This window comes from Schistocerca cancellata, chromosome 5 (assembly GCF_023864275.1).
Source record: "Schistocerca cancellata isolate TAMUIC-IGC-003103 chromosome 5, iqSchCanc2.1, whole genome shotgun sequence".
NCBI lineage: Eukaryota > Metazoa > Arthropoda > Insecta > Orthoptera > Acrididae > Schistocerca > Schistocerca cancellata.
In genome coordinates, this window is record NC_064630.1 from 701,006,279 (window position 1) to 701,294,636 (window position 288,358).

The 288,358-nt window shown below is 40.2% G+C and overlaps 1 protein-coding gene across 3 annotated transcripts; it reads right to left on the reverse strand.

Moving 5' to 3' along the window:
* Positions 1-15,864: 15,864 nt before the first annotated feature.
* On the reverse strand, positions 15,865-183,470 carry LOC126187331 (C-1-tetrahydrofolate synthase, cytoplasmic). 3 transcript variants are annotated; one of them, XM_049928352.1, is made up of 20 exons: positions 183,323-183,470; positions 128,535-128,602; positions 123,307-123,505; positions 113,923-114,059; positions 110,397-110,489; positions 98,546-98,687; positions 87,096-87,207; positions 86,735-86,960; positions 86,457-86,630; positions 86,231-86,367; positions 75,606-75,820; positions 73,348-73,465; positions 72,973-73,190; positions 72,401-72,611; positions 72,173-72,321; positions 68,619-68,722; positions 57,221-57,379; positions 40,409-40,535; positions 18,147-18,299; positions 15,865-16,795 (listed from the first exon to the last, which is right to left on the reverse strand). In XM_049928352.1, exons 2-20 carry the CDS (start codon positions 128,591-128,593, stop codon positions 16,706-16,708), a joined length of 2,823 nt encoding a protein of 940 aa, XP_049784309.1. In that variant the 5' UTR covers positions 128,594-128,602; positions 183,323-183,470; the 3' UTR covers positions 15,865-16,705. The 3 variants fall into 3 exon arrangements, with proteins under 3 accessions (XP_049784309.1, XP_049784311.1, XP_049784310.1); XM_049928354.1 differs by lacking the exon at positions 183,323-183,470 and adding an exon at positions 149,201-149,347; XM_049928353.1 differs by lacking the exon at positions 183,323-183,470 and adding an exon at positions 149,058-149,117.
* Positions 183,471-288,358: the final 104,888 nt, after the last annotated feature.

Sequence of the window (288,358 nt, forward strand, 5' to 3'; positions counted from 1 at the left end):
CCCAACTTTGCAGTAGATAGAGAACCATCAGCATGTATGTTCTTAATAAGTGACATATTTCCAGTGCTTATTTGGTTATAACTCAATGAAAATTTTTAGTTTATTCATTTGACTGGCGCAGATGCTATAGTAATATCATTAGTACAGATTCATATATTAGGTAATTAATATTAAAACTGGCTTAAGACTTTAAAAATTCCTTACTTTTCTCTGTGGAAAGTGAAAAAGTAGATCTGTGTAAAAATTAGTGTCACTTGTTTAAGAAATTCAAAATATAAATGTTATACAACTGTAAAATGGTGGTGGCCATATATAAAAATTTCATTAGCTATACACTTAGAACTAGAAGTTAAGGAAATGTAATTCCACTCTTGCACAAAAAATGGACAGCTGTATTTTGAACCAATTTATTAAGTAACTATCGATTTTGTGGCTTCCATCATTAGGTGCACATCTGAGCAACAAGAAATAAATAATGATAGTTATTGAAGCCCTATACACCAAAGTGATACCAGAGCCTTAAGCAACTAATTATGAGAACAGATGAAAACACAAGTGTACTTAAAACATTAAAACATGGTGGAGAATACAGAAGGCCCAACCATCATAGTTAAAACCATAATGCCCGTTGGGTGGATAGTCAGTGGATAAAAATATGGGCGACAGAAAACATGTTATGTAACAAGGATGTGTCTATAACCAAAGAGCAGAACTGAGGCACCAGACCAAAAACAATGTATCGTCAAGGCAAGAAGCAGAAAGCTTATCAGCAAGTCAGCACAACACAGAGCCACCCAGGTGAGCCGCATCAACCATCAATCACCCAAGCACGACTAACATCCCATCCTCACAGGTTTGCTTCTGCCAGTATCTCGTCTCCTACGTTCCAAACTTTACAGAAGGTCTCCTGCAAACCCTGCAGAACTAGCACTCCTGAAAGAAAGTATATTGCGGAAACATGGCTTAGCCACAGCTTGGGGGATGTTTCCAGAATGAGATTTTCACTCTGCAGTGGAGTGGATATGAAATTTCCTGGCAGATTAAAACTGTGTGCCGGACCGAGACTCGAACTCAGGACCTTTGCCTTTTGCGGGCAAGTGCTCTACCAACTGAGTTGAGTAACTGATCACCCAGATGAACCAAGGGGCTAGCAACAATGTCTCCTCAACAACCATTCAGCGAACATTGCTGCAAATGCGCCTCCACAACAGTCACCTGCTGCATGTACACGTGCCAAGTGCTGTTCATTGGCAACGAAAACTGGAATTTGCACACCAGTATCACAACTGGAGGCCCACTGAGTGGTGACAGATGTAACTGTCCAGATGAATCACACTTTGTGCTCCTTCAGACAAATGGCCATTGGTGTGTATGGCGTGAAGTGTGTGAAAGCTAATACTCTGCCACCAGGAAGGAGCATTATGGTCTGTGGAATGTTTTCGTGGCATTCCATCTACATGTACATTTATACTCCGCAAGCCATCCAACGGTGTGTGGCGGAGCGGAGGGCACTTTACGCGCCACTGTCATTACCTCCCTTTTCTGTTCCAGTCGCGTATTGTTCGCAGGAAGAACGACTGTCTGAAAGCCTCCGTGCACACTCGAATCTCTTTAATTTTACATTCGTGATCTCCTCGGGAGGTATAAGTAGGGGGAAGCAATATTTTCGATACCTAATCCAGAAACGCACCCTCTCGAAACCTGGCGAGCAAGCTACACCATGAGGCAGAGCGCCTCTCTTGCAGAGTCTGCCACTTGAGTTTGCTAAACATCTCCGTAACGCTATCACGGTTACCAAATAACTCTGTAACGAAACACACCGCTCTTCTTTGGATCGTCTCTATCTCCTCCGTCAACCCGATCTGGTACGGATCCCACACTGATGAGCAATACTCAAGTATAGGTCGAACAAGTGGTTTGTAAGCCACCTCCTTTGTTGATGGACTACATTTTCTAAGGGCTCTCCCAATGAATCTCAACCTGGTACCCGCCTTACCAACAATTAATTTTATATGATCATTCCACTTCAATTCATTCCGCACACATACTCCCAGATATTTTACAGAAGTAACTGCTACCAGTGTTTGTTCCGCTATCATATAATCATACAATAAAGGATCCTTCTTTCTATGTATTCGCAATACATTACATTTGTCTATGTTGAGGGTCAGTTGCCACTCCCTGCACCAAGTGCCTATCCGCTGCAGATCATCTTGCATTTCGCTACAATTTTCTGATGCTGCAACTTCTCAGTATACTACAGTATCATCCGCGAAAAGCCGCATGGAACTTCCGACACTATCTACTAGGTCATTTATATATATTGTGAAAAGCAATGGTCCCATAACATTCCCCTGTGGCATGCCAGAGGTTACTTTAACGTCTGTAGACGTCTCTCCATTGATAACAACATGCTGTGTTCTGTTTGCTAAAAACTCTTCATCCAGCCACACTGCTGGTCTGATATTCCGTAGGCTCTTACTTTGTTTATCAGGTGACAGTGTGGAACTGTATCGAATGCCTTCCGGAAGTCAAGGAAAATAGCATCTACCTAGGAGCCTATATCTAATATTTTCTGGGTCTCATGAACAAATAAAGCAAGTCGGGTCTCACACGATCGCTGTTTCCGGAATCCATGTTGATTCCTACAGAGTAGATTCTGGGTTTCCAAAAACGACATGATACACGAGCAAAAAACATGTTCTAAAATTCTTCAACAGATCGACGTCAGAGATATAGGTCTATAGTTTTGCGCATCTGCTTGACGACTCTTCTTGAAGACTGGGACTACCTGTGCTCTTTTCCAATCATATGGAACTTTCCGTTCCTCTAGAGACTTGCGGTACACGGCTGTTAGAAGGGGGGGCAAGTTCTTTCGCGTACTCTGTGTAGAATCGAATTGGTATCCTGTCAGGTCCAGTGGACTTTCCCCTGTTGAGTGATTCCAGTTGCTTTTCTATTCCTTGTACACTTATTTCGATGTCAGCTATTTTTTCGTTTGTGCGAGGATTTAGAGAAGGAACTGCAGATGTGGTCTTCCTCTGTGAAACAGCTTTGGAAAAACGTGTTTAGTATTTCAGCTTTACGCGTGTCATCCTCTGTTTCAATGCCATCATCATCCCGGAGTATCTGGATATGCTGTTTCGAGCCACTTACTGATTTAACGTAAGACCAGAACTTCCTAGGATTTTCTGTCAATTCGGTACATAGAATTTTACTTTCGAATTCACTGAACGCTTCATGCATAGCCCTCCTTATGCTAACTTTAACATCGTTTAGCTTCTGTTTGTCTGAGAGGTTTTGGCTGCGTTTACACTTGGAGTGAAGCTCTCTTTGCTTTCGCAGTAGTTTCCTAACTTTGTTGTTGAACCACGGTGGGTTTTTCCCGTTCCTCAGAGTTTTACTCGGCACGTACCTGTCTAAAACGCATTTTACGATTGCCTTGAACTTTTTCCATAAACACTCAACATTGTCAGTGTCGGAACAAAAATTTTCGTTTTGATCTGTTAGGTAGTCTGAAATCTGCCTTCTATTACCCTTGCTAAACAGATAAACCTTTTTTTTTATTACTATTAACTTTCATATTCAGGGATGCTGCAATGGCCTTATGATCACTGATTCCCTGTTCTGCACTTACAGAGTCGAAAAGTTCGGGTCTTTTTGTTATCAGTAGGTCCAAGACGTTATCTCCACGAGTCGGTTCTCTGTTTAATTGCTCGAGGTAATTTTCGGATAGTGCACTCAGTATAATGTCACTCGATGCTCTGTCCCTACCACCCGTTCTAAACATCTGAGTGTCTCAGTCTATATCTGGTAAATTGAAATCTCCACCTAAGACTATAACATGCTGAGAAAATTTATGTGAAATGTATTCCAAATTTTCTCTCAGTTGTTCTGCCACTAATGCTGCTGAGTCGGGAGGTCGATAAAAGGAGCCAACTATTAACCTAGCTTGGTTGCTGAGTGTAACCTCCACCCATAATAATTCCCTGGGTTGTCCCATCATTCTGGAAGGCTCAGTGGGCCAACACAAGTATGCATCTTCCCTTGGGGACCATATCTATCCAGAAATGGAATTTATCAATGAAAATAATTTTTGAACATATAATATAACTGGATAAATAAAAAATCTACTCACCAAGTGGCGGCAGGAGAAACACATTTATAGGTATTAAAGTATATAAAATGTATTAATCAGCTGCACTGGCAACGCTGTGACTTCCTAGAATCATGCCATGAAATGAGGTATATTTTTGTCTGACATTTTTCCCGCCAAATTTAAAACAGCTTTTCATTGTCCTCCCAACCTCCGCAATATCCTTGTCAGACCCTAGGCTCTTTCCGCACCCATTTCCCTACTCTGTGGCTTCAGTCCCTGTGACTGTCCCTGCCATAAGACTTGCCCTACGCACCCTTCTTCCACCATTATACCATATCTGTAACTGGCAAAACACATACTATCAAAAGGGATATTTACCTTTGAAATGACTCATGCCAAATACCAGCTGTTGTGAAAACATTGTTCGGCCTTGCACATCAGCTTGATTACCACTAAGTTATCCTTTATAGGAATAGGCAGAGGGTGTACATTGGCAACACACAATATCCTGTTACAGAGCATGCTCTACAACTTAACTGTCATTATGTCAATGCCTGTTTCACTACACACGGATTGTTCACCCAGACACCAGTTTCCGGAGGTGTGAACTAGTGTTATAACAAGTCCTTAGTTCTCGCCTCCCACCTGGCCTTAATTTATGTTAATTTTTTTGGTCTCTGCATTTCTTCACAGTAACTATTCCTTTCTTTACTCCCATTTAGTTTTCTACATCTTTCATTTTCTGACCTGTCTTATTTTCCCTGCCTGCTCTCTGCCATCCCCCCCCCCCCCTCCCACCTCTATCACATGCAGTACACTTAGCTTCCCACTCTTATTAACTCATGCACCATGTTTTTGCAGTAATCTCTGTCTTAGGTGCTACCCTATCTTCTACCTTTAAGCTCTCAGGTTTTCATATCTCATCTGGTGCAGTCCCCAACAAACAGTATATTCTCCTCATCCCGCCTGGTAAATCTCCTCTGATCTGGTGTTATGGGTGATTTTTCAAAACTCTCCTCATTACCTAAACCTCATAAGATTTTTTTCTTCACCCTCTTGCTTCTGCTTCAACCTTTCTGCCAGGAGGAGGATCCACTGGCTCCGAAAGTTTGCAAATTTTAATATCTTTATATTTGTGTTTTCCTGCCGCCACTTGGTGAGAAGCCTTTTCCGTTTATCCAATTACATTATATTTCCAACAGGGAATTTATTTTTCCTTGGCACTATAGCACCTACCAGCAGGACAATGCAACGTACCAGACAGCTCGCAGTCTACATGCATGGTTCTAAGAGCCCCAGGATGAGTTTACAATACTCCCTTTGGCACCAAACTCTCTGGATTTAAACTGAGAATCTGTGGGACCACCTAATTGGGCTGTTTGTGCCATGGATCGTCAGCCGAGAAACCTAGCACTCCACATACCTCTTGATACCTTCCAGAACCTCATAGATTCTCAGTCCATGCTGCAAAATGTGGGTATTCAGGCTTTTGACACTTGGTCACATTAATGTGACTGGACAGCGTAGTCTGAAAATAGAGATGATAATGTTTATTTCATTCTGAAGTAAGTGTAGTTGGTACCAAATTTGTTGTGCAGTGGTTTCATAAATGTTAGAAAAATGATCAGAGTAACACTTTAGTTGGTAAATCATAAAGCATTATGCAAGTGGTAAGTATATCATTTCTACAGTAGTGTTGCTAAAAACTATCACATTCAAATCAGTGACATTGCAATTGACTTGTGTTGTAAATACATGATGGTTGAGAGAAGGGTTGTAGTTGGTTTTGTGAGAAAGAGAGAAGACAGCTATGATAAGGCAACTTGGTCCTTCGAGCTGAAAGTAACATTTACTGAATGGAATGCAGTGGAGTCTCTCATAAGTAGATTGGACCAACTCAGACTGGAACAGAGTTGGCTAGATGGTTAATACATTGTTTCTCTCCCATTTTTCAAGGAGTGGCAGAGAACTTCAGAAACAGCAAGGAGAATATAGCAATTAAGTTTGCTGATTACGTTGTTGCAATAGGAGAAAACTTCAACTTGGCAGCTGTAAAATGGGAAATTGTTATGAATGTGTTGCCTAAAAACTACTTTGCGCAGATAGTTACAGGACCGACGCATGATGGCAATGTCTTAGACCTCCTAGTAACTAACAGACCTGAATCTTTTGAATCAGTTAACTTGTAACTGGTGATGTTGGGTGTCAGATACCCAGTTAAATCTTTGAAGCCTCATTATTACCAGATTGTTGTGAGTACATCATTGTTGGTTCCTATACCTTCAAGTCAGTTTGTTGCAAGCCGCCCTGAAGCACGGTACTCAACAGAGCGGTGAGTTGTTTGATTTTATATACGATTTTTTAAAGTTACTGAGTATTTTTAACCCAACCTCACCAGTTGCGGAACTTCTTTTGGAATATTCTCGTATTCTATTTTATAGGCAGTACGGCATCTAGCAGGTTTCCTGTGATAACTAATAACCCTGGATGCAGTTCTCATCAATGCAGTGAGTTTATTTCATTCATTATTACTAGAAACTCTGCTTATTGATAACCATGTTAGTTAACCTGAGATTTTCTCGTTTTCCGATTTTCAGCTGACATGCAATCTAGAAGGTGGTCTATGAAACCTAGTGATCCTGGATTTGGTGACTGGGTGAGATCTGTACTGGATGAGTCTGAGAGTGAATGTAGTGGGGATGAAAATGTTATAGAACAAGGTTTCGAGAGTGCCCATGAAACCGACTCAGAGCAAGAAGTATGTGAAGCTGAGAATGAAGTGCATGGTATACCTAATGCTACAGTTCCTGGATCATCACCAAGTTCACTACAACCACCACATTCCTTTGAAACTGACACATTGTCATCAGATGAAAACAGACCCCTTTCAAAAGGCAGAATGAAGTACTATGGGAAGAACCATTTCATATAGTCCAAAAAAACTCCAGCTTCAAATATTCGCACAAGGAAACATAATATTGTTTCACATTTACTGGGGATAATAGGCCCTGCTAAAGCTCTTGGTCAGATTTGTAGACCCCAAACTGCTTGGACGCTACATTTTAGTGAGAGAATACTGAATGAAATAATTCTGCAAACCAATAAAAAATTGGCTCTCATGAGGGAAAAGTTGTCTGATGATACAAGAACTGACTACAAAGACTTGGATCTGATCAAGTTCAAGGCTTTTTTGGGGGATTCTCATGTTCACAGCCATCTTCAAATCTAATAATGAAGATCTTCAAGCTATGTTTGCAACCGACGGTACTGGTCATGATATTTTTCGTTGTACAATGTCACTGAAGAGGGTTTTGGTGTTACTGCTCAGTATGCATTTTGAGGACGCCTCAGACAGAGATGTGAGGAAAAAATGTGGTGCAACAGCTCCTATAAATTGGGTTTTCCAAGAGTTTATGAAAAACTGTATGGCTAGTTACTCAATTGGAATGTATACTTGCATTGACGAAATGTTGGTGGGCTTTCATGGTCAATGCCGCTTTAAAATGTATATCCCCAGCAAACCTAGAAAATATGGACTCAAAATAATGGCTTTGGCAGATGCAAAAACCCACTACTTGCTAAACGCCTACATTTACTCCGGAAAGGATAGTGATGGCAGAACACTCACTGATGAGGAGAAGAAATTTTCCAAGCCAACTCAAGCAGTGTTGCAATTGACCAAACCCATTATCGGAAGTAACCGCAATATCACAGCAGATAATTGGTTTCGTCCATTGCCCTCGTACAGGAACTACGTAAAAGGGGGCTTGACATACGTAGGAACACTGCGAAAAAATAAACAAGAAATACAGAAAGAATTTTTACCTGCCAAGGAAAGAGAAGTAGGAGAAGCTCTCTATGGTTTCACAAAGGAGACAACACTACTCTCTTATGTACCAAAGAAAGGCAAGGCCATCCTACTTGTATCCTCAATGCACCATACCCAGTCAACTGATCCAGAAACCCAGACGCACAAGGCGATGGCCATTAGCCATATTTTTCACTCTAATGAACATTAGCCTAGTGAATGCCTATGTTATCTACTGTGGATTTCCAGGGAATCCAGAGCTAACCACATTGGAATACATCAAAAATCTTGCCAAGGAACTCGTAGACCCTCATCTCAATCGTCGACCTCAAAACGACCATTTGCCCCCACGAATTGCGGCTAAACATCAGCAGAATTCTCAAGATACCAGTTCCATGTGAAACCAGACGAGACTCCGGTAAACAAGTGAGGTGTAAGAAGTGCCCACCAGGCTCTGACAGAAAAATGAAAAAGGTCTGTAACAGCTGCAACATACCGATTTGCAGAGCCTGTATGCCGAGATTGCGTAGAGTAATGGCTTGCCAATTCTTCTGTGTGTAATAACTTGTCCAAAAATAATGTGCTTTTATAAATGTTCATTGTTGCTTTATACTGTAATACTCAAATTTTATTTATCTGTTTATAAAAAATTTGCAGATATATGTATTTCGTGACATGTTGCAAAATTTGTTATGGACTTACATATATTTGAAAAATTGTCTATTCTGTTCACTGTAAATAATTTTCTGCTGCCAAAAGTTGTTCAGATATGTCAGTAAAAGTTACTTTTGCAATGTATGTAGAAACTTTTCATTTCTCCTTCACCATTGATGTATGAGGGCCATGGAAATCATTGGGTATCTATAACCCAACCTCACCAGTTGTGTTACAAAAATATCACCTCACCAGTTACGGGTTAACATCAAGGAAGGTATCAGTGATCATAAAAACATGACAGTGTTTATGACTAAGGATATCACAGGGAATACTAAGAAAGCTAGGAAAATATTTTTGATCAGCGAGAGTGACACGATACAAACTGCTGCTTCTTTTCATGTTGGCAACCTCCGGATCAACCACACTTTTCTTTTTCCATGTGTCTGGGCCTTAACTTTAGCCCAGTATTCCCATATTGTATCCTGTATGTTGTCCCTTTCTTGCTTCAGCCTATGTTTTCCCAGTTTTTGCTTTTGGCTTGCCCTGGAATTAAAGAGCTCTTGGACTTTCTCCTTGAGTGGATATGGTTGCCTTCCACTGTTATCCCTATTTCTTGCTGGTCTTTTTCTGTTTTGGTAGACCGTGCCTCCATATGTAATGAAAGAACCAACTACTCAATCCCGTAGGTTCATACAGACAATGTGGTCACAAAAAATAACCCTCCTCCTTCAAGTGGTATCTGTGATCATTCCTACCTGTGTTTAGATTTCATGGTTGTCTCTCTTGAATTTACCACTGTCCTTAATTGGGCCTGGTATTTTCCTCCAGGTCTGCCTCTGTCGTATCATGACATTAGTTGTTATTGTTTTCTTCTTGCAGACACTTTGGGTTAGCTAATACGCTCTTCCCAATTTTCTGGTCTGTGACACTAAGGCTTGCTCCTAAAAGGTGTTTGGTTCTAACCACTCTCCTAGATATTTAAACTTCTCCATACATTTGATTTCCCCTTCTACCTGTAGCACTCTGGGTGATGATTTCATGTTTGTAATATATTCAAGTTTTATCGAAGAAGATATGGAGTCCTGCTTTTGCTGCTATTGTATCATCATACATATTATTGTGTAGAATAGAGCACCAACAGTCCTGTATCATAATTATTACTATGCAGATACTGGGCCTGTACATAGTAGCAATGCAGTATTATTCTGGAGAACCTTTAGTTAAATTCCTGGAAATCTAAAACAACACATAACTGGTGTTAGTCCAGCTTTCCAATTTAATGAGCTTATGTAACATTTTGAAATGTACAAACAATGGAAACTTCAGGTTGGAAAATGAACAATATTAGGAAAAGAATAGCTTGCTACGCACAGCAGAGATGACCCACTGAATTGCAGACAGGCACAGTGGAAAGACTGTTACACATTGTAGCTTTTGGGCCAAAGCCTTCTTCTGCAAAGAAAAAAAAAAGAAAACACACACATAAAAGCACACATCGTGCACACATGAGCGCTAGCACTAGTAGCTCCAACCGGAATTGTTCATGAGATATACAAAATAACTGAAGAAATAAGACTTCACAAGGCCACAGTCCCTTGCATAGGTTGTAAAAATTCTCCATCACCTTATAATTTTCTGTTGCGATTATATAATAACATTCTTCACAGTCATGTGCTTAAGTTTTTTGCACAGCAGCTAACTCAGTGACAATGGAACGTCATTCAACCACTAGATTGGTGCACCTTGCCCGTGCTCTGAGCCTTTAGTGAGCAAAATATGAGCTTACTCATATCAAACCAGATTTATGACTGCATTCCTTGCAGATAGAACTCAACACATTGTTCTGTCAAGGGAGTGTTACTGGGTCATTCCAGTTTATATGAATGATTGTGGGTAACATCGGGTGCTCATGAAGGCTATTCATGGACAATGCTGTTGTGTATAAGAAGGCTGCAACACAAAAAGACTGTAATGAAATGCAGGAAGACATGCAGAGGACTGACTGATGGTTCATGGACTGGCAGTTGACCATGAATATAAATAAATCTAATGTATTGCACATGAATAGGCAGAGATATCCATTACTGTTCAATTATGCTGTTGGTAACAATTTGCAGGAAACAGTAACTACCACAAAATACCTATGTGTAAGCATTGTGAGTGACCTAAAGTGGCTGGCCGGAGTGGCCGAGCGGTTCTAGACGCCGCAGTCTGGAACCGCGCGACCGCTGCGGTCGCAGGTTCGAATCCTGCCTCGGGCATGGATGTGTGTGATGTCCTTAGGTGAGTTAGGTTTAAGTAGTTCTAAGTTCTAGGTGACTGATGACCTTAGAAGTTAAGTCCCATAGTGCTCAGAGCCATTTGACCTAAAGTGGAATGACCACATAAAACAAAACAAATATTGTAGTAGGAAAAGCAGATGCCAGGCTGAGATTCATTCAGAATATCTCAAGGAAATGTTATGCATCCATGAAATAAGTGCTTACAAAACACTCATTTGAGTGATTCCTGAGTACTGTTCTTCGCTCTGGGCCTCTCACCGAGCGTGCTTAACATAATAAGTATGTTTAACATAATAAGTAGAAAAGATACAAAAAAGGAACTAAGCGTTTCATCACAGGACTCACTGCTCGGCACAAGAGTGCTATGGAGATGCTCAACAAATCCCAGTGACAGATGCTGCAAGAGGGGCATTGTGCATCATAACAGGTTTACTACGAATATTCTGAGTGTGTACCTCTGAGGAAGAGTCAGGTAGCAAGACTTCCTCCCACATATGTTTCATGAAATGAGGTGCCAATTTCTAACCAAGACAAGAAAATCAGATAAATTAGAACTCATCTAGAACTTTATTGATATTCATTCCTCCCACGCACCATGAAACAGAAAAGGGAGAAAAAAGATAGATAGTACCAGAAGTGCCCTCTGCCACACACTGAAAGGTGGCTTTGAAGCTCAGGTGCAGATGTAGACTGTGGTGAAAATTTATAACTACAGATTTTGGCACACTAAAGACCAGCTCATAACATGCAGTGAACTAGCTTTTTACACAGGTGGGTGGTCATACTCACATTGAATCTGCTTGGCAGACTAATGAGCATGGTTGGTACACCAGAGAGCCTGAGTGTTTTTAGACACTGTCCCATCCTTGCTTAGGCAAATGCTGGGCTAGTCCCAAGTTCTGCCTCAGAAGGTGCAGTACACAAATGGTAAAAAATATGATGAGACGCAGAACAAAGGTTATACAATCCAGAGTCAGGTCACGCACATGCTTCCCTCTCTTAGGTAACTGACAACAGTGGCAGCAAGATGAGTATAGTGGGCCACTTACCAGACGGGATTAATGCTAAGAAGAATAGGAAGATTTGACACATAAAAGATTAAGCCAGGAGTTATGATACATTCTAACCATTAAGATTATGTATTGTCCACTCGGATGTACAGGGTGTCCCAGGAGGAATGGTAAGTATTCATTGACAGGAGAGGAATGATCATTCAGAGCAAAACAGTCAAGTAAACATGGACTGTAGAATGCATACTGTAAAAGTTATGAGCACTTGTTCATCTTTGCTACTATGAAACACATCTCTACTACTGGAGAATAGTATCAATTTTGGAGCCCTTGCTTACTAGACTTTTTTGCTTTGAATAATTGTTCCTGTCACATTCCTGAATATTGACCATTCATCATGGGACAGATCCCTTAATCGGGCAGGTAGGTTAGAAAATTTAAAAAGGGAAATGGATAGGTTAAAGTTCGATATAGTGGGAATTAGTGAAGTTCGGTGGCAGGAGGAACAAGACTTTTGGTCAGGTGATTACAGGGTTATAAATACAAAATCAAATAGGGGTAATGCAGGAGTAGGTTTAATAATGAATAAAAAAATAGGAGTGCGGGTTAGCTACTACAAACAGCATAGTGAACGCATTATTGTGGCCAAGATAGACACAAAGCCCATGCCTACTACAGTAGTACAAGTTTATATGCCAACTACCTCTGCAGATGATGAAGAAATAGATGAAATGTATGACGAGATAAAAGAAATTATTCAGGTAGTGAAGGGAGACGAAAATTTAATAGTTATGGGTGACTGGAATTCGTCAGTAGGAAAAGGGAGAGAAGGAAACATAGTAGGTGAATATGGATTGGGGGCAAGGAATGAAAGAGAAAGCCGCCTTGTAGAATTTTGCACAGAGCATAACTTAATCATAGCCAACACTTGGTTCAAGAATCATAAAAGAAGGTTGTATACCTGGAAGAATCCTGGAGATACTAAAAGGTATCAGATAGATTATATAATGGTAAGACAGAGATTTAGGAACCAGGTTTTAAATTGTAAGACATTTCCTGGGGCAGATGTGGATTCTGACCACAATCTATTGGTTATGAACTGCAGATTGAAACTGAAGAAACTGCAAAAAGGTGGGAATTTAAGGAGATGGGACCTGGATAAACTAAAAGAACCAGAGGTTGTAGAGAGTTTCAGGGAGAGCATAAGGGAACAATTGACAGGAATGGGGGAAAGAAATACAGTAGAAGAAGAATGGGTAGCTCTGAGGGATGAAGTAGTGAAGGCAGCAGAGGATCAAGTAGGTAAAAAGACGAGGGCTAATAGAAATCCTTGGGTAACAGAAGAAATATTGAATTTAATCGATGAAAGGAGAAAATATAAAAATGCAATAAATGAAGCAGGCAAAAAGGAATACAAACGTCTCAAAAATGATATCGACAGGAAGTGCAAAATGGCTAAGCAGGGATGGCTAGAGGACAAATGTAAGGATGTAGAGGCTTGTCTCACTAGGGGTAAGATAGATACTGCCTACAGGAAAATTAAAGAGACCTTTGGAGAGAAGAGAACCACTTGTATGAATATCAAGAGCTCAGATGGCAACCCAGTTCTAAGCAAAGAAGGGAAGGCAGAAAGGTGGAAGGAGTATATTGAGGGTTTGTACAAGGGCGATGTACTTGAGGACAATATTATGGAAATGGAAGAGGATGTAGATGAAGACGAAATGGGAGATAAGATACTGCGTGAAGAGTTTGACAGAGCACTGAAAGACCTGAGTCGAAACAAGGCCCCGGGAGTAGACAACATTCCATTTGAACTACTGATGGCCTCGGGAGAGCCAGTCATGACAAAACTCTACCATCTGGTGAGCACGATGTATGAGACAGGCGAAATACCCTCAGACTTCAAAAAGAATATAATAATTCCAATCCCAAAGAAAGCAGGTGTTGACAGATGTGAAAATTACCGAACTATCAGTTTAATAAGTCACAGCTGCAAAATACTAACGCAAATTCTTTACAGACGAATGGAAAAACTGGTAGAAGCCGACCTCGGGGAAGATCAGTTTGGATTCCGTAGAAATGTTGGAACACGTGAGGCAATACTGACCTTACGACTTATCTTAGAAGAAAGATTAAGAAAAGGCAAACCTACGTTTCTAGCATTTGTAGACTTAGAGAAAGCTTTTGACAATGTTAACTGGAATACTCTCTTTCAAATTCTGAAGATGGCAGGGGTAAAATACAGGGAGCGAAAGGCTATTTACAGTTTGTACAGAAACCAGATGGCAGTGATAAGAGTCGAGGGGCATGAAAGGGAAGCAGTGGTTGGGAAAGGAGTAAGACAGGGTTGTAGCCTCTCCCCGATGTTATTCAATCTGTATATTGAGCAAGCAGTAAAGGAAACAAAAGAAAAATTCGGAGTAGGTATTAAAATTCATGGAGAAGAAATAAAAACTTGAGGTTCGCCGATGACATTGTAATTCTGTCAGAGACAGCAAAGGACTTGGAAGAGCAGTTGAACGGAATGGACAGTGTCTTGAAAGGAGGATATAAGATGAACATCAACAAAAGTAAAACGAGGATAATGGAATGTAGTCAAATTAAGTCGGGTGATGCTGAGGGAATTAGATTAGGAAATGAGACACTTAAAGTAGTAAAGGAGTTTTGCTATTTAGGGAGTAAAATAACCGATGATGGTCGAAGTAGAGAGGATATAAAATGTAGACTGGCAATGGCAAGGAAAGCGTTTCTCAAGAAGAGGAATTTGTTAACATCGAGTATAGATTTAAGTGTCAGGAAGTCGTTTCTGAAAGTATTTGTATGGAGTGTAGCCATGTATGGAAGTGAAACATGGACGATAACTAGTTCGGACAAGAAGAGAATAGCAGCTTTCGAAATGTGGTGCTACAGAAGAATGCTGAAGATAAGGTGGGTAGATCATGTAACTAATGAGGTGGTATTGAATAGGATTGGGGAGAAGAGAAGTTTGTGGCACAACTTGACTAGAAGAAGGGATCGGTTGGTAGGACATGTTTTGAGGCATCAAGGGATCACAAATTTAGCATTGGAGGGCAGTGTGGAGGGTAAAAATCGTAGAGGGAGACCAAGAGATGAATACACTAAGCAGATTCAGAAGGATGTAGGTTGCAGTAGATACTGGGAGATGAAGAAGCTTGCACAGGATAGAGTAGCATGGAGAGCTGCATCAAACCAGTCTCAGGACTGAAGACCACAACAACAACAACATCATGGGACAACTTGTGTATATACATGATGCTGTCTAAACTATGGTCTGCCCTTGCTGCAGCTACTGGAAAGCTGCTGTTATCAAATACTGTGAACATGGAAGCCTTATCTACAGTATGCAAAGCAATCAGCTATAAATGTACTGTCCATCATAATTGGGGCTGTGTACAGTAGACTGTCCTTTTTACAAATGAGTCTCATTACCCTTCGTCATGTAGCCAACATTCATGAAAGGTGCATGACTTCAGCCAAATTAATCTCTGTGTGTGATGCATTATATCTTAGGGTGTATGACAGAACTCCATGCCTTTTCATGTGGAACTGTGACTGTGCAACTCTACAATGATAAATGCTCCTAAAGCCTTCACCACAGACCAAAAGGTAATGCACAATTTCTTCTTACATGATAAAATGCTCACCCATACACGTCTTGTGTCATAACTACTTTTAACAGCAAAAAATTCACTGTGTGAAGTGGCCAGCTCAGTTTCCTGATCTGAATTCCATTTTGTGTGTGTGTGTGTGTGTGTGTGTGTGTGTGTGTGTGTGTGTGTAATTTTTCTGCCTCTCCTTATGGAAACTATTTTCGTCCCCATGTTTCACTTTGTGTTTCCACTGTACACCAACTTAGGTTTGAACCAACACACTGAAAACTGGAACCACTCTGCGTGTGCACACACACACACACACACACACACACACACACACACACACACACACACACACACACACATCTTCCAATCACAAAGAAAAAGAAATCACTTCATAGCAGTAGCTGTAATGGTTAGCAAATTTTGTTTTTACAGTATGTTATATGCAGATAATACTTTTTCTTTGATATCCAAACTTCTTTAATCCCACATTGTACTATTTCATAATACAGACAACTCTGGCTAAAAATAGGTAACATAAAATCAGTCTATAGTTAAGTTTCAGTACTCTTCCTTCAGTTTGCCAGGAATATTAAAAAACAATATTTATTTTCTGTTTTGTCGTGCACCATAAATTCTAACAACATTAAAGCAAATATTTTTGTAACTTAATTATAGCTTGTATTACAAAATCATAACAACATTGAGCACTCAGATGTAACAGTTACAGAAATGTGAGCATGGAAAGTAAAATTAATAACCTCAGTCCTGTTTCATTTATTTGAAGTCTCCCACACTTACTATGCACTAGTACACGCAGGTAGATGCTTACACTTTGTTACAGATACATCAAAACAGTTAAATTATCATTCACAGGGTACTTAGGTGGCTGCCATAAGAACTGAAAGATATTTAATGTTATTGGTTTAAACGAAGAAAAACTTTAAAATATGTTTCAGTGATTTTTATCATTAATGAGCAATTGTATAACATTCCTATATTTTATAAAAATGACTCTCAAGAGATAATAAATGCACTGGTTAAGAACAACAGCTGCACTGACATCACAAAATTCATATGGCACATTTCATTCACCACTTATAAAAGTTTAATAGTTCACTTTTACAGCATTATTGTCTTAAAAATTTATAATAATTATGTAACATTAGTTTTAGATGTCACTAAAAATAAATGCAATACAATGTTTTAATGTTTCAGTTTGACACCTCCATTTAAAACAGTCCTTGAATTTCTCCTGTCTCAGTGTTTAGGTCCATATCATATATGTTTGGTCTCGTTCCCAATCCTGGCATTTTTGATATCTGCAAAGAAGCAGTAACACAGATTTCATTAGCTGCAACAGAATGATTCCATCTGAGATTTTATAATCTGATGAAACAATGTTGGAAGCAAGCTATCTCTCGTGATACTGTGCGTCAAATGTCCTTTCAACCTACGAAACAAGTGCCATTATTGGGTACAGAGGAGGACTATAGGTTGAATAGAGATGGTTTGACAGGTGATGCGGTAGTAAGTATTGTCACAAAAAAGGCCCATGTCCTTGCCCAACATTCCTCTTTTCCAATTCTGAAATGCCTGTGTCTGTTTAAGTGCCTTGCAATACCTTTTGGCATTGGTTGTGGTCCCAGGAGCTAAGAAGTCTATCAACAATAGACCCTTTTCATCTCACAATAATGTGTATACATAGCCAGGAGAACATGTTTGTTTAAAGTTTCATAACTTGGACAAAGAGGAACGCCACCACTCATGTGATTGGAGTTTCATTTCAAGTGTGAATGGGAACACCCAACTTTCACCACCAATAACAACTGAATCTAAAATGTGTTCCTTTACATCTGTGTAGTGTCAAAGGCATTTTTGTGAGAAGAGTCAATACATTGCTGTTGGTTATGAGCATTTGAGAGACCCATCTTGCGCACACCCTCTGATATGCTAACTTTTTGGTCAAAGTCCTATGACTCACTCCCATGTCTTTCTTTGTTGTTAATTTCAGTATGACCAGCTGTAAACTTCCTATACCACTAGTCAGGGTTGTTGACAATAGTGCATAAATTTTAATACATTTCTTTGAGTTTTTGGTGAATTTTCATAGGCTCAATGCCTTTGAAATTATACAATCATAAAAAAAGTGGCTGCACTAGCTTAATAGCTAGAGGTAGTGCCAAATGGGACCTCTGTTACATGAATAATTTACCTCCCATCCCAGCACTTTGTAGACATTATTTTTGGAACTGTCCTTGTATTTAGATCAAAGAAAGGGTGATAGCTAGGTAAAAGCAATACCTGTATCAAAATAACAAAGTTATTAACAGCAAACCCTGTTAAGGATGGAAGACAGCAATGCTGTCAGTTCACTGTCACTTACATGCTCACTATAGCTATGGCAGCAACAGCCATGTGATTCCAGTCTGAATACATTCACAATGAGGTTTCTAATCCACAAGTCACAGTTAACAAATAATTTTAATATTTGCTTTTGTTTTCTATCTGGCTTCACAATGAGGTATCTGAAAGCTTACTCTTCTACAATAGTTGATTGAAACAACAGTCACCACACAATAGCGGTTAAAAGATATTCCAGCAGTTAAAAGAATATGTGAATTTTAAAAGCACAATTCTAGACATGGTAAGTAATTTCTAAGTAGTTCTTACCTCTCCAACAACAGGGACAACAAATCCTGCTCCAGCTGATGCAAATACATCTGTTACAGGAAGAACAAAGCCAGTAGGTGCACCTTTGACAGTTGGATCTCCAGTCAAAGACAACGATGTTTTGGCCATGCACAATGGCAGTTTATCGTAGCCCTGAAAATTTTTAAATATAATAAACATGTAGTGTTTTTTTTTTCAGGAAGTTTTGCTGAAAGGCTCATATATTGACAACAATATATATAATAACTTCAGAGAGACCTTGTTCTCAGATCCTGAATAAGAGAGTAGAGTAACTACCTTATTCTTTATATTATAACTCAACTCATTTTTTCCACACAATCACTCAACATTCTTCATTCTATAATTTTTAGCTATTTTCTCTCTCTTCATAATTTCACTCATGATCTTCAATTGATGAAATAGTTATTTCTAAAATATTGTAAATAAATCTGTCAGTTTTTCATAAATTGTATTGATGTTTCATTTTTCAACCAGTGCACTGAATCATCCCATTTGCAAAACATCAAGGCCACTCATAGAACAAATGGAATAGTACAGTCATTCTTCACTGAGTAAAACACGTACAGAATAAACTAAAATGCAAGTCTTAAATAAAACAATTTATTCCTGATATGTGGCTGGGTGCTCATGTTGATATGTAGACCAGCACTCTGGCCACTGTTACAAGTGGCTGAACTGTTGCTATACACAACATGATGACACATTCATATACCCAGAAAAGTTTTATTGAAGATGACGACAACTATGGATGCCTACACTCTTCCATGGAAAGCAACTACTTGCCTTTAAATGTAACACTTAAAACAAAAATTCTCATCACAATCATGTGTCTTCAAATTCCTTTTACAGAAATACAGTTCTTTAGAGATAGTCGATGACAATCTGTTTGAAATCCGTGATTGCATGGGTACCCACCACAGTGTTTAAGTCAATACCACAGACATTTACCAAACCTAATGGACATGCTGCAGATATGCCAAAACCTTTCACAACCTACTGTCTGACATTGCCCTTGTAGACTAGTGGCACAATGATGCACAAGAACTCGTTGGCACTTTCATGAAATGTGTATTGCAGATTGCATACAGCCTGCCCGTATTGGACACATCACACCATAGTGCAGTGTTCCATTTGCAAAATAATTTTATTTTTATATCTTGTTGCCTATGAGTTTTATAGGTGTTGTACATAGGGATGTAACAATCTTCCACTATACCTGAAAGCCAGTGGCAGCTTAAGATAATACATTCTGGGTTTTTACAAATTTTTAGATCCAGATAAATTTGTGAGTGTGAAATTAATAGCATCTGCTGTGTAACAGTTATGCTTATTGATAAGTTTATACAACTATTGACACTGCCAATAATAATAATAATAATAATATGCAAAACTTTTCTGACAAAGAAAGAACTGTTTTGTGGAATTTTGTTGTTTTGTACATAATTAAGTACAATTTAGGGCAAGAATGAAATAATATTTAAGCTTTTGCTACTCCCCATTTCATATTTTTATGTAAGGGGAGTTTTTGTGCATTTTTATCTTTTTGGACAAATGTATAAGATCTTTAACATATGTATTAATCCACGAATTAACTTCCGGAACATTCTTATATTGCACCTACACAACAACTTATGCTTGTTATATACTTTTTCCTAAATGTTCACTTGTAAGCACGGTTATTTGATTTCATTGCTTTCTGAGTCAATGGATCTGGTCTGGGAGGCTTTAGTTCCTTTGCGACTAACTTATTCGGGTAATTCTTCTTTCTGTTAGCACAAACAGATCCAACAGATTTCATGCTGACACAGCAAACGAAAGCAGATTCCAGCACAGTAAACAACCAACTCCAAACTGTTAGTTGTGGAAATGATTAAATTCGGGTAATAATGTCTACCAGCATGGTCACTTGAGTACAATACAAATGAGGCACTGTGAACCATAAGGACCCAAAGTACACCATCATTGGTTCCATATTTTAAGTGAATATCAGACAAAACAGTAAGATAGCTTGTTGTGAATATTTACATACACTGAAGTACCAAAGAAACTGAGTGTAGATTTTCCCGTATGACCTTTTCATAAGTGTGCTGTGAATTATCAGGAATCTGGCAAAACATCAAATCTCTGACATCACTGTGGCAAAAAGAAATAATAAATAAATAAATTTAAAAAAACTGCAAGAAAAGGACAAATGACAACTGAAGAGAATCGTTCAATGTGACAGAAATGCAACTCTTCCATAAATTGCTGCAGATTTCAATGCTGGGCCATCAACAAGTGTCAGCATGTGAAGCATTCAACAAAACATAATCAATATGGGCTTTCAGAGCCAAAGGCCCACTTGTGTACCATTGATGACTGCATGACACAAAGCTTCATGCAATGCCTGGGCCCGTCAACACCGACATTGGACTGTTGATGACTGGAAACATGTTGCCTGGTCGGACAAGTCTCATTTCAAATTGTATCGAGTGGATAGACATGTACGGGTAGGGAGACAACCTCATGAATCCAATGGACCCTGCATGTCAGCAGCAGACTGTTCAAGCTGGTGGAGGCTCTGTAATGGTGCGGGCACTTGCAGATACAACTCTGACAGGTCAAACGTACATAAGCCTTGTAGCTGATCACCTGCATCCATTCATGTTCATTGTGCATTCCGACAGGTTTGGGCAATTCCAGCAGGACAATGTTACACACCACACATCCAGCTGGGTTTAAACGCTTCCCCTGGCCACCAAACTCCCCGGACATGAACATTTTGAGCATATCTGGTATGCCTTGCAATGTGCTGTTCGGAAGAGATCTCCACCCACTTATACTCCTACGGATTTATGGACATCCCTGCAGGATTCATGGTGTCAATTCCCTCCTACACTACTTCAGACATAGTCGAGTCCATGCCACATCATGTTGCGGCACTTGTGCATCCTCCCAATGGCCCTACACAATAGTAGGCAGGTGTACCAGTTTTTTGGATCTTCAGTGTGGAGCTAGATCACAGATAAACCTGACTCGCCATAAGACCAACAGATTTCAGAATCAGGAATAAATGCTACAATCCCAGAATCAATGCCTCGAATGGATTACTGTATGGTAAAATTCAATACTTAATATACTACAACTCATTCAGAAAGCCACAAAATAGGTTTTTCTGTCAGTATAACTGTAATGTAGATGGATATCTGATCTAATTTTACTATATAGTGAGTGAATTGGTGTATCTGAGTAATGTGCTGTCGTCTAGTGGTATTTATACCATGCGAATGGGGATAAAAGTCTGCTGCAAAGTGCTAACACCTGGTGGCATGGAGGTAAACTTGAAGTTGAGTAGTAAGGGCTAGCTGTGCATGCCATGAACGTTGCACGTTGTTTATCAAATCCGTACGTATTTGTCCCATAAGGCAATTGCATCACACCAGTTGCACATGTGCAAAAGCTCCTTAAAATGTGCACAACTGAAAGTGTGCTCACAACCCTGCTGCCAAGTTCCATGAAGTCTAGAGAAGTAGCAATGTAGCATCGCACATTGATTTAGTGCTGTGTATTTGAGATTACCACATTTACACTACATGTAACAGCAGTCAAAGGAAAATAACCAAAAAATCTGCAATGTATCAGAAGTTAGATTGTTCACACGCTCTTACGCTCTTGTGCTCTTGCACAGCAGCTGCCACTGCTCTTCTACAACAGCTGATTGAAATGAAAGCTTGCTGTTAAATAATGTGTATATAGTGTATGGCAAATATTTTATTTCTGACAATGGTAACACTGGCTGTCTTCCACTTGCAACAGATTAATAGAATATTTGGTTGGTTTATAAAGAAGATATTCACATTCTGAACCCATGTATGCCATTTATTCATGAGACATACAAAGCAGTATGATCTGTTCTCAAATCAGAGTTAGGTGTTAGAGTTGGTAATAATGAAATATCTAGGTTTAAAGTAGATGATAGCTTTATTGTAAACCCAGCTCAAATGTCAGAGTTTTTAAATGAATTCTTCATAAATGTAACAAAGTCAGATGTTAATGTAGCAGAGCATCGCACTAAAGTAAATCTCTTGGGACTCTATCAAGAAGCTGAGTATCTTACAGATTTTAAATAATTCACAATAATGGATGTGGAAAATGTTATATTATCATCAAAAAATAAAAAATAAAAACTCTGCTAGGTACAATGGGATACCTACTAAAGTGATTAAAACAGTGTGCGACATAACGGTACCTCCCCTAAATAAAATATTCAACCAATCTTTTGAACAGAGTTGCTTTCCTGATGTTTTGAAGTGTGCTAAAGTCAGACGTCCATTCAAGAAAGGATCGAGGGAAGACTTGGGAAACTATCGCCCTATTTCTATTCTTCCAGTCCTGTCATTTATGGTAAAAAATGATACATTTATAAGTAACCAGTTTGGATTTCAACCATGAAAAAACACTCTGGATCTAGTGAATAACTTTACTGAAAAGATATGCAAATCATTTGATCAGAGGAGTAAAGTTATAGGTATCTTCTGTGATCTCACAAAAGCATTTGACTCCGCGAGCCTTGACTTGCTTATCTACAAATTAAACAAATGTGGGATTAAGGACAATACTGTAAATTGATTCACATTGTACTTACACAACAGATAACCAAGGGTAACTATCACCTCAGATGCAGTGATTTATTATTCTAAATGGAGCACAGTATCACAAGGTGTACCTCAAGGCTCCATTTTGGGGCCAATCCTGTTCCTATTCTATGTAAATGACTTACCCCATCAGTTCTGTTTGCTGATGATACTTCTGTTTTGATTGAAGATGATGCTACAGAAAAAAATCCAAGCTCCATCGTAAGTGGACTGGATACCTTATAAAACTAGTTCCAGTTAAATCGGTTGAAACTGAACGTTGCAAAAACCCATATGGTACATTTCAAAACTAAACATTCAAAATGTATGAAACTTAAAATACAACATAACAATCAACTTATAAAAGAAGTTGACATGGTCAAATTCCTGGGACTAAATGTGTACAAACACACATATTGACTTCCTATCAAATAAACTATGCAGTTTTGCATTTGCAATGCAATGCAATGAATTTCACCAATTTGAGTACACAAAAAATTGCTTATCATAGTTATTTTGAATTTGTTATTTGATATGGGATAATTTTTTTGGGGAAGTTCAAGTGAAAGTAATGTATCTCAAATACTGAAACTGCAAAAGAAATTTGTCAGATACATGTGTACTGCACAGCGAACAGAGTCTTGTCACCCATTATTTCAGAAACTACAAATCCAACCTGTTCCCTCAATATACATTTATGAAAGTATAATCTTCCTACACAGCAGACAAATATTATTTGAGGAGAATCATTTTAACCACATATATAATAAGAGAAATAAAATTAATTTTATGCTAGCCACACACCAGTTGGAATTATGTGCATGGACTCCACAGTACATAGGGATGACAATATACAACAAATTAATGGGTCAAAACACATTTAATATGAACCCAGAAATTTTAAAAATGAGGTTAAAGCAGATTCTGTGGGAGAAATACTACTATTCAATAGAAGAATTCGCAGAGGATGAAATGATAATTTGGGTAAGGAGTAATTAAGTGTTAGATTTCATTGGATGTAAATATAACAAAATTTTATAATTATTATTGTGCTGTTTGTTAACATCAGCTGTTCTTTGTTTATGGTGAAATATTGCCATTATTCTGACATGTCTCCTGTACCTGAATCAAGTGATTTAGATTATGTACATTACGAGACAAATAAACTAAAATTCACAAATTCAGCAGAAAGCTAAAAAAACACCACACACACGGCATTTAAAAGATTTAGAGTGAGTGCTGTCAGTCTGTAAATGGGGTTTTCAAAGAGAGACTTTTTCAAAGCCAGTTTGCACAGTAAAATACTCATATACAAATGAGTTAGCTATCCAGCTAACTGTTAATCTTGGAGCCCTGTGTCATGGCCTGAGTAAACTGCCTCCATTCCCCTTCCCAACCTTTCTCAATAACTGTTTCCTCTCTGAAGAAAAAATATGTACTCTACTGTTTGGAAAAAGTGAAACACCAAGACCAAGATTTGTGATGACTAAGAAATTTATTCCATCAGTTAGGAACATGACACTACATAAATGATTAGCATTACAAACCTGTATACGCACTGTGACAGTGGAAGTTCAATATCAACAAATGTTGCAATCATAATTGTTAGATCTTGTGGCATGGAATCAAAGAGCCCCGGAATATGCTGCTGGAAAATACTCTGCCGCCCGGTTTGTAGATGCATCCACGAAGTATCAACTGTGGTGCAGCGATTGCAGCTGAATGAATAAGTTGCCGGCCAACCATGTCCTAAACATGTTTGATGGGCAACATGTCAGGCAAACAGGCAGGCCAGGGAAACAGTGGTACCCATCATTCTTCAAAGAAGGCTAGCACATTCCTCACCACATGCAGCAGGGTATTGTCGTGCTGAAATATGGCACATGGAACAGCCTGCAGGAGGAGCAGTGCCTCAGGCTGTAAAACCTCCCTGATGTTCAGATTGCCTCAAGACATAGGAGGCCAGATTGCATGTTACAGGCAATGGTGCCCCAAACCATCACACTTGATATTTGTTCGCTATGCCACTCAACAATATAGTCTGCCCGATTGTGTTCACCATGACGGCGTCCAATGCACATGCAACTATCACTGTAGGGCAAGTTGAAGTGGGACTTATCCAAAAACACTACATTTTGCCACTCACTACCCCAGTGTCAGCATTCAGATGCTCATTGCAGTCTGTGGTTTTTGTAGTTTCTGGTCAATGGAAGCCGACGCATCATGCATGCCACCAGTTTAGCCCACAGAAGATGGCATCAATCTATCAACACAGTCATGTCCACACTCGTTGCAATGCTCCAGTGTCATACCAACACTGTGAACAAAGCTGTTTGTCTGTTATGGCCAAGCAGACAAGATGGTGGTCATCTCAGTGTTCTGGGCACATTGTGTCATCCAGTCACTGCTGTGTATGGCCCTCTTCTCTCCATGGGTTCCACATATGCCTCACTGTTCAAGCAGCGTGCCCTGTATAAGCTGCAATATTATGGAATGACAGACCCACCACAAGAGACCAATCATTCTGCCCCATTCGAACACAATCACATGCCTGTGTTCCGCCCTGTCATGTCAGCAAGGCATAGTGCCACTTGGCTGCACATTTCCACTTCATATGACAGCTCTGCACTGACTGAGCATTTCATAACAGTGACCTTTCTGGCCACATAAAAGAGGGTGCTGTTGGGCCTATGTGCATGCTACATCTCTGCCATCTGAATCACTCATTATGGTTCCACTGTTATATATGTTGTCTTATTGCAGCATGTTGTAGACCACTGCTATTGAGTGTTTTACTTTTTACAAAGAGTAGCGTAGTTCTTAAAGCTCAGAACATTAAAGTCTCTTGAGGCAGAGACTGCAACCAGCAACAAATGCTTTTAAAAAGCTATGAGTACTATAGTTCAATCTTTTATCTTGGCGGTTCGCGCATGCCCGCCCAGATGCGGGAGATTGCTGCGTTGCCAGTTGCACGCACCAAGAGAAGCAGCGCCATAGTATAGTTCGCAAACTTACGTTTAGGGGGGAGCGCGCAGTTTATGAAGTAAAGCCACCACGGCCGCATTAACCCTTTCGCTGCTACAAAGACATGCTCCCCGCATTCCGTGCTGTGCGTGATTTTGTCATCACTGCACTGCTCGCCTGTGCAGACACATGGTGTTTCGACTGCTTTGACACACTTCATCATTCGATTTCACGAAAACTATTTGGCCCAAAAATTTTATTTTTACACATCTTCTTGACTGATACCTTCCCCCCATAAATGACTTAATTTTGTTTCGATGTTCAACGCAGTTATTGGGCAGCATTAGATGTAGTAAACCATTGCATGAAATTTTGAAGAGTTTGCAGAGGTAAAAGTCCATAGTGTATACTTTCTGTATGGTCTATTTTAGTTGCCACTAGAAATTTCAAAAAATTACATTCAAACGAATAAAATTCATGAAGTAAGACACTTCGATATTGTTTTTAAATAAAGAAAATATTAAGCACCGAACAAGGTTTGAACTCAGAATCTTTCACTTAGCAACCATACGCTTCAACCATTAGGCTAACACAGCTCGTCATTCAATAGATCTCCCAGAAGACTTTAAAATATCACGCAAAATACCGACAAACACTGTTGGTATGACTACGAATCACTCATGTTTCGTCGAAGTACAATAGGAAATAAACAATTACCGCTGTTCTTTATTCCGAAAAAGCAGTTAGTGGGAATGATACAAACACCTTTCCTTGCTATCGCCTGAATTAGAAGGCTTATTGCTTATTTGGTTTAATTAATTAATAGAATATGAAGCAATTGGTATAAAGAATGCTTTTTCCAAACTTTCTATAAAAGAAAGTCTGCTATCAAGACATTGCTTTTGTTCAGTTACGTTATTTATGACTGAACGTTTCTAAAACTGAAGACACTCGTCCGTGCTCTGCACTGCAGTCGAGCTCTGGCAACGTCGTTCTCTGTTCATTGGCTGACTATGTTTTGTGACGTCAGATGCACAAAATGAACCTAAACTCGGCCGCCATCTTAAATGATGTGCACTTTAGTCTTATAGCTAGGAATGCAGCCCATTAAGGTAAGTATTAGTCATCCTTCCTGTAACTTAAACAAAAATGTATGCTAAGAAATGCTACATCTATTTATGCAGTGGTCTCTCGTTTTTGTGACATTTCCATGCAGATCACAACACAGTGTGTAATTTGTACATTAATAGTTTTGAAATTATATATAATACAAATAGAACTTAAAAATAAACAAAAATAATCAATTTTTGAAAATATAATGTAATTGTATAGATAAAAAATTACTCAACAAGTGGGCACAGGAGAACATGCAAATAAAGGTACTGAAATTTGCATGCTTTTGGAGCCAGTGGCCCTTTCTTATAGTCCATAAGTTGAAGGGAAAGGAAGAGGGGTGAAAGAAAAAGAACTGGTGAGGTTTAGGAAATGGGGAGAGATTGGAACAGTTATTCTGATCCCTGGGTCAGGGGAGACTTGTGATACGAGATGAGATGAAAAGACAGACTTAGGAACTCCATGGGATGAGATTTGAAAACCTAAGAGCTTAAGGATAGAATTTAGGATCATAAGAAACACATGATTACTGACAAAACATCACACAAGAGTTAATAAGAGGGGAAAGTTAAGTGTATTCGGAAAGTTAAGTGCACTATACATGGTAGACAGGTGAAGAGGACAAGAATAGAAAGGTCAGAAAATAAAAGATATCGAGAACTAAAGGGGGTTGAGAAACGAAATAGTTACTAAAAAGAATTGCTGAGACCGAAGAAAGTAATGTAAATTTATGCTAGGTGGGGTGGCGAGCACCAAGGACATGTAGTGCCAGTTCCCATCTGGATAGTTACGAGAAACTAATTCAGGGGGGAGAATTCAGATGACAAGTGTGGCAAAATAGGCACTGATGTCATGGCTGTACTACTGTAGAACATGCTCTGCAACAGAATACTGTGTGATGCCCGTATACACTTTTGGTCTTTGCCCATTCAACCTAATCGATAACTTGGTGGTACCCACCAAGTTACAAAGTTAGGACCAATCGGCACAGAGAATGTGTACACACAAAATATCTTGTTGCAGAGTATGCTTCACAACAAGGTGTTTGTGACCTCAGTGCCTGTTTCACCACACATGCCAACAGAATTCTCCCTGCTGACATCGGTTTCTCAGAACTCCACAGGTGGGAACTGGCGTTACATGTCCTTGGTTGTTGCCACCCACCTGGCCTAAACTTATGTTAATTTCCTTGTTCTTAGCATTTATTTCCAGAAGCTATTCCTTTCATTTGCTCCCTTTCACTTTTCTATATCTTATTTTCTTATCTGTCTATTTTTCCTCACCTGCCCTCCTCCTCACTCCACCTGTCTACCATGTATCATGCACTTAGCTTTCCCCTCTTATTAACTCTTGTGTGACATTTTGTCAATAAGCTGTGTCTTACTTACCACCTCATTGTCATCCTTTAAGTTCTCAGATTTTCAAATATCATTCGATGCAGTCCCCAACAATCAGTCTTTCCTTCTCATCCCGTCCAGTAAGTCTCCCCTGACCTAGGGTTCTGAACGACTTTCCCTATTTCCTAAACCTCTCCAGTTATTTTCTGTCATCGTTCTTCCTTTCCCTTCAGCCCTTCCTCCAAAATAAGATGCCACTGGCTCCAAAAGCTTGCACATTTTCATAACTTTTATGTCTGTTTTCTCCTGCCACTGCTTTGTGAGTAAATTTTCTCTATCTAATTCTGCTACACTATTTGATCAAAAGTATCCGGACACCCCCCCAAAACATACATTTTTCATATTAGGTGCATTGTGTTGCCATCTCCTGCCAGGTATTCCAAATCAGCAACCTCAGTAGTTATTAGACATTGTGAGAGAGCAGAATGGGGTGCTCCACAGAACTCACAGACTTCAATTGTGGTCAGGTGATTGGGTGTCATTTGGTCATATGTCTGTACGTGAGATTTCCACAATCCTAAACATCCCTAGGTCCACTGTTTCTGATGTGATAGAGAGGTGTAAATGTGAAGGGATATGTGCAGCACAAAAGCATACAGGCCGACATCGTCCATTGACTGACGGAGACCGCTGGCATTGAAGAGGGTCATAATGTGTAATAGGCAGATATCTATCCAGACCATTAAACAGGAATTCCAAACTGCATCAGGATCCACTGAAAGTACTGTAACAGTTAGGCAGGAGGTGGGAAAACTTTGATTTCATGGTTGAGCAGCTGCTTAGAAGCCACACATCAAGCCGGTAAATGCCAAACGACACCTCGCTTGGTGTAAGGATCGTAAACATTGGATGATTGAACAATGGAAAAACATTGTGTGGAGTGATGAGTCATGGTACACAATGTGGCCATCTGATGGCAGGGCGTAGGTATGGCAAATGCCAGTGTGTGTAGTGCCAACAATAAAATTTGGAGGCAGTGGTGTTATGGTGTGGTCGTGTTTTTCGTGGAGGGGGTTTCACCCCTTGTTGTTTTGCATGGCACTATCACAGCACAGACCTACACTGATGTTTTAATCACCTTGTTGCTTCCAGCTGTTGAAGAACAATTCGAGGATGGCGATTGCATCTTTCAACACGATCAATCACCTGTTCATAATGCACGGGCTGTGGCAGAGTGGTTACACAACAATAACACCCCTGTAATGGGCTGGCCTGCACAGAGTTCTGACCTGAATCCTATAGAACACCTTTGGGATGGTTTGGAATGCTGACTTTGTGCCAGGCCTCACCAACTGACATCGATACCTCTCCTCAGTGCAGCACTCCGTGAAGAATGGGCTGCGATTCCCCAAGAAACCTTCCCTGCATCTGATTGAAAATATGTCTGCAAGAGTGGAAGCTGTCACCAAAAGTCATTTTCAGCCAAGTGCCCGGATACTTTTGATCACGTAGTGTATATTTTCAAAAATTGGTCTGCTTTACCTAGAACTGAGCATAGGTGATTGTTCCAATCCTACATTCCTACAAACTGTTACACCCATGTATTTGTAGTAGTTGCATGATTCCAGCAATGACTCCTTGATAATGTAGTCATGAAAGACTGTGTAATTTATTTATTTATTTATTTATTGTGCACAATTTTACATTTCTGAATGTTTAAATTGAGTTGGTAGCCTTTGCGACACTTTGAAATGTTATCAAGATGACACTGAATATTTGTGCAGCTTTTATGACATATCTTCAGGGCTTGGATTTACCTGAGTTTTTTGTTCTCAGTTTATGATAGTTTATTTGTGAGAACTTTCTGTAAATATATGAGAGTCTTGTGATAACAGTTGTCAGAAGTGTCTACAAACAGTAGCGTGAGTGTGCCCGTGAGAGCTGAGAGATCATTCTCCGCAAGGTTTTTCTGTCCTGGTTCCATATGTGAAGGGAGAGGTTGCAATGGAAGTGTGTCGGGCTGCAGCTGCACTTTTAATAGCAAGAAAACATAAACAACCATATTCATGTTGGATAAGAGAGTGGCTCAGGCAATGGGACAATTTTTTTGAGCATGCAGGAATCTCACTGTAGAGCTTGTGATAAAAAATCCACAAAAATTTTGAAATTCATGAGAACAACAGTTACAGCAGTGGAGATGGAAGAAATACCTTTTGTAATTGTAACCAAAATAGTCAATTTACACACTATAATGCATAAATCCATTAGTGTTAGAGACAGACTGTTGTGACGCAAATATTTATAGCATCAGCTACATTTATTCTCTTTAATATTTGGCAAAGAAACAATTATGATGAAATAACATTATGCCAAATTCATCTTGATATCTATAGATGTTCAAAAATCAAATAGGGTGAACATTTGATAAATGAAACATTCCTGGATATACATTTATTTGAACCTTTTTTATTTGAACTGACTTAAGGAACCACTCATGAATTCCTAAGGTCTGTTCTTCAACAGCCAGTATAATAATATAATCAATAAATACCATGTCATGAAAAATTATTGCTTCAAGTTATTTTCAAACATAACTTCCCTTTTTTCTCTATGTTAATTAATCTCTGTTATAAAACTGTAAAACTACTTTGCCTTATTTCTTGAATTGTGGGTATTCCAGTAAATTTCTTCTGTAGAGATTAAAAATTGTAGCCATTTCAGCCAATAAACTTTGCTTCTGATCTCAGTTCTTGTAGTCCAGTAACTGAACATTGCAAGATGCTGGCCTTTCTTTGTACAAACTAATGAACAAACTAATTAAATGCACAGCTTCATCCCTGAGTCCAATTCCTGACAGCTTTCTTCATTGCTTTTTTTCCCAACACATTGCTGACATTCACTCATAGTGCATATCCATCGTGACAGTACACTCAACTGTCACAATAATGCTAGTACACATTCATAAAGTGGCTTATTTTAGTGTTGATGTGGTGCAGTGTGTAGCGTGATAGTCTTTAATTCATATTTCCATATTAACATGGGATTGAGTCTCTTCAGTGATTTTTTTAAATTTTCATTTGTTAATAATAAGGTCATGATGTTTTTACATGTTATTTTCTGTGTAGTATTGTTTAAGTACAGATTATTCATTTAGGAGGTAAAATGAGCAATTTCATCACTCAGAAATTTGCAACAGCCATATATTATGGCTCAAAACAAGCAGTTTTGCAGGTAATTCAATTCGATGTATGCATGAGTATGGCAAAATATATTATTAACATGTGGTAGTGTACAAACTGTGAAATATGGTAAAAATCTGGGATGCAATAAGGCCACTCAGCACTCTACGAATACTCTTAGCTCTCCCAACAAAGACAGTACGGTTTTTCTTCTCTGACAACTTTGGTGAGCAGCTCTCGAGAGATGGAGGTTGCCATGTACAGGAGAGGTCTAAACCACAGAGCATGACTATGTGAAGCAAGGTGTCCATGCAAAAGATTTCACTCTCAGAGAGCTTTTGTGAGTAATATGTGTTGCATAAACTGCACCATGAGTCAGCTGACCAGCAGTGTCAGAGAGTGGGGCAAGGTTTCTGATAGTCCTGCTCTCTCATGTAGGTGGCAACCTCAGTCTTTTGTGAGCTGCTCATAAAAGCTCTCAGACAAGGAAAACTATATCGACATTATTGGAAGAGCTGAAAGTCCTTTGAGAGTACTGAGCAGCCATATTGCATCCCTAAATTGTGCCACATTTCAAAGTATTACACGTTGGTAATATACTTTACCACACTCGTGTATTCATTAAATAAAAGTACCCCTGAAACTGCTTGTCTTCAGCTATAATATGTGGCTGTAGCATGCTTCTGAGTGCAGAAATCACCCGTTTTACCTTTTAAATTAACATCACAAGCAGTTAGCCTATTTCAAAAGTTCTAGACTGCACGTCACTCGGCCAACAGCGGCCTACTGCAGACCGACACTTAAGAGACACCAAATACAAATTGACATCGAGAGACAGGCCCTGTCATATGGCAGTCACAGCATATACGCTGAAATTGAATGTAAACAATACGTCTTTTGTAGTGGGCGTCGCTCTACTGCAGTGTCACACATGACGAATAAATAGGAAAACAGTAGAACGTCTGTGTAGTGCCATGTTTTTACCTACAGTGTCACTTGGCTGAATGTGTATAAGGCTCTGTGGCATCACTCAGACACAGCCAAATTGTCACACTAGCTGTGTATCTCTAACAAAGTTGACATATATCCTCACCTCGGTGGTGGTTAAAACTTATAAAAACATCGTAGACGTATTACATACGATCAACAAACGCAAATTAAAAAACAAAAATCACTGATGATACTCAGTTCCACGTTAATATGAACATGTGAATGTTCATATGTGCTACGCACTGCACCATATCATCAGATCACAGTATCAATGTATACTGGTTTTGTCAGTACAGTTGAGGCTGCTATGAGTGAATGTCAGTGATGTGTCACAAAAAATATAATGAAGAAAGTCGCCAGGAAGTGGACTCAGGATGAAGTTGTGTATTTAATTAGCTTATAAGAGGAAAGACCAGCATTATAGAATGTACAGTTACTGGACGACAGTAACTGAGACAAGAAGCAAAGTTTGTTGGCTGAAATTTCTACAGTTTTTTAACGCCCCCAAAGAAGAAATTTACCAGAATATCCACAATTCACAGAATCATGGCAATTGGTTTTACAGCACGGATTAATTAACATAGAGAAATAAATGAAGTTGAACAGCACCGGTAATCATCGTGGAACTCACAAAACTGTCATTTAACTTCAAGCAATACAACTGTATGTACAATTTTATGAGACATGGTATTTATTGATTATATTATTATATCAAGTGTTGAAGAACAGACCTTCAGGAATATACATGTGGTTCCCTAATCCATACAAGGAAAGACATTCAAATAATTTTGTGTCCAGAAATGTTTCATTTATTAGATATTTGCCATATTTGGCTTTTGAATGTCTAGTATCAAGGTGAAATTGGTGTAATGGCATTGCAACATAATGGTTACTTTACAAAATATTAAAGTGAATAAACATAGCTGAAATTACAATGAAATGAACACCCTTAGCTGCTTACAGGCATTGACATACGTCAACGGAGGCAGATGAAAATGTGTGCCCCGACCAGGACTCGAACCCGGGATCTCCTGCTTACAATACAGACACTCTAGCCATCGGAGCCACTGAGGACACAGAGGATAGCGCGACTGCAGGGATTTATCTCTGGCACGCCTCCCACAAAACCCACATAGCATGGTCACCGATGGTATCTGTTCTTTCGGATGGTATCTGTTCTTAGTATAAACATAGCTGATGCTACAAATATTAATGTCACAGGCAGTCTGTTTTTAACACTAATGGATTCATGAATAACAGTATCTAGATTGCAATTTTGGATCCTATTACAGAGTATTTGTTCCTTCCCACCACCTAAGCCACACTCTTATCCATCAAGAACATGGTCGTTTACACTTTTTCTTTGCCATCAAAAGTGCAGCTGCAGCCCGACACACTTCCATTACAGACTCTTCCTTCATGTACAGAACTATGACAGGGAAATCTCATGGAGAGTGATCTATCAGCTCTCACAGTCACTCCCACCCTGCTATGTGTAAACACTTCCAATATCTGCACTCACAAGACCCTCAGACACTCACGGAAAGTATTTTCAAGGAATTATAAGACAGTAACTATCAGCTAAAATTTACCCCTGGTGTAAACAATTCTTTGAGTACTGTTCAAGAGTACCAAACTGTCGGAGAGCAAGAAACTCTCACGTGTATCCCAGCCCTGATATCTTGACTCATTCTCGGATCCTACGGATGAGCTGACTTTGGTCGCTGTTCACATGATACATATTACTCACAAAAGTTCTTTGAGAGTGAAATACTCTCACATGTACATTTGGCCTTAGAGATAATTCCACCATCTGTGAAAAGTCTGACATTACTATTAATCCACTTAATGTTGCATGTGGATTAATACTACATTAATAGTAACCTCAGACTTTTCACAGATGCAACATCAAGTGTATTACAGAAATCAAGGAAGATATGGATGAGCTACAGATTATATTGGAGGACCTAAGAAACAAAACTGAAAAATATTTCCTCCCTTTTCATGCAGTTTCTTCCCTACTCTCTTCACATAGTCTACTAAAGATACATTCCACCTACTATTCTTTGTATAAGATGAAACTAGTGACTGTTAATATAATAAATGAGAGGAAAAATAGATTTTCCCACTACTTCAAAGTCTTTTGGGCAAATGAGTAATAGCTATACACTGATCTGCTCTGTCAAAGCCAGTTTTGTTCTTACTGTAGTCAATGTTGTGGCATCAGTCTAAGGCAGACCACATCACCCAAACATCGGCATAAGTTTGCAGCTGGGTACTGCTATAATGCTAGTATATCATTCTGCAACACAGCTGTCTACTGTATCAGTATAGACTAAATTGCTACAAGTTCAAGCCTAAAACAATGTTTCACAGCTAGGTATGAGAGAGGTGTGAGCTCCTGTCACACCCATGTATAAAGGGCTTTCAAAAAGAAACAAGCTGGAGGCATAATTACAGAAACCAGTACCTGTATATTAAAAGTATTGACCCTGGCTCTTGAGACACCGGTCCCACTGTGACACAAGGTGGTGAATGGCTGTTTCAAAAATTCCCGGGGCTGCGATGTTAACCAGTTCCTCACGTACAGCTGGACGTCGTCATCCAAGGTGAGCTGTTTGCCCCCTCAGAGACTTTTTAAGGGGACCAAAAATGGCTAAATCACAGGGAGATAGGTCTGGACTGTATGGAGGGCGAACGAGAATCTCCCATTTGAATTTCTGCAGGAGTGCCGTGACTGTGTTGGCATTATGAGGCTTTGCATTGTTGTGGGGCAGAATGAGCCCATCGGTGATACTGCCTGGTCATTTTGATTTGAAGGGTGGTCAAGGTTAGCGAGTAATGCTGGGCTTTCACTGTTGTCTCATGCTGCAGGAAGTGAATCAGAAGGGGGCCATCTTGATCAAAGAAGAACATCAGCATAGGAGCAAATACTTCACCTTGGATGACAACATCCAGCTGTATGTGCGGAACTGATTAACATCGCAGCCCCGTGAATCTTATGAAACAGCCATTCACCACCTTGTGTGACAGTGGGACAAGTTTCTCAACAGCCAGAGTCAATACTTCTAACATACAGGTACTGGTTTCTGTAATTTTGCCTCCAGCTCGTTTCTTTTTGAATGCCCCTTATATAAATACTCCCAGCGAAGATGGTAGCAGCAGTTCCTTTGCACATTGCATTTTCCCAGAGTAGTCTCCACGCCAGTCATCGGTTGTGGGTGCAACGAAGCAGCTACAGCTTCATCGAGCAACACCATCTGCTAGGTGAAGTCACTGGTCTATGCATCATAACAGACAGCACTGATGATTCCGGGCTTCGAACTGCATCTGCCTACGAAGGTGGTCTGGTAAGTCTGGTAAATATCCATGAAATAATGGCACATTTCTATTGCGCCTTCATGGCTGGTAAGCTTGATTATTCCAAGGATCATATAATTAATCTCAACAATGTACAGAATACAGTTCATTGTTGACAACGATCTAAATTGGTCAATGTGTCAACCGCAACCAAAAAACAAGAAAAATGTTACTAAACATTTTCATGTGAAGGATTAAACTGACGCACAAATCAATACAGAATTGGATGAAGTTCACATGGACTCTGCAACATCATTGAAGACCATTTACTTTTGGATTAAAGAAGTTAAACATGGTCAGACAAGCACCGAAGACAAAGCATTCTCCAGCCATCCAATTGAGGTCACAGTAAGGAAAACCATTGACAAAATCCATGAGATGGTAATACAAAACATCAAATTAAAATTCATGAGATTTCTGAGACTGTAGGCACCTCAACTGAGTGAGCGCATAATATGTTGCTTGGGGAACTGGCTATGCAGAAGCTGTGCGTGAGATGGGATCTGTGGCTGTTCACAGTAAACCAAAAGCGCATCTGGGCACAACATTTAAACACAATGGCTGGCGTTGTTTAATAGTAAACCACAAGACTTTCTGCACCGATTTGAGACTGCAGATGAAACCTGGACCCATCATTACACACCAGGGTCAAAAAACCGTCAAAATAATGGAAAAAGGCTGGTGAAAGTATACTGAAGAAGGCAAAGACCATTTTATCAGCTGGTAAGGTGATGACTACTGTCTTTTGGGATTGTCAAGGAATAATCCTCATAAATTACTTGAAAAAAAAAGCAGAATCATAACTGGACCTTATTACAATTCATTGTTGGGTTGTTTGAAACATGCTTTGACTGAAAAAAAGATCAGGGTTGGCATGCAGAAAAGGACTCTTATCAGGATAATGCACCATGCCACACATCAGTGATAATAATGGCAAAAGTGGGTGAACTGGGCTTTGAATTGGTTCCTCATTCACTCTATTCATCATAATTAGCCCAAAGTGACTTCTTCCTGTTCCCTAACTTGAAACTTTGGCATGCTCAGAAGAAACTGTCATCATATGCGGAATTGGTAGTTGCACTCAACAAGTATTTTCTAGAGTTTGACAGAACCTATTTTTCTGACAGCACGGAAAAGCTGTAGTATCACTGGATGAAGTGTATAACCCTTAAAGGAGACTATGTTGAGAATTAATGTGAGTTGTTTACAAAACAAACATTTTTTCTTGCTATTTTACCAAACTTATCAAACCATCCTCATAGGTGAATCCACCCATCAGACACCATTGTCTGACACCCCAGGCAGCTTTTGAGAGTCCCCTGCTCAACTTGGGGCGTCGTCTTCTTGTCCCTGCCACTCACTTTGAGCCATTGACAGTGTACAGGACTGCCATAAGCTCTCTATACTACAGAGGTTTTGCTTGTATCAGAAAAGCCATGCCGCTGCCAGTTCCAGTTACACCATCTCTGCATTCTACTGCTACTGCAGACCCGCCCACTGCCACAGGACACAGTCAGTTTATGGGCACTGCCATCTACGTACTATATGAGAAATGATGAATAATAAAGAATGTTTTACTCAGTCAGCATTCTTGAGTTCGCACTCACTGCAATACTGGACGATCCTATTTCCATAGTCTTCCACAGATGCCATTCTGCAGGCACAAGTGGTCCAGTGTAGTGATCGGTACAAATGTGACACCATTACATATGGTGTCTGGCCATTACATTAATGAAGATGTGTGGCTTTATGGCTTATACTGCTACTTTACACCAGTCTTCAATAAAACTGTTGTGCTAGTAACCTTACATTTTCTGGAAAGAGAATAAAAATCTTGATTTGGCTTCCACTTCACTGTCAAGGGGTGTTCTTTCCTATGGAAAACAATCCAAATCACAACTCACATTTTCATCTGGAAAGAACAAATCTACATCACGTGTATCTTATCTTTCCATCTTTCCAGTCCTGTACCTCCCCCCCCCCACCTCCCACCCCCCCCCCCACCCCCCCAAAAAAAAGAAATATTAAAAATTATTTCAAGTTTTTCAGCTCTTGTCTGCTTCTTTGTAGTTGTATAAATCGCCACCAGTGCGATATACCTGGTGAGTGCAGCTCTCTGACAACTGGAACTGATTACACATGATAAGACTAAGTGGCTTCAGTGTAATGCTAACATTCCCTCAGACAGCAGGCACTGTGTTTTGAGAATGTAGGGGTGTGCGCATTCGCATGATGTACGGGCATGATATTAATATATGTTTCAACCAACTCAGTGTGTTATTTCAAAAACTTTGCTGTTGTATGCTGTCAGTAGCTTCTGTTTGTTTTGGCAGCTTACTAATTAACATATACATTTGACTGGCCTCTCATTAATGTTATTTTTTATTACTAAGACACAAATTACTCAGATACTTAAATTATTATAGCATCCTAGTATAATTTAAGGAGTCAAGTTATATACCGTATTTACTCGAATCTAAGCCGCACCTGAAAAATGAGACTCGAAATAAAGGAAAAAAAATTTTCCCGAATCTAAGCCGCACCTGAAATTTGAGACTCGAAATTCAAGGGGAGAGAAAAGTTGTAGGCCGCACCTCCAAATCGAAACAAAGTTGGTCCATTGTAATATGAGACACAATTTAGGCCGAATGAATGACGATACAGCTACAGTAGTTTGGTTTGAGTCGTAAGCTTAGCAGTTAAGCTTTACCACGTAGCTATTGCTATGCGTCAGGCGCTCCGTTTGTATTTATACGGGTGCCCTTCCTTTTTCATGTGCTTCGTGTGGTTTGAATCAATTGCTTATTTTGCTTTGATCTGATAAGTGTCGTTTTCTTTGTTATAGGTGTTTGCGTCAATCTTAAGCTGAAAATGCATTACTGCACTGTGTCATGCATTGTTTGTCGCATTCTGATAGTGCGTGTTTACGGCCTGTCGCGGCTCGCAGCATGGCTTGCTTTTGTGCACGCTACCGCCGCGTACAATTAAAAAAAAAAAAAAAAAAAAAAAAAAAAAAAAAAAAAAAAAAAAAAAAAAAAAGAGAGAGAGAGAGAGAGAGAGAGAGGAATCGTCTCATTAGCGAAACAATGGCAAGAGACTGCTATTTGTTGTTACTTACACCGCTGCTTTCTTTGATAATGATCAACAAGAATCAAATAATAGACTGCGTATGATAGAACATGTTCTGAACGAGAGTTGGGCGGAAATTTTTCTCCGTTTGAAAAGCTTTGCGGCCGCTTCTTTATTACATCAAATTCTGCACAGAAATTAGAGTCATCTTAGATTTAAAAATCTAGTCACTTGCCGTGCTTCATTTCTGACTGTATCACTATTAGGCATAAGAATAATACGAATATAAACATGACACGATACGTACATTCTTCCGTGTTTGCTGTTGTCTCACTCTACTCTAGTTTCGTAGTTTATTTGGCAGACAGGATTTAAATGAGATAGCAGCAAACACGAAAGAATACATGGCAAAATGTTTATATTCGTATTATTCTTATGGTGAAGAGAATACTGTATCTGATTCAAATTTCATCAGGTTCCTATTAGCAACCATCTCTTCTCACAGATAGGAAAAAATTCAGAACGTAGAGTTGGCCATATTGACAAACATCCCAAACAGTCTTGCCAGTAAGATTTTCGTAGTACACTGAAATTGTGCTACATTCGAAGATGAACAATACGGAATTTGTATTTACTTCTTTGCATAATGTATGAAAATGCAGTGGTCGAAACTCGCGGCGGAGAAAAAAAGCTCGTCTTCAACTTTTTTTTTAAATTTATTTACTGACGCAGAGGTTTTGGCGCCAGTATTTATCTTTGTGCTTACAAAGCATGCATGCGTAGCGCTACATATATTCGACGGCAAAAGTTAGTTGTGGCGGCATGTACCAACATTTTTCATAACTTCCGCTTGCTTTACACTCGATTCTAAGCCGCAGGCGGTTTTTTGGATTACGAAAACCGGAAAAAAAGTGCGGCTTAGATTCGAGTAAATACGGTACTGTAAGTGAAGAAAAACTCAAAATCCCAAATAACCATTAAAAGCTGACGATTAAGAAAGTAGTAAAGCCTTAAATAACTACCAATATGAGGGGCCATAGGACAAAGGCGTTCATGTGTGCAGGAAGCATTAAGTTGATTAAAAACTCTGCTGACATGTTTGGCGATGGAGCACCCATAAATGGACAATGAAAATTAAATCATTACAGAACTGATATCAGTCATAAAACAAATTTTACTTTGTGCTAGTCATTGTAATGACATGTTTTAGTTAGCAGGAGAATGCACACAGCACAATGTTAATACTTGTTTTGTGATTGTATTGGCAGTGTAATAATTTAAATATTGAATTGACTGATTGAGTTTTTAATCTGGGGCCCTTGTGTTAATTTACTATAGGTATAATTGTCATACATGTCATAAATGTCTAATACATTTTGTGCATATACAGATGCATACCAGAAAAGTCTAATATCGTGCTGTAATTCAGTTTATTATGACATGAAAGAGGAAGGCTGCTATTGAGAATCAAATCAAAGTCATCAGGTAAAAGGAAACTACAAGCACCAGACAACAGCATCAATATGAACAATACTCCTAGGTAATGTATGTGTACTATCTGTAAATCACAGCTGCAGTTAAACTAATAAACTTCTACAGGGAGAAGCTTTATTTACCTGTTTAGCATATTTTTCCAGAATTGCCTTTACTTCAGGAGTCAGCTCTACCGATCCAGCACCATACATTTCCCTAGCAATAGTATTAATTTTGTCCTCCAGTGGGATATCCAGTTCATAGAGAAATCTGAAATGAGGAAAAGACTCATTGTTTATATTGAGATTTAATAATTTTACACACACACACACAACTTGATATAGCAATTCAATGCCACCACTGCTACCGAAATTGTGATTACAATGAATACTTAGGATTACAGTAAAACAATGAAAATTCTAGGATGAAATAACAATATGGATATTAGAATAGATTGCTACTCACCACATAGCTGAGTCTACTATTAAATGTGACTGTCTACTATTCTCACCACCTCTTTGTGGTGAGTTGCAATACAAGATTGCAATAATAATTGTTACTTCACTATTTTCAGGATCAAAACATATCTACAACCCATTAAAATTTTAGTCTTAGGACATACTTTACACATTGTGCAATGGAATTACTGGCAAACAAAGTCAAATTAGGCACACGACAATGAAAATAGAAAGCAGGCATAGGATATAGATGAAATAAATTAACTCAGTAATTAAAGTTCTACACTAAATGGGACCCTAAAAAACCATGGACCATGCCACAGTGGGTCGGTTTGCATGCCTCAATAATAACAATAGCCATACGATATGTGCCACCACACTGAATGGGTATCTATGGAGAAGCCAGGCTAACATAAAATTCCTGAAAAGGAACAGCAGCCTTTTCACTTTTCAGCACTTATAGGGATGACAGTATGGATGACTGACTTGGGCTTCTAACATTAGCCAACATGGACCTGCTACATTAATACTGCAGATGGCTGAAAACAACAGGAAACTATGGCTATTAAATTTCGTGAGGACATGAAGTTCTATTGTATGGTTTAATGATCCTGGCATCTTTCTAGGATAAACAGTATCACATTCAGATCTTCCGGGTGGGGAACAACTCAGGAAGTAATTGTTAGAAACAATAAATTTTGCATTTTGTGAATTGAATCACTGAATTTTATGTTCCTCAATTATGTAGGTATATCTGGATCAGAGTAACAAAGTGACAGACAGTTGAGCATGGAAGGGGAGGAATCATTGGTTTACTGTTTTGTGCAACGATAGTATGGCTCTGGTAGCAGTAGCTGTCCAAATTTTGTTCCAAGTACCTTCATACATAAAGAGTTCACTTTGCAGGAGCATAATAATCTTATCACTTTCCTAAGCAGTTTCACAGTGAGAAGCAAAGCATAGAAAAACAAATCACAACAGTTATGTTAGACCCCACTGTTGTGCACAGCTGGCTCGTAACTGACAGCTGAGGTAACAGAGCGATATGACAACTCTATGTAGGACAGAAGGTCTGACCAAACCCGTACTCTGGTTGTCGTTGCTATGATAGCTCTCCAGTAAACAACTAACTGTCAGTCACTTTGTTATTCTGATCAAAGTGTAGGTCACAGAAAGGGAAATGGAGAGGCTGAAGTTAGATATAGTGGTGGCAGGAAAAACATGATTTCTAGTCAGTTGAGTACAGGATTATCAACACAAAATCACACAGCAGTAATGCAGTATTAGGTCTAATAATGTTTTGTGTGTGTGTGTGTGTGGAGGCATTCTGGAGAGAGGAGGGGGGTATACTACTGCCAGGGGTAAACCTGGACCTTTTATATGTCTGGAACAATTCAACTGATTGAAAATAAATAGATTTTAACAAATCTTACTTAAATTTCACTAAAAGAGGACTGGATCGTAGGTAGTTTCATTCTTTTTATATTAAAAAAAAAAAAGTGGCAAGCATGCTTAGATCCTCTCCTATACAATTAGAGGGTGTTCCAAAATTATTTTTACAATGTTGATCACTATATGGGGATAGGTAGAAAGGTGCAGTTTGTGTTGTGGCACAATGTTCACACAAACTTAAAAGTTCCTCGCCATCCCACTCTTCCAGATTAGTGAATCATTAAAATGGCTACCTCCCCCCAACAGATGGTATAGTGTGTGGAAAGGTTGATGGAGCCTTAATATAACACACAGGTCCATCAGAAACCCAATTAGATTTTTATTTTATTTTATTTTTATTTACTTATTTATTTATTTACCTCTTTTTTTTCAGACTCAAATGCAAGAACTGCAAGCTCACGTCAGAGCAGCAATTGCACACATCAATGACAACAAGCTAGGCCAGACATGGGAGGAACTGGAACATTGCTTAGACACACTATTTGCTACAATTTGAACTCAGTTAAATGGTACTAAAACTTTAGGTGTGAGTGAATATTATGCAGCAAACCCAACCTTTCTACCTATCCTCATTTCTGAAATGTGTGTGATCAAAGCTGTAAAGATCATTTTGGAATACTCTGTATTTTACATACTTGTTTATTGAGAGCAACGAGAAGCCACCAACAATCAATGATTGCATGCACTGTGCCACCCACCAGATAGTTGAATGTTTTAAATGTTGTATATCTCCTACTCACTTGTCTCCTACTCACTGAGTTGTGTTACAACTGACTTAATTTAAGTTCATATTCATTACTGCACTACTGGCCATTAAAATTGCTACACCAAGAAGAAATGCAGATGATAAACAGGTATTCATTGGACAAATATATTATACTAGAACTGACATGTGATTACATTTTCACGCAATTTGGGTGCATAGATCCTGAGAAATCAGTACCCAGAACAACCACCTCTGGCCGTAGTAATGGCTTTGATAAGCCTGGGCATTGAGTCAAACAGAGCTTGGATGGCGTGTACAGGTACAGCTGCCCATGTAGCTTCAACACGATACCACAGTTCATCAAGAGTAGTGATTGGCGTATTGTGACGAGCCAGTTGCTCGGCCACCATTAACCAGACGTTTTCAATTGGTGACAGATCTGGAGAATGTGGTGGCCAGAGCAGCAGTCAAACATTTTCTGTATCCAAAAAGGCCTGTACAGGACCTGCAACATGCCGTCGTGCATTATCCTGCTGAAATGTAGGGTTTTGCAGGGATCGAATGGAGGGTAGAGCCACGGGTTGTAACACATCTGAAATGCAACGTTCACTGTTCAAAGTGCCGCCAATGCGAACAAGAGGTGACCGAGACGTGTAACCAATGGCACCCCATACCATCACACCGGGTGATAGCCAGTATGGCGATGACAAATACATGCTTCCAATGTGCGTTCACCGCGATGTCGCCAAACACGGATGCGACCATCATGGTGCTGTAAACAGAACCTTGATTCATCCGAAAAAAAGATGTTTTACTGTTCGTGCACCCAGGTTCGTCGTTGAGTACACTATCACAAGCACTCCTGTCTGTGATGCAGCGTCATGGGTAACTGCAGCCATGGTCTCCGAGCTGATAGTCCATGCTGCTGCAAAAGTTGTCGAACTGTTCATGCAGATGGTTGTTATCTTGCAAACGTCCCCACCTGTTGACTCAGGGATCGAGACGTTGCTGCATGATCCGTTACTGCCATGCGGATAATATGCCTGTCATCTCGACTACTAGTGATACGAGGCCATTGGGATCCAGCACGGCGTTCCGTATCACCCTCCTGAACCCACCGATTCCATATTCTGCTAACAATCATTGGATCCTGACCAATGCGATAAACCGCAATCGCGATAGGCTACAATCCGACCTTTATCAAAGTCGGAACCGTGATGATACACATTTCTTCTCCTTACACCAGGCATCACAACAATGTTTCACCAGGCAATGCCAGTCAACTGCTGTTTGTGTGTGAGAAATCGGTTGGAAACTTTCCTCATGTCAGGACGTTGTAGGTGTCGCCACTGGTGCCAACCTTGTGTGAAAGCTCTGAAAAGCTAATCATTTGCTTATCACAGCACCTTCTTCCTGTTGGTTAAATTTCGCGCCTGTAGCACGTCATCTTCGTGGTGTAGCAACTTTAATGGTCAGTAGTGTACAAATAAGTACTATCTTTGAACATGAACATCTCTGTAATGTGATTTCAAAAATCCTTCTTACTTTTCATGCATAGTATGGACCATAGCTGCTGATCAGTACAAGGTGTGTACATGTTGATGTCATCACTGAAAGACAAACAAGGAAACATGCCCCCCCCCCCCCCCCCCCCCCCCACCCCCCACCCGAAAGGTCCCCAGTCCCACATGGTACTGTGGCCACTGGCCAACTGGTCTTCAACAGATTGTACATGTTTGGGAAAATAACCCAATTTGACTGAAATGTTTGGGGTTTTTGAAGATTTTATCCCAATTTAAGAGATGGCAGGCCTACTGCCAATGATACATAAGCTTAATCAGATACATGCTAATTGCAGCTGGAACAACTCAGTTCCCTGTTTTGAAGTGAAATGTTTATATTAACCTCTTTACTATGTAGCACATCGCTGTATGCAATGTCTTTTGTTATTGTCCTAAATGTATGTGTCATGCTGTGATAACTACACCATTTATGTGCATTACGTTGTCCCCTTCTCTTTGAGTTTATGCAAAAGGCTACAGGCCCAGTCTGTAGTTGAAGAAAGAAATTGGGTACTGTTTTAGTGCATATCATGACATCTTTCATGCATTTGCAAGTGTTGTGTGAATTGCACAGTTGGTGTTATATGCGAACAATTTTGCAGTATGTTTGTGCATAATTTTTGCAGCTTTAAATCTGAACTGTTTTATGGGCTACAATGGATTTCCATGGCACTGAGAAACTGTGTTGCACTGAAAATTACATGACATGGAAGTTTGGGGTATGAGACATATTACGTGCATCAGACGATGCATACAAGATGTGTATTGGGAATGTGCAAGAACTGACGGCTTTCCCAGGAGATGCTACAAAATCCCAAATAAATGTGTTCAATGCTTTGCTAAAAACATGGGGCAAAGCTGATTGTCCAGCAAGACAGATTATTATTAGAAATGTTGAAGAAAAATTCATGCTGTTGTTGGTTGCATGTGAGAGTGTATGAGGTATGTGGGATAGGCTATATGCCATGTTCGAACAGAAAACAAAGCAAGCTGCACATCCTATTCAGTCAGAATTTTTCAATTTTTTTATGATTTAAAGTGATGACATGGTGACAGATCTCGCTCTTTTCAAAAACTTGGTTCTTTGTATGCAGCAATTCAGCTTGAAACCCAATTAATAGTGTGATTACTTGACACACTGCCTGAATTTATCAAAGTCTGTGACAGTCGTGATGGGCAAGATCTGAAAATCAAAAGGCACTAAAATATTCGATGGATTTGTTAACATTTGATGAAAATCGTTGTGCTTATCAGAGGGAGAAATGTGATGAATTAGTTGCACTGTTTGCTACCAAAGCAAATGTTAAAGAAATAAGAAATGCAGACAGTGTCACTTTCAGGAATGTTACTTCATAAAATAAGTACAAAAATTTGACAAACAAAATGAAGCCTAAAAGTTTTGATTGTAGTGTATTTGGTCATATTAAAAGAGTGTGTCCAAGTGTCAAACAAAAACAAAAAAGTGTCCATAAAAAAATGAAAGTGAACTGCCAGACCAGACTTTCCTTGGTGAAGTAATGAGTGTGAAATCAGATGAGGACTCATGGATCGCTGATTGTGGAGGAATGAATCACACGGTTAAGAAAACCGAGTGGTACAAATCACTAAGTTTGTAAACCTACTGCAGATATGTATGGGCAATGATTTGACTATAAACATACTAGGAAAAGGGAATATTTATTTTGAAGCTTTTGTCCATGGACAGTGGAAGTTATGCCACATGGATAATCTTTTGTATATTACAGAAGGGCGAAGAAATATCTTTTCTGCGTCATATTCTGTGGACAATGGATTAGACTTTAATTCTCTGAAAGGCAAGTGTAAGTTTCAAATCTATGGCATCATTAAAGCATGTGGGATACACAGGGCCAGTTCATTGAAGACACTGATTCGAGTGACAAAATGAATGCATCTGTGTTATCCTAAGGTAAATCTTGCATGAAAGGAACCTCTGCAAATTTTGCATAAACACTTGGTTCATCAAAGCAAACATCAGGTCTAATAATTCTTGAATTTGAAGACTCTGGTGAAGAATTTTGCGAGGCCTTTGTTAAGGTGAAGCAGCACTGGACCAGTTTTCAGTCATGATAGCAGCGTGCTATCCAACCTAAAGAAGTGATTCACACTGAGCTGTGTGGACCTACAGAGTGTAAATCTCTGGGAGGAGCTGAATATTTTGCATGTTTTACCTGTGATTTTTTAAGACTACACATGGTATATTTTCTCAAGCAGGAGTCCGAGACTGAAGAGAAGATTGTGGAAATGCTGACCATTGTGAAGAATTTCTGTGGTCAATCACCAAAAGCATTTCAGTGTCATGGCAGAAGGGAATTTGAGAATACTGGAGTTCAAGATTTGATGAAATTAAATGGTGTTCAACTCTTCATCATAAATATGTATTTCCCAGAGCAGAACAGATGTGCTGAGCATACTAACTGAACTACTGTGAAATTCACTGTAAGCATGTTGCTAGCTCAGGGTCTGCCTAAGCTTTTGTGTGCAGAAGCAATAAACGCAGCTGTTCGCTGTTTATTTGTTGAATAGAAGTGGTACCTGGAACCCTACGAGGTATGAACTGGAAAGACAGTAGTGAAGGGACACCATCCTCTAACATTACCTTTATTCAACAGAAGTAATTGATACCAAAAATATTTTCAAATCTTGTATAGGTTAATATTAACTCATCTGTTTTTCTAAAATATTTTCATATGATTTTGTACACAATGTGGTATATTTCAGGCTAAAATGTATAAAAAGACACAATCGATACATAATAGCTCTATATGTACAGTTAAAATTACTTTTCTTTTAGAAACATTTGAAATTATGAAATGTCTAGCATACTTCAAATTCCTATTATTATAATTGTCCAATCTGATGATATTCATTAAATTTATTTCTGGATTCATTTATAAAACAATGACATAAATTGGTGGATATTCATTTGCCAACAAAATTTGTACACTCTCTGGAATACAGTTAGTACTGCAGAATGAAGTAGTGGGCATGCCCCTTGTTTGATTGGATGTGTTTATGTTTAGCAAGAACAATGTAATTTTTGAAAATTAAATGGAAATTATAAAGATGGTGTAATATAGAAAAATGTGACACAATAAACATTACTTAAACATTATCATGTCATTTGGAACCTACAATGTCAAAAATTTCAGCCTCAAGAACCAATCCCTAGACATGACGAACTGGTGTCAACTACAAGAAAAGAAGATAAGTAAAAAAGTTTATTTGTAAATCTTACTCCTCTCAAAGCTATTAAAAAAATTAATTATGAAATGAGTGAAAATCAAGAGGTGATGTGAAGGAGGGTAAGATTACACAGTACAGCTGAGTAAGCTTCATATTTTTGTGACAAAGTATTTTGTTCATATTCCAAAGAATAGGTACAAGAAATGGGATCCAAAAGGAAAACTAAGAATTTTTGTTGGTTATTCTCATCACACTGAAGGCTTTCAAGTGTGGATTGAATCGGAAAAATGAGTTATTCAGAATAAGAACATTGTCTTTGAACCTGAGAAATCAGGAGAGAGAATAGCATTAGTCCTAACTGATACAGGTGCTAAGAATTCAAAATTCACCATGAAGATGATGCAAGTGTGATTAAAGAACAAGCAGAAGCAAGTTCTAGTGAGAGAGAATTGAAAAATAGCAATGGCTCAAGTAATAAGATTATCTAATTGAGTAAATGAGCCTGAAAATTATACAGAGGCTGTTAAATATGTAGACCATGAACATTGGATAAAAGCAATGGGGGGAAGAAATGGCTTCACTGGAGGGAAATGCTATATGGACTTTGGAATCTCTGCCACCAAATAAAAAGTTCATTAGAAACTGTTGGGTTTACAAAAGTAACTGTAAATCTAATGATAACATTTTTAAAGCAAGGTACTCTGTCCAAGGATTTAGTCAACAAGACGTTATTGACTATAATTAAACAATTAGTCGTGTTGCTAAATATGATACAATTTGAGCAATTTTAAGGATTGCTGCTGGCAAACATTGTCATTTGCTGCAGTTCAATGTAAAACCTGCTTTTCTGAGTGGATTCCTACAAGAAGAAATACATATGCAGCAGCCTGAGTGATTTACTGATGGGAATGATTGGGTGTGCAAACTTCATAAAAATTTATATGGACTAAAAGAATCTTTAAAGCACTGGAATCAATCTTTCAAGGATTTCCCAGTGAATCTTGGGTTTATGGAAAGTAAGGCAGATCTCTTCTATCAAGAAGACTGCAATGATAAAATTGATCTTATTTCTGTATGTCAATGATGGATTAATATCTGCAAGTAAGAAGGACATTGAATTCAGGACTATTATTACTTTAGAGCCAGTACAGTATTTCTTAAATATTAACATTATATGTGAAAGAATGTTTCAATAGAGATTAATCAAGAAAATTGTGCTAAAGACATACTTTGATAGTTAATATGACAGGGGCAAATCCTATGTCAACTCCAACTGACCAATATCTACAACCAGATAAATTGGCTAATGATAAAATAACAAATGCTCCACATGGAGAAGTAGTTGCTGTCTAATGTATTTAGCTTTTGGTACAAGGCTTGATATAGCATGTGAAGTGAGCTGTGTGTCAAAATTTTTAGAGAATCATCAGGAAAATCACTGGTTTTTGCTAAGAAGAATTCTAAAGTATACAATTATCAAAGGTTCAATGTCACTGGCTATTAAGTATGTAGCTAGTCCTGCAAATGAAAGACCCGAGATATATATTAATGCTGATTATTCTAGTGATCCTGTAGCTTGACACTCACTATCAGAGATGTTACAAGATTTTGTGGGGAGCAGTTTTACCTGGGCAAGAAAGCAGCAACAATGCATATCATTGTCAACAAGTGAGTTGAAATATTTGGCTGCCAGTGAAGGGGCAAGAGAAGCAATATGACTACACAAACTCTACAAAGAAATTTCACTAGTGGAGAGTGTTCTCATTCTTCTTGTTGATAATGCAACTGGTCAAAAATCCTGACTTTCATCAGAGATTAATGCACACTGATATTCATATGTGCTAAATCAATGAGAAAATTCGAGAAGGCCAGTTAGCTATCAAGCATGTACCGATAATAATCAAGCTGCAGATATTCTCATGAAACCAATACCATATACCTGGCTTGAATATTTAAAATCAAACTGAAATATGTTAAGTGCTGTACTTAGAAATATTAACATTTAAGGGAAGTGTTGAAGTGAAATGTTTATATTAATCTCTTTGCTATGTAGCATATCTCTGTATGCAATATCTTTTGCTGTTGCCCTAAATACATGTGCCACACTGTTAAGAACTAAGCTGTGCCTGTGCTTTATGTTGTCCTGTTTCTTTGAGTTTCTACGATACACTGAAATATATGAATCAGTCTTAAATGACAAAAAGAAAATAACTCCTTTCAGTACTTAGTTAAGATGTATTTACTTACCCTGTCAGTATAAGGCTACCTTCTGGGAGAGTGTGTACCTTGATTATATACCATTGCTTCAGTTCAATTAATGAAAGTACAGCAAATTAGTTTTGCACTCAAAAGAATGAAGGATCGCTCAGGCAGTTGAAACACTAAAGAGTGGTTTCAGTTGAACAAATGACTGCACAGCTCAACCAACAGACAAACTAATGATTGCTTTTACTTGAAAAGAAAGAATGAATAATTCAGTCAACATAAAAAACTAGAACGGATTGTGTTGGGTGCTTTCATTTGGTTGCTCCCACAGACTGAGTCAAAAGAATGAGTGAATAATTCAACTGATACATACAATGACAACTGACTGTCTTCCAACAACTGACTGAGTTGATTGTTTTCATTCGGTTGATCCCATTACTAGACAGGATAGTGTGTGGTAGGTGCAGCATCGATGGAGCTGTGCGGAAGAGGGTAGCGGGGATCATAGAAAGTGTGTGTGAGGTTGGAGTGGGAACAGGGAATGGTAAGAGGCACATGGCAGTGACCAGCAAAGGTTGACATCATGGGGAGGGAGGAGGGGGGAGGGGGAGAGGAGGGTGGTGTGAAGGTAATGAAGGATGTGTTTCAGGGAAAGTTACTGCATGCGCAATTCAGAAAAATCTGGCAATGATGTGAAAGCAGTTATGATGCAGCCATTGAAGTCGAGCACACTGTGTTGCATGGCATGCTCAGCAGTTGGGTGGTCCAGCTGTCTCTTGTCCACAGTTTGGCAGTGGCCAATCATGTGGAAAAACAGCCTATTAGTGGTTGTGTCCACACAGTTCACCACACAGTGATTGAAGCTAAGTTGGTAGGCTATATGGCCCACATTTGATGCAGTGGAAATGCCTGTTGCAGAGCTGGAGTAGATGGTAGTCATAGGATGTATGGGACATACTTTCCATTTAGGTCTTTTATAGGGTTATAAGCCAAAGGGCAAAGAGTTGGAAGTAGGTATAGGATAGGTGTAACAGGCTGGGCGGATGGCAGAATACCACAGTAGGAGAGGTGGGGAGGATAGTGGAGAGGATATTTCTAATTTCAGGGAATGGCAACAAATAGTCAAAAACCTGGCGGTGAACATGATTTAGCCACTCCAGTCTAAGGTGATACTGAGTCACAAGGAGGGCACTCATTTGTGGCCAATCAGTGGTATTGAGGAATGGTAGGTGACTGAGGAGAAAGGGCAAAGGAGATCTGTTGCTAGACAATGTGAGGACAATAACTTTGGTTTGCAAATGTCTCTGCCATACCCTGAGAGCATTTAGATAGGGACTGCTTGTGACAATACAGGTGGCTAGGCTGTGTGAAATGGACTTCTTGGTGTGGAAAGGCTGATAGCTGTCAAAATGGGGGTATTACTGATGATTGGCAGGTTTGATGTGAATGGAGGTACCATTGGAGCCATCCATTAGGTGGAAGTCAACAATGAGGTGTGTGGCTTGCTGGGCTGAAGAGGACTAGGTGAAGAAAATTGGGAAGAAGGTGTTGAGGTTCTGGAGGAATATGCATAGAGTGTCCTCCCTGTCAGTCCTGATGCCATCAATGAATCTGAACCACGTGAAGCTTTGGAATTCTGGGTAACTAGGAGGCATTCTTCCAGACTGTCCACAAACAGGTTGGCATAGGATAGAGCCATACAGCTACCTACAGCCGAACTATGGATTTGTTTGCAGGTAATGACTTCAAAGGACAATCAATTATGGGTGTGGATTGATCATTATGACTGCAAAGGAGGGTGTGGGTTTAGAGTCATGGAGGCAGTCAGGCACAGCAAAAGATAGTGTTCAATGACAGTAAGGCCATGGGCATTATGGATGTTAGTGCAAAGAGAGGTGGCACTGACAGTGACAAGCGCAGCATCGGATGGTACAAGGACAGGAAATGTGGATAGTTGGTAGAGTAATTAGTTAGTGTGTTTTATGTAGGAGGGTACATTACAGGAAATAGGCTGATGGTCTTGGTCAACAAGATTGTAGATGCTCTCTATGGGGACACAATATCCAGCTACAATGGGGCTTTCTGACTGGTTGCATTCATGCATTTTAAGAAGCATGTAAAAGGCAGAGTTCTGGGAGTGGTAAATGTGAAGAGAAAGATAGTCAGAGAGAGGTTCTGAGATGGATCCAGGGATCTGACAAGAGACTGGAGATCCTGCTAGACTATTGGAATCTGACAAGAGACTGGAGATCCTGCTAGACTATTGGAATAGGGTTAATGTGGCAGAACTTGTAGATGGACATAGCTGCTAGCTGGTGGATGCTCTCAGTCGTGCAAACCCTGCAGTTCATAACAACAGCGGTGAAGCCTTTACCAGCATGTAGGATTATAAAATTGGGATAAGTTTTTAGGTGGAGGATTTTGATTCTTTCTGCTAATATGATGCTGGTTTTCATAGTGAGGGATTTGGAGAATGCTTGTGAGGCAAAGAGGTTAGGAAATTATGGAAAACTCATCAGGGAATGAGTCTGGAGGACTTGGGGTGAATCACTGTTAGAGGGAGGAGAAAATTTAGTGAGGTAGAGTTCAGTATTAGCTTTGGAATGAGTCTGATTCATAGAATTTGTGGCAAAAAGTGCCTCCACTTAAGAAACTAGAAGGAGAGAAGATGTCCAACAAGCTCAACAAGACTGAACTAGGGAGTGAGGTAAAAAGTGAGACCTTTGGAAAGGTCATACATCTGTGGGACTGAGGCTTTTGGAGGGCAGGTTCACAACTGTGTTGTTGTGTCTGTTTCTGTTTAAGTTCTGGGTTCTAGGATGGCGACATATAGTTTCTGAAGTTAAAGGCTCTTGATGTGGAGATGACTAGTGGTATTCCAAGGTTGAGTACGAGTTGAACAGTTTTTTTTAAGGTGGCATACTTGCTCTAAGGCTAAAGTTTTCAATCACAGCAATGGGATGTAGAACTCTGGCACTCCCAAGCATGAGTATTTTATAGATGGAGTAGAGGCAGTGCAAAGATGATTGGGCCCGAATTACAAGGGTTGGAACTTCAACAGGGCAACTATTTATTTACAGCTCGTACAAAATAGATACATGTTTCAAAGTTTTACTGACCTTCAAAGTAGTCACCAGCATTGTGTATAACCCACTGCCAGCGATGTGGAAGTCAGTGCCAGTTGTGTTGACAGTTCAAACAGCGTGGTCTATTGCCTGGTGAATTTGTAGCAGTTCTGAAGCGAATACCGTGAAGTGTTTCCTTCAGTTTAGAAATTGAGTTGAATTCACGAGGGCTTAAGTCAGGGGAGTGCAATAGGTGGTATAGCACTTAGCAGCCCCATCAGTCAAACAAATCAGTAACAGCTTGCACTGTACATGCTTTACATGCTTGAGCACTGTCCTGCAAAATGATGGCCAGGTCCTGCAGAAAGTGTCATCACTTCTGTCGCTACGCTGTTCATTTTTGGAACACAACCTATGACCAGCTGGAAAGAAACCTTTGGATGATTGGCTGAAGCTGATCTGGAAGATCAGCTCGGGTTCTGGTGAAGTGTAAGAACATGTGAAATGATACAGACCTTACAAATAGGCTTTGACGGTAGACTGAAGAAAGGCAAACCCACTATAACATTTGTTGATTTAGGGGAAAAAAAAAGATTAATATGGTTGACTGGATACACTCTTTATAATTCTGAAGTTATCAGGGATAAAATACATTGGGCAAAAGGTTACCTGCAACTTCTATTGAAACCAGACTGCAGTTGTAAAAGTCAAAAGGAAGACACTCGTGAAGAAGAGAGTGAGTCATTCAGTCTGTACACACAGCAAGTAGTAAAGGAAACCAATGAAAAATTATGAAAACGATATACGGTTCAGAGTCTTTCCTTCTCATCTCATCAGTAAGTCTCTCCTGGCCCAGGGTTCTGGGCAACTTTTCCATTGTTGTTGTTGTGGTCTTCAGTCCTGAGACTGGTTTGATACAGCTCTCCATGCTACTCTATCCTGTGCAAGCTTCTTCATCTCCCAGTATTTATTGCAACCTACATCCTTCTGAATCTGCTTAGTGTATTCATCTCTTGGTCTCCCTCTACGATTTTTACCCTCCACACTGCCCTCCAATGCTAAATTTGTGATCCCTTGATGCCTCAAAACAAGTCCTACCAACCGATCCCTTCTTCTAGTCAAGTTGTGCCACAAACTTCTCTTCTCCCCAATCCTATTCAATACTTCCTCATTAGTTATGTGATCTACCCACCTTATCTTCAGCATTCTTCTGTAGCACCACATTTCGAAAGCTTCTATTCTCTTCTTGTCCAAACTAGTTATCGTCCATGTTTCACTTCCATACATGGCTACACTCCATACAAATACTTCCAGAAACGACTTCCTGACACTTAAATCTATACTTGATGTTAACAAATTCCTCTTTTTGAGAAACGCTTTCCTTGCCATTGCCAGTCTACATTTTATATCCTCTCTACTTCGACCATCATTGGTTATTTTACTCCCTAAATAGCAAAACTCCTTTACTACTTTAAGTGTCTCATTTCCTAATCTAATTCTCTCAGCATCACCCGACTTAATTTGACTACATTCCATTATCCTCATTTTGCTTTTGTTGATGTTCATCTTATATCCTCCTTTCAAGACACTGTCCATTCCGTTCAACTGCTCTTCCAAGTCCTTTGCTCTCTCTGACAGAATTACAATGTCATCCGCGAACCTCAAAGTTTTTACTTCTTCTCCATGAATTTTAATACCTACTCCGAATTTTTCTTTTGTTTCCTTCACTGCTTGCTCAATATACAGATTGAATAACATCGGGGAGAGGCTACAACCCTGTCTTACTCCTTTCCCAACCACTGCTTCCCTTTCATGCCCCTCGACTCTTATAACTGCCATCTGGTTTCTGTACAAACTGTAAATAGCCTTTCGCTCCCTGTATTTTACCCCTGCCACCTTCAGAATTTGAAAAAGAGTATTCCAGTTAACATTGTCAAAAGCTTTCTCTAAGTCTACAAATGCTAGAAACGTGGGTTTGCCTTTTCTTTATCTTTCTTCTAAGATAAGTCGTAAGGTAAGTATTGCCTCACGTGTTCCAACATTTCTATGGAATCCAAACTGATCTTCCCCGAGGTCGGCTTCTACCAGTTTTTCCATTCGTCTGTAAAGAATTCGCGTTAGTATTTTGCAGCTGTGACTTATTAAACTGATAGTTCGGTAATTTTCACATCTGTCAACACCTGCTTTCTTTGGGATTGGAATTATTATATTCTTCTTGAAGTCTGAGGGTATTTCGCCTGTCTCATACATCATGCTCACCAGATGGTAGAGTTTTGTCATGACTGGCTCTCCCGAAGCCATCAGTAGTTCAAATGGAATGTTGTCTACTCCCGGGGCCTTGTTTCGACTCAGGTCTTTCAGTGCTCTGTCAAACTCTTCACGCAGTATCTTATCTCCCATTTCGTCTTCATCTACATCCTCTTCCATTTCCATAATATTGTCCTCAAGTACATCGCCCTTGTATAGACCCTCTATATACTCCTTCCACCTTTCTGCCTTCCCTTCTTTGCTTAGAACTGGGTTTCCATCTGAGCTATTGATATTCATACAAGTTGCTCTCTTTTCTCCAAAGGTCTCTTTAATTTTCCTGTAGGCTGTATCTATCTTACCCCTAGTGATATAAGCCTCTACATCCTTACATTTGTCCTCTAGCCATGCCTGCTTAGCCATTTTGCACTTCCTGTCGATCTTATTTTTGAGACGATTGTATTCCTTTTTGCCTGCTTCATTTACTGCATTTTTATATTTTCTCCTTTCATCGATTAAATTCAATATTTCTTCTGTTACCCAAGGTTTTCTATTAGCCCTCGTCTTTTTACCTACTTGATCCTCTGCTGCCTTCACTACTTCATCCCTCAAGAGCTACCCATTCTTCTTCTACTGTATTTCTTTCCCCCATTCCTGTCAATCGTTCCCTTATGCTCTCCCTGAAACTATCTACAACCTCTGGTTCTTTCAGTTTATCCAGGTCCCATCTCCTTAAATTCCCACCTTTTTGCAGTTTCTTCAGTTTCAATCTGCAGTTCATAACCAATAGATTGTGGTCAGAATCCACATCTGCCCCAGGAAATGTCTTACAATTTAAAACCTGGTTCCTAAATCTCTGTCTTACCATTATATAATCTATCTGATACCTTTTAGTATCTCCAGGATTCTTCCAGGTATACAACCTTCTTTTATGATTCTTTTCCATAACTCTACTCATTTACTAAAACCTCACCAGTCCTTTCTTTCATCTCTCTTCTTTGCTCTACCAGTCTTCTGCCAGAAGAAGGAGCCACTGCCTTCAAAAGTTTACAGATTTCCATGCCTTTCATAATGTATTTTCTCCTTCTACTACTTGGTGAGTAAACTTTTTATGTATCCATACTATATTTTCAAACATTGGTAGTTTTCAATGTTGTATGCCTGGCAGTGTTGAATGTTAACTGCAATGACATTTTTTGCACTGGCTCCCATATCATTACCAGTATTCTGATTGGTTTACCTATACTACAAAATAATGTTTAATTTCGTGTTAGCAAACCCTTTTTGCTGAATGGAGCCAGTGAGATTACTAGAAAAAAATTGAATTTTAGCAGTGGACAACCACATTGCTTCAGCAATAAGTCAATAAGCAACAATAAATGCATGACTGACTGCTGATGTTTTGTGTTTTATATTAGAAAACACTAATGTGATTTATTTGATAAAAATTGTTTATATGTTTAACCTATATTTTTGCAATTCACTACAAAAGTGTGAAATGAAATCAGTAATTTTTCTACCTCTGACAAATGACTTTACTTCTTGTTTCTTTATCTGGACTTCTGATGCCATTCCTGTAATTATTGACTTTTACTATACTATGCTCAGTGGGAGTAGGTGCCCGATAGAAAAATTTTAAAACTGATCCCATTTAAATGAACTATATTGCAAGGCACTATATTTCTATCAGCTATATTCACAACCTATTGTGATTTGAAATTTGAAACATGTTACCAATATATGACTCGGCTGAAAAGCACTGTGAGACTAAATGTCAGGCAAAAAACTGAATATCTGTCAGAGATAACAGAAATGGAGAATGAAATTCAATTAATAGATTATGCTGTGCCCCCTTCCCTCCAAGTATTAAACTCGTAAAGTAAAATGTTCAGTCACATTCTGTATGTGTCAATATTATCATAGTGATGTGAAGGAAAGAGAAATTAAATATTTGTTAAAGTTCAAAATGTATGTTATGACAATTTAATATTTTTCAGCTCTGCAACATTATTTTACAGTTTCATTTATAGATAGAAAACAAAACATTATTAAATACCTGAAACTGGAAGGCTGGTCACAAGCTTCAACAACAGCATCAGCCAAATCCAGTGCTCCCAGACCACCAAGGGCCCAGTGGTTACACACTACAGCTCTGAAAGCTCCGCTTGCCAAACTAGCTTCCTTCAGCAGTTGGAGTTCAGCATCAGAATCCGTTCTGTAGAATACAGTTATTGTTAGTGAAAAGTTAGGTTTTCCCAGTGGTTGAAACATAAATCATCAATTCAATCATATGGCTACCAATACTAAGAAAATTCCCTGCTACAATCTCCACTTTACAACATTTGTCTTTACTTATAAATAATGGAAATGTCACTCTGCATAAAATACCAATTAGTGCAATGTAAATAAATGTATAGTCAACTAACGCAATACCAGAAATTTCATATCAACACCATTTAAAAAATTTCTCAACATAAATAACTATGATGTTTCAATCAAGTCCATGTCTTTCATAATTTTCAGGTTACTGTCGGTTTTTTTCAAATTCATGTTTCTTTTCTTCCTTTCACATAACATGTGGTTTCTCTGTGCTAAATATTGTCACTAAGTAAGTAAAATGTTTTCAGACAGAAAGCTAGTCCAATACAGGCTCTTAAACATAAGTGTAAGAACAGACCAAAAGGCACCACACATCACTTTCCTGCTGCCAGTTTAATGTTTTAGGAAGCTGGAAGTAGGTAGGTAGCAGTTCAAAATGGATGGAGAAGATTGTAAAAACTACTCCATCATCTAGATATGGGGTGCATTCTTTGCTGCAGATTGTGTCACCATTCTAGGAGACTGGTAGGCGCAAAAACAACTCTAGGATTCATCTACAAACTTCAGTGTACAATACGGAGTAGAGGAAACTGCATGCTTCAGAATTCAATATCCGACTGATGCCAAAGAACCAAAAATGCTGTGTGTCTTGACCACTCATGGCAGCAGGCCACTGGTGATGGACCTGGGAATGCCACTACACATTCAAAATGAAGCAGGTGCCATTATGTGAAAGCATTCCTCTTCTCTAGTATCAAAAGGATTGGAAAGGACATATCTGTAAATTAAGTCCTCACAATTGTATTCTGAGGCAAAGATGGTGTTCTCTTAAGTATATTTCCTACCATTACTATTTCTTATCAAATAACTTACGTTTGTTATTTTTTTATCCATTTTCACATAAAACTTAGAATTTTGTGTCTTATTTAAAATTCACTTCATATCCTCTGCAAATTGCAATCTCATTCCTGAAAGGAAACATAAGCTTCAAGCACTTTTGGTATCAGTATCACCTGCAGCAATTTTATCACATGGAAAAGAAGCCATAGTAACCTACCTAAAAGGCTGAAATGAATTATTTCTTCCATTTGCTATCAAGAACTTCAATTTTGCAGAATGAAATAATTGAATGCAAACACAATCAAATCTTTTCACTAAAGTCATTGACATTGTTTTGCATACAATGATTGTGCACTGTTGACACCCCAAATATTTTGAGTTTGAATTTCAACAGATCCCTGACATTTAGGAAACACCTAGAAGTAACAGGACAGAAGCTAAAACTGAGTAGCAGTATATATCTCCCATCCAGTAAGCCTTCCAAGACCCATGGTTCTGGGTGACTATTCTGAACTCTACTCCTTTCCCTAAACCTCTCCAGTCCTTTTCTTCCCCCCCCCCCCCCTCCTCCACCTTCAGTCCTTCTGGCAGAAGAAGGAGCAACTGGCTCCCAAAGCTTGCATTTATGACTTTTCCTAATTTGTCAAGTTAGTCATAATTCTGGAAAAAATTATAAAAATTTACTTATGGCTTTGTGTTAAAGTGTTGGTGCACATTTCCTCCTGTACGGGCCTCACAGGTCCATGCAGTTAGAAGCAGTTTTCACACAACGAGATGTCTGTCTGCACAGCATCTGTTATGTCATTTTCCATTTTTGACTCGTGCTGTTATTCTTTTAGTGTTCAACAGTCCTCCTTGTGAAAAGCACATGTTTATTTTGGTGCAGTATTTTATAACAGCTGTCTGTTCTACAAACTGAAAATGTTACGGAGAAGAGGACTATTAGATGAGGGGGAATTGTTGGATAGGTGATAATGAGGTAGATGTCACTGAAAACTCATAATTACACAAAGATGAGGATCATGAAGAATTCCTTTACAAAGCTGGATAAAACAAATTAGTGCAAATTCTGTCAAGTGTGACTTATTCTTTTCTTGTAATGGGAATGAAATATTCCTCAAGCTGGAATTTCTGGTAGGTGAGGCAAGAAGGGTGTACTGAAAGAAGACCAGAAACCTACAAGTTATTCAGTTAGAAACTGTGATAATGAAAAATCTTGTTTTGTGTTGTTGTTTCATTGACTAAGTGTGTATGTGGACCAACAAGGACAGTCAAATCGTTTAAGAGGACTGGGTGGATATGGATATGCATGAATTCAAAAAGTTTCTTGGTGTTCTGATCCTGGTTGGTGTTTACAAGTCAAGAAATGAAGAAATCAGTCAGTGTTGAGTGTTGAGAATGGCCAACCACTGTTCAATGAAATTACACCTCACAACCACTTCCATGCTATTCTGAGGGTGTTGCATTTTGACAATGCAGCAGCCTGATGTGAATACAGGTCAAGTGACAATTTGGAACCACTCAGAGAAGTTTCTTAGATGTGGGAAATTACCTTTTGGGATGCCTACATTCAAGGATGGTGCATGGTCATGGATGAACAGTTGGTCACATTTTGAAGTTGCTGTCCATTTTGACAATACATCCCACCAAGACCTGGTAGATATGGAACAAAGTTCAGGGCAATTTGTAACAGTGCAAAAAGCTGCTGCTGGAAGATGAAAGAGTATTTGAGAGAGAAGGAAGAAACCAGAGCTATGTGACTTGGAGAGAATGTCACAAAAACCTTGGTGGTTGAACTTGAAAAGTCTGGACATAATATCATCTGTGTTAATGTTTTTCCATCTCGATTTAGCTCATTATTTGTTGTCAGAAGATCTGAAGCTAGATAGTACTATCCAAAAAAACAAAGGTGAACTGCTAGCCGATTTTATTACACCATAAGGCACATGAAGTAAACATTATTTGGTTTTCAATCAGATGTGATGATAGCCTCTTAAATTCCTAAGAGAAACAAAGTTGTTACCATCCTTAGCTTTCTTCAAGGCCAACTAATGGTGTCATTGTCACAAGTAAAGGAGCCTGAAGTTATAATAAAATACAATGCCGCAAAGAGTGGTGTTGATACCGTGGACCAGAAGACACAATGCCACAGTATGAAGAGAAAACAAAGGCACTGGCCATTGGTGGTTTTCTACAATATGATCAATTTAAGTGTAATGAATGCATACATAATTTGGATGATGCTGGCTACCAATAAAAAATGAGACATCGGACTTTCATCATCAATCTGGGAAAGCAACAGCAGGAGTAAAGAAGTCAGTGAATTCATTATTAGCACCAGTTCAAGGAAGGGCACTAAAACCACCAGCTAAGAAAAGGGGAAGATGTGCATATTGTGTACAGAAGACAGATAGAATAAGTCTAATTACATGTTACACGTGCACCACACCTGTACGTATGGAACATTCTGCTATTGCCTGTAGACTATGCACACATTTGTAGTAAGAATAAAAGCCACCAGTAAAAGTATAAAAATTGCATACACATACTGATTCATATCATTTTATCTTATCTTGTATCAACTTATTTGTATGTACTTGTAAAACATAAATCTGTAAGCCACACACTAAATAAATTATGCATCTGCTTCTTCTGTCTTCCCAAAATTTATGTTTATTGTTCCCTTGGTCGAGCTGTTGAAATGGGGCTACCTTCCCATCCTTATCTGAAATTTCTTCCTCATGTCAGCTTGAATTTTTCACTTTATGGACTTTATACTGTTATGTTTCTACCCAGTTACAGTAGTAAACTGCCCTTTAAGAAATTAGTACTAATGAGTTCACTATCTCAGATTAAATTTCACATTAATGTGTTACCCGATTTATATTAGCAACTAAGGGGAGTAAGCCATTTGTTAATAAACCATTTTTGAAATTTTGTGATGTGAACTGTGCAGTCATGTTGCACCACATATTCTTGAAAATTTACTTCTCCCCTATTTCTGAAAAGCTGCGATGTTTATTCATTATGATTATTTAAAATGATAGTTCTACTTGAGAGCAAACCAAAATACTGTTAACAATATTTTATTCAAAGTGATTTGTTTATAATTAACTAAGATGTAATTTAAAAAGTTGTACTCTAAAGTTCATTGAAATTTTATATGAAATTAAGTAAGAAATTGAATATCAGAACAGGTAGGACAATATGTGGCTCATACTTTTATATAAGTAACTAAAATCATCTAATGACGTGCAATTGTTATTTTGTAAATCACACATTTAACAATGTATTTCATTGTTTAGTCTTATGTAAAAGGAAGTGACTACAGTCACTCGTTGACCACGATGGCACCGAAACAGAGGACGACCGAAGAAAGGCAGAAATACTGAATTCAGTGTTCCGAAACTGTTTCACTGCGGAAAATCGTAACACGGTCCCTGACTTCAGCCGTCGCACGGACGCCAAAATGGAAAATATTGAAATAAACAATATCGGAATTGAAAAACAACTGCTATCACTTAGTAGCGGAAAAGCATCCGGACCAGACGAGATACCCTTAAGATTCTACAGTGATTATGCTAAAGAACTTGCCCCCTTTCTATCAGCAATTTATCGTAGATCGCTGGAAGAACGTAAAGTACCTAGCGACTGGAAGAAAGCACAGGTCGTTCCCATTTTCAAGAAGGGTCATAAATCAGATGCGAATAATTATAGGCCTATTTCGCTTACGTCAATCTGTTGTAGAATAATGGAACATGTTTTGTGTTCTCGTATTATGACGTTCTTAGATAATACAAATCTCCTTCATCATAACCAACATGGATTCCGCAAACAGAGATCATGTGAAACTCAGCTCGCCCTATTTGCCCAAGAAATTCACAGTGCCGTAGACACTGGCGAGCAGATTGATGCCGTATTCCTGGACTTCAGGAAGGCATTTGATACGGTTCCGCACTTACGTTTAGTGAAAAAAATACGAGCTTATGGAATATCGGACCAGGTTTGTGATTGGATTCAGGATTTCCTAGAAGAAAGAACACAACATGTCATTCTTAACGGTTCAAAATCTGCAGATGTAGAGGTAATTTCGGGAGTACTGCAAGGAAGCGTGATAGGACCTTTATTGTTTACAATATACATAAATGACTTAGTTGACAACATCGGTAGCTCCGTGAGGCTATTTGCAGATGACACGGTTGTCTACAAGAAAGTAGCAACATCAGAAGACTCGTACGTACTCCAGGAAGACCTGCAGAGGATTAATGCATGGTGCGACAGCTGGCAGCTTTCCCTAAACGTAGATAAATGTAATATAATGCGCATACATAGGGGCAGAAATCCATTCCAGTACGATTATGCCATAGGTGGTAAATCATTGGAAGCGGTAACGACCGTAAAATACTTAGGAGTTACTATCCAGAGCGATCTGAAGTGGAATGATCACATAAAACAAATAGTGGGAAAAGCAGGCGCCAGGTTGAGATTCATAGGAAGAATTCTAAGAAAATGTGACTCATTGACGAAAGAAGTAGCTTACAAAATGCTTGTTCGTCCGATTCTTGAGTATTGCTCATCAGTATGGGACCCTTACCAGGTTGGATTAATAGAAGAGATAGACATGATCCAGTGAAAAGCAGCGCGATTCGTCATGGGGACATTTAGTCAGCGCGAGAGTGTTACGGAGATGCTGAACAAGCTCCAGTGGCGGACACTTCAAGAAAGGCGTTACGCAATACGGAGAGGTTTATTATCGAAATTACGAGAGAGCACATTCCGGGAAGAGATGGGCAACATATTACTACCGCCCACATATATCTCGCGTAATGATCACAACGAAAAGATCCGAGAAATTAGAGCAAATACGGAGACTTACAAGCAGTCGTCCTTCCCACGCACAATTCGTGAATGGAACAGGGAAGGGGGGATCAGATAGTGGTACAATAAGTACCCTCCGCCACACACCGTAAGGTGGCTCGCGGAGTATAGATGTAGATGTAGATGTAGAAGCCATGAAGTCAGTCTGCATTATTGTCTTTCAGAAGCTGTTTGTGCGAGAGTGTTTCGGAGGCTGTCAGATGGCCAAATGTTTATTCCACCAATGTACATGATAATCAGTCACAATATAGGACAAGAAAAGTATTATACTCTGAGTTTTATTTGAAAATTAGTACAACAGCAACACCAAATTCTGGGACTTCCTGAAGCAACAACCCCTGAGGATATCAAAATTGAGTATCTCATTATATGGAGCAGCTAAGTTATTATGTGAACTTTCATTAACTGTGACTGAAATTTTCTAGTTTTCACTCATCTTCATACTTGTGAATGGTGGAAGACCAAACTATTAAATTGCTCCAATGGTATGATTGAGAATTCACTATTACCACTGTCCAACTATAGACAGAACTAGAGAAAGTGCATATTTTTTCTCACTCAGCTCAGTGCTAATTAAAATGCTTCCCTCCTCTCACACATTTAAGGGTGGCATTTTACTGTCTATCTCACCTTTCTTATGGGTTGTAGTTCAGAATTTTCTTAGGTTTCTTAAATCTCTCCTACTCATATGTTATTTCCACCTGCTGCCATTGCTGAAAAATTCAATTTGTTTCTTTTCCTGTTTGGTGTTCCACAGATTGCTTGAAATTCAGGCAGTTTTTCCATCTCTATCATTACCATACTAGTAAACAGAGTCACAGTTCAGATAGTTAAAATGTGACATGTAACACCTTTTCAATTATTTAGTTGCTAGGCCATTCCTTCATCTTATGTAATGAAATTTTTAGACTGTTACTGTACATATTTGGTTTAGACAATGTATTGCTAGCTAAAGATAATCTTCACTTCCTTATATTATTAATTTGTTACCTGCAGGTAGTAATGCACTTAAATTAAATGGACATTTTAATCTAATTCCTTGCTAACACTCTGATTTCCAGTTTTTATGAAAATCATATTAACAGTATATTCCGTCGATTCTTGGTAGAACAACATTATAATAATAAATGAAAAGCACCAGTTTGCTTTTGTTCTACAATATTGTAGAACAAAAGCAAACTGGTGCTTTTCATTTATTATTTTATGAAAATTGTTGATATAATATTTTTAAAAGTGGGTCATAGAAAACATCACTCTCTCAGAGCTTGAGTGATTTTTATTCCCCCTCTCCTTTTTTCTGATGCAGTTATTGCTATTTTTGTTTCACTTTATAAACTTCTGACTGTTCTTATGAAGTCTGATGAGCAGCCACTGTCACTATTATTGTCCATAATTTATTTTGATCAAAGTCTTTCTCAAAATTTATAACAGCAATGTGCATTTTAAAGTAAAATTCTCTTTGTCTTTCTCTGTATTTTTTATTGCAATAATATTGTCACTACATATACTCCCTTTTCTAAATCCACTTGGATAATTTTGATGTAGTGTGATAGCAACAAACGTTAATCTACTGTTGAAGATTTTGACTAGATTTTGTGCACAACACTCAACAGCCAATTGTTTTTTAAGATAGAAAGTTAGCTTCCACCATGTTCCTTAAGTTTGGGATCTCATACTAAAGCAGAACTTGATAAGGTATAGAAATCCTAGATGAAAGGAAGTGCCTGCACATTTTTTTTCCACTGAACATTTATTCCACCTATTTCTGCAGCTTTCCTATTTATTTTTTCTTTCATTTTTTGTTTCTTTGTAGTTTATCATTTATTATGATATCAACATTTACAGTTTTTTTTTCTTCATCAAAACTAAGCATCACAATTTTTGCACCCAAACTCTTGATAATGTCTAACTCATTTACCATCTTTAATTATTTTCACTTCACCTATATCTTTTTCCAGTTGGTTTTTATGTCTCCTTATCTGAAATACCAATAATTGTTTTCTGTGTACATCATGTTCATGTTCAATGATGCGGACAAATTCGTCCAAAGATTTCTCATGAGCCTGTCATACAAGCCTCCTAGCATTGTTTTAGGTTTTGTTTATGCTGGTTTCCTGCCATTTGTACATTCTTCTGCAATAGGTCTTCACATACTTTTGGCTTCTCCTCCATAGCTGTTCCCAAATATGCTTGATACTCTTAATTTTCTTTTGTTCCAAGTTCTTTTTTTTTTCTTTTCTCCATTGTTTATTTAGCTGTATTTACTATATTGGTTCTCTTTATTCTCTTCACAAATATTGTTCATTGTTAGTTGTAGTAGATGTCGAGTTAATCTGTTCTGGTATAGTGGTTTTACATCATCATCTTGGAGAAGGTGTATCTTGCATACTACCCAACCATGATGATATTGCACTTGGCCAACTGTGGCCATTATCAGAAACAGGCTGTGACATTACAGTAAACAAGTACAGCGATGACAAAGGAAAACCCATCACATTGGTATTGCTTTCAGGACAGTTGTGTATATAATATCAAGTGGCTCAGCATGTTCCCATGAAACACCACGATAAAAACTCTCGATAAGCTGACCAAAGTGCCCTCACTCCCAGGTGCAATAATATTGTCTTCAACTAATACTTCCTGAGCTACTGATGAACTGTTTATTTTATTATTATTTTTTTTTCTATCTGCCTAGTAACATAACAGTAAACACTAGTAGACAGTGGTTGAAACATACGGCACGTCCTCTATAAGCATATGCATCTTGAACAATGTTCTGAACATTAATCTTTTTATGACAAAATTATTTTAAATGGCCTTTGTCCTGTTGAACTCTATGTCTATTTATGGATATTTTATTTCCAGGAAAAAGTCTTAGGTTAGTTTTAGCTTATTGCATGTTGAGAAGTGTCCTGAATTTTTGTCCATTTGATTTTAATCAAAAGTTCCTAGCACTCCTAGTACTTGCAGAGATCCAACGTGAGCATAGGTTACTTTTCTAATTGCACTTCCTTGTCACTGAGCTGCAAATGGTTGTAATCCCACCTGGCATATCGATATACCATTCAATAAAATTACACATGTCTGGTGAGTCCACTAAGCGTGGCACAGACGGATACATCCATGTGCCAGGTCATCCAGAAAAACACCTGTGGCAAATTTTAGGGCTGCCACAGTTTCACTTCTCAACCAGCTACTATTAACAGCAAGCTCTCCATGGTATCTACTGATGATGACCCTGTGCTATGCGGTTTCCTGCTGGACTGTGAATTGAACTTTGCTGCTACCTTCCATCAACACTTGGCTAGCCCATGGACTTTCCCATCTGCCTAAAGTACTGTTTTTGCCCACCACTCAATTGACCATTGTGCTTTTAATGAACAAACTAACAGCATGATACACAGAGTGTCTGATTCATATTTGAGGGATTCCTAGTCAAAACTGCAAACAGTGTTCTCCTGAACTAAAGTGTGAGTCATTCAACAAACTTCCAGAATACTGTATTAACCAACTGGTTCCACCCCCTGATGTCTCTTGTTTTGTGTCTTTCCAGAAGAGTCAGTAACTACTACTCCTGTGATTACTATGTACATAATTTCTGTTTCTGTTTGTTGAAAATATAGACCTACAATGGAAATATTTCTTTTTCTCATTTTATTGTTTAACTTGCCGATCTTTACGTACTCTATTATTGCAACATTTCTTCCCAGATTCTAAATATTTAACAATAATGATTTAAGAATTATAATCCAGTTTGAGAAGACTAATAATGCCCATACTTACAGTGTGAGAAGAACAAACAAAAAAATGTTACTCATTACTTAATCTGTCTGTATCTCAGAGCTTCTTAAATAATAGAACCCAGTATGTTGTCCTCAACAGCGAGTGTTCATCAGAGACAAGGGTACCTTCAGGAGTGCCCCAGGGGAGAGTGATAGGACTGCTGTTGTTCTCTATATACATAAATTATTAGGTGGCCAGGGTAGGCAGCAGTCTGCAATTGTTTGCTGATGATGCTGTGATATCTGGTAAGGTGTCAAAGTTGAGTGACTGTAAGAAGATACAGGATGACTTAGGCAAAATTTCCAGTTGGTGTAATGAATGGCAGCTTGCCCTAAATGTGGAAAAATGTAAGTGCAGATGAGTAGGAAGAACAAACCTGTAATGTTAAGATACAGTGTTACTAGTGTCCAGCTTGACACAGTCAAGTCATTTAAATATCTTGGTGTAACATTGCAAAGCGGTATGAAGTGGAATGAGCATGTGAAAACTGTGGTAGGGAAGGCAAATGGTCGACTTTGGTTTATTGGGAGAATTTTAGGAAATTGGGAGAATTTTAGGAAAGAGTAGTTCACCTGTAAAGGAGACTGCATATAGGACACTGGTGCGACCTGCTCTTGAGTATTGCTTGAGTGTTAGGGATCTGTACTCAGTCAGATTAAAGAAAGACATCGAAGCAATTCAGAGGAGAGCTGCTAGATTTGTCATCAGTAGGTTCAAACAAAACTTAAGTGTAACAGAGAGTAACTTAAACGGGAATCCCTGGAGGGAAGGCAGTGTTCTTTTTGGGAAACACTACTGAGAGAATTTAGAGAACCAATATTTGAAGCTGACTGCTGAACTATTCTGATGCTGCCAACAAACATCGTGCATAAGGACCATGAAGATAAGATACAAGAAATTACGGCTCACACGGAGGCGTTCAGTCATTTTTCACTTGCTATACTTGTAAGCATAGGTTACTTTTATAATTGCACTTCCTCGTCACTGAGCTGCAAATGGTTGTAATCCCACCTGGCGTATCGATATACCATTCAATAAATGGAGGAGAAATGACAAGTAGTAGTACAGGTTACCCTCCGCACGCACCTTATGGTGACTTGAGGAGTATAGCTGTCGATGTAGAGTTCAATGTGTGTCCAGAAAAGTTTTTGATAATTTGCTCAGTACCATTAAATTCTCACAGATAGCAAAGCAAATTTTAAAATCTTTTTCCTGGGCAATCCTTACACTCCACAGTTTAATATTTGAAAACAGTTAGAACAGTACAAAAATATGCTTACTTTGTTGTTACATCTTTGTTTCACAAGTAATGAGTAGTGATGAAGACTAGTATGCTCATTTTTTAAAAAAATTTAAGGCACATTAGTATTTATTGTTCTATAAATAACCTATACATATTCACACATAAAAATTGTGCTTACATGGCCCGTAAATTGACTTGTTTCCGCCATTTCAATAGAAATCTTTCAAAGAATCAATAAAAAAATACATTTAGCATATATGTATGATTTATGTTTATGCGTAATGCAGACATGACTTGGAAAGCAAATCCGAAGTAGTACAGACACGTATATTCTACACCTACATTTAAAAAAATCATAATAATAATTTATATAACACACAAAAATACTCACGCAAAAGTGTTTATTGCAACGACAACTGGAACACCATGTTTACGACCATTACTAATGTGCTTCTGCAGATTTGGCAGACCTTTTCTCAGCAAGTCAAGATTTTCCTGAAATGTAGTGATTAACTTATAATACCACTTTCTTCAAAAATACTACAAGATCTGTATTAAAACATTGTAAGCATTGATTTCTCACTTTCGCTTCAGCTACAGCTGTTTTGGTGGGACATTACATTGTGGTGCAGGTTGTTTTTCAACATTTTATAGGCTTGAAAATCTTCACATTTTCTAAACTGGCTTTGGAAACATAGTCCATGACTATATCTACAAACTTGTTTATGAAAAGTGAAGTAAATAATTTGCATACCATTTTTAAAAGTAGATGGGAGAGATCATGCAGTTAGTGAAATCCTGTACAGTCTACTCCTACTTCTACATGCTCTGTTTTGACTTAAAAATCAGCAGACCAGTGTTTACCATAATGCACATGCTTTGTCAAAGGCCTGTATTCATACATATAGTATAGAGAACTCTGTTTTTACCCACAGGATAAAAAGTGGTTGTTGCGCGCTACTAAAATTCAAGAGATTTACACATGAAAGAATTTAAATGTCATCACAGCACGCTACTTTATTCAATCTCTAACATCCACCATGAAATTACTTAATAAAGGCTATTTCAAAGCAAATTGTATCTGGATGAACTATTTTATCATAGTTTGGAATAGCTTTATTTTCTGCATATACAGGATGTATCAAAAAATAATCAATTTTCAATTACTGGTATTGGACACCATCTGGTGAAGCCCAGTATGGGAAGATTATGTTTGTAAGAAAATGTTTACAAAATAAAAAGTACATGACCACTATGACATATAAGTGCTCTCAACACCCTGGAGCCATGGCAATTGTGAGCAGCTGAAGCACCTCAGAATAAGCCTGCCGAGCTAACCGCTAACCGTGCGGTCTAACACACTGCTTACCAAGTGGGAAGGGGTGGTGCTCCCCAGCACGAATCCTTCAGGTGGATTAGTGTCAGGTCCAGTGTGACGGACAGCCTATGGATGGTTTTTAAGGCAGTTTTCCATCTGCCTCAGTGAATGTGGGCTGGTTTTCCTTATTCTGCCTGAGTTACACTGTGTCAGCAATTGCTGCACAAACACTGCCTCCACGTAAGCGTACACCATAATTACTCTACCATGCAGACATTTGGGATTGCACTCATCTGGTACGAGACGTTCCCAAGGGAGGAAGGGGGGGGGGGGGGTCCACTGGGGGCCGAACCGCACAATAACCCTGGGTTTGGTGTGGGGTGGCAGTGGGGTGGGTGGACTGCTATAGCCTGTTGTGGGGTTGTGAACCACTGAGGACTAAGGCAGGGTGAAGCCTCTCCATCATTTCTAGGTCCCCAGTTCAATATGCACAATACACACACAGTACCTTAGAACAAAGAAATGCATGTCTTTGTCCGCTAAATAAAGTTAAGAAGTTCAAGACATGATGGTGACGGGTGTTTCTGAATTGTGGTTGCATCAAATATAAGTACAGGTCAGGTCTGAACTACCTCATTTCCAACACAGTCAATGTCAGCCACCAATTGGTGGCCATTACCAAACAGTAACCATTACCAAATGCTTTGTGTAGTTCATTGCTAATTGTTTCCCTTTCTTCATTTGAAATGAGTGAAGAGACTTACCCATCTTGGAGTTCAGTTATGACCCTCACAACACCTGAAGGGATTAGTGAAGCCTGTGACCACGTATCAGTTCTATTCTCACAGAAATGGAGAGCACGTGTGCATGATGGCTGCCCTGTGAGAGGGAGATGGGTAAAACCTATCAACAAATTTTGGCCAAACAAAAGTTTTTGCCTAATGTGTGAAGAAAGAGTTTTTTTTATTGCTTCTTTTTTTGTTTTACTTATCCATGAAGTACCTTGTCAATTCTATCTGTAGTGTTGCCAAAGATGTGCCACATGGCTATGAATGCCCACAAAAGTTTGAAATCAATATTCTGCATATTTTGTAATCAAATAATTATGTGCAAAAAGAAAAATAACATCAACAAACATCTTAAATCAGAGAAGCACTCTCCTTCACCAGCGGAAAAAAGATGCTACTTCTAAATAGAAAAAAATCATTTGTTGAAAGATCAAATAAAGACAGAAGAAGAAAACAAGCAAAGATCAAAAATATGCAAAAGAAAACAAGCTAAAAAGCTCCCCAATTGCCACATTTTTTTGATAACCAGTTTTGAAGCTCGAAGGCTTCACCTTCAGGCACCTAACTTCACAATCTCTTAAATTTGTATGCCTGTCTCTCCAACAAACTTTATCAAATGAAAATGAACACATCTGTTCCAATACCTTTTTTGAAGGAAATATATATTTATACACAGAGATGTAAAACAAGAGGACCGAAAAATCCAGCCAATAACAACAAAGTTATGTGCTGTCCATGAAACCTACAACTGAGAAGTATGGATTTACTTGTAGCACAGAAACTAGAATGAATAATAAATACTATTCTGAAGAGCGAGTCACTAAAAAAACGTATAATAAGGCTCTACAATATTTCCCAACAAGGCTTTTGAAATCACTTGCAATCAAAGCTCTCCATATTTTTTCTTTATTTAATTAGTTACTGCTATTTCATAAAGATCTGCCCTCCTGAGTCTCCACTGCAGATTTTTTTAACACACAAGGGCATTCCATCACAATCCATTTCTGTACAAATGTTGTACATACATAAATAAAAATCTTCAACATAACATAATGTGTATGATAAAACGAAATGAAACTGGTATAAATCCACTGTCAATTAAAGAAAAGAAACTAAATTTTACCTGTGTACTACAATTTATTTATATGGTACACACATTAAAGGTTTCACGGGTTTATTAGATATATTTCAGTCTTGTCAGTCTTTTGAGAGGCATTCAAAATTATAATTTATGTCGCCATATAAATATATATCACATATAATATTATATAATATAATTAAGTGGACTGATTCTATAACAGCATTTGACTTCATATGGATACATTTTAAAATTTGCTATCTAAAATTCTTTCTAGCCAAAAATCACTAAAGATTTTAATTGCAACATCCAATGCATCAATATTATTTGTGCCAAATGTACTATTCATGCATGGGAGGGTCTAGTAATTTACAGTATTATACTTTTTACTTACTTGATTCAGTTTTTATAATCAAAAGAAGGAAGGGTGCATCAACTGGCTCACATGTCCAATGTTCCATTAAATTATTACAGGGTTTTTCAATCATACATGAACTCTGTCTGCTACTAAACTATGGTATGAGTGGGGATTCATTTGAGCTAAATACTATTCACCCTGACCACCTCTTTTTTTTAAGTGGTTGTAAAAACAGGATATGAACTGTCATAAACTGAATTTTGACCAGTAGTAAATCATTAGCACGCAAGCTGCATACTTATAATTTTTTGGACTTTTATCATTTTTATTTTCTCCAAACAAGTGCAGAATGTCAATATCTAAGGTCATAGGTAAGAAGGTAATTTACTGCCACAGTACTTACCTCAACATAAACTTTGTCAAGTGGTATTCCAGGAGTTACAGTTGGTCCTCCTCCGTGCATCTTGAGAGCTCTTACTGATGTGACTAGCACAGCTGCATTAGGAACATCTCTGGACGATCTGCATTTTATGTTGAAGAATTTTTCCATACCTGAAGTATTCAGTTGACACATTAATATGACAACAAATTATGGTATTTCATAAAAACAATATTTTTGTACTGCCCTTACCAATATCTGACCCAAAGCCTGCTTCAGTAACAACATAGCCATTAGGACCTACAAGCTTGAGAGCTATTTTATCAGCTACTACTGATGAACAGCCATGTGCAATATTAGCAAATGGGCCAGCATGAACTAATACAGGTGTTCCTTCGAGTGTCTGCATGAGTGTTGGATGTATGGCATCTTTCATAAGAATTGTCATCGCGCCAGTTGCTCCCTACAATTATATACATCAGTCAACTATAAATTACATTGATTGATTATGAGATATATATTTTATTTGTACTTGTACTATAATGATGTACACAGTCAGTTTATTACAACTACTGTCTAAGCTATCTTCTGCAAATTCTTCAGTGAAAACATCCAATATTACAATTTGCTGCACCAGTTATTAAAATAATGATCAAAGTAAATACCATAAATAGACTAAAAACCTAGAAAGTAACCTTTTTTTAGTCTTTAAATACAGTTTGCAAGCAGCAAATAATCAATTTTTCTCAGCATAATTCCACAAGACTAATTATAAATGTATGTTACAAAACTGAGTACTGAAACACACAAAACAATTTCAATACCAGATCATCAGCAGTCACAGGATTGCCTTGTTTGTCAAGACCAACAACAATTCTACTTATTCTTTGCTTCATATCCTCCAAATCAGTGGCAAGAGCAAGTATAGCCATTATTTCGCTCGCCACAGATATGCAGAAACCGGTTTGCCGAGTGTGCCCCTTTTCTGTTGGTGCTTGACCTACTGTAATTTTTCTCAGGAATCTGTCATTTGTGTCAATAACTGGAACACAATAAAAACAAGTTATAAATAATGGAATTGGTGAAATATCTTCTCATAATTTCAAATCAATCTTGAGAGCAATATTAACAGCAAAAAATATATCACCATTTTATACATTATCTTAAGCAATATGTATTTCGCAAAAAAAATTACAAACCTCTAGTCCACGTTACTGTCTCAGGATCTATATCCAGCCGAACAAATTTCCTTATTTCTTCGGGTGTTAAGGAATCGGGGTCAGTCTTTGAAATTCCCAGTCTCTGCAGCCTTCTCAGCTGCAATAAATAAATCAGCATATTAATTAATTTATATTTTTTCCAACTAATAATAAATATTAATTACAATTACAGTAACGCTCTGTTGGTTTTTCATCTCTTTTGAGAACTACGACACCGCCAGCAGAAATTACTACAGTTCCAGCAGGAAACAAAAAGTTGATGCCAATATCTCGTAATGAATATAGCTGCAGCAAAAGATTATATGTCACTTGGTGAGGATTTTTTTACAATTAATTTGTGTGAAAATAGAACTACTATTCCTAAATGATTGCAGAAATATTTGAGGTGAACAGCTTAGCTGAATCACTCTGTATAATACAATATCTGTAAATACACAGAAGGACCCAAGATGGTGTAACTGCTGAGCAACTAATTGAATTGGTAACAAATTTCAAATACCTAGGTAGATCCAGCCTGAGTGATTTTACTTGGAACCAAATCTAAGGTAGTTGTGGAGAAGTCCAAAGCCAGAGTGAGATGCATTAAAAGAACACTAAGGAAGAGTAACTCAAAATGGTTGTTCAACATGTTCTTGTACTCTGACTGGCCACTTACCAAGCTGGACTACTGGAAGAGATAGAGGAACAACATAACAAACAATTGTGCACTTTACCATTTTAAGGAGTTATGAGAAAGCTCAACAATATCCAGTGGTACGTACTACAGGAAATAAGACACACAATACATCATATGAAGGACTGGGATTACAATTTCAATGGCGAACATTCCATGACAACTTAAGAAAAATATTACTTTTTCTTTCTTTTAACAACCAAGATGGCAAAATCAGAGAAATCTGATATTAGATAAAAGCACACTAAAAACATTTTTTTGCATGCGCTATCCACATATTAAATACAGGGAGACAATTATTGAACTATCTGAAATAAGCTCTCGATAACTTCTGAACAGTTTGCATTAGGACGTTCAAACTGCATGGTTAGCTGTGGGGCATGATGGGGATTAGTATGTGCATGCACGCATGGTTTATCGATGAAGCCCACTTTCATTTGGATGGGTTCGTCAATAAGCAAAATTGGCACGTTTGGAGGACTGAGAATCCACATTTTGTGATCGAGAAGTCTCTTTAGCCTCAATGGATGACTGTGTGGTGTGCAATGTCCAGTCACAGAATAATCGGTGAGATATTCCTTGATGGTATGCTGACTATCGAATGGTACGTGAAGGTTTTGGAAGATTATTGCATCCCTATTATCCAAAGTGACCATAATTTTGACAAGATGTGGTTCATGCAAGATGGAGCTCGACACATCAAAGCAGGAGTGTGTTCGATGTCGTGGAGGAACACTTTGGCGACCGCTTTCTGGCTCTGGGTTGCCCAGAGGCCACTGATCTCAATTGGCCGCAATATTCTCTGGATCTGAACACATGCAACTCCATTTTGTGGGACTATATTAAAGACAAGGTGTACAGCAATAACCCCAAAACTATTGCTGAGCTGAAAACAGCCATTCAGAAGGTCACTGTCATCATCAATGTTCCAACGCTTCAGCAAATCATGCAGAATTTCATTATTCATCTGCGCCACATCATCGTCAATGATGGATGGATGGATTCGTCAATAAGCAAATTTGGCACATTTGGAGGACTGAGAATCCACATTTTGTGATCGAGAAGTTTCTTTAGCCACAATGGATGACTGTGTGGTGTGCAATGTCCAGTCACAGAATAATCGGTGCGATATTCCTTGATGGTACACTGACTACCGAATGTTACGTGAAGGTTTTGGAAGATTATTTCATCCCCATTATCCAAAGTGACCATAATTTTGACAAAATGTGGTTCATGCAAGATGCGTATCGAACATGTCATAAGCTAAATCCAAATATCTGCAGTGACATTTACATGTTGAATAAAGTGTGTGCACATTGTAGCTTGTAACAAATTTACATTTTTTATTTATTTATTTATTTATTTAGTTCAATAATTGTCACCCTGGAAGATGGGTATGGAATTTATGTAGATTTTGCCACACAAAATCTAAACATGGTGTAAATATAGCGAATGGTGACAAGTGCTGCAAAGTATGTTGTATAAAAATTGATACTGAAAATAAAAACAGACACTTAGAAAGTAAGCTTTTTTTCTATGTGTATGCTGATTACTATAATTGTACCTGAATTTCTGAAAATGCACGTGATCCTTTAACTCGTGGAACCAGCCGAATGTACAAAGAGTCATCCTTCTGCGTTGCTTCATGAAACATTCTTGCATCCAATTGAGCTGCCAAAAGATTATTAGCTGCAGTGACAGCATGAATGTCACCTGTCAGATGGAGATTAAATTCTTCCATGGGAATAACTTGAGAATATCCACCACCTGCAGCACCACCTGAATAATATTTGAAAACTTAAGTCAGTGTGTTCCATGACACAAACCACACAGTAGTGTGATAAAAACATATTCCACAGCAGCCTTTTATCTATAATAGACAAGTTATTGGTAATTACATGGTAATAAATACTTATTAATGAATAAGTATCATTACAACCATAGGCCCCCCCACAAAAATTCATTGAAGTGGAGGCAAGTTTATAATGTTGCCATTTTGTAAATGAGTCATTCACTGAGTTTGAGAATGTGTCACACTCCAAGAATAAAATTTGACAGGATATACAGGGTGAGTCAGGAGGAAAGGTACGTGTTTTGACGGGTGATAGCATTACTGATTCTGAACAAAACAACTTGATGTGGACATATGCCTTATTCCGAATAGTTTCTGAGATAGAACACTTTTAATGTACATTTCTATGATTTTCTCTATTATTCATTGTCATTGTTTACAATGTACCACAGTAATATAGAGGAAGTTGAGACAAAAATTTTGATACAGGATGATTGTGGTCTATCAAGTCAGAAAACTATCTCAAACTGGCCTACAAAAAGTACCTAAGCTACAGCGTATGCACGTTGTGCAAGATTTTCAACATTCTTGCGATCTCTCTGTGCAAACTGTTAGTCCTAGACAAAAAATAAATAGGACCTTTTTCTGTAGCAAATTTAATTTAGTTTAATTGTGTACTGAGACATGTTTTCATTGGAGTGTGCGATTTTTGAGTTATTAATGAAAAACGTACGAAAGTGATATTAAACGTGTTCTATCTTGGAAACCATTCACAATAGGGCATATGCCCCTATGAAGTTTTTTGTTCAGAATCACTAATATTATCACGTCTCAAAGCATGTACCTTTCCTCCTGACTGACCCTGTATATACAAATTTCATTTTATCTCAAATCATTCATAATTATTCACTCAGTATATTTTTTGAAAGATAGATTACTTTTGACAAAAGAAAGGAAAACTTACTTCATTAGCATATGCAGAGTAGAGCTTTTTATATTATTACTATGAATATAGTACTACCTTTCTTATTTAATAGTCTGGTATTACATGTGTTATTAAATCCAGTACATCCAGTGAGTAGAGAAATAAAGCTTGAAAATATTCACTAAAGATATTTCCAATCATGTAACAATGATGTTAGGTTCACACAGAACATTTGAAATTTGGAACAGAAGAGTAACATTACCTGTCTGATTGAGGGAACTTTTCCAGATATCAACAAGAAGAACCATCGAAAATAACACTGATTAATAATCCTCTAAGTGGGGAAACATTATATAATTTTTTTTTAAGTTTATTCAACTTTGATGGCATCTATAATACTGCTTGATTTACCAAACTACTCATCTGATGATGTTAAGGAATTTATTGTGTTATTTTCATGTTATCTATTTTTCTAATGTTAATTGGAATAATCAAAGTTAAACAGAATGTGGTCTGAGAGCTAATTTTTGAAGGTTAATTTGATAAAGTGTAACCCATAGCTGGATTTGAACCTCCCAAAAGAACCTTCAAATTACGTGATAGAACTGACTGCTAACAAAAACGGCGAGACCGAAACAGTACCCAAGAAAGAGTAGGCCTATGCCTGAACCCATAAATAAAAAAGAGTGTCCACGTATAATGCACTTGAATATAAACGGTCTCAGTGCTGACTTTCCAACAAAAATCATAAACTTCATGACTTACAAATTATTCTTTCAGAATTTAAAAATATTAAAGTTATCTGTCTCAATGAACATTGGCTTACATGTGGTAATATTAAAATTCTTAATAAAATCGAAAATTTCGAATTAGCTAACAGTTTTTGTAGACGAGAGAAATCACGTGGAGGTTCTTGCATACTTACTCATTCTGACACGAAATATGAAGTAAGGAACAATTTTAATCATTTGAATGAAGAATGTATATTTGAAAGCTGTTGTATCGAGTTAAGAGACCTAAATGTCTTAGTAGTTTCTGTTTACAGAGTACCAGACAAAACTACAATTGAAGCTTTCCTGCTGAAATTTAAGTGCCTTCTTGAAAATCTTAAGAAAGAAAAAGGAAAAATATTATAATAGCTGCTAATTTCAATATTAATATCATAGCTGACAGCAATGATGTGCCAAATTCAATGACTTAATAAAAAACTTTGGCTTCAAAGCAAACTTCATGCAATCCATTAGAATAAATGCACAGTCAGTGATCTGTATTGATAATATTTTAACAAATGATGTGTTTGAAGATGTTAATAAATTTTGCTTAGATTTAGGAATCTCTGACCACTCTGCATTATTCATTGAACTACCAAAACTCTATAAAAAAATTTCATGTAACAAAAGCCACATGAAAAGGAACTTCAATGAAAAAAACCTAATTCCACTTAAAGCCAAACGTAACACGACGACTAGGAAGATTAAATGGATAACTCAGGGTATAAAAATTTCTAGTGCCAGAAAGAGGCAACTACATAATGAATTGAAATATAACAAAAACAGACATTTTGCTGTGTATGTGAAACATTATAAAGCCATATTCAAAAAAGCCTCCCCCCCCCATTGAACCATGGACCTTGCCATTGGTGGGGAGGCTTGCGTGCCTCAGCGATACAGATAGCCGTACCGTAGGTACAACCACAACGGAGGGGTATCTGTTGAGAGGCCAGACAAACGTGTGGTTCCTGGAAAGGGGCAGCAGCCTTTTCAGTAGTTGCAAGGGCAACAGTCTGGATGATTGACTGATCTGGCCTTGTAACAATAACCAAAATGGCCTTGCTGTGCTGGTACTGCGAACGGCTGAAAGCAAGGGGAAACTACAGCCGTAATTTTTCCCGAGAGCATGCAGCTTTACTGTATGATTAAATGATGATGGCGTCCTCTCGGGTAAAATATTCCAGAGGTAAAATAGTCCCCCATCTGGATCTCCGGACGGGGACTACAAAAGAGGATGTCGTTATCAGGAGAAAGAAAACTGGCGTTCTATGGATCGGAGCATGGAATGTCAGATCCCTTAATCGGGTAGGTAGGTTAGAAAATTTAAAAAGGGAAATGGATAGGTTAAAGTTAGATATAATGGGAATTAGTGAAGTTCGTTGGCAGGAGAAACAAGACTTCTGGTCAGGTGAATACAGGGTTATAAACACAAAGTCAAATAGGGGTAATGCAGGAGTAGCTTTAATAATAAATAGGAAAATAGGAATGCAGGTAAGCTACTACAAACAGCATAATGAATGCATTATTGTGGCCAAGATAGATACGAAGCCCACACCTACTATAGTAGTACAAGTTTATATGCCAACTAGCTCTGCAGATGACAAAGAAATTGAAGAAATGTATGATGAAATAAAAGAAATTATTTAGGTAGTGAAGGGAGATGAAAATTTAATAGTCATGGGTGACTGGAATTCGGTAGTAGGAAAAAGGGAGAGAAGGAAACGTAGTAGGTGAATATGGATTGGGGGTAAGAAATGAAAGAGGAAGCTGCCTGGTAGAATTTTGCACAGAGCACAACTTAATCATAGCTAACACTTGGTTCAAGAATCATAAAAGAAGGTTGTATACATGGAAGAAGCCTGGAGATACTGACAGATTTAAGATAGATTATATAATGGTAAGACAGAGATTTAGGAAGCAGGTTTTAAATTGTAAGACATTTCCAGGGGCAGATGTGGACCCTGACCACAATCTATTGGTTATGAACTGTAGATTAAAACTGAAGAAACTGCTAAAAGGTGGGAATATAAGGAGATGGGACTTGGATAAACTGACTAAACCAGAGGTTGTACAGAGTTTCAGCGAGAGCGTAAGGGAACAATTGACAGGAATGGGGGAAAGAAATACAGTAGAAGAAGAATGGGTAGCTTTGAGGGATGAAGTAGTGAAGGCAGCAGAGGATCAAGTAGGTAAAAAGACGAGGGCTAGTAGAAATCCTTGGGTAACAGAAGAAATATTGAATTTAATTGATGAAAGGAGAAAATATAAAAATGCAGTAAATGAAGCAGGCAAAATGGAATACAAACGTCTCAAAAATGAGATCAACAGGAAGTGCAAAACAGCTAAGCAGGGATGGCTAGAGGACAAATGTAAGGATGTAGAGGCTTATCTCACTAGGGGTAAGATAGATACTGCCTACAGGAAAGTTAAAGACCTTTGGAGATAAGAGAACCACTTGTATGAACATCAAGAGCCCATATGGAAACCCAGTTCTAACCAAAGAAGGGAAAGCAGAAAGGTGGATGGAGTATATAGAGGGTCTATACAAGGGCAATGTACTTGAGGACAATATTATGGAAATGGAAGAGGATGTAGATGAAGATGAAATGGGAGATACGATACTGCGTGAAGAGTTTGACAGAGCACTGAAAGACCTGAGTCGAAACAAGGCCCCCGGAGTAGACAACATTCCATTAGAACTACTGACGGCCTTGGGAGAGCCAGTCCTGACAAAACTCTACCATCTGGTGAGCAAGATGTATGAAACAGGCGAAATACCCTCAGACTTCAAGAAGAATATAATAATTCCAATCCCAAAGAAAGCAGGTGTTGACAGATGTGAAAATTACCGAACTATCAGTTTAATAAGCCACAGCTGCAAAATACTAACATGAATTCTTTACAGACAAATGGAAAAACTAGTAGAAGCCGACCTCGAGGAAGATCAGTTTGGATTCCGTAGAAATACTGGAACACGTGAGGCAATACTGACCTTATGACTTATCTTAGAAGAAAGATTAAGGAAAGGCAAACCTACGTTTCTCGCATTTGTAGACCTAGAGAAAGCTTTTGACAATGTTGACTGGAATACTCTCTTTCAAATTCTAAAGGTGGCAGGGGTAAAATATAGGGAGCGAAAGGCTATTTACAATTTGCACAGAAACCAGATGGCAGTTATAAGAGTCGAGGGACATGAAAGGGAAGCAGTGGTTGGGAAGGGAGTAAGACAGGGTTGTAGCCTCTCCCCGATGTTATTCAATCTGTATATTGAGCAAGCAGTAAAGGAAACAAAAGAAAAATTCGGCGTAGGTATTAAAATCCATGGAGAAGAAATAAAAACTTTGAGGTTCGCCGATGACATTGTAATTCTGTCAGCGATAGGAAAGGACTTGGAAGAGCAGTTGAACGGAATGGATGGTGTCTTGAAGGGAGGATATAAGATGAACATCAACAAAAGCAAATCGAGGATAATGGAATGTAGTCGAGTTAAGTCGGGTGATGTTGAGGGTATTAGATTAGGAAATGAGAAACTTAAAGTAGTAAAGGAGTTTTGCTATTTGGGGAGCAAAATAACTGATGATGGTCGAAGTACAGAAGATATAAAATGTAGACTGGCAATGGCAAGGAAAGCATTTCTGAAGAAGAGAAATTTGTTAACATCGAGTATAGGTTTAAGTGTCAGGAAGTCATTTCTGAAAGTATTTGTATGGAGTGTAGCCATGTATGGAAGTGAAACCTGGACGGTAAATAGTTTGGACAAGAAGAGAATAGAAGCTTTCGAAATGTGGTGCTACAGAAGAATGCTGAAGACTAGATGGGTAGATCACATAACTAATGAGGAGGTATTGAATAGGATTGGGGAGAAGAGAAGTTTGTGGCACAACTTGACCAGAAGAAGAGATTGGTTGGTAGGACATGTTCTGAGGCATCAAGGGATCACCAATTTAGTATTGGAGGGCAGCGTGGAGGGTAAAAATCGTAGAGGGAGACCAAGAGATGAATACACTAAGCAGATTCAGAAGGATGTAGGTTGCAGTAGGTACTGGGAGATGAAGAAGCTTGTACAGGATAGAGTAGCATGGAGAGCTGCATCAAACCAGTCTCAGGACTGAAGACCACAACAACAACAATTCAAAAAAGTTGTAAAGGCTGCAAAACAAATGGCAAACAATAAGTTTATTTTACAACATAATAGTAAGACAATCAAAGTTAGGTATTATTAAAGTCAGTAGTAATGAAATAACTAAGATTAAAGTAGATGATAATGTTGTTGTAAACCCAGCTCAAATATCAGAGTGTTTAAATGAATTCTTCATAAATGTAGCAAAGTCAGAAGTTGATGTAGCAGGATATCAGAGTAAAGTAAATCCCTTTGGACTTGACCAAGAAGCTGAGTATCTCACAGATTTTAAAAAAAGTCACAATAAAGGATGTGAAAAATGTTATATTGTCGTTAAAAAATAAAAATTCTGCTGGGTGGCATGGGACACCAAGTAAAGTGATAATAGCACCCCCACTAGCTAAAATAACCAACCAATCTTTTAAACAGGGGTGCTTTCCTGATGTGTTAAAATATGCCGAAGTGAGACCTCTGTTCAAGAAAGGGTCGAGGGAAGATATGGGAAACTATCGCCCTATTTCTATTCTCCCAATCCTGTCAAAAGTGTTAGAGAGAGTAGCTGCATATCAGATCAAAAATTTTATCGTAAAAAATGATATTATTGGAAGTAACCAATTTGGATTCCAACAAGGAAAAAACACACTGGATGCAGTAAATAACTTTATTGAGAAGATATGCAAATCATTGGATCAGAGGAGTAAAGTCGCAGGTATCTTCTGCGATATTTCAAAAGCAGTTGACTCGGTGAACCATGACTTGCTTATCTACAAATTAAACAAATATGGGATTAAGGACAAAGCTCTGAAATGGCTCACATCATACTTGCACAACAGAAAGCAAAGGGTAAATGTCACATCAAATGCAGTGAATTATTATTCTAAATGGAGTACAGCATCACGAGGTGAGCCTCAAGGCTCCATTTTGGGGCCAATCCTGTTCCTATTCTATGTACATGACTTGCCCATAAATATAAATTCCCCGTCAGTTCTGTTTGCGGATGACACTTCTGTTTTAATTGAAGATGATGCAGAAAAAATTCAGAGCTGCATTGTGAGCACAATGGGTACTCTAGAAAACTGGTTACAGTTAAATGGCTTGAAACTGAACATTGCAAAAACCAATATGGTACATTTCAAAATCAAATATTTGAAATGTGTGGATCTTAAAATACATCATCACAATCATCCTATGAAAGAAGTTAACACAGTCAAATTCCTAGGACTAAATGTGGACAACAACTTAAACTGGAGTACACATATTGAGTTCCTATCAAATAAACTAAGCAGCTTTGCATTTGCAATGCAAATACTAGCAAACTCTACTGACATGAGTACACGAAAAATAGCATATCATAGTTATTTTGAATCTGTCATTAGGTATGGTGTCATTTTTTGGGGAAATTCAAGTAGTGTATCTCGAATACTGAAACTGCAAAACAAAATTATAAGATACATGTGTAGTGCACAACAAACAGAATCTTGTCGCCCATTATTTCGGAACCTGCAAATCCTAACAGTTCCCTCCATATACATTTATGAAATTATAATCTTTGTACACAGCAGACAAAAATTATTTGAGGAAAATCATTTTAACCACACATAGAACAAAAGAAATAAAAATAATTTTATGTTACCCACACACCATTTGAAATTATATGCTCGAACTCCACAGTATATGGGGATGACAATATATAACAAGCTAATGGGCAAAAATATATTTAATATGAAGCCAGAGAGTCTAAAAATAAGGCTACAGCAGATTCTGTGGGATAAATGCTACTATTCAGTAGAAGAATTCATTGAGGATGACATGATAATTTGAGCTAGGGGTAATTAATTGTTAGTCTTTTATTGTATGTGTAACAAAATTGTATTATTATTATGATATTATTTGTTAAAATCAGTTGTTGTAATTAATTGTTAGTTTTTTATTGTATGTGTATTTTTATATTGTATTATTGTTATGGTACCATTTGTTAAAATCAGGTGTTGTATGTATATGGTAAAACTTTACCAAAATTTTGACGTGTCTCCTGTACCTGAATCAAATGATTTAGATTATGTACGTTATGAGACTAATAAACCACAATTCACTCTCAGAAACCTAGGACTGATCAAGGTGGTCCTTGTCTCCCAGTTTGACATATTATTGACCAGCCATGCCAAATGGACTGAAGAATTCGTAACTCTATAGCTGCATGTTGCTCTGTGTTGCACTGAATAGTGTATAATAATGGAGAGAAGATCTTTTTAATCTTCAAATTTCAAAATTTTCCCCATTCTCCAAGACAAATGACTGAGGTGTGCACTGAGGAGAGGGTGCTGCTTCTTTGTGGGAATGAGGGATTGATGTCAGCCATCACACTGCAGCCATGTTTACTTTATGCCTAAGATTGAGGATCGTTTTAATAAAACTCAACAAATGCCTTTTTTTTCGAAAAATTCTGATTTGTAATAAGAGTATCACTCAATGGCTCAATGAAAATATGACAAAACTGAATATTTGCCGTTGTAAAATGTGCTTGAATATAGAAAAGTTTCAGGAAACTCGACATATCATTTTTCAAGATTCCACAAAAGCCAACTAATATTTGTTTTTTATTGCATGGTTGAAACTTAAAACATAAAATTTAAAAGTTAAATTTAATAGCTTTTACACCCTCATATGTCTACTGTTTGGCAATCACATCACATTCTACAAGATAAAACAATAATTTGCTATGTGTTTGATGGACAATAATACATATTGTCCCACTTAATTACCTTTCATTTTCAGACACTGTTTTACTACTAGATTAGTAGCTGTAGTAGTACGCTCTTGTTAGATCATCATTAGTAAGATGTAAGAACACTCAAAATATTCTGAAACAATTCATGAGGTGAAAAGTGCAGGACAATGTAGGAGTCATCAACGTCAAAAGAGTGCGAACTGCACAATTGAACCAACAGAGGTAACTACATGCAAAGCAGAATGTTTGTGTTTCAATGATCTTATTTGTTTTAGAAATAGCCTACATATGAATAAATGGATGAATATGAATTAGATGGTTTCTTATAGTAGTCTTTTGCTGGCCAATAAATATGCACAAGCTGGAAGTAATTTTAATCAATGTTAGGCATCCCAAATAAGATTTAAATGAGTATATGATGATTTCTGGCTTGTGCTAAACTTTTGTGGGGCCAAAAAACTTGAAAACAATTCTTCTTACAAAAAATTTCAAAAATACCAGAATGAAAGAGCATAAAATTTTGCATAGAATGACCTCTTAAGAGTTATAATCAGCTCAGCCATATAGTCACAAACGATTGTCAAAGATTGGGAATTTTTACCAATTTGAAGTAATGTGTTACAAGCCACCAACAATACTATGAGTAACACAACTTTGTTTCTCTACCAGTTTTGGTCCATAAAACCATCATCACTGGAGGAAAAGCTGAACATCAGTGATTTACACTTACATATCGGTACAAAGCCAGTTAACCAGTAGACAAAGCAAGCTGTGTTGGTACAACTTATTATTTGCAATGTATCATTTCAAATACTTGATAGCTGTAGACTGTTGCTTCAAGAAAATTATTATACCAATTTGGTGGAAAAGTGAGTTATGATCATGTGCCAACACCCCTAACTCAAAAACAGCTAGTCCAAATGAAAAGTGTTATGCATGAATGTTGTAGAGCATCAAATGCTACAGTAAAAGAGCTCCCAAATTTTAAAATTCACTCACACCTTTTCAAAGATATAAATAAAAAAGTGAAAGTATTTGTAGTGCTAAAGAAGAAACAGGTCAACTAGACTGATGAGTCATGTTACATGCTGATGTTAATGTGTATGTTGGAACTCACTTGAGGTGACGCAGCATCCTTGCAACAGAGAACCATTCAAGGCAAGATCGTTCACCTCTGACATCCTGCAGGTAACCTGTCTTTTCTGATAAATACACCTCCAATTCATCCCCAAAATGCATCAGCATGCTTTTAGAAACAAACTACAGATATGACGGTGCTTGTATGGCCACGTCACCTGGCCTCAATCATACTGAACATCCTTGAGAAACCATGCAGTGAGATTCGTGCACCTAAAATCTAACTGCAACCAATTTCTTTGAGCTGCAGGTGGTAGTTTTAGTGGTTATCAAACAAAATCGCACCAAAAAAATTTCTGTCTCCCCTGACATGACACATTATGAGAGTGAAAGGGGCGAGACAAACTACAAAGTATGTGTGTCTGATTCAATTGCTCACTAGTGCACTGAACAATCCTAATTTCTTGTATGGCTTGCCAAATTACATCATTCAGTGTTTCTGTGGAACTTATATCTTTTGATAGAACCTAACAATAATGCAGCACAGGTAAAACATATTTTGTAAGTAATTTCCTCCCACCATGAACTGCAACTTTCTGGTATCTCACAATGAACAAACTCTACCAGTTTCTTAGCTCCAAGTTGCTCAACCCCTCATTTCATTTCACATCTCATCACAACTTTGCTCAAAGTTGTGTTACTACCTATGACTTATCCACAATTATTAAAAATTACACACAGTTACAAGACCAAGAAAGATGACAATTTTTTTCAAACCTTTAATTCCAAATGTTGGTCCCTGTGAAGGCTGCCGTACACAGGCAAAAGCATTTTTCTTTTTATGGCCAGAAAGAGCTTGGACAAGACCTATTGTCGTCGTACTCTTTCCTTCCCCAAGAGGAGTTGGAGTGATACTGGAAATAGAGTGAAACAGCAAATCTCAAAACCCTTTGTTAGTAATGTTAATCACAATATGACTTGTCTAAAAATAATCTGTAGTTACCCAGCAACCACAATGTATTTCCCATCTTTCTGATGCTGCAGACGTTTTAAAACATCTAGTGTTATTTTTGCCTTTTTGTGGCCATACTGCTCCACTTCTGATGGGTGCAGACCTATTTCTCTTGCTAGGTCGCTAATATCTTTTGGCTCCTGGGATCTTGCAACCTCTATGTCACTTTCACAAGAATACAGAATATAAGATCAATAATATTGTATAAATAACTGACTCAGTGAAAAGCTTAATGTATACTATGCCACACTACAACTTGTTTAACTTACCTTGGGACAGGTTTCTTTAATGTAAGAGGCAAAATACTTAGATTCCATTGGACATTTAGAATTTTGTTGGCAGCTTTCTGTGCAGAAAGGACAGTGTTTTTCATTAGCATTGCAACAGTCATTGGCCCGACACCTCCAGGAACTGGAGTTATGTATGAAGCCACTAGCTTAGCTTCCTCAAAAGCTACATCACCAACAAGTCTCTGATTGTTTTTCTTTGTGGGATCTGAATGATATGAGTCCAGTTATTAGGATAACATAAATATAACAATATTAATGCTACTTCTATTTTAGGCATATATCATTTCAGCATTTAAAAAAAAATGTAGACTAGGCTGTTCCACTCAGAGTATTCACTTACCTGGAATTGCATTTATACCACAATCAATGACAACAGCTCCTCGTTTAATCCAACTTCCTTTCACCATTTCAGCTCTACCAATAGCTACCACTAGAATATCAGCATTGGCAGTCTGAAATTAGAAAGTCTGGGAATAATTCTCAATACAGATATGTAGGGATCTCAGAAAGCAAGTTACACATGTCATCCGAAGATAAGACCATTGCATGGCAAGAATGGTGCTGTGTCCGAAGAGAATACACGTTCCGGGTTTCCTGTAGTATGGATAACTAGGGCATCACAGTGTGCAAGTGAAATGATGCAGAAACTGGAAATATACTCCAAGGTTGAAATATGTGTGACAGTGCAATTCTTGTGCGCAAAACATCTAAATTGCACATAGATTCACCATGAAATTCTGGTGGTATACGGGCCAAATGCAATGTCATGTATACATGCAGTGAAATGGCGCCAACAGTTTGACCAAGCCAGGACAGACATGAATTATGCTGATCAGGAAGGAAGGCCATAGACATCGACCACAAATGACAAAGGCCAGACAATCTTTATGGCAACCTGAAAAAACATGTGAAGGGAAAGAGATTTTCCAACAATGAGGACATTCAAAAAGCAGTTCTCGAATCATTTAGTGACCAAGGAACAAATTTCAGTTGTTGAGGATCTGAATGATTGGTGGAACATTTTGACTATTGATTACAAAGACCTGGTGATTATGTTGAAAAACAATGCCATGGATCTGTGGCACTCTGAGGAGTCATGCAGCATTCAATAAATGTTATTTGGCCTACCATAATAATGTGTAACTTACTTTTTGAAGTACCCTTATAATAAATTAATCTAATGTTATTTTAATTATGATTAAAGGCAGCTTCAAAAAGAAAGTCCTTTACAAATGTGTTACTCATGTTTTGTAGTTGTCTCCCCTGTCATATACAGTGAATCAATATAATCATGTGAATATAAGCATACCATTTGCAACTAAATATCGCAGCCACACATGACAGAAATATGAGAATTTTATGGGAAAATAATTTACTGACACGCCAGAATAAAAGGCAGTGATTCCCTGAATGAACCCACTGCAGAAAAAGATGTACCAGTTTTCGAAAGGTGATGGTGGCAAAGAGGTACAAACAAAGAATAAGAGTTTGAGCACAGATTTACAGCAATAAAAATCAAGCAACCTTCTCATTGAAAGTAAATCTAAGTTTTGGCGTATGCCATGTTTGTATACAGCACCCCTGCCCCTCCACCCCCCACCCCCGTCTCCTTAAATCGCCACCACTGCAGTGTTTTGCTGTTGGTTGCCTTCTTTGTTTGTTGTTGACATGTGATGGGGTCTCCTCTAGACCTCGTCCGGTGTATTGGTTGGTTGGTTGGTTGGTTTTGGGGTCTGGTGGGAGCTAAACATCGAGTTCATCAGTCCCCTTTTCCAGACAGACATACATGTAAAAGGCCTTTACAGTAAAAGCAAAACCTCTGCGCCCAGAGGGAGGGAACATCAAGGGGTACAGAGCTAAAATGAACACCGCAATAACACAAAATAGAGGACACTTAAAAGGAGCAGAGCAAGTGGTTGACTAGAGCAAAAGCAAGTGGTTGACTAGAGCAAAACAGACTACAGTGGTTGGTGGATCAGGTAAAAGGTCAACCACCCAACCACAAACGAAGAACCTCCAGCTGGAAAGCGTTGATAGAGGTACCAACACAACTTGTTATCAGAAAAGACACTATTTTGGTATCCACATCACAATTAAAGGTCGCTGGAGTGGGTGTAGCCTGAGAAATCAGGCGAGAGCACCCACACTAGAGTGAGAGATAAAACCCAGCTGCACGGATAAACCGTAAAACTGAGTCAGCTATAGAGGCATCGACACCTAGAATTAAAGAAAGTGCAGCTGGTAAATTAAAGGACTGCCGCAAGGGGGCTAAAAGGGGCAGTCCATCAGAAGATGGACCACTGTCAGCCCTGCATCACAGCGACACTTGGGCGGGTTCTCACGGCGAAGGAGATAGCTGTGAGTCAACTGCATATGTCCAATTCGGAGATAGCAGAGAACAACTGAGTCCCTACGCGTGCTCCTCAAGGATGAGTTCCATACGACCGTTGACGACTTTACCATGCGGAGCTTATTCGGTGTGTTCAAGACAGGCCATTCAGAGCTCCAGACATCGTGGACATTGCGATGTAGGGCTGACCGGAGGTCTCTTTCCACGAGACCAAGCTCCAGGGGTGGCGAAGTCGTGGCCTGCTTGGCCAACCGATCGACACATTCGTTTCCTGGAATGCCAATGTGGCCCGGGGTCCATACAAACGTCGCTGAACGACCACACTCGCAATCCACTCAGGGAGTCACTGCATATGACAAATGACTCCCCAGGGCAGGAGGAAAGGTGAGCAAGTGCACGATAAAGAGCAACCAGCTCCACAGTGAAAACACTGCTCCCACAAGGCAGGGAATGCTGCTCAACGTAGTCGCCATGGATGAAAGCAAACCCAGTGCATCCATCGACCACAGAACCATCGGTGTAGACTACAACTGCATCGCGAAGCGAGGCAAGAAGAGCCAGGAATTGTTGACGAAGACTGGCAGGTGGAATGGAGGACTTGGGGTCACCGGACAAATCCAAGCAAAGGCGCAAGCGAGGGAGGGACCAAGGAGGGGTAGAAGAAGAGGGCCGGAAGGATGGAGGAAGGGGAAAGGACTCAAGTGATGAGAGAAGGGAACGAACGCGGACCGCAATCAGTAGACTTGACCTAGGCCACCATTGTGGGGAGGGGAGTGCAGGAGATGGAAAAAGGAGCCTGCGGTTTGAGTGGTCGGGCGAGGCATGGACAGGCGACGTACGATGCAAGCAACTGTTGTCGGCAGAATCGTAGGGGAGGGATTCCAGCTTCTACAAGAAGGCTAGTCACCGGACTAGTGCGGAAGGCACCTGTCGCCAGTCTGACACCATAATGGAGAATTGGGTCGAGGATATGCAACGTTGAAGGTGCTGCTGAGTCTTACACCACGCTCCCGTAGTCGAGACGGGACTGGACTAAGGCCTTATAGAGCTGTAGGAGGGTTGTTCGTGCAGCCCCTCAAACGGTGTGGCTCAGGCGGCAAAGGATGTTGAGCTGCCACCAGCATCGTTGTTTAATCTCGCAAAGATGAGGTGTCCAAGTGAGCTGAACATCAAACAGCATGCCAAGAAAGCGATGCGTCTCCTCAATACGAAGGAGTTCATTGGCAAGGTAGAGCTCTGGATGGAGGTGGATCGTTCGACAACAACAGAAATGCATCACTCGGATCTTAGAGGCTGAGAACTGAAAACCAAGGTTGGATGCCCAAAAATGTGCCTTTGGATAGCTCCCTGTAGCTGCCGTTCAGCAACACTGATGCTTGGGGAACTGTAATAAAGACAAAAGTCATTGACATATAGAGAGGAACAGACTGATGAGCCCACCACAGCCGCAAGGCCATTAATCGCCACCGAAAAGAGGGGAACACTGAGAAACGAGCCCTGTGGGACACCGTTCTCCTGAATATGAGCAGAGCTAAAATAAGTGCCAACTCTAAACCGAAAGGAGTGATTGGAGAAAAATCTGAAGTGGACCCACTCGTGCAGTGTAGCAAGGATATGATGGCACCAGGTGGTATCGTACGCCTTCTGAAGATCAAAGAAAACAGCAACTAGATGTTCTCGCTAGGTAAAAGCTGTACGAATAGCCAACTCTAGCGAAACTAAATTGTCGATCGCTGAGCAGCCCTGACGGAAGCCCCCCTGTTGCTAGGCTCGGAGGCCCCGATCTTCGAGGAGCCACATAAGCCGCCGACTCACCATCCATTCCAGGAGTTTGCACATAATGTTGGTAAGGCTGATAGGGTGATAACTATCAACCACCAGCAGATCTGCACCAGGTTTCAGCACCAGGATGGTAACGTTATCCTGCCAATGAGTTGGGAAAATTCCCTCCGTCCAGGTTTCCTGTAGGGCCAGACAAGTGGCAGGGAAGCGGCACAAAAGCTGTTTCAACTCTGCAAGGTGGTGGAAAAAACCATTGAAGGATAATGGTATCCGACTGTGAAGACATGAAAGAACCTGGGGGGAGGGGGGGCAGGGGGGGGGGGAGGATAGGTTACGGCTTAGAAGCACTCGCTGCCACCGATTGCGAAGTAGCGTGATCAACTTCCATAGGAGCTGCGGATCGAGCAACATCTAGCTCCCGAGTGGACGCTAGATGCTCCAGATCGTCTTCAGGTGCAGTGGTGAACTCCTTTTCTGTCTTTATGTCCTTCTCCTTTTGCTTTTTCTTCTTTTTGGTAGGGTCCCGTTTGTCCCTCGGTTTATCAGGCTGGGTGGGCTTTTCTGACCCAGTCTCATGGACCGAGGAAGACCTGGAAGCCCTATGGCCCTCAGGTGGTAGGTTTTTCAGCACTGGCTGACATCTGGAGGGGCAGTAACCATGGAAGGGAGGGCACCAAGTGATCCCTTCCACGCAAAGGGAGCCAGAGGAGGTGGGCTCTTCTCCGACTCAGAGGTGGGGACTGAAGGCCCCAAAGAAGGAGGGGTTGTTACTCCCGATGTTGATAACAGGGGAGCAACGGAAGAGGGTGTTCTCCCAACTATGTGGGGGCAGGAATAGACAGCCGGGCTGGAGGGCCCACAAAAAGCGGCTGAGCTTGGGGGTCATCGCCAGGGGTGGCGACATCGAAGCTGCTGCAGCAAACGTTGATGAAATGCGCACAGGGTGAAGTCAGTCGTACTTGCATTTAGCCTCTGTGTAAGTGAGCCTGTCCAAGGTCTTATACTCCATAATCTTCCATTCTTTTTGATAAACTGCACAGTCTGACGAGCAAGATGAATGTTTTCGTCCACAGTGGACACAAATAGGGGGCGGCGAACACAGTACATTGGGGTGGGAGGCACGTCCACAATCCCGACAGGTAGGGTTGGCGTCACATCTCGATGACATATGACCAAACCTCCAGCACTTAAAGCAGCACATGGGAGGAGGGACGTAAGGTTCAATATCACATCGATATATCACCACCTTGATCTTCTCAGGCAGGGTGTCTCCCTTGAAACTCAAGATGAAGGTGCCGGTGGCACCCTAATCTTTAGGTCCCCTGAAGACACGTCGTGCAAAGTGTACACCACTCGTTGTCAGACTTCAACAACAGGTCACGATGAAAAATAAGGTCCTGAACCATACTGAGGCTCTTATGAGGCGTAATGGAGACTGCAACATCACCGAGCTTGTCACAAGCAAGCAATGCCCATGACAGTGCTGGGGATGCTGTCTGTATGAGGACTGCTCCAGACCTCATTTTAGACATGCTCTCAACAACTCCACACTTGTCCTCTAAATTTTCCACAAAAAACTGAAGCTTTGTGGTCAGAAATAAGTCCCCATCTGTTCGGCTGCAAACCAGAAATTGAGGAGAATACATCTCACCAGGTAATTTAGACCACCGTTCCTCCCCTGGTGTGGGCAGGGAAGGGAACAACTGGGGGTCATACTGTAAAGCACTGAACTTTCCTTTCTTAGAGACTCGTGCTTGCACACTATTCATATTTCTTTTCATGGTGGTCCCATGAGCAGCTAGGGAAAGTAATGTCCACCACCCAGACAGAGCCCTGCTTGCCTGGGTAAGCTTAATACAACCAGGGGGCGGCAGGTTCCCCAGAGGTCGCCCGCTAGCAACTGTTCTACCTCAACAGCCATGTGTGTCCTCGGCGCGCAGCACACCTTGAGATTGAGGTTTTTTTATAGAGGTTTATACCATCCTCGCAACCCAGGCAGTTAAGCCAAGATCCCCAGGCTCTGTACCGTACAATGTTCCACCGTCGCGCATTATGGTGGTTGTTGAAGCACGCTCAGAGCTTACGGTATTGAGGACTGGTGGCACTTCCCAGTCCCCAGCTCAGGGACCCTGGGGTCGTCAAGCCCGTACCCAGCAACTAAATGCTGAGCCCCCTGAGGGTGTCCGGTGTATTCCGTACCTGTTTTCTTAAGTATAACAAAAAATGTGTTCAAAGGAATATGTCAGTTTTAACGATCCTAAGTCTGATGGAATTGTTAGTCAATGGCTGCAGAAATATTTCAGTGATATATGAGATCAAGAGGTATTTTACAATAGGCAGTGATCACAGTTTTGCTTGTGGAAGTTCATTTGGAGGAATAACTTCAGAACAATTATGACAGGAATCTTCCTATTTCCCCAATAAAATACAAAATACTTAAAGTGTTAGTTAAAAGCAACGTGTTCTGACTGGTGATGTAGAAAAATGTAGATCACAACAATGGATGTCTATTTTGGATTACCTACAGAGGACAATTTTTAAGTGCAAATTTAAACCCTGGAATTTACTTTAAAGTGCAAATTTATTTGATATAGAGTTAAACAACTTTTCAGAATGTAAAATTCAGGTCTCTAACAGTACTTTTATGTGTACTATTTAAAAAAACACACAAAAGTATGTGATTTTGTGTTATAAAATGTAATATACTTCAAGCTCTATTTAGAAGTATTTAAACAACAATTACATAATTGTAAGATTAAATGTTATATAACTTACATTAAAAACTCCCAAAGATTTGTGCCTTAAGTCTGAGTTTAAACATAGAGGTTCCAGAAACCACACCTCCTACATTACAGGAAAGTCATTTCATGAGTCAAGGGTTAAACTACCTTTGTTGTTGTTGTTGTTGTTGTTGTTGTTATTGTGGTCTTCAGTCCTGAGACTGGTTTGATGCAGCTCTCCATGCTACTCTATCCTGTGCAAGCTGCTGCATCTCCCAGTACCTACTGCAACCTACATCCTTCTGAATCTGCTTGGTGTATTCATCTCTTGGTCTTCCTCTACGATTTTTACCCTCCACGCTACCCTCCAATACTAAATTGGTGATCCCTTGATGCCTCAAAACATGTCCTACCAACTGATCCCTTCTTCTAGTTAAGTTGTGCCACAAACTTCTCTCCTCCCCAATCCTATTCAATACCTCCTCATTAGTTATGTGATCTACTCATCTAATCTTCAGCATTTTTCTGTAGCACCACGTTTCGAAAGCTTCTATTCTCTTCTTGTCTAAACTATTTATCATCCTTGTTTCACTTCCATACATGGCTACACTCCATACAAATACTTTCAGAAACGACTTCCTGACACTTAAATCAATACTCGATGTTAACAAATTTCTCTTCTTCAAAAACGCTTTCCTTCCCATTGCCAGTCTACATTTTATATCCTCTCTGCTTCGACCATCATCAGTTATTTTGCTCCCCAAATAGCAAAACTCCTTTACTTCTTTAAGTGTCTCATTTCCTAATCTAATACCCTCAACATCACCTGACTTAACTCGAATACATTCCATTATCCTCGATTTGGTTTTGTTGATGTTCATCTTATATCATCCCTTCAAGACACCATCCATTCCATTCAACTGCTCTTCCAAGTCCTTTTCTGTCTCTGACAGAATTACAATGTCATCGGCGAACCTCAAAGTTTTTATTTCTTCTCCATGGATTTTAATACCTACGCCGAACTTTTCTTTTGTTTCCTTCACTGCTTGCTCAATATACAGATTGAATAACATCGGGGAGAGGCTACAACCCTGTCTCACTCCCTTTCCAACCACTGCTTCCCTTTCATGCCCCTCAACTCTTATAACTGCCATTTGGTTTCTATATAAATTGTAAATAGCCTTTCGCTCCCTATATTTTACCCCTGCCACCTGCAGAATTTGGAAGAGAGTATTCCAGTCAACATTGTCAAAAGCTTCCTCTAAGTCTACAAATGCTAGAAACGTAGGTTTGCCTTTCCTTAATTTATTTTCTAAGATAAGTCGTAGGGTACGTATTGCCTCGCGTGTTCCAACATTTCTACGGAATCCAAACTCATCTTCCCCAACGTCGGCTTCTATCAGTTTTTCCATTCGTCTGTAAAGAATTCGTGTTAGTATTTTGCAGCCTTGGCTTATTAAACTTATAGTTCGGTAATTTTCACATCTGTCAACACCTGCTTTCTTTGGGATTGGAATTATTATATTCTTCTTGAAGTCTGAGGGTATTTCGCCTGTTTCATACATCTTGCTCACCAGATGGTAGATTTTTGTCAGGACTGGCTCTCCCAAGGCTGTCAGTAGTTCTAATGGAATGTTGTCTACTCCCGGGGCCTTGTTTCGACTCAGGTCTTTCAGTGCTCTGTCAAACTCTTCACGCAGTATCGTATCTCCCATTTCATCTTCATCTACATCCTCTTCCATTTCCATAATATTGTCCTCAAGTACATTGCCCTTGTATAGACCCTCTATATACTCCTTCCACCTTTCTGCTTTCCCTTCTTTGGTTAGAACTGGGTTTCCATCTGGGCTCTTGATGTTCATACAAGTGGTTCTCTTATCTCCAAAGGTCTTTAACTTTCCTGTAGGCAGTATCTATCTTACCCCTAGTGAGATAAGCCTCTACATCCTTACATTTGTCCTCTAGCCATCCCTGCTTAGCTGCTTTTCACTTCCTGTCGATCTCATTTTTGAGACGTTTGTATTCCTTTTTGCCTGCTTCATTTACTGCATTTTTATATTTTCTCCTTTCATCAATTAAATTCAATATTTCTTCTGTTACCCAAGGATTTCTAGTAGCCCTCGTCTTTTTACCTACTTGATCCTCTGCTGCCTTCACTACTTCATCCCTCAAAGCTACCCATTCTTCTTCTACTGTATTTCTTTCCCCCATTCCTGCCATTTGTTCCCTTACGCTCTCGCTGAAACTCTGTACAACCTCTGGTTTAGTCAGTTTATCCAGGTCCCATCTCCTTAAATTCCCACCTTTTAGCAGTTTTAATCTACAGTTCATAACCAATAGATTGTGGTCAGGGTCCACATCTGCCCCTGGAAATGCCTTACAATTTAAAACCTGGTTCCTAAATCTCTGTCTTACCATTATATAATCTATCTTAAATCTGTCAGTATCTCCAGGCTTCTTCCATGTATACAACCTTCTTTTATGATTCTTGAACCAAGTGTTAGCTATGATTAAGTTGTGCTCTGTGCAAAATTCTACCAGGCAGCTTCCTCTTTCATTTCTTACCCCCAATCCATATTCACCTACTACGTTTCCTTCTCTCCCTTTTTACTACTACCGAATTCCAGTCACCAATGACTATTAAATTTTCATCTCCCTTCACTATCTGAATAATTTCTTTTATTTCATCATACATTTCTTCAATTTATTTGTCATCTGTAGAGCTAGTTGGCATATAAACTTGTACTACTGTAGTAGGTGTGGGCTTCGTGTCTATCTTGGTCACAATAATGCGTTCACTATGCTGTTTGTAGTAGCTTACCCGCATTCCTATTTTTTTATTCATTATTAAACCTACTCCTGCATTACCCCTATTTGACTCTGTATTTATAACCCTGTATTTGCCTGACCAAAAGTCTTGTTCCTCCTGCCACTGAACTTCACTAATTCCCACTATTTCGAACTCTAACCTATCCATTTCCCTTTTCGAGTTTTCTAACCTACCTGCCCAATTAAGGGATCTGACATTCCACGCTCCGATCCGTAGAACGCCAGTTTTTTTTTCTCTCCTGATAACGACGTCCTCTTTAGTAGTCCCCGCCCGGAGATCTGAATGGGGGACTATTTTACCTCCGGAATATCTTACCCAAGAGGACGCCATCATCATTAACCATACAGTAAAGCTGCATGCCCTCGGGAAAAATTACGGCTGTAGTTTCCCCTTGCTTTCTACCGTTCGCAGTACCAGCACAGCAAGGCCGTTTTGGTTAATGTTACAAGGCCACATCAGTCAATCATCCAGACTGTTGCCCCTGCAACTACTAAAAAGGCTGCTGCCCCTCTTCAGAAACCACGTGTTTGTCTGGCCTCTCAACAGATACCCCTCCATTGTGGTTGCACCTACGGTACGGCTATCTGTATCGCTGAGGCAAGCAAGCCTCCCCACCAATGGCAAGGTCCATGGTTCATGGGGGAAAACTTCCTTTCAGATTAAAAAATATGTTAAAGAGAGCAATGTAATGTTCAATCAACATCTACCCCATGCAAACCAAACAGCTTTCATTACAACAATCTGCAACAATTTTTTTATCTTTGACATCCAGCTATTCAGACTGACTCTTATTTCCTTAAACAATGGACTAACAATAATATGAAAAGGATAGACTCCTATCCACCATATAGAGGAGGCATTGAGTCGCAGATAGTTACAATGAAAAAGACTGATTAAATATCAAAGTTTTTGGGCAAAGTGCTCCTCCTGCAGTGGTAAACATGCACACTTTAACACAAGCACCACTCACCAAACATTGCCACTGTCTCAGGGCTCTAGACCCTACCAAACTTTCTGATTTCTGAAATCTACTGCTCACATATCGGTGGAATCAATTTCAACACTCAAGATATTTTAAATTAACATACTTACAGTTTGTAGTTTTCAGGCATTAAGAATGTTACCACTAGCACCTTCAAGTGGCAGAGAGAACAGACTTTTTACAGTATCTCTACGTTTCTATATAATAGTGAGAGGCAAAACGTATCTCCTGATATTCTGCAGACCTTTTGAAGCTAAGCTCACTTGAGCCTGAAATTATTACAATGTATCAATCAAACCTGACATCTGAATTAATGCCTGCAACAGTTTTCCTAATCATACAATGTGCAGTTATCAGGAGAGAGGATAAAGCAACAACTGCAGGCCTCATATTATTGTCTGTGTATTGGGAAACTGAAGTCACAGCTGGAAGAGCTTCTAACCCAGTCTACAACAGATTCTCATTAGTAGTTCAACAGCTGACTTCTGCATAATTCAAAATCACCAATAATAATAATAAAACTACGAAATGCTTTACATGATAGTTAAGTCTGGAACATAGAATTCCAAAATAAAGAAATAAAAACTGTGTGACAATAGTCTTGAAAACCCAAAGGAAGACTATAGCTTTTGTTTTTGTATGTAGTTTCACAGGTTCCTGAAAAACAGAAATAGGTAATGCAGTGCTAAAGTGGAGTGAGTATAAGTTCTTTCAAGTACTCACCAGACTGTACTATTTACTCTACATATTGGGTAATAATTGCTGACTCATGTGAGCTTAGCTTCAAAATGTACATAGAACACATAAGCTTAGACATATTAAACATATCTAATGCTCAAACTAACTACAATTCTAGCTAAATGATCCACATACATTGTATCTCTCACTGGACTTGCATGGGATGTTTGAACAGATGTTCAGGCTCATTATTGCAATTACATTTTTTCACAGAGAATGCGGTATATTTTGTACAATGACCTCACTACTTAAACAGAAATTAATATGATTACTACAAATAGATGAAGTTTTCTTTTTTCTTTCACAAATCTTTAGACATGCAACAGAACTAAATTTTTAAGAAATTATGAAACTAACTGAATAATGGCAGTCACCACCACACACTCACCAGCTTATCAAGACTTTTTGTTTTTGAATGACACACTGTTACTGTTGCATGGTGCCATTTTAGTAACTCCGACACTGGGGTACCTACAATTTTACTCCTACCCAACACCACAGCATTGCTTCCAGCAATGGTAACACCACTCCTAAAAAGAAACACAGTTGCAGCAAATGTAATGAAATTGTCTCTGTTTGTAAAGTTATAGAAGACAATAATTAAATACAACACAAAAAAAAAAGATTCCAACCCTTTAACTATGAACAATGGATAGATCCATCCATGGTTTGGTCATTCTCAAGGGGTTCAACAAATAATACACCCATCCACAGAACTCCGTGGCCTTGAGCTTCAGACTGGCAAGTGTTATAATACTATTTGTTACTGTTTCCTCCACTACAATGTAACCCTCAACACTCAATATAATGTACTCTCAGTTACTTATAATATTCATCTCACGAGTATGCTTTATGCGTTGAGTGACAGTCAAAAGCAGCACTTTTTGTGCTGTTAGCATTGTGTTTACTTGATGGTAACCTTTCACAGGAGCAAAAAGGAGCAATTTGTCAGATGCAGAAGTTAAATAGCTGCTTTTAGAAAGTGATGATAATTTGAATGACAACTCTGATAGTTGGCAAGACATCAGTGAAGAAAATGAAAGTGGCATGGATTCAGCATCATCTCATGATGACGCAGCATTGCAACAGATGCCATAAAATGCTTTTGGGCAAGTCAGATCACCTCAACAGCACATTTTGTTTACCAGTGAAAGTGGTATAAATGTGCCCCTTATACAGAATGATATGAGTAATTATTTTCAGCTTTTCATAGAGGACTCTTTGTGCAAAACAGTAGCTGACCAAATAAACTTACACACACACATCAGTAGATAGCTTCTCGTCTCAATTTAAGAACAAGACCTAAGTTTCACTGCAGAAAGACAATGCGTGATGAAGTGAAGATACTGTATGGAATATTCATTCTTCATGGAATTTTGCACAAGCCAGAACACAAACTTTACTTTCCACAAAGCAGTCACTTGACGCACCATTCTTTAGGAAACTTATGAAACAAAAATTTCGATCTTTTGTTCAAATCTCCCGGCTTTGCAAACAATATATCATATGATCCCTTAGCAGCTGTGAGCAGAAAGCTGTTCAAAGTTTAGTGGATAATGAAACATTTAAGAAGCAAATTCAGATCTCTTTAAATGCCACAAAGGGGCATTACTGTTGATGAATCTCCATTGCTCTAAAAAGGACATTCCAGACAGATGCAATTTATTCCTTCACAGTGTAGCAGATTTAGTTTCAGATTTTATGAATTGCATCACAGCTGCTCTGGATATATATGGGACTCCATTGTGTATAGTGGTAAGGACACATATTATGGCTGTTATTATCCCAATGGAAACATTTCTATAATTTTTTGGAGCTTGCTCATGAGTGGCTCAGAATGGGTAATGGTGTTTACCCTGGCATCTGGTTCACTAGTTCAGATCTAGCTGATGAACTAATGAGTAAGATCACCACCATTTTGGCACAGTGTGACAAAACAGATAGGACTTTCCTGACTTCACGAAAAATGGCAAAATGAAGAAGGGTGAATATGTAACATTGTACAGAAACAAGAAAATGTTGAAATGGAAGGACAAGAGCAACATCATAATGGCCATTCACATTTCAGGAAGTAAATTTGAAGAATGGCAATGTGCAAAATCCAAGGATTGTCATGGATTACAACAAGAATCAAATGGGCATTGATAGGATGGATTCACAGCTGCAAAACTACCAAATGGCTGGGAACAGACTGAAAAAGTATTATAATATTTTTTGTCACTTTCTGAAAACTGCATGCTCCAATGTATGTGTTCTGTAAAAAAGCAAGGCAACAAAAAACTAAAATAAAATAGAGAAATTTTAAAAAAAGACAGAAATTCATAATTAGTCTCTGGGAACAGTTGGCTGTGTCGTCTCCAGAACTTGGGGCATGAATTGGATGTTCAACTCAAATCCCAAAAGTGGCTCACATTTTCCATAATTTTTGTCAACCACAGCAAAGAAAAGACCAATAAGGAAGTGTGGAGTATGTACTAGAAGAGATATTTTACTGGTGTACAAAATGTGAAGTTCCTCATGTGCAGTACTAAGTTTTAAAATATTTCACACATAGAATGACTTGTAATTATAAGAAAATAAAATTTCATTGTTCTCTGTGAGTGCCATTCTCCTCTTTAAGTATCATGTTTTAAAATATTTCACACAGAGAATGACTCGTAATTGTATGACAATAAAATTTCATTGTTCACTTTAATGCATTCTATTCAATCCTAAACTACTTTAGTTTTGGTCTGTAAACTAAAATCAACAACAAGACATTTTTATGAGTCAGCAAGGCAGGTGATGTGGCTGCCCTGACCAGTGCTAGGGGAAATTACCTACTGAAGCAGAGGAACACACACAAAAAATACCCACTTAAGGATTAATACAGAAACATCTGTATGACAACAAAATAGTATGAACAGCTGTGGCAGAACATAAATTATTTAAGAGTAAAGGGAACAGCCTTTGCTACTATACTAGTAACAATGAAACTGAATTATTACAAACTGTAAAACAGTCAAACAATCGAAAATGCAGGATGTAAACTGTAAAACAGTACTTTTATGGACAAAATAGCTCACTTTATTGGACAAAAATTAGAAGTGAACCAATAGAAACCGAACCTACTGAATACAGACTGCTAAGTTCTTAAAGAACAGATGATAACTGTGAAAAAATAAATTTAATGGGACAGAATGATAAACACTTGGGCGATGGTAAAGTGACAGTTACTTAGCATCCTAGGTCAAGATAACTACAAAGTGAAATGGAAGTTACAGGAGGCAGTCAAAAATCAGTAATCTGATTTTGGAAAGTGAACAATTCATTAACCAGAAGAAAGCGGTTACTTATGACGAAAAACACAGAGTTCCAAATGTTGGTATGATGTCAGCAATGGAAAAAATAAATAAATAAATAAATAAAAAAGGTTGGCATGTCAAATTTGAGGTGTAGAAGAGCTCAAACATAATGAGGAATGCCAAACGCCATTCTCTCCTCCACACCAGTCAGTATGAATTCCAAAAACATCAGTCATCTGAAACACAACTCCCACTTTTCTCAGACAACTTCTTTAAAGCCACAGACCAAGTCAATCGAGTGCCTGCAGTATTTCTTGACTTCTGAAAGGCATTTGACTCAGTACCACACCAATGTTTATTAATGATGGTATAACCATTTGTTCTATGAAATAAATTTTTGTGACTGGATTAGGGATTTCTTGGCAGGAGGATGCAGTATATTATCTCGGATGGAGAGTCATTGACAGATGTAGAAAGCATGTCCCAGGGAGGTGCGTTGGGACCTTTACTGTTAGTAACCTGGCTGACAATAGTAATAGTAACCTCAAACTCATTGCAGATGTTGTCTATAACAAAGAACTATATGAAAAAAAATCTATACAAATACCCATTCAGATTTTGGTAAGGCTTCAAAGAGATGAAAAGATTGGCAACTTGCTTTGAATGTCCAGAAATGTATAAAATCATGCACTTCAGAAAAGACTATGATTATGTCATCACTGACTCATAACTGGACTCACTGAATTCGTATGAATGCCTGGGTGTATCAGTTTATAGGGATAGGAAATGGAATGATCACATATGCTCAGTCATAGATAAAAGGTCGTGGCATACTTCATTTCATTGACAGACTACTGGGGAAATGCATTCAGTTTACAAAAGAGGCTGCTGATGATACTTGTGCAATCAATCTGAAGATATTGGTCATGTGTGGGGGCCATACAAAATATGACTAACAGGTGAAACTGAACATATACAAAGATGGGCATCATGAATGGTCACAGTTTTGTTTGACACATTAGAGAGTGTCACAGAAATATTAAAAACTTGAACTGATAGTCACTTGAATATAGGTGGGTGCCAACAAACACATAAAAGTCAACTTGTAACGTTTCAGGAACAAGTATTAAGTGACAAAACAAGGAATGAACTACAGCCTCCTATTTATCATTTCCAAAAGAACTGTGAAGACAAGATTAGACTAATTACAGCACACATGGAGACATTTAAGTAGTCATTCTTTCCACACTCCACATTAAGCTGGAATGAGAAGAAGCCCTTATAACTGTTACAGTGAGAAGTACTCTCTGCCACATACCTCAAAGTGGTTTGCAGAGTATGGATATACGGGGTGAACATTAATAAAATCAACAAACTGCAGGATGGATTCCTGACTGGAAATGGAAGAAAAATAGTGCTACGAACACCTGTGTCCGGAAATGCGTCGTTGCCACGGTAGCTGGCACAGACGAATCGAAGTTCCTCTGACCACGTGACATGTTTTCCTTCTGTGTTGTAGGCTGTGTGATTGACGCAGCATATTGTAAGCAGCTGAATGGTCCTGTATTCAAGTCAGGAACAAGCTGAGATAGTGTTTGTGTACGGCCAAACAAATGGAAACGGTCAAGAGGTAGCACGGCTACATCAAGACAAGTACCCTCACAGACACCAACACATCACACAACATTTGAAGCCTTTTTTGGACGTTTGTTTGATCATAAGTCCTTTCAGACAGATGAACATGCAAGGAGGTGGTGAGCTGTGCATAAACCAGATATGAAGAATTGCGTCCTACAGAACATTGAAATGAACCCTAGTACAAGCTCCAGGCAAGTGGCCCGCCAACATAGTGTAAGCCAAAGAACAATTGTGTGTGTCCTGCATGACAACTGCTACTATCACAATCACCTGAAATGGGTCCAAGGATTATCGGCAGCAGATTTTGCTCTATGGGAATGATTTTGTTCGTGGTTTTGCACTAGAACATCACAATTGTGGGATTTCTGTCATCAGTCCTCTTTACCAATGAAGCAACTTTTACCAGAACTGGCATCATCAATCTGCATAATCATCATCTGCGGACTACAAAGACAGCACAATGTCAGAGAAACATTCATTCTTCAGTGCAATCTACTGTGACAACAATGCATTTCCAGACTCATGTTCATAGGACCTTTTTTCCTCCATTTCCAATCAGGAATCTGTTCCTGCAGTTTGTTGGTTTTATTAATGTTCACCCTGTATATGCAAAAAACATGAACTTGCTATAATTTATGGTCTGCAAAGGTTGAATCTGAAACCAAATTATATTATGCAACTAAATACACTTCATCTTCATCATCTTCACCATCTTCATCATCGTCATCATCTTCATCATCGTCATCGTCATCGTCGTCATCATCATTGTCGTCATCATCTGACAATCAAATTACCACAGTGCAGTCACATGTTTGTTTAACTTGAGTATGTTTGTTTTGTAAGAACATTACCTATCACACTGTTGTTATCTTGAGCAATTGAAAATGGCTCTAAGCACTATGGGACTTAACATCTGAGGTCATCAGCCCCCTAGACTTAGAACTACTTAAACCTAACTAACCTAAGGACATCACACACATCCATGCCCAAGGCAGGATTCGAACCTGCAACCGCAGGAGCCGCGTGGTTCCGGACTGAAGCGCCTAGAACCGCTCAGCCACTGTGGCCGGCTTGAGCAATTCAAATAAAGAAATAAGTCTGATACTAAACTATAAGCATAACAGCATATCTACATCACTTTCCATGTCACATTTCTGTAAGAAAAAAATTCAGACAAATGAAAATCCAGGATGGGATAGTGACAATGTTGTGAAAAAAATAGATTACTACCCACCCTATAGTGAAGATGTTGAGTCACAGACAGGTAAAATAAAAAAAAATTGCTAAACAAGTAAGCTTTCTTCCGAATTAGACAACATACAGACACACAGTCACTCAAACACATCTCACACACACGTGACCACTGCCTTAGCAGCCAGAGACAGTGGTCACGTGTGGATTAGATACATGAATATGTGAGTATATGTTGTCTAATTCAGAAGACAGCCTTTTGGCCATAAGCTTACTTCTTAACAGTCTTTTTTGCTGTGCCTCTCTGCAATTCAACATATCTGCTACATGGTAAGTAGCAATCTTTTCATAATATTGTCACTGCTGTGAGAAAATTAAATTAATATGTTTGCATGGCAGAAATCCTTCCTTTTTGAAGGTATCAATATTTCAAACCATTAAAGATCTATACATTGTAACAATTATAAGTAGTAAATTTTTCCAGCATTAACTTGGAGCAACAATATCAGCTACTGCAATACCACCAATATATGATGACAACTTCCAATTTTCTTTGAAACTGATGTTAAATCTCATAAATAATGACAAATTATGGCTCTGTATGCCCCAGAGAGAAGACAACAGTCATGTGCATGGATTTTCTTTAAAAGGCTCACCAACTAAAGTGAAAAGGCCAGTCACGGATGCTTGGGCCTGCCTCAGTCTGGGCCCGCATGTTTATTGCCACCACTGTCAGTTCCTTGTGCAAGCTATCTGCTGTCCTAGCGGGCACACCTTGTGACACTGCTGTCACACCACTCCATGCTTGAATTTGGTCACCTGCTGTCTGAGAAGCTCCAAAAAATTGTGCTATTTGCAAAACTTCTACCAAAAGGGGTTTTCACAAAGTAAAACCATATGGTGCACTTCCTTGTCTGGAACTAGACAGATAACTGCATTGCACATCATAGTCTTCATAACTGTAATTAAGGGCATCAGTAATGAATTGACACTTGTGGCAAAGGCTGTGAAGTTTGGCTGCCCAGGCACTACGTGACTGGTTTGGTTTCTTGCACTATCGGTAAAATTCAACTTGTGCCACTATGACATGCATTTGTTTGCACTGGTAGTTGGACAAAAACTGCACATGTGATCAAAACTAAGAACTGCCAGTTCTTGCAAAGAGGCAAGCTAACATAGTAATTGATACACCTTAGGTGGAATCCGTGATAGGAATAAGGCTTTGCACAAATTCGAGTCTGTCACACCAAAAGCCAAAAAATTCTGTCGGAGTCTGAATCATCATATGAGTGAAAAGTAGGTGGATAGACCAATGTAGCAGTATCCTGTCTGTTTAGGGAAGCTGACAAAGTGGTCAGGGCTGGTAGCACGGCATCCATAATGACTAAACCTGATGAAACTGCACTTAAAAACTGCACATGCGGAAACCGTTCCAAACTTGTTGCTAATCATGTAGTAGTGAAGTAATACATGGAACTGATCCAAGTAACACAAATATGGATTTATTCATAAACCTCTGAACAATAACAGAAATAAGCCTCTCATGACTCCACATGTGACAAGGAAAAAGAATCATACAGAAGGTGCAACATAAGTGATACTCAGAACAGCTGATGTGAATGGTACAAACTAAAAGTACATGGTGACGGTGAGTCAGCACCGCTCCTTGTGTATGTAGAAGCAAGTCACTAATAGATACAGCGGTACTGACCAAGCCGTGTCCAAGCTTCCCACAAGTGGCATCTAGTGACCAGCCTGCACTGATACAGTTAGCAGTTTATTTAAACACACGTGCGGGATGCACTACACTCGGCACACTCTCACTCACACACACTAGTAATGGGAAACAGCCCCAGAAGCTAGACCAGGGCTGCAGGGTAAATGTTGATGTGAAACATCACGAGTGGGAATTCAATTTTTGTCACTCTGTAGTAAGAAACTATTTGTCATGGTATACTTGTGTGAAACTTCTTTTACAGCTTGAATTGTGTCATGCTGTAATGAGTTTCATTACAATTGACACAGAAGATGGTAGTGGATGACTAATTGGCTAGAAACATGTTCTTGCCCTCTGTCAGAAGGCAAAAACATTGGATCAGCAGTGCAGGCTTGTGGAAGACAACATGCAAAAATGTTTTGAGGAGTAGAAGGAATGAATGCCGTTGTGTGTGGTCACAAACGGATTCTACTTTGAAGGCAACTGTTAATAACTGAAGTGTCACACTTTACATATGATGTTTTCCGGCACAGCACAGGAAAAGGTTTGTTGTAAACTGCCTGTCGACTACTAATTACCTCACTGTTTTGATGAAATTTGCTACAGGAGAGGGACACAGTCCAAAGCAAAAAGACAGTCCAACAAATAGTTTATTAATAATGTGAATAGTCTTTTGTCAGTATTACGTAGATGGGCTTTTGACCGTTATTTCTTGATATATTTGGATCCCTTTTGAGAAGTTAAAAATCCCAATATGCTCATCAAGGATTAGATTCTCAGTAGTTTTCCTATGTGAGTTTAGGCTTCCTGCTTTGACATCGGTCACATGGAAGCTGGTCAGTACAACATACAGGTTGCTGAAGTGCTCCCAATATACAGTGAGAAATAATGCAGCATTTCAATGCCCAACCTTACATCTTTGTTATTTTGTATTAAATTGCAAGAAGGAGCACAATCATTGCCTCTGAAACCTGTTGATAATGGATGGTACAGTTGCTCAAAGGTTGCAATCAAGCACTGAGTTATCTATTACAGTGTGACCCCTCTCCTATCACAATCCAAGTTAGTAATACTGCTATCTTCACACTGTTGACTATTTCCATGACTCTTTAATGAAAGTTTTTATTCAGATCACAGTATTTATTGTGAAAATTGTACATGGTAGCTGATGAAAGTCTCAGAACTTATATGAGTTTGCCATCATCAAACATACTGCAGTCTTGCGATTGTCCCAAAGCCAATACAGTGTCCAACATTGTAGCCCTAACAAAATAAGTTTGCCAAACAAAACACAGTCTTCCCCTTAAAAGAGCACACTGATCACTTTTTACCCCTGTAGAAAGGGTACAGCAGTACCATGTGATCATGTGATCCTCCAGTCCTGACACAAGTCACGGCAGAGAAGGGCTGTATAAGTGCCAGTCAGTTGTATGGCATCAACACAGTAAGATTCATCAACATGGAGATGTGACAGAATGGCAGAAAGAAACTATCATGTCTGGATGTGCCCATGTTCATCCCGTGAATGAAGTCACCTGATCTGGTGATGTATCACAGTTTCTACAGGGAATCATAACTCTTTTGAAAAACGCCTTTCTGAGACTGATGTCTGAAATATGCCACTGTGATACTAAGAAGTTGGAGATTAAGTCACTAAATAAATCACTGAAGACTAAGGACTCTCATGGATACGATGGAGTACCTAGCAGAATATTAAAGTACTGTTCTGCACATATTAGCCCTATACTCAGCCATATTTGTATTTTTTTCTGTAAGAATAGTGGGTTTCCTGAATGATTAAAGTACTCAGTAGTAAAGCCATTTTATAAAAAGGGAGAAAGGGATAATGTAGACAATTTTAGACCTATTTCTATGCCAGCAGTATTTGCTAAAGTTATTGGAAAAGCTGTGTATGTAAGTATAAATGATCATTTTATTTCACATAAATTGCTATCAAATGTACTGTTCGGCTTTAGAAATGGTTTAACAAATGAAAATGCTATATTCTCTTTTCTCTTGTAGGTACTAGATGGATTAAACAAAAGGTTTTGAATACTATGCATATCCTTTGATTTAACTAAGGCATTTGATAGTGTTTATCACAAAATTTGCTCCAGAAGTTGGACCATTATGGAATATGGGGAATAGCTCATAATTGGTTCACATGTTCTTTAAAAACAGACAGCGAATGATCATTCTCCACTGTTCTGAGAATTATTATGATGTACGGTCTGAGTGGGGCATAGTTAAATGGAGGATGACCCAGGGATCAAGTGCTGGGGCCACTCCTGTTCCTTATTTATATCAATAATATGCCTTCTAGTATTACAGATGATTCTAAAATATTTCTTTTTGCTGATGACACTTGCTTGATAATAAAGGATGCTGTGTGCAATGTTGGGACTGTTCCAAATAGTGCAATTCAAGACATAAGTTCATGGTTTGTAGAAAATAAACTAACACTAAATCACAGTAAGACTCAGTTTTTACAGTTTATGGCACACAATTTAACAAAACCTTACTTTTAATTTCACAGAATGGGAATATGATTAATGAAACTGAGCAGTTCAAATTTCTAAGTGTTCAGATAGATAGTAAATGCTGCCATTTTTACTATTCAAACAGTATCTGAAGTAAGTGAATGTTCGATATGAAAGTGGTCTACTTTGCTTATTTTCATTCACTTATTATGTTTGGTACTTTACTTTGGAGTAACTCTTCCCATTCGCAAAGGATATTTTTGGCTCAGAAATGGGCAGTTCAGGCAATAAGTGGTGTAAGTTTGCAAAACTCTTGTCCAACCCTGTTCATTAGTCTGGCTATTCTGACAATGGCCTCTCAATATACATATTCTTTACTGTCATTTCTTCTTAACAATATCAGCTTATTCCCAAGAATTAGCACCTTTCAGTCAGTTAATACTAGGCAGATATCCAATCTGCATTTGGATCACACTTCCTTGACTTTTGTGCAGAAAGGCATGCAGTATAATGCTGCATCCATTTTCAGTAAGCTATCACAAGAATTCAAAAATCTTAGCAGCCATCCATATGCTTTCAAGTTGAAACTGAAGAGTTTCCTCATACGTCACACATGGTTGTGTTTACATAAACTTATGGCTTGTCTTTTTTTGGGCTCCTAAACATTTTATTTTATCTGCTATTACCTTTATGTTGTGATTTGATGTACCGACTCGTTCCATGACCTTGGAGATTTTTCTCCTCAATTTGGTCCTAGGGGACTAAACGTGTAAAATAAAAGAAATAATAAAAAATCAAAATCAATGTACACTGCCCAACAAGTTTACGAGGAATGGTGATCACTCGCAGCCATGTAACACAGCATGAGAACAATGGTCATAAAAATATACTAACCAGCAGGGACAATTTCTCAGTGAACATTGTGAAGAGAACTGAATGCAGTGAACATCTGGAATTGATTAACGTGCAAAAGGCCATTGATCACATTGTACATAAAGATTCTCATATTCAATGAGCCATACAACACAGAAACTGGATGATAGCTAACTGGAAGCAAGTAGTGTGGTCCAATAAGTTGCAATTTTGCCTTTTTCCTTGGTGCACTATGTCCTGTGCATCAACAGCCCAATAATGGCTTTAATCTCTAGCATCTGAAGGGTTAGTTCAAGCCAGAGGTTGTTTTGTGATGTTCTGATGTTTTTTGTGCCATGACTTGCACCACCTCAATTAGGTTACACTGAACATGGACCATGATGGTTTTTTTTCCCCTAGGTGACAAAGTGTTACCCACTCATCTACATCTCCAGGATGAGTATGCTGAGGGCACTCCCATTTTCCAAGATGACAACATCCATGTTCATAGGGCAGCACACTTATGTTCTGGGTTTGATGACTTCTCAGCCATCCTGTCACACCTTGACTAGCCAGGTATATCACCTGATCTTAATCCCACAGAAAATGTCTGGGTCTGTCAAGAACATCAGAAGCTCTATGGGATCTAATCATCAACAAGTGGTTTCAGTTGAATAGGCCATACCTGAAGAAACTTGGGAACTCCCTTCATCACTGTATTCAGACAATCATCAAGGCCAGAAATAGTGTTTAACACTATTAGTAGTGTTTAACAGTATTAACAGTGATGTCTCCTTGGGGTACTAATTTTTTATGTGATGTAGTAGCTAACACCTTCATTTAGGAGATGGTGGTATTCAGTCTCCAACACAGCAGCAACTTCTAATTCCGTTTATGATCAACCTACAGCTTACAGTGCCATCAGGACCACAAGTCAGATAGCAGAATTTCTCCACATTTCTCAGTACAGTTACTACTGATTATACATTACTACTTCTATTTCTTACTCTAGTCCAATGACCTTATTTTTACTCTTTTCACTTGGTATTTCAAGTGCACCTTAAAACTACTACATACCTTTTTATTAATTCCATGACACCATTTGGAGTGCATGGCAGGAAACCAGTCAGATCACCAACTGCTACTTTTCCTTCATTAACTGTGTTCAACCTGTAAGAAAATAAATACTTCATTTCTTTTGGTAAATATCCCATTGCACAGGCAGTGACCACTCTAAAATATTGAGAACATGTGAACAGTATAACATTGTATCACTAAAAAAAGTGATACCCTTGGATTTTTTTTAACATAAATATCAACTGAAACTATTTTTGTTGCTCATGAAGTAGAGACGTTCTTTCATGTAAATTCAATCTATCAGAATAGGACTAAACATTGAGTCCTCCTGTGATTTTTCATTACTCTGCAACTCATCTGAGTGACAAAAGAGACAGAGCACACAAAGAGTTGACTGCCTAATTCCAAACAACAATCTTTCAGAGTGTCAAAATATCTCCTCTTTTATGCTGAAGAAAGGAAGTTCACATACTCCTTGGCACATTTCTAATATCACCAAACTTATGAAAACAAACACTAGTTCCTACTGCTTTTTATCAGCAGAGGTAGTTATTATTAAAACTGCATCCCCACCACTCTGGAGCATGATTTTATCTTGAGTCCTCACTGATAGTCTTGTGCTTTTTGTCTACATTACATTGATAGAAAACCCCAAGCAATGCATTTGTACTAGTACAACATTATTCAGATTTACCATTAAAAACAAGATTCAAGAACAATCACTAAAGCAAAGCAGCCACTATATTTCCACAAATCAGAAGCAGAGCAACTGTGGCTCAACTTCCAAACATAGTTGACCAAGCACTGAATAAATAATTATCTAGTAAAACAGTTCACAATTGGAAGGATCATCCATGATACTCAGTCTCCATAAAGAAACTCCAAAAGAAAGAGAGACTACTGCATAATAGGAGGAAGATAAAATATAGTGCTAGAGAAATCGATACTAAATGAAAAGTGTTTGGCTGTAAGAAGGGCAATTGTGTTGTTTTAAATGACTACCACAGCAGGATCTTAATGAGAGATTTCTCACAGAACCCAAAGAAATTCTCATCATGCACAAAGGCTATCAGCAGCACCAAAGTTAGTGTCCAGACCCTCATGAACAGCACAGGAACTGAGGGTAGCAAAGCAAAAGCAGATATGCTGAAGCTGTCTTCAAATGTTCCTTTATTAAGGAATGTACAGAAGTAGCTCCCCCCCCCCCCCCCCCCCCCATTTTTAATTCTCAGATACCTGCAAAGATAAATGATAAAGGTATTAGTGTCAGTGGTGTTAAGCAAACACTGAAATCACTAGGATTGAACAAGGCCCCAGGGCCCAATGAAGTCCCTATCAGATTTTATACAGAATGTGTAGTTGCGTTGGCATCTCTTTTAACCATAATTTTCTTTCAGTCCCTCAAGCAACAGAAAACTATGACTAATAGTTGGGAGAAAGCACAAGTCACACCTGTCTACAAGAATGGTAACAGAAGTGATAAACAAAACATCCAATATCATTAACCTCCATCTGTTGTAGAATCTTAAAACGTATTCTGTGCTTAAACACAATAAGGTATCTTGAACAGAGCAACCTCTGCCATGCTAACCAGCATTGATTCTGAAAATTTTGGTCATGCTAAACCCAGCTCATGCTTTTCTCACATGAATTCCTGAAAACCATGGATCAAAGCAGCCAGGTTAGATGCAGTATTTCTTGACACTTGAAAAGCTTCTGATTCAGAATCAAATCACCATTTATTAACAAAACTATGACCACATGGGGTACCAAATGAAATTTGACTGACATTAGCATTTCTTGGTAGAGCACTTTACCTTGGATTGAGAGTAACTGACAAGAGTAGAAGTCACTTCAGGTATATTACAGGGAAGTGGTTGGAACACACACTGCTCATGTTGTGCATTAATTATCACAGCTGTCCCCAGCTGGTGGTCTAGTGGTTAGCATCACTGCCTCTAGATCACAAGGACCTGGGTTCTGCTCCTGCCCAGATCTCATGGACTGAGTGTTTGTGTTGTACTAATTATTACATCTCATCCTCTTTACAAAAACTTGCAAGTTGCTAAAGTGATGTCAAGTACAAAGACCCCAGATAGGGTCTCGAAGCCAGTAAAGCATGTCTTTTTTTCACTTTTCACAATCACTTTCTTACAGGTTAACAAAGAAACATTGAAAAAATTGACTCTGTAGAATTTAGTTTTGGCATGATATCAGGTATATCCAAAGAGTAACGTAAACTGAAATAATATGGGGCTGGCCAAGATCTATATTTTACTATACTCATTGCACAAAACATTGTTTTCTACACACTTCTGAACAATAAAGAAATTTTTGCTGGTTTCATTTGTAGTTCCCTTGGATTCCAGTAGCTAGATAACCAGTTTTATCATACATCTGCCCAAATAAGTAGATTATGAGTCATTAATGTAGTCACTAAATGGTAAAACATGTGTCTTGACTGTCAAAATAATTTTATTTCTGATCACATGATACATTCACCCACCCACCCCCCCTCCCCCTCTCCCTCCCATCCTTAGCCAATATCATCAGATCTGTGGCATAAAACATTGGGTATAGGATGAGATATTAAAAGGAATACATTGCAGCAGAGGATGTACCTATCAGAATCATTGCAGTGTGCCTTGTCACTTACTATTACATAACACCATCAGTGGGCAGCTTCTCATGAAGGGTGCAAGAACAAATACTATTATTAACAGGAACCACTGACATTTATGGCCTAGCAGCAAGTTACTCTTATAACACTGATATCATCAGTCACTGCAGTTAAACTGCAAATAATTGAGATAATCAGTCATTGTAATTTTGATATGTGCTGCCATGCTATGTTTGAATTCCAGCTTTGGAGTACTGCAGCTATGGCTTTGTTGGTGAAAATTTGATCCCTTTAATTAACAATTTTTTCTTATAAATACAACCTAAATGATATACTTTTCATTGTTATTTGTTTTTCCATCTTAATAATAATAATAATAATAATAATAATAATAATAATAATAATAACTGATTATAACAGCAGCTACAGAAGACAGCCATCCAAACAAACATATATTTTATTTTGCTTTTAATACACATTTGTCATATAATTATTATGCCTGACGGCACTGCATTATTTTCACTGACAGCATCATGGCAGTTGGGCACTGACAGTGTTGTGGAGCAGAAAGTGACAAGACACACTGTAGTTTTCTGCTGTTACAAAGTTGCTGAAATGTACTCCTTATAATGTCTTGCTTTATATCCTATCTTTTATGCCACAGATCTAATGATACTGTTCTCCTAAAATGCTTCATCATACTAAAAATAAAATTATTTTGGCACTCAAGGAAAATTTTTTACCATTTAGTAGCAATATCATTGCAAATCTCCTTACAGGTTTTTCACCGAAAGTTATAATATTTATCAAGTCTTCAGATAATTCAGTGCTATATATGTATTCATATTTTTGAAACTTCCTGAATGGCCCTAAAGTGAATATTAAATATGAAAAATCTTGGCTTACCCATCAACATCCTTGTCAGGAGAGACAGCATCAGTTACACGGTGTGAGTCAATAGGATTATCGGAATCCAATGGCATCTGGACTATGATACCATGTATATTTGGATCATTATTCAGTTTTGATATTTTATTGAGAAGCTGAAAAAATTATCATCCTATTTAGATACATGTGTCACGACTTTCATTTCTGACTTTCTCACCTCATTGTGCAGTCATAAATGATTACATTTTCTCTTTTCCAATCAACGACAGATACGAGGGCTATCCACAAAGTACATTACGTTTTGGAATTAAAAATAAATAAAGTATTGGAAAAAATTTTTATTATATACAGATGAAAGCCACACTTAAATACTACTTTTCTACATAGTTGCCATTTAAATTAAGGCACTTATCGTAGCGATGGACGAGCTTGGAAATTCCTTCGTCGTAAAATTCGGCCACCTGTGCCTTCAACCACGTGGTTACCTCTTCTTGAAGCTGTGCGTTGTCATCAAAACGCTGCATAGCCAACCACTTCTTCATTGCTGGGAATAAGTGGAAGTCGCTCGGTGGCAGGTCGGGACTGTACGGCGGATGAGGAAACAACTCCCACTTAAAAGATTCGAGAACTTCACGAGTGGCATTTGCCATGTGGGTCCAGGCGTTGTCGTGAATCAGAAAGATCTTTGAGCTCAACTTTCCCCTGCGCTTGTTTTGTATTGCTCTTCTGAGGTTGTGCAGAGTTTGGCAATACCTTTGAGAGTTTATTGTAGTGCCTCTTTCCAGGAAATCCACAAAAATCATACCTTTTCTGTCTCAAAAGAGATAACCACGTGGTTGAAGGTGCAGGCGGCCGAATTTTACAACGAAGGAATTTCCAAGCTCGTCCATCGCTACAATAAGTGCCTTAATTTAAATGGCAACTACGTAGAAAAGTAGTATTTAAGTGTGGCTTTCATCTGTATATAATAAAAAAAAATTCCAATACTTTATTTATTTTTAATTCCAAAACGTAATGTACTTTGTGGATAGCCCTCGTATAACATTGTGATTTTACACACAGAAAAATAAAATGTGAACATAATTTTATTTTACAAAAAGTACAGAACATTTACATATTTTGCATGAGTTTTATGTTTCCACAGTGTCACACAGAAGAAGCACCCCATTATCCTATTTACTGGGGCACACACAGTTATCTATGTTAAAGAGATACGATGAGAATGAAAGGTTGCTCAAAAAATTGAAAGACCCAGCAACTGAAATTCACAATTTGCTACTTTGCTGGGGTGGGAGGCGGCAGGGGTGGGGGGTTGGGGGGGGGGGGAGGGAATAACTGAAAAAGGTATGGTAAGGAAATACGGAATCAAGAACTACTCTGTATCTTAAACAGAAAACTGTACAAGTGAAAAAACGTGATTACATCCCAAACAAGTATCAGTCCACTTCAGCCTGGAATTTTTGTGTCACCAATCTTCTGACTGGTTTGATCTGCCCTGCCATGAATCTCTCTCCTGTGCCAACCTCTTCCTCTCAGAACAGCACTTGCATCCTATATCCTCTATTATTTGCTAGCTGTATTCCAAACTCTGTTTTCTTCTACAGTTTTTACTCTCTACAGCTCCCTCTAGGGCCATGTAAGTTATTGTGTGATATCTTAACAGATGTCCTACCATCCTGTTTCTCCTTGTCAGTGTTTTTCTTGTATTTCTTTCCTCACTGATTCTCTCAAGGACCTCCTCATTTATTACCTTATCAGTCCACCTAATTTTCAACATTCTTCTGTAGCACATCTCAAATGCTTTGATTATCTTCTTTTCTGGTTTTCCCACAGTTCATGTTTCACTAACATACAATGCTTTCCTCCAAATGTACATTCTCAGAAACTTCTTGCTCATATTAAGGCCCATGTTTGACACTAGTAGACTTCTCTTGTCCAGGAATACCCTTTCTGCCAGCACTAGTCTGCTTTCTATGTCTTCCTTGCTCTGACTGTCACACTTTATTTGGCTGCCTACAGAGTACAATTCCTTAATTCCATCTACTTCATGACCACCAATTCTGATGTTAAGTTTCTTGTTGTTTTTACTTCTGCTACTTCTCATTACTTTCATTGTTCTTCAATCTACTCTCAATCCACATTCTGTACTCATGACACTGTTTATTCTATTCAGCAAGCCCAAAAATTCTTTTCACTTTCACTGAGGATAGCAATTTGTATCTGTGAATCTTATCATTGATACTCCTGAATTTTAATTCCACTCTTGAATCTTTCTTTGATTTCCATCCTCGCTTCTTCAATGTATAGATTGAATAGTAGGGACAAATGACTGCATCACTGTGTTACACCCTTTTTCATCTGAGCACTTCGTTCTTGGTCTTTCACTCTTATTGTTCCCTTTTGGCTTTTATATATATTGTGTATTACTCAACTTTCCCTATAGTTCACCCCTATTTTTCTCATAAATCTGAACATCTTGTACCATTTGACATTGTTGAATGCTTATTGCAGGTTGACAAATCCTATGAATGTGTCTTGATACTTCTTTAGTCTTGCTTCCATTATCAACCACATCAGATTTGCCCTCTGGTGCCTTTACCTTTCCTAAAGCCAAACTGATCATAATCTAACAGGTCCTCAATTTTCTTTTCCATTCTTCTGTATATTATTCTTGTCAACAGTTTGGATACACCAGCTGTTAAGCTGATTGTGTGATAATTCTTGCCAGCTCTTACAATCTTCGGAATTGTGTGGACGATGTTTTTACAAAAGTCAGATGGTATATCAGCAAACTCATACATTCTACACGTCAACATGAGTAGTCACTTGTTGCCACTCCCCCCCCCCCCCCCCCCAATGATTTAGAAATTCTGATGGAATTTTTTCTATCCCCTCTGCCTAATTTGATCTTAAGTCTTCCAAAGCTCTTTTAAATTCTGAATGTAATACTGAATCCCCTATCTCTTCTATATCTACTCTTGCTTCTTCTTCTATAATGTTGTCAGGCAGGTCTTCCTCCTCACAGAGGCCTTCAAAGTACCTATCTGCACTCCAATCTGCATTTAACAGTGGAACTCCCATTGCACTCTTAATATTACCATCCTTGCTTTTAATTTCATTGAAGGTTTGTTTTGACTTTACAGTATGCTGAATCTGTCCTTTTCGATTTCTTCACATTTTTCATGTAGCCATTTTGCCATAGCTTCTCAGCACTTCCTATTTATTTCATTCCTATTTGACTTGTATTTCTACATTCCTATTTCCCTGAATGTTTTTGTACTTCCTTCTTTCATCAATCAACTGAAGTATTTTTCCTGTTACCCAAGATTTCTTTGAAGTAACCTCCTTTGTATCTATGTTTTCCTTTCCAGCTCCTGAGATTACATGTTTTAGAGATCTCCATTCCTCTTCAACTGATTTGCTTACTGAGCTATTCCTTATCGTGGTGTCTATAGCATCAGAGAAGTTTAAGCAGATCTCTGCATTCCTTAGTACTTACGTATCCCACTTGTCTGCACACTGACTCTTCCTGACTAGCCTCTTAAACTTCAACCTGCTCTTCATCACTACTAAATTGTAATCTGAATCTATATCTGCTCCTGGGTATGCCTTACAATCCAGTGCCCGATTTCAGCATCTCTGCCTGACCATGATGAAATCTAACTGAAATCTTCGCGTTTCTCCCAGCCTTTTACAAGTATACCGCCTGCTCTTGTGATTCTTGAATAAGGTATTCCCTATTACTAGCTGAAATTTACTGTAGAACTCAATTAGTTATTCTCCTCTCCCATTCCTAGTACAAAGCCCATATTCTACGTCTACATCCACATCTATACTGGGCAAACTATGGTAGAGGGTACATCCCACTGTAACAGTTGTTAGGGTTTCTTTCCATTCCACTCACATACAAAGTGGGGAAGAATGATTGCCTGAATGCCTCTATGCATGCTGTAATTATTCTAATCTTATCCTCACAGTCCCTATGTGAGTGATATGTTAGGGCTTGTACGAGTAGTATATTATGAGAGTCATCATTTAAAGCCAGTTCTTGAAACTTCATTAGCAGACCTTCTGGTGATATTTACATTCATCTTCAAGTGTCTGTCAGCGCAGTTTCTTCAGTATCTCTGCAACACTCTGCCACAGATCAAACAAACTTGTGACCATACGTGCTGCAATTCTCTGTATATATTCAATATCCCCTCCCCTGCTAGTCCTATTTAGTGTGTACCACACACTGGTTACACAAGTGATTTGTAAGAAATCTCCTTTGCAGACTGATTGCACTTCCCAGCATTCTGCCAATAAATGGAAGTGTACCACTTGCTTTACCCACGACCGAACCTATATGATCATTCCATTTCATATCCCTACAAATGCTACACCCAGGAAATATTATAGTCATAGAATACATTTTTTTTATTTTATTTTATTTTGTGAAGTGTGCAATTTTACATTTTTGAACATTTAAAGCAAGTTACCAGTCTTTGCACCACTTTGAATCTTATCAAGATCTGACTGAATATTTATACAGCTTATTTCAGACAGTATTAAATTACAGATAAATGCAACATCTACAAAAAGTCTGACGTTACTATTAACATTGTTTGCATAGTCATTAATATACAACAGAAACAGCAAGGGTCACAACACAATTCCCTGTGGCACATCCGGTGATGATTCTCCACCCACAATAACATGCTGCATTCTCCCTACCATAAAGCCCTCAATCCAGTCACAAATTTTACTTGATACCCCAAATGATCATACTTTTCCCAATAAGCATAGGCTTGGTATTGAGTCAAATGCTTTTCGGAAATCTTTCTCCTCTCTCGTTCCAAGTACCAAGCTCATATTCTCCTGCAACCCTTCCATCTACTCCTTACAGCTGCACTCCAGTCTCCCATAACTATTAGATTTTCATCTCCCTTTACATATTAAATTTCTTGTTCAATGTACTCATACTTTTTCTATATCTTCATCTTCAGCTTGCGACATCAGCATGTATATCTGAACAATAGTTGTTGTCAGTTTGCTGCTGATTCTGATGAGAACTGCCCTAGCACTGAACTGTTCACAATAGCTCATTCTCTGTGCTACCTTCCTATTCAGAACAAATCCTACTCCCGTTATACCGTTTTCTGCTGCTGTTGATATTGCCCTGTACACATCTGACTATAAGTCCTTATCGTCTTTCCATTTCACTTCATTGACCCTTACTATATCTAGATTGAGCTGTATCATATCCCTTTACCATGTTCAAACTTCTGACATTCCATGTCCCGACTCATAGAAAATTATCCTTTCATTGGTTATTGAATCTTCTTCTCACGGTCACCTCCCACTTGGCAGGCACCCCCCAGAGGATCTGACTGGAGGATTAGTCTGGAGTCTTTTTCCAGTGGAGAGATCATCACAACACTTTTCCAATTACAGAACACATGTCTTGCAGATAAACATTGTGTGTCTTTAATGTAGTGGTTTGCATTGCCTCCTGCATCCTCAAGCCATTGATCATTGCTGATTCTTTTGCCTTTAGGGGCAGTTTCCCAACCCACAGACAAGCGAGTACTCTGAACCTCTGTCCACTCCTCCGATCTCTTTGACATGGCCATTGGTTGAATGAGGGCGACTTCTTATGCCATCAGTCGGTCGCCACTGCTGATGATTTTTTACTCAAAACATAAACAGCAGTAGGGTTCAAGCCTGGAAGTGAGGAAGGTTTGATTACTAATCTAAGATGCTACCACTAAACCATGGGTGCGGGTCTGGCATAGGACCTCTATAATACACTTTTTTAAAAAGATTGAAATAAAAAATTCAGCTGGACAATCCCCCAGATTCTCTGGACCATTCCATTCAGATAAGATCAAAGAGACAATCGATAGCTATAGGCAAAAGTTGTTAATAGCATTTATCCAGAGTTCACTATAGTCCAATTCATGAACGATGGCGAGCCTGAGGCACAGGCACTGTCTGCAGTGTTGCCAGTTTGAAGCAACAGTTGCGGTACATGTATACACATGTTTTGTACTTGAAGACTGCATGTTGCCTGCAAGTTACGTATGTTGCTGGCTTAGGTACAATTTGTCGCTTACCGCCACCATCAACGATGACAACTCACAACAAATGGAATAAAAATTCACTAAATAACTTGTCACGATCACATGTAATGCTCACATGTAACAGTAACACGTATATTTGAAATAAATTACATAAATACTAAAGAAATTCAGAGTAGGAATTTAACTCCATGGAGAAGAAATAAAAACTTTGAGGTTCACTGATGGCATTGTAATTATGTCAGAGGCAGCAAAGGATGTGGAAGAGCAGCTGAACAGAACGGACAGTGTCTTGAAAGGAGGATGTAAGATGAACATCAACAAAAGCAAAATGAGGATAATGGAATGTAGTCGAATTAAGTCGGGTGATGCTGCGGGAATTAGATTAGGAAATGAGAAACTTAAAGTAGTAAAGGAGGTTTGCTATTTGGGGAGCAAAATAACTGATGATGGTCGAAATATAGCGGATATAAAATGTAGACTGGCAATGGCAAGGAAAGCGTTTCTGAAGAAGAGAAATTTGTTAACATCGAGTATAGATTTAAGTGTTAGGAAGTCGTTTCTGAAAGTATTTTTATGAAGTGTAGCCATGTATGGAAGTGAAACATGGACGATAAATAGTTTGGACAAGAAGAGAATAGAAGCTTTCGAAACATGGTGCTACAGAAGAATGCTGAAGATTAGATGAGTAGATCACATAACTGATGAGGAGGTATTGAAGAGAATTGGGGAGAAGAGAAATTTGTGGCACAGCTTGACTAGAAGAAGCGATTGGTTGGTAGGACATATTCTGGGGCACCAAGTGATCACCAATTTAGTTTTGGAGGGCAGCGTGGAGGGTAGAAATCGTAGAGGGAGACCAAGAGATGAATACACTAAGCAGATTCAGAAGGATGTAGGTTGCAGTAGGTACTAGGAAATGAAGAAGCTTGCACAGGATAGAGAGGATAGAGTAGCATGGAGAGCTGCATCAAACCAGTCTCTGGACTGAAGACCACAACAACAACAAATACTGAAGACATTTAGAGGTATTTTTAATGTAAACCAAATGAATTTTTCTATTTTTTTTCCCTCTTGTGGAAACTGTTTCAACAAGATGAAAATAAGAATTTAAAAGGTCTTATGCCACTACATATTTATATACATATGTGAATAATACAGTATTCATGACCACAATGGGGAAAGTAAAGATACCCACTCACCTCACAGTGGAGACACCTGTAGACAGGACACACAATAAAAATAGTAATTTGGAAACTCAGTTTAGAAAATTATATGTTCTTCTTCAGAGCACACATCTAAACCTACAATCTACAAACCACTGTGAAGTGCATGGCAGTGGGTATATCCTATTGTACCAGTTATTACAGTTTTTATTCCATTCACACACAGAGCACAGGAAGAATGACTGTTTAAACGCTCCTGTGCACACTGTAACTAGCCTAATTTGTCTTCACAATCCCCACAGGACTGATATGTAGGGGCCTATTGTATATTCCTTGAATCATCATTTAAAGCCAGTTCTTAAAACTATAAGTAGGCTTTCTTGGGATTGGTTGCGTCTATCTTCAAGATTCTGCCAGTTCAGTTTCTACAGCATCTCTGTGACACTTTCCCATTGGTCAAACAAACCTTTGGTCATTCATGCTGCCCATCTCTGTACACATTAAACACCCCTGTTAGTCCTATCCAGTACAGGTCCCACACATTATATGTGTACTCTGAAAAAAAGAACATAAGCTCATAAGCTAAGCCACTTCTCCACTAAATAGTCATTAATTATTTTTGCCAGTCCTAATAATGGAATGTCCAGGTTGGAGTATCAACAATAAGAAAAGGACAGATTACTACTCACCATAAAGATGGCATGTTTAATTGTGGACAGGCATAACGGAAAGATTCTTTTACACTGAGCTTTTGGCCAAAGCCTTCTTCAGAAAAGAAAACACATACGCATTCAAACAAGCAAGTGCTCCTCATGCACACATGACTGCTATCTCCAGCCCTTCTGACCAGAAAGCAACTGTGGCATTGTACAAATGTGGTAACCCAGAGTGGAGCAGGGAAGGGGGAGGGGTACCAGGGTATGAGTGAGGGCAGGGAAGTCAGCACTGTCTGGCAGAGCATGCAGGGACTAAATGGTGGCAAGACAAGGCTGCCAGGCACAGTAACAGGAGGCTGTGAAGGAGGGGGGGGAGGGGGCAAAAAGATAAAAGACCAGTGAGTGTGGTGGTGCAGAGTTGCACATAGTAAGGGTGAGTGGACATGAACTGGGGGGTGATGATACAACAGAGGGGGCAGAAATTGGTCGGTAGAGGGAGTAGGGATGGTAGGTTACCGTAGACTGAGGCCAGGATAATTTCAGGATCAGATAATATCTTGTCATAATGATAATTCCCATCTGTGCAGTTTAGAAATGAGGGTGGTGGAGGGGAGGCCATCTGGATTCTCCACAACTTTTCTGAACTCCACAGATGGAAGTTATCATTACAATATATTTTCCACTTCCAAAATTATCCTGGCCTCTATCTACAGTAACCTATCACCCCCACTCCCTCCAACCATCAGTTTCTGCCCCCTCTGTTGCATCACATCCTTCCAGTTCATGTCCACTCACCTTCATTGTGTGTTGCTCTCTGCCAACACACCCACTGATCTTTTCTCTTTCTCTGCTCCCCATTTGCCCAGCCCCTATCTCTCCCACACGGCCTCACAATGCGGCACCTGGCAAGCCTTGTCCTGCTGCCATCTAGTCCTGCTCCACCAGACAGCACTGACTTCTCTCCCCCACCTGTCCATCTGTACCCTGCTGTCACCCTCTCCTTACTGACACCCCCCCCCCCTCCCTGGACTGTTGCTTTTGTACAACGTGATAGTTGCATTCTGGCTGGGGTGACCAGAGATAGCGGTCATGTGTGTCCAAGATGTCCTTACTCATGTGAACGTGTGCATGTTTTCATTTCTGTAGAAGGCTTTGGCCAAAAGCTCAATGTGTAACCATCTTCTCATTGTGCCTGTCTGCAACTCAGCATATCGTCTTTATGGTGATTAGCAATCTATCCTTTTTGTAATATTGTTCACTAATTCTAATATTTGTATTGGAAACAGAATTTCCAGCATCTTTACAAACATATGGAGTAAAGACTCTACTATTTTGAAATATGGAGTGACGTTACTATCAGAAGTTTTATTTCCCATGTTTAGCTGACAGCCATAAATTAGGAACAAAATTCAAAATTTTCTGTGAAATTGCATGTGATTAAAATATAGTTATTCAGAAGAACATTAAACAATTTCATACATTTAAATGATTATCATGTAGCAGCTGAGAGTTTCATACCTCTATCTCTGTTATACTCTTTGGCAGCTTGATATGGGTAGCTTCTATTCCAATTTCTGTGGCAGCTTTGATTTTCATTCGAATGTAAACATTTGAATCTTCACGGCCCCCAACTTGAACAATGGCAAGTCCTGGTTTGAAATGTGGTAATTCCTTCTTTATATTTGCTACATCTTTTGCCAATGACTCTCGTATTTCTCTGTAAAAACATAAATTTACTTAAGCGAATAGAAAATAAAGGCTGGAATAAAATAACATGTTATTCTATCACTTTTATTAGTTACTTTGACAAAATTTTTGATAAGACATCAACAATGTAAATGCAAATGCAGAACTTTCAACATTATGGACAGTTAATGAGTTTATAAAAGACCACTTAAGCTTTTAGCACTGACAGTCCATTTTCATGATAGTGTTCTCTATCCATCTCTCTCAACATGGAGTATTTGCATGAACTATTTGAAAATGGTGCACACAATATAATTTCCTAAAAAAACAATTCTAAGTAGTTTCTCTGACAACCAGTTATCAAACCTCCCCATTCCAAATCTATTGATTGTTATAGGACATAAGAAGGAAGATTAGGGCTTAATTGCCCACAACAACCAGGTCATAGAGAGAGAGCACAAGCTTGGATATAGGGAAGGACAGGGTAGAAAGTCGTCGCGTCTTTTCAAACAAACCATCCTGAAATTTGCATTAATAGATTTAGGAAAAGACCCATCTCTGAGGACATTAAAAGTCAATGTGGTTGTAAGAGCAATGAAACTGTATAGTTAAAACAACTGTAACATTGATCTGAAAGGTCCATATGTACTTAAGTAGACCAGGAGGCATTTTAATAAAGAAGATTTTTTGCAACTGAATTCTTGATTAAACAGGTCACTGATTACATTCCACATCAAAATTGGATAAAAATTCTGAACTTCTGAGTTGTCTGTCTATTGCTATGCTGGAAAAAACAACTGATTGGCAAAAGTGCACCTGGGAGCTCTAAAGCCTAAAACCTACTTCTAACATGTCAACTATCACCAACATGAGTCTATATGGATGGTAAGAACCACCTATATGGATCCCACAATCCCTGTCACATTACAATAATGTAAGCTAAAAAATTAGAAGTTTGTTTTTGGCTTTAAAAGTGTTCTTACTTAAGTACAGTATAGACAGTTGCTTTTCCTGATGAAGACATTGGAGAAAGTTTGGGAACAAAGTTTCTAGCATCAACATTTTTGGATGAATAATATGGGATATCACATGAAATTTGAGACTGGGTTGAGAATTTCTTGGTACAGAGAAAGCACCACTTTATCTTGGAGGGATAGTCAGTGACAGACGCTGAAAAAGCTTCTGATGTGCTCCAGCAAAGAGTGTTGGGATCTTTTCTCTTCGTGCATATTATTGACCTGGTAGACAATACTAGTAGTGACTTCCAGACAATTTGTAGATGATTCAACTGTCCAGTTCAGTTCACTGCACATTCCATGGACAGCTGCATCAAACCAGTCTTCAGACTGAAGACTACAACAGCTACATACCTTACCTATAACAGAATTGAATCATACCTTTCAATGTTTCATTTGTTAAGCCTTTCATTCTTTTAACTTCACTGGGCTTTATTATGGTGCTTGCATCATTAGCAAAGAGCACTATGTCTGCTTTATCAGTGAAAGACAAGTCATATAGCAAGAACAGGGGTGGTCTTAGAATTGAACCCTGTGGAAAACCAGTAGTAACTCCCCCTCCCCCCTACCCCCTCAGAGCTGCACAAGCTGTCCAGCAACCATCTGCTTCCTATCAGCTAAATATGAAGTGAACCACTTGCTCAGTCTATATTCAAAGCAGTAAACCGTAAGTTTCTCCATCAGCACATTGTGATTTACACAGTCAAAAAGCTTCAACAAACCTCAAAATGAAATGATGAAATCTTGTCATTCTGATATTTTCATACATGGTCAAAGAAATAGTAGATCTAATGCTCAGGGAAGAGGCCATTCTGCAAATCAAATTGTGACTGACTCGGAACCTTACATTTTCAGATATGCTTAACCACTTTTAAATGGATTACCCTTTACCAAAACTTTCAAAAAGTATGTTAATAGTAAAATGGGTCAATAGTTATCAATATACGATCTAGTGTTTTGTAAAGGGGAGTCCAACAATGAAAAAGGCTGAGTACAGTAGCTATACTGGAAGAACCTGCTTTTAATATTTGCTTGAAATGTTCAACCTCATGAAAATTTCTACTTTCAAGAAGTTATTTATTTTCTTAATTTCCCTGGAAGAGGTCAGAGTCACCTCACATTGACTGAATGCTTGTGATATTGATTTTCACATATTACTGCAATGCTTTTTCTGTCCCTTATTATAACTAATAAGCCATCATGATCTCACATGCCATTTAAAAGTGGATGAGAACTAACTTTCTGAACTATGACCTCACAGACAAAAATGTTGTCTGTTAAGGTGCTAATGAACTGCACAATTCTGTTGGGAAAGTTTACAATTGAGGCTGTACTGTAAGTCTCAAATAAAATTTCTATCCCTTTCCCTCCTTTCTTTTCCTTAGCTAACAAACCTGCTAAGCTGTCTTTCCCCTTCCTATTAACTTGCAGGTCATGCTTCGTGCGTCATCACTTCCCCTACATCACTAATTTGAGTTCACTGAAGCAATCATCTCAGTTCTCAGGTAACTCACTGTGCAAGTTTGTAAAGCCAAGGCTGATCACTCTGCCAAATAAACTTGACAAGACTCACATTTGTGTTCATATTTGCTGCTTTTAGTATGGCTACGTCACTCCTAATGCTAATCTCACATATGAGCTGTTCCCTGCTCAGAACCTGATCCTCCTCCTCTAAATCCCTAGTTAATGCCTTAATGTCCTTTATTAACAGGCCAATATTTGCACTTAATTCCACAAGCATTGTTAATTGGAGCCCTGATTCTAAATTTTCCTGCAGGTGTTGGCCTACAGTCCCCCTCCAATAACTGCTACCTGGCAACAAAGCTTGTTGTTTTTCCAATTAAAAAGTAACTGTCTCAATCTGGTTATAATGATGTGATCAATCTTAGGTTTAGTAAAGAACTCCGTACATATGTACGTGTCCATTGCAACAGCACTGACCACAGTCAGTGCCCACAGCCATAGCTGAAGCCTCTACCACCAGCTGGACTCAATGACCTGCTGACACAGCAACCCCAGTAAAAAAAAGCAGCTGCTACTGCACTGCCCCCTCCGCAAGGCCATGATTGTGTCTGGGATGCTGACAAACTTTTGCAAAACTTCCATACTAGGCAGAGGGTTAGTCAACAGAAAGGGATTCAGCAGAAGTGTGTCTTCCACATGATCATCTCCAGACACCTGTAGTTAAATGTTGCAGCCAGCTGATCAGCATTAGGATAGCTGGGTCATGCTACGGTGCTCAGCCACCACCGTCATGTTCACGCCACAAACCGTCGACCACTGCCTGATCATCCATGCCCCTGGCAGCCAGCACTCTGCTACACTTCACAGTCCGAGGCACGAAGTGAGAACCAACCTGCTCTGCACTGTGGGGGTTCACTGCCACTCTCCAGCCTGTGTTCCACGTTCATCACTGCCACTTCTGCCAGGCAGGCCTGCCTAGCCCCACTGACCAATCTCCAAGTCACTGTCCCACAGTCCTAATCAAGCAACAGCAGTCCAGCCCAATGTAGAGGTAGCAAAGCTGTATGGAACCATTTGCCTCCACAGGAAACACCTGGGTCAGAACATCCACGTCTGAGTGCTCAAGTCCAATGGTCAACACATGCTGTCTGTTGTTGGCCTGCTGCAGACATACTGCTCTACGTTTACTTATGTGTGAAAATACAGAACCTGAGCAATAGATTGGTTGGCTACATAATTTGCACCTCCACTCACCTCCAGCAGAGAGCTGCTCACAAATACAGACACCTATTACACAATCTACAGCTTCTCTTTTTCTTTATTTGGTATTTCCATATGGTTACATTATTTGCACCTCCACTCACCTCCAGCACAAAGCTGCTCACCAATACCAACACCCATTACACAATCTATAGCTTCTCTTTTTCATATTTTGGTATTATCATATGGTTTTGAGTAGATAATAGGTACTTTTGGTTGTTGATCAGATGATTCTGCTTATTTTGTAACTATACTGCAATTTTTGGTGCAATTAATAATGTCAGATAAAAATATGCAGGTATGGAGCGCTTCATAGCTTACAAAATTGAAATTCTAAAATTTTATGGTGAATTTTGACTTATTTATAAAACAACATCAAATTACTGTAATTAAGTGGACAAATGTCAAAGCCTTTAAAGAAATTTAAAGTAAATAACAGTGAAACTGATAGAAGCTATACAGGGGAAGAACATGTATTTACACTGACAAAAAGAAATGTTGATAAATATTATAATTATAACGATTTTAAACAAAAATATTAAATAATTTACCACAAAAAATTGTCCGTGTAATTCTTATGAATAAGTGAGAAATCATTATTGTTTAGACACTATAAATACATCACTGGAAGAGGCCACAAGGGCTGTCCTTGTCTTGGTTGTTAGTTCTTTCTTATTGTTTCAGACAAAACCGGGTGACACTGTACAAATTTTTCCTTGTGTATTAAAACAGTTATTGTATAAAACACTTATAGATTAAAGGAGACCACTCACTGAAAAGCAGTAGCGTTGGGTTGGCACATACAAAAGAAAGAAAACTTGCTAACTTTCGGATTTATTCTTTGACGACTTCGGGGATTTACATTCTACAAGGACTTGTGATATTTATTGTATGAAACAGCATATTTTTACCTTTTAAATTTACCATGGACCAACTCATCTCACTACCAAAGGTAAGTATACCTTTAGTACAGCTATCTCCATCACTGGTGTGTGCTATTTAAATTATGTTATATATTGTTGTTAATTGTGAATAAATTTTGATGGTGTAGTGATGTTATATAATCTCACTCAAGTCTGTTTCATGTCTGTGTCTTTCACCCAGTTTTCATCCTACCTCAGAGAACAGGTCATATTTTTTATTGTCCAATCAAGGACTGAATGAGCTCTGCAATTGCTATCCACAAAAATTTAATTCCTGTGTACATTCTTTACACTGTCTCATAAAACTAAGCTTCAGGTTACTAAAATAATTCCAAAACAAAAAAGTTGTACTGCTGACAGATACTGAAACGTGAAAAATAAAACTTAATATACTTACTTTGCCACCTGTGTCCCTGAGAGAAGATTTCCATAACTATCTCCACCTGCTGAAGTCATTGCTGCAATCTGAAATTATAGATTAGTGGCTTCACAATACATATCTCTGTAAGAATAACCTTTTCAAAATATCACAATTTAAGTTCACAAGAGTTGAAAACACATAAGGGCATGCGGAAAAGTAATGCCTCAAAAATTATTATTCTGTTCTTAATATCGGTTGAGGTATTACAAATAATGCATATTACTCACTTGATTTTCCTACTTCACTAATGCAAGCTGCAACCTCTGCCACCAGAGGGTTACGTACTATAGCGTGTAACGTGGCAGTGTGTAACATAAGTATGTCGGTGCATGAGAAGCAGTGTGTTTTAATCAAGTTTCTAACTGCAGAACACACTTCTCCAACTGAAATCCATAGAGAATGAAAGCTGTATATGTTGATGATTGTATTGACATCAGTACTGTAATCTGCAACAAACTGATGCCTTGGGTTCACTGTCATGGATCTTCCATCACACAGATCTGACTTGACCCTACCTGATTTTGATTTCCTCTGTTTCCGAAATTTAAAGAACATCTTCAAGGGCTTAACTTTGATAGTGATGAAGCAGTAGTGCAAACGGAGGTGGTGATGTGACACAGTCAATAAAGTCAAACATTCTAGAGTGATGGTATCAATAAAATTGAGAGAAATGTGTCTATCACCAGACTGATTACATAGCAAAATAAATATGCAGACATGAAGAATGTTAATAGAGTTTGTTTCATTTAAAATATTTTAAGAGTTTCCACATAAAAAGTTCTGAGGCATTACTTTTCAGCATGCAATTGTTACCAACAAAACTGTAACCTTTATTTAATAAATAATAATATGCTTTACTTTCACTGAAATGATTTCTATCACATTGTTTAAATAAGCTTATGAGAAGAACATCATAGCATGATTTACAAAGTACATAGTTTTAACTCTTTCTTACACATGTACCATCATTTTGAATGCCATTTCCGCTTAATAGGATGCAGATAAAATGAAAAATGGTTTATAAATCATTAGGTTACAGTGGTCTAATTCAGAAGTCAAACTGCAATCAATAGCTGGAAATCCTTCATCACCAGTACTGTCAAGTCTCTTATACAAAGAATGAAATGTGTCCTACACACAAATGTAAACCATCAGAAGAACAAAACAATTATTCATCTAGAAACAAAACCAATGAGGCCAGACAGTAGCTGTGGCAGAAACACCGACACGCTTAGTTCATTAACCCCAAAATTCAATGATTACATATTAACAATCAGCAAACATTGTAAGCTACAATGTCTACAGACTGCTAGATGCAAATGCATTATATTTGCTCCAACAGAAACTGTATTCACCAATGACAAACATTCATTACAAAATCTCAACCCCTAAGCAGATTACAAAAATATTTTTGATAGCTTGACAGACAGTTTGTTGTGTGAAGAAGAGAAGTCACACAAACAATAACATTGGAGTAAAACCAGCCTAAAAATAATTGCCCTGGTGCAAGTAGGGCTCATACTCTGAGGGTTATACACAAACTGAATTATGTATACAGACATTCATCCACCTGGGGAATTGAGAATCTTGATCATTTTTGGCTATAATTGATGTTGACACAAACTGGTAAGATACTGGTCCCAAGAATCCCAAGACTTTTGAGCATGTTTAATTATAAGTTTGAAGTGGGAAAATGGGATAACAAATAACAAAAGAAATATGTTTTTCATATGATATGACTGACTACAGATTACAATTGGTTTTTTTTTTTTTTTTTTTTTTTTTTTTTTTTTTTTTTTTTTTTTTTTTTTTTTTTGAAACCTTGCTTCTTGCTACATTTCATGATCTAGGTCAACAGGAGAAACAATTAAAATCGCTCAAAAGAGGAAAGGCCTCTGGACCTGATGGGATACCAGTTCAATTTTACACAGAGTACGCGAATGAACTTGCCCCCCTTCTTGCAGTGGTGTACCGTAGGTCTCTAGAAGAGCGTAGCGTTCCAAAGGATTGGAAAAGGGCACACGTCATCCCCGTTTTCAAGAAGGGACGTCGAACAGATGTGCAGAACTATAGACCTATATCTCTAACATCAATCAGTTGTAGAATTTTGGAACACGTATTGTGTTCGAGTATAATGACTTTTCTGGAGACTAGAAATCTACTCTGTAGGAATCAGCATGGGTTTCGAAAAAGACGGTCATGTGAAACCCAGCTCGCGCTATTCGTCCACAAGACTCTGAGGGCCGTAGACATGGGTTCCCAGGTAGATGCCGTGTTTCTTGACTTCCGCAAGGCATTCGATACAGTTCCCCACAGTCGTTTAATGAACAAAGTAAGAGCATATGGACTATCAGACCAATTGTGTGATTGTATTGAGGAGTTCCTAGATAACAGGACACAGCATGTCATTCTCAATGGAGAGAAGTCTTCCGAAGTAAGAGTGATTTCAGGTGTGCCGCAGGGGAGTGTCATAGGACCGTTGCTATTCACAATATACATAAATGACCTGGTGGATGACATCGGAAGTTCACTGAGGCTTTTTGCAGATGATGCTGTGGTGTATCGAGAGGTTGTAACAATGGAAAATTGTACTGAAATGCAGGAGGATCTGCAGCGAATTGACGCATGGTGCAGGGAATGGCAATTGAATCTCAATGTAGACAAGCGTAATGTGCTGCGAATACACAGAAAGATAGATCCTTTATCATTTAGCTACAAAATAGCAGGTCAGCAAATGGAAGCAGTTAATACCATAAATTATCTGGGAGTACGCATTAGGAGTGATTTAAAATGGAATGATCATATAATGTTGATCGTCGGTAAAGCAGATGCCACACTGAGATTCATTGGAAGAATCATAAGGAAATGCAATCCGAAAACAAAGGAAGTAGGTTACAGTACGCTTGTTCGCCCACTGCTTGAATACTGCTCAGCAGTGTGGGATCCGTACCAGATAGGGTTGATAGAAGATATAGAGAAGATCCAACGGAGAGCAGCGCGCTTCGTTACAGGATCATTTAGTAATCGCGAAAGCGTTACGGAGATGATAGATAAACTCCAGTGGAAGACTCTGCAGGAGAGACGCTCAGTAGCTCGGTACGGGCTTTTGTCAAAGTTTCGAGAACATACCTTCACTGAAGAGTCAAGCAGTATATTGCTCCCTCCTACGTATATCTCGCGAAGAGACCATGAGGATAAAATCAGAGAGATTAGAGCCCACACAGAGGCATACCGACAATTCTTCTTTCCACGAACAATACGAGACCGGAACAGAAGGGAGAACCGATAGAAGTACTCAAGGTACCCTCCGCCACACACCGTCAGGTGGCTTGCGGAGTATGGATGTAGATGTAGATGTAGATGTAGATGTAGAGGAACAGGTTGTGATGAGTGAGTTTGCATGTAACAAAATATGTGACATGCATGTTATCTTTTGATTGCACTGATTTAGAAGCTTCAACATTTTACACTGCTAAGGAACCACAGACTTTAGGATGTGGCATACATTTCAACATGATACTTCTAGTCATTTATGAGAAAAGGCTTTTTAACAGTTGGACAGACAGACAGACAAGAGAACATTAAAAAATGCAGTACCACAAAGTTTACTTTTATATTCACTCCTCTTCTAGTGTACACAACTGACCTTCCAATTATTTTAAAGTTTTGTTAAAAAACTGTAATATTTGCTGGCTTCACAAACATAGTATCCAAGATTCCAAACACAACCACTCAAGACACAGGAAAATGATTATTGCACAGGCCTTAACTGTTTCACAGTGAAAAGTTTAAGTTTTGATCTCACATATACATATTACACAGTTTCAAACAAGCAAAAATGACTTGCTGGATGCAGAAATACATTTTAATAACTAGGGATTAAATGAAATGCTGTCTGCAAAATTCCTTGCCATCCTCCTGAATAATAAGGTAAAATGAAGTCAACAGCAAGATAAACTAATCCATAAGCTTGGTTTGGCATGCAGAATGAATACTTCTCCAGTAGAATGTGACTGTTCCCAACACATTAACACTGTATGCTGGACTGGGACTTGCTTTTAATGTATAATGATCTTACCAACTGAACTATCTGAACAAAACTATGAGCTACAGTTTTGTCAGTGCTATTTACCATTTCCCAAACCTCATAAAAGCTCTCCTGCATACTTCTCTGGACATGTATTTTTGGGCAAACAATATTGTCTTAGGGGTTGTTTCCAAACAGAACTGTCCAGTGTACAGTGAAGTGTGCAGGGCCATGAAACTTCCACCTTCCAGCAAGATTAAAAATGTAGCATGTTTTGTATGTTGAAGTATATCTGATTGTGATGACTTCAAGACCAGAGTACTAGTTTATTTATATTTTTTGCACTCTACTGATTATGGAATTATGTTCTGCACTGCAGTTAAAATAAAGTAAGTAATTATCAAATGAGCAAAAAGAATATTGACAACATAAAGAAAAGGCTCAATTGCTACTCTCCATAAAATGAGACACTGAGTTGCAGACATTCATAACGAAAAGACTGTTACACATTTCGCTTTATAAAAGGAAAGCCCCCCCCCCCCCCCACGAACCATGGACCTTGCCATTGGTGGGGAGGCTTGCGTGCCTCAATGACACAGATAGCCGTACCGTAGGTGCAACCACAATGGAGGGGTATCTGTTGAGAGGCCAGACAAACACATGGTTCCTGAAGAGGGGCAGCAGTCTTTTCAGTAGTTGCAGGGGCAACAGTCTGGATGGTTGACTGATCTGGCCTTGTAACACTAATCAAAACGGCCTTGCTGTGCTGGTACTGCGAACGGCTGAAAGCAAGGGGAAACTACAGCTGTAATTTTTCCCGAGGGCATGCACCTTTACTGTATGATTAAATGATGAAGGCGTCCTCCTGGGTAAAATATTCCGGAGGTAAAATAGTCCCCCATGCGGATCCCCGGGCGGGGACTACTCAGGAGGACGTCGTTATCAGGAGAAAGAAAACTGGCGTTTTACAGATCAGAGCGTGGAATGTCCGATCCCTTAATCAGGCAGGTAGGTTAGAAAATTTAAAAAGGGAAATGGATAGGTTAAAGTTAGATATAGTGGGAATTAGTGAAGTTCGGTGGCAGGAGGAACAAGACTTTTGGTCAGGCAAATACAGGGTTATAAATACAAAGTCAAATAGGGGTAATGCAGAAGTAGGTTTAATAATGAATAAAAAAAATAGGAATGCGGGTAAGCTACTACAAACAGCATACTGAACACATTATTGTGGCCAAGATAGACACGAAGCCCACGCCTACTACAGTAGTACAAGTTTACATGCCAACTAGCTCTGCAGAGGACGAAGAAAGTGAAGAAATGTATGATGAAATAAAAGAAATTATTCAGATACTGAAGGGAGATGAAAATTTAATAGTCATGGGTGACTGGAATTCAACAGTAGGAAAAGGAAGAGAAGGAAACATAGTAGGTGAATATGGATTGGGGGTAAGAAATGGAAGAGGAAGCCGCCTGGTAGAATTTTGCACAGAGCATAACTTAATCATAAGCAACACTTGGTTCAAGAATCAAGAAAGAAGGTTGTATACATGGAAGAACCCTGGAGATACTAAAAGGTTTCAGATTGATTATATAATGGTAAGACAGAGATTTAGGAAGCAGGTTTTAAATTGTAAGACATTTCCAGGGGCAGATGTGGACTCTGACCACAATCTATTGGTTATGAACTGTAGATTAAAACTGAAGAAACTGCAAAAAGGTGTGAATTTAAGGAGATGGGACCTGGATAAACTGAAAGAACCAGAGGTTGTACAGAGTTTCAGGGAGAGCATAAGGGAACAATTGACAGGAATGGGGGAAAGAAATACAGCAGAAGAAGAATGGGTAGCTTTGAGGAATGAAATAGTGAAGGCAGCAGACGGTCAAGTAGGTAAAAAGACGAGAGCTAGTAGAAATCCTTGGGTAACAGAAGAGATACTGAATTTAATTGATGAAAAGAGAAAATACAAAAATGCAGTAAATGAAGCAGGCAAAAAGGAATACAAATGTCTCAAAAATCAGATCGACAGGAAGTGCAAAATGGCTAAGCAGGGATGGCTAGAGGATAAATGTAAAGATGTAGAACTTTGACAAAAGCCCGTACCGAGCTACTGAGCGTCTCTCCTGCAGAGTCTTCCACTGGAGTTTATCTATCATCTCCGTAACGCTTTCGCGATTACTAAATGATCCTGTAACGAAGCGCGCTGCTCTCCGTTGGATCTTCTCTATATCACTAGGGGTAAGATAGATACTGCCTACAGGAAAATTAAAGGACCTTAGGAGAAAAGAGAACCACTTGCATGAATATCAAGAGCTCAGATGGAAACCCAGTGCTAAGCAAAGAAGGGAAAGCAGAATGGTGGAAGGAGTATATAGAGGGTCTATACAGGAGTGATGTTCTTGAGGACAATATCATGGAAATGGAAGAGGATGTAGATGAAGATGAAATGGGAGATATGATACTGCGTGAAGAGTTTGACAGAGCACATAAAGACCTGAGTCAAAACAAGGTCCCGGGAGTAGACAACATTCCATTAGAACTACTGACAGCCTTGGGAGAGCCAGTCCTGACAAAACTCTACCATCTGGTGAGCAAGATGTATGAGACAGGCGAAATTCCCTCAGACTTCAAGAAGAATATAATAATTCCAATCCCAAAGAAAGCAGGTGTGAAAATTACCAAACTATCAGTTTAATAAGTCACAGCTGCAAAATACTAACGCGAATTCTTTACAGATGAATGTAAAAACTGGTAGAAGCCGACCTTGGGGAAGATCAGTTTGGATTCCGTAGAAATGTTGGAACATGTGAGGCAATACTCATCCTACGACTTATCTTAGAAGAAAGATTAAGGAAAGGCAAACCTACGTTTCTAGTATTTGTAGACTTAGAGAAAGCTTTTGACAATGTTGACTGGAATACTCTCTTTCAAATTCTGAAGGTGGCAGGGGTAAAATACAGGGAGCAGAAGGCTATTTACAATTTGTACAGAAACCAGATGGCAGTTATAAGAGTTGAGGAGCATGAAAGGGAGGCAGTGGTTGGGAAGGGAGTGAGACAGGGTTGTAGCCTCTCCCCGATGCAATTCGATCTGTATATTGAACAAGTAGTAAAGGAAACAAAACAAAAGAATGGACAGTGTCTTGAAAGGAGGATATAAGAGGAACATCAACAAAAGCAAAAAAAGGATAATGGAATGTAGTCGAATTAAGTCGGGTGATGCTCCGGGAATTAGATTAGGAAATGAGAACCTTAAAGTAGTAAAGGAGGTTTGCTATTTGGGGAGCAAAATAACTGATGATGGTCGAAATATAGCGGATATAAAATGTAGACTGGCAATGGCAAGGAAAGCGTTTCTGAAGAAGAGAGATTTGTTAACATCGAGTATAGATTTAAGTGTTAGGAAGTCGTTTCTGAAAGTATTTGTATGGAGTGTAGCCATGTATGGAAGTGAAACATGGACGATAAATAGTTTGGACAAGAAGAGAATAGAAGCTTTCGAAATGTGGTGCTACAGAAGAATGCTGAAGATAAGATGAGTAGATCACGTAACTGATGAGGAGGTATTGAAGAGAATTGGGGAGAAGAGAAGTTTGTGGCACAGCTTGACTAGAAGAAGGGATCGGTTGGTAGGACATATTCTGGGGCACCAAGGGATCACCAATTTAGTTTTGGAGGGCAGCGTGGAGGGTAGAAATCGTAGAGGGAGACCAAGAGATGAATACACTAAGCAGATTCAGAAGGATGTAGGTTGCAGTAGGTACTAGGAAATGAAGAAGCTTGCACAGGATAGAGTAGCATGGAAAGCTCCATGAAACCAGTCTCTGGACTGAAGATCACAACAACAACAACAACAACAAAAGGGAAGGACTGGAACGCAGTTGTCATGTTGAACATAAGCAGCAATCTGGAGGGGTGGGGGAGGGGTAGCAGGGTACTAGTGGGGGCAGAGAAGAGCTCTGTCTGGAGGAGTGAGCAGGGATTTGATGGAGGCGTGACAAAATTGCCACCAACCGCAGTGTCAGGAGGCTGTGCAGCATGGGGGTAAGGAGGGGAAAGGGGAAGAACAAGATGTGGAAATGGAAAAGACCATGGAAGGGGAAAGATGGGTAGGTGTGTTGGCACAGGGTGGCACACTATGAGAGTTAGGGGTCATGAATATGGAGGAGGTGATAGCACAAGGGGGAGGGGCAGAAACTGCTGGATGGATGTTGTGGGGATAGTAAGTTATTGTAGGTTGATTCTGGAATAATTTTGGAAGTGGAGAATGTGTTGCTAGGATAACTCCCATCAGCACAGTTTAGAAAAGCTGGTGGTAGAGGGGAGGATCTAGATGGCCCAGGTTGTGAAGCCACCACTAAAATCAAGCATTTTATGTTCTGCTGTATGTTGTGCCAGAGGATGGTCTATTTTGCTCTTGGCCACAGTTTGGTGGTGAGTGGTCATTCTGGTGGACAGTTGGTCGGTAATCATGTCAATACAAGAACCTGTGCAATGATGGCAGCAGAGCTGGTATATGACGTGGCTGCTTTCACAGGTGGCTCAGCTTCTGATGAGGTAGGATAAGCCTGTGACAGGAATGAAATAAGTGCTGGCTGGGTGGGTTGGTTGGGTAGATCTTGCACATGAGTCTCCCATGGAAATACGATCCCTCTGGCAAGCGATTGGGGTTGGGAGTGGCATAGGGATAGGCTAGGATATTGTGGAAGTTAGGGGGGCACCAGAACACCAATTTAAGGAAGGAGGTGTGGGAAGGATCTTGGGCTGGATGTCCTTCATTTCAGGGCATGATAACTGGTAATCCAAGCCCTGATAATCAGTAATCCAAGCCTTGATGAAGGATGTGGTTCCGTTGTTCTAGTCCAGGATGGTACTAGGTAATGAAGCGGGTGCTCCTTTGTAGCTAGTTCTTGGGGGTGATGGGAGGATTGAAGCCGTATGAGGAAATGGCACAAGAGATCTGTTTGTGGACTAGGTCTGGCAGGTAGTGTCTGTCTGTGAAGGCCTTGGTAAGATCTCCAGAACAATGAGCAAGAAAGTTCTCATCACTGCACATATGCTGTCCCTGGGTGGGCAGACTTTATGGAGGGAGTTTTTGTTGTGGAAGGGTGTGCAAGTACTGTTGGTGATCAGTGGGTTTAACATGCATAGAGATGTGGATCAAGCAATCAAAGAGGTGCATGCTGGGTTGAGGAGGACCAGCTGACACGAATGGGTGAGAAGTTGTTGAGAATGTGAAGGAATGGTGACAGAGTGCCTCGGCCCTGAATCCAGATCCTGAAGGTACCATCAATGGACCTGAACCAGATTAGGAGTTGGACGTTTTGACAGGCTAGGAAGGTCTCCTCCACATGATCCACAAACACGTTGGCAATGGAGGGTGCCATGAGAGTGCCATGGGGGTGCCTGTGGCTGTGCTATGCATTTGTTTATATACCTTCCCTTCAAAGGAGAAGTATTTGTGAGTTAGGGTGATGTTAGTAATGTGTATGTGGAATGAGTAATAAGTTTGGAGTCTATTGGGAAAGGTAGTGGAGTCTGTTGGGAAAGTTAGTGTTCAATAACAGCTAGAACATGGGCACAAGGGATGTTAGTTACAGGGATGTGGTGTCAACAGTGACAAGTAGGGATCCATGAGGTAAAGGGGGTGGGGATGGTGGAAAGCCAGTGAAGAAAGCGATTGGTTTCTTTGATGTTGGAGGCAAGATTATGGGCAATTGATTGGAGGTGTTGGTCAGTGAGAGCCAAAATTCTTTCAGTGGGGGCACAATTACCAGTGACAATTGGGTGTCCAGGATAGTTAGGTTTGTAGATTTTGGAGGAACTTGTAGAAGGTTGGTGTGAGTGGTTTTATAGGAGTGACAATGGATTCAAGGGAGAAGCTCTGGAAAGGTCTAAGGCTTTAAGCAGGAGTTGGATGTTATGTAAGACTTCTGGGATGGGAACACTCTGCCAGAGTTTATAGGTGGAGGAGTCAGATAATTGGCAAAGTCACTACTATTATCAATGACACTAGTGGAACATTTGTCCACAGGTGGGATGATTAGGTAAGGATTTGTTCTGAGGTTGTGTTTGGCTGTCCTTTCTTCTGCTGAAAGAGTAGTGTTGTTAGGAAGGGGCCTGGGGAAAGATAGTGAGGCAAAACTGGAATAAGGAATTCCTGGAAGGTCACCAGGGGATGGTTAGTAGGGAGGGGGAGGGGGAGGATCATGGTTGGATGGTGATATCAACTGGGTGAGGCAGGGTTCAATGTTGGGATTTGGCTGTGGTTAGAGGGATGCATGGCAGAGTGTATTCATTGCATGAATCAGGAAAAGGAGAGTGGGTGTTTGCCACCATGGTTAAAGGTGAGGGCTTAAGGTGAGGCCTCCAACAAAAACAACATTAGAAAAACCACAGACTTTATATCTCGTTCTTCTTGTTCTTTCTTTGGTTGGTCTAGCATTTTTGCTCACAAAGCTCTCTTAATCTGATATTATGAATATCCATTTTTATTGAATACCTTATGAAAGTGCACCTGTTGCTCTCATAAGCTGTTAGTTTTAGGCACTACATGGGCCCTACGTACTACAGTTTTAAGTAGGCTCGTAGTTTTTGAAGAATGATGGTAGTTAAACATCTGCAATCATAAATCAGTGTGGTTGGATTTACCGTACATGCAATGCCCTGAAAACCCATTCTCCTTATGTTGAACTAATACATCCAGAAACAGTAAACAGTCATGCATTTCCGTTTCCAAGGTAAATCTGGTATTTTCATGAATGGAATTTAGATGCTCAAGAAATTCTATCAATATGCCATCATCACAGAGCCACACACTGAATGTCTCATCGAGATATTTCAAGAACAGTGTCAGTTTTAAAACTGCAGGGATGAGTGCTTTTTCTACTAAATACTTCATAAATAAAATTTGTTGCCATGGTGAGAGAGGCCTACCCTTGGTGACACTGTTAATCTGTTCAATATGTTTGTTATCAAATAAAAAATAAGTGGAGGTTAGTGTGTGCTTAAATTATGCAGTTAAGTCTTCCTCAAACTTGCAGCTAATCAATGACTGAGAACAACAAAAGCTACTTTAATAAAGAAGGAGATGATATCAAAGATAACTAGCAAATCAGACTGGTCAAGTTTCAAAGTTTTTTTTTTATCAGCTTATAAGATCTGCTGAATTACAGACACGATGTTGACATTACCTACAAAACACCTCAGCAATAAGGCTAAATATTTGGCCAGCTGATACACAGATAGGTCCTTATCATTCACTGCTGGTCTAAAGTCAAAACTTTCAGTGTCTGCTCCAAGTAGGGTTTATAGCTTCCATACTCTTCTGAACCCCTTTTTCTTCTGTGCAGCTTTGTGGACCATGGAGAGGTTGTGTAATCAGGAGAGACAGTGCTGCAGCCCTTCAGTCTATTGATAACCTTCTTGGGTAAAGAGCTAGAGTTCACATGTGAAGCAGTTTCCTTTGATCAAGAGCTGTGAGGGTCCCTGTCAGTCTTACAGTACACTGTATCCTCAAGTAAATTTTACATCATATTTATGAAGACATCACTTGGCAGCAAAACAGTGCCTTTACCTCTGTCTGAAAGAAAAATCGCCACCTGGGAATGCTCTTCAAATTACAAAACACAGCTCTCTCAAAAAGGATATATTACTTTGTTAGAGACTGTCCCACGAGCCATTCCACGAATTATGGGAAAGTCACAATACTACCTGCAGTCTCAGACTACTGTGATTCATTGGTCTAGGAAGCTGTGTAAATACAATTAGTAGACAACCTGCTCAACCGAGACAAGGTTTTCCAGCTTGACAAAACATCAAAAGCACTCATTTCATTTCTATGAATCCAGTATGTTGATTTCAACCGTGAGTGTTCATTAGCAATAAAGGTATCATCAGGAGTACCTCAAGACTGCTCTTACTCTCGGCATACATAAACAGTCTGACAGACATGGTGACCAGCAATCTGCATCTGCTGGATAATGAGACTGTAGTATATTGGAAAGCATTGTCACTGAGTGACTGTAGAAGGATACAGAATGACTTAGATATAATTTCTATTTGATATGATGATTGGTAGCTTGTTCTGACTGTAGATAAATTTAAGTTAAAGCAGATGAGCAGAAGAACTGGACCTATAATGTTCAAATACAATACCAGTTAAGTGCTTCTTGTCACAGTCAGATCAGTTAAATATCTTGGTGGAATGTTGCAAAATGACATGAAATGGAAGAAGCATGTAAGGAGGGTAATAGGGAAGGCAAATGGTTGACTTTGGTTTATTGGGAGGATTTTAGGACAGTGTGGCTCATCTATAAAGTAGATCATATATACACTATGTGCTCAAAAGTATCTGGACACCTGACTGAAAATGACTTACAAGTTCATGGTGCCCTCCATCGGTAATGCTGGAATTCAATATGGTGTTGACCCACCCTTAGCCTTGATGACAGCTTCTACTCTCGCATGCATATGTTCAATCAGGTGCTTGAAGATTTCTTGGGGAATGGCAGCCCATTTTCCAAAAAGTGCTGCACAAGTCGGCATTACAAAACATCCCAGAGGTATTCTATACGACTCAGATCAGGACTCTGTGCAGGCCAGTTCATTACAGGGATGTTATTGTCATGTAACCACTCCACCATAGGCCTTGTATTATGAACAGGTGCTCGATCATTTTGAAAGACGCAATCACCATCCCCGAATTTCTGTTCAACAGTGGGAAGCAAGAAGGTGCTTACACCATCAATATAGGCCTGTGCTGTGATAGTGCCACGCAAAATAATTACATTGTTGAATCGTCCAATGTTTACGCTCCTTACACCAAGCGAGGTGTCATTTCGAATTTACCGGCACGATGTGGGGCTTATGAGCAGCCGCTTGATCATGAAATCCAAGTTTTCTCACCTCCCACCTAACTGTCATAGTACTTGCAGTGGATCGTTATGCAGTTTGGAATTCCTGGCTGATGGTCTGGATAGATGTCTGCCTATTACACATTATGACCCTCTTCAACTGCCAGTGGTCTCTGTCAGTCAACAAACGAGGTCGGCCCGTGCACTTTTGTGCTGTACGTGTCCCTTCACATTTCCACTTCACTATCACATCGGAAACAATGGACCTAGGAATGTTTAGGAGTGTGGAAATCTCATGCACAGATGTATGACACAAGTGACACCCAATCACCTGACCATGTTCAAAGTCTCAGTCTACTCAAACTGATAGCTATGGTATTTACTTCAACATGTAACTTAGCACAGACCACAATCAGCAATCTATATTTTGAAAATGGCGGGATCCATCTAATACAAATATTACAATTATGTGAGATGTACATTCTTGACTCCAAGTATTCCAATAAATTGTAGGAGGGGGATAATGAGGTATTCTTTTACTTTGTTTTTTGAATATTTAGGGATTTTCAATTATCTGCTTGATATCCACTGGCGAACTGTGCACTTCTACACCAGAATATAAAACTCCATTATGAACCCTAGAAAGAGATGACTAGTCATCAAACCTAAGATTATTTTGAACACCACACTGCTTTACTAGGCATGGTCCTGTTGGAAGTGGTATGCCACTACTTTCCTCTCACCTTTGGGGGACATACAGTTTAATGTGGATTCCGAACCATGGAGCAACTCGGCTTTTTTCACATCAATAAACACTGCCAGAGGTGAAAGAAGTGGTAAGTGACATAAAAATTCTAGGATTAACCGGAGATTGAACCAAATTCTTTGGATTTGTACCACTGAGCCACCATAAAGAAATTATTTCCACTTCTAGTACTGTGGTTAAGAATTGCTGAGTTCATCCTACATTCATTCTTGTTATTAAATGCAAATACCATTAGGAAATCTAATTATTGGCATGTAAGTGTAAGAATCTCTCTCTGCTGACACATCAAGGGTAGCAGAACAAAGGTCACTGTTCTGACAGGCCTTATACTTCTGATGTCATCGAACTGTCTGTGTTAATATTTGTTTGGTGTAACACACTCATTTTCTGACTCAACGTACATGACACAAATGTACAATCCTACATAGCCAAGTGAATAACGTATCTGTCCTTTCAGGTACTGGTGGTGTATAGCCACTGAGATCTTACACAGCGTTGTGTGTGGGTATCCTAAGCCCACTGATCCCATATTCACAGGAAGCAGCTTAACTGTGTTTTTCACAGGTCATGCCCCTGCCACTGTCAAATTCCAGCAAATGCTGGAAGATGTTTCTCCTTTTTACATGATCTTCTCACAAATAAACATCTTTCACATAACAATATTATGAAAAGAACAGTTGCTACTCACCATATAGCAGAGATGCTGAGTGGTACATGGGCACAACAAAAAAGACTGCTATGAAATCTTTCAAACAATGGAAAATTCAGGACAGGATACTGACAATAATGTGAGCGAGAGCTGGATTTGCGTGAATGTGTATGTGTATGCTATCTAATGCAGAAAAAGAGCTTTTGACCGAAAGCTTAACTTGTAAGCAGTCTTTTTGTTGCACCTGTCTGCAACGCAGCATGTCCACTATATGGTGAGTAGCAATCTATGTAATCTTTCCTTATATATAGAACACAGATGTCTTTACTCCTACCTACATTTAGGACTTGTGCTGAAATGCTACACATTTGCTTAACAAAGCACAAAGGACACTTCAGACCCATTTGACATTTGTAGCATGTCATCTTAATGATACAATTTGAATGGCCAGTAGTGTATAAGTTGGTCCCCTTTTAACTTGTTATCCAGGCAGAACCCAATGAGCACACAGTATTTTGTTTAGTGTATCACTATTAATGTTTGCTTCTTGTGCAAGAAAGTAAGTTTTTGTTTGTTTGAAATTCCAAAATACAAGTCTTTGTAGCATTAAGACTTAACATGACTATAACAAAGCCAGAAGTAATTATTAGCACAGGAGTTGATGAACATACTGTATTGACCAGAACATAAGCTGCACTTTTTATCCATATTTCACCCTCGAAAAGTTAGGGTGTTACTTATATCCACTACCTTGCACTTTTATAAACAATTGCTGTGCAACAATACAACTACCATCTGCAGCTGAAACTGGCGACAAGGCATTTTATTAGGCAATGATGCAAACTTTTATTGGTGTTTTATTGGCATTAAAATTGTGTAGGTTAACCAGTACTGCTTCCCTAGATTATAATTCTGTGTGTAGGTCTACCAGTACTGTTTCCTTAGCTTATATTCTGTTTCATCTGGGTATCGGTAAGAAAGCCTAATTTATGACAATATGAACAACCATTTAGAGCAAAAACCATTTTCAAGCCAAGGAATTTGGTGTAGTTACAATGCAAGCTTCAAACTTACAGTTGCCCATTATGTCAAAACCCCAACCAACAGAGAAGCCGGAAGAAAGTATGAACTGGTTGAATCTAATGTACAACACTGGTTTGGTTCAGAAGAAAAATAAAAGAAGGCAGTTTCAATGAGAAAATCATTCAGAGGACCTAAATGTGACAAGTATCCGGAATTTGAAGCTAAAGTTCTTACCTATATGCAAGATAAGGGGAAAGATGGCATGCCTGTCTTAAGAGAAATTACCCAACTCAAGGCCTCAGATTATGGTATGTTGATAATTTTTACTTTCGGACTGTCCAACTACAACTAAATGAAACACAATTTTTGTGCCGTACATGTTTTGCCTTTATTCTTTGCAAGGCATCTTCAATGGAAGGTTCCGTGGATGATGATCTTCGTGTTGTGTTATTGTTTCATTTTTGGCGGTGTTGTTGTTCTTATAACTGCCATTTGCGTTTCTGTTTTCCACACTTCACAGCCCTAGGAACTGAACACTTCTTTTGATGCTGCCTTTTGGTTTCTGTTATTCAACATCTGACAGTCGGCAATACAAATCAAAACATAGCATCAACAGCCAATTATGAAAGTGTCACTCATCCCCTCTTCATCAGACTGGTAATGCTGACGAAATGCCAGTATTTTTTCATATCCAGAGCAGTACAATAGTAGACATAAAAGGGAAAAAAGTATCTCATTAAGGGCAAATGAGCTGTTACAGTCAATGGGGGAAGTTATCCCCTTACATTATTCTGAAGAGAAAAACCACGGCCAAAGAAAACTTTCCTATGGGCTTAGCCATTTGCTACCAAGAAACGTGCTGAATGACGGTGCAGCTGAAGGTTGACCAGTTGTCTGCTGTTTGGAATCATATACCTAGAGCACTGCCTGCTAAGAGAGTCCTGCTAGTTTTGGATGTTATTAAGGGATGTCTAACTGCTGAAGTAAAAGATAAACTTCCTGCACAAGAGACATATTTTGTCATAATACCTGGAGGAATGACTTCATAACTAGCATAGAACAATTCTAAGAGAAATTTTATTTCAGAAATAAGTGGCAGGTGTTAAGACTTCTACTGACCCCTGGTTAAGTTCACTAAACAGTGGTTACGTGGTAATGCCCAACCTATGAACTAGTTGGTTCAAATTCTGGAAGGGAGACTGTCTGCCACGGAAAGAACACTTGAAAAGGACTGGAGAGGTCTAGGAAAAGGGGTAGATTTTGGGAAAGGCACCCAGAACTGTGAGTCTGGGGAGACTTACCGTATGGGATGAGAAGGAAAGACTGAGTCAGTCTTTCCTTCTCATCCCATAAGTCTCCCCTGATCCATGGTTCTGGGCGACTTTCCCAAAATCTACCCCTTTTCCTAGACCTCCCCAGTCCTTTGCCTTCACCCTTCTTCCTTCCCCTTCAACCCTTCTGGATGAAGGAAGCCACTTTATACCTTTATTAGTAACATGAATAAAAACACTTTCTTTGTTGTACTCTGGTTCAAGTCATATCAACATGACAGAAAGCAGTAGATAGTATTGAATAATTCCACAATGATGCCTGCCTGCTCTGACTGAGGGACAGTACAATGTGCGGTACCAGAGGCCTCGGTGCTTGGTCCCTTACTTTTCCTAATCTTTATCAGTGACCTGTCATGGTGTATGACAAAAAATCACACTTCACTCGTTTTTCAGATGACAGAACTATTATGACTGACAAAGAACCTAACTGCAGTCTAGAGACCACTGTGGCCATTATATCCAAAGAAACTCTAGCTTGGTTCACTTCAAATGGTCTGTCCGTCAATGTTAACAAGTCTAATTTCATTCAGTTTCACTCAGCTGACAAGCAACAGGAAAATGTTGAAATAAAGTTTGGTGAGAAAGAAATACTTAGAGTTGAGCCTTCGAAATTCTTAGGATTACATATTAACAAGAAACTAAGCCGATCAGTTCACATCATCGACCCATGTAAAAGACTGAATTCAGCAGCAATTGCCAAACTCAATTGCATCTGTTTGTGCACTAGAAACAATCAAGGCTGCATACCTTGTTAGAGCATCATATTATAGAGAAATCAGTCACAAGCAAATAAAACACTTATGGCACAGAAGAGGGTCATCAGAATTATGATTAGAGTGCACCATAGAAGCACTTGCAGAAATTTATTCAAACAACTGGAGGTCCTCAACATGCCATCCCAGTACATTCTTTTCACTAATGTGTTTTGTGGAGGAGGAGGAGATTAGTGTTTAACGTCCCGTCGACAACGAGGTCATTAGAGACGGAATGTGTTTTGTGAATAAAAATCGAACAACTTACGAAATAAATATTGCATATCATGATCATGATAAAAGTAAACATTGCCTTCACACATATAAAAAAAAACGCAGTATGGTACACAAAGAAGTACATTATTCAAGTGTAAAAGTATGTAATAAGTTTCCAGTTAATGTTGAATCAAATATTGGAGATATAACTAAATTCAAAAAATAACTAAAACTTTTTTCTTTTGGGTAGCTCTTTCTATTCTTTACAGGAATTTTTTGACAATTTGTAATACTTTGTGAAATGTATTTAATTTTAAGCATTCCTATGTGAATTGCTATATAGCACTGGTGTATCACTTGTTGACAGAATGCTTTTCATATGAGTCAGAATGTAAGTGCTATAATTTGCTCATGTGATCACTGTTATAACAATTATCTGATCACTGTTATAACTATTATGACACATTCTACATCACAGTGGTACACTTGTGTCAAGGACCCATGAATCCCTTGAAAACAAATAAATAAGTTAGATGGCTGGTTACCATTTTTCCTCTTCGGAGATAGTACACATCAGCAGCAAAGAGTAAGGGGAGGGATGACGACATGAGGGCAGACCGTATGCAGTAGGTAATCTCTGCAAAACTGCTTTGTCCCCTACTACATGTCCATATTAATTTTCAGTGCAAGGTCTACTCATCAAATGGGGTCGACAGAAGCGTCCGATCCCACGCTTCGGCTTTGACCCGTGACGTAAGAGTGTTGTCGTGTGTGACGTCATGACGGCGCGAAGTTTGGTTTGAGTGTGGCTGTCTCCAGTTCTGTTTTATCTTATTTTATTTACTTTTCTGATCCGTTCATTCTATCTTGTGAGATTTTTTTTTAAATTTAAAAACACTTATTACTTATTTTAATTATCTGTTTCCTGGAATTTCTGTTTTAGTTTATTATATTTATCTTTCTGATCTGTTCGTTCTATCCCGTGAGATTTTTTTTTTTTAAAAAGACAAAAAACACTAATCAGCTACTGAAGCATCTTTATCTTCTGTGGGTTGCAGGGGTTACGACCCCTGGGGAGGTGGGTGGGTATTCATGCATGGCTGTCTTCACTTACACGTTGTAGCTACGCAAGGCGTCTAAATTTGTTTATATTTAGTTTGCCCCCCACCCAAAACACCCCATTTCCCATGCTTGTCCCGTTAGTGTCATTAGGCTTCTTGTGGAAAGTGTGTGTGTTTGTTTTTGTTTCCGCCATATTTGTGACGTCATGGGTCAAAGCAGACGGGTTGGATCGGACGCTTCCGTATTTCCATCAAATGAATGCCACTATCACAATTCAATGGAAGTTCCAGTGACTCTACTGAAGGAATTAGTTCTCGAGTCCAAAGTGCTGTGCTACATCATTTGTTTTCCAATGAGTTCTGTACGGGTGACACTTGTTTTAAGAGGTATGTAACACTTCTAAAAATGTTGGTTACTATTACTTATCACTAATATTTGAACTACTTACAGATGTTTGTAGTTGTTACTATATAATTGCATTACTCTGGATTGTAGAAACCATACCAATACTGGCCACATCATACTAGTCGCCCTTACTCGTTTTCCCCTGTGATTCACCTACTGACTCCACTCAGTGCACTTCTATCCCATCATATGTCACAAAATCTCTCCAACTCGAATTAATATTAACTGAAACTTTTAACATACAATTACATTCTTTGTACAGAATTTCAACTGTTGTGTTTTGACACATCTGGGGTAATTGTGCTCTATTGTCCTTTTTTATACTTAACATGGACAGACAGTCACAGTCTAAAAATGGTAAAGTGTTTCACACACACTAAATGTAAATGCCATGTGGCTAGGGCCTCCCCTCGCGAAGACCGTTAGCCTGTTGCAAGTCTTTCAAGTTGATGCCACTTCGGCGACTTTCGTGTTGATGGGGATGAAATGATGATGAGGACAACACAACACCCAGTCCCCGAGCAGAGAAAATCTCCGACCCAGCCAGGAATCAAACGCGGGCCTTTAGGTATGACATTCCGTCACACTGAACACTCGGCTACCAGGGGCGGACTCACACAGACTGGTTATAATCCATGTAGTGGTATAATCCATGTAGTTGGCAACACACCAAATAAAACAGAAGTACCAAATGCAATTACATGTATTGCACCACAAACATGTAGTTATTTGGATGGCAGGGTTGAAGTAACTATGAAAGAACATAAGATCTTAAAACTGAAGTGATGTACCAAGTAGCATAATTAAATAACTATAATTACTACCACCATGGCGTCTAATAACAATTTTGCTTCATTGTAAATATAAGGTCAGGTACACCCACACCCAACAAATGCTCCAATCTTTGAGCAAAGATTTTTCCAGTCTTTAACAAAATTTCTGCTCCTTTAAACAGTATGACAGAGCCTACCACATTATCATTTGAATATTGTGTAGTGGCCCAAGTTATAATACGAATTAACAATACCTAAAACCTTTTAACACGATAACAAAATACTACTGATCACAAAATCTATGCGACTTACGAGCAATGTGTACGAAAACACACACGAAATTAAATATTTTAAAATAAATAGAAATAATATAATAAGTACTGATAACTTGGTATCTACGTTCCACTCCGTTCATGACTACTATAGTATTTGCAACACTTCTTCTTTGTAGCAATTATTTTCATATATCAGTGCATCGCTACGGGGTCCCTTATAAATCGTACCATATATGGATACACACTTCTAGTGCAAGTTAACGAGTATGTCCTTCGCCTCTAGTACTGGGCGTAATACCACAAATTAATGAAAACCGATCTCATCATACGGCATTTTCAGTAATCGAAATTAAAAGATCTGGAAATACCTGCAGGACGCGCTAATGTTTGTCACGCAAACCGGCAAGCTTTCCCTCGGCGTCCTGACGAATGGGAGATGTCGAACGCATAATTACTGTTATGTAATACTCATAACAACAGATGTCGTAGAGTGATTAACAAGGGTACATACCTTAATGGGGATCGTGTTACTTTTTAGCGTTACTTAGATCAATTCTTAGTGAACAACAATTCCATTCAAAATAAGCCGCTACAGCAACAGGTGGTTCTGTAATGTCAAAGTTGCTGAGTAGGCTCTACTATGATTTGAATATCCACCACATTCGAAAAATCTCTCTTATCAGGTAGGGCACGAGGGCAAATCTACATCTTGTCTGACCTTTTGATAACCCTTCAAATAACATTGAATCCTAACTCAACCAACACTCACATGCAACGAGCAGATTTTTATTTCACCAAATCCTTTGGCCCCTTGATCCGTACAAGAAGTCTTCGGCGTCTACAGTTTTGTATAAAAATTTTAGTTGTAGTATAAAAAGTCTTCTGCGTCTGTAGTTTTTGATATATATTTTGGTTGTATGCATTACGGAGAAATGTGTCTTGAAAACACCCTGATGTTTACGTTTGTTCCAAAAATTAATTTATAATTAGCCTCCCCTAAGCACTCGGCTATTATTACTTGGGAGGTAGATTTATTTATTTTTTAAGCTCTCATCCATCATTATGCATGATTTTAAAGCTACATCACATTTCTGTACTTCTGTACTTTGCGGCGTAGCTGCAGCGAATCTGCAAAGATCATCAAATACTGGATTTGTTGCGAAATGACGAAGAAATGCCGTAAGAAATAAATTTAAATGTTATTTAGATACATTAAGTGCATTTAGTACTTAAGAATAGCTTCATGCAAGACTTCAGAAATATCCAACTTAAATTTAAAAAAATTTCCAGTCATGATTCAGTATAAATATTTATTTACATTTCTGCTTCAAAATAGTCTTTTTTGTGTTAAGTACCTGCAGAAATCGACAGTTTAGCTCAATCAAAGGAGAACAAATAAGGCATATTCGAGGGGAAATCGTGGTGTCAAAAATTTTTACTCAGTGGGAGGAGTGTCTGGAAAAACACACTACAAATCCTGACCAGTTCGTTGTGACGGGAAGGGAGTTTAAAGGTAACTTTTTTTATATATTTTTCTCAAATAACTCGGAAACAGTGGCTCCTAGCGAAAAGGTTTTCCAGGACATAATTGACCTACATTAAATTTCCTACAGAAAAGTTTCCATTTATTTTTTCTCTATGACTAATAATTTATGCATATCAGGTGATGGAAAAATAGCATTTTATTAAAACCATTGTTCTAACAGTATAAAATTGATTTAATGAAGTGGGCTAAAAACTCTTGGGAGATTGAGCGTATGTCCTACTCAAAACTATTACATTCCATATGTATTTTGAACTTAAGTTCTGAGGATGGGCCGGCCGGAGTGGCCGTGCGGTTCTAGGCGCTACAGTCTGGAACCGCGTGACCGCTACGGTCGCAGGTTCGAATCCTGCCTCGGGCATGGATGTGAGTGATGTCCTTAGGTTAGTTAGGTTTAATTAGTTCTAAGTTCTAGGGGACTGATGACCACAGCAGTTGAGTCCCATAGTGCTCAGAGCCATTTTTTTGTGAGGATGGATCATGCGCTGTACTTGGGTGGATCAGTTGGTAGAGCACTTGCCAGCGACAGGCAAGATCCCCAGTTTTAGTCTTGGTGTGGTACACAGCTTTAATCTGACAGGAAGTTTCATATCAGTTCACACTCAAGTGCAGAGTCAAAATTACATTCTACTTGCAAGAACTTCATGCCACTACAAGTTCTTTGTAACGGTTTAAACACTGAGGCAGCTCATTTTGTTTTCTAAAAGACTTGCAATTGACAGTTGCGTCATCTCAAGTGTTACAGATTATTTACATGGTTAACAAATACACTCACATACACAAGCACAAAATTTAGTTCAAATGTGATACACAGGGAAATTGTCTTCAGAGTTGACAACACTGATTGACTTTTGATCATCCTGTATGGCAAGTGTAGTGTTCAGGGAAAGGTGACTTTCTCCACCCCAACTTCATTTTGCAGAGAGACTATACCTCCCCACATTTCCTGTCCAGTTGTCATATGTGAGTAGACAAATTAACTTCACTGAGCACAAGTTTATGTAGTGGAGTTATTTAAAGTGTATTGAATGACTACTTATTTTCTGTTATTAACTGAGCTTTAATGTAAAATACGAAGTCGTCAGTGGCCTATATAGTGATGGCGGGAAAGGGAGTGGATAGATGGGGCAGTTTTCTGCTGTTGATCGTTTACAACTTAGTGTAAAGGCATGTAATTGTGATTTAGTCACTTGCTTGCGAATTAATGAATGAATTAACTGCACTTCTCTCAGCACCAGCTGTGTTACTGGTAGACTGCACAAACCTTTTCCATTCAGAAACTGCTGGCACTTGGAGAGTGAGCTGCACTTGCCACACACCCACATTGTATTTTATCTTCCAAAAATGGTGTGAATATGTCTCATGGAATTGGACTAATCATATCTAAGTCTAGAAAAGTAATCTGCTGTAATGTGTTACTTGACTTAGGTTGAAATATCTGAAATTCTATAGCATCTAGATGACCAATTCCTGTTGCAAATGAAGACATTATAAGCCTCTGGCCCTCTTCACTTTTTGCGAGGGCTGAGGCTGAGTGACATATTTGATATGTCAAGTTGTGGAAAATATCCCAGACAGTGATAGTCGATACAATGAAATCGAGATTGTTGAATTCATATTGACAGCATGTCACCCCTGGAATATCTTCATCAGTGTGTTAGATAGTTGACAACTCCAGCTGTTAAGCTTTCGTATGTAATAGCAAATAAGTAATCAATAAACTTAAAATAACTCCAGTATATATACACAAGCCCAGTGAAGTTATTTTGTCGACTCATATAAGAGAACTGGACAGTAAATTCTGGAGTGGTATAGTCTGTCTGTAAACTGAAACGTGAGCAGTGGTCATGACATGGAATTTGTCTTTCTCAGGAGAACACTACTGCTCCTGCTCAGCATGACCAAGAATCAATTTCCCCTCAAGCAGTCTAGAACAGTATGCAGAGATTTATGTCAATTCTGTCCATATGCATTACTAATGTTAGCATTGTTAGTAACTCATATCTGCACTCCATGTATTGTTAAGGCATAATTTTGAGCAAAATAAACATTCTCCATGCATGTCTCTGCACTATGTCTCTAGTGATTCATAAGGCACACTGTGCGGGGCCAACGAACATTGTGAAACATCTTATAGTTGCTTCTTGTGTCGTATTGTGGTGAACAGAGTGTGGAATTATCTGCTCATTCTTTAGTTTGCAAACCTACGAAAGAGACAAGGAGCATGAGCACAATCCAGCAACCTACTTTCCCTCACACTTCTGTGCCACACATTTTATGCCTCCACCCTGCCAAACTTCCAGAACACGATTTATCCCTTTGTACAGCTCTACTGCACTTACATATGGTACATACATTTAATATTTCTTTTTAACTCACTTTATTTAAAATTAAACATTAATTTATACTTAAAACCTATATTTTTATTAATCTGCGATTTTTCCATCCCTTGTAATGCAGAAACTATTACTCCTAGAGGAAAATGAATAAAACATTTCTGTAGGAAATTAAATGTGGTTTAATTCTCTACTGTGAAACATATTCTGTAGGATCCGCGATTTTCGTGTTCTTCGAGAAAAAGGAAAAAAGTTACTTTTAAATGCACCCTCTCCCCTAGCACCCCAACGCTCATACCCCACCGATCAGAATTTTTAGTATGTAGTTACTTCTATCACAGTGTAAAAATTCCGATTTTTCCCCTGATTTTCCTTCAGTGACTTGACTAGTGCTGCCAGTCAAGATAATGATTGGAGAACATAAGGTTTTACAAGAAAAAAAGGTGTTCTGTGTATTAGTTCTTATCTGTTAGTAACATTGCACCTTAGTTTACGCACAATTTTTCTTCATGATTGTGTGTCTTGGATTACATACGTTTCATGGTTAGCACTCGCAGATTTTCATGTCAAAGCAATGTTTCTTAACAGTCAGAAATTTTGTCAGCTTTATGTGTCTAAAGCGTGGTTTCTCACTTAAACTTTTTAATGAGAAATTGGTGTCATATGACACATCTCATACCAGTGTAACTTAAGATCCAAAGCTAAACAGAATTATTACCACTAGTTCCAGGTACTAGTAGTTAATTGTTGATTCTGTATGTGGCTTAAGCACAGATCCCAGTATTTACGTTTTCTTTGATACCCTTTGTGATATTATTGGATTTCAGACATTTTGCATATGAGAAAAGGACAGCCATCGAGCTGTAGTTTGTAATGATACTAAGCATGACAACATGAGAGTAAAAAAAAACGAAATCTGTTTATAACGTTCGCCTACACCAAGATGCGCGGCCAGCGTGTAAAAGGTACTTTTAAATACTATGACTCGCTGGGCGCAGATATTTAAAATCATTGCCACAGCGCTTGATAGCAAGAAGCTGCGAAACAGAAGAAAGAACAATTTATCATTTGTTAGGAAAATTCTAGAGTCTTTATAGTGAGTTGTACTTCTGGTCGCCGATATGTTAACATGTACTTCATTACCTTTGATGTTTGGTTGTCGACTTGTTAAGACGTGTTGTGTAGCACCGCTACAAGTTTAGTGTGAAAAACCACGTTATCATCAAGAAAGAAAACGCTTTTGTAAACCTAGTGACGATAAAAAAAAATACTTACGCGCACGCCAGGACATTTAATTTTTACAAAATATCACACATACAAAAGCAGCGATTGTTGGACTGCTCCATGTATGAGAAAAACATAAAAATGTAAGTTTTGTATTCATTGTAAATTTGTTAATGTTTATAGTTTAACGCCTTTGTTCTTTAACAATATATTGATGCTTCACTGTACAGAAAATCTATGCTTATTCTTTTCTTTAAATTAACCACAAATAATGTTTATGTTTAAATGAACTTTGTTACAGGTTCGCTCTTTATCGCGGTGTCTCGATTGTATTTGGGAGACCATTAACGTGTTCAATTTCCGATCTGACAACTTTTTTTACAAAATTTCACTGTTTTGCATTCATTTCCAATTTTTTTTTTATTATTCAAATAGGTCCCTTAGGTAATTTTATTGAAGAGTCTGATTGCGTGAAAGCAATCCGGGTTAAGAGGCCATTTGAGAAACTATTTTCACGCAATCAATCCGTACGTCTCCTAAACAGAATCGAGAACCGACGCATCGTCGATCATTCATTAATTTTTCTCTCTTTCCAAGTCGTACCAAGAAACGGCCAAGGAGAACTGCCGTGAGTACGCAATCTAGTGTTAAAAGGTTGCATTCTTTATCTTGTCGGCAAACATTGCCATGAATTATCATCATCAATGTTATATTTGGTTAAATGTGAAAAGCCAAAAAACCTTTTTAACGCTAGATGTGGCGCCCGAACAGAGACTCGACGAAAAAACTAATTTGTTCTTTTTATTTTCATGCTACCATCTGGAGAAAATTGGAAGCCAAAACCAGTGATAAATAAAGGACGCATATGCAGAAAATCGCAGCAAGAATCCACAACAGCAATAAATAGCAGCGCGCAAGACAACTAATGTGAGTACGATGTTTCATTACGTTTGAAGCTTTGCGTACCGAGCATTCAGTCGGCTCGTGACATTCACTCTCTACGCTTTTTTCCTTTTCCTCAAGCAATTTAATTTCCAAATTTTTGTTTCCTTTTGCTATTAGATCCGCCTCTATCACATCATTTCGCTTACAATAGTTAGAAATAGTTAGCAAGAATTCCATTGTTGTGCATTTTAGTAAATCACAATGGCCGCCAGTTTCAGTGCTCTATAAGTGTTTTTCATTTATTTTATCTCTCTCGTTGCCATATTGGCATTTTCGTGTGTCAGAGTTTCAATTGTTTATAACGCGCAAGCAATATCTGAGAAATCAGGACGCGAAATCCATGCGCACCTGACAAGTGAAAATCAAATTAAAAAAAAAATTATCTTTTCTAACTCGTGCAGTGTAACTACTTTAAATTTACGATGGCTGATGAGCAACCAAGGCAACTTAGACCGCGCGCGGGTGTAAACAAACCTGAATCTCGTAGTGAGGGAACAACACAGGACGAAGCGACACGTGAGCTGTCGGTGCCACAGACCGCGTCGCAGTCACGTGAATGCTCGCTGTCAGATATACTAAAATTGTTTGCTGATATGAAAACCAGTTTTGAAGCAAACATGGGTAATCTTGACACTCGAATGGCACAGTTAACAAACCAAAGTGACAATATTGAAACGCAAATCAGTCAGTTGACAAACCAAAGTGACAATATTGAAACGCAAATCAGTCAGTTGACAAACCAAAGTGACAATATTGAAACGCAAATCAGTCAGTTAGCAAATCAAAGTGACAGCAGGTTCAACAGTTTAGAATCAAGGGTAGAGGACACTCAAGTGCGAATGAACAATATAAATTCTGTTATTACCGACATCCAAGCACAAATCAAAAAATCGAATGACACCATGGAGGAAAAAATTAAAGCCATTACCACTGCTTACGCAAGCGAGCTAAACGCAAGCGTACACGCAAAAATTGATAGTGTTCTTTCGATGGTGGAATCCGCCGAGACCAATATTGGTAGCAAGTTCATAGATATGCAGGCCCAAATAGATGTGTGTAAATCAACTGCGAGTGACTCTTTGAAACATTACAGTGATGTTTCAAAGAGAGTAAGCCAATTGACAGAAAGTGGCAACCACTTTGGCGAGCGAGTCGAAGACCTTGCTCAGCAAATATCCGGTGTCAATATTGACAAAAAGATCGCAGATGTCAACACCGGTATAAGCAATACACTTAATAGGGAATTTGAAGAGTGGATGCAATCCAAAGAACAGTACATTGTCAGCAAGGTACACGCTGAACTAAAGGGTACGGTTAAATCTGCTACAGCAGAAATCTTAACCGCTCCCGGTACTTCTGGTGACACTTTAACCAGTGAATTAGGTGAAATCAGACGAGCATTTAGCCACGATCTTCCGGAATGGAAACGTCAGCTAAGCAATGATATAGATCAACTGAGACGACAAGTTACGGAATTGCAAGGTGACAATCAAAGTGAGTATTCGCTACCGCCAGAACACGATAATCGTCAATATCCCGAGTGTCAGGTACAATTCTCACCAACAGTAAATAATACGCGTGGCGAAACTTCTACGTCACGTAGTCATGCCGATCAACTAACACTCGTTGAACTAATGCGAGACGAGAGTGTGCTAAAACACAGAGTTTTTCAGCCTTTTATACCTGAAAAACGAAATATACATCCAATAGTATTTCTAAAATCATTCACAGGCGCTTTTCCAGAATCATGGAACGACAGGCAGCGGATACAGTTCATCTTAGGCTATGTACACGGTGAAGGATCAATTTGGGGTACAGAAATAATAAACAAATGTCACACCTATGCAGATTTTGAAAAGCATTTTTTGAATAAATTCTGGAGTTCAGGTATACAACAAAGACTCCGAAAAGAGGTTTACAACGCCGAACCTTTCAACACCAAAGGAGGAGGTTTGAGACGTTATTTTGAAAAATATCTACGTAAAATTCAGTATTGGGACACGCCCATTTCAACCAAAGATGTAATCATGATCTTAAAGTCAAAACTTCCTGTGTCAATAAGAGAAAAACTAGTTAATGTGAGTGAAGAAGACCTAGAAGCCTTTCTTTCTGTTCTTGACAATTTGGATATGATCTATGAGGATGTGCGTGCGAGCGCGCGGAATAATTATAATAATGGACCGCCCGCTCCGCAGCAGCACATAACAAATTGCGTCAATGGAATGTCGTACCAACATAACACGGGACAACCAAACGCTCAGCCTTACGGCAATCATAACAGTTTCAACCGCCGTAATGGAAAACAATATAACAAACATCCACACCAGAATAGATACAATCCGATTTATCAAAACACACAGCAACAATACGGTAATTTACCGATAAATCACAACGTTAATTACCAGTACCAGAACAACAAGACGAATAATGGAAATCGTCACAAGGGAAAGAAATGGAACAATTATAACAGACCACAACAGTACAGTCAGCCGAGTCACTTCACTCCCTCTCAGCAAATAAATTTTTCACAGCCGAAAAATGCGACATTTTCTCACCAACCGAACCAACAGTTCAGGAACAATAGTCAGGACAAGTCGTCGGATGCTTTTCCTGACACAGCCGGTTATAATAGCCAAGGAAATTCGACTATTTTTTACACACAGGCGAACCAAGCACCAAACGCGATGTCAAATAACACGCAATCAACAGATGCACAAGTCGTATGGGATACGAACGCAAATTTTCGACCTGGTAGGTCGCAAAATACTAGTCAAATAAAAATAACTGACATTTCAGCTCCACCCCAGTCGGAAAGCCATTAGCAGCTTCTTTAGGCCTCCACGGGGAAGCTGCGGACCGAACTTACAACACCCTGAAGTAACATTAGACGACAAGTTAAGACAAGCTCTCATATCTTTAACAACTCATGCCAACCTAAGAAAAAAGGCGCATGACAAACACATTAGCAAAGTCTTATCGTATCGTATAAATGAACGAGTGCTATTAAAGACCCACTTCAAACCATCTTCGATTCATCATAAGAATCGCAAGTGGCAGCACTTGTATGAAGGACCATATATTATCTTAAGAAAGCCACACATTGGTTGCTATCTATTAGCTGACCCTGTATCTGGACGAATAAAAGGATTGTTTCATCACGCAGACTTGAAGAAATACCGAGTCAACCATTGAAAATATCTGTTAAGTTAAGCTGCTAAAAGAAAATATACACACACACTATAAGTTGTCATACTATGTGTGGAGTACCAACGTATGTAAGAGTAATGCACAGGACTAACACCCTGTCGACCTGCCACAACAAGATAAGTAATTTATATGAGCACCTTAAGTAAAACACATTTATTGTAGGAGAGCAAGATTTGCCTTAGATGTAAGTTAGTTTTAAGTTAATTGAGCCATGAACGGCCACAGCCGAAAGAGCTGACATATATTATAGTAGGGACGTGCTAAGTGCCACCTGCTACCACTAGTTATAAGTATAGCAAAGCTCTCTCCTCTTGAATGAAATAAATTAAAATGATCGTTCAGACCAGAATGATTGCTCGTAGGTAAAAAAAAAAATAAAAATAAAAAAATATTATCAAGGTCGCTTACTCTAATGAGGTAAATGTTATGTTATGCATAAAGAGTGTGTGACAACAAATTTTATGAGGCCACCTATGAAACGCAGCAGGCAAAAAGCAGCAGCTTAGCATATAAGAATCAAGTAAGTCAATAACGATCCAGGTAGCAGGAAAGAAGTGCGCAACTCAATTATTTTATTATAATACGGAGAAAACCGTATACGCTCATAACAATTTTACGGCACAGTGCAGCTGAAATACAAAGATCATTTATAAATAAATTAGTTTAGTACTAGAAATATCTATTTCAGGTCCTCGAGATACGACGATTTTTTTTTTTAGAAAACAATTTTACGATACATGGAACAGGAGATAGTTAACAGACACAGTTCACTGCTAATGCATGGTTTAAGTAATTTTAGATATGCATAGAAAATTGTTTAGAGAGCTGGATCAGACGACACTGAAACTACTGTATCGATTTAATTATACTATTTGTCATGAAAAACTAAGGTGATAATAATTTATGTTAAGCTCATCATATCATACGTCATTAACACTGTGTCTTCAAATCTCTTCACTCCATAAAAGTCTTTTGTGTTTTCCTCTAACCAGTGCCCTTACCATCCTACTTAATCCAGTAGAGAAGTAAATTTTACGAGCTGGTTGCATGATTGATACATACAGGCTATACGAATGGATAGTCGTGACACATTGGTTGTCGACGGGCTATGCTTATTCTCCGCAAATTGCGAGTTCAATTAAGATTTGTTATGTGCAATTGCACGACAGGGAACACCAAGCTTCCCAATTTCCCAACGGTAGTTTGAACACGAACTGTTCATCACGTAAACGAAGCCACATTGACTATGTCTTCTAACTAACGACGTAATAGAGAGAAAATAAAAGAGCTGAACTTGAGAAAAGAGTAACTATTGTAAAAAGAAAAGAATAACAAGATTTCGAACAAAGTGTAAACCTAAAGTGCCTTGGAAGCACAAACTACGAACAAGAGACACGCTTTTCGTCAGGCCTTGTAGTCACAGAGACTAAATATTTCTTTGTAAATAATTTTTAGACATGATATGTATACTAAATGTTAACTGTACTTTGTAGTAATAATGCAGTCAGTAATAAATGGACACGTATGTGCTGCTGCGTGTGAACCGACTATAGACAAGTAATTAATGGACACGTATAAAAGTGGTGCGTGTGAACCTTAACATGACGACCAAATAAATGTTAACACGAATTAATAATAACGTGTGAACTGAAAAGGTGATAACTCCAAGGACACGCGTGAAATACCGCGTGTGAAGTAATGTTATAAGTACTTGTACCACGAAACCACGATGTAGAAAGCCGAAGAGTGAAAGTGAATAAGTGTTGTACTTACCACAAACGGTACTGTGCGCCTTTCCACGGACACATTCTTCGAAACAGCTGCGGGAGTCACCGCATCTGGCTGCTTCCGTAATCCAGAGTCGATGAAAAACTGTGTAAAAACTCACACCACGGCTAGTAGACACCTAACGCTCTGCTTCTCGCAGAATACTGCTGCTAGCGTTGTGGAACTGTCAAGTTATTATCACGTGATTGTGACCAACGGACGTAACACTGTGTACGCTGAGCGCTGAACAATCAATTTCTCTTTGCACAACGAGCGCGGATGCCAAATGTGTTTGAAATGCATTCAAAATAAAATATGATAAAGCAATGAATTAAGCACTCATGTACCTTGTGAAATTATAAAGACACTAATCGGAAGAGTCTTAAGCTCGATTTTCACAATTGCTACCGAATTCACTGACCAGGCCGAGTAATGATGAAAACGTGTCGAACCAAATAAAACCAGGAAAATAGATAAATATGAGAACTAAGCATTCCTAAGAGAATGAGACCTTATGTACATAAACAATTGTTATCCTCACCTAACCCAATTTTCTTTTAGACTAAGTTATTAGTAAGTAAGCACATTCTAATACAGATTTTTTTTCTGTATTTTTCATGTACGAAAACATAAATGGAAGCACGGACAAGTGTCAAGTGAAATAGAGACCGCCACCATACGGCTCAACATGTTGCAGAACCAGTCTTCCAGTTCCTGGCCCACGACGTATTTCCAACGCAACATCACACCCCGACAACTACTCCAACTTCCACAGTGAAAGTGATGTCCTACTTTTCCTCCACTGTGAAAGTGTAATCAATTTCCCCACTCAAGTGCAGTGCTATCATTTATACCCGAAGTTCTACCACTCCCAGTGCAACTCATACCTACCAAAGTGTAGTGAAACATTTTTTTTGCAGGTCATGAAAGCCACAAATAAGTAAAGTGGTACGTATTTAGTGCAAGAAATCTTCGACGAAACAACGACAAAAATATTCCTGTAATACGTCATAGTAAAACAAGAATGTCAATTATTTGTAACATATTTTTTCCACGAGTGCACACAGCACCCAGACTTCCTGCGAAGACAAGTAATTTATTTCTTTGTTATTTTTTAATATTTATTATGCCATGTATAATGTATCTAAGTATGTGTATCTTTATCTTAATTTCATTATCTTTTACCGAGAAATGAACAACTGTTATCCTTGTACAATACATTAGAAAGAGCACAGTTCAATTGTCATGTAGTTACCCTATGGAAAAATTACTATCAATTTCAGCCGTACGAATATACTTACCTGATACTCTGTATGTTAACCACTTTGCTTGATGTAATGTGTAAAATCTATTGTAAAGAATTTTTGCAAGTAATACTAACTTGTTTCACGAAAGCAATAATATCACGACTACGCGTGAGTCGCGATGATCCTGACGGAGTCACCGCTCCTCACGCGGGAAGCAATGTGATATTATTGGATTTCAGACATTTTGCATATGAGAAAAGGACAGCCATCGAGCTGTAGTTTGTAATGATACTAAGCATGACAACATGAGAGTAAAAAAAACGAAATCTGTTTATAACGTTCGCCTACACCAAGATGCGCGGCCAGCGTGTAAAAGGTACTTTTAAATACTATGACTCGCTGGGCGCAGATATTTAAAATCATTGCCGCAGCGCTTGATAGCAAGAAGCTGCGAAACAGAAGAAAGAACAATTTATCATTTGTTAGGAAAATTCTAGAGTCTTTATAGTGAGTTGTACTTCTGGTCGCCGATATGTTAACATGTACTTCATTACCTTTGATGTTTGGTTGCCGACTTGTTAAGACGTGTTGTGTAGCACCGCTACAAGTTTAGTGTGAAAAACCACGTTATCATCAAGAAAGAAAATGCTTTTGTAAACCTAGTGACGATAAAAAAAAAATACTTACGCGCACGCCAGGACATTTAATTTTTACAAAATATCACACATACAAAAGCAGCGATTGTTGGACTGCTCCATGTATGAGAAAAACATAAAAATGTAAGTTTTGTATTCATTGTAAATTTGTTAATGTTTATAGTTTAACGCCTTTGTTCTTTAACAATATATTGATGCTTCACTGTACAGAAAATCTATGCTTATTCTTTTCTTTAAATTAACCACAAATAATGTTTATGTTTAAATGAACTTTGTTACAGGTTCGCTCTTTATCGCGGTGTCTCAATTGTATTTGGGAGACCATTAACGTGTTCAATTTCCGATCTGACAACTTTTTTTACAAAATTTCACTGTTTTGCATTCATTTCCAAGTTTTTTTTATTATTCAAATAGGTCCCTTAGGTAATTTTATTGAAGAGTCTGATTGCGTGAAAGCAATCCGGGTTAAGAGGCCATTTGAGAAACTATTTTCACGCAATCAATCCGTACGTCTCCTAAACAGAATCGAGAACCGACGCATCGTCGATCATTCATTAATTTTTCTCTCTTTCCAAGTCGTACCAAGAAACGGCCAAGGAGAACTGCCGTGAGTACGCAATCTAGTGTTAAAAGGTTGCATTCTTTATCTTGTCGGCAAACATTGCCATGAATTATCATCATCAATGTTATATTTGGTTAAATGTGAAAAGCCAAAAAACCTTTTAACGCTAGACCTTCCATCAGTTGTTCCAATGTGACACATGTACCTTTGTGAAATTATCATTTCTGAGAATGCATGCTGTTACAGTGTGATTACCTGTAAACGCCACTTTAATGCAATAAATGCTCAAAATGATGTCCGTCAACCTCAATGCATTTGGCAATACGTGTAACGACATTCCTCTCAACAGCGAGTAGTTTGCCTTCTGCAATGTTCGCATATGCATTGACAATGCACTGACGCATGTTGTCAGGCGTTGTTGGTGGATCACGATAGCAAATATCCTTCAACTTTCCCCACAGAAAGAAATCCTGGGACGTCAGATCCGGTGAACGTGCAGGCCATGGTATGGTGCTTGACGACCAATCCACATGTCATGAAATATGCTATTCAATACCGCTTCAATCACACGCAAGCTATGTGCTGAACATCCATCATGTTGGAAGTACATCGCCATTTTGTCACGCAGTGAAACATCTTCTAGTAACATCATTAGAACATCACATAGGAAATCAGCATACATTGCAATATTTAGATTGCCATCGATAAAATGGGGGCCAATTATCTTTCCTCCCATAAGGCCGCACCATACATTAACCCGCCAAGGTCGCTGATTTTCCACTTGTCGCAGCCATCGTGGATTTTCCGTTGCCCAGTAGTGCATATTACGCCGGTTTACGTTAACGCTGTTGGTGAATGTCGCCTCGTCGCTAAATAGAACGCGTTCAAAAAATCTGTCATCGTCCTGTAATTTCTCTTGTGCCCAGTGGGAGAACTGTACACGACGTTCAAAGTCGTCGCCATGCAATTCTTGGTGCATAGAAATATGGTACAGGTGCAATCGATGTTGATGTAGCATTCTCAACACCGACGCTTCTGAGATTTCCGATTCTCGCGCAATTTGTCTGCTACTGATGTGCGGATTAGCCGCGACAGCAGCTAAAACACCTACTTGGGCATCATCATTTGTTGCAGTTTGTGGTTGACGTTTCACATGTGGCTGAACACTTCCTGTTTCCTTAAATAACGTAACTATCAGGCGAACGGTCTGGACACTTGGATGACGTCGTCCAGGATACTGAGCAGCATACATAGCATACGCCCGTTGGGCATTTTGATCACAATAGCCAAACATCAACACGGTATCGACCTTTTCCGCAATTGGTAAATGGTCCATTTTAACACGGGTAATGTATCACGAAGCAACAAATACCGTCCGCACTGGCGGAATGTTACGTGATACCACTAACTTATACGTTTGTGACTATTACAGTGCCATCCATCACAAAGCGAAAAAGTGGTCCAACTAAAACATTCATATTTCTTTACGTAGTCCACGAATATGTAATGAAAAAACGGGGGTTCCTATTTAAAAAAACAACGCAGTTGATATCCGTTTGACCTATGGCAGCGCCATCTAGCGGGCCAACCATAGCGCCATCTGGTTTCCCCCTTCAAGCTGGATGAGTTTCGATCTTTGTAGTTTTTTCGTTTGATGCTTATTTCGTCAGATATTTGGCCCAGTCACTATCAATGGACCACCCTGTAGTTATGTTACACATTGTTACATAATGTTTATTTACTTTTAATTTAGTACATAATGCCTTACAACACGCACATTACATGTATTCAGTTGAAAAAGACGTACTATGTCCTTTAAAAACGGCTTTAACACTTGTCGTACAGATGTTGCACAGTTCACAGAACAGGTTCGAATATCCCGCCATAAACTTCGCACTTTTGCGCTCTAGCGATAACACGTTGTGTTGCTTGTTCAGTTGCCTGTGACTGGTTCCTAATCAATTCAGCAGCGTCCATGACGCGACGAAGCAGTTCATCTCGCGTATTTACCTTCACTTTGTGCACTTCTGATATCATACAACCCCATAAACAGAAATTTAAAGGTGTAAGGTCAGGTGATCTTGCACGCCAGTCAATAGCACCGCCACGGCCAATCCAGTGAAGAGGGTAGGTGCAGTTGAGATGGACCCTCACATACAGGGTGTTACAAAAAGGTACGGCCAAACTTTCACGAAGCATTCCTCACACACAAAGAAAGAAAATATGTTATGTGGACATGTGTCCAGAAACGCTTACTTTCCATGTTAGAGCTAATTTTATTACTTCTCTTCAAATCACATTAATCATGGAATGGAAACACACAGCAATAGAACATACCAGCGTGACTTCAAACACTTTGTTACAGAAAATGTTCAAAATGTCCTCCGTTAGCGAGGATACATGCATCCACCCTCCGTTGCATGGAATCCCTGATGCGCTGATGCAGCCCTGGAGAATGGCGTATTGTATCACAGCCATCCACAATACAAGCTCGAAGAGTCTCTACATTTGGTACTGGGGTTGCGTAGACAAGAGCTTTCAAATGCCCCTATAAATGAAAGTCAAGAGGGTTGAGGTCAGGAGAGCGTGGAGGCCATGATGAACACTGACCTGTTGATGCTACGTACTGATGTGCTTGATGCTAGTACTGTAGAGCAATGAGTCGCATGTCAACACAAGCACCAAAGTCAACATTACCTTCCTTCAATTGGGCCAACTGGCGGTGAATCAAGGAAGTCCAGTACATACTGACGAAACTAAAATGAGCTCTAACATGGAAATTAAGCGTTTCCGGACATATGTCCACATAACATCTTTTCTTTATTTGTGTGTGAGGAATGTTTCCTGAAAGTTTGGCAGTACCTTTTTGTAACACCCTGTATAAGGTAACATGTGGAGGGGCACCATCATGTTGAAAGTACATTCCAGTTCGCTTGGCTAAAGGAATGTCTTCCAATAGTTCCACAAATGAATTTTCCAAAAAATGCATGTACCTCTATCCCCTCAATCGCTGATTGATAATAAATGGACCTATCAAAAGGTTACCTATCATGCTGCATCATACATTTATGGCTTGGAAATTGCTATCCACTGAAGCGTGTATATTTTTCTGTGACCGTCGATGATTATTGCATGTGTTGTTTATTCCATGTCGTGAAAACTGGGCTTCTTCAGTGAATAGTATGTGTGGAAGCAAATGACTATTCTCAATTACCCAGTGACAGAACTGAAGTCATTGCACATTGTCGCCAACGTGGAGATTTTGGACATGCTGTATGTGAATTGGATACAGGTTTTCCACAGTTAATGTTTCCCATACACATGTCTGCGGGACATTCATATGCAGGGACATTCTTTGTATGCTCGTACTGGGACTTGGTTCAATACTCATGATAATTTCTGTCTGTTTTTGCCAAGTTTGTTGACGTGCACGCTCGGACGAAAAATGCCTACTTGGATGAGAGCCTGTTGCATGCAAAGTGGTAAACACCCTGCGATCATGTAATCGTCGAGTCGGAAAGCGCCTGTCGTATTCTTCTCCTGCAGCGGTAGCACTACCATTGCATAACCCATAAACATACACCATATCTGCGTATTCCCCATTACTGTAGGCGTAGCATTGTTAGCAGCACTTGTACGAACTCAATTAACACCATACACTTCACAGCTAACCGATACGTCGCCGGTAACTACACAATGGGTCTTACATGGCACAACTGCGCAAACAACGGGTGATTGTATTACGTACTACTCAAGTCACATGACCATAATACATGGTAGGTTGAAGAGCGTAAATATGCCATGCACCCATGCATTGTTTGCAAGAAAATCACGTTATGGTCCAGTTAAATTGCATATGCATCTTCATGTAACATTTTTGTTCAGAATTACTTATGTTATCACTGTGTAAAATATTGACCTTTCCTCATCAAACACCCTGTATATATATATTTTACAGTTACTACTTCATATCTAAAAATTCATCTATTGAATAGGAGGAGTTGTCTTTCTAAAATTCTTCTAATTTGCCTTTAAATGTTGGTTGGCTATCTGTCAGACTTTTAATGCTATTTGGAAAATGACCAAACATTTTTGTAACAGCATAATTCAGCCCTGTACCAAAATGAGATTTAATCCAGAATAGTGAAGATCATCCTTTCTTATAGTGTTGTAGCTATGTATTTCGCTGTTACTCTTGAATTGGGTGGATTATTAATAACAAATTTCATAAGTGAATATATGTATTGTGAAGGTACTGTGACTATCCCGAGTTTCTTAAATAAATGTCTGCAAGGTGATATTGGGTGGACTCCAGCCGTTATTCTGATTACACACTTTTGGGCAATGTATACTTTCTCTCTTAATGACGAATTGCCCAAAAATACGATGCCGTATGAAAACAGTGAATGAAAATGTTAATTTACTGGTGTGTTTATCACCAAAATTTGGCATAACCCTAATAGCATAAGTAGCTGAACCTAACCATTTCAGTAGATCATCGATGTGTTTCTTCCATTTCAATTTCTCATCAATGCACACAACCAGAAATTTCGAATATTTTGCCTTAGCAACAGACTTCTGTACATAGTCTATATTTATCAATAGTGTTATGCAATTTACTATACAGGATTGTTTAAACTGTGTTTTCTCAAAATTCAGTGAGAGTTCATTTGCAGAGAACCATTTCATTTCCTCTGCTGATTCTTGTTTGTTGGGTGCAATTACTGTACTTGTATCATTAGCAAAAATAACTAACTTTGCATCTTCATGAATATAGAGTGGCAAGTCATTAATCTATATTAAGAACAATAAGGGACCCAAGACTGAACCCTGTGGGACAGCATTCTTAATGCCTCCACAGTTAGAAGACTGCTGATTTTTGCACACTACCTGTACTATTAATTTCAACCTTCTGCACTCTTCCAATTAAATATGAATTAAACCATTTGTGCACTGTCCCACTCATACCACAGTACTTGAGCTTATCTTCCAGTTTTTAGTGATTTTATTGACATTCTTTTTCAGCCTTTTCGGTTGTACATGAAACATGACTTGACAACTTTTTTTAGAGACAAATAAAATATCTTATTTGAAAGAGATGTGCATAAAATGTGTGTTTATAAAAATAAAGTACATTCAAAGTGTATGTACTACTCATAATTACTTATTGAAATAGGAATTTTGGCATTAAATGCCAATTTTTGGTTGGTTTTAGAAGTTTAATATCTGGTGCTGCACTGTAAATTCATTAATAATAAATGAACAAACAATTTTTAATACATTTTTATTAGAGCGTTTTTTGGGGGGGTGGGGAGGGTATAAGTTTTGCAATGATTTTAAACTGGTTTCTCTATAAGCTAGAGTCTCGAAACTTTCAACATAGCTCAGAACTGGATGATACTGTAATATTTTTCGCTTTCGGGTCTGGTGTGTGGCTGAGGGTACTTTATTTTTTGGTCTGTCTGTCTGTCTGTCTCTGTCTGTTTGATACAAATTTTGCAATTGATTTTAAACTAACTTCCCATTAAGCTATAGACTTGCCACTTCCAGCTTAGCTCAGAACAGAATGACAATGCAATATTAACTCGCTTTCTTGTCTGATGTGTGACAGAGAGTAAGTACTTGGTGTAACATTGCTATTTCCCTGTTTTCGCGTTACAGTCGCGAATGTTTCGCACTTAAGAATGATTGCTGCTGAGCTTCCCTGTCAGCTCAATTCTCTCTAGCTTTTAAATTCGCGGTCTCCTCAGGTGAGATGTCTATGAGGAAGCAATATAGTAGCTGACTGATTTGAAGAGAAACTGAAATAAACCTGAAGTTTATCACATTTCCTGCTGTACTCTCATCAAAGTATTTGAAATCAACTGAAAAATTTCACATAGAAGATTAAAAATCAGATAATAACTATTTAAATAGGAAAACTTTTTAATACAGCACTGTTTTAATATGGACTAATAAATATTAAATAATCTCTGATAGCGCCATACAGATTTCCAACGCCTTATAGGTAGTCCTGAAAATTTGTGTTTGTAAATTTTTAATAGCTATGACACCACCTGTAAAACTGAAAACTTAGGGCATATGTATGTAGCTAGTGACATAGTTTTCTGTACAAAATATTGACCTTCCACACTAATAAATGGCTGAATATTCAAATGATTTTGGATTTGTGGACGTCATCACGCATTGCCTATAAAATGAAATGAAAAATGTCACTTAAACAAGGCGATGTTCTTTTGTTCTTTATATATCCTGAAGGGAACCATTGAGCTCACCTTTGCACCCCTGACTGGGGCTGCAGTACATTCAGATTTACCTGGATTGGCCCTAGCTTTGGGGGCATACAGAGGCATGCTGGAGGGATTCCTATACAACTGGCGAGGGTAAACTTGGATCTTTTTTCGTCCCTGTGGAAATTCGACTGACTGGAAATAAATTGTAATAAACCTTAGTTAAAATTCATTAAAGGAGGTCTAACTGTAGATAGTTTCTCCATTTTAGTCTATTAAAAACGTAGCAGCAAGCATGCTTAGCTGCCTTGCTATGCACATACAGTATGTTCCAAAATCTCATGTCCTTGTTCTCCATGGAACATCATGGTCATCAGCCAGCTTATTGTCTACAGTCAGTCTAAGACTGGGTAAGTAATCCGATTTGACTCATATGTCCAGTTCACGAAGTTTTTGTCTGGGGTTGGCAATTTAAGTGGTGGCAGAGCTATCCCAATGATGTGTCAGGTTAATTAGCTATGTGCTTATGGCATCTAGAACAATTTAGTCCACAACCGTATTGTTTGATAGAGTTGTTGGGTGTCCTCCTAAGGGATATCAGGGCAATTTATGTCCAGGTGGAGCGTTAGATCATCAGATCATAAAGCTTCAAATGTTCTCAGTTGCAGAGGAATCCAACGATCTTGCTGGCCAAGATAGGATTTGGCAGATGGGAATTAACCTACTGAAATGTAAGCCCCGGATGGCTCTCATGAAGGGCAACAAAACGGGTTGTACAATATCGTCAACGCACTTCTGTGCTGTAAGGTTGCCACAGATGACAATCAAAGGGGTCCTGCTATGAAATGAAATGGCACACCAGTCCATTACTCCTTGGTTGTCAGGCTCTGTGGCAGGCGACACTCGGGTTGGTATTCCATTGCTATCTGGGGCGTCTGCAGACACGTTTCGGTCTCGAAACTCATTGATTGGATTAGAACTGTCTTCAGCGATAAGTCCCGCTTCGAACTGAGCTCGGATGACCAGCAAAGACGTGTCTGGAGATTCCCTGGACAGCAGTGGAATACCAACCCGACTGTCGTTCGCCACATCACCTGATAATCTGGAGGGATGATCTGGGGTGCAATTTCTTTTCGTAGCAGGGCACCTTTGGTTGTCATCTGTGGCACCCTTACAGCACAGAAGTATATTGAGAATATACTACACCCCGTTTTGATGCCCTTCATGGCAAGCCATCCTGGGCTTACATTTCAACAAGATAATGCTCATCTGCACATGGCGAGAGTTTCTACTGCTTGTCTTAGTGCTTGCTAAACCTCACCCTGGCCAACTAGGTCGCCATATCTCCCCACAAATGAGAACATTAGGAATATTAAGAGCAGGGACTTCTAACCAGCTCGGGATTTTGGCAATCTAATATGCCAATTGGACAGAATTCAGGACGATATTCGTCAGGAGGACACACAATAAATCTGTCAATCAATGCCAAGGCGAATAATTGCTTATATAGAACCCAGAGGTGGACCGATGCATTGCTGTCTTGCTCGATTCGTGAAGCTCTTTCTGTTGAATAAATCATCCAGTTTTTCTCAAATTCTAATTATTTCTTTGCCTGTACATGTAAATCACATCTATCATCCTTTGTGGCACGTTGTTTTTTTTTTATTTTTTCTTAGGGTGTATTTTCATACATTCCAGTGCCGATATAACCAAGACAATGAAAAACAAATCATTTTGTGGTATGATTAACACATTTATTAACTTATAAGAAATTTGTATCACTCTTCTTCCCAGCATTACTGATTTCAGAGCAATACAAATTTGGTAGTACCTTGAACTACCTGTGTTATAGGCACTGTAATTGTGTTCTGAAGCATTTTGTTATCACCTTGCATTAAATACTGATGTCCTACAAATTCGAATTCAACTTGATCTGTTTGCCTGCAAATGACTGTGTTGTTGTACATGATATCACCAATACATGTATAATTATACAACTGCTTTGCAAGTGTAAATATTATTATATAAATATTATCTTATACTTGTCACATAATTAATATTGTTGCGCAAATTAAATAAACTGCAAAGGAATTTATATGTCCAAAGCCAGAACTTGGTTTGTTCACAGTCACATTATAACAAAAAGATCATCTGTTATAATATCTATAAAATCATTTTTCTTATAGAACACTTTTTCTTTCTTTCAACAATGTCTCTATCACCATTTTAAACTTATTTTTGTGTCATTCCCTTGTTTTTGCCAACATCTAAAAAATTGTTTTTGAATTTATTTAATCGAGTCCAAAAAAATGGCTCTGAGCACTATGGGACTTAACTTCTGAGATCATCAGTCCCCTAGAACTTAGAACTAGTTAAACCTAACTAACCTAAGGACATCACACACATCCATGCCCGAGGCAGGATTCGAACTTGCGACCGTAACGGTCGCGCGGTTCCAGACTAGCGCCTAGAACTGCTCGGCCAACCCCGGTCGGCTAATCGGGTCCAAGGAATGTCCTGTAAGTTCTTGTTTCTGCTTCCATATGAATTCGCATCTGATCTAATTTTGTACATGTGGATATTCTGTTTGGCATACATAAGTATTTTCAATATGTATAGGCTGAGCAGTAAAAGTATGTTGTGCTCAACAAAGTATTATCTGCAGAAAGTTGTGTTGGTTAAGCTAATAATACATCTGATTCTGTATTCTATAGTGTAAATCTATATCAAAACAGGCGTAGTATGCTATAAGTAGGAGCTTTTAATTCACACAATGATTAAATTTTTTAGGAGATATAAGGCTATTGCCACCTTACTGCAGAGTGTTTCTAAGTGGGCATTATAGCATAATTTACTACTGAGGTAGATGCCTAACAGTTATACAGAGTGCTTGAATTCATTTTCTAAGAGAAAAGAGGATGTGTTCAGTTTTGTGGTTATTTAGTGCAACCTATTTTGCTGGAAAAACAGAACTTCATTTTCCATTATAGAATTGTTCATTTGTTCCAAAACATTAATATGATGAAGTGAAGTGTTGAAAGTTCTACCAATGCATCTCATGAATTTATCTGATAAAATTTTACACAATTCATACTCTTAGATAATTAATAAGATAGGTCCCAGCACAAATCCTTGTGAGACTTCATATTTTTCTCTAGGGTTAGCTCTTTTTCAGTTAGCAATAACCATTTGGTTTCCATTTGTTAAATACTATGCCAGTAGTGATAGTTCTGTTTTAGTTATTCCAGATCTTTAAAAATTCTTAATTGAAATGCTGTGGAATATAGTGTCAAAGGCCTTGGTTAGATCTAGTAGAGTGGTTTAAGCGTGCTAACTGTTTTCAAAATGGAATAGTACTGATAATACAACTTCTTCAACTGCCTTAATTGTTGACAGCCAACTTCAGAACCCAAATTCTACCTTGTTAAGTAGGGAGGTACACTAAAAAAATAATTAAGTTGGTCTTTCACTAAAGTGGCAATATTTTTGATATGATTGTTGTTGTTGCTATAGGTCTGTAATTTTGGGGCAAATACCTGTCACATGTCATATGTGTGAGCAAGACAAATTATTTCAAGTACTATAGAGATGGTTCCTCTGTAAAAATTATTTTGATGAGGTAAAACAATGGAATACATGCAGCATCTATAATTTCTTTGTGATGGAGTTAGAGAAACCATATTTCTTCAATTCTGGAGTTTCTCAGTGATTGGACTACATCCAGTACATCTACACATACACTCAGCAAACGGCACACGGAGCATGGCGGAGGGTACCTTGTACCACTACTAGTCATTTCCTTTCCTATTCCACTCGCAAATAAAGCGAGGGAAAGACGACTGTCTAAAGGCTCCATAGGAGCCCTAATTTCTTGCTCCTTAGGCGAAATGTTGTAAGGATGTAGAGGCTTATCTCACTAGGGGTAAGATAGATACTGCCTACAGGAAAATTAAAGAGACCTTTGGAGAAAGGAGAACCACTTGCATGAATATCAAGAGCTTTGATGGAAACCCAGTTCTAAGCAAAGAAGGGAAAGCAGAAAGGCGAAAGGAGTATATAGAGGGTCTGTACAAGGGTGATGCACTTGAGGACAATATTATGGAAATGGAAGAGGATGTAGATGAAGATGAAATGGGAGATATGATACTGCGTGAAGACTTTGACAGAGCACTGAAAGATCTGAGTCGAAACAAGGCCCCTGGAGTAGACAACATTCCATTAGAACTACTGACAGCCTTGGGAGAGCCAGTCCTGACAAAACTCTACCATCTGGTGAGCAAGATGTATGAGACAGGCGAAATACCCTCAGACTTCAAGAAGAATATAATAATTCCAATCCCAAAGAAAGCAGGTTTTGACAGATGTGAAAATTACCGAACTATCAGTTTAATAAGTCACAGCTGCAAAATACTAACACGAATTCTTTACAGACGAATGGAAAAACTAGTAGAAGCTGACCTTAGGGAAGATCAGTTTGGATTTCGTAGAAATGTTGGAACACGTGAGGCAATACTGACCCTACGACTTATCTTAGAAGCTAGATTAAGGAAGGGTAAACCTACGTTTCTAGCATTTGTAGACTTAGAGAAAGCTTTTGACAATGTTGGCTGGAATACTCTCTTTCAAATTCTGAAGGTGGCAGGGGTAAAATACAGGGAGCGAAAGGCTATTTACAATTTGTACAGAAACCAGATGGCAGTTATAAGAGTCGAGGGACATGAAAGGGAAGCAGTAGTTGGGAAGGGAGTGAGGCAGGGTTGTAGTCTCTCCCCGATGTTATTCAATCTGTATATTGAGCAAGCAGTAAAGGAAACAAAAGAAAAATTCGGGGTAGGTATTAAAATCCATGGAGAAGAAATAAAATCTTTGAGGTTAGCCGATGACATTGTAATTCTGTCAGAGACAGAAAAATACTTGGAAGAGCAGTTGAAAGGAATGGACAGTGTCTTGAAAGGAGGGTATAAGACGAACATCAACAAAAGGAAAACGAGGATAATTGAATGTAGTCGAATTAAGTCAGGTGATGCTGAGGGAATTAGATTAGGAAATGAGACACTTAAACTAGTAAAGGAGTTTTGCTATTTGGGGAGCAAAATAACTGATGATGGTCGAAGTAGAGAGGATATAAAATGTAGACTGGCAATGGCAAGGGAAGCTTTTCTGAAGAAGAAAAATTTGTTAACATCGAGTATAGATTTAAATGTCAGGAAGTCGTTTCTGAAAATATTTGTATGGAGTGTAGCCATGTATGGAAGTGAAACGTGGACGATAAATAGTATAGACAAGAAGAGAACAGAAGCTTTCGAAACATGGTGCTACAGAAGAATGCTGAAGATTAGATGAGTAGATCACATAACTAATGAGGTGGTATTGAATGGAATTGGGGAGAAGAGGAGCTTGTGGCACAACTTGACTAGAAGAAGGGATCAATTAGTAGGACATGTTCTGCGACATCGAGGGATCACCAATTTAGTATTGGAGGGCAGTGTGGAGGGTGAAAATCGTAGAGGGCGAACAAGAGATGAATACACTAAGCAGATTCAGAAGGATGTAGGTTGCAGTAGGTACTGGGAGTTGAAGAAGCTTGCACAGGATAAAGTAGTTTGGAGAGCTGCATCAAACCAGTCTCAGGACTGAAGACCACAACAACAACAACAACAACAACTCTAGAATTTGTATCTCTAGAGTTCTATATGCTGTCTCCTTTACAGATGGGCTGCACTTTCCCAAAATTTTCCCAATAAAATGAAGTCGAGCATTCGACATCTCTACGTAAACCTGATGTGCTCTTTGTTTTTATATCACTCTGCATTGTTACTATTAGATATTTAATTGAAGTGACTCTGTCAAGCTGCATCCTACCAATGTTTTATTCGAATGTTACTGGACTTTTTTCCTAGTCATCTTCATTACAGCAAGTTGCCATTCATCACACCAACTAGAAGTTTTGCCTAAGTCATTTTTTATTTCTTAAATTCACTCAATGATGGCACATTCCCATACACTACAGCATCATCATCCGATAATTGCTGCTCACACTGTACATCATGTCATTTATGTATACAGATAATAAAAGCACTCCTGTCACACTTCCCTGGGGCACTCTTGTCTCTGATAAATACCCGCCATCAAAGACTATGTACTGTTTTCTATCACCTAAAAATGTGTGGGAACCTAAACTGCATGCTCAGACATTGGAGCACCACGTCAAATGCTTTCCAGAACTCTAGGAATATAGAATCTGTTTGTTGGTCTCCATTTTTGTTTTGTAGGATATCATTTGAGAAAAGGGCAGCCTGTGTTTTGCACAAGCGATGGTTTCTGAATCAATGCTGATTTGCTGACAGAAGCTTTTCTGTCTCAAGAAAATGTAATTATATTCGAGTTCAGAATGTGTTAAAGACTTCTGCAGCAAACCAATGTTAAGGATATTGGTCTATAATTATGTGGATCAGTTCTTTTATCTTTCTTGTATACATGACCCACCTGTGCCTTTTTCCATTCACTTGGAACTTTTCATTAGGTGAGAGTTTACGATAAATGCAGGCTAAGCAGTGGGCCAATGCCATGGAGTACTCTCTCTAAAACGGAATTGGGATTCCATCTTGATCTGGTGACTGTTTATTTTCATCTGTTTCAGTTGCTTTTTTACGCCATGAATGCCAATTTCTATGTCGTCCACACGAAAGTCCGTACGACAGTCAAACGACAGTTTGTTTGTATGAGCTCCCTGCATGCATTACTTTTTAAAAGCGGGATTTGAAACCCCAGCTTTCCTTTTGCTGTCTTCTGTTGCCACCCCAGACTAATCGAAAAGTGACTGAATAGAAGTCTTTGACCCACTAAGTCCTTTTACATACAACAAGAACTTTCTAAGGTATATGTCAAAATCTTTCGATAATGTAAGACGGTGGATGTTGTATGTGTCAAGCATCAGTCTTCTAACATTTGCACAAATTTCTGATAACTTTGGCCTGTCGCATTTGCATGCTGTTTTTTGAATGGAGAGTGTAACATTTTCTGTTTCCTCAACATTTTTACGAATTTGATCATTAAACCATGGAAGGTCCTTTTCAGCTTATATCCGTTCACTTGGCAGATATTTCTTTAGCTCACTTGGCACATATGTCTTCAGAACGTGATTAAGAGTGAACTTAAACTTTGCCCATAATCCCTCTATCTCTATCATATTGGAGCTAAATTATGTTCATCATCTGAGTTGTATGCTAACAACTGCTACAAACCTAGGATAGATTGCTCTTTACTCAAATTTTGGCATGTCTACATTCACCCCTGCTTCTTGTGAACTAGGAAGTCTGTCCACATTATCATCTACATAAATAAGAAAGGTCTCCACACAGTATCCAATAACAGTTATCTCATTTTAAGGATTGGACTTCCTTGTTGTAGGTCATAAAAATCGTCACTTCTCTGTGGATTATTTTTAGTCTCTTTGAAACACACGCAGTAGGCTTATTTGATTCACTTGCAGCTGATTTCAATCACCTGATAGCACTTCACCACAGGATAAAGGCAATGATTCAATAATTACAGTTATTAATTTTTTTCTGTAATTACTGAATTTCTTGAGGCTACTGCTTGAGGTTCCACTTATTTTATTATTGCTGATTTTGCTATAGATACTATTGACCATATTGCAGCTGTTTAAACTGTTTTGTCTGATTGAACTCCCAGTTTACTGTTAGTTGGCAAGAAAGGTGTTTATCCAAAATTTGATGGTATTGGTTTTTGCCTGTGAACGTTAAGCACATTCATTAGATTCATACAGTGTTTCATTTTTCCAATTTTTGCCATGTGAGGTCCATGTCTTGCAAAATTCTGTCACTCCAGTAATGTGCTTACATCAAGAACTTTGAGGTGATTGCTAATGAGGTTCTCTGCTTCAAGCACCTTGTTATTTAACATATCTCGTGATTTTCATTTCAAATATCACACATCAGCATGATATTATGTGCAGTATTAGTCACGTGTGTATTGATTTTTCAGTTATTTTGTTTAGTGGTCTAGTCAATCCAATATTTATTTCATTAACCTTTCGTCTCAGCTAATATAATGACATGGTTATTTTACTAAATTGAGTGATTTGCTCTTTACATTAGCTGTAACATCTTTCTACATGGCATTTGGGTTAATAAATGTTGTACACTGGATGCTAAGATTTAATCAGTATATTTACTCATATTCTATCATGACTCTATGATAGTAATAATATTTTATTCACTGTAGTGATTCTTATTTTGTTGTTGCTGTGGTCTTCAGTCCAGAGACTGGTTTGATACAGCTCTCCATACTACTCTATCAAGTGCAACCTTCTTCATCTCCATGTACCTACTGCAACCAACATCCTTCTAAATTTGTGTAGTGTATTCATCTCTTGGTCCCTCTCTACGATTTTAACCCTCCACGCTGCCCTCCAATACTAAAGTGGTGATCTCTTAATGCATCAGAACGTGTCCTACCAACAGATTCCTTCTTTCAGTCTAGTTGTGCCACAAATTCCTCTTCTCCCTAATTCTATTCAGAACCTTCGATCTACCCATATAATCTTCAGTATTCTTCTGTAGCACCACATTTTAAAAGCTTCTATTCTCTTCTTGTCTAAATTAGTTATCATCGATGTTTCACTTCCATACATGGCTACACTCCATACAAATACTTTCAGAAAAGATTTTCTGACACTTAAATCTATACTTTATGTTAACAAATCTCTCTTCTTCAGAAAAGCTTTGCCGGTATACAATTTGTATCCTCCCTACTTCGACAATCATCGTTTATTTTGCTTCCCAAATTTCGTTTAATTTAAGTTGGCTCCTGGCTGTATGAGGTTAGTCTTGACTTTCATTCATTGAATCATTGACATTTCTTCTGAAGCAGTACTTACAAATGTGCATTGCAATACTATGAAAGCAAGCAGTAAATAAAACTGCATATCTTAATGATAATTGCTGGAAAATACAAATATAAAAAATCCTGACGCTCGATAGGTGTGGAATCACGTTCTTTGTCATAATCAGTTTCGTAGGAACTGGTTTATCCTCCACTTTTGATATACAGCACAGGCAGCTAACTAACATATGCATGAGATGGTTCTACAAAAGTAGAAGTGCCATAAAGGTGTTAGGATAGCATCAAAGTTTTGTGTTGCTGGCTCATTGTATCTACTAATTGCGTTGTACAAACACTGACAAGTAAGTGCCACATTTGAAGGTGATTGTCTCTGTAATGCACATTCATGAACGTGACAAAGGCGCCATCTGCTGCTGTCTCGACGCAGCACTCCTGTCGATATTGGCATTGCACTGTTTTCGATAAGGTGTCAGTTATGATTATTCACACTGGCATTAGTGTTGTCATTCAGGCTATGGTATTAGAACAGAGTGAAGAATCCAATATGAAGTCATGAAGGCACAAATGTTGGATTTAAAAGTGGAATTTACACACACATAACACAGTGGCATCAAACAAAGTAATGGACATAGCACTTGTAAACAAAGAACCATATGTAATACACATTTGGATAATGAAAGTTATTTTCAAGTATTTTTAGAGCTGTGATTTGAATTCTATTAAAAAATCCGATACTCGCATTAAAGACACAGTCCTGGCTAAGTAAAACTGGAAGTGACACTTCAATATTTGACATCTGGTGATATTTCCAATATTTAGGCCTATACGACATTCTCAAAAGTACATTTTCAAAGTTTTTGTGTGATATGTTGTACTCTATTTACGATTTTCTAATGCCCGATTTAAAAGCTAATATTTTCACTCTTACACCACACATCAGGTAAGTACAACGAAATATTACATTTATTCTATACCGAATTTTGGAGCTCTGTTTCTTGCAAGTGCACTAAAAGACACTGTACTATAGTTGATTTCCTTTATTAAAAGCTACATTAAATCTGGAATAATACTGCCACCAGAAACCCCATTACTTCCTTACTCAAATCCACTGGGCAAGTATTTACAGAGCATTGAAAATTTGAGTATTGGAATCTGGTTATCTGAACACACTACCAGTATTGCATTAATTTTCATCATTTTTAGAACAAAATGAGCTGTAGTGAAACCACAGATCACCTTTACCCTATTACATAATACCTGCTTATACACATACAAATTTTTTCATGCATCATATAATAGAAATAGTATATAATTTCATCCCTAAATTAACCATAATGAGTAACAACTGCAGTGGCAAAACTTTTGTACACAAACATTGCACATCCTACCATTGCAGCATAATAAACCATACTCAAGAGAACACATTTTGGAGATATCTTTAATTCAGTGTATCATTGAAATTACATATTTTCGTAACACACAAGTATAAATATGAAAACCACCAATTATGGCATGTTAGCTTCAAATGTAGCTGCCCTTCTGGCGCTAATTGGTGATGGGAGAAGTCAAAGCGTTTTTAACCTTTGTGGTATGGCTAAAAGTGACGTCACTGGACTGGCACCACTGATATTTTGGTGTTTCCACAAGAGGCCAAGTGGCGTCATTTTTGTTGCATGAGGAAATCTAGCTTTATGTTACTGCAGATACTGCTGGTTTAGTAGAATTCTGCATTCGCGCACTAACGATGTGTTCTGGAGTAGTGAATGTTGTAGCTTGGCATGGTGGTCAGGGAGTTGAGTTCTGGATGGACTGCGTGTATGAGCAAGCTTAGTTCAGATTGCTCACTGCCATGCTTTCTCTATAATTATTCGTGGTGCATTCTGACCATCATAAAGCCTTAGTGTGAAATTATAAGTGTTGTCTGGTAGCATTCAGTGCACTGATAAAGCTGTGTGTACTTAAAGTGTTTGAAATGAACAATAATTTTGATAATAAACCAACTGTTCATGATTTTCTAATAGCCATTCTCAGCAGAAACTGGCAATGTCTAAGTAAAGTTACCAGAAAAATAAAATATATCATTAGCTTCTTGCAGTGGGGAGAGGTAGCAGCATCATTTAATACATCATGGAATCAGGTCGTATTATACATTGACTCAAGGCTTCAGCATATGGAGTTTTTCTACTTGATATGAGGCTCACCATTAACATTGCACCGCTGAAATTGATTTCAGTTCTGCCAATCGAAGGGTGAAATGTGTTTTTTTGTTACAAAATCCATACCTCTCAGTGCAACTACTTCAAACTGTATTTACAGTGAGAAAATCGCCACTGACAAGCATGGATCCAAAGGAAGGGATCATGAGGTCCATGACCCCACCAAAACATACTAGTATAAGCATTCATAGTTTAATGTTTATCAAGTTATAAATTTGATAACAGCTTTTGGAGTATAAAGTAACTTAAAAACGAAGTGTCAAAACTGACAAGGAACTGTAGAATTTACAAGCTAAGTTTAACACAGGGTGCTTGTGTGCGGCTGTAAGGGCCTGCTCAGATGGATGGGCCTGTGACCTGGCTGCCTGTAGAGAACATTACATCCAGGTGAAGATGGATGTGCACAAGCTGTCGCTACAAACTATCAACAATGAATGCAACATAGTTCATGAGTGCACACGTACAATCGACGAAGTTAACTAAGGCAAGATCGATAAACTGCCTTTCTGAAAGTAGATGGGAATAAGGAAACTGCATCCACCCCACCCTCCACCACCAATTTATATACTTGCAGATTCTTAGTGTGCAGACCTGCGTTCACAGTCAAAATGTGAAGTTAAATACTGATAATTAGGAATGTACACTTTCCTTTTACACTGCATGAATTTTGCCACTTATAAGTGATGAGCAAGTGTTGCCATTATAGTTCTTAATTAAATTTGAGACACATGCCCTCCCTAAATATTTGTGGGGTATGCAGTTCAAAGTCTATATTTTTCTGATTTGCAATTTCTTGGATATTATGCTAAAGTGATGTATTATTCACTGATAGGAAAATTTATTATTATTACAGAAAACATCTATATATGTCATGGTCGTTAAACTATTTACTTTCAATATATTAAAACATTTAAATACAGTGTTGTAATCGTTATTAAAATTTTACAAATTTGTGACTGGTTATTTTGGGGGGGAGAGGAGACAGAGACCGAAACAAACTATGATCCGCCCCTCCCCCCCTTAGAACTAAGCTCTGGATCTACACCTGGCCCCTGAACTGTTTGATTACAGTGGGAACAACATTTAGTGTACAGAGGGAAAAATAGATTCCATGACTGAATTTCAGTGCAAGAATTATTTCGGTAAATTACATAGTTCAATATTGACAAATAGGAAGATGATGTTTATAGTAGATTCTCAAGATCAGTGAAGGTTGAAAAATTATGGGTCAGAATTGAGGAAAAGTGAATAAGTGTCTGAAGGCCTGAAAGAGTTCATAGGCAAAGTCAGGTATACATTTTATGAGAAAAATGCCACTGATTTTATATGTTGATTTAAAAAACAATTGATTTACTAAGTAACATACTGTGATCAGATGACGCCTATGTATTGGAAAAATTGTGATACACTGTATATGAAAAATGATCAAATGCTTTACAGTAGGAAGATATTTCCCCATCAATCGAGAATACTGAAAAACTCTACTATCTGACTTATGAACAAAAAAAAAATTACTGCTGCTTAATCTTTTTCGTCCATAAGGCTTGAAATAAAGAGCAGAAAACACACAAATATCGATATAATTCAGTACTTTTGTTTTTGTTTCTGTTCAAAATTCTCACGATATGCAATAAGAAGTTATTAAAAATTATCTTAATTTGTAATGCAAAATAATGGTATAGAACTTAGAAATAATTTCTTTTTCAATCTCCATATACGTTTAGATGAACAGACACTGCAGTAAGTTATGAAACTAGAGGAAAATGAAACCTAGTTTATCATCATTAAGGTACACCAGCACTAATTATGACATTTTCAAGTGTCCGTAATACATTGTGACAGTACCAAAGAAGAAATGACTGACAACACGTTGAAACGGAGGGATGCATTATTATTGAAAGTCATAATTTATAATTGCCTTCCAGAACAATAAAGAATCACTCAACAATTGCTATACAAAGTCATAGATGAGTTTGGTACTAATTACTCTGACTTGTTTAAAATGATTTAAGTCTATGACTATATCACGAAGAGTGTTGTGAGTGCTTGTTCTAAGTGGTTGTGCAAAGAAAACTAGATTAAGGTTTAAAGTCATATCAATGACAAAGTTATTAAATCAGTGTGCAACTTCTTGTTGCATTATCACTGGGAAGGAAAAGGGCTATGCCCAGAGGGACCAACATGCTATTTACTCTAAATTAACAAAATCCACTGGAAAACTGAATGACTGGATTTCCTAGTGTGAGTTCAGTGTTTCAACCACTCTGTAATCTCACATGGCAGTTTCATCTGTTGTTTGAGAGAATCGTAATATGGAGGGGGTAGAAACTAGGTACATTGCAAGGGGTTGGTTGTGTACATCGATGAAAACTACAATTGGAAAAATAGTATAACATATTTGCTAGAAGTATCAATTCCATTACTTTCCCACTTGAGAATGATTGTCAACTTCGATGGCACAACAATCCATCATCTTGCATACTTTGTATGTCTTGATTCATTGATATTCTACGAGACACTCAGAATATAATAATATGGATAGGTAAACTTATCTCATGTAACTATGTGATTAACAATATGATGAGGTTAACATGTGTACTCCTGTTTCTAGTAAATATCTGTTTCAGCATTTGAGAACATAGTGCATATATTTCATGATGAAATGTATTAGCAACAATCCATTCAGGTTTGAAAGAAATAATGATATTTGGAGGTAATGGAATGATATGTTTCACCTGCTAGTCATGTAGTGAATCTAAATTTCACACAGAACGAAACGAATTGTGCAGCTAAAAATCTCTTTGACATGCTAGCAACACAAATATAATGTTAAAGAGACAACAGGGGCTTTCTTGAAAGGGAATTAAAATCGTTTTTGTTTAACAACTTCTCCTAGGTAGATGTGTCAATTACATACCTGTAAGTAGCCAGCACGTATCTGTATAAGGGCATTTTTAAATAAATACTTGCATTTGTTGTTCATGTGGCACATTCCACAACATAACGTTTACTGTGAATATGGTGTATAGAATACACAAGTAGCCAACCACTCCTTACTAAATGCACTGATGGTACAGCCCAGGCTGACTAATTGCTAGTTTTTCAACAGTGTCTATACTCTTCCCAAATCCTAAGACATTGTTGAGTTCTTTGTGCATTACACACATCTAGAGATCAGGAACTGTACTTGGCTATTACTCGTTTTATAAATTATAGAGCGCAACAAACAGTGGTCCTTTTTTTTTTTTGCAAGTTTTATTACGCAAATCGAGATTTTATCTAGTGCCTAGCCGTTATCAGTGCACTATTTTTGAACAACAGTGAACTAACATGCATCGAGATTAAAAAATAGTGCATTGATAATGGCTAGGTAGTAGCCGAAATCTTGATTTGCGTAATAAAACCTACAGGAAAAACAAGGACGACTGATTGCTGCGCTCTGTAATTTATAAATTATGTTAACGGCCGTGGAGTGCACCCACTTTCCTAATGGAAGGTAACCTGATATTACTCATTTTGTAATCGGCCTTTTTCTGTTAATGAAAATTAAGTCGAAATGGTTTCTTCTGAGATGCGCAAATGCATCAACGAGTATTAGCGACTCTTACGACGGAAACATTTTCTATATTTCCATTCTTCCAACATTTTGGTGGCTATAGAGAATACCGAATTTTGTTCCAGTGTATCAAATGCAGTTAATGAAAAAGAATAAATTAATGCACTTGCTACTCGGAACCCGATTCCGAAGCGCTATCAAAGGCGTGAACGAAGCATAGATTATATGATGTAGTGTACAGTGCACGCAGTGAATGCAAACAGGGACGGTTATTACCTTAAAAAGCGAGCGACTGTCTCCGTAGGGGTACACACACTGTTTAAATTGTAGGATACAGACTGAGGTAGCAAAGCTACACACTCTGTTTCAATTGTAGGATACAGACTGTGGTAGCAAAGCTATCTTATCACAGCACGTCAAACGGATATGTTGTTCAGTCTGTAATCCATAGATAACCCCGGCAATGAACTTAATAAAACACCCACTTTGGAGGCACGAAAACAAAAAAGGAATCCCCTCGCTCATAATTCATGACGTAACAGTCTTACTATCAGCAATAGCAAGTGCCACGCTACTGTGAGAAGAAAAGTAACCGTAGCAGCAAGTGCAACAAAAATGTTTAACGACTAATTTAAAAACTAGTATCTTTCACAATTACAGTAACATACAAATCATCTGCGATATTTGAATGCCCGGCTTAACTGTAAGACACATATACCCAGTACGAACGTGTCGTTTCAGTGGCCCAGGTACCCAAAACTGGTGTTGAGGCAGGACTCCGCGCTAATTCTAGCGCATATCAGACTTAACTTACGACTTTACTTTTACAAGCCCGCACAATGTTAATTTAGTGCTACATCAACGTTTGCACTTGTCACCCACATATTCTTTTTTTATAGATAAATTCAGGTTAATACACCGGTATCTAACGAATCGGTTGTCTGCAGTAGGCTAACAACGAAATTATGCTGATACTGAGGGCTTCACAGCCGTTGTAAACTGTACTTCTGTTAAAAGCATCTGGCTGAGAGGGCATGGTCGCTGCATACAAAGAAAGATTCACTAATTTTTCGTCCCCGTTAGTTATTCTGGGTTAATTCCTAGAGATCATTCTATCGTTTTGCTCTATGTTTCTAGTGAATTCCAGTTCATTTATGTAAAATGCATGTGAAGAGCTCCCTGAGTCCGCGTGTACTCTGCAGAAGCAGAAGTTGTCCCTATTTGCTGTCGCCTCAAGGTTATGGCGCTCTGGAATGCTCCGCATCTGCTGTAGCGCTGTCTCAATAAACCTAAAGGAATACTGCGCCCGTCACCCGTCTAAGACGGAACTCAGATAACCTCCCATATGCCAGTCAGCTCACTGTAAAGTGAGAGAGCCTAACAATAATGAAATTGCGTTGCTGTTCAGCTGACTGAACATAAGAAACAGTCTAGTCTACTCCTTTAGGGGATAGATATGTAAGAGGCGAAAAGAACAACAGCTTTTAAAAAAAATATGGGGATAATACTGCCGACATGCGTAGAGGCTACAGCCCACGAAAGTAGTGTTCCATGCTCAGATAACTAATATACCAGATCTAACGAATCCACATTAACTTAACATGCGTCCTCGGCAACGTTTCTTTTCCGAAACAGAAGAGAAATTGAGTTGCCTGAACAGCTGAGCTGGTTACAGAGTTTCTTCTTGCGGTGTACCTAAAAGAAATTTCCTCTCATCCCTCTCCAACCCTCTGTTGAACAATGTTAGAACATATTCTGAGCTCAAGCATAATGATGCACGATATCTCGACCAGAATGACCTACTATAAGCCAACCAGCATGGATTCCGAAACGAACTCGCGCTTTTCTCACATGACATTCTGAAAGCCATGGATCATGGCAGTCAAGTAGAAAGAATAACCGATGAGCTTCATTCAGTATCATGTCTATCCTTGTTATTGAAAGTACGGTAATATGGGACAAGAAGTGACATTTGTGTCGGATTGAGAATTTCTTGGTACGAAGGACGCAGCACGTTGTCTTGGATGGAGAGTCATACACAGAAGGAGAAGTAACTTCCGGCGTGTCCCAGAGAAGTGTGTTTAGGTCTTTGCTGATCATATTGTATGTTAATGACTTTGCAGGTAATTTTAATAGCAACCTCAGAATTTTCGCGGATGTACACTGCGCAAAAAGTATAACATTTTCTAAACCCTTTAACTGTATCCCATTGCAAAACGTAAGTTTGAAGTTTAGGCTCAAAGGTGCCTACAACCTTTCCTCTGCAATGGTGCAAAAGCGTGGCGCCCTGCGACGTCACTTTCAAACGCGGTGACGCTTTAAACGCCGCGCGGGATTAGCTGAGCGGTCGCCGGCACGGTAGCTCAGCGTGTTTGGTCAGAGGGCTAGCGGCCCTCTGTAATAAAAAAAAACTGAGTTAGTGGATCAACAACGAACTGAAACGGGTGTCTTTCGACGTCCGCCCAGAGCAGATACAACGAACGAAAACGAACAAAATGAGATTAAAAGTCCGCAGCTCGTGGTCGTGCGATAGCGTTCTCGCTTCCCACACCCGGGTTCCCGGGTTCGATTCCCGGCGGGGTCAGGGATTTTTCTCTGCCTCGTGATGACTGGGTGTTGTGTGATGTCCTTAGGTTACTTAGGTTTAAGTAGTTCTAAGTTCTAGGGGACTGATGACCATAGATGTTAAGTGCTCAGAGCCATTTGAACCATATTTTTTTTTTTTTGAGATTAAAAAAAAAAAAGCGGTGTAGGGCGTTGCAGTCATGGACAGCGCGGCTGCTCCCGGTGGAGGTTGGAGTCCTCCCTCGGGCATGGGTGTTTGTGTGTTTGTCCCTAGGATAATTTAGGTTACGTAGTGTGTAAGCTTAGGGACTGATAACCTTAGCAGTTAAGTCCCATAAGGTTTCACACACATTTGAACTCTTTTTTTTTGACGATTCAAACAGCAAGGTGTCGACACATGCGAAAAAAAAAAAAAGGCCAGAGATGAGAAGTTCATGTGAGGTGAGTTAATGACCTCACATTGATACCAAATTTCACCACAATTCTGCACAACGCCATCGTGAATATGTTTCACGGTGGGATTGTCACCATCTCTTACCCACATTTCATCACTTTTTTCGACGCTTCTGCGATGGAGATCAGAACTGCGACACCCAGCGTTGAAATCACACGTGGTTTTCTTATGGCCGGCCGAGGAAAACAGACACACAGCAGCTCAGAATCGACACAAAAAGTCTCAGCAGGTAGAATAAAGAGCGTCAATGAAACCATCCCTTTCCCTGGAGCGGTGATTTCCACACGTTTCACGGTCGAAAACGGCAGTTCGCAGTGTGATGAGAAACAGAACAACGTTCTTAACGACATTGGCACTGCTAACTCTCCCTGAGCGATTCAACCCTACTCTGATCATTCCCATGCAATTCTTGATGTAGGTGTACATGGTAAGGATGGAACTGGTGACGTGTAAGAATACGATGTACACTGGTTTTAGGAATGCCAGTCTCGTGTTCAAGCTGTCGTGTTCTTACATGTGGATTCATAGCAACGGAAGCGAGAACAGTAACTTCGGCAGCTTCGTCTGTGCGAGTGCTACGACGATTGCGTTCCCGTTTCCTGGAGCGTCGCAACAAGACGAGAAAACATCCGACGGGAAGATGGGTTCTTGTCAGGATATTGCTCGCTGCACAGTTCCACTGCCTGCGTAGCATTTGGCCTACCTTCAACAACAACTATACCAACAACAATAAAAGAAACGTTATGTCGATGCAGTTTGTGGGAAGAACAGTCTTTGCTGTGTGCCTACTCTACACGACAGTATTTAAAAGGACTAAACTACTGTACTAAATGTCCCCGTACATAAGAAAACAGTACTGCAATTACTGTTCTCAGAATGAGATTTTCACTCTGCAGCGGAGTGTGCGCTGATATGAAACTTCCTGGCAGATTAAAACTGTGTGCCCGACCGAGACTCGAACTCGGGATCTTTGCCTTTCGCGGGCAAGTGCTCTACCATCTGAGCTACCGAAGCACGACTCACGCCCGGTCCTCACAGCTTTACTTCTGCCAGTATCTCGTCTCCTACCGTCCAAACTTTACAGAAGCTCTCCTGCGAACCTTGCAGAACTAGCACTCCTGAAAGAAAGGACATTGCGGAGACATGACTTGGCCACAGCCTGGGGGATGTTTCCAGAATGAGATTTTCACTCTGCAGCGGAGTGTGCGCTGATATGAAACTTCTTGGCAGATTAAAACTGTGTGCCCGACCGAGACTCGAACTCGGGATCTTTGCCTTTCGCGGGAAAGTGCTCTACCATCTGAGCTACCGAAGCACGACTCACGCCCGGTCCTCACAGCTTTACTGTTCTGCTAACTTACATTCCCCATAGATGAGTAGCATTTCTACCTTCTCTTCGTTGGTGTAAATTGTACTTACACAACTCTTCAACTGACGATGGTTGATGGAATGACCGGTGTGCATTCTACTAATGTTTACATTTGTCCTCTGTCAACGTCAGCAAGTGGATGTGTTTCCATTACCCCGACTACCTGCACTAAGCGCTGGGAGCGTCAGCGTCATTGTTGTGTTATGTAATTAATAACGTTGTGTTTCAGTGAGTTGTACAACGTGATACATTTTTGAATAAATCTTTAGGAGAGGAAATGAATTACCGAATAAAAAATACAGGGTGCTATTTAAAAAAATGTAATACCACTGTTCATACATTTGTAAAAAACAAAGCTACAACGCAGGCAATCATGCTGATTGATGTCCCCCTGACGGCTGAACAATGTTTGCTTGAAATATTTTGTTATTTGCATCTGGACAAACAGCTGTTTACGGTGGTCAAGATAAATGGGACACCCTGTATATTAATTTCTCAACATAGTCACTCCGGAGACGTACACATTTCTACCAGTGAGGGTCCAGTTTTGATGATTACAATTCTTCTGGATGTTGTACCGCGACATTGTATAAAATGCTTTAATTACAAACTCAGAACCAACACTTCGGCCGAATTACAACGGCCTTCCTCACGGTAAGTATTTTATACGATGGCGCGGTGCAAAACTCAGAATTTTAATCATCATGACACCGGGAACAGAAGCGTACATAGTTATGTCAGAGACCAGTTTACTGATACTGTCACTGTCATTGCAGAATATTTGACTTTGTTGACGGTGGGACAACCTCACCTCTGCTTGCACCGCTTAATCACTATGAGAGTCATGTCCTCGAAGGTGTCCTTTGTGTTTTGCAAACAGATGAAAATCGGACGGGGCCAAGTCGTGACTGTATGGATGATGATCTACGACTGTGAACTCAAGACGTCGGACCGTTGCAGATGTCGCAGCGCTCGTGTGTGCTCCGGCATTGTCATGCTAAACGAGAGGGTGCTGCGTGTGTGAACGAGCTCTTTGAATTCGCAACCCGATTACAGCACGCTGTTTCACACTCACAGACACAGTTACGTTACAGACCGCCATGTTGCGCGAGACAATTCGGAGTCCTCTAGCGGCAGAGGGTTGCAACTTGCACCAGGGAAGTGGGGCAGTCGACTGAATAACATGCATGACATGTAATACCTCAAGCGACACTGAGAACAGAATTAAAAACTCTGAGGCTTTAGTTTTCAACACGTCCTAGTAGCTGCACTGTTTTCCTGTGATGTAGCAAAGACTGCTCGGTTCGGCCTGGCTGGCTTGTGGGAGTAAACAGTCCTGTCTGTGAAACCGAGTACCTGCGGCTCTGCGCCGACCTGCTCGCCTCACGTACTGCTGCAACGGACCTGCTTTTCTTACAGTAATACCCAAAATCAGCGACGGCGTTACAGCCCTATTGGAACATAGGCTGGACTTAAATGTTGTCTGGACTGTCACCAGGCGGATTAACGACCCTGAAGACTAAGTATTCGGCACTAGTCTCGGTGGTTGTAGAAATGAGAAAGAAATAATCGTACAATGTTGTTGACAAAGAGATTTTTAGGAGCTGTGCAGATGCCCAATAGGAAACAGATTTGTTTCTCCGTGCACAACTGACCCTTTCTACGCGGTCTACGAGGATTGTGTCTTAGGTGTGTCTGTTGAATGTAGGTGGGTCGGTGGGTCTGTCTAGAGTGTCGTGTCACGTTTCTGTTCATAATGGTGAAAGAAAGGAGAGGGTGCACAGTCTACACCTCTTAAACAGCAGCAAGCAGGCCGCTGGGCATTACGTCGCCATCCGACAGACGGATTACCATCAGCAGTGTCACTTGCGCCCAATTCATTGGACACTGCATTGTTGTTGTTGTGGTCTTCGGTCCAGAGACTGGTTTGATGCAGCTCTCCATGCTACTCTATCCTGTGCAAGCTTCTTCATCTCCCAGTACCTACTGCAGCCTACATCCTTTTGAATCTGCTTAGTGTATTCATCTCTTGGTCTCCCTCTACGATTTTTACCCTCCACGTTGCCCTCCAATACTAAATTGGTCATCCCTTAATGCCTCAGAACATGTCCTACCAACCGATCCCTTCTTCTGGTCAAGTTGTGCCACAAACTTCTCTTCTCCCCAATCCTATTCAATACTTCCTCATTAGTTACGTGATCTACCCATCTAATCTTCAGAATTCTTCTGTAGCAACACATTTCGAAAGCTTCTATTCTCTTCTTGTCCAAACTATTTATCGTCCATGTTCCACTTCCATACATGGCTACACACAATACAAATACTTTCAGAACCGACTTCCTGACACTTAAATCCATACTCGATGTTAACAAATTTATCTTCCTCAGAAACGCTTTCCTTGCCATTGCCAGTCTACATTTTATATCCTCTCTACTTCGACCATCATTAGTTATTTTGTTCCCCACATAGCAGAACTCATCTACTACTTTAAGTGTCTCATTTCCTAATCTAATTCACCCAGCATCGCCTGATTTAAATCGACTACATTCCATTATCCTCGTTTTTCTTTTGTTGATGTTTATCTTATATCTTCCTTTCAAGACACTGTCCATTCCATTCAACTGCTCTTCCAGGTCCTTTGCTGTCTCTGACAGAATTACAATATCATCGGCGAACCTCAAAGTTTTTATTTCTTCACTCCTAATGCCTACTCCAATACGGGAGACGGATTCATTAACGAATCGGGGATTAGAGGGCCGGGGTTTACATGTATCTTATAAAATGCGACTGCCTCTCGAATTCATGAAGCTCCTAAAGAACAAGTGTTTAGCAAAGAATATATTCGGTATTCGCACGGAAAATGCTAGCAGAAATATTCTTAATTCTTCGCCACGAACGGATGCACAGTCAGCAATAAGTGTAACAGATTTAAGTTTTTGTTTGAATGAAAAACAAAGCGTTTTGTTAGAAACTATACTATTTTCTGTCATTTACATTTACTTGTAATACACAATGGTATGACGAATAGATTGTCTTGCAAGTGCGAAATAAAGTTATTTCCATCACACAGGACATCTGATATTTGCGCCCGATATTGAGACAATGCAAGAACTGTAAGTTTTTGCGTCACGTGCCCGTCCATTTCCGATTACAGAGCCGACTTCAGCACGGAACGTATAAAAACAATAATTAGTGAAGTAAATACTGGAGTACTGCATTTTTGTTTGCGATTTTTCCATGTGGGTAGGAGTGGTTTAAACTGGAACGACCATATAAAATTAATCGTCGGTAAAGCAGATGCCAGACTGAGATTCATTGGAAGAATCCTAAGGAAATGCAGTCCGAAAACAAAGGAAGTAGGTTACAGTACACTTGTTCGCCCACTGCTTGAATACTGCTCACTGGTGTGGGATCCGTACCAGACAGGTTTGGTAGAAGAGATAGGGAAGATCCAACGGAGAGCAGCGCGCTTCGTTACAGGATCATTTAGCAATCGCGAAAACTTTACGGAGATGATAGGTAAACTCCAGTGGAAGACTGCAAGACAGACGCTCAGTAGCTCGGTACGGGCTTTTGTTGAAGTTTCGAGAACATACCTTCACCGAGGAGTCAAAATGGTTCAAAATGGCTCTGAGCACTATGGGACTTAACATCTATGGTCATCAGTCCCCTAGAACTTAGAACTACTTAAACCTAACTTACCTAAGGACAGCACACAACACCCAGCCTTCACGAGGCAGAGAAAATCCCTGACCCCGCCGGGAATCGAACCCGGGAACCCGGGCGTGGGACCGAGGAGTCAAGCAGTATATTGGTCCCTCCTGCGTATATCTCGCGAAGAGACCATGAGGATAAATTCAGAGAGATTAGAGCCAACACAGAGGCATACCGACAGTCTTTCTTCCCACGAACAATACGAGACTGGAATAGAGGGGAGAATCGATAGAGGTACTCAAGGTACCCTCCACCACACACCGTCAGGTGGCTTGCGGAGTATGGATGTAGATGTAGATACATGCATTCTGTTTTTTCCTCAGAACGATGACATCCACCGACAGGATAATGTAACGTGTCACACAACTCGTAGTGTGTGGGCTTGGTTTGAAGAGCACCAGGATAATTTTGCCATACTCCGTGGCCAGCAGACTCACCGAATTTAAACCCAATAGAAAATCTGTGGGGCCACCTCGATTGGGCTGTTCACGCGATGGATCCTCAGCTGAGGAACATAGTACAGCTGGTCACTGCGCTGGAGTCGACACGGCTCCAAATCCCTGTCCGTACCTTCAAGAACCGTATTGACTCTCTTTCTCGCGAGAAAAAATTGATTATTCGAGCTTTTGACAGGTAGTCACATTAATGAGACTTGACCGTGTAGATACCGTCGATAACACACACGTACCCTCGCTCCACGAGACACTACGGAGAGATTCGGGATTAACTGACGATACAGGTCTGTAATCTGGTAATCAGAATCTTTCCGCCACCACCTCTCCTCCCCTCGTCATTCAAACACCACTGCATACTCTCTCCTTACCCTCCGCTGTCCCCCAACCTAGTGACAACTTTCGAAATTCGAGCCAGCATCCTCCAGGCCGAGCACCACTACATTAGCGCTGTTTAACGACCTCGCCTTCGGAGGCGGGGTTAGTGATAAGAGTTGCTGTGGCGTAAGTGCTAGAGGCAGGCGATCGTGGCTGAAACAAGCTGATGCAGGCCTCACGCGGCGTGAATATCTTTCGCTTTTATTTGGGCTGTCTGAGGCCGACAAACAACGCGTCACGCCGATATCAAAACACAGCTCTTCCCGATGGCCTGGACACCTACCTATAGAGGATGTCCCATTTGTCTTGAAAACCCCAAATAACTTTTAGTCCAGAGGCAAAATAAAAAATCTATCAAGCAAATGTTGTTTACCAGAGTTACTCCCGGTGTAAGTATAATGTTCACATAACTTACGGGAATGCAGCCGGGTGACCTCGTCTCGCCTGTAGTTCGGCACCTAGGGTTTTATGTGGTCTCTCTCTTCACTCTCGCTCCTCTGCCTGATTCGTTAAGGTTAATTCAGTTTAGGTTTGGTATTTAATTCAAAAATCTATATCAACATTTGTTGACTTCCACTTACTTTTTATTCAGTGGCCTGTACTACGAACAGAGAACTGGAGCTGCAGTGGGAAGCCTGTTGTTAGTTATTATTGACAATTTCTTTACGCACGATTTTGGGGAACGTGCCTTGTACTCGGCAGCTTTGAATCCTGAGTACTTTTTGAGGTACGAAGACGAGACTTTTGTTGTTTGTTCTTATGGTAGTGAGAGTCTGAACGAGTTTTTAGAACAGCTGCATTAAATCTGTCCGAATGTACGTTTCACGATGGAGGTGGAAAAGGATGGCTGTTTTCGCTTCGTTGATGCGTTAGTCTGGAGAGAGGTTGACGCTTCATTGGGATACGCCGTTTATAGGAAGCCTCCTCACACTGACTTGTATCTATAGGCTGACAGTTGTCACCATCCGGCACAGCACGAATGGGTACTTTGTAGCTTCGTTAACGGGGTCCACGTCATTTCAGACGCTGAGAGTTTGTCAGTCGAATTCGCCCATCTTGAGGTCACCTTTCGTCAGAATGGTTACAGTGAAAGACAGATCAGACATGCTTTGCGCTATCGACCACTCGTGCACCGGGTGAGTGATGATAATACCGAGTTGGCACCAAAGTCTGCGGCCTTTTGCCGGCCGCGGTGGCCGAGCCTTAGGATAACACCATCGCAGTCGTACACGCGAATCACCTTAACTTTAGACCTCTCCATTCGCACCATCAACAGAATGGGCGTCCGCCCCCGGTAGCTGAGTGGTCAGCGCGACAGAATGTCAATCCTAAGGGCCCAGGTTCGATTCCTGGCTGGGTCGGAGATTTTCTCCGCTGTGGGACTGGGTGCTGTGTTGTCCTAATCATCATCGTTTCATCCCCATCGACGCGCAAGTCGCCGAAGTGGCGTCAAATCGAAAGACTTGCATCCAGCGAATGGTCTACCCGACGGGAGGCCCTAGTCACACGACATTCTTTTTTTAACAGAACGGGCTCTGCTAACGGTATACTACGCCTTCTACATCGCTGGCAACGGGTTCTACACAGCGCTGATGACTACTTTGAAGGACAGTAACAGGTGCAAACGTGTAACTCTTTTGTATGGGTTGCGAATAAATAGTTGCCACTATTTAAGTTCCAACCCTCGTAGGTTACTAAGTGCATAGGTCTTTTCATTATACAGTCCAAATCAGAACTGACAAACAACATTAACAAATTGCAATCATTTTCTTCAACAAGGGCAGTTGGACACTGTTTGGCTGCCATCGTATTGTAACCCCGCTGTCATAGTGTGCGCTGTAGATGGTCTACCACTGTTAAGTCCATCAGCCGCATCGAGAACAGTGTAGGTCGAATAAGTGAAAGACTTCTGCAACATTGTCACTGGTGTTAGCATACATAAAATTCTCCATACCTGTAGACCGTTGGCCTCTCAGCAGCAATTTTTATAAAATCCTAATAATCTAATCGCATACTGGTCAGTTGAAACAAATCTTAATGGGAACAGTAGGTGATTTGTAGCTGTTTGGCCCAACATTGGACCAGGAGTCCCAGAAACAGTTCTAATACGAATATAAGGGCTGAGTGGCGAGTATTTACAATCGCTTTGACCAGCCATGTTGTGACAGTCCACTGTTATAGCAGACAATATTACTGCAGCAAGCTCTGCCAACAGTATTCTAGCAATGGCAGCAGTATTTCATAGGTGGCTTGCCTCCACGCCTCTCGATGGGTTGCAAAGTCGGGTCTGCGGTTGTTGCTGCAACGCTACAAAAATATCACATGTAAACCATATATATTTGACACGAACTTTTTTCCATACGCTACTCCAGCGTATACATGGTGCATCGCTGCGACGATCTTTATCGAACCTGGAACGTTTATATGTACGTAGCGTTAAGTAATGAAACTGCGTAATATTAGTCATTATTGTTGTGCTATTTTTTGGAAATTTGTGGTAAGGTCTTATGGGACCAAACTGCTAAGGTCATCGGTCCCTAAGCTTACGCATTACTTAATCGAACTTAAACTATCTTACGCTAAGGACAATACTCACACCCATGCCGGAGGGAGGACTCGAACCCCCGACGGTGGGAGCCGCCCGGAGCGTGACAAGACGCCTTAGGGCGCGTGGATACCCGCGCGCGGCTGTTCTGCTAACTTACATTCTCATCAGATTTCTTCGTTGGAGTCCATTACACGCACACAAACATTCAATTGAAGGTGGTTGACCTAATGGCCGAGGGGTTCTAGGCGCTTCAGTCTGGAACCGCGCTGCTACAACGGTCGCAGGTTCGAATCCTGCCTCGGACATAGTTGTGTGTGATGTCCTTAGGTTAGTTAGGTTTAAGTAGTTCTAAGTTCTAGGGGACTTATGGCCTCAGATGTTGAGTCCCATAGTGATCAGAGCCATTTGATTTGACTTAATGACTGGTGTCCACTTTCCTTGTATTTCCATCTGCTTACTGTCAAACCCAGCAAGTGGACGAGTTACGTTACCCAAGTACCTGCCCTGTGTGCTAGAGTAGGAGATGGAAAGTCAGTATCTCCTGGTAACTAAAAATATTTTCAAATAACTTACGGGAATACAGCCTGGCAGCCGGCCACTGTGGACGAGCGGTTCTAGGCGCTTCAGTCCGGAACCGCGCTGCTGCAACGGTCGCAGGTTCGAATCCTGCGTCGGGCTTGGATGTGTGTAATGTCCTTAGGTTAGTTAGGTTTAAGTAGTTCTAAGTCTAGGGGACTGATGACCACCACGGCAGACCGTCAGTGCAAAGTACTACTGTTAGTTTTTGGAGCATCACCTGCGACCAGGTTTGCGAAAGAAGTGGCTACACTTTCTGCGCAACCCACCTATCATTTTGCAAGACAATGCGCGGGCGCATACAGCGCAAACCGTGGTTGCTCTGTTCGGTCGATTGGACTGGGAAGGTTTTTCTGTATCCGCCACTGGTGTCATATTACGTCATATTCGAAAAACTAAAGCTATGCATCATGAAGAGAGGTGTTATACTGTTACTCATTGTTGATAGAAATGCATATATCTACAAAAGTAAAAAATGAAAATGGTGTTGCGTCCAACCGATCAACATTGGTGCGCAAAACGTAAGGACAAAAGTAACTTTCGCATTATATGTTACTGCCAAGTAACATAGCTCGATGAAACCTTAACCACACATTTAAAGGTCTGCTACAGTGTAACGGAAGGTAACGGAAAGGATTACGCAATAAGAAGAATAGAAAGACAATAATTACACTGAAGTTACCATGACTTGTAACCATCATCTGGACGTTACAAGAAGCGCGATGGTTCTTAATAGGGTATGTGATCACCACTTAGGACAATGTATGCCCTGGGAAGTGCTCCCATGCCGGCTACAATGTTGGTAAATTGTTCTTGTAGTAGGGCGCTGCACTCCTCCATCAGAATGGTTGATAACTGCTGGATGGTGGAGCAATACGTATCCCCAATGCGTCCCACATGTAGTTGACGGGATTTAAGTCGGGGGAGCGGACAGGTCAGTCAATTCTCTGAGTATTATCTCGTTTCAACAGCTCCTATGTCTGCGCTGGAATCTGCATCTTCATTTTTCGCGGGTAATGTGGTCTACAGCTCTAGCCACTTACGCATTACGGAACGGATAAAAATGTAAAACTGCCATTATCTCTCTCTTACTATCCTGAGTTCAATACACGTGCTTTTGTGACCTTCACGGCATTAGCACACGCGAGACATAAGATATGACGGAGAGTGTCGTAAACACATCCAAGGCCGAACAATTTCTACCGCATCACGTTCACTGAGATGAAACTTCGTAACAGATCGAAGGCTGTACGCCCAGCTGTAAAGTCAGTTGTCTTTTCGCTGCTGGCACATTGTCGACTGAGGTGCCCAAGTAGAGTGGATATGGGCTGAAAAGTGGGCCCGCTGCTGAAATTTCCCGCTGACATTTGCAGTCGATGGCTATGTCACTTTAACTACCCGAGTAGAATGGCGTTCAAAACATCGCCAGGCCTTTCTGCTTTACTTTTCGCGAGGTTCTGCTAAACTGCTGTTGTCTCTAGTGACCACTATGTCGACAGGATGTCAAACTCGAGTCTTCCTCCCAAGTTATCCTCCAAGCAGTGAGGGGTATAAAGTTGTGTGCTCTGATGTGTCCAGTGTGTGATTTGCAGGGGGGGAGGGGATTTGCCCCTCTCTACATCAGACCATCCCCTCCTCTGGTTTTAGTTTATGCATCCCAACCTGGGATGTTTATTTCCCACGCACTGGGGTAAAACTTTACATATAATTTAAATTTGTGGAGCCGAACACTGAAAGTTTTTAATACAGTCTTACTATTAATATGTTTGCTTATTAATTTTGAAAAAGTGTTATCTAGTAGTTATTGTTGTTGTCTTCAGTCCAGAGACTGATTTGATGCAGCTCTCCATGCATGTAGTAGTTAAGCATTTCAAAACGTTTAGAACTAAATCATCATTATCATGTTGTCATTGTTGCTTTCATCTAAAGTGCATCATCCGTTTACTTGCGAGCTTGTATCATGATGGACGAAAGTACAACGGTTTCCAATAAAACTTGTTTAATAATATATATATGTTTGTCCTTTGAGGAAGTTGCTTGCGATTATTTTTTTTTTTTACATTGTTGAATTAGAAAGTGGGACAGGGGAATGCATTTCCAGCACACTGTTAGCAGCTCTTGAAAAGTATGGCATTACAAATGATGAACTAAAAAACCACCTTGTAGGTATCGCAACAGATGGTGGGTCAACAACGCTTGCACCTTACAAAGGTGTAGCCGCTCTACTGCGTAGTCATTTACATAAGGAATCATTCCATGTAGGCTTTCACGGCTAACAGCCAGTCGTCGACTCACCTCGGAAGATGTTCTCCGTAGTTGAGAACGAAACGTCAGGAAGAAGAAGTTCTACAGATCGACCACGGCAACTTAGCCCGGAAGATTTTACTGATAAACATTTACATAAGGATTTAACTGTCGTTCATTGTATGAACCACAAAATGAAATTAGCTGTCCACGATGTTATGAATGATGTAGTAGATGTATACCATATACAGGGTTTTTTTTTTTAGATTCCTTATATTCTGTGTTTTCTCGAAGTCCCAAAAATCAGACTACTACAACGTGTTTCACAAGAATTATCCTTGCAGCTATTAAAACTAGGCCGTATTCTTCGCGTACGTCGGGTTGCTTCCTCATTTAATGCTTTTCGAGCTTTTCTTGAAAGTCCAGTTCTCTTGTCCATATTTTTGAAAAACTGAGACATGATGGTTCCTGATCAACTCAGGAGAGATCTAAATTTGTTCGGTTTACTAAAACATCCCACAAAGTGGCTTTTCTGATAGTGCATACTCGTGAATAGTGAGTTTCGGCATTAACATATATTTATAAATAACTGTTTAACCATGGGTAACGCCACGATCCAAGCTAGTAACATATATAATTATACTAACCTCCTAAGACATCCCCCCCCCCCCCCCCCACTGGTAAAAGCACAAATCGCACACTGGATGTGACTCTCCAAGAATTGCGCCCGGTTGGCGCGCCCGCGCCCCACGTGCGCCAGGCAGTGTAGTTCAGCGCCCCGTCCGCGACCGTGTGTCGCTAGTGTCGGCATAGGAGCGAGAGAGAGCTGCGGAGCGAGTGAGACCGCACACCACTGCTCTGCGCTGGACTGTCCCGCAGTCAGATTCAACGTAAACAAAATAACAGAGGGAGCGCACCTCTGTAAGAGAGGCCGATGAGCGGTAAAACAAGCAAACCATTTACCGTTTAGGTAACAACTAGTGTTCGTGTGGCAGAATTACTACGCAAAGCTTTAGACAACAATATCCAAAAAAAGAATCGAAGAACATCTTAGTTATTTTCTGACCCACAGGTTCATTCTATTAGTACTGCACATGCATACTCGTCATATGTGCAATTGGCGTCTTTTGAAAATTGTATCAGTTTCTTAAATGAACTACAGTCATAAATATTCTATTTTAGAAATAACTTTATGTAAGGGATATAGAGTCTGATTCTTACTGTTAGCAGTTACAAGTAAATATTTTTTGTTATACTTCGGGCTACATCTCTTTGTATCCCTTTTCAGAGTTTAGAAATCAGATCCTTAGTTTGCTGCTTTGTACGTAATAATTTTAACCGACGAAGTTTGAAAACTTATTAAAAATAGAATTAAGGTTATAAAGCTCTAATTCTTACAGTGAACATTGTTAAAGAAGACAATTAACATTTTACACTTTTTTCTTTTTCGAGGAAACGGTTTTGTCAATGTTTGGTACAATATTCCCTGAGACTGATAACCTCAAAGAATTAGTCAAATTTTTATCGCCAAATAATGAACGGTTCTTAGTTTTAGCAAGCTTAAAAAGAGAGAAAGAGCGCTCACAGATATACGTGGAACCAAACATTGAGAGAACTTAGGCCGCGTGCTTGTGCAAAAGAGGATATTTCTCTCGTGGAAGACAGCTGTAAAAGTCATCTTAAGTTTTACACATGAGAAAGTGGACCTTCAGGCGGATATCGCACTGCAGGTCAATCAGCTCTAGTTGAAGCACTTGTGAGACGTCCTATGCCGAAGGGAAAACGGGCGAACAAATATATCTAAGGCCGATTGAAGCTCACTTATCTCCAAAAATCTGTTTTCAAACCGTTCTTGTAATTCGCAAATGATTGCAACACAATCTGAAAAATCCACATCTTCTTAAATGCTGTCTAGTGCACGAAAGTGTCCACAATTCTTCTCGCGCAATTGTTTTTCCCACAAAATAAGTTTTTTTTATGCTTGAATCGTCTGCACTAAATCAACGACATAGTGATTTTCGCGTTGGAGTGACATGTTCAAAGCATTTAAATGACCAGTAAGGTCACTCAAAAAAGCCAAATTCGCCACCCACTTAGGATCACAAAGTAATTCTTCTGGACGTCCTTTTATTTCCAAAAAGGTATTTATATCGCCCCTCAAGGAGAAAAACCGATGAAGCACCTTTCCTCTGCTCAGCCACCTTACTTCTGTGTGGTAGGGGATGTTCGGGTATTCCGCTTCGATCTCAGCCAGAAATTCTTTAAATTAGCGATGTGTGAGTCCATGCGAGCGAAGGTAATTTACCTTTCGAAGAACTGTGTCGATAACATTTTTTTATGTTGACAATCTTCGCACAAAGTGCCTCCTGGTGTATCAGACAATGGACTGTCGCGAATGAGGAACAGCCAACTTCAGCCATTTTTGACCTCATGTAACTCAGAAATCCAGTGCGTATCCCTTGTAGCGCAGGGGCTCCTTCCCTTGTTACACTGGTCAGGCGTTCCCATTTTAAACCCATTGACTCTAACACGGTTTCCACAGCTAGAAAAATATCCAAACCCGTGGTTGTGTCTTTTAATGGTATAAGATCGAGAAATTCTTCGGTGACACGCAGATTGTCGTCGACATCTCGAATGAATATGACGAGCTGAGATATGTCCGCAATGTCCGCGTACTCGTCAAGAGCGATAGAGAGTGAAATGAAGTTTGCCGCTCTCTCCATTAATTGCTGCTCCATATCTGAGACCATATCTTCCACTCTGTGAGCAACAGTTTGAGGTGAAAGAGCTATTTTTTCAAATTTTTCCGTGAGGTCTGGTGGACAAATACAAGCCGCCGAGTCGACCATTCAATCCTTGATGAGATTCCCAGCAGCAAAGGGTTTCCCTGCTTTCCCAATTCTCAGCGAGCATTTGTAACTTGCGCGCAAACTTGGCCCACCTGTTTCCTGCTCGTACCACGCCAAAAAAGACTATACAATTAATTTTGTACAATCCTATTTTTAAAACACATTTATCACTTTAACAATTTATTGTTTCATTCATTGAAACTCAAATAAAAAACTAACAAAAAAGATTGACTTTAGATGCGTTTTCCCCCAGTTCCGCTGAAAAGGACAGCGATGTGTGGTCGCAAAATAAATTTTTATCTACTGCAATATTTTCGTACAGCGGCATGGCGAGGCTCGGCGGGCGGTATGCACGGCCAGCTAGACGACACGGCTCGGCCACTGCAGCAACATACGAATTCGCCCGGGGCGCTGGCCGCGGGCGATCGCGGGCGATCGCGGGCGCTGGCGCCCCAGGGGCACAGTTAGGGCGATCCTGCTCTAACTGGATGGGAGCAAAAGGGAATATGCTAGCCTTGCAATGGCAAATGGTATGGTGTAGCATTATTGCGCCATCTACCATAAAAAGTTTGTATTTTCGAACACACATTCAGATGAACATTTTTGTTCCATTTCCTGTAAGGAAAGACCCCCTGAACGTCGTACAGCTAGTTCACGTTCATCCTGTATGAATCAACTACTACAACACGTCATCAGAACGCCATGGTAGTTCGCAGACGATGTTATCGTTAATATGGAGCTGATCTCTCGTGAGAACTATTGTGAGACTTCGAATAATCACCATTTGCTTAGGGGCAGCCACGTGAATTTGATTTAATAAGCTGTACTGGGCACACGCTGGACTGTGATATCAACAATGTATCTGCAAATTTGTAGGACGTCATTCAGATATTGCAGCTCGACAGTTTGAACGGGCAAGAGATGAAAATTGAATTTTATAGTGGGAGAGGTAAATTTCGAATGGAGGTGCACTGAAAGAATACTGGCTCATTGTAGAGTCTCTAAAAAAAGATACCGCCTATACGGCGCCTGGGCCGTCCTTGCTTGTCTCTTGTTAGTCACTCTGAGGTGCCAAAACTAAAAATATCAAAATCTCAGTTGAGATAGCATTTGGAAGAGTGTACAGTATAAATTCCTTGCCGGTGGTTTCAGGACTTGTCGGCACAAGAAAACCGGTAGGACAAGTGCAACAAAATAAAAGCCAAATGAAATACATTTGACGCCAGTAGCACCCCCAAACATCTACCGTGTTAGATAGTCTGGTATGTATGTGGAGGAAATCCGGGTAACTGGTTATGGATTGAAAATACGTGAGCGATAATGGGAAGAACAAATTCATCCAACATTCAGATACAGACGGTGTAAATATCAACGGAAACTTTATCCTCGCACCAAAAGTAACAAAGTCAGTTGGTTAAAAGCAAATATGGTTCATTTCATAATTAAAAAACATAAACAAATTATTTATCACGGACTTTCTAACGCACGTCAACAGCAAAGATTACGACGTTGGCCAAAATACAAAATCAAATTAAAAGACATTCGGGATATTCAAGAATAAAAGAAGATAAAGAAGGGAAAAAAGAAAAAAGTGTCCTGGGTTCACATGCCACATCCCTGAAAAAAATTCTAAGTGAATCGCTCTTTTAACTTGTGTTAAATTTTGTTGTTCCTGCATCCCATCTACATCTACATGATTATTCTGCAACTCGCAATGAAGTGCCTGACAGAGTGTTCATAGAACCATCGTCAAGCTGTTTCTCTACCGTTCCACTTTCGAATAGCGCACGGGAAAAACGAACACTAAAATCTTTTCGTGCGAGCTCTGATTTTTCTTATTTTATCATAATTATCAGTCCTCTCTATGTAGGTTGGCGCCAGCAAAATATTTTCACACTCTGACGAGAAAGTTGGTGTTTGAAATTTCATGATAAGATCTTGGTGCAACGAGGAACGCCTTCATTTTAATGATTGCCGCCCCAGTTCACATGATCACATCCGTGGCGCTCTCCCCCTATTTCGCGATAGTACAAACCGAGTTGCCCGTCTTTGAACTTTCTTGATGTTCTCCGTCGATCCTGTCTGGTGCAAATCCCACATCACACAGCAGTACTCCAGAAGAGGACATGGAAGCGTAATGTAGGCAGTCTTTTAATAGACCCTTTGCATTTTCGCAGTGTTCTGCCAATACATCGTAGTCTTTGGTTTTCTTTACCTACACCGTTATCTATGTGATTGTTCCAACGTACGTTATTCGTAACTGTAAATATTTAGTTGAATTTGCAGTCTTTAGATTTGTTGATTTATCGTGTAACCAAAATTTAACGGATTCCTTTTGGCACTCATGTGGATGACTTCACACTTTTCATTATTAAGAGTCAATTGTCACTTTTCGCAGATATCTTGTACAAACCTTTTTAGTCGTCTGTGGTAAATGACAGCAGAACCAACCTAAGAGTGCTGCTCAGATTGTCTCTTAAATCGTATATGTAGATCAGCAACAGCAGAGGGCCTATAATACTTCGTTGAGGAACGTCATATATCTTCTGTTTTACACAATGACATTCCGTCAGTTACTACGAACAGTGACCTTTCTGACAGGAGATCACGAATCCAGTGGCACAACTGACCCAATAAATCACAGAAAATCAGTTTGATTAGAAGTCATTAATTTAAATTTTTACAAATATATCATCGACCAATTATAACAAAAACTTAGTCTTAAAAACACAACGATGTCACGATGTCAAAAAATGTCGATGTGACTAATAAAACGATGATTTTTGAACGGAGAGCTACACGGTCTTTGTCGTGTCCATCTGATCAATACAAGCGTGATACCTCCCAGTGGGACTTCCTTTTGGAAAGACGCTGTGTATCTTGTGAATACTCACTTTTAAAACATTAAGACATACCAGAAGAAGCAGGTAGGAAGTACACATGAAGTTTTACCAACCAAGGAGCAAAGGAAAAATAAGAGTGAAAGAAAGATATTATTGGAAGGAAAGAAGATATTGTCAAGAAAGCCTTACGCTTATCGGGGTCCATTTTTTACCCAGATAACTAGAAGAGGAGCAATAAGTTTTCCTAAAACGCATTTCCTGAATAAATTTTTTTACTGTGCACAACATTTCTATTGAACTTAGTATACATCACAAAATTTACGACTAGTGTAGCTAAATTCTTCAAAATAACCATTGATGAGGCACTGATAGACAGTTCTAGAAATTAAAATTATATATCACAACCAAGAGTAAATCGACTGTCAGATATTGATACATTAAGAATTAAAACTGATCCCGTTGTGAAATCTATTAAATCTGAGTACAGAAGTGTAGTTAATAAGTCAAAATTGATGTATTTAAGTTGAATTCTCCAATATGTGAACTGGAAAGACGTTTCTATTGCTCTCCGCAGAAGCGAAAAATACACTACATTTATTAATCAACTTATAACGAATTTAGTTTGAAACCTGTTTTCGCAAAATAATTCGCATTTTACTGATGCTTACTTAGGAAAGGTATCTTATAGAATGAATAGAGAACTGCGTATCTATCTTTCTAGAACATTTTTGATCCCACTCATGTAGTGTAATATAACGTATACAGTAAATATTGAGGAAAGTGGTCCACATAACTCTCTTCGTTATGAAAAGGAGTCAGTCACATCAAGAATAACAAAATAAAATCACTATGGAGTGCATTGAACGTGGAAAGTAATTGACCCAGAGATAAAGAGGAACAGCTTATATGCAGGAGTAAACGATAATTACTAACATATTCATATCGTTTTACTAATCTCTTTAGCAGAACTGTACAGACAGTCACATATCCCATGTAGCATCAATCAATGGATTGAGGAAACTTGGCCTCGGTTGACATAAATGTGTATAATAAGGCTGGCAGTAATTGACTTCTTTGGTTGATGAATAAAATTTCTGCACTTAAAAGTTGACTGACAGTTTACAGTCATCTGCACTGGTGGTAAAGATCGTGCCTGGAAACCGAATGGTCGTGGCTTTAATCCCAGCTGGATGAGGGATTTATCAGTACACGTTTTAACCTAGCCTTCTTCTCTTAACGACATGAGGAGTCGCCAGAAACGGCACTTGGTTCAGATTTCACGTTAAACTGTACGTCCCCTTCCCCCGGTTGTATAACTGAGGTAGATTAGAAACACACAAGTCGCCGAGTGGCGTCCAATTGAAAGATTTGCAACAGGCCGTTGAGGCACACGAAAGTATTACGAGGGCGTGCTGAAAAGTCATGCTTCCTAATCTTTTATTCTGTTCTCAATATCGACCAAGGAATGACATACCAGGCATATTTCTCGGTCGTCTTTCCCGCCTTGCTGATGCATGTCGCAGCCCTCTGCCGCTAAGAGGGCTTCGAAATGTAGCGTGTAACATGGCGATGTGTGACGTAATTATGACAGTGCATGAGAAACAGTGTGGTATAATCGCGTTTCCCACCGCAGAAAACGTGCCTCCAATTGAAATCCATAGAAGAAAGAAAGCTGTGTACGGTGATAATTGTATCAACGTCAGTAATGTGCGACCTTGTGTTGCTCGTGTTGGTAATGAGGGAGACGGTAGTGCTAACTTCAACGTGTGTGACAGAGCTCGGAGAACCCTCAGAAAACTGAAAGTACGAATTCGAAGAGTTCGTGCACAAATGGTGCGCCCTCTTTTTCAGCATGACAATGCCAGACCACATAGGAGCATTGGGACATCTGTAACCACCCGACGTGTTAGGTTCACTGCCGTCAATCATCTTCCATACTGTCTCGACTTAGCCCTCATTAGATTTTCATCTGCTTCTAAAACTTAAAGAACACCTTCGAGGACTTCACGTTGATAGTGATGAAGGGGTGATGTGGCCGTGCCAACACACTGGTTTCTCACTGGGAGAAACGTGCACGTCGCTAGGGTGAAATACTGAGAAATAAATGCGTAGACATGAAGAACAAAGATATAGGAACGTTAATTAAGTCTGTTTTATTTAAAAAGCTTTACGGGTTTTCAAACAAAAAATTTCGGAAATTAGAATTATGTGTGGAGTTTACACATGTACATCTAGTAGGTAACCTCTTTAAGCAATTTTGCAATTATTCACTGATGAAATTTGCTGTCAACAGCCCATCTTAGTTTCAGAGTAACAGAGATATCCACAACACTAGAAGAAAAATTTTTCTGCATTACCCTTTACTGAAACTTCGCCACAGAAAGAGACGAAATATGCAGCTACAAAACTCTTTGAAACTCTACCCATCGAAATAAAATGTCCAACAAATAGCAGAAATGTATTCTGATATAGATTAAAGAACTTCTCCTTAACAATTCCTTCTATACCCTAAAGGAATTCTTGAGTAGAGGTAATTGGTAATGAATGAAATGTAAATGGCCAGCATACAGCAATATAAATACTATTTTTTATATATATGTGTGTGTAAGTGTTCTGTGTTCGTTCTGTTGACACGTTCCACATCATAACGTTTGTCGTGAATGTGATCTAGAGAACGACTAACTAACTTAGGACTGCGATCATTCAGTATATAATTGTCTTGTTTACAGAATTAGTGAAATATGTTCCGATAATTATTTGTTAGTATAAAAAATAAGAGCGATAAAACGTTAGGCAAATGCGTCACACAAACCCAAGAATAAAATAAATATTCGCAACGAATGGATAAACAAATATACGTGGGAGGCTGGAGGACTGCGATCATTCACTATATAATTGTCTTGTTTACAGAAGTAGTGAAATATGTTCCGATAATTATTTGTTAGTCTAAAAAATAAGAGCGATAAAACGTTAGGCAAATGCGTCACACAAACCCAAGAACATATTCAATACAAGTCTCTTTGAAGATAGTTTTATGAAGCAGAATCTGACAGGAGGTCATTATAATTGCCAGTAGTGAAAGTATACAGCTAGAATTGCTCAGTATTACAGGGATCCTGTAGGCAGCATGTGAAGACGCATTAGGGACGAGATTAAAAGGAAAAAAATGGAGAAAATTTAGAAATAGCGATAAGTAAGGAGGAAGACACTTATTAACGATTTCTACAAAACAAAAGACAGGTCTTTCATGAGTTCTACAGAATTTTAATAAAAGATAATGCCAAAACGGTTTGCAAAAAGTCTATTGTGACACACTGGTGTCTTTCTTTGCGCACCTGAAATATGATCTCATGACAGACAATCGTCTACACGTAAAATAATTAAATACTTACGTTATCTAGGGAAAAAAATGTATATCGCTAAATAGCATACTAGAACCGAAATGGCTCTCCTTTTATGAAAAGGTATGATACAACACAGATGAAGTGGGTTGATGTAGATGAAGCAGATTAATGAGAGTGAAATTACATTACGTGCGGCGACATCAACACTATCGAAACGCAAGAACTAGAAGCAGCATTGAGATATACTGTATGTTGAATGACTTCTGTCTCCGATAACATACCGTTAGAATTGTTTAAAAATTATAGTTACCAGGTGAAAGTGAGATGACATATTTTCTTCAGTTTACATTGGAAGAAAAGAAAGATCACCAACTAAATGCATGGTTGCAATGTGCTGATGTTATTGAGCTCTTCAGTCCGAAAATCGATTTGACTCAGCTCTCCACGTTAGGCCATCTTCTGCACAGCCATTGCGACCTAGATTGACTTGAACTTTTTAACTGTGGTGAAGACGTGATTTCCTTGTGTTATTAGTGCAGCTGTATCTTCAGAAAAGGAAACAGAACAGTTCGGTCCAGTCATTGAGCAATTAAAATGTTGAACTCGAGATGTAAACTACAATGACGTAAAAAATTCGCAACATCAAAAAATAATTAATGTAGAGTAATGAAATTTTGGGAATAAATTTGTCTAGGTAATATATTTAAGTTATCATACTGCAAGAGCACATGTTAATGTAAGCACGAGATAAGCCACTGAAAACGTGAAATGTTGCTACATTAATAACCGGTGTAGCCGCCAGAATGTTGAATGCAAACATGCAAACGTGCATGCATTGTGCTTCACAGGTAACGGATGTCAATTTGTGGGATACAGTTCCATGTCTGTTGCTCTTGGTCCGTCGGTACAGGGAGGTGTAATGCTGGCTGTGGATGACACTGGAGTTGTCATCCAATGATGTTCCATATGTGCTCGACTGGAAACAGATCTGGTGATCGAACAGGCCAAGGCAGCATGTCAACACCCTGTAGACCATGCTGTGTTACAACACCAGTACGTGGGCGAGCGTATTCCCGTTGTAAAACATCCCCTGGAAGGCTCTTCACAATGGCACCACAACCGGTCGAATAAGCAGATTGATGTACAAGTTTGCGGTCAGGGTACGAGAGTGCTCCTGCTGTCGAACGAAATCGCACCTCAGATCATGACTCCAGGTGTAGGTACAGTGTATCTAGCACATAAACAAGTTAGTTGCAGGCGCTCACCTGACCTCCTTCTAACTAACTAACTAACTAGAATCCACTCAGAACCAACTTTCATTAGAAAACACAACAGACCTCCACTCCGCCCTCCAATAAGCTCTCGCCACTGAAGTCGCAAATGGCAGTGGTTTTGGGTCAGCGAAATGCACATTACAGGACGTCTGACTTGGAGGTGTCCTTGAAGTAACCGATTTGTAACAGTTCGCTGTGTCACTGAGGTGCCAACTGCTGCTCAAATTGCTGCTGCAGACCCAGTACGATGAAATCAATAACTGAATTTTTACATTTCATCTTGTCTCTGATTACTTCATTTCTTATTCTTTCTCGTCTTGATATTCTTGCTGAACGTCTCCAGAAATCCATTTCTGTGGCTAATAATTTTGATTTCAGTTGCCATTTTGTTGTCCACACTTCTGAACCATATGTAATAATGCTCCTAACTATTGTTTTAAAAATCCTTATTTTGTTATCAGTTGTTATGTGTTTGTCCCAGAGAATTCCATTCAATAAAGAGATTGTCGTCTTTCCAGAATTTATTCTTGATCTAATTTCTTTGTCCTGTTTCCCATCATTTGTAATTTTCACACCTAAATATTTATATTCCTCAGTAGCTGTTATTGTTCCCATCCCTTCTTCTAATATTAAGTCTCCATTCACTCCACCAATTACCATGTACTTTGTTTTATTCATGTTTACATTTAGACCTGATTTTTTATATTCTTGAATCAATTTTCTGGTCATATACTCTATGTCCTCATAGTCTTGGGCTATAATCAGTTGGTCATCTGCAAATTGTAACGAGTATATTGTTCTATCATTTATTGGTATTCCCATAGCGTGACATTTTTTCTTCCAATTCTGTAAAGTTACTTATGTATATATTTTATACAATGTAGGTGAGATGCTACATCCTTGACGTAATCCTTTTGTGACTTGGAATCCATGTGATAGATATTTACCAATTTTTATTTTTGAAATAGAATTTTTATATAAATTTTGAATTGCTTTAATTATTCTTGGATTTATTCCTATTGATATTAAAGCTTTCCATAAACTGAATAAAGGCACACTATCATAGGCTTTTTCTATATCTATGAATACTAAATGTATAGGTTGTGCCTGAACCATTTTTTTTTCAATAATTTGTTGTAGGCAAAAGATATGATCAATTGTTGATCTTCCAGCTCTAAAACCTGCTTGTTCTTCAGCCTCCTTTTCTTTGTATTCTTGTTCTAACAAATATTTAATAATTCTTCCATATAATCTACTGAAGGTATTGGTCACTGTTATTCGCCTATAATTTTTACACTCATCTTTCGCTCCTTTTTTATGTATCACTGAAATAGGCTACCAAAATGCATAATCGACTGGGTACCAATTGGAAGAAGAAAAAGGGGACGACCACCTGATACATGGAAACAGGGAGTTCAGTCAGCAATGAGGAAGAACAACATTCCTGAAGATTTATGGACAAATAGAGAAGAGTGGAGAACAATAATTAGTGACTTACTGTACTCTAGAATAGGTGCTGGAAAAATGTACTCACATTGTAAATCCAGAATAATAATAAAAGACCCAGTACGATGCATCACAGCCATACGCCGAATATGACGGTCTTCCCTCTTGATAGTGTCGCGTGGCAATCCGGAGCTCAGTCTTCTTGCGACCGTACGTCCTCATGACCACCGCTGCTAGCAATCATGTACAGTGTCTACATTCCTGACAAGTCTCTCCGCAATGTCGCTGAAGAAACATCCAGCTTCTCGTATTTCCAAAAATCAAGAGACATGCGCAAGTTATACTGTTACACGACCTCATTCAAGCTCAGTGAGCTGTCGACAATTGCAGTTTCGTGGTCTTTAAGGCATTATTGACTAATATCAACTCACTACGTCCAGTTTCAAAATTAAACGTTCACGAGCGTTACAGCGCGTATGTAAAGCAAACCTGATTTTCATCCTCATAATGATGCTACTAGCACCATTCTAATGCGACTGGCGCTCAGTTTGAATAGACGTCATCTTTCAGATGTAGAAACACACCTCTCAACTTTCGTTTATTTCACAAAACCTCTTCTTGGTAGTGGGATTTTTCTGTCAGTACAGCATTTTTTTTTTTTAATTCATTGGCTTTCGGGTCGTGCCCATAGTCATCCCAAAAGTACAGGGCTATTACAAATGATTGAAGCGATTTCATAAATTCACTGTAGCTCCATTCATTGACATAAGGTCACGACACACTACAGATACGTAGGAAAACTCTTTAAAGTTTTCTTCGGCTGAAGCCGCACTTCAGGTTTCTGCCGCCAGAGCGCTCGAGAGCGCAGTGAGACAAAATGGCGACAGGAGCCGAGAAAGCGTATGTCGTACTTGAAATGCACTCACATCAGTCACTCATAACAGTGCAACGACACTTCAGGACGAAGTTCAACAAAGATCCACCAACTGCTAACTCCATTTGGCGATGGTATGCGCAGTTTAAAGCTTCTGGATGCCTCTGTAAGGGGAAATCAACGGGTCGGCCTGCAGTGAGCGAAGAAACGGTTGAACGCGTGCGGGCAAGTTTCACGCGTAGCCCGCGGAAGTCGACGAATAAAGCAAGCAGGGAGCTAAACGTACCACAGCCGACGGTTTGGAAAATCTTGCGGAAAAGGCTAAAGCAGAAGCCTTACCGTTTACAATTGCTACAAGCCCTGACACCCGATGACAAAGTCAAACGCTTTGAATTTTCGGCGCGGTTGCAACAGCTAATGGAAGAGGATGCGTTCAGTGCGAAACTTGTTTTCAGTGATGAAGCAACATTTTTTCTTAATGGTGAAGTGAACAGACACAATGTGCGAATCTGGGCAGTAGAGAATCCTCACGCATTCGTGCAGCAAATTCGCAATTCACCAAAAGCTAACGTGTTTTGTGCAAACTCACGGTTTAAAGTTTACGGCCCCTTTTTCTTCTGCGAAAAAAACGTTACAGGACACGTGTATCGGGACATGCTGGAAAATTGGTTCATGCCACAACTGGAGACCGACAACACCGACTTTATCTTTCAACAGGATGGTGCTCCACTGCACTTCCATCATGATGTTCGGCATTTCTTAAACAGGAGATTGGAAAACCGATGGATCGGTCGTGGTGGAAATCATGATCAGCAATTCATGTCATGACCTCCACGCTCTCCCAACTTAACCCCATGCGATTTCTTTCTGTGGGGTTATGTGAAAGATTCAGTGTTTAGACCTCCTCTACCAAGAAACGTGCCAGAACTGCGAGCTCGCATCAATGATGCTTTCGAACTCTTTGATGGGGACATGCTGCGCCGAGTGTGGGAGGAACTTGATTATCGGCTTGATGTCTGCCGAATCACTAAAGGGGCACATATCGAACATTTGTGAATGCCTAAAAAAACTTTTTGAGTTTTTGTATGTGTGTGCAAAGCATTGTGAAAATATCTCAAATAATAAAGTTCTTGTAGAGCTGTGAAATCGCTTCAATCATTTGTAATAACCCTGTATAATGTCAATTTTGATGAAATGAACGTAAGGACAACATAACACCCAGTCCCCGAGCAGAGAAATTCTCCGACCCGACCGGGAATTACGCGTTTCGGTTCACTAACCAGATTATAAAAAAAAATTAAATTGCAAAATATTCCAAAGTGATATTTTTATGACTTGTCAAAAATGTTTTACCGTGCAATTCTCGTTCTCCTAGATAAGCTAAAATACCAGTGTATCAGAAATCCTACTGGTGCCTCGTTTCATTCCTATTCCAGTAAAAGAATGCATTAAGAAACACAGGGTGTGTAACAACGGGACAGCATCATCAGAATGTGGTGTAATCACTGCTTGTCAACCACAGGCAGCGACAGCTAGACCAAATGGAAGGAAAAACTGGAAGGCTACGAATTTCACCACCAACAGCGCATACTGAGGAAGACTCTGCAAACGATTTCACTACAGATACTGCTCCCTAATTCCATCAGCAGACTAAAAAGTATTGTGCGAGGCTGAGACTGGACATCTTGTCTCGCAGTGGAACAGATATCTAAGCAGTTATAGACATTATTTTCGAGATAATAAATCTTCAACGATAGGTCCGCTAACTGATCCTTTACATTTGACTGGCTCCAGTGTTTGCTACCACTGCAACGCACCCAACGTATTTCCAAAAATCAAGAGACATTCGCAAGTTATACTATATCGAAAATAAAAGTACATGAATATTTGGTTAATTCCTACTACATCCATAATAGTTGGGCAAAAAATTCTGAACACACAACATAGTGTAGAACTACCTTTGAGCGAACTTATAAACTTTTTATTTGTTTGTCCACTTGTTACTAGTTTCAATTGGTACGTTTAGCTCTACGCCTCACCGTCTTCCGGTTAAGGAGTATCATGAGCTATATAACATGAAACTGAAAACTGATTAAGTTCATAACCTTTTTTTTTACAATTATGGGAAATTAACAACAGAATTAACAAGAAAATTTTAGTTCTTTAACAACAAAAACATTATATTCTAGAGAAACAGAAATACTCTTACTGAATGTAATGGTGCTCATATCAAAGGATGCATGGCGGATGGGAAGAGAGGAAATTTTAAGTTAGTTTCTTCTCTGAGAACGAAATCTTTCACGACGGCGCTGTTGTGTGAAACATTCTCGAACTTCTTTCCACGTCAGTTCGGGGTAAAACCTCAAAGCTTTCGACGATTACTCCATCTTCTTTGTGAGGAACAAGTGACCATCAAAAGTGCTGCTGTGGTGGCGTTATACACTGAAGCGCCAAAAAAACTGCTATAGGCATGCGTATTCAGACACAGACACATGTAAACAGGCAGAATACGGCGCTGCGGTTGGCAACGCCATCACTGAACTTACGACTCGTCTCCGAGACAGCTTTATGAGCTCCATGTCGACGCTAGAGTGCACATAATTGTGACTGCAACTTAACCGTTACATACTAAGTTCACTGCTGTTCACGTTAGTTTTAGCACTAACCTGTAAAAAAGTTATATCCAGCTTTTTACTGGGAGATGGGTTTCATGGTTTTTATTAGCAGCAACTGAAAATTGTCTTTCACGTTCAGGATGTCTTTCAAATACGAGGCACCTACTACGTTTTCTTTATCCTGCGAAAACCTGACCACATCTTTAGAAGTAATGCGTGGGGCAAAATCAATAAATGAAACACTGATGTTTAACTATAATATTTTTCATTTCAGATTGCTGCAATGCTAACAAGCCCATAGTAGCAGTACGATGAAATCCAAGCGACGACAAAGATGGAAAAACAAATACATTTAACTGTGGCGATAACTCTTCGGAAGCCTCTCTGAATATTAGAAAAGATGTGAATGTGAGCACGAAAAATAAAGGATAACAGTGCCACAAGGATCTACTGTAATGGAGAGAGTCGATGTACGATAGTTCAGTCAGTGTCCGAGAACGATTTGACTTTGGCCTAGGGGTGTATTACGCTATTAGTGGCAGTAAATAGCACCCTTCTCACCACGTTCGCGAGCGAGTAAAGAAAACGGTTTTTTTGTGCCCAAACAGTCACAAAGTTCCCCGTTTAAATACTCGATGATACTAAAAACTCAATGATAAAGTAACATAAGATTGCCGGAATTCACTCATTCGTATTTTGAAAGCGTTGGTCTTTATATCCTTGTGTTCGTATCCGGTTTGTTCGAAGGAAGAAATGTTGTAATCATATCCACGGAGCCCAAGAAATAGGTATGATTGTAAGGAAACATTTTCACAATTGTAATCCTAAGCAATCTGCTTCACGCAAAGTATGAGCCATTCTTGTGGTCTTTTCGTCTCTTGGCGCTTAGAAATGGTCAGTCTTCCATCATGTGGTATTTCCTGCCGCTGCTACGAACGCATTCCACTCCACCAGATTTGTATAAATGACTTCTTTCATGAGTAAAATTTGCTTTCCAACAACCGACCGTTTGAAGCATTGTTTGTCTCGTGCATCGTTGCCCTGTGAATCGTGAGAGCATTCGTCCCTGTTAGATTCGAATGTTAGCTTCTAGATATTTGACGGACGTGATTGATTCGATAGGTATCACACCGATAACGCCGTCAAATGCTATCAGAGTTTTCGGTGATTTATGAAAATGAATCTGGAACTTCCTACGCATAGGACCAGATGCCAGCCATTATTACATGTGAACTTTCGGCTAGTACCGTATATGAATGTTTTACGGATATACCTACTGCAGGACACATCATTTACAACATTCACGTTATATCTTTTATTATCGAACAACTTCGCAGAGGTGAGACCTGCAACAAGTAGGAAACTTCAAGAAATCTGTACACAGTTTTTTTTTACTATTCGAGGCTAGGTTATCCATAAAACCATCATATTCAGAGACGTATTTGGGATCATTTATGACAGTGGGGTTTTTCGTTTTTCACGTGTTTTTAACTATTTGTCTCCCAACGCATAAAGCTTTGCACCTAAAATCTGTATTCGTTATGGCATTGGACTCGTTTTAGTCCTGGCTAGTCTTCAAATACACGTCCCAAAATCCAGAATTACTAATTGCTGTTGTTTTCCTAAATCGATTTAAGGCGAATTTCGGAATTGTTCCTTTTAAACGACTCCTCGATCATTTCCCTTCCCCACCCTTTCAATATTGGATCTTGTGCTCCTTCTGCAATTATTTCGATTTAACGTGTCGTTTAATCCTTGCCGCCTTTCTTTTTCAGAACTCGGAAATAATGGCACAGTTTTCTACCAGAAGGGAACATCTGTGACGAGAATATAGCACCAAACACTCTTTTTTATTTTTCATCAAGTGTTAGGACGCAGGTACTAACCCACGAAATGTTTTGGAATTTTCTGTAGTAGTATCTCCACATTTCCAGTAATTCAGAGCAGAATTTTTTTTTTCTTTAGTTGTTTCGTTCTAATAAGTTACATTGTCTAAGGTTCACAACATTCCACATAATATTAGCCACTTAATGCAGAACAGGAAATTTTAACTATTGTGTAATATACGTTACAGCAGAATAATGATCAAAACGTGGTCATGATTTACATCTTGTAGTTTAATTACAATCATTTGAATGTGACATAATAGTGTAGTCAGATCCACAGCGTTTAACCTTATTTACTAGCTATCTTTTATTTTTACTGCTGTAGTTTTTTCGTTTTTCTAAATATATACATCTATTCCTTATTTTTTCTATTTATCGCTACAGGAATATATTTAACAACGAATACTGTTATAGTGCGTAACTTAATGTAGTCTGTGCTCTGCATCGTATTTCAAACAGTTTTTTTTCTATTTATGTGTCTAAATCTTCAATAAAACGTGACTTTCTCTATGTTGCCAACTAACTAAGACTGTTATCCCTCCTTTTACCTTTTGGTTCTCAGGAAGCAATCCTCTTGAGTCCAGAGAGTTCTAATCTGGCTTCAGCCTAGGAGGCGTTCTGATATTAATACATGAGGTAAGATAATAACTCAATCTGTACATCTAACTTGATGAGATTCTCGTACAAGTCCATTTAGTAAACTGACTTCGAAACTATGTCTACATCTGTATTCACCATGACACTGTGTAGTGCATGACAGAGGGTACTTCCCGTTGAGCCGCTTATTGGCATTTCTTCCCGTTCCATCGGCGTATAGAGCGCCATAATTAGTCTTGTCTCCGTGGTCCCTGCGACTGACGTCATGTGATTGTTTCATTTCACAACCCTACATATTGTTACACCCAGATATTTGTATGAATTAAAGGATGACTCATTGGTATGTTGTCGTAGGATACTACGTTTTTCGTTTTGTGAAGTTTACAATTTAACATTTCTGAAAGCAAGTTTCCAATCTTTGCAAAATGGTTCAAATGGCTCTAAGCACTATGGGACTTAACATCTTACGTCATCAGTCCCCTGTACTTAGAACTACTTAAACCTAACTAACCTAAGGACATCACACACATCAACGCCCGAGGCAGAATTCAAACCTGCGACCGTAGCAGCCGCGTGGTTCCGGACAGAAGCGCCTAGAACCGCTCTACCACAGCGCAATCTTTGCACCACTTTAAAATCATATGAAACTCGACTGAATATTCGTGCACCTTTTTTCAAACAGTAGTTAATTATAGATACCTAGGATATTAGAGAAATGTTTGAGGTTACTATTAATGTTATCTTCCAGATCATTGGTATTCAGTACGAACAGTAAATGTCCCAAAACATTCCTCGGTACCCACCGAAAGTTACTTCTACTTTGTGGATGATTCTCCATCAAAGATACATGCTGCGTCCTCCCAACGCGGAAATGCCCATCCTAGTCACCGATTTCGTACGATAACGTAAATTATCGTACTTTCGTAAATAATCTTTACTGTTGTAGCTAGTCGAATGCTTTTTGGAAGTCGATAAATGCTGCAGCCATCGGCCTTCATTCATAGTTTCCAGGATGTCCTGTGAAATAAGAAGGAGCTGGTGTTCACGGCTAATGTAAAGCCTGGAGACGCATTGTTCTTTTCATGTTTGGCTATTTGCGAAAACGTGCACAATGACGAGATACGAGGATGGATTTATAATAAATCGACAATAACTGAAGTGGTGACGTCAAATGGCATTTCCATGGAAACCGCGCTTGGTATTATCGAGCATCTATAAACGTCAGGGCATATCATCAGAGTCTGCAGTGTTCCAGGCCAACTGTTCGAGAGGGTCAAAGTTATGCGAAGTGAAAAAACGGAAGAATACCAGCACTGTCCGTGCCGAGTCCAACGACATCGCCGCCCAATAAAAAGTCACAGATGCTGTTAGTACGATCGGCACTCATGCAAGTCAGATGACGAGCAGAAAATACGATACGTCGGCGAGCTGTGTGAATTGCGTAGAAGACTTCATCTTTGAGATTTTTGGCAACACATCTTCCTACGGTCCCGCTGGACGTTGCATCACCGAACTTAAGGAAGACACCGCCAGCACTGCAGGAAGCGCTGTCGTTACCACGGGAGAAGCCAACGCCTTGGGCTGAGATATTTCAATACGCATTTGCATTTCGTCTCTGTTTGCTTAAATATTAGCATCTGCGACTACATTTGCGTATATATGTGCAACTGTATATGTGTTTCTGTATTCGTATCTGTATCTGTATTTGTGTATGTGTGTCACCAGTATTGTATTTCTGTATTTTTGTCCACATCTGTATTTGTGTAAGTATGTGCGCCAGTATATGTGTATTTCTGATTTATGTATATCTGTATTTGTGTGTGTATATGGGTACATATGTGTGTTTCTGTATTTGTATCTGTGTCTGTATTTGTGAACTTATCTGCACGTTTGTTGTGTTTCTATGTACGTCTGCATCTGTTTTTGTGTAACAGTGTCTGTACATATGCATGTGTCTGTATTTGTATTCGTGCCTGTATCTGCACCTGTGCATGTTTTTTGTATTTTTATTAAAGTTTCCTGTGTGACGTTTGTTATTCTTCCATCAGGAACGTTGGTCTGTTTGTATGTGTATCTGTATTTGTGCGTGTATCTGGACATGTATATTTGTTTCTGGTTCAAATGGTTCAAATGGCTCTGAGCACTATGGGACTTCTGAGGTCATCAGTCCCCTAGAACTTAGAACTACTTAAACCTAACTAACCTAAGGACATCACACAAATCCATGCCCGAGGCAGGATTCGCACCTGCGACCGTAGCGGTCCCGCGGTTCCAGACTGTAGCGCCTAGAACCGCAAGGTCACTATTATGTTTCTGTATTTGCATCTGTATCTGTATTTGTATGTGCATATGGACCTGTATATTTGTTTTTAATTTTTGTGTATGCATCTGTATTTCTATCTTTATCTGTATTTGTCTTAGTATCTGCACTTGTATTTATAAATTTGTATTTGTGTATGTATGTGCATCAGTATATGTATTTCTGTATCTTTATCTGTGTATTTAAGTAAGTATCTACAAGTGTACATTTGTGTCTGAAATGGTATCTGCATCTGTATTTATCTTAATATCTTCACTTGCATATGATTTTTTGTATTTGCATCGCTGTCTCTGTCTGTGTATATGGACATGCATGTGTATTTCTGTAACTGTATCTGTGATTCTATTTGTGTATGTATTTTGATATTTATATGTGTTTCTGTATTCGTGTCTGCAATTACAGTTGAGTAAGTATCTGTGCTCACATGTGTTTTCGTATTTGTACCTGCATCTCTATTTTTGGATGTGTATGCATCTGTATATGTCTTCTTGTATTTGTAACTGCATCTGCATTTATTAATGTATCTGTATCTGTGTTTATGCATTCATCTCTGACTTTGTATTTGTTTATCAGCACCTGTACATATGCTTCTATATTTGTATTTCTGTCTGTATTTGTGTCCATGTCTGCAACTTGCTTGTGTCAAATATAGTTTCCCGTGTGGAGTTTGCTAGTCTCCCATCGGGCGCCTCTCCAGGCGGCGGATAGGGAAACGCTCGCTAGATGTGGCGGGTACCGGGTGAACAAAACTCCCGGGGCGGACCAAAACTAGCAATTAAGAGGAGATGGACCTCTTTGGCTGTGGTAGAGCAATTTATCGTTTAGAGATCAAGGCCGAAAAAAACTGTACAGCAGACCATTAAAAATGCAACACCAAAAATTATATAAAATACGTAGTTTTAAAGTTGTGAGTGTACAGAGTAGTAGGAAAATGATTAAATTTGTGGGGAATTCGAGGGTGTACAGAAAATTTGTAGAGGAGTCGAAGGTGTACAGGACTGCGTATCGAGTCAACCGAGCTTGGATGTCGCATATGTGTACGTCATTCCAAGCTCCTTCAACTAATCCAGAGTTCATGAATCGTAGTGGCTGGTGAGTGGGGACCTGGCCAGTCTCTTGTCAATTCATGATACGATGTTTTCAGTAGATGAGTCACCTGCAGAATGTGCTGGGCATGACAGCAGTCGAACAGCCTCTCTGTCGAAGCAGGTCAGGATACCATGGGCAAAATGAGGTCTCGTGTTATCTTCTAGACAGCAAAATCACGGAGACCTCGAAAACCTGGCACAGTGACCGATTTTCATTTCAGAAAAGTAATGCCTGCTGTCCAAATCACTGGCCATTTGAACTGAAGGTGATCTTGTTCAGTACCCAATGGATGCCCATACCAGCTAGATTTAGGGCCCATATGACGATGACGAATGTAATCTGATAACGTTCGTTCCCCTCGAGGCATCCACACACGAATATGCCCATCATGATGCTTTACACAGGAAAGACACTCGACTAAAAACACGACTTGGGGTGCTATTCTTGATCTCAGTGTTGTCGTTGGGCGCAACACTGTCAGTACGCATCTCTCTGGTGCAGTGCCAAGGGAAGTCGCAAATACAGGATTTTTTCTGTCTCTTCTAATCGTTCAGCACGGTAAGGATCCCAGACTAATGAACAGTACTTAAGAATCGGTATTACAAATGATACGTAAGCTGCTTCTTTCATGAGACACAAGCTTCTCCTGCAGCTTTTGCCGTTGAAATTAGCTGATTGTCTCTGAAACGCTTATTTTCTAGGCAATCCCATGATGAAACGTGCCGCTCTCCGTTGGATTTTCTCTATGTTTTTTAATGGTGCGACCTGGTGGGAGTCCCAGATTCATGTGTAACACTAAAGAATCTGTGTTCCAGGTGCTTCGCAAAGCATTTCTTTTATGGATAAATTACATATCCATAAGGTTCTTCTAATGAATCATATCATGGCACCTGCTTTTCCTAAAAAAATTTATGTGTTCATTCAACTTTATGTGGCTCTGGAAGATTACTCCTAGAAATTTGACGGTTTTCATCACACAGTACATAAATCTATGGAGTGAGCATAGCCTACTGCGAATGTTCTTAACATCAAACCGTGTTCGTCCGTGATTTTGGGATGACCCTCGTTGTCTACAGTTTACGGTAATAGCGAAACTTGAACATTACACATATTCGCCTTCTTTTATATACCTTTCCATACGTTTCAGTTAGTAACAGCTATGGTGCAGTACTGTCATTGCTATGGATCTAAAGAGAAGTATGTGAAAGGAGGACCAGTTATATTCCATAGGTATGTGCAACAAATGATAATTGTAAATGTCTCAGTGACATGAGGCACTTTATCTGTTGAAAAATATAGAGATACAGTATTATAAAGTCTTGTCTCGTAGAGATAACTTTATGGCCATGTCTTTACAAGTACTAGACAGAGTAAATTTGCAAGTGTGTCTGAGTAAACGACATGTCACTCCATACATATTGGTGCTATGTTCATATGCAAATAAAATTTATACATAACAGTCTGATTATCATCCTCCAGTTTATGCAGGTTATCGAACTCTTCTGTGTATCTAAATATTTCTGTAAAAGATATTTTCCTACACAGTGTCAGCGTAACGTAATTAATTAGAAAGGAGAATCGGCATTATGAATAAGTGCAATAGAAAATGTAAAAAAAAACTTTCTGGCTATCTCTCCTCATCCCATTATCGAAAAAACGAAAATAAATTGGAATATGAGCTATGATTCCGTACCGAAAAAGCGCAATACCATTGCTCTTCACATCTTTGAGCCAATTTCAGTTTCTGGTATAATTTTGTTAATGTACCTACTGAACGCGTATACAACACTTATGAAGGTGATCTACCTGTAGCATCGAAGTAATAACACTCAGAATACGGCAACGTATGGGCTAAAATGCACCATCTCAGAATCACGTGACTTGAGCCGCAGCTGTTGTTACGGACAGAATTCTCGCCCTGCGCATCCGAATGCTCACCCCATAGATATTTATACCCTATGAGTTTCACCACTAGCGTACTAGAACAGTAGTGGATCTCTTCGCCTATACTACGCAGTAAGCTACATTTATTTACATTCAAGGTCAACTACCAGTCGCTACATCAACCGTCGACCCCCTGCAGGTCTTTCTGCACTCAATTACCATCTGCTGGTGCTGCGGGTTTGTATAGATAACAGCATCGACAGCGAGCAGCCTCGTGCAACTCTGAATGTTATTCACTAGACTACTTACATGTACTGTAAACTGTATTATATGTATTCTAACACTCTGTCAGCACACTCCAGAAATTACGTTTACATCTGTCGATTTCATCCCATTAAGATGACAATATTGAGTTCTGTCTCTTTGATAATTCTGATTCCAGTCACAAATCTGATTCGATGGTCGGAAAGCTTGTATTTTTTCACCAAACGACAGTATGGAACGACATGGAATGCCTCTCAGAAGTGAAGAACACAGTATATTCCTGGACGGTTTTGTCTAAGGCGCTCTGTATTTCATTCACAAACACAGCGATCTGTGTTTAGAAAGATCTCTTCTGTTTACAAAATCCATGTTAATTTATATAGAAGACTTTTTCGTTCTCCAAAAACGGAAATAACGCATGTGAACAGAACAGGTTTAATAATTCTAAAACAGATTGACATCATCCACATCGGCCTGCAATTATGTGCATCATTCCGACAACCCGTGTTGAAAACGAAAATTACATGAGCTTTTTCCAATCGCTTGATACCCTTCGTTGCTCCAGCGACCTACGATAAACTGCTGCTAGATAAGGAGAGGGCTTTCCGCATGTTCTCTGTACAGTCTTACGGGCAACTCATCCATTCCACTATTGACCGATTTTAGTTGTCTTTTCTATTCCAGGCATACTTATCTCATAATCTGCCATTTTGGCATTTGTGCGTGTGTTGAAAAGCGAAATCATATACGATCTTCCACAATGAAATACACTCCTGGAAATTGAAATAAGAACACCGTGAATTCATTGTCCCAGGAAGGGGAAACTTTATTGACACATTCCTGGGGTCAGATACATCACATGATCACACTGACAGAACCACAGGCACATAGACACAGGCAACAGAGCATGCACAATGTCGGCACTAGTACAGTGTATATCCACCTTTCGCAGCAATGCAGGCTGCTATTCTCCCATGGAGACGATCGTAGGGATGCTGGATGTAGTCCTGTGGAACGGCTTGCCATGCCATTTCCACCTGGCGCCTCAGTTGGACCAGCGTTCGTGCTGGACGTGCAGTCCGCGTGAGACGACGCTTCATCCAGTCCCAAACATGCTCAATGGGGGACAGATCCGGAGATCTTGCTGGCCAGTGTAGTTGACTTACACCTTCTAGAGCACGTTGGGTGGCACGGGATACATGCGGACGTGCATTGTCCTGTTGGAACAGCAAGTTCCCTTGCCGGTCTAGGAATGGTAGAACGATGGGTTCGATGACGGTTTGGATGTACCGTGCACTATTCAGTGTCCCCTCGACGATCACCAGTGGTGTACGGCCAGTGTAGGAGATCGCTCCCCACACCATGATGCCGGGTGTTGGCCCTGTGTGCCTCGGTTGTATGCAGTCCTGATTGTGGCGCTCACCTGCACGGCGCCAAACACGCATACGACCATCATTGGCACCAAGGCAGAAGCGACTCTCATCGCTGAAGACGACACGTCTCCATTCGTCCCTCCATTCACGCCTGTCGCGACACCACTGGAGGCGGGCTGCACGATGTTGGGGCGTGAGCGGAAGACGGCCTAACGGTGTGCGGAACCGTAGCCCAGCTTCATGGAGACGGTTGCGAATGGTCCTCGCCGATACCCCAGGAGCAACAGTGTCCCTAATTTGCTGGGAAGAGGCGGTGCGGTCCCCTACGGCACTGCGTAGGATCCTACGGTCTTGGCGTGCATCCGTGCGTCGCTGCGGTCCGGTCCCAGGTCGACGGGCACGTGCACCTTCCGCCGACCACTGGCGACAACATCGATGTACTGTGGAGACCTCACGACCCACGTGTTGAACAATTCGGCGGTACGTCCACCCGGCCTCCCGCATGCCCACTATACGCCCTCGCTCAAAGTCCGTCAACTGCACATACGGTTCACGTCCACGCTGTCGCGGCATGCTACCAGTGTTAAAGACTGCGATGGAGCTCCGTATGCCACGGCAAACTGGCTGACACTGACGGCGGCGGTGTACAAATGCTGCGCAGCTAGCGCCATTCGACAGCCAACACCGCGGTTCTTGGTGTGTCCGCTGTGCCGTGCGTGTGATCATTGCTTGTACAGCCCTCTCGCAGTGTCCGGAGCAAGTATGGTGGGTCTGACACACCGGTGTCAATGTGTTCTTTTTTCCATTTCCAGGAGTGTAATTCCGAAAGATATAGTTCAGTCTTTCGGTCTTCTCTGTGTCATCTTCTGTTGCGATACCAATAACTTCGGTGAGCAACTGAATAGACGGTTTCGGTCCGCTTAGTGACTTCGTGTATGACCGTAACTTCTTGGGATATTCAGTCAGCTCGCAGAACTTTACTTTCGAATTCATCGAACGCCTCTCGCATTGTTCTCTTATGCTCATTTTCGCTTATTTCATTTTTTGTTTTATCACTGGTAGACTCCGATTTATTTTAAATCTACGGTGCTCTCTTTGCTTTCTTAGGAACTTCATAGCATTGCCATTTGACCTGAATGGTCTTTCCCACCCTTCACTACCGACAAACAGGTCGACGGCGTATGGTACCATGCTTTTCAATTTTATCCATTTTCACTCCACATACTCAGCCGCAGAACTGAATATCTGACGTTAAATACTCAGATATTCTGCAAGTTTTCCCTATCGTTGCTGTTAACCAAAAATATTCTCATGTCATGCTTAATAAGTTATTTCTTTTAACACCCATAGTCATTGATGCCATCATAGCGTTATGGTCACTGATGCACTCCTGTACGTTAATGTATTCGAAAGTTCTGATCTAATGGTTACTAATAGGTGATAAACATTGCCATACGCATAGGATCTTTAACTGTCTGCTCAAAATAATTTTCAGACAAGCCATTCAGAACAATCTCACACGAATCTCAGTCTCTGGAACCAGTTTAAATCGTATGTCTCTCCCATTCCACAGCTGTTAAGTTCAAATTTCCCTCTACTACAATAGCATGGGGAGAGAGCCCGTGTGTTACTAAAGTTATTTCAACTACGCTGCAGAAGTTTCGCTGGAAAGCCGTTAAACATCCTTCATACATTCCTCATCTCTCCGCATGTGATTTCCATATTTGTGGAGGCCTGAAGAAAGACATCCATGACAGGCTATTATTTTAGAAATAATAGACAGTTTGCTTTCTTGTTAGGGTTCCGTATCCCAGTCGGTAAAAACGGAAGCATTATTGGATCACTTTGTTGTCCATCCGTCTGTCTGTCTCTCCATCCGTTAAAACCCCGTTTTCCCAGGAACGGGTAGATCTATCAAGTTGAAATTTATGCTACATACTAGAGTCTACGATCCCCTGGCGCCGTAAAAAATTGAAGCTTCTCAGTAAACTCAATTAAAAGATACGACCAATTATGTCACTTATTTTGAAACTCGCGAACTCATTCATCAAAACGTATAGGGTAGTTACCTTTGCCCCCCCCCCCCCCTCCCATGAACCATGGACCTTGCCGTTGGTGGGGAGGCTTGCGTGCCTCAGCGATACAGATAGCCGTACCATAGGTGCAACCACAACGGCGGGGAATCTGCTGAGAGGCCAGACAAACGTGTGCTTCCTGAAGAGGGGCAGCAGCCTTTTCAGTAGTTGCAGGGGCAACAGTCTGGACGATTGACTGATCTGGCCTTGTAACACTACCAAAACAGCCTTGCTGTGCTGGTACTGTGAACGGCTGAAAGCAAGGAGAAATTACAGCCGTAAATTTTCCTGAGGGCATGCAGCTTTACTGCATGGTTAAATGATGATGGCGTCCTCTTGGGTAAAATATTTCGGAGGTAAAATAGTCCCCCATTCGGATCTCCGGGCGAGGACTACTCAAGAGGACGTCGTTATCAGGAGAAAGAAATGTGGTGCTACAGAAGAATGATGAAGATTGGATGGGTAGATCACATAACTAATGAGGAGGTATTGAATAGAACTGGGGAGAAGAGGAGTTTGTGGCACAACTTGACAAGAAGAAGGGACCGGTTGGTAGGACTAGTTCTGAGGCATCAAGGGATCACAAATTTAGCATTGGAGGGCAGCGTGGGAGGTAAAAATCATAGAGGGAGACCAAGAGATGAATACACTATCAGATTCAGAAGGATGTAGGTTGCAATAAGTACTGGGAGATGAAGAAGCTTGCACAGGATAGAGTAGCATGGAGAGCTGCATCAAACCAGTCTCAGGACTGAAGACCACAACAACAACAGTTCCCTTCGGCCTAGAATGATAAAATTAGGCACAAAGCAGGGTTTCATAGTAAAAGAAAAGGATAAATCAGAAATTAATTAATGTGTAATTATATCACACACAAAATATTTATCTTGTCATGTGTTATCCGACTTCAAACTTAAAATTATCCTTATACTTAAAATTATTCAAACCTTCTACGTTCCCGGTAAAATGAACTGCATTTGCCGAGTGGTGTCGTACAATGTGTCCTCCTTACGATTAATCTTCTAGCAACAGAGATTGTATTCGGAGAGTCCACATGTTATTGCGACCTAGTATGTCATTTGAAATGTGTGTAGGCCTAGCGGTTCTATGCGCTACAGTCTGGAACCGCACGGTCGCAGGTTCGAATCCTGCCTCGGGCATGGATGTGTGTGATGTCCTTAGGTTAGTTAGATTTAAGTAGTTCTAAGTTCTAGGGGACTGATGACCTCAGAAGTTAAGTCCCATAGTACTGAGAGCCATTTGAACCAAATGGGTGTGCACTAATGGTTACTTGCCATACTATGACAGTTTCTTAACCTCATTGTCGTCTTTAGAAACAACCGCATAAGGGAATCTTTTTCAACTACATCTACAAACATAACCTGCAAACCACTGTCAAGTGCATGGCAGGCAGTACTTTGCATGATACCACATATTAGGGATTCTTCCTGCTCCAATAACATATGAAGCGAGGGACGAATGAATACATAAAAGTTGTAGGGAAATGCTAGCATGGGTGCAATTTCGGTATCAAATAGATGTCCAAATTAATTAAATTGACTAATTAATTCCCCTCGAACACGCCCACCCCACCCACCGGATGAATTCATGTGTTTATCTCAGCCTGCATCTGGGCGCCAGCCCCTTCCCCCAACCTACCCTTTTCGTGGGAGTTTCGAAATTTGGCGGGAATTTCGAATTTTGGCGGTATTTCCGAATTTTGTCCGAATTTTGTTGGGATTTTTTTCCCCACTCCACCTCCCACCCGTCCACTCAGGCATTGGCGGGAAATTAAAATTGACAGGCTCTTTCTGGTTCTCGAACCTTGGTCTTTCTGTACAGAAAGCCCGTGTGCACCCTCGTAACACAATTATACCACCAGAAGCACTTGGAATTGATGGGAAATTAGAAATGGCGGTGCTCCTTCTGGAACTCGAACCCTGGTCCTTCTGGACAGAGAGCCCAAGTACACTCCCTAACACAATTGTACCACCAGAGGGGCACTTGGAATTAACAGGAAATTAAAACTGGCAGTGCCCTTTCTGGGACTCTAACCCTGGTCCTTCTGGACAGAAAGCCCAAGTGCACCACCCGACACATGGAAACTGTCCAGATGCAGGAGAGGAAGGTTCGGTTAGTGTACTTTACTTATTTTGTTTGGGAAAATGAAGTAAAGGTAGGTCCTAATTACATAATTAATATAAACATTGGGCCTAATTACACAGCTATATGTGTAGTATTACACAAGGGCGGCCTAAAATCGCAATACAGCTCAAAAACTGACAATACCATACAACTGGTGTCATCCTGCAGGGAACAAATTTCGCAATGCCACTCGAAACTAGTGACATACACACTCAAACTCTACCCTTCACCTACAAATTAATTGGAAAAAGGCAGGGGTGTAAGGTAGTATCTTTATTCTTTTCAGCTGGAAATATATTCAAGTAACGAGATGCTGGTGTTGAACACAGATGAGTTTAAAAACTGTATTACTGTAAGCATACAGTGTCTATCGTTGTTTGACATCAGTGTTTGCTACAGACATCTGCTCAAAAACCACCCTGCAGCCCAGGTAACTGAAACCAATACACACAACTGATGGAAAAATGCATCACAGTTCTAATTACAATTCGAAATTGTCGTGAAAGGATCTGCACTTGTAATGAACAGGTCATAATGAAACACATGTAGTGGGGAAAATCGTCGTCCTAAAAGACTGCAGAGGGGGCGGTAGTTGATTGTGCGTTCTCATCGATAGGCGCTCACAAACTGCCGAAAATCGAGTCCCAAGTGCAACTTGTTTGTCTAAAATATAGCGACAGAGCCCCCACCCCATTTCACCTCCATGGTCAGAACACGGCTGTGTCCAGCGACCACCCCCAGTAGACACACTCCCCTTGCGCCCAGCAGCCTGCTTGCGATGGAGAACAATTGTATTTAACGTCAGTGCAACTCTTTATTGCTATCTATTAAACGTATTTCTCAGAAAGACCGGACCCCTCCGGAACAACAAAAAAATTCCGGATAATGCTACAGATGACTTTTTCAAAAGTTGGATGGTTGCAAAACAGGAAGCCTTCCGCTTAAGCGACTGCAGCGTCACACCGCAGTGTCTTCAGTACAATATACCCACGTGAGCACGCTGCTGGATGGTCAGCGTTACTGACGCCGACAAAAGCAACACATACAACAGAGTGAGACGCTGACATCCCTCAGAACAAAACCGTGATAAATGCGGGATATCCCAACAACGGGTTGCTTGTCTAAAGGGACAGCTGCGACCTCTTACAGAACTCGGCCACCACGCCTTTCTGAGCACTGGACTGTAACATTTGGTTTTAAAAGCAACACGACTCCTATAATAAAGCAACTATATTCCATGAAAATAGGCACAGTCGATTTTATTTTAATTTTATGAACAAAATCGGTATAGTTTTTGCTTTCAAATGCCGGATACAATTCGCATCTCATTATTTTGTGACATTCACCAAAGTGCACCACCACCGCTCACAGTTCATCACGAGTGTATTACAAAGACTTCAGACACAAGAAATAAAATTAGAGAATAAAATTTTTCACACCATTAGCTCACATGTTGGAAAAAAACACAATCACTTTACGTTTGACAACAACAAGCCATAATTCAGGAGGATGTAGCTGTTTTGTACACTACGGCAGGTCTTGTTTTACCATCGTGATGCTATATCATTCAGGCGTTTACGAAACAAATCGTGAGAGTCTGTCTTGTAATAGAACATCCTATAAGATTTTACCACACGTTTCTCTCTTCCGTTACATCGAAATCAATTACCATCTGCGTGCTTACATTTGACATTTCTGATGCATAACTCACCTCTTCCGACATGTCTGTAAAGTTTCTGTCATACAGCAGCAGATTCTTGCGTTCTAGTTTTGTAAGCAATTTGATCATCACAACCTGTTTCACGCAATCTACTCACATGTCGGCAAAAAAAAAAAACCGCTATCATTTCTAGATTCCACAACGAGCTATAATTCAAGTGGTGTCTACTTTATAATTAGAGGTTATGAAGTATGAAATAACACCTATTTTTTTAAACATGCAATCGTGCCAATAATAATAAAAAAAACGCCATGGGTCCACGAGAATAGATACAGCGGATTCCTATTAGTTTCATGAGCAAAATCCGTGTAGTTTTGAGAGAACCATCTGCATCCAAATTTTAACCAATTATAGCACTCCTTTAAGACTTTACCGTGTCTCTCTCTTCCAATATATCGAAAAACAATTACCATCTGCTTGTTGTCATTGAGCATATTACACATACCATATCATGCTGCAGGCCAGTGCTCTAAGTCCTTTCCACAGATCTGCACAAAATTTTGTCATCTGTACTGGAGAAAGACCATATCCAGCAAACTATTAATCATACGCGAGGGGCTCCTGTATTGTTCCTTCATAAGCAGTGTAAAAAAAAAAAAGATCTTTTATTCCCCTTACGGCTATTGCACTTTTCCACATCAAATCCATACCCTCCCTTACGACAGAATATAGTCATTTTCTTTGCACATGTCAGAAAACCCACATACTTTGTAAGCCTGCTGCTCAAGGCGAATCTATCACACATCCCCCACTACTAAGTATAATACTTCACCAGTAACTGAATGCTGGCAGTACAAAACAAATATTGAGCGAAACTCAGCGATGAGTGGACATGCCTCATAAGTTTTTCCTTGCACGTGGTACCACTGTGTCTTAGAAAGAGAGGCACAATCGTTTTACAAGCAACCAGATGTTAAAAACTCGATCGCAACGGCCATGTTACTGTCACAAGCGGTCTTGATTCTACAGGTACACATAAGTGTCGCTAACAATATCCATGTTAAAAACTATACAAGCAATACAAATCGACGTATGGCATTACCTCCGAATGAAGAGGTTTTTCCATACAAATACCGCGGCACTGAATATAGACGGTGATCGTCGGAGTGAGTATTAACAGACTGATGGTGTGATTACATGTCGCTGATGGTGTAAGATTGTAATAAAATCACCGAATTTAGAAAGTGATTCGGCTAAAGAACATGGTATGAAGCGAGTACTTGCAACTCCCTAATGCTGCCACTAGATTTATCTCCACTATTTGTAAAGCATTCTCTCTCGATGCCACATCACAGGTTCTGCAATATATCCATTGGGTTATACGAGATGGTTGATTGAGAATGATCAGGTGATGGTTGATTGAGAATGATCACATACAGTAGATGGTGTGCTGATTGAGGTCATAAGAAATGTACACTGGCTTTTCAGATCTCTAGTATTGCACTTTCTGGTAGAAATGCTGTCTGCGATTTGGAATCAATCTTTCCATTCAACCACATACATGGGTTGGATCCTATGGAGAAGTCTTTTAATGATTACAGCCACTGGTGAATCATATTCATGGCAGTCTCTTATCTCGAAATGAGTCACCTTTTTCGAACCTGTCTGTTACAGTAAAATTCCAATGTGGGTTTAGATAGTCCCTGTGGATCTTGTAACTGCTCCTCAGACTCTGCCTCGCCATCCCTGCATCTTTGCACTTGTGATCGTTCCAATTTAAGTCGGAACTGAGCAGAAGTCAGAGGGAGCTATATCTACCACATAAATCTTCAACCTGTGTAAAAACGGAGTGAGCTGAGTTATTGCGACAGGACCGCGTTTTGACCACTCCGTGAAAATGGGAACATGTTGTCGTAGCTCCGCAAATCATGTACGATGTATAAGGTCAGCGCAAAACGAAGCCTGCTCCTGCAACACAAGGTAGTGTGAAAGACTGTACAAACAGTTATGGTAGTGTTTCTTATCAGGAATATTAGGAAGACTCAACATCACACAAATACTGCAGTCCATCCAAAGCAGATCCGCGTCCCTCGGGTTCCATTCACATCTATCACCCATACATTCTATCATCGTTATCCTGTACCATCCAACAGAGACAATTACGAACTATAAAAGCTCCGCTAACTTCATCTCATAAAGAACTCGATAATATTTTTACCGCATCTCTTCATATCGAAAACAAATACAGTCTGCGCGTCGACATCGATCATATGCAGCGATTCTATCAAATATTAAGGTATTGATCCATTGGTGCAGGTGGCCATTGATCGAAGTCGCTTGCACAAACCAGCATAAAGTTTCATTGCCTGTACCGTTCAAGGATCTTATCCCACAGACTATTAGTCGCAAGAGAGGGTCCCTGTTTTGTTGTTTGATACACTGCTTTTTCTGCTGTAACACGCTTTGTACAGTGCCATGAATTTAGTTTTTTCGCCACAACTTCGAGGTCTGTGTCAGGTTCTAAACTGACATTAACACGTCTTGATCCAATGGCTCTCACAGAAAACTAGTCATCGCATGGTGTAACCAATGTTGTTACTGCTGCTCCCACAACACACACATTGGGTGACAGACAGAAAAGACAGCGACAACACAAGAAAACTGGAAGAGTTTTCAGGCATTTTGGAGCGCTTCCAAACTGCTATCCAAAGGTCATTTACGACCTCTACATTTAAACTCCTCATTCACAATGATGGAATAGCTGATGGCGCTGTGTTCCACTTCGATTGAATCCTCATATTGCAGTCATGTATGCGATTATTGTTTCGGTGCTAACCATCACCAGAAAGTATTACCCCTCCACCAAGACACTTTCTCCATCTAAAACAAGCGATGCTAGTCAATTATTATGTGGTAATCAACAGCGTACCAGTGGATGGATGGGATGGAAAAGACACCGTCGATGTACTGTAATAATAAGCACCACAGTTGATAGTCCGATAAATTTTAGCACTTTTACCATAATTTCGACACCGACAAGTGACGAAGCAGAATGCTGCCCAATTTCTATATCATTAATAAACAGTCACTCCACTACTTTGCGAGTACCATTGTGAATGTAGATAGAAGAGTGTGCAGTACGTCCACCCATTGTTAATTCTCGAACATACACACCAAAGTATACCTTACAGCGATCTGTGTATCTCTACCACTTCGATCTTTCTCTGTGTGGATGGGTGTCACAGGGCATTCACGCACTCTTAGGATAAAGTTAGAGACCGAAAGATCTCCTCGCATTGTCTTTGACCAACGCTCCCTGCAGCAGTGGCCCCGATTTAATCAACGGCTGACCGCTACATTCCACGTTTCGTGAAGGAACAATGCGAACCCAGTCTGTAACTGCTGTCCCGCACCCATCCATGAGTACAAGATTTCTGCAGATGCGCGAATGTCGAGGAGGTCAGCACCCCTTATCTGTGTGTATAGTAGATATGAAACTGTTGTTATGATATAATAGACGGTGAAAAACCAGAAACGGGTAGTTTTTACGTATGATGGAGCTCCAGACGGACGGTTCTTTAAAGCATTTTACGTAAGTCAACTGCGCTATCAATTCAGAAGTATTGTTCAAGTACTGAGGTCGGTAGCAAGAAGTTATTGGCAAGAGAGAATATAAGCACATGCACTCCTAAGGCTAAACAGTTCTACATGTAAAACATGCTATAATGTTAGATCGTTGCGGTTTCCGACCTATTAGCTGTGTCGAATGCATCGCTGTTACTATCCCAATGTAAGAAATATATTTCCAGCGCACGGCATACATTCTCCTTACAGGTTTCTCTACGATAAACTATGGTGGCAAGCTGTAAAATGAGAAACTACTTTGTTAAAACATCGATTCCTTGTGAAACTTGTACAATATAGCTTTCCAGAGGTGTATAGGGCTGAATGTTCACATCCGATCACGGTTCAGACATTGTACTATGCGCGCATCAGTCCTACAATACGTTTTCCATCGACGACTCCTATGCAGTTTGAGAAATGCAGATAGGTAGTACAAAACAATCATTGGTTGTTGATTCATAAAGGAATTGATGATTTCTTACGGAAAATACCACAAATTGCAGAGTGGCCAACATAGTAATTCCACATTATCATTTGCTGACACTTGCTAGAAGTAAATTGCATTAAAAGTTGTAACTTTTTCCTAATATAAGTTGTTTGTAGTGAGTAATAGAAATGTATACACAATTCCATCGCAAGTGATATGTGCTAGAGGTTATATTAAACAAATTTTCTGGTAATAACTATCTAACTGAGCAAAAGTATTGATAATTGCTGCTTGGTTGCATTAACCGGAAATACGGTTCATCTCAAGTTTTGGTTGTGGGTGATGCAGCGCTCCACACTAGTCTATCCTGTGTAAGTGGCTTCATTTCCACATGATTACTGCATCATACATCCATTTGAATCTGCTTGCTGTTGTCAAGCCTTGCTCTCCTTCTACAACTTAGCCTCCATTACCAAACTAACGATTCCTTCATGCCTTAGAATATGCCCTATAAACCAATCCCCTATTTTAGTCAAGTTCAGCCATAACTTCCTTTTTCGCACCTGTTTGATTCAGTTCTTCTTCATTAGTTACATTATCTACCTGTCTAGTCTTCAGTCTTTTTCTGTAGAACTTAATTTTGAAAGCTTCCATTCTGTTCTTGACAGATCTATTACTCGTCCACGTTTCACTTACGTACAGGCTACAGTGAACACAAATACCTTCATAAAACACTTCCTACCATTTAAACTTTATTTGAGACCAGCAAATTTTGTTTGTGTAAAACGCCATTGCCAGTCTGCATTTTATATCTCTCTACTTCTGCCTTCTCAACTACCGCTTTCCTTTCAAATCTTTCAGTCCTTGCATTGCTGTTTGATTTATATATCAGTCGAAGATAATCTTGTCCCTTTTGTTTTGTCCCTGGTACCTTCACAGTTGCACAGAGTGTACTCCAGTAAAGACTTTCAAAAGCTTTCTCTAAATATACAAATGCTATAAATGTAGGTTTGCCTTTCTTCAGTTTATTTTCTAAAATAAGTGAAAGGATTAGTATGGCCTTGAGTCTACATTTACTTCACAGGAATCTAACAATATGTATAAGTTCGTTTTTTTACTCCCCCTCCAACTTCTACATATTTTTCCACTTTCCAGCCTTCCATTCTTTACTTAGTTTTGACTTGCCATCTCAACTCGTGATATTCATACAGTTACTTGTCGTTGTTCCAACGCCTTTTTTGAAGTTAATTTTTCTATATGTATCATCCAACTTTCCCATGTATGCTTCAAGAGCCATGAATTTTCTCTCAAGGCATTCTTGCTTTGCTGTTTTGCACTTTATGTCAATGTCTTTTTTAGGCATTGTGTTCCCTATGGCCTACTTCATTTATTAGATTTCTACTCAGTTTTTTCCCACTTTTGTTGTCTGCTGCCTTTACCACTTCATCTCTCAACTACCTTATGCAGGCCCCATCTCCTTAATTTGCTTTCTTTTTGCTATCTCTTGAGCTGTAATCTGCAGTTCATAACCAATAAATTATTGTCAGCCTGCACCTTCATCTAGAAATTCTTATAATTTAAAAATTGATTTCTGAAAAATGGTTCAAATGGCTCTGAGCACTATGCGACTCAACTTCTGAGGTCATCAGTCGCCTAGAACTTAGAACTAATTAAACCTAACTAACCTAAGGACATCACACACATCCATGCCCGAGGCAGGATTCGAACCTGCGACCGTAGCGGTCACGCGGTTCCACATTGAAGCGCCTTTAACCGCACGGCCCCACCGGCCGGCTTGATTTCTGAAACTCTGCCTTACCATCAATAACAATTTGAAACCTTCCTCTGTCTCCAGGTCTACTCCACGTACGCAACGTTTTTTCCCGTAATTGTAACAACTACAGAGGTATCTCTTTAATCAGCGTTGTGGGTAAAATCTTCTCAGGTATTGTTGAAAGGAAAGTGCGAGTATTAGTTGAGGACCAATTGGATGAAAATCAGTGTGGGTTTAGGCTTCTTAGAGGTTGTCAGGACCAGATCTTTAGCTTACGGCAAATAATGGACAAGTGTTATGAGTGGAACAGGGAATTGTATCTATGCTTTATAGATCTAGAAAACGCATATGACCGGGTTCCTAGGAGGAAGTTATTGTGTGTTCTACGAGATTATGGAATAGGAGGCAAATTTTTGCAAGCAATTAAAGGTCTTTACATGGATAGTCAGGCAGCAGTTAGAGTTAACGGTAAACTGAGCTCATGGTTCAGAGTAGTTTCAGGGGTAAGACAAGGCTGCAACCTGTCTCCACTGTTGTTCATATTATTTATGGATCATATGTTGAAAACAATAGACTGGCTGGGTGAGATTAAGATATGTGAACACAAAATAATCAGTCTTGCATATGCGAATGACCTAATTGTGATGGCAGATTCGATTGAAAGTTTGCAAAGTAATATTTCAGAGCTGGATCAGAAATGTAAGGACTATGGTATGAAGATTAGCTTCTCCAAAACGAAAGTAATGTCAGTGGGAAAGAAATATAAACGGATTGAGTGCCAAATAGGAGGAACAAAGTTAGAACAGGTGGACGGTTTCAAGTACTTAGGATGCATATTCTCACAGGATGGCAACATAGTTGAAGAACTGGATGCGAGGTGTAGCAAAGCTAATGCAGTGAGCGCTCAGCTACGATCTACTCTCTTCTGCAAGAAGGAAGTCAGTACCAAGACTAAGTTATCTGTGCACCGTTCAATCTTTCGACCAACTTTGTTGTATGGGAGTGAAAGCTGGGTGGATTCAGGTTACCTTATCAACAAAGTTGAGGTTACAGATATGAAAGTAGCTAGGATGATTGCAGTTACTAGTAGATGGGAACAATGGCAGGAGGGTGTCCACAATGAGGAAATCAAAGAAAAACTGGGAATGAACTCTATAGATGTAGCAGTCAGGGCGAACAGGCTTAGATGGTGGGGTCATGTTACACGCATGAGAGAAGTAAGATTACCCAAGAGACTCATGGGTTCAGCAGTAGAGGGTAGAAGGAGTCGGGGCAGACCAAGGAGAAGGTACCTGGATTCGGTTGAGAATGATTTTGAGGTAATAGGTTTAACATCAGAAGAGGCACCAACGTTAGCACTGAATAGGGGATCGTGGAGGAATTTTATAAGGGGGCTATGCTCCAGACTGAACGCTGAAAGGCATAATCAGTCTTAAATGATGATGATGATGATGATGTTATACAAAATGGTAGCGATGATTAAAGTATACCCTGTGCAAAATGCTACCAGGCGGCTTCACCTTTCCTTCCTTTCAGGGAACTGATTTCGTACTACTATTTTCTTTCTTTTCCTTTTCCTTCTACCGAATTCCAGTCCCTCCATACACTTTAAGTTATTGTCTCCCTGAACAGTCTCAATAATTTCTTTTAATTCTCTGTAAATTTATTGTATCTCTTAATCATCTGTGATGATAGTAGACATGTAAACTTGTATCACTGTGGTGAGTGTTTTCTTTATGTCTATCTTGGCTATGATAATATTAATGGTAGTTTAAAGATGGAGTTGAGTGTTGTGATTCTACTTCATTGTTTCAATAACTAACATTTTCACAGTAGTTAAAATACTTGATCTTAATATAGCAAGTACTAAGTATATATAGTCAGACATTATCAGTTATAAATAAAAGCCTACCGCAAGTAGTAAACAGCATTTAGGTACTGAAATCATGACAATCATAGCAAGATTTCTTCTGGAATGTGTGAGACCTCCCTTTGTTTCGAGGAGTATTTACACTCCTGGAAATTGAAATAAGAACACCGTGAATTCATTGTCCCAGGAAGGGGAAACTTTATTGACACATTCCTGGGGTCAGATACATCACATGATCACACTGACAGAACCACAGGCACATAGACACAGGCAACAGAGCATGCACAATGTCGGCACTAGTACAGTGTATATCCACCTTTCGCAGCAATGCAGGCTGCTATTCTCCCATGGAGACGATCGTAGAGATGCTGGATGTAGTCCTGTGGAACGGCTTGCCATGCCATTTCCACCTGGTGCCTCAGTTGGACCAGCGTTCGTGCTGGACGTGCAGACCGCGTGAGACGACGCTTCATCCAGTCCCAAACATGCTCAATGGGGGACAGATCCAGAGATCTTGCTGGCCAGGGTAGTTGACTTACACCTTCTAGAGCACGTTGGGTGGCATGGGATACATGCGGACGTGCATTGTCCTGTTGGAACAGCAAGTTCCCTTGCCGGTCTAGGAATGGTAGAACGATGGGTTCGATGACGGTTTGGATGTACCGTGCACTATTCAGTGTCCCCTCGACGATCACCAGTGGTGTACGGCCAGTGTAGGAGATCGCTCCCCACACCATGATGCTGGGTGTTGGCCCTGTGTGCCTCGGTCGTATGCAGTCCTGATTGTGGCGCTCACCTGCACGGCGCCAAACACGCATACGACCATCATTGGCACCAAGGCAGAAGCGACTCTCATCGCTGAAGACGACACGTCTCCATTCGTCCCTCCATTCACGCCTGTCGCGACACCACTGGAGGCGGGCTGCACGATGTTGGGGCGTGAGCGGAAGACGGCCTAACGGTGTGCGGGACCGTCGCCCAGCTTCATGGAGACGGTTGCGAATGGTCCTCGCCGATACCCCAGGAGCAACAGTGTCCCTAATTTGCTGGGAAGTGGCGGTGCGGTCCCCTACGGCACTGCGTAGGATCCTACGGTCTTGGCGTGCATCCGTGCGTCGCTGCAGTCCGGTCCCAGGTCGACGGGCACGTGCACCTTCCGCCGACCACTGGCGACAACATCGATGTACTGTGGAGACCTCACGCCCCACGTGTTGAGCAATTCGGCGGTACGTCCACCCGGCCTCCCGCATGCCCACTATACGCCCTCGCTCAAAGTCCGTCAACTGCACATACGGTTCAGTCCACGCTGTCGCGGCATGCTACCAGTGTTAAAGACTGCGATGGAGCTCCGTATGCCACGGCAAACTGGCTGACACTGACGGCGGCGGTGCACAAATGCTGCGCAGCTAGCGCCATTCGACGGCCAACACCGCGGTTCCTGGTGTGTCCGCTGTGCCGTGCGTGTGATCATTGCTTGTACAGCCCTCTCGCAGTGTCCGGAGCAAGTATGGTGGGTCTGACACACCGGTGTCAATGTGTTCTTTTTTCCATTTCCAGGAGTGTATATACCAAATTATATGTTTATTGGAACTCGGCAGACAGCTATAGTCATTTAGTTGTGTAAAGCAGTACTGCAGAACAAGGCGACGATGAGCAGGAAGCTGGTTCCCACGTGGGCAGAAGTAAAAAACCAGACCATATGGAGCGATGATAAATCACGAGAGTGGAGAGGGGAACCCAAGCATTGAGAACGGATCTTACACGACTGTAAAAATATGGGGGAACCACTAGTATTCTGCAGCGAATCATCGATTTCACTTTATTAAATATTAATGATTAAAGTCACATTTTGGCATAACTGGTACTAGGATGAGCCTAAAGATCATCAGGGCTGCACCACAATAGTAACACTATATCTACATATGTACACAGTGAAACATTGCGAAGTGCGCGGCAGGGTGTACTTTCCAAGGAGCCACTTATAGAATTTCTTCCTCTTCATTCATATGGAGCACTGTAACTAGTCTTCTCTCCGTGGTCCGCTAGGGAGGTCAGTAGGAGGGTTGCAGTATGTTCCTAGATTCGTTAGTTTAAACTGGATCTTGAAACTTTGTAACTAGTCTTCTACGGTATAATTCGCCTCTATGTTCAAGCGTCTACCAAATCTGGTTTTCGTCACCTCCATGACGTTCTCCCATGAGAGAAACAAACCATTGATAAAGAGTACTGCCATCCTTTGTATAGTTAACAACATCCCCCTAATAGTACTGTTTGGCTTAGTCCCACACACTTGAGCAGTAGTCTAGACCGAATCGCCATTTTTCCATATCGTATCCTCACAACGAATCGAAGTCAGCTACCTACTAATACTTAACCAGCTACCTACTAATACTGAAACTACGTGATCATTCAGTGTCACATCACTACAAATTGTTACACCTACCTATTTTTATGTGTCGACTGATACCACTCGTCACTCCCTGATATTGTGATCACATGATACCTCAGTTTCTCGAATTGTGAAATATACAGTTTTACATTTCTGAACATTGAATGCAAGTTTCGAATCTTTGCACCTATTTGAAACCTTATTAAGGTCTGACTGAATATTTGCGCAGCTTTTTTCAAGCATCAAATAATTGTACACAACTGCGCCATCTGAGAAATGTTTGAGGTTACTATTAATGTTATCTCCCAGGTCATTAATAAACAATAAGAACAGAAAGGTTCCCAACACATTTCCCTGGGACCCTCCTGAAGTTACTGCTACTTTTGTGGATCACTCTCCATCTAAGATAACATGCTGCTTTTTCCCAACCTGGAAATGCACAATTCAGTCGCCAGTTTCGTACGATACCCAATATTATCGTACTTTCGTAAATAAACTTTATTGTGATTCCGAAACAAATGCTTTTCAGAAGTCAAGAAATGCTGCACCCATCGGCCTCCAACCCGTTTTCAAGATGTCATGTAAAGTAGGCGCGAGCTGGGGTTCGCATGATGGATGTTATCGGAATTCATGCTGATTGTCATGGAAGAGGTAATTCTGTTCGTAATTCATGGTAATGCCTGAGCTACAAACATTTTCAAAGATTCCAACGGTTTTATGGATCACTTTTATTACAGCCGGCCGGGGTGGCCGAACGGTTCTAGGCGCTACAGTCTGGAACCGTGCGACCGCGACGGTCGCAGGTTCGAATCCTGCCTCGGGCATGGATGTGTGTACTGTCCTTAGGTTAGTTAGGTTTAAGTAGTTCTAAGTTCTAGGGGAATGATGACCTCAGAAGTTAAGTCCCATAGTGCTCAGAGCCACTTCAACCATTTGAACTGTTATTACAATTCCTCATAGAACAGTTGTGATCTGGGCACAGTGTTTTGTTCGAGAGATCAATGGTATATAATGGTCAACGTTGGACTAACACAGCTGCAATTTCTGTATGAAATCAGATAGAGATTCGATGAGGCCCCCGAAACCTTGTATATTTTTAGCGATTTCAGTTACTTATCAAGGCAATTGACACTGGTACCTTTAAGGGTGCGATCACAAAGTTTCTGTCTGAAGGCACTGCTGCAATGTCTATGTGTCTAAGCTCGACTCCGATGTGGGTATACAAGCACCGATCTGTACAGAAGGCATTAGTGCGGCAACCGTATCTTTCCGACGTCCGTGAGATAAATAGGGATACATGAAATATGGCGACCTTTAATACCAAATGCGTCCTGAAAGGACCAAAGTGCTGTTTTCTTTTCTGCCGAAGGACAAACACCGGTAGACACCCATCGGAGAATGAAGAATGTGAATGGGACAGCATGTCTGTCAAAAACGATGGTTGTGGAATGTTGCGCCAAATTCCATTGTGATCGTGATTCAACACAAGACTCCTGTCGACCTGGGACGAAAAGCAGACGTTACACCGACACAAGTGGGGGTACTCGAACACCCGTCCTAGTGTCCTGACCTGTAACCATGCACTTATCACGCCTCCGATCCCTTAAAAAAGGGCTTGAAGAGTCGACGATTCCTGTCAGGCAAGGTTGTGCACCAGCTAGTTACAGACTTTTTCAAGTGGCAGGACACTGTGTTTTGCCAAACAGATATCTCCAACCTGGTGAGTCGGTGGGATGACTTCCTCATTGCTCACTGATTTCCTTTGAACGCTCATTCCAGCACTTAGCCTATCCATTTTCAGTGTACGTTTTTATACTTTTCAGCTTCTTCTGGCAATTCTATATTTTCACAGAGGTCTCAATTCTAACTCTGAGTTTCAGATACCTCTTTAGATAGTTCTTAACGCTACTTATGTTCAACTCGGTGCTCTGTCTCCATCCAATGCGAATGAGCTTTTTTATAGAACACATTAGGCGTTGCTCCTGAAAGCTCTTCGTGTCTCATATACAGAGGTGTTACTGCTTTCGCTAATTCATTCAACAGCAATTTTCAGCTAAGCCACATACAGTAACTAGCGCAGCAGAATTAAAGGATCACTTTTTCGAAATCCCTTAACCATCGCCCACTGCGACACATAACTTTGTAATTCTGCTCAAAGTTGCCCACAATCTTCATCACCTAAAGTGTGTCAAAGGGGTTGCTGCCCTCAGGCGCAAGAGCAGCTACGAGGCATCACTCGGCTGAATGGTATCGAGCCTCTGACAGGTTCTTCTTTAACGTGTTCGACAAAGATGCATTGGTGAGATCAAGGCTGTTGACGAACTGCGAGGGGGGAGGGGGGGGAGAGGCAGAAGAGTTTAGAGAGCCTCCCCCCCTCCCGCCACTGTAACCATGTCAACCGGAGGCTGAAAGAGCATAAACATGCTCTGTTGCTTCAGGTCACTTTCGTTCATAATTCGTAGAACGATTTTTGAACGGTCCATAGTGGTTCAACCCCGTATACCAGAGCAAAAACTGCGGTCGCAATACACTCCTAAGAATTCAGATCACGTTCGAAGGGGTTGCAGCCTCACCATGTGCTTAGAATAGCATTGAATCGTCCAGAGAGTATCAGCAGTGTCGAATGTTGTCAAGAACGTCTTGTTGCTCACTGCACTGCTGTCGTTTTTGACCGCGAAATGCGTGGTAATCATGGCCCCAAGGCACGGGGTGTTCCCACTGACGCACTTTATCCCAACTCCTGAGAGCTTTTCGCGTCGATTCTTAGTGTCGGTGTGTTTGAAATGTTTTCCTCGGCTAACTGCTGATTTTAGCTCTGAATTTTGCTGTTCTGACATCCATCGCAAAGGCGTCAAACGAAGGGGTATAATGTGTGTAAGAGGGAGTGTGACGAAATTCCCATTGTGTAACATGTTCACGATGGCGGTGGGAAGGAGAGTGGTGAAATTTGGTGCCAATGTGACATCAGTAGCCCACGTTACACCTCACATGAACTTCTGAGCTCTAGCTTCTGTCCGCACGTGTCGAAAGCTTGCTGTTTGAAGCCCAAGAGCGACATCAGAGGGCGCCTCTCTTTCGTACCGTTACGGAGGAAGGATGCAGGCAACTTCGAGCAAAATCTCAAAATTATGCTTCGCAATGAGAGGCAATTAGGACCTTTCGAAAAAGTGATACTTTAATTGTGATGTAGGCCTACAGTATATACGAGGTGCATTAAAGTTCTAAGGCCTCCGATTTTTTTTTCTAATTAACTACTCACCCGAAATCGATGAAACTGGCGTTACTTCTCGACGTAATCGCCCTGCAGACGTACACATTTTTCACAACGCTGACGCCATGATTCCATGGCATCGGCGAAGGCTTCTTTAGGAGTCTGTTTTGACCACTGGAAAATCGCTGAGGCAATAGCAGCACGGCTGGTGAATGTGCGGCCACGGAGAGTGTCTTTCATTGTTGGAAAAAGCCAAAAGTCACTAGGAGCCAGGTCAGGTGAGTAGGGAGCATGAGGAATCACTTCAAAGTTGTTATCACGAAGAAACTGTTGCGTAACGTTAGCTCGATGTGCGGGTGAGTTGTCTTGGTGAAACAGCACACGCGCAGCCCTTCCCGGACGTTTTTGTTGCAGTGCAAGAAGGAATTTGTTCTTCAAAACATTTTCGTAGGATGCACCTGTTACCGTAATGCCCTTTGGAACGCAATGGGTAAGGATTACCTCCTCGCTGTCCCAGAACATGTATACTATCATTTTTTCAGCACTGGCGGTTACCCGAAATTTTTTTGGTGGTGGTGAATCTGTGTGCTTCCATTGAGCTGACTGGCGCTTTGTTTCTCGATTGAAAAATGGCATCCATGTCTCATCCATTGTCACAACCGACGAAAAGAAAGTCCCATTCATGCTGTCGTTGCGCGTCAACATTGCTTGGCAACATGCCACACGGGCAGCCATGTGGTTGTCCGTCAGCATTCGTGGCACCCACCTGGATGACACTTTTCGCATTTTCAGGTCGTCATGCAGGATTGTGTGCACAGAACCCACAGAAATGCCAACTCTGGAGGCGATCTGTTCAACAGTCATTCGGCGATCCCCCAAAACAATTCTCTCCACTTTCTCGATCATGTCGTCAGACTGGCTTGTGCGAGCCCGAGGTTGTTACGGTTTGTTGTCACACGACGTTCTGCCTTCATTAAACTGTTGCACCCACAAACGCACTTTCGACACATCCATAACTCCATCACCACATGTCTCCTTCAACTGTCGATGAATTTCAATTGGTTTCACACCACGCAAATTCAGAAAACGAATGATTGCACGCTGTTCAAGTAAGGAAAACGTCGCCATTTTAAGTATTTAAAACAGTTCTCATTCTCGCCGCTGGCGGTAAAATTCCATCTGCCGTACGGTGCTGCCATCTCTGGGATGTAGTGACAATGAACGCGGCCTCATTTTAAAACAATGCGCATGTTTCTGTCTCTTTCCAGTCCGGAGAAAAAAAATCAGAGGCCTTAGAACTTGAATGCACCTCGTAGTACCGAGTTTGGAAGAGCACTGTTATAAACCCACTGTGCTTCATTAAAAATCCTGAGTTTAAAGCAGTTCAGAAATTTTTGTAACTAACGCGAGTCAACGAAAAAAATATTTTTGTTTTTTGAAGAAGGTTTCTGTTTAATACTGAGTAGCTTCAGTAGTTTAATAGGTTCAGGTTACTACATTTCAAGTGGATTGACTACATAAGTCAGTAAAACTCTTGATATATTTTTACAAGATGATTTTATTTATACACAAAGAGCAAAATAAAATTGACTTGGAAAACATTTCATGTACCTTAAGATAGGCAACGCAACTTATATCATCAACTGCAGACAAGCATGGCGTAAATTGGGTTACTTATCTTCAAGTGCATGAAATATTTTTCAGGTCAGTTTTATTTTGCTCACACTGTATAAACCCCATCTCTCTATGATGTGCACCTCCTTTAGAATATACTGTCTACTTCTAGCAGCGCTAATATTAAATCCTTGTGCGTGATCCAGGTCTCTTATTATGCAGAATCCAAGCGCCCGAGTTCTTCCTCCAAGTAAAATATATGTTGTTAGTGAATATTTTAATTAGAGATATATTTTGTTTCCCATTTCTCAATTTAAGACCGCTATTGTAATAGTGGTTCAGCTGGAACCTTGTCATCACTTCCAATAAGCCAAAGGCAGTCCTTTTCCTGTTCCGAGAAAAGTGTTAGTAGTTTAGAATAGTTTTCTGGCAACATGTTAAGCACTGTTTTGTAACCCCAGTAACGTCGTCGAAGTTGTGTACATAAAGGATACTTCGTAGCGAAGAAACTGCTTTAAACGACAGTTGTGTCATATGGGACCCACTGTACAAAACCTGCTTCATTAAAGCATAGAGCTCGAACTCATTTGGACAATTTGATGTTAGACACTTCGAGAGAAGTCTCAGAGGAAGAGAGAACTTTGGAGCACAATTCTAACTTCCATTTTTCTGGAGGGCCGCCCAGTGGTTCATTGCGACAATGCAGACTTTTCCCAAAATAGATCACTGAAGAATTTGTCTCGTTTTACAAGCCGAGGGCATTGTTGTATTTGAAAGTACGCCAGTTCATATCCTCGTCCAGTCATTGAGATTTAAGTTTTCTGTAATTTCCCCAAATCGCTTAAATCGACTGCTGAGAGGGTTTCTTTAAAAGTTCATTGCCGATTTCCTTCTGTATCCTTACCCAGTCCGAGCCTGTGCTGCATCTCCAATGTTATTCTACCACTGTTCCAACTGGTGTCCATAAAAGGCGGCCAAGCGAGCAGAAGGCTGTCACTGCATTCCTCTGCCAGAAACTGTAAAGGGGACAGAACTGACATGATAGAAGGCTCCACCTTGGCACTAAACGAGGTCGAATGCCACACACCCTGTTGCCGAGGGTGGAACACATCGTCACAACATAGTACTAGCGTCAGATGCCACAGTGGTGACCTGGAGTATGGCATATCTGGGCATTATGCTACACTGTTTAGGGGTCTATGTGATGTAGTTTCAAAACAGGATGAGGTCGAGAGACCATAAATACTGCCTGCTCCAGATGGGCAGTGCACCCATGTGGGGGTCCTAACTTTGCAATCTGCATCCAGATGCCTCTTGCTCAGCCTGATGCTGCTTATTGGTTGCACATTCGTCTTAAGCACTGTGTCCAGATTACATTGGGATTTGATGCAGCAGAGTACCTACCACGATGCGCTGACATGTCTCCTCAACCACAGCTGCTTGTCCACCTTGCGACTCAGCTGCCTCCTGCCACTGTGTTCTGAGCTAAGCAAACATGGCTGCCGGGGTCACTGACTAGAGCAAGGTGGCGCTGCTACTGCTGTCATTTGTCTGGCCTGGCGAATCTGTGCCACCGGCTGCTGCTGACTGTCTCTAGCCACCACGTGCTGAGCTAGCAAACACTGCTGCTGGGGTCACTGATTACAGCAAGGTGGCGCCACTACCACTGTCATTTGTCTGGCCTGGAGAATCTATGCCGCCGGCCACTGCCGACTGTCTCCAGCCACAACGTGCTGAGCTAGCAAACACTGCTGCCGGGGTCACTGATTACAGCAAGGTGGCGCCACTACCACTGTCATTTCTCTGGCCTGGAGAATCTGTGCCGCCGGCCACTGCCGACTGTCTCCAGCCACCACGTGCTGAGCTAGCAAACACTGCTGCCGGGGTCACTGATTACAGCAAGGTGGCGCCACTACCACTGTCATTTGTCTGGCCTGGAGAATCTGTGCCACCGGCCACTGCCAACTGTCTCCAGCCACCACGTGCTGAGATAAGCAAACACTGCTGCCGGGGTTACTGACTGCAGCAAGGTGGCGCTACTACCACTGTCATTTGCCTGGCCTTGAGCTGGAGGATCTGTGCCACAGACCACTGCTGACTGTCTCTAGCCACCACATGCTGAGATAAGCAAACACTGCTGTCAGGTTCACTGAATACAGCTAGGTGGCACCACTACTGCTGTCCTTTGGGCTGGAGAATCTGTGCCACCGGCCTCTGCCAACTGTCTCCAGCCTCCACGTGCTGAGCTAAGCAAACGCTGCTACCATGGTCTGACCGCTGACTATAGTAAGGTGGCGCCACTAACTGTTGTAAATACTCAGATAAATAAACGTTTTGTTAAAATTGTAGATGACCCACAAGTCATATTGATCTTTTTCTTTATTTTTACATGTTTCGTTCGACCAATGTAGGTATCCTCAGAATCACATAGCCGTGGGCAATGCGTTAAAAATATTGGGCTGTGTAAAGTGCTGTCATAATACATAAAATGTGTGCAAAATTTTATGTGAAAATACAGAAATAGTTGTATGCAGCTTGTGGCTACTCTGCAGTTTTGATTTCTAATGGTCGCTGTTCCTGTGCAGGTAAATGCCTGTGCTCACTAAACATATTGTTGTTCTCTCACTGCCTCTAAGTCTCTGTGTTTGCTCATCACCTGGTTCTGCATACAGGGTGACAATTATTGAACTATACCAAAAAAAATTGTCATAACTCCTGAACAGTTTGCGTCAGGACGTTCAAGATGCACATTTGGCCGCAGGGTAGGATGGGAATTAGTATGCGCTGTGTGATTTGGTTTAGTGACAAAGCCACTTTCATTTGATGGGTGTGTCAATAAGTAAAATCAGAACGTTTGGGAGACTGAGAAACCTCATTTCCCGATCGAGAAGTCTCTTCACCCTCCACAGATGACTGTGTGGTGTGCAATGTTCAGGCACGGAATAATCAGTGGGATATTGCTTGATGGCACGTTGGCTACCAAATGGTAAATGAAGGTTTTCGAATTTCGTCCCCATTATCAAAAGTGACCCTGATTTCAGTGTGATTCATACAGGATGGAACTTGACCCCATCGGAGCAGTGTAAGTAGGCTGTTTAGGTTCTTATATTGGTAACGCCGCCCCACGTAGCGCTCTCTGTAAAATCACTGGCTGTGCTGTGTGCAGTCTGTGGCTAGTTTGCATTGTTGTCTGCCGTTGTAGTGTTGGGCAGCTGGATGTGAACAGCGCATAGCGTTGCGCAGTTGGAGGTGAGCCGCCAGCAGTGGTGGATGTGGGGAGAGAAATGGCGGAGTTTTCAAATTTGTAAGACTGGATGGCATGAACTGCTATATATATTATGACTATTAAGGTAAATACATTGTTTTTTCTCTATCAAAATCTTTCATTTGTGAACTATGCCTATCAGTAGTTAGTGCCTTCTGTAGTTTGAATCTTTTATTTAGCTGGCAGTAGTGTCGCTCGCTGTATTGCAGTAGTTCGAGTAACCAAGGTTTTTGTGAGGTAAGCAATTTGTGAAATGCATAGGTTAATGTTATTCAGGGCCATTCTTTTGTAGGGATTTCTGAAAGTCAGATTGCGTTGCGCTAAAAATATTGTGTGTCAGTTTAAACACAGTCATGTATAATTGTTCTAAGAGGACGTTTCATATGTCGACCCTTAGCCGAGGATACCTCACTGGAATCTTCTGATTTTTTCTTGTAGTTTGTGTAATTAGTGTAGATTTTGTTTATTGCTAGCGCGTAATTGTAGAGAGAATCTCCTTTGTAGTTGCAGCCTTTCATTGTTGTACAGTAGTTGTATAGTTGTTGTACAGTTGTGGCATGCATGTAGATTTGCACCAAGTATTTCGCAGCTGCGCTTGCAATTAACGAGATATTATTTTCAGTGCTATGTTAATGTGTTCTCTTATTTTTGCTCTTCAAATTGTGTTTTTCTGTGTTATCGTGTGAAATATTGTGACAATAATGGCGTGTGAAAAACGTAACACTAGACTCCAAAGTAAAGTGAGAAATAATAGTGACTACAAGCGTAGCTTATCAGCGCCGCCGAGTAATGAATTAACTAATGTTCAAAGTAGTAATTTGGTAATTGTGCATAGGGAAATGGAGCGGGCTGCAAATAATGGTGTAGACAGTGAAACAGGTAGTGAACAGGGAAGCATTATCGATCGATCGGTCGGCAAGAGCTCGCCTCAGGAATCCGAAATGACAGGACACAATCTTGCGAATACTGTAGATTCAGGTTTTGCGTCCTCACCGTTTTCTCAAATAAGTCAAGACACATTTTCTGCTTGTCAAAATGTGAATGTTACCGGTGCAAATGCACTGCCGAAAAGCGTAGAGGAACAAATTCCAGACACTAATGCATTGTTATTACAGCTAATGCAACAAATGGAACAAAATCAGAGACAAACACAGCAAAAGCTTCAGGAGTTAGACACAATGGAACAACACCAGAGACAAACACAGCAACAGTTAGACGCAATGGAACAAAATCTTCACACCACACTTGAACAAACACGTGAAGATTTAACTACTGAGTTACATAAAATCGAATCGAAATGTCAAAATGTCTGTAACGACGTAAAAACACAAATTTGTGAGCATTTTCAACCTATTTTTTTGCGGCATGAAAATGCATTACAGAACCACGAAGCAGCCATAAAAGAACTGCAAACTATTGTTCATGAAAATCATGAGACCTTGCAAGCTAACCGATTCGGTTACGCAACTTGCAAAAACTCAGGAAAACTTAAAGGACACAGTAGAAAGACACATGGAGGAAATTAGTTCATTATCAGAGAAAGTAGTTGAACTTTCGAATCAGCTAAATAATTTATCTACGAAGGTAGATGATAATCCGAATGACACAAAACCGGTAGTCTTTAATGACACAGAAGAGTGCGAACAAATTAGGAAATTCAAACAAAATCAGAATCAAATAAATACGCAACACCAAAGAGAAATCCGGGAAGTACAAGATCAGCTGACACAGGTAATACAAGAATTACGTATTTCAGAGGCCACTCGCGCTCCAATACGGGAAGAGGGACATATAAATACGGAACAGCCACAAAATAATAACTCAGGGCACTTCGGAAATTATGAAAGAAATTGGCAAGGTACACCGAATATTGGGATGGAACCGCCGAAACGACGTAACAATGACCGACATGTGACTCGCCGACATGATGATTTTGACTATAAGCTGTTCATTACTACACGTAAATTTAAAACATTTAAGAATTCTGGCAACGGCATTCATCCACAAGCGTGGCTCCATCAATTCTCTCATTGTTTTCCTCCCAACTGGTCGTTAGAGCACAGATTAGAATTTATGTGTGGCTACTTAGAGAATGAACCAGCTGAAAGAATGCGATCGGTCATTCACGATTGTCACAGTGAAAGAGAATTTTACCATGCGTTCCTCTCAGCATATTGGTCTCAAGCTACACAAGACCGAGTAAAACATAGCATCATGATGATGAAACACTTTGAACAATATGAATTTTCCAGTCTTGTCAAATATTTTGAAGACATGTTGCACAAGAATCAGTACCTGTCAAACCCATACAGCCCTTCAGAACTCATCCGCATTTGCTTAATGAAATTGCCTGAACATTTAAGAAATATTATTTTGGCAGGACGTTGCAAAGACGACATTGAAGCTTTTCAGGGACTCTTACAAGAATTAGAAATTGACACAGACAGTCGCGGGATGCGAAAACAGGAAAACAATCACTACAGGTCACAATTCCGTGACAACGGAAGCAATAACTGGACACGACAAGTCTATTCTTACAACGCAAATCGTGACCAAAACGGACACCACCCATATGACAACCACTGGCAGAGTAATAATAGTTACAGAGAAAGATCGCATTTCCGTAGTAATGAATATGACAGAGATTACCTTAGAAACAGACAATATAAGAACCTAAACAGCCTACTTACATAAGGGGACGTTTCAGCAGGAGAGTGTTTGGTGTCCTGCAGGAGCACTTTTGGGACTGCATTCTGGATCTGCGATACCCAGAGGCCACCGGCATGGGCCTCGATTGGCCACAATATTCTCTGGATCTGAATATATGCGACTCCTTTTTGTAGGGCCACATCAAAGACAAGGTGTACAGCAATAAGCTCAAAACCACTGCTGAATTGAAAACAGCGATTCAGGAGGTCATGTATAGCATCGATGTTCCGACATTTAAGTGGGTCATGCAGAATTTCGCTATTCGTCTGCGCCACCAATGATGGCAGGTATATCGAACATGTCATATCCTAAAACCGAATACCTGTAGTGAAGTTTACATAGTGAATAAAGAGTGCACTCCTTTTTTTGTAACCAGCTTACTTTTTTTCATGTAGTTCAATAATTGTCGCCCTGTAGCTGCTACCCTGTCAAACATTCTGCACCAACATTTTGCTCTGTAGTAACGTAAGTAATACCTGCGTCCATTCTAATCCCACTACACTAATGACCTTCTCTTTGAGGGAACGTTAAATCCCAGTCTTCATTCTTTTCTTTCTTATCGGCTGAGGAACAGAAACGTTTTGATGTGGCTTCAGTGTTTCTTGCCCATGATCTTCAACCGAAGAAGATGATTAAGGAACCTGTGGATAGGTGGCATCAAGGTGATGCTATTACTTAGACCTACCGTCTTCCCTTCGAAAGTACACTTAAGACGTTCAGAAAGTTATGGGACAGGATTTTTATGAGTAACAGAAAGCGCTATTACTCAGATAAGCATGCAACTATGTGTACTTAAGTTCCCTGTAATAGCTGTTACAGTTCCTTAAGTTGTTTGCAACAATCTATTTCGAGTAGATGAGATCTGCCAAGCTGTGTGTTTACTCGTTATCATTTACAGGGCCACAGTAACGTTCTTCTAAGACAGTTTTAGCTCCAAAGAAGCTTTACAGTCCTCGAATAGACCCCTCCCCTCTCCCCATCTCGGCATTTACTTGACATGAGTAGGATTCCAGTCAAAGCCTTTGCCAAGATGTTCAAGAGCCTCTGTGATCGGTGCTATGAAAACTAACACAACAATAAATTTTTATCGATGCTGTAGTGTTCTTATGGGCATGGATCGCAAATATTTGTACATAGATAACTACACTCCTGGAAATGGAAAAAAGAACACATTGACACCGGTGTGTCAGACCCACCATACTTGCTCCGGACACTGCGAGAGGGCTGTACAAGCAATGATCACACGCACGGCACAGCGGACACACCAGGAACCGCGGTGTTGGCCGTCGAATGGCGCTAGCTGCGCAGCATTTGTGCACCGCCGCCGTCAGTGTCAGCCAGTTTGCCGTGCCATACGGAGCTCCATCGCAGTCTTTAACACTGGTAGCATGCCGCGACAGCGTGGACGTGAACCGTATGTGCAGTTGACGGACTTTGAGCGAGGGCGTATAGTGGGCATGCGGGAGGCCGGGTGGACGTACCGCCGAATTGCTCAACACGTGGGGCGTGAGGTCTCCACAGTACATCGATGTTGTCGCCAGTGGTCGGCGGAAGGTGCACGTGCCCGTCGACCTGGGACCGGACCGCAGCGACGCACGGATGCACGCCAAGACCGTAGGATCCTACGCAGTGCCGTAGGGGACCGCACCGCCACTTCCCAGCAAATTAGGGACACTGTTGCTCCTGGGGTATCGGCGAGGACCATTCGCAACCGTCTCCATGAAGCTGGGCTACGGTCCCGCACACCGTTAGGCCGTCTTCCGCTCACGCCCCAACATCGTGCAGCCCGCCTCCAGTGGTGTAGCGACAGGCGTGAATGGAGGGACGAAAGGAGACGTGTCGTCTTCAGCGATGAGAGTCGCTTCTGCCTTGGTGCCAATGATGGTCGTATGCGTGTTTGGCGCCGTGCAGGTGAGCGCCACAATCAGGACTGTATACGACCGAGGCACACAGGGCCAACACCCGGCACCATGGTGTGGGGAGCGATCTCCTACACTGGCCGTACACCACTGGTGATCGTCGAGGGGACACTGAATAGTGCACGGTACATCCAAACCGTCATCGAACCCATCGTTCTACCATTCCTAGACCGGCAAGGGAACTTGCTGTTCCAACAGGACAATGCACGTCCGCATGTATCCCGTGCCACCCAACGTGCTCTAGAAGGTGTAAGTCAACTACCCTGGCCAGCAAGATCTCCGGATCTGTCCCCCATTGAGCATGTTTGGGACTGGATGAAGAGTCGTCTCACGCGGTCTGCACGTCCAGCACGAACGCTGGTCCAACTGAGGCGCCAGGTGGAAATGGCATGGCAAGCCGTTCCACAGGACTACATCCAGCATCTCTACGATCGTCTCCATGGGAGAATAGCAGCCTGCATTGCTGCGAAAGGTGGATATACACTGTACTAGTGCCGACATTGTGCATGCTCTGTTGCCTGTGTCTATGTGCCTGTGGTTCTGTCAGTGTGATCATGTGATGTATCTGACCCCAGGAAAGTGTCAATAAAGTTTCCCCTTCCTGGGACAATAAATTCACGGTGTTCTTATTTCAATTTCCAGGAGTGTAGTTTCAGCAAATTAAATTGCTGTCTTCAGATCTGAAAACATTTAACACCGTGTACAAACTCTAGGGATTGATCAATGAGAGGCTATGGAACAAAAAAAAAAATCTAATGAATTTATGTCGGAAAATGCATGGTTTCCATGCTAAAGACCATTTATTCAATAGTATTCTGTAACAGAGACTGTGGTCTACTATGCACTGCACCATGCAGCCACAGTTACAGTGTGCATAGTTTCCTCCTAGAGGGTGGTACTGTTCTCCATATGTCATGCTCTAGGGCCCCCTCCTGTCTTACTAATTGGTAATGTTGTATCTGATTCACTTCTGTTGCTGACTCACATTGTAGAGCTTGTGATACAGCGTTGTACACAATGGTTCTGTATTCGAATAGAGAGCTTGACAACACGGTGTTTACTTATGGGAAGGCAAATGGCAATGGGCGGCAGGCAGCGAGGTTTTATCAGGAGACGTATCCCGCCGACAACAACCATAACATTCAATGTTTGCAACAGCTTTCCGCCGTTTGTCTGACACACAGTTGTTTTAGGAAGCAGGAAATCATGAATGACGTACCCAAAACATTTGGAGTCCAGACTTGGAGGAAAAGGTGATTAGCACTGTGGAAGGCGACCGCTGTGTCAGTACCAGGCAGGTTGTCTGCCAGTACATGGTAAGCGAAACGACCGTGTAGACATTCTCCATGACAGTTGTTACTACCCTTATCACACTGTGTGCAGGGCTTTCTAGTGACAGACTTTCTACATCGGGAGCAGTTTTGTCACTGGTTTCTCTACCAGGCAACAACGATACTGACAGTGCGGTTCTAGGCGCTTCAGTCTGGAACCGCGTGACCGCTACGGTCGCAGGTTCGAATCCTGCCTCAGGCATGGATGTGTGTGATATCCTTAGGTTAGCTAGGTTTAAGTAGTTCTAAGGTCTAGGGGACTGATGTGCCACAGATGTTAAGTCCCATAGTGCTCAAAGCCATTTGAACCATTTGAACGATACTGACATTTATATCATCCATAATATTCACAGATGAGGCCACCTCTACATGGAGTGGTATCTTCTACTTTCATAACAGTATCTGTGGGATATTATGCAGAGCCCTCATGGTATAGTGACAGCGAATCATCAGCATCGGTGCAGCCAGAATTTGTGGACTGGGATAATTGGCGAAGCTATTTTGGGACCAATATTCCTACCATGTCACTTGCCAGGTGACTTTGTCTCCCCTGCTGGAAGAGGTGCTATTGATGATTTCAAGGGTTATGTGGCTGCTACACGATGGTGCTCCAGCCCACTTTGCCATTAACATCACGATTCATCTCAATTGTGGCTTCACTGGTCGATGGATCAGATGAGGAGGTCCAGTTGCATGGCCTGCCCATTCACCAGATCTCGACCCAAGTGATTTCCGGTTATGTGGTCATCTCCAAAGTATCATGTATTCAGAGCCCATTCCAGATGTGGAGACGGTGGGGCAGTGTATTCATGCTGCCCTTGACACTGGTCAAATGCAGACTGGCCAATGTGAACGTGTGAGACAGAAAATGCTACGACACTTACACGAATGTGTTGAGGTACAACGAAACCAATTTCAGCACATACTGTAACTGTGGCTGCATGGTATAGCGTGTGTTAGACCGCAGTCTCTGTAACAATGTGTGATTGAATCAATGGTCGCTAGCATGGAAACCATGCATTTCTGGACATAAGTTCATTACACTTCTTTTGATCCATGTACTCTCATAGATCAACCCATGGAGTTTGTACACAGTGGAAAAAATCGCCCTGTATATATGACAACAGACTGCATAGCAATGGGGCTACATGCCTCTTAGTACAAGGCAGTAGTGTGTACATTGATCTTTACAGTTAGACATTTTGTTATAAGTGTGTTTTACACTTAAGCTGTAGAATAAATTAAAAATAAGTATATGGGAAGGTATCCAAGGTCAAAAATATAAAAATATGTACAAGATATATCCATAACAAACATACGTCACAGTAAAGGCATTATGTTATGCACCACAACATTATGTAAAGCAGTGTGTACGACATGGTTATTTACTAAGCAGGCTGCAAAGTATGTCTTGCCTAGTACAATGTCAGAAGATGTGCCACTGCTGACAGCTGATGGCTAGAGGAAGACTGGCAGCTAACTTACAAACAGATATCTAGATCCCCGATGTTGCCACATGGTGGCAGTTCCGATTTCGAAAAGAAAATTTTCAAAAACAGCCAGTAATTACGGATATATCTTGTACATATGCGTATATTTTTGACAGTGGATATCATTCCACACACCTAATTTTAATTTACCTTGTAGTTAATCTGTAAAACAACGTTATGATAAAAAGTCTGTGAAGATCGATGTTGTAGTATTGGGACAAAGCAGTTTCTGCCCCACTCTACATTGTTGTCATATGTATCTAAAATGGCGGCAATGATGTCATCCAATATGGCAGCCATGACGTAATTCAAGATGGTGGATTTTGGTGGGAAGAGAGGTCAATTGGGATACCTCCAATAACCTACCCCCCCTCCCCCCCTCTCACCAGAAAATGGCTGGAAGTTCAAATTCCATCAGGACAATGCAACACACCTCAACTAAACTAAGAAGATGGCGGGAATGAAAGGGCACTTGGGCTACCTCCACTAACCTAACTCATCCAACCACCACCTCTTCCTAGGCATTGGTGGGGAAAGGACTCAACCTGCACCGGGCTGCAGGAGAGAGGAAGGGCTCTTGGACTACCTCCACTAACCTAAGTCATCCGACCACCACCTCTTCCTAGGAAATGGTGGGAAGAGGACTCGGCCTGTGCTGGACATAAGTCTTTATTATTTTGCATGCACTATTTTATTTAAACAATTAGAGGCAGTACAGCCATCTAGTGTGGTCGCCAAGGGGTCCAGAGACCAACTGATCTAGTACACAGTACTGCCACCAGAGGGCGCTGTCATCTGTTCTGTGATGTAACCCATGATGGCTGTCTGGAGGGGAAAACGATGCAGCCTACTCTGGGCTGCTGGAGAGAGTAAGAAAGGAGTGTACTTTATTTATTTCGCAACAATTTATTTAGGGAATGATTGAGAGAGATAGTATATTTATCACACTAATACAAAACACACACTCCGACATGCTTGGGGCCACGCCACACAGCCTACAGACCTGTGAACTACTTTTACCGAAAAACCGCACTACAGACATGTAAACAACTCCTAATTTACCGAAATAATTTTGCATACAACACACAGCCATGCAAAAGCCTCCTAAATAATGAAGTACACTGATGTGCAGACACGATATCAACTCATAAACTGTCCAAATAACGCATAGCACAGCCTATAGACCTGCTCGCAAAATAATGCAACAGATACGCAATCAACATGCAAAAGAGTATTGGAACAAGGGGTTTTTGGCGCAAAGTACAGTTATCCAAGATGGCGGCTGTGACGTCATTCAAGATGGTGGATTTTGGCGGAAAGTTTGAATTTTGGCGGGAAAGTGCCACGCCTCCCTCGCCCGGAAAAATGGCGTGAAGATCAAATTCCAACAGGATAATGCTTCACACCAAGAAAAACGGTGGGAAAAAGGGACATGTCTTTATTATGTAACCAATTTCAAGCATGTGTGTTCGCCACCGGGTCTGGCTTAGTTCATATCGTTGCCACCAGAGAGCGCTCTCCTGACGTCAGCTGATGACACAAGTTACGGTATTCAAGACGACAGCACCCACTGTGTTCACCGTGAGCTCCACAGCCCAACTGAATTTGTTCATATCGTGCCCACCAGAGGTCGCTACCATGAAGTCACATGATGACAGAAGATCATCTGCCTTCTCTCTCTCGCGTGCGAGTGTTATAACTGGACACGCGCCACGCCACCGACCCATGAGCGTCCGACCGCTTACGTCACACACCCTCGACTGTCACATCCATACACACGCCGGATAGAGTCTTCTGTAAATATGCTAACTAAAGTAACACGAACATTGTGCATCTAACATATCAGTTACCTAAGTACTTAATTGCATTTCAATTTTAATCATATTCAATAATTCAATTTACAGTTTCAGAATTCAATGATCATATCAGTAGTTCCACATTTTCCCACTATCAACACAGTGTTCTTTCATGACCTAGCACCCCCCACCCCTAGAATGCTGCTCTCCTATTGACCATGTGATTAGGTATGAAAAGGTGTTCACGATACTTTCAACTACCTAGTTTCAATTACTTTTCAAGGTCCAGCGTCACTTCTTCCTAGGAACCCCCGCCGAGTTTGAATTCTGGCAGTAAAGAAAGGTCACTTGCGCTTTCCCTACCAAACTAAGAAAATTGATGCAAACGAAGCTCACCACCACTAACCTAAGCCTCCAGGGTCCAACCTCTTCGTAGGGGTTGCTGGTAAAAGGACTCAGCCCGCACTAGGCTGATGGAGAGAGGAAGAATGTACTTTATTTGTTTGAGAGCAATTTATTTATGGATGGAGTATATGTATCACAGAACACACGCTCTGACATGCTCCACATCATACAGACCTATAAACTACTCGTACATAACTCATCTATAACGGTCTACACACACACTTTCTAATTGTAAACCGTCAAAAATAACGCATTGAACAGCCTACATACATGCGAACCGCTCGTAAATAATGCAATACATTTAGGTCCAGTTATCCAAAAAACTCCTAAATTGTAAAAATAATAATCCATCTAAAACTCTCTTCTTCCTAATTGTCGACTGTCTAAATCATACACACCTCCAAGTGTATTTGCCACTGAGTCCATAGCCCAACTGACTTAGTTCATATCGATGCCACCAGAGCACGCTGTAGTGACGTCAGTTGATGACGCAAGTACTGTAATCTAAGATGGCGCCACCTAGTGACTTCACCACGAACTCCAGACCCCAACTGGCTTAGTACATTTCGTCAGCGCCAGAGGACGCCACCGTGACACCAGCTGATGACGCAAGTTCAGTAATCCATGATGGCCGTAAACGGTGACTTCTCCACGAGGTCTAGTACTCAGTACCACCAGCAGAGGACGCTGTCATCTGTTTCCTGACTTAAACCAAGATGGTTAGGTAAACACCGGTAAAAGTTTCATTCCTCTATACAGTCACCGTTATACTGTCATAGCATTCCAAAGTACGTTCACGCCAGTCTCATATTCGAGTCAACTCCATGCGCCACGTGTCTTTACCATTGAAGGCAGAATAGCACAGAGCGTGTTGACACACGTGTTCAACCGCATGTACCCGCCCCAGCTTGACTGACACATTGCCATCTAAAACATTCCCAATGTTATTCTTACGTCACATGGCTTTGTGAAAAAAAATATATCAGCCAAGTCCAGCTCTGCATAATTTTATAGTGCCCCAGAAATAGTTAATGCTTGATTTCTTGTTGTTTCAGCTTGTATGCGCCAAAATTCCTGCTATAGCAGACCTGTTTACCAAAATATCGAGCCGGCCGAAGTGGCCGTGCGGTTATAGGCGCTGCAGTCTGGAACCGCGAGGCCGCTACGGTCGCAGGTTCGAATCCTGCCTCGGGCATGGATGTGTGTGATGTCCTTAGGTTAGTTAGGTTTAAGTAGTTCTAAGTTCTAGGGGACTAATGACCTCAGAAGTTGAGTCCCATAGTGCTCAGAGCCATTTGAACCAAAATATCGTCTAATCCAGTCTTCCTCCAGGGCATAAAGTGATAGCCTTCCTGCTCTCAACATATGCAAATGTTCTCACTGCTCTAATATCCCACCACAATCAATCGAGCATTTTCTTTCTGGAGCTTTCTGTCGTTATTTTGCAAAGATCGCTAAATTGCAGCGACAGTTCCCTCAATCTATACACCCCTAACCTGTTCTTTATTTCTACAGACGCTACACTCAGTGGTAATAAACTATTTTACACTGATCACCAATTCGCACCGAAAACTATACATCGCAAAGTTGTCTACAGGTCTTCAAAAACATATGATATTTGCACGAATATTGGAGCGTCAAACCGATCACCAACCAGGGAATATATCACCGAGTACTCTCTCGATCTAATAAACATGCAATTCATATCCCCCCCCCCCCCCCATCGTACCAAATCTTCCCCTTTACATCAGCGAACCGAAATCACTCTCTCAGAATTGATGTGCAAAGACAGGCTCGTTTCACCCCGGCACAAACGCGTTATTGTTTCCGTTTTCTTGCTCGAATTTCTACAGATATCTCCATACTCCTCGATTAAAAAAACAATCATATTGTCGCCATAAGTTTATACAATTTTCGCCGTACTTCTCGATATGAAGCACACAGCAGTAGCCTCCCGATCGCTAACACGACATAATGCACTAGATATAGACTGTAAATTAAGTCTCCACAAACTCCAAACTTAATCGAGGTGCAGCGTGCTGTAAACCATTGACTAACTAGAAACAAATATAGTAAACTTATATTTGCACTCTCGAATACCGAAGTCGGTGATGTAACAGATTCCAGATGATCAATATTGTTTACAAACTAACTACGGTCTTTTCCACGTCTAGAGAACAAGCAAACGTGTGTCCAACACACCACAATCTTCCCTCGACTAAATAAAGGCACCAAATGTGCAGAAGCAGTCGACCGAACAATTTACATGGGAGGGAATAACGCTCCACCACAAGCGCACCATCTTCTCAAAGTTACACTTGATCACGAAAGCCGCCCAGCACATACTAAGCATTAGTTCGCTATTCAGTCGTCTAGAAGATGGTAAAGTTAATTCTAATACATTCCTACTGTGTCGTAGACGTAATCGAGCAGATGTTAAAGAAAAAAGCCCGATCCCAACAACTACTGCTTGTTACTCCCACAAGCGCTCTTGGTTCTACAGTTGCACCCAATGAATGAGGTGGTGTTTTCCAGACGAATACCGTGACGGCGATCGTAGGAATACGTATTATCAGCCAACGATGCAGCCTAGGGATAAAATCACTGAACTTTCAAAGTGATTCGGCTAAGGAATGTGGTATATACGTGGTATTTGCGACTCCATCACACCGCACCCAACTAGATAATTGATTGGTTTTTGCAACACATTCTGTATCGAGACCATATCAGAGGGTCCACGATATATTCACCGAGTTCTAGGCGATTACAGACAGTAGTAGTAGATCACGTGCTGATTGAGATCGTAAGAAAAAAAATATACACTAACTTCTCAGATCTTAACTTTACACTGTATGTTAGAAATCACGCCCATTCAAACACATACTTTCATAGGCTCACACCCACAAGTCAATCATATTTCACGCACTCTCATCTCTAAACGAGTCATATTCCTCGAATCTGTCTGCTACAGTAAAACTACAACCTGATTTTAATCACATCCTACACTTCCTCCAGTCGCACCCATTTCTACAGCTTTCCACAAGTGCTAGTTCCAATTTAAGTCGGAGAAAGACATATCCAACACCTTCTGCAACCCGTGTAGAAACAGATCGAGCAGAGTTACTGCAACAGCACCATGTTTTGAGCGTTCGGTGGAAATGCGCACAATGTGGTTACCCAATCTAGATACAAGTACTATAGATCGCCAGTATGCTACCTTCGTTTTTCTATACCCACCCCAACATAGAAAAATTACTAACTATAAAAGCTCATCGTATTTACAAGTCACCTAGGCGTCGATGCGGGCGCAATGACGTATAGCTATGGTGGGCCTCCAGAATAGCGTAACATGCAGTCATCGAGGCATTCATAACTGTTTACCAAGTCCGACACCTCAAACCACAGCTGCCTATGTGGAGACGATCATATTAAATATACAAACACCGCAGAGACCACTTTAAACTTTCACCACCTATACTCTAAGCGAATTATCGTATGAGACGTTCCATCTGGTCCTGATTCAAACACTGTTTTCTAACACGCTTTTGTACACTGGCAAAGATTTCCTTTTCTGCCACGACTTCGAGGTCTGTGTCAGATTCTAAACTGAAATTAACACGCTCTGATCCAAGACCTTCACACAAAACTAGACATCACACAGTGTAAATCATATTCTAACGGGGGATAGCATAACACTGGAAGATTTTGAAATAAAATACACTTATAACATAAGGAAAGTAGAAGACTTTGGCAGCGTTGTGGAGAGTTTCCAAACTACCGTCCGAAAATGATTCATGACCTCTACATTTAAATTCATATGTCACCATGACGGAATAGATAATAGCTCCGCGTTCCATTTCGAGTTATTCCTAACTTTGCACTCATGTACGCGATCGCTGTTTAGCTGCTAGAAACCCCCAGAAGTTGTTCCCCATCCATAAAACATCTTCCCCAACTCAAACAAGCGATGTCACTCAATCATTATGTGGTAACCAATGCAGGGATGCGACGGAAAAGGCACCATCCATGTACTCTAATAATAAATATGACACCTGATAGCGCGAACAATTTTAAACTTGTTTCAACACAGGCCAATAACGTGACAGCACGTTTCCTCAATTTCACTATCATAGCTAAACCATCCATTCTCTACTTGGCGAGTATCATCGCGAACATGGATAGACGACTACTCAGCACGCCAATTCACAGTTGATTCTCGAACACTTAAATCATCAAATTATACAAGACAGCGCTCTACATATTTCTAAGACCTCGAGCATAGTACTTAATTTTCAATCCATCTCTCTGTGTATGGGAGTCACAGAGCATTCTCAACTCTAAATTATTGTTCTAGAGTCTAGGATTTATACGTGGAAGGTACTGGTAAGAGAGAGAGAACATAAACACACACACTCCTAAGACTAGGCACTTCAGTCCAGAACCGCACGACCGCTATGGTTGCAGGTTGGAATTCTGCCTCGGGCATGTCTGTGTGTGATGTCCTTAGGTTAGTTAGGTTTAAGTAGTTCTAAGTTCTAGGGAACTGATGATCTCAGATGTTAAGTCCCATAGTGCTCAGAGTCATTTGAACCATTTGAACTCCTAAGACAACAACGTTCTGCACTTAAAAACGGGCTATAATGTTAGATCGATTACCTTTCCGGCCTATCAGACGTACATCCTCCTTCACAGTTTCTCTACGCTGAACTATCTTATCGAATCGTAATTGCATTATTTCGCTAGCGGCTCTGTAGGCCTTGCTATGCGCTATTTGGACAGTTTACGAGAACTGAGCGTGTCTGCACATCAGTGTGAAGAATTATTTAGGAGCATTTTGCTATTGTGTACTAAAATTACGAGTTGGTTTCGTGTCTGTGGGCTGTGTAACATGGTCAGTGTGATAGGTATACTCTATCGTTAAATAAGTTGTTTGAAAATAAATAGAGTGCATTCCATCCTTACTCTCCCCAGCAGCCCAGAGCAGGCAGAGTCGTCTTGGCACCATTTTCCCTATACCATCTTGGTTTACGTCAGGAAACAGATGACAGCGTCCTCTGCTGGTGGTACTGAGTACTACACCTCGTGGAGAACACGCCGTTTGCCGCCATCATGGATAACTGTACTTGCGTCATCAGCTGGTGTCACGGTGGCGTCCTCTGGCGCCGACGAAATGTACTAAGCCAGTTGGGGTCTGGAGTTCGTGGTGAAGCCACTAGCTGCCGCCATCTTAGATTACAGTACTTGCGTCATCAACTGACGTCACTACAGCGTACTCTGGTGGCATAGATATGAACTAAGTCAGTTGGGCTATGGACTCAGCGGTAAATACACTTGGAGGTGTGTATGATTTGGACAATTGACATTTAGGAAGAAGACTGTTTTAGATGGATTATTATTTTTACAATTTAGGAGTTTTTTGGCTATCTGGACCTAAATGTATTGCATTATTTACGAGCAGTACACATGTCTGTAGGCTGTTCAATGCGTTATTTTTGACGGTTTACAATTAGAAAGTGTGTGTGTAGACCGTTATAGATGAGTTATGTACGAGTAGTTTATAGGTCTGTATGATGTGGAGCATGTCAGAGCGTGTGTTCTGTGATACATATACTCCATCCATAAATAAATTGCTCCCAAACAAATAAAGTACATTCCCTCCTCTCTCCATCAGCCGAGTGCAGGCTGAGTCCTTTTACCAGCAACCCCTACGAAGAGGTTGGACTCTGGAGGCTTAGGTTAGTGGTGGTGAGCTTCGCTTGCATCAATTTTCTTAGTTTCGTAGGGAAAGCGCAAGTGACCTTTCTTTACTGCCAGAATTCAAACTCGGCGGGGGTTCCTAGGAAGAGGTGATGCTGGACCTTGAAAAGTAATTGAAACTAGGTAGTTGAAAGTATCGTGAACACCTTTTCATACCTATATGAAGTCGAATGACGTGGCCATTAGGAGAGCAGCATTCTAGGGGTGGGGGGTGATAGGTCATGAAAGAACACTGCGCTGATAGTGGGAAAATGTGGAACTTGTCATTTGAGCATTGAATTCTGAAACTGTAAATTGAATTATTGAATATGATTAAAATTGAAATGCAATTAAGTACTTAGGTAATTGGTAGGTTGCATGCACGATGTTGGTGTTACTTTAGTTAGCATATTTACAGAAGACTTTCTCCGGCGTGTGTATGGATGTGGCAGTCGAGGCTGTGTGATGTAAATGGTTGGAAGCCCACAGGCCGGTGGCATTGTGCATGTCCGGTTATAATGCTCACGTGTGTGGTGAGAGCAGACGATCTTCTGTCATCCTGTGACTTCATAGTAGCGTCTTCTGGTGAGCACAATATGAACTAAGTCAGTTGCTATGGAGCTCACAGCGAACACAGTGGGTGCCGTCATCTTGAATACCGGTACTTGCATCATCAGCTGACATCAGGAGAGTGTTCTTTGTTGGTAACAATATGAACTAAGCCAGTTGGAGTCCAGACCTGGTGCCGAACACACATGCTTGAAATTGGTAACATAATGAAGACACATCTCTTTTTCCTGCCATTTTTCTTGGTGTTACGCATTATCCAGTTGAAATTTGATCTTCATGCCATTTTTCCGGGTGAGGGGGGCGTGGCACTTTCCCGCCAAGATGGAAATTTCCCGCCAAAATCCGCCATCTTGAATGACGTCATAGCCGCCATCTTAGATGACGTCATATGTGGCATCTAGGATAACGGTATTTTGCGCCAAAATCCTTCTTGTTCCACTACTCACAAGCACCTTCCTCCGCCCCCTGTCCACTGGACGGCACAGGAGGCTACTGGCAACCTCCACTATGTGATGGGGTCATCAGCTGCCAAGCCACGCACAGGTGCCCATTGAGGTCTCTCAAATTTGAGGTAGCAGCATCGCTTTCATACTTTACACCTGAGAAATTCCTCTCTAAATACGTAATCACCTAGGCACTGTTGCTGATGCTACCAAACAGGTGCAAAGACCTATTGCAGAGCACAGACGCTCCAATGGCACCCGCCTTGTCAAGGCCACCACCGGACGCAAGCCAGCGCGAGCCATCACTCTCATGCTGCTGGAGCCTACAGCGAGCTATTTTCGTGTATACAGTTAAAGTTCTTTGAGTGTTATACTGATGTCACAGAACTCCAAGGCGTGCTCACGCTGGCCCCATATGCGAGACGCCTCTGGATAGTATGTGTGATTACCATTGACGATGCGATACCTGCAGATACTGACGTCACAGAATAGCACTGGGTGCATTGCTCCTAACGGGGCATGAGACCTATGTCTTGCCATGCACGCGTACCCAGCGTGGGAAACGCATCGCGCGATATGTTCATACTGCTATCAATTTATGTGTCAGAAACGTTAAATGTTCTCAGCGCTAAAAGCCTGTGCACACTCGCGAAAACACTGGTAGTCATAAAAACATTCTTGTTGTTTGGAATGAGAGCACTCTCGAAGCACAGATGAGGGGGGGGGGGGGGAAGCAGAACAATTGTGCAAACAGAATTCGAAGCACTGTCTTACAGAAGAGCAAAAATTGGCCGGAATTTTTGGTATCCTACAGCTGCAGGTCTGGAGATGTCCTAGTGCCACAGTGGTGTATAAGTGACTGCATCCACGCCAGAGATGGATGGTCTGCTTCAATTTGTCTTTGAACACTTGCTTTCTCAGTACTTTCCGTACATACCTTGCCTCCATCTTGCTCAAATCAGTTTGTAGACGCTCCTATGTCCTAGGGCAAGGGATGTTTTGTGAATGAATAGAGCATTATGATCGTATTTTGTACAGATCACCATATTGCATCGACAATTAAACCCTGAAACATGCTATATAAATCGTCAAATATGGAAAGACTCTTACTCAATTACACTGCTCTCCCATTGAGGACAGGAGCTTGAATATTAGAGCGCGAAACAGATCTCCAACCCAGCAATATATCACCGTATACCGTGTCGATGTAGTAAACACACAATTCGTATACAAAATCAGTCTTTTTACATCATTCATACATATACCATAAAGACAGACAGCACCATGTACACTCCTTGCAGCACTAGATATTTCCCTGCGAGGTTGGCAGTCATCGATCCCCAATGGGTGAGCAGAGCGCCCTCAGCAGGCCAAAGTCAATCTCAGAACTGTTCTACAAATTCAGGCTCATTTCCCCCTCGAAACAAACGCATTACTGTTTCTGGTCTAGACCTGCTTGCTTGCTTTTCTACATCCATCTCCAGACTCTGGGATTACAAGAACAGATGTATTTCCTCAAGGTTTGCAATAATATTATACAGATTTTGAGATACTTCTCGATATCATGCACACAGCAGTATCCTACTGATTGCTCGCGCAACATAATTCTGAAGATATAGACTGGAAATTATTTCTTTACAAACCCAAAACTTTTGCGATGTGAAGTGTGCTGTAGACCACTGAGTAACTAGACACTTATCCCGTTTGCAAAGACCTTTACGTGAGAACTCGAAACAAATCTAGGAAAGGATATTTCCACATGTGAATACATATGTCCATGATTCACAGATTCCACATCAACCGGGCCGGCTGCGGTGGTCTAGCGGTTCTGGCGCTGCAGTCCGGAACCGCGGGACTGCTACGGTCGTAGGTTCGAATCCTGCCTCGGGCATGGGTGTGTGTGATGTCCTTAGATTGGTTAGGTTTAAGTAGTTCTAAGTTCTAGGGGACTTATGACCTAAGATGTTGAGTCCCATAGTGCTCAGAGCCATTTGAACCATTTTTGAACCACATCAACCCTATAATTTACAAAGTCAACTAATGTGTTTCTCATGTCTAGAGAACCAGCAAACGTGTCTTCCACCTGCTAGATGCACACTCCACAATCAATGTTCCCTCAAATAAATAAAGGTGGAAATGTGCAGAAGCACTCAACCGAACAATTTACATGGGAGGAAAAAACAGTCCAGTGCAAACACACATCCATTTTCAACCTTCTCAATTCTCCACATGATCACGAAAGCTATCCAACACATACTAAGTATTAGTTCGCTATTCTGTCGTCTAGAGGACAAAACGGTCAAGTCAACTACATTGCTACACTCCAACAGCCCTCTCCATTGGGGCAGACCCTGCCATTAACAGGAAACGTGAATCATTCCTGTCACCTGCACTGCATGCCATGCACACGTAGGCAGAATCATCATAGAAAACCGGTCACATATATATTTTATCATTGTACTTACAGTTAAATGTTATGATCACGGTCTCAATTGAATGACATTCAAAAATGAGCCAAGTATCGGAAATACACCCTGCTGGCAGCTGTGGATCTGGAAATAGAAATATCTGTACCATTCTTATGACTTGATATACTCCTGCCTCTGCTATCACAGTATTCCACACTCATCTCCTTTGCACATGTCGGAACACAAACATATACTTTATAAACCTGATGCTCAAGGTGAATGTATCACGCATCCCCTACTACTACTAAGTGTTATACTTGCCCAGTAAATGACTCCAGACGATAGAAAATAATACTGAGAGAAAAATCAGAGAGGGTGGACATGTCTCATAAGTGTCTCTTGAGAGTGTTACCACTGTGTCTTAGAGAGAGAGGTGTAATCGGCCAGATGTTAAAACACCAAATCACAACAACTGCTGTATGTTATTGTCACAACTGGTCTTGGTTCTACAGTTGCATACAAGTATCCATGTTAAAAGCTACACTGGCTTTATAAATCGAGGTATGGCATTACCTCCGAATGAATTGGTTTTTCCGGACAAATACCGAGACGGTGATTGTAGGTGTGTGTACTATCAGACCAGCAGTCTGGTTACACATAGACCACGATGCAACCTCCTGATAAAATGGCTGAATTTTGAAAGTGATTTGGCCAAGGCACATGGTATGAAACCGTTATCTGCAACTCCCTCACGCCACTAGATATTTCTTCTGTATGTGTAACGTATTCTACTTTGATACCCTGTCAGAGGTTCTGCAATATATCCACTGGGTTATAGGCGATGACTGATTGAGAAGTATCACAAACAGTACCAGATGGTGTGCTGATTGAGGTCGTAAGAAATTTACACTAGCTTTTCAGATGTCTAGTGTTACCCTATCCACTAGAAATGATGTCTATGATTTGGAATCAAGTCCTTCCATTCAATCACATACCTGCATTGGATCATGGCCACAAGTGAATCATATTTCAAGCACTCTCATATCTCGAAATGAGTCACCTTTTTCGAACCTACATGCTACAGTAAAATTCCAACATGGTTTTAGTCAGTCCCTACGAATCCTGAAACTGCTTCCATTTCTGCAGCTTTGTCGGAACTGAGCAGAAGTAGGAGAAAACCATATCCAGAACATTCTGCAACCCGTGTACAACCAGAACGACTTTAATTAGTGCAACAGGACCATGTTTTGACCATTCAGTGGAAATGCGTGCATTGTGGTGCGTCTCCAAACTAGATACAGATACTACAGTCCGAAACAGAACCGTGTCCATTCTCATCTATCAGCCCAACATGCTATTATCGTTATTCAGTACCATCAAACAGTGAAACATTACAAACTATAAAAGCTCCACTAACTTCATCCAATATAGAACTCACCTAGGCGCCGTTGCTGGCGCGATGACGCATAGCTGCACTGTGGGTCCGGCGTAGAGAGAGATTCCCAGAATCTTCCCAGAATAGTATTCCTCCTAGCAATTCTAATGGGACATCCTGTCCGCCACTGAATTTACCTGTCAAGCTGCTGCTGCTGCCAGTGTGGGACGATCCTATTAAATATACAGCTTTTGATCCACTGCAGAAGCCAGTTTAAGGTTTGATCACCTGTACTGTAGAAGGATGATTGTATCCCACGGACTGTACTGTAAATCGCAATAGATGCTCCCTGTGGCCCTGTCTCATTGTTTGACATATTATTTTTTTCTGCTGTAACATGCTTTGTATGCTGCCATACATTTTGCTTTTCTGCCATGACTTTGAGATCTGTGTCAGGTTCTAAAATGACATTTTGATGTTCTCATCCATGACCTCTTGCAGAAAACTAGATGTCACACCACCTAATTCATATTGTTACTGTAGCTACCATAACATGCCACAAACAATGGATGATTGTAAATAAAAGAAAGTTACAACATAAGCAAATTGGGGGAGTTTTGCGGCATTTTAGATGGTTTCCAAACTACAGTCCAAAAGTGATTCACAAGCTCTACATTTAAACTCATCTGTCATAGTCATGGAATAGCTGATGATTCTGCTTTCCATTTCGACTGATTCATCATATTGCTGTCATGCACACGATCACTGTTTCAGTGCTATCCACCCCAGAAGGTGTTGTCCATCCACCAAAACTCTTTCTCCAACTCAAACAAGCGATGTCAGTCAGTCATTATGTGGTAACCTGTGCCAATGGATGGATGGGATGGAAAAGATACCATCGATGTACTCTAATAATAAGCATCACAGTTGATAGTGCCAACAATTTTAGCAATTTTACAGTAATTTCAACACCAATCAATGATGTGACAACATGTTTTCCAATTTCAGTATCATAGCTAAACCACCCCTTCTCCACTCTGCGAGTATCATTGTGAATGTGGATAGATGACTGTTCAGTACGTTCATTCATTGTTAATTCTCGAACACATACGCCATCAAAGTATATCAGACAGCACTCTACATATTTCTAACACATTGGGCATAGTGTTTATGTTACAATACAATTCTCTGCGTCTGGGAGTCACAGAGCATTCTCGCTCTCTTAGTGTGCTGCATTATTTAGGAGGAGTTTGCATGGCTGTGTGTTGTGTGCGAAATTATTTCGGTAAATTAGGAGTTGCTTGCGTGTCTGTAGTGCGTTATTTCGGTAATTTAAAAGTAGTTCACAGGTCTGTAGGCTGTGTGGTGTGCCCCTAGGCATGTCAGAGCCTGTGTTTTGTATCAGTGTGATAAATATGCTATCTCTAAAAACCCTTCCCTATATAAATTGTTGCAAAACAAATAAAGTGCACTCCTTCTTTATTCTCTCCAGCAGCCCAGCGCAGGCTGAGTCATTTTCCCCTCCAGAGAGCTAACTTGGATTACATCATAGAACAGATGACAGCGCCCTCTGGTGGCAGTACTCTGTACAAGGTCAGTTAGACTCTAGATCTCTTGGTGGAGACACTGTCTGCTGCCATTTTCCTCTGTCATCTTGGATTACATCACGGAACAAACGACAGTACCCTCTGGTGGCAGTACTGTGTACTAGGTCAGTTGGACTCCAGAGCCCATAGCGATCACACTGTCTGCTGCCATTTTCCCCCACCATCTTGGATTACATCACAGAACGGATGACAGTGCCCTCTGGTGGTGGTACTGTGTACTAGGCCAGTTGGTCTCTGTACCTCTTGGCGACCACACTGCATGGCTGTACTGCCTCTAATTATTTAAATAAAATAGTGCATGCATAATAATAAGGACTTATGGCGAGCACAGGCCAAGTCCTCTTCCTGCCATTTCCGAGGAACAGGTGGTGGTCGGATGACTTAGGTTAGTGGAGGTAGTCCAAGAGCCCTTTCAAAATAAATAAATTACACTCCTTCCTCTCTCCTGCAGCCCAGCGCAGGTTGAGTCCTTTCCCAGCCAATGCCTAGGAAGAGGTGGCGGTCAGATGAGTTAGGTTAGTGGAGGTAGCCCAAGTTCCCTTTCATTCCCACCATTTTCTTAGGTTAGTAGAGGTGTTTTGCATTGTCCTGATGGAATTTGAACTTCCCACCTTTTTCTGGGGGAGGGGTGGGAGGGGGGTTAGGTTAGTGGAGGTAGTCCATTTGACCTATCTTCCCACCAAAAACCACCATCTTGAATGACGTCAAGCACTGTTACCAAGTCTACACGCCGCCATGTTGGTTGACGTCATCACTGCCATTTTGGATACATCTGGCAATGTAGAGTAGTTCAGAAACTGCTTTGTCCCAATACTGACACTACTGTGTTCTACTATGTGGTGTGTAACCCTGTTGCTGTGCAATCTGTTTTATTACATAAATATCCCCTTGAATATTGACCCACAACATGTTTCTTAAATTTTCGAATCTGAAGATTGCTATTAACGTAATTTTTAAGCTAGAAGTACAAAAATTTCTGTTTGATTTATTGGTCAGAAATAAAGAAATATGTGTTTCAGAATTTTTGGAAATTTATCACTTGGAGGTGAAATAGTGGATGAAAGTTTTTTGAGAAAAATCATTATTAAGGAACTACTAAAGTATTTTTAAAGCTACATCTATGAAAATTGCTATTTGACTTCTCGATTGCAAATAAAATTATGCATTTCACTGTTTTTAGAAATTCAACACCTATGGGGTGAAATTGCAAATGGAAGTTTTTATACAAATATCTCATTATGGAAGCATTTTTAAGCTAAATCTACGAAAATTGGTATTTGGCCTCTTTGTCAAAAATAAAAAATAATTCGGATTTCACTGTTTTTGCAAATTCAGTCCCTAAGTGGGTGCAATATGTTGTTAAATAATTTATGAAACTATTTCATTGCGAAACCATTTTCAAATCGAAATCGATGAAAACTTGTATTTGGCTCCTCTGTTAGATATAAATAAATATGTGTTTCACTGTTTATGGGAATTAAATCGCTAATGGTGTGAAATAGGGTATGATAATTTTTAAGAAACTACTTCGCTGTATTAAAAGAATTTTGAAACTAAAGCTATGAAAATTGTTATTTCACTTCTCTGTTAGATACAAAGAAATATTCAATAGGTGACAAAAGTTTCTACGGAAATATCACCACAAGAACGCGAAAGGCATGGTGAACAAAAACCATGGACTCCAGCTACCAGAATCCGGTTTTGGTCAGAAGCACAGTAGGAGAACCCATACTCCTATGGCCTTAATTAGCCTGGAAGATATTGCAATTTGTGGACAACATAAGAATTCGATTAAAGATAATCAAAAAAATCTGTAGAGAACTTACAGTCTACACAAGTGAAGCAGCGGGCGATAAGCTAGTCTTTTATAATTTTATATACGAATTTCAGGTGCGGTCTTGCTCTATCTTCTTTTCCATTGACGCATCCTCTCAATAGGAGTTCAAAAAATGGCTCTGAGCACTATGGGACTTAACTTCTGAGGTCATCAGTCCCCTAGAACTTAGAACTACTTAAACCTAACTAACCCAAGGACATCACACACATCCATGCCCGAAGCAGGATTCGAATCTGCGACCGTAGTGGTCGCTTGGTTCCAGACTGTAGCGTCTAGAATCGCTCGGAGACCCCGGCCGGCTGTCAATAGGAGTCCTCATTTCTCAACAGATGACCACTAATCCGAACTCTTCTTTGTACACTTGTGTTCCATAAACTTCTTTTCTTTCCCACTCTATAAAAGTCATCATCAATGGTGGTGATCCTGTCAGTCCATCGGATTTTCGGGTTGCTCCTGTAATATCACATTTCAGAAGAATTCAGTGTTTTTCTTCCTCAGTCCCCACAGCTCAAATCTCACAGACGTACAATGCCACGCCACAAGCATATGCTTCCAAAAACCTTTTCCTTATTTGCAGATTCTTATCTTCTGAGGTTACTATCTTCTTTTGTTTATTGATGACGTCTTTTTGTCGGACAGTTCTGCTCCTTATTTCGACTTTGCTTCCTCAGAGCCTGGTGACAGTGCTTCCCAAACAAGTAATTAGGTAAACAGTCAATTGTGGTAGTTGCCTGTCACATACAAGGAGTCTGTTATGGCTTGCCGTTTGTCAGAAACCACCACATTTGTTCCAGACTCGTTTATTTTCACCTTATATTCTTTTCTCATAACTTTTATCTTTTTGCTTTCACGTAAAACGGCTATTCCATTCGTAAATTTCAACACATCTGTTCTTTTGCCGTATACTATTACATGGGTCTTTAACTGCTCTCTGATTTCGTTAAATGCGTTCTCTACTAAACAATACAAATAATTAGTGATATAGCACACTCCCACGGGATTATGTACCGAGCGAGGTGGCGCAGCGGACTCACATTCGGGCGGAAGACAGTCCAAACCCATCTCCGGCTATTCTGATTTAGGTTTTCCGTGATTTCCCAAAATCTCCTCAGACAAATGTCAGGATGTTTCCTTTGAAAGGGCACGGCCGATTTCCTTTCCCATCCCTCCCTAATCCGAGCTTGTGCTCCGTCTCTAATGACCTCGTTGTCGACGGGACGTTAAACACTTATCCCCTTCGCCTCCTCCTCCTCCTCCTCTACGGGATTACGTTCCGAATCTGCGCTTCTTGTTGTGCTGAGCGCCTACTAAGGATAGCTGTCTTGTTTTTATAAAAGTACTACATTTATTCATCCTCAATGGACTGTTTTTATTGCTTTCAGTACGTTATTCATATTTTTCTATTTTACATTATCACACGTTTACTGTATGTATATAAATACTGTCAATGTTGTTATATATCCTGCCATCCATTGCCCCATAACTAATTTTAAAGCTAATATTCCTGGCAATAATTAGTGGATTGATACCGGCAATTTTCGTAGTTATTACAGTAGCTTCGTTCTACATATTGTCCTTTAGGAAACAGTACCACGTGACTGACTTTTCCGAATTTCCGGATTTCTATCAGTTGTCATACTTGACTTAGCGCTCCTGCTGTTACTGGGGGAGTGATACATTTTGTAGTCTTTATAACGAAAATGGATCTGAAAGAATATCGTGTACATCAAACAGGGTAAAAACAGCGTAAATTCTTCATAATCAAAAATGAAGGAAGTACTATGTAACTGGAGTGTTGGAAGCTTCGTGGGAGTGTTCGTGGACAATGCTATTGCGTATACAAATGCTTCAGCACCAGAAGACTCAAGCAAAATGCAGGAGGAATATTGTGGAGGATAGTCAGTGGCGCAGTGGTGGCAGCGGCCAGTCTCAAAAATAAGTCACCATTTTCATACGCTACTTTCAAGTGAACAACGATATCTTTCTCTTAGAAAAAAATCATCTTGTGAAACGCCGTTCATTTCTGACACTGAAGCCTTGGCTGAAGAACTACTTTCCAACACGAAGACATACGTAAAAAGCAACAACAATGTGCATGGTTGCACACACTGTTACATTTACGTGGAAGATCGACACAGAATTAATTACGCAGGGTCATTTCTTCAACTGTGGTAGGTCGCTCAGTTGTTAAAAATCCGTGCTTGATTTTAGTTATAAATGAGAAGAAGTATGACTATCAGTTTCACGTCACACAGCTGGGATTCGGCTTAATTCCACCCATTACGTGATTTAATTGTTATAGGGTGTTTGACGATTTCAGATTTGAATAACTCTCGCTATATGCAAGATACAGCGACGGTGGCGCCATCTATTAGTAGTGCAAATTGTCAAGTTTCTTCCCATATACAAGTCGGTAACCATGTCGTACTAGTCGAAGTAACATGGTGCGTTCTCGATGGGGTGCTATTTTCGGAGCGGTAAATCTGTCGTGCGTATGCAGCGTGCCTTTCGTAAGTACTTCAGATTCAGCCGCGATATCCAATTGCTGCGAATGGAACACTATTGAAGTGGTAAGAAACTCCCGTGCAACTGGCAGTGCATCGAATCGAAAGTCAACCGGACCTCGAAAAATCGTCCGAGCTTGTGCTTAGCAGTGTACAGGCAAGCCCTCGTCGTCCGGCATACACACTTGTTTACAACAAGAAGGCGCGACATTCCACACATCCAGCAAGACCTTACAAGTTCTTCGTGAAGTGTTTCGTAACCGCATAATTTCCAGACTCGCCTGTGTCGAATGGCCGCCTCGCTCGCTGATTTAACCGCGCCAGACTTTTACCTATGGGTATTCGAAGGCGAGAATGTACAATGACAAGCCGAAAACCTTGCAACAGTTGAAAGATCGAATTCACAAAGAAATTCCCAGAATTCCTCGAGCAGTAACGAAAAATGTGTTCAAAAACTATGCGAAACGCCTCGAGTATTGTGCAGCCGCAAATGGTCGTCATTTATCCGATGTAGTATTTCATAAGTAAACTTGAATAAATGTTGTATCTTGCATAAAATGCTCAATTTAGTTTCGTGACAATTTTGTGCGTTATTAAAATTTGAAATCGTCAAAACATTGTGAAACACCGTGTAGATGATGGTTTAAAATCTAAGGACGGCAGACATAGGGACGTGTGTGGTCTGAATGTATCTGTAAACCAAGGTGTAGCGTATTTTCTTGAGGGGGGGAGGGGGAGGAGGGAGTTCAATAAATAAAAAAATGATCTGGCAAATTGAACATCAAGCCTAAAGATATTTTAAATCCCTGCTTGCAATTATCAATATTACCAATATTTTTTGGTGTATTTTAACTCTGCTGTTTCCTTGTTGTTGTTTAGTCGTATTTTATATATTGCCTGGTACGTGAAGCATTCAACGTTTTCCATGTTTGTAGCAATCACAGAAGCGTCGTTTAGATCTGGTATTATCTGATGATGTATTTCATATAAATTACTGGTTTATTGTATTTTTAATACAATAGTTAGGTTTGTGTCTTAGTATAAATATTCGTAGCCGATTGTCTGCCTACTTTAACTGCCTTCGAATTATTTTTGATCTTTTCATGTATGTACTTTGGTGTAAGATCGTTAAGTTCACAGCACTTACTAAATTTTATGATTTCAACAGTTTTCTGTAGATTGAGCATGAATCTTCTTAAACCGATAGTACATCCGTTTACGTGGCTATAGGGGGTCGGTAGTTGCTTTACAGTTATTACAGGTAAACCGCTAAAGTATTTGAAAAGAAGGATATCATTTCCCTTTAACAACTGTAAAGGAACTACGGACACTAGGGCAATGCAAAGGAAGAATTAAGTCTTAAGAGTTCTCTGAATATTTGATGACTGTAAAGCCTGGACACGCATTGCCTCTTGCCTCTTTTCGTGCATGGTTGTGTACGAAAATGTGCTCAATGACAAGATATGAGGATGTATTTATAATACATATTCAATAATCGAACTTCTGACGTCAGATGGCATTTCCATAGAAATCACACTTAGCATTATCGATCGTCTACAAATGCTCTGCTGTATCATCGGTGTCTGCAGTGTTCCAGGCAACAGTTCTGGAGAGACACAGTTATGAGAAGTGAGGATCTGGTAGAAGACAAGAGGAATTCGTGCTGAATCCAACGACATCGCCGCCCAACAAAACGTCACAGATGCTGATACCGTGTATGTTTTTGGGGGTGTCCGGTTATTTTTGATCACATAGTGTATCTGGACCTGCATTAATGTGTTTCTGTTATTTCTGTCTGTTTATATACTTGTGTGAGTATGTGCTCGTGTATAACTGTACATGTATGTGTATTTGTCTTTGTGTGTGTACATGTGTTTCTGTATTCGTACGTGAGTCCACATTTGTTTGAGTATCTGCACCTGAATACGTGTTTTTGAATTTCTATCTGCATCTGTATTTGTGTATGTTTCTGGATATGTCTTCCTGTATTTGTATTTGTATCTGTACTTGTGAATGTATCTGTATCAGTATATGTATTTCTGTATTCGTACCTGCATTTCTATTTACGAAAGTAGTTGCACCTGTCTATGTGTTTCTGTATTTGCACCTTTGTCTGCAGTTGACTAAGTATCTACACCTGAGCATGTGTTTCTGTATTTGTATCTGCGTCTGTATTTATCTTAATATCTTTACCTGTGTTTTTGTACTTACACCACCATGAGTATTTGTGTATTTATCTCGACATGTATGTGTGTTTCTGTACTTTTATCTGGCACTGTATTTGCGTATGTAACTACAAATTTATACGTATTTCTCTATTCGTATTTGCAATGTATTTGTGTAAGCATCTGCACATGTGTTCGTACCTGTATTTGTTTACATAACTGCAACTGTATATTGCTTGTTTCTGTATTTGTATCGCCCCTCCCGCCAGAGGTTCGAGTCCTTCCTCGGGCATGGGTGTGTGTGTTGTTCTTAGCATAAGTTAGTTTAAGTAGTTTGTAAGTCTAGGGACAGATGACCCCAGCAGTTTGGTCCCTTAGGAATTCACACACATTTGAGCATTTTGTATTTGTATCTGTGTCTGTATTTGTTTATGTATCTGCACTTGTGTATGTGTTTTTCTGTATTTGTATCTGCGTCTGTATAAGTAACCGCGCCTATATGTATGTATTTTCTGTTTTTGTATGTGCCTCTGTATTTGTGCTTCATTTGCACCTGTATATATATATATATATATATATATATATATATATATATATATATATATATATATATATATATATATATATATATATATATATATCTGTCCCTGCCTCTGTATTTGTGCCTACATGTGCACCTGTATATATGAATGTTTCTGTATTTGTTTCTACCTCTGTAATTGTGTCTGTATCTGCAAACGTTTGCTTTTGGTGTTTGTATCAAATAAAGTTTCCCGTGTGGAGTGTGCTACTCTCCCATTGGGCGCCTCCCCAGGTGGCGGATAGGGGAAAGCTCGCTAGGTGTTGTCCTGCATATTGAAATTAGGGCAGCCCTTGGTCTCGCGGGAGATCTGCCCACTGTCCTCGCAGATACTGATACAGGTGTTAACAGAGTGGTGAAATTTTGTGAACTGTCAGGCCTCATCCCTAAATTGGTGGGGAAGGGCGGCAGACTTTATATGTGTATACGTTATAAACTGCATATGGGGACAACCTTCGTCCCCACCCATGAGATTCATGTTGACTTTTCGTCAGGACGCTGATGACCGTGATGTCGAGCGCCCCCTCAACCCAACTCATCATCATCATCATCGCTAGGTGTGGCGGGTACTGGGTGAACAAAACTCCCAGGGCGGACCAAAACTAGCAACAAAGGGGAGAATGACGTCTTCAACTGTGGTGGAAGCAATCTATCACTGAAGAGATAGAGACCGAAAACAAACGGTACAGCTAGCCATTAAAACTGCAACATCATTAAGGATACAAAACAGCAAATTTTACAGCTGTGTCTATATAGTATACGTGGTAGGAAAATGATTTCATCTGTAGGGGATTTAAGGGTGTGCAGGACAGGGTATCGATTCAACTGAGCTTTGGTGTCGGATACGTGTACGTCAACGACCGGTGCTTCAACTCTCAGAGTTCATGAATCGTACTGGCTGGTGAGTGGGAACATGACAGTCTCTTGACTACCCATGACACGGTGTTTTAAGTGGATGCAGAACAGCAATCAAACAGCCTCTGTCGAGGTAGATCAGGACACGGTGGGTACCATGCGGTGTAGTGTTTCCTAGTAGAAATGTATCATCACGGACACCTCTAAACATGGCACAGTGACCGACCTGTTGTTCAGCGTTATACCTACTGGAACCAGAATTGATCGCTTCTGTACCCAAAATGGTACTCTGTACCATCACTTCAGATGTAGAGTACATATGACGACGATAAATGGAATTTGATAACGTTCTTTCCCTTCGAAGTCTCCACTCATGGATATGCCCATCACCATGCTTTACGTAGGAAAGGCATTCACCTAAAAAGACGATGTGGGTGCTACTCTTAAGTTCAGTGATATCGTTAGGCACAACAGTATCTCTGCTGTAGTGCCAAGTGGAATCGTAACAATAGGATTTTCTCTCTCTTCTAATAATCCAGCGTAATAACGGTCCCAAACTGAGGAGCAATGCTCAAGAATCGGTATTGCAACTACTATGTAAGCTACTTCTTCCGTGACAAATTTACCTGTGATGTGCTAGCCTCTCCTGTAAAGTTTGCCACTGACGTTATGTAATGTCTCTCTAATGCTTGGAAAACAGTCCCGTGAAGAAACGTGCTGCTCTTCGCTTTATTTTCTCTGTCAATAACTGAGCCTGGTGGGGGTCCCAGGCTCACGAACAATACTCAAAAATCGGTCTCACAGGTTTTTTGCAAAGCACTTCTTTTGTGGCTACATTACATATCCGTTGTTGTTGTTGTTGTGGTCTTCAGTCCTGAGACTGGTTTGATGCAGCTCTCCATGCTACTCTATCCTGTGCAAGCTTCTTCATCTCCCAGTACCTACTGCAACCTACATCCTTCTGAATCTGCTTAGTGTATTCATCTCTTGGTCTCCCCCTACGATTTTTACCCTCCACGCTGCCCTCCAATACTAAATTGGTGATCGCTTGATGCCTCAGAACATGTCCTACCAGCCGATCCCTTCTTCTGGTCAAGTTGTGCCACAAACTTCTCCTCTCCCCAATCCTATTCAATACTTCCTCATTAGTTATGTGATCTACCCATCTAATCTTCAGCATTCTTCTGTAGCACCACATTTCGAAAGCTTCTATTCTCTTCTTGTCCAAACTGTTTACCGTCCGCGTTTCACTTCCATACATGGCTACACTCCATACAAATACTTTCAGAAACGACTTCCTGACACTTAAATCAATACTCGGTGTTAACAAATTTCTCTTCTTCAGAAACGCTTTCCTTGCCATTGCCAGTCTACATTTTATATCCTCTCTACTTCGACCATCATCAGTTATTTTGCTCCCCAAATAGCAAAATTCCTTTACTACTTTAAGCGTCTCATTTCCTAATCTAATTCCCTCAGCATCACCCGACTTAATTCAACTACATTCCATTATCCTCGTGTTGCTTTTGTTCATTTTCATCTTATATCCTCATTTCAAGACACTGTCCACTCCGTTCATCTGCTCTTACAAGCCCTTTGCTGTCTCTGACAGAATTACAATGTCATCGGCGAACCTCAAAGTTTTTATTTCTTCTCCGTGGATTTTAATAGCTACTCCGAATATTTCTTTTGTTTCCTTTACTGCTTGCTCAATATACAGATTGAATAACATTGGGGAGAGGCTACAACCCTGTCTCACTCCCTTCCCTTTCAAGTCCCTCGACTCCTATAACTGCCATCTGGTTTCTGTACAAATTGTAAATAGCCTTTTGCTCCCTGTATTTTACCCCTGCCACCTTCAGAATTTGAAAGAGAGTATTCCAGTCAACATTGTCAAAAGCTTTCTCTAAGTCTACAAATGCTAGAAACGTAGGTTTGCCTTTCCTTAATCTTTCTTCTAAGATAAGTCGTAAGGTCAGTATTGCCTCACGTGTTCCAGTATTTCTACGGAATCCAAACTGATCTTCCCCGAGGTCGTCTTCTACTAGTTTTTCCATTCGTCTGTAAAGAATACGTGTTAGTATTTTGCAGCTGTGGCTTATTAAACTGATTGTTCGGTAATTTTCACATCTGTCAACACCTGCTTTCTTTGGGATTGGAATTATTATATTCTTCTTGAAGTCTGAGGGTATTTCGCCTGTTTCATACATCTTGCTCACCAGATGGTAGAGTTTTGTCAGGACTGGCTCTCCCAAGGCCGTCAGTAGTTCCAGTGGAATGTTGTCTACTCCGGGGGCCTTGTTTCGGCTCAGGTCTTTCAGTGCTCTGTCAAACTCTTCACGCAGTATCGTATCTCCCATTTCATCTTCATCTACATCCTCTTCCATTTCCATAATATTGTGCTCAAGTACATCGCCCTTGTATAGACCCTCTATATACTCCTTCCACCTTTTTGCTTTCCCTTCTTTGCTTAGAACTGGGTTTCCATCTGAGCTCTTGATATTCATACAAGTGGTTCTCTTATCTCCAAAGGTCTCTTTAATTTTCCTGTAGGCAGTATCTATCTTACCCCTAGTGAGATAAGCCTCTACATCCTTACATTTGTCCTCTAGCCATCCCTGCTTAGCCATTTTGCACTTCCTGTCGATCTCATTTTTGAGACGTTTGTATTCCTTTTTGCCTGCTTCATTTACTGCATTTTTATATTTTCTCCTTTCATCAATTAAATTCAATATTTCTTCTGTTACCCAAGGATTTCTACTAGCCCTCGTCTATTTACCTACTTGATCCTCTGCTGCCTTCACTACTTCATCTCTCTAAGCTACCCATTCTTCTTCTACTGTATTTCTTTCCCCCATTCCTGTCAATTGTTCCCTTATGCTCTCCCTGAAACTCTGTACAACCTCTGTTTCTTTCAGTTTATCCAGGTCCCATCTCCGTAAATTCCCACCTTTTTGCAGTTTCTTCAGTTTTAATCTACAGGTCATAACCAATAGATTGTGGTCAGAGTCCACATCTGCCCCTGGAAATGTCTTACAATTTAAAACCTGGTTCCTAAATCTCTGTCTTACCATTATATAATCTATCTGATACCTTTTAGTATCTCCAGGGTTCTTCCATGTATACAACCTCCTATCATGCTTCTTAAACCAAGTGTTAGCTATGATTAAGTTACATATCCGTTAGACTCTTCTAATGAAGCTTTCTGTGGCACCTGCTTTTCCTACAGATTTATGTGTTCACTCAACTTTATGTCGCTCCGGAAGATTGCTCTAAGGCATTGGAAGGTTTCACCATAGAGTATGTAATACAGGGTGTTTATAAATGAATATCGGGGTTTTAACGCTTTATGATATCCATTATATTAAACTTACAGTTATAAATGTTTTGTCAAGTGAAAGAGCAACTCAAACAGTTTTACCAAGAACCTTATAAATGTTCAATGTGAGCACCATTTGTCACAAGGCACACATCAAGTCTATAGCCGAGTTCTTCCCAAACGTTGATAAATGTGTCTTCAGTGATTGTGGCAACAGCTGCTTCAATCCGGTTTCTTAATTCGGGGAGGTCTGCTGGTAGCGGAGACACGTACACACGATCCTTGATGAAGCCCCAAATGTAAATATCGCGTGGCGTTAGGTCGGGTGAACGTGGAGGACATGCAAAGCAAGCCCTGTCATATGTCCGCTTGCAGCCTATCCAGCGCTCGGCCATAGACTTAATGTACGGGCTAAAATGCGCCGTCTTAAAATCATTTGACTTAAGCCGCAGCCGTTGTTATGGACAGAATTCTCGTTCTTCAGATCTGAACGCTCACTCCATAGATATATATACTAACAGCTACTAGAACAGTAGTGGATCTCTTCGCCTATATTAGTATCAACCGTCGACCCCCTGCAGGTTTTTCTGGAATTCGCTACGGTCTTACTGCTGTTGTGGCATTTGTATAAACAACAGAATCGGCTCGAACAGACTCACGGAGCTTTGGTTGTTATTCACTAGACTATTTATATTTATTGTAGATAGTAACAGCCCTGTAACATTCTGTCAGGTACTTCAGAAATTATCTTTACATCCGTCGATTCCATCCCATAGAGTAATGTACTGTGTTCTGTCTCTCAGATAGTCTTGAATCCAGTCACAAATCTGGTTCGACGCTAAGTAAGCTTGTATTTTGTTCACTAAACGACAGTAAAAAACGGCATGGAATGCCTCCCAGAAGTCAAGAACATGACAGATACTGGGCGCCTTTATCTAAGGCGCTCCATATTTCATTTGCAAACACAGCAATTGTGTTTCGAAAGATCTTTTCTGTTTACAGAATCCATGTTTATTTATACAGAGGTCTTTTTTGCTCTCCAAAAAAGAAAATAGTGCATGAGAACAGAATATGTTTCATAATTCTAAACAAATTGACATCATTCGTATCGTCCTACAATTACGTACATCTATCCGACAGCCCTTCTTGAAAACGGAAATGACATGCGCTTTTTACCAATTGCTTGATACCCTTCGTTTTCCGGCGACATACGATAAACTGCTGCTAGATAAGGAGCAATTTTTTCAGGTGTTCACTGTACGGTCTCATGGGCAACTCATCCTTTCCATTATAGGCTTAGATTTATTTTAAGTCCATGATGCAGCTCTCTTTGCTTCCTTAGGAGCTTCATAGCATTGGTATTTGACCCCAATGATCTTTCTCTCACGTCATTACCGACTTACTGGTCGACGGCATATGGCACAATATTTTTTCAATTATATCCATTCTCACTTCACATAGTCATTCTCAGAATTGAATATCTGATACTGACTACTCAGATATTCTGCAATTTCTTTCCCATCACTGCCATTAAGCAAAACTATTTTCCTGCCATAAGTTATGCCTTCTAACACCCATAGTCATTGATGCTATCACACCGTTGTGATCATTGATGCCCTCCACTATGTTAATTGATGCAGGAAGTTCAGATATAATGGTTACTAATCAGTTTCAATTGCATGACTCTCCCATTCCATAGCTGACAAGTTGAAATCTCCCCCTATTACAATAGCATGGGGAGAGATCGGGTGGGCGCATATGTTGCCAAGGTTGTTTCACTTACACTGCAGAAGTTTCCTGAAACGCCTTTACACATCTTTCATACAGTCCCGATATCTCCCCATGCGATTTCCATACACTAGCGGCATTTGAAAAGTCCATGCAAAAATAAAAACTACTTACGTTTTTTGGTATGAGGATTATCCCTTGCGAATCCCAAAAGACAGTCGCCATAACCTTCCCTGCCGAAGGAATGGTCCTCGCCTTTTTTAGTGCAGATTCTCCCTTGGTAACCTATTGTTTAGATTGTTCTTTGGTCTCAGAAGTATGGTAACGTATCCATGTTTCATCCACAGTGACGAAACGACGCTTAAAGTCCTGCGGATTCTTCCTGAACAGCTGAAAACCATCCCTACAACATTTCACACGATTCCGTTTTTGGTCAAGCGTGAGCAGTTGCGGAACCCATCTTGCTGATAGCTTTCTCATGTCCAAATGTTTATGCAAAATATTATGTACCCGTTCGTTCGAGATGCCCACAGCACTATAAATCTCACGCACTTTAACTCTTCTGTCAGCCATCACCATATCATGGATTTTATCAATGATTTCTGGAGTCGTTACCTCCACAGAGCGTTCAGCATCACTTGTGCCCATATGCCCCCCCCCCCCCCCCCCCGAAAATTTTGAAACTACTTATAAACTGCTCCAATCGAAGGTGCAGAGTCACCATGATGTTTATCGAGCTTCTCTTTAGTCTCCTGAGACGTTTTGCCTCTCATAAAGTAACGTTTAATTACCACACGAAATTCGTTTTCCTCCATTTTTTGATACTCACTCGACTTGCTTGATTCATACGAATGCCACACCCAAAGAAATAGACCAATATGGCTGAAACTTGGTGTGCGTTCTTTCCAAAGATGCTAATAACTTAACATGACCTCAATACGCGCTGGTGGTGCCATCTCTCTGACTTTGAACGGACTTTTCAAATGCCCCTCGTATTTGGAGCCCTGAAGAGGGACATATGTGGCCGTCGATTTGCTTCGAACGAGGAGGTGCATGCCTGGGTACAACCATGGTTTTAGAAGCAACCACAGACATTTTTCCATGAAGGACTGACCGTACTGTCTCACTCTTGAATGAGTATGTCAACTGTTATAGCGATGACTTTTGAAATGATAAACAGGTTACTCACTTTTCTTTCTGTCAGTATCGTTTTCATTTGGCTGCCCCCCCCCCCCCCCCTATAGAAGGAACCGACGTACTTAAATTCAAAATTATGCTAAATTTCTATGTTCCCCGTGAAACAAATTGCTTGCGACGTGTACGCCATACAATTTGACATCCACCTCACGACTGAATCTTATATCAACGGAGCATTTCCTGTCAAGACTGTATTTGGAGGACTTAGATGTTATTGCAAACTAGTGTGTCATATGTGGGCTTACACTAATGGGTGCTTCTCATACTACGACAGTTGCTGGACCTCATTGTTGTGTACAGAAGCAGCGTCAGAAGGGAAATGTTCTTCAACTACATCTACATACATGCCCCACAAGCCATTGCAAAGTGCACACCAGAGGGTACATACCGTGATAACACATATTAGGGTTTCTTGAAGCCATTTTGACTATTTTTCGACCGTGACTGTCTCAAGAAATATGTAAAGTTTTTTTTGTTTTTTTTTTAATTACCGCTACCAGTTTGTGACTGGTAGAGTTAATTAAAAACGAAACCTTTACATGAGGGTTTCTTCCAGCTTCAGTAACTCATGAATCGAGGGAAGAACGAATATGTAAATGTTATTGTGAGTGCTGCAATCTGTCCAGTTTTGCTTCACGATCCACACTCTGCCTAAGGGAATGATGCGTAAATTTGCATCTATCTTCAGAAGTCTTTCTGATTTACGTTTTTAAACATTTTCGTAAAGCTCTCCCATGAGTCAAACAAACCCGTGCCCGTTCGAACTGCTCCTTTTTTGTATACGTTTACCATCTCCTGTTAGTGCTATCTGGTTTGGGTCTACAAACTTGAGCGATATTCTAATCTGGGATGCACAAGTATTTTGTGAGCGGTCTCCTTTTTATAGTGATACGCACTTCCCCAGTATTCTACATACCAACAAAGACTGCCAACTGCCATACCTATGACTGATACTAGTGATGATTCCATTTCATGCGCTTAAAAATTGTTACACCCTCGTATTTGCGATTTGGCGACTTATTCCAGTTATGACTCACTGACATATTTTTTGAAGTGTATAATTTTACGTTTTTCAACATTTAAAGCAAGTTGACAATCATTGCACCACTAAGAAATTTTATCAATGTTGGACTGAATAAATGCCCAGTTTTTTTTGTTTTTTTTTTTTTTTTTTAGACGGTACTTCATTATTTAGAACGCCATTATCTGCAAAAAGCCTGAGGTTATAATTAATATTGGCTGCAAAGTCATTAACATTCAACATGAACAACAATGCTGCCAACACACTTTTCTGGAGCACACTCGAAGTTCCTTATTCCATCATTTTTATTAGTTTCCGTAACTAATTTTTCTGTTGTGTTGTTGGTTGCATCTAATTTACTATTAGTTTCCTTAATAGATTTATTAGTTGCCTCATTCATTTCTCTCAAAAATATCATAAAATCTTTGCAGGGATATCCCTTGAAATATGTTCCTCATTTCCTTTTTATTAGTTTCTTCCTCTTTACTAGCAATCTGACTATTTGCTTCAGCAAAATTTCCTGTATTATACACATTTTCATTTCCTTTTGCTATGTTCTCACTAATTATCTCCTGAATATTGGCCTTCTAGGCTCACAGCCACATGAACCATTATCTGCTTCTCATTTACCTTTGAGTCATGTATTCTCTTTTCCATATTTTCTCTAGACTCTGCAATAGAGTTTTAAGTCACTAGTACTTTCATCAGAATCTACATTTTGTTGAGTCATATTCAACTCTGCGCGTTTTACTGAGTTAAGTCATTCTGATTTTTTTATGTATTCTACCATTTCTAAGTATCATACCCCTTTCATTACAAGCTTATTCTATTCACTCTCTTTTAACTGATGTGAAATTCGACTTACTTTAGGTAAGTTTCTGTGTTCTCTACACAAAGTATCTGCTTCAAGAATATTTCGACACTGCGCCCAGGTGTCGAACTCTGGACTTCAGCGTGTGTACCTTCACCACACCCCCCTCTCTGCTGCTTCTCGCGTGCAGTGATGTCTCCTCCATATATATGGCTGGGCTCGTCACGCCTGCTGTTGTTGTTGTTGTTGTTGTTGTCTTGTTTCTACTTTCTCACGATGTCTTATTGATGGCAGTTCATTATGTTTCACTCTCGAAATGTTCATTATTCATGAGTGTGGTTTAACTTTTTACTATTATGAACTTATTCAGTTTCGCGACACCCTTTTTCTCTCAATGACGCACACAATTTTAATTCGCTGTTGCTACCCAAAAGCTATCAGTTTCAGTCACTATTGCTTAATTGTTCACTTCCTGCTTTTCCTTCCACCGTACTTGATTTGAAATCGCACCTTGTCTCCACAGCACAGATTTTTCGACAGAATAGTCCATGTGCAACGTCTAGCATTTGCACCGCTATCCACAACACAACTTTTCTGACACAAGTTTATCCCCAGCATAGAGACGCCATGTGTAAACTCTCTTCGCGTATTTGAACCTTCATGCAAGTTTCTCAGCGCATTCGCGATTTCATAGAAAGTAGTAAAGATGACGTAAAGTATATCGGTCAAGCCTTCCCATCAGAGACTGTGTTAGTTGAGATGATCCTTTCTTGGATTACTTAAGTAAATCAGCGTCTAGGGTTTCCTCCTATCTGAAATCTGTGAAGTTCTCTTAGATGATGTCCCCAAAAACAGATCTGGTAACTCACTTGAGTCTTCATGAACCATCAACCAATGTCTGTTTACATATTATCCATCATTTTCGAACACATTGTGATTTCTTAAAAACAAAAATGTTCAAATGTGTGTGAAATCTTATGGGACTTAACTGCTAAGGTCATCACTCCCTAAGCTTACACACTACGTAACCTAAAATATCCTGAGGACAAACACACACTCCCATGCCCGAGGGAGGACTCGAACCTCCGCCGAGATCAGCCGCACAGTCCATGACTGCAGCGCCTTAGAGCGCTCGGCTAATCCCACACGGCTGCGATTTTTCGAACTGTGTAGGAGTCATCGAAGGAAAATTTCCCCTAATGCAGTTCTGCAAATGCTGCCATATGTATTTGGTGCAGGGGAGGCTTTCCCGCTGACTTCAAGTATCATGTGGCCCTTCTCAGACCTATTAAAGCTTGCACTAGCATCGTATAAAACCATTTTTAAGTACCGGTATTTCGGTAACCAAATACTTACTAAATCGACCGTTGTATTACAACACCTAAAGTGCTATCTGTGAAGCTAATTATAATGACTGGTCCTACAAAACCACTTGAAAGACATGGCTCAGTGAGAATGCTCATCTAGTATGATATATTGTCCCCCAGAACTTATGGATATTGAAGATAATGTACAGAATATTAAATATACATATATTTCATACTTTACGTCGAGGTGTTTCACTGAAGGATGCGATGAAGGATGTACAATCTTACAGAAGAAAAACTGACTCTGAGCAAGCAGTAAAGGAAACAAAAGAAATATTCGGAGTAGCTATTAAAATCCATGGAGAAGAAATAAAAACTTTGAGGTTCGCCGATGACATTGTAATTCTGTCAGAGACAGCAAAGGGCTTGTAAGAGCAGATGAACGGAGTGGACAGTGTCTTGAAATGAGGATATAAGATGAACATGAACAAAAGCAACACGAGGATAATGGAATGTAGTCGAATTAAGTCGGGTGCTGCTGAGGGAATTAGATTAGGAAATGAGGCACTTAAAGTAGTAGATGAGTTTTGCTATTTGGGGAGCAAAATAACTGATGACGGTCGAAGTAGAGAGGATATAAAATGTAGACTGGCAACGGCAAGGAAAGCGTTTCTGAAAAAGAGAAATTTGTTAACATCGAGTATAGATTTAAATGTCAGGAAGCTGTTTCTGAAATTATTTGTATGGAGTGTTCCCATGTATGGAAGTGAAACATTGACGATAAATAGTTTGGACAAGAAGAGAATAGAAGCTTTCGAAATGTGGTGCTACAGAAGAATGCTGAAGATTAGATGGGTAGATCACATAACTAATGAGGAGATACTGAACAGAATTGGGGAGAAGATGAGTTTTTGGCAGAACTTGACAAGAAGGGACCGGTTGGTAGGACATGTTCTGAAGCATCAGGGGATCACAAATTTAGCATTGGAGGGCAGCGTGGAGGTTAAAAATCGTAGAGGAGGCCCAAGAGATGAATACACTAAGCAGATTCAGAAGGATGCAGGTTGCAGTAAGTACTGGGAGATGAAAAAGCTTGCACAGGATGGGGTAGCATGGATAGCTGCATCAAACCAGTCTCAGGACTGAAGACCACAACAACAACAACATGCCCTGCCTGTAAAGACAATTTTAGCGGTGCTGTAAGGAATACTCGCAAGCTGGTGTTAATGTATGTACTTGTAAAGCATGCTAGAGGTTGTAAGTAAACAAGATGTCTTCAGGCAAAATGAATTAATTAATATAAATAATTTTCAATACGATAGGGTCCGCAGCTGCGATGAATTTTTTGAATGATTTCTTGAAGCCTTCAGCTGCCATTCTCTTTATTTCCTGTACGATAGTACAATTTCGGCCTTAGGCCATTTTCAATTATTTTATGGATGATATTTTAGTAACAGATTATGTCATTGTTAAAGTGTCAGGATTGGTGAGGAAGGGAAAGCAGTGGGCACCCGTTGAGGTGAAGAAGTTAAACGTTTTATAAGGGCATGGTGGTTTAATGCACTAAAAAAGGCAGGCCTAGAGAAGCCGCCGAAACTGAATGGGCTGCTGCCCAAGAGAGCAGGAGAGGAGAGCATCTAGTCGGGTGAGAAGCTGCCCTCAGAAGAGAACGGACGGCGTGTCCCTTCCCGGTGGCTGGCCGAGGCTCCACCGCCACGTGACCTCCTCCAACCCTCCCTATTGGACAGCCAAATTGTAGACGCGCAGTTCGGTAGCGTTACCTCGTCAGCAACACGTTAGTTTAGCTGCTGATGGTTCAACACGTGAGTTTCAAAGTGGTTCTGTCCGGTTTCATGCAACGTGACTTACATGCTGAAACTAGCCGCCAGGCAGAAGGCACTGGCGAACATCAAGTGAACAGTAAAAAATCAAAATTTTATAATATTATATCCATTCAGTAACGGCCCCCACTGTACATCATATACGGCGTTGCTCCTATGACATCTAGTTATGCTCATAAATTACACTACTGGCCATTAAAATTGCTACACCACAAAGATGACGTACTAGAGACGCGAAATTTAACTGACAGGAAGAAGATGCTGTGATATGCAATTGATTAGCTTTTCAGAGCATTCACACAGCGTTGGCGCCGGTGACGACACCTACAACGTGCTGACATGAGGAAAGTTTCCAACCGATTTCTCATACACAGACACCAGTTGACCGGCGTTGCCTGGTGAAACGTTGTTGTGATGCCTCGTGTAAGGAGGAGAAATGCGTACCATCACGTTTCCGACTTTGATAAAGGTCGGATTGTAGCCTATCGCGATTGCGGTTTATCGTATCGCGACATTGCTGCTCGCGTTGGTCGAGAGCCAATTACTGTTAACAGAATATGGAATCGGTGGGTTCAGGAGGGTAATACGGAACGCCGTACTGGATCCCAACGGCCTCGTATCACTAGCAGTCGAGATGAGAGGCATCTTATCCGCATGGCTGTAACGGATCGTGCAACCACGTCTCGAGCCTTGAGTCAACAGATGGGGACGTTTGCAAGACAACAACCATCTGCACGAACAGTTCGACGACGTTTGCAGCAGCATGGACTATCAGCTCCGAGACCATGGCTGCAGTTACCCTTGACGCTGCATCACAGACAGGAGCGCCTGCGATGCGATGGTATAATCAACGACGAACCCGGGTGCACGAATGGCAAAACGTCATTTTTTCGGATGAATCCAGGTTCTGTTTACAGCATCATGATGGTCGCATCCGTGTTTGGCGACATCGCGGTGAACGCACATTGGAAGCGTGTATTCGTCATCGCCATACTGGCGTATCACCCGACGTGATCGTATGGGGTGCCATTGGTTACACGTCTCGGTCGCCTCTTGTTCGCACTGACGGCACTTTGAACAGTGGACGTTACATTTCAGATGTGTTACGACCCGTGGCTTTACCCTCCATTCGATCCCTGCGAAACCCTACATTTCAGCACGATAATGCACGACCGCATTTTGCAGGTCCTGTACGGGCCTTTCTGGATACAGAAAATGTTCGACTGCTGCCCTGGCCAGCACATTCTCCAGATCTCTCACCAATTGAAAACGTCTGGTCAATGGCGACTGAGTAACTGGCTCGTCTCAATACGTCAGTCACTACTTTTGATGAACTATGGTATCGT

Coding starts and splice junctions, on each gene's coding strand:
- LOC126187331 (XM_049928352.1), bottom strand. CDS start 128,593: ATGACTTCAGCAGGTGGAGATAGTTATGGAAATCTTCTCTCAGGGACA. Junction 86,368..86,456: donor AAATACATTGTGGTTGCTGG/GTAACTACAGAT, acceptor CTCTATTTCCAG/TATCACTCCAACTCCTCTTG. Junction 18,300..40,408: donor TGGAAAAATATGCTAAACAG/GTAAATAAAGCT, acceptor AAAAATTTTCAG/GGCTACGATAAACTGCCATT.